Source organism: Pholcus phalangioides, unplaced genomic scaffold, assembly GCF_987345545.1.
Source record: "Pholcus phalangioides strain wild (caught in Gottingen) unplaced genomic scaffold, Ppha-v1.0 ptg000004l_1, whole genome shotgun sequence".
Taxonomy (NCBI): domain Eukaryota; kingdom Metazoa; phylum Arthropoda; class Arachnida; order Araneae; family Pholcidae; genus Pholcus; species Pholcus phalangioides.
In genome coordinates, this window is record NW_028301597.1 from 26,274,490 (window position 1) to 26,555,233 (window position 280,744).

The 280,744-nt window shown below is 38.1% G+C and overlaps 2 protein-coding genes across 3 annotated transcripts; one reads left to right on the forward strand and one right to left on the reverse strand.

Annotated features, from left to right (window-relative positions):
* The first annotated feature begins 8,576 nt into the window (after positions 1-8,576).
* Positions 8,577-139,382, forward strand: LOC149087004 (sodium/potassium-transporting ATPase subunit alpha-B-like). Of its 2 annotated transcripts, none has more exons than XM_089231222.1 (21): positions 8,577-8,838; positions 97,045-97,212; positions 98,380-98,439; positions 100,336-100,539; positions 102,507-102,620; positions 104,788-105,040; positions 111,339-111,607; positions 111,737-111,935; positions 119,256-119,367; positions 120,172-120,304; positions 120,435-120,627; positions 120,794-120,969; positions 121,684-121,820; positions 122,061-122,278; positions 122,464-122,565; positions 126,719-126,873; positions 133,120-133,214; positions 134,890-135,064; positions 135,179-135,309; positions 135,586-135,687; positions 139,194-139,382. In XM_089231222.1, exons 1-21 carry the CDS (start codon positions 8,806-8,808, stop codon positions 139,312-139,314), a joined length of 3,150 nt encoding a protein of 1,049 aa, XP_089087348.1. In that variant the 5' UTR covers positions 8,577-8,805; the 3' UTR covers positions 139,315-139,382. The 2 variants fall into 2 exon arrangements, with proteins under 2 accessions (XP_089087348.1, XP_089087347.1); XM_089231221.1 differs by lacking the exon at positions 133,120-133,214 and adding an exon at positions 130,600-130,694 and having other exon boundaries at positions 8,588-8,838.
* Positions 139,383-149,547: 10,165 nt separating this feature from the next.
* Positions 149,548-233,576, reverse strand: LOC149087005 (cell adhesion molecule Dscam1-like). The gene is made up of 18 exons (XM_089231223.1): positions 233,340-233,576; positions 165,079-165,414; positions 163,914-164,213; positions 162,257-162,511; positions 161,844-162,125; positions 161,462-161,728; positions 160,962-161,300; positions 158,919-159,215; positions 157,787-157,963; positions 157,591-157,686; positions 157,099-157,110; positions 156,244-156,335; positions 155,893-156,076; positions 155,467-155,607; positions 153,954-153,984; positions 153,674-153,831; positions 153,217-153,432; positions 149,548-153,083 (listed from the first exon to the last, which is right to left on the reverse strand). The coding sequence occupies exons 1-18, from the start codon at positions 233,368-233,370 to the stop codon at positions 152,923-152,925; spliced, it is 3,375 nt and encodes a 1,124-aa protein (XP_089087349.1). The 5' UTR covers positions 233,371-233,576; the 3' UTR covers positions 149,548-152,922.
* Between the last annotated feature and the right edge of the window lie 47,168 nt (positions 233,577-280,744).

Sequence of the window (280,744 nt, forward strand, 5' to 3'; positions counted from 1 at the left end):
TTATCGTCATCTCTCATCATCATCACTATTATTAAGGAAACAGTTATTTTCCGGATATTATGCTGAGGTGAACTCGGATAGAGTTCATCACGGCTCCGCCGGGACTCGAACCCAGGCCCTCTTGCATACTGGTGTAGATGGTAGCATGCTTGCCCGATATGCTAAAGGGCCTGGGTTCGAGTCCCGTGATGACTTTCCTTTCCGAGTTCACTTCATCATAATATCCGGAAAATAACTGTTTCCTTGATATCTTGGGCTGAGAAAAAAAGCCCCATCTATCTCTTTCTATCACTATTATTGTTAAGGAAATGAGTCGTAATAAGTGAAATTGACTACGATGATCGATTACCTCATATATTAGTATTTTCAATGTAATTTAAGTCTGACACTAGATGTAAAATGACAGCTGACGACAATCGTGGCATTTATGTACATCAAATATAATCCCGGTTTTATTTATTTATTTTCTCTGTGCCCCCCCCCCCCAGAACAGTAAATAAGCTCGTATGTAGTAGCCTATAACAGTCTAGATTCGGTCTAGACGACGTCATCATCAACAACAAAATTACATTTGTAAATATAGAAACCTCTGCCAAAAGAACTTTTTCCTCTTTCTGCAATAAGAATTGAAGAAAGACAAGTTTTAGTAAACAATTCATTTTCTTTCCTACTGATGATAACAACTACCACCACCACAACACGCTAGATTTTCGTATACAAGGACATTTATCATCAATCAACGGATTTTCTTGACTTTATTGGAAATCAGAGTTTTTACTTTACGAACCGATCAGTAATGGTTCGTATGTAGGAAAATTTTTAGAATCGTTGTGGGATTTAGTTCTTACTATATACGCCGTTCTTCTTTTGGCGATAAATGACAATTTTAAAACATGCCAATACATCGCTGAAGGTGCCAAACGAGGAAGATTCAATTCCGCGGGTTGTTAAACTAGTTCTTAAAGACCGCCTACCTTGAGAGAGAGACCTTCATCCATACTCATGTAATAATTATAATGAACATACAGCCAGAGGCGGATTTACAGTTTTGCGTACACAAATTTTTCCGCCATTTTTTATTCTAGTTTGTGTTTCTTGCTCACACACACACACTCATTCCTCAAATTCACCGCCTTGGGCGTTTGCACGCTTAGCCCCCACCCCTGTAAATACGTCTCTGTCTGTCATTATTTTGGTTACCCACATGTTTGTAAACTTTCTTGGTCACTCTTTTGGTCTGACCTGTTCCCCCACTCTCTAAGTCACCATCGATAATGCACATGCGTGAGCACTGTTTGGTTGCTGACATTCTTACACACACTTTCTTAGTCACTACTTTGATCGTTCGCTGATCTGGTCCCTCGTTTCCTAGGTCACGCTTTTGGTTACTTGCATGTTTACACACTGTTTTGGTCACTCATATGCTTACACACGCGCTTTAGGTCAAGTGTTTCTCAATCAAACGGGCCACGGCCAGCTGTGCATCGGGCTCTGACACCAGTCACAATGGACTTGAGAGTGATTCAGTTTCATTTTTTCTATTCATTTCATTTCAGTCACGTCTATGGCCGGGCCTTTAACCTACAAAAAATAAATGCACCGGGTCACGAGCTTCCAAAGATTGAGAACCACTGCTTTAAGTTACTCCTTCAGTCACTCAAAAATCTGGTCCCTCACTCTCTAGATTACTCACTTACCCGGTCCCTTTCTCTCTGGGTCACTCTTATGATCACTCACATTGTTGCACACTGCCTTGATCGCTCGCATGTTTGTACAATGTTCTAGTCACTCGTTTGGTGACATACTGACCTAGTTCCTTGCTCTTTAGACAAAAGGCTGCATTTATGGTTTTCTCCTCGCGAGCTATGCAAATTGTTCCAACCCTTCCCTGAATTTCCAGGTCGTTGAAAACCCTGTAACGTGCAGGGGGTTTTAACCTTTTTCAGCCGCGACCCATGGTACTGTTTGCTGTTCGAAACTAGCGAAGCCAGTGACGCAATAAGTTAACATTAAAGTTATTATAAGTTATTATATTTATAACAGGACTGTTAGCGGATTTGTATCACTCATCTAGGAAGCCCCTCGGAATCAAGTTTGGTTTGTCACCCATAGCCGAAGAATCCGTTGCAATAAGCAATTTTTATGACTCATTCTGGAAGTTCCATGAATTCGGTTCCAGTGAATCCATTATGGGTTATGCGCCATAGCTCAAAGCTCAAGAATATTCTCGGTTGTTTGTTTTTACGACCCATCTCGGGTACCCCTGCGAATCAAGTTTGGGTCATGCGACCCATAGTGAAAGAATCCGCTGCCATAAGTAAATTTTTATGACCCCGTTTGGAAGCCCCTGCAAACCGATTTTCTGTAGAGCCCCATACCTCAAAAGTACTCTGCTGTGAGTGGGTTTACACGACCCATCCCGAAGCCCCCGTGACCCCAGTAATCAAGAACCCTTGCTGTAATGCAATGGCAGGACCTGTTGGTTTTTGATACAAGAGGGCACCTATAATTATTTTGTTTGAAATTACAGTAGGCTAGTAGGACAATGAATTTACAATGAAATTAGCCGATTCGAGAACGGGCCAATTTCGGGCTTTCAAGAATTTTTTTTGTTATTTCTCAATAACTAGCTGAAATGACTCCTTGTCGGATAATCAAACAGATAGGATATATACTGGAAATGACCGAATATAAAGACCCAATTCGAAAACTACGTTAACGTGTGTCTTAATTATCGATACGTCCTTGTAAAGTCATAACGCGCCAAGACACGTGATGCCAAGTTATCAATAATGGCGTCACTCGTAGAAATGCGCAGTCTCACCCCCATCTCTCTCTCACACAGCTGAGAATAATCACTCTTATATTGATTGATTGATTTCATGTGCGGCCCGAAATAGACTTGGTGGTACACTTACCATTGGGCAACATTTACGGACATTTTTCTTGAATGTGTGTCACGTAGTTAAAATAATCTACAATGTCATATTAGAACTACAATATGGATTCTTTTCGGGACGCTAGGCGAGGAATTTCAACTGGGCCCTGACGGACTCGGAGGCGGATTCATGATTTTGCCGGCCTTCTCCCATTTCGCTTCGGTCACTCACTGACCTGGTCTCTCGCTCTCTCTGTCGCTCTTTTGATCACTTACACCATATAGACCGCAGTGGTATTCAACCTTATTCCAGTCACGATCACTGCCTGTACCCATCATAGAAAGAGAGCTTCCTTACGGCAACATTAGCATATGAATGCATGAAATCTGGATGAGATTTCAATCCTTGAATGCAATTTGTACAAGGTGTTGGATTGGAACGGTTGATCAAGTGCTCGCGAGCATGAAAATAGGATACGCGTATCGAGCACGTTGGGTTCTTCAAGGAGCACCGTGGTGCTCGAGGGCAACGGGTTGAGGATGCCTGCCATAGACATTACATTATGGTTATATTATACCTGTGATTCACTGAGACGGAAACCACTTGGTGACCAAAACCCGATTTACGACACGACAGCGTACTAACGATCCCGTCAAAAATCCTTCTCCACTATAGAACAAGGCCTCCGCACGAAGCTCGTGACGTCACTGAAGAAGGCCATTTCACCTATTGCCATTAGATATAGCAGACCGACGCATGCGATATCTTTACCTCTTTTTGCAGTATATCCAATAGCAATAGGAGAAATGGCCTTCTTCATTGACGTCACAAGCTTCGTGCGGAGGCTTTGGTGTTGAATAGACCCGCCTTCTTTCTGAGTGGGCGTTCCGAGCAGGGCTTGAGAGCTCCTACTCACGCTCAATTATACCTGAACAGTTCGGTGCATCCACACCATTCAGTTATACCTGTGCAGGTGAAGTTTCTGGAATCCCGGCCCTATATAGGTGATCTCTGTACGGATTATTTTCATTCTTCGATCTCTTCAAAGCGGTCTTCCGATCAGTTCTGATTTTTTCATACGAACGAAATGAAACAAAAGCTTTGTGGATTCGTATCCGTTATTATCTGAATACTGAGAGAGAAGGAGAACGATACGGTCCGATAAAGTGCGTATCCCTTTAGTTAATGAACCCGCCCCCCCCCCCTCCGTTTCTGAATTCTTCGCAAACGTGTTGAAAATAACATCCCCCGTCTGCTAAATATGTACTGAATTATTCTATTCATTTATTTATCCTTTATACAGGGTGTTCTGCTAATGAATCGACAAACTCAGAGTGTTGTTAGTAGACATTCGTGGGTTCGCTCACCATATCTGACGTAAGCAGCGTCGCAAAACACATGCGCTGGGGTAGGATCACGCGCTGCGGACGACGTAAATTAGCGCTATTAAGCGTAATAAGCACGTGTCGCAGTTAGTTGTCTGTTTCAATGAGTATCGTGATGGCTGACTGGCTGACTACATTGCCATCTGCTCGACCGTAAATCAGATGCATATCACCGTATTCCTCGTTCGTATAGTCAGCCATCGCGATACACATTGAAACAGACAATTAACTGCTTTTTGAGATTTTCGTGCCATAAATGTACCTATTTTAACATGGTTTTAAGTTTATTAGTGAATTTCAGAGGCCATAATCTGTAAAACGTGGAAATTTTGAGCATTGAGAACTTCAAAAGAATTTCTCTTTTTAAAATTTTCCAACTCTCAGTATTAATTATCATCAGAAAGCTGTACAATGTTGTATACAAGCGTATACAGTGTTGCGTCTTATTTTTCAGTACTGCCATCTATATTTCAGAAGCGAAGTGAACGAGAAGTGTAATGATTGAATATTTCTACCATTGTGGGCATTTTGCTCTCTGTTGCGAGACTTTTTAACGGGGAGATCGGCTCGGATTCGCGCCTCGAAGTTGGAAACCACGGGAACCAACTTCAGCCGACCACCATTGTGGTAACAGGTTCGAACCCGAGTCCGTCACTGAGACCACGCGAACATCACAGTGGCACGACGACACCCACTGACCTAAGGCGGCAAACTCCACTTCAAAGAGATGAAACGGTCCTTTTCCGAATTGGAACGGGCTGTTAGGTGAAAGGGCCATTCCCGTTGTGGAAGGACAAGAATTCTCATTTAAATAACTAAGAAATGCCCACTGTTCGAAAGCGTTAATTAGAATCTACATAATATAAGGAATTAGAGCAAATTACTCTCGTCCCCTTTCTGTAGATTATTTTCGCTCAGGGTAAGAACGGTGCTGCGAAGTTGAACCTATGAACGATAACTGGATTTTTTTTTAGACTGAAAGTCAAAAAATTTGACATTTAGCCTTTTTGCGGATCTAAATTTAGACCGGGAGAGAAAGATGGAGCACATCCGCACACATGATTCGTTATCTAACCAACTGAAGCGGATGCTTTCGCCCCGTGTACTGTATTTACCTCCGATATCATATAAAGATAATGGCCTTCACAAAATATATACCACTCTCTCCAAACAGAGTGTCTCTTCTCAGAAATGTTGATGGAAGAGGAAAAGAGAGGGCTTTTATCCGTCCTTTATTAGTGACACTGTTGATCTGTTATATGGCGAAAACGTGTATAAACTCCGCTTCAACAGCAGAGAAACAAAAGATCCATTAAAAAAGTTACAAAGGGTGCCTGAAGAGGGAGCTTCGATCTATGAAGACATGGCATATTTACAGGGCGAGCGAACTATGGCCCAAGCCCGAAAATTTAAGGAATGTGTGGTCAAGAAAATTAGAAATGGGAAAAATGTGGCAAAATCATAAATCCGCTCCGGCCTAGATAGCAAGGGACTAGATCAATGTTTCCCAAAGTGGGCGATGGAATGGGCCAGGGGGGCGATAGAAGTTACGGATTTAACATAGGATCCTATGGGTTCCGTTGAGTTGAGGGGCGATGAGGGAAAAAAATTTCTGAAGAAGGGGACGATGTGGAATGAAAAGTTTGGGAAACTATGGACTAGATCAATGAACGTCCGATAGAGTGACCTAGAGTGTGTGCAAACATATGAGTGATGATCCAATACTAACATATGAGTGATGATCCAATACTAACATGAGTGATGATCCAATACTAACATATGAGTGATGATCCAATACTGACATATGAGTGATGATCCAATACTGACATATGAGTGATGATCCAATACTAACATATGAGTGACGAGAGAGACATGCAGAGATGGTTCAGGTCAGTGAGCATCCAAAAGAGGGACTTGAAGAGCGAGGGACTAGGCTGATGTGTGACCCAAATTAGTGACATAGACATTGTGCAAGCGTGTGAGTGACCAAAACAGTGGGCAAACATGATAGTGACCAAAATAGTGATCTAGAGCAGTGGTTGGAGCACCTGGGGCCATATGGCCCCGTTTGCAGTCCTGGGATATTCTAGGGGAGGTGGGCCAGGGGAGAAAATCAGAAGAAAGATGATCCACGACAGGGGGTGACAGTCATAGAGAGTTGTGAAGAGAAAAAAGCTTTAAAAGTGAAAAATGATTGAAAAATATCACTACTTTCAGAATTCATCAGATCCGACCATAGAACCAGGGGCATCCTAACCCTTGGGTCTATGTGGGCATGACCCGGGTCTTCATGTCTATAATGGAGGGGGGGGGGACTGCACTATCTATATATGGGATCTGGTACTATGATTTTCATACTAAGTATGGAGGGCCGCCAGAGCAACGGTTGATGTGTTGGGAGGGTTGATTTATCGTGCATGTTCGTTGGATCGTCCCGTATTTTACACAGACCGTTTTTTTACAATATAATTTGACTCCTGGGAGAGATGATAATCCACCATTTGAATCCGTGCCTACCCAGGATTCCAGAGATTGATCTGATTTACTAAAATTCCATTCATAATAAAAAAAAAATGGAAAGTATCTCACTCTCTCTTGGATGAGGGTAGAGGGGGTCCTGGATGGGACACTGGGGCCACAAGAAAAAAATGTGATCCATAGGGGGGCCACGAGCTGAAAAAGGTTAAGAAACACTGATCTAGAACGTAAGTATGGGAGTGACCAAAAGAGGGGATCTAGAGATTGTGCAAGTATGGGGTTGGCCTAGAGATCGAAGAAACAAGTCAGTGAGCGATCAAAAGAGTGAACCAGAGAGCTGCTTATGAATTTGTATAACTAACAGAAAAACGTTCCTTTCTCTTATTTATGCTGTCCTTTCTCAACATTTACCTAATTTTGAATTCGAATATCTCAGTGAATATTGCACTTAGAAACTTGGATTTTTTTCCTGTCGGCTTCAGATGAGACAGGACAACAACTTTCTAATTGGAAGAACGGGGGGACCGTATAATAAAAATGTTGATTTTTTATTTTCATTTTGTTACACACTGTATTTTCACTCTCAAAACTGGCGCAGGGCAATTTTTGAACGCCTTTTGACCATTTTTCAATATGAAAGTATACCTCTACGACGGACGATTGATGAGACAAAGGCCGTATTAGCTCTTACAGGACACCCTGTATGTAAAATTGATTTTCTGTGTGTTCTCTCTACAAATCTACAATTTTAGACTAAATGTCGACAAATTTTGAAAAACAAAAAAAACCGGACTGGACTTGACAGATCGGCCACTTTAAAAGTTCGTCAGAGCCGGGCAAATGCCCGAAATGGGTGAAAAACTGTCGGGCAACAATGGTTCGTAAGCCTCAACAAGGAGTTTTGGAATGTTTACTTCGGTTGCAGTTCAGGCCCGTCATAGGGAGTGATTGCCTCCTCCCCCCCCCCCCCCCCCCGAGATCTCCCAAATGACGGGCATGTTGCCGCTCCCAAACAATGCGTTTTCTTTTTCAATGTTTATTCCTTTACAATGGTCTATAACTTCTGTAATGCTCCCAGTATATGTCGATAACCCGGGCAGCGCCAGATATTATAGCTAGTTGATTAATAAAATTCAGCTAGTTGTTGCACACTGTAAAGTGGTTTTCCGCGCAGCACCTGTATGTACAAAAAAGAAAGTAGCTTCACGGCAACTTCATTTACCCTTTCGGACGGTAAATCGTGCAAAATACCGATGTGTTAATGATATGTTATCAAAAGATCAAACACTGATAAGTAATTTGAAATTAAGTCGAAAATGATTTTTAGTGAAATGTAAAGAATATCGTTGTACAGGTATTTGTCGTTATATCGAGTATCGTTGTAGCGAGGTTTCACCGTATATTCAAATATACACGGGACCATAGAGGGTTAAGAATGTGGTGGTAAAGTACAATTTTTCCCACGAATTTTGAAAAATTAAATCTTCATATAACGGTTGAGCATACTGTTATTCCAATCCCAAAGAAATATTGTAAATGGCACCAAAATGGTAATTTATCATGTGGAAATACCGTCCACACAGACGGGCCTCAAGTATACACGTAGGGCATGTCTCTCGGTTGCCCTACTTTTAAATCGGGACAAGTGGTGGGTGGTGGGGGGAAGGATTTCGGGAATGAAACGGAAAAAGAAATAATAAGGCAGTTTTCTCAACTGAGATGAGGTTCCCATTTTGCCCGGATCCTTTGACGTCACTGGTTGCCTTCCGATCACAAGGCGGCAGTGGCGGCGTCGGTCGGCCATCTTTAAAAACGTGACGTCACATCGGCGCTCTACCTACACCAGCGCCCGCTTACTCCGGGGTTCGTTGGTTCGTTTTCGGACTGTTCTCTCTGGCGCTTCACTCACTCACTCACTACTACTATACCCCTTTTTCCTATATCACACACACACACTCACACACTTATATATAGATATATACAAGGTTTTTCCCATCGCCCTAGCCAGTCGCCCGTTTGGAGGATCAGTATCGCCGAGGAAAGAGCCCCTCATATCAAAGGCAATGGCGGCCACCGAAAACAAGCCGGAGGTCCAGGTAAGACACTCTTTACGAACAACATTCTCGGGGTTTTTCCACGAACGGTGATCACCAAAAAAAAAAAAAAACGAAATATTTTTTTTTAGAGGACCGAAGAATGAGATCCTTCATTTCTAAGTCTTCTGTTGGTGCCAACAATGGAAGTTCTCCGAGTGTTGGCCGCGGTGGTTTTGATGTGATGTTTTATTTATTTTTTGGTACCTTGGAGAAGTGGATGATCCATCCGAAAAGAGTGGAGCATCCGTTACCATGGCCGAAAACCATTTTATTGATTACTTTGCCCGCTTTCCGGGATACAAGGCATAACCGGCTCGTGTCTACGGCAACTTTTTTGCAACAAGAATTTATTTTTTGGGAAAAAAAGGATAATTTTTATATATCTCTTTTCCAGATATTATGGCCATCGGTCGTGTTTTATTTTTTGTCCGGGATAAGATTTCTTGAAGTTTTTCCTCCGACATGATATTTTTGATGGAAATGAATTTGAGATGATGGGTGTTTTTTTTTAATGTTACGTAATTTATGGGGATTTTTGTTGTTTTTTTTTCTCCCTTCCTTTTCCCGGACAGCGAAATCGGGAATATCTGGAGAGAAGGGATTTCGGGAAGGGATGGGTTTTTTTTTTTTCCACCAGCGCTCTCCGGGCAGAGGAAGGTTGTCTTTTTCGTACTTTTGACCTTTCTGGGCTGTTTCTTTCGCGACAAGGTTATCACCAAGGATACGAGTTTGCCGGCAAAATTGAAAAATCTCACATTTGTTTTTCCTTTTTTTAAGATTTATATCGTATTTATTTCTCGGACATAATCGTGAAATTGATCCGATTTTTCTTTTTTGATTATTAAAATAATAATAAAAAAAAATTCCGAATTTTATATTATGTTCGAGATGAATCTGTTTCTATTTTAAGATTATTTGATGTCGATTTTTCGATTATTTCGATTGCGCATTTATTAATTTATATGATATATTATGCAATTAAAAAATCTTCAAAAATTTCTTTGAGAAATAAATTGCACAAAATTAATTCAATTCCGATTCCTTAATTCTCGTGAATTACTGATTAGTTTGCGTAATCGCAATTGAGTTTACGGTTAATTAGGTTGAAAATATTAATGCATTTTATTAGATAATGCTCAACAAACTCGAAAAATGTCCCAAAAAAAAGCAACGTTTCCGTTTCTTGTCACATGCTATACAGTGGTTATTTTAATACTCTTTTTTTCTCAACAATTGTAGTTTTAATACAGAAGTCTGCATCTTAACAATAGCTATTTTAAATCTCACGGTGGAATTCCCAACAGTTATCACAAAAGTGTACGAATCGAAAAACCCAGCATTTTTTTGCGATTTCTTTCGTATATTTATTTCTCAGACGTAATATTAAAATTAATCCGAATTTTTAATGATAAAGGAATAAAAAATTGTATGAGTTTGTAATTAATTTTAATCAATTTATATTTTAAGATTATTGTTGATTTTTCGAAAATTTCGATCGTGTATTTATTAACTTGCAAGATACATTATGCAATTAAAATCTTCAAAACCTTTTTTTCGAGAAATAAACTGTATGAAATTAATTATTCACCGATCCTTCAATTCTTTTGAATTCTTCATTAGTTTGCGTAATCATAATTGTTTATGGTTAGTTAGGTGAAGAATTTTAAGGCATTTTCATGGATAATGCTCACCTACAGAAATATCCGAGAAATGTCTAAAATGTTTTCGTTTCTTCACTGTCACATGCTAACCAAGGGCTATTTTAAAACACTTTTTTTTCTAAACAATTATAATTTTAATGTAGTTTTCTTTTTTCTTTATCAACATTGGCTATCTTAATTGGTTTTTTATTTTCTCAGCAATAGCTATTTTGTTAGTTATCCGGTCGAATTCCCGACAATTATCTGAAATGAATACAAATTGAAAAATCTCGCTTTTTTTTTTTACATAATCATGAAATTGATCCAAAATTTTGGTTATTGAAAGAATAAAAAAAATGGAATTGTATTATGTACGAGAAGAATCAATTTCTACTTTACGATTATTCTCGCTCATTTCATCGTGTTATTCGATTATTTTGATGACTTATTTATTAATATGCATGATATATTATGCAATTAAAATCTTTAAAAATATAGGGATTGGAAATAGATTGGACGAAATTAATTATTCTCCGATTCTTTAAGATTCTTTAATTCTCGTGAATTACTCATAAATTTGTGAGATGATAATTCTTTACTAATAAATAGGAGGGAGAGTTTAATTGCATTTTCATAGAAAATGTTCGAGAATTGAAAAATATCGGTTTTAAAATTTCCAAAAAAAAAAACCAATGTTTTTGTTTCATCGAAGTTTATTGCCTAATGCTCAACAACAGTTGGTTTAATAGTCTTTTATCTCAACAATGACTATAGTAATAATCTTTTTCGTAACAATACTCACTGTCAAATTCCCAACAATTATCACAAAAGAAAAAAAATTCATATTGAATATTTCTTGTCCTCTACGATTAATATATAGAGTTTCTTGATAAATACTATATTAAAGTTACATTACATTGGAAAATTAATTATTTAAATTTTTGTTCAACGGTAATTATCGTTAATCTGATCGTAATTCTTTGATAGTTTCGATTTCGTATTCATTAATATGCCATCAAAATCTTGAAAATTTTAACATCTTGGAAAATACCGAGCACAAAAGTTAAATTATTCACCAATCCGTTTATCCTCTTAAATTATTCATTATTTCGTAATCACAATTGTTCACTATCAATTAAAGGAAGCATTCTATTGCAATTGCTTTTTCATAGATAATGCTCAACAGTAGCATTAAACTCGCAATTAAAATCTTAAAATTCTTTTGGAAATGAATGGTGCAAAAACAATTATTCATAGATTTTTTAATTCCCCTGTATTATCTATTTAATATCATTTACATTTGCGATAATAATTGCTTACTATTAATTAGGTTGAGAATTTTATTGCATTTTTATTGGTAATGCTCAACAACGGAAAAATTTCGAAAGGTGTCCAAAAAACAACCAATGTTTTTGTTTCATCGAAGTTTATTGTCTAATTTTCAATTATAGTTATTTTAATAATTCTTCCATAATTTCGATATAAGCAATAAAAAATCTGAAAAAATTTCATTTCTTAGAAAATATAAAACACAAAAATTAAAAAATTTATCAATTCCATTACCCTTGCAAATTGGTTTTGTAATCAGGGAATTGCATGCTGTTAATTAGGTTGAGAAATTAAATGCATTTTCATAGATAAGAGCTCAACAATAGAAATATCTCGAAAAATGTTTCAGAAAAACTTACAGTTCATTGTAACATTTTAAACAATATATAAGCTGTTTTATTACTTTTTTTCTCAACAATCGCAATGTTTCAATACAGTAGTCTTTCCTCAACAATGCTATTTTACTACTCACTTTTTTTTTTCAACAATGCTCGTGATTAAATTTCCAACTGTTACCACGAAATAATATGAATTTAATATCTCCTTTTCTCCATGACTTATCTAGTCTCTTGATTAATATTATAATTTAGTTATATCAGGTTCAAAATCAATGAATAATTCTTCTTACGATAATTATCGTTTATCTGACCGTAATTTTTCGATAATTTCGATTGCGTATTCATTAGTATACAATTGAAATTTTGAAAAATTTCACTTCTTAAAAATACAAAGTACAAAAACTAAATTATTTAGCAATTCTTAAACCCTCTTAAACTAAACCCTCTTAAATTATTCATCAGTTTGTAATCAAAATTGTTAATTATTAATCTGGTGGGGGACTTTAATTCATTTTCATCGATAATACGATAATACTCAATAATCGCAACATCTCAAACAATGTGTGAAAAAAAACAATGTTTTCGTTTCTTACAGTTCATTGTCACATTCTTAAAAATGGCTATCTTTATAGTCCTTTTTCTGAACAATGCTAACGGTCGAATTCCCAACAATTATCACAAAAGAAAACGAGTTGAAAAAGTTTCCTTTTTCTTCGATTATCTCGAGATTAACATTATCCCTCAGTTGTGTGTGTGTATTACGTTCAAATTCAACAAATATTTTTTTTTTTGTTTAACGATAATTATCATTTATCTGACAGTAATTCTTCGATCAGAATCTTTAAGAAATTTATTTTTAAGGAAATACAAAAAACACAGAAACTGGAATATTTATTAATTCTTTCATTCTCGTAAATTATTCATTAGATTACAATCAAAATTGTTTATTGTTAATTAAGGGAAGAAATTTATTGCAGTTTCATTGATAATGCTCAACAATGGAAATGCTTTCGAACAACAAATTTTAACAAATTCGAACAGTGTCTGATTAAAAAGCAATGTTTTCGTTTCATCAAAGTTCATTGTCACGCTCTCAACAATATAGCTATTTTTGTATATCACAATTTCTCAATACAGTATTATTTTTTCTCAATAATGGCTATTTTAATCATTTTTTCTCTTCAATAATGTTCTCGGCAGAATTTCTAACAATTACAGCAAAAGAAAATAAATTTAATATTTCCTTTAAAGGGTGGGCAAAAGTTCTGTAGAAACTTTAAAAATCAATAAAAACCGGAAAAGTAACCAAAATAAAAAACGGTTTGCAGGGTTAGCATCGCTAGGTCACGGGAATTTTTTTTGACAATAAAAAAATAACTCAAAAACATCCGATAGGTGGCGCTGGTACGAGCGACTTCGGTGGAAATATGCAAATGAGTCGGTTATAACAAATTGCGCTTCTAATCCACAACTAGTTCACCGTTGTAAACCGTGTATGTGGACCTGCTGCACTCTGCCGTTGCTGGATTTGTGACTCGCTTGCAATGTGTTATTCCCTGTGGTGGTGGTCAATGTTTAACACATACTGCTGAAAAAAAATTTCCATGACCTAGCGATGCTAACCCTGCAAATCGTTTTTTATTTCAGTTATTTTTCCGATTTTTATGGGTTTTTTAAGTTTCTACGGACTTTTTGCCCACCCTGTATTAGTTGCATTATGTTCTAAATCGATGAATTTTTTTTTGTTTTACGAGAATTATCGTTTATCTCATTATAATTCTTTGATAATTTGGAATGCGTATCTATTAAAATATTCCATCAAAACCTTGATAATTTTAATCTGTTGGGAAATACAAAGTACAAAAATTAAATTATTTACCAATTCTTTTACCCTCATTCATTGGTTTGTAGTAAACATTGCATACTGTTAATCAGATGGAGAATTTTAATGCATTTTCATAGGTAATGTTGAACAATCTGGAACAATGTCTCAAAAAAGCAATCACTTTGAGTTCATTCTCACATTCTAAACAATGGCTATTTTAATTAGTCTTTTCCTCAACAATGGCCATATCAATAGTATTTTTCTCAACAATGACCATATCAATAGCATTTTTCTCCCTAATGGTTATATCAATAGTGTTTTTCTCAACAATGGTTATATCGATAGTATTTTTCCCCAACAACGGCTATATCGATAGAATTTTTTTCCTCAACAGTGTCTATATCGACAGGATTTCTCTCAGCAATGGCTATATCGATAGTATTTTCCTCAACAATGACTATATCGATAGTATTTTCCTCAACAATGGCTATATCGATAGTATTTTTCTCAACGATTTCACGGTTAAATTCCCAACAGTCTCATCACTAAAGAATACGAATCCAAAAAGCTCCGTTTTTTTTCTGCGATTTATCTCGTTTGATATTATATCAAAGTTACATTATGTTGGAAATCAATCAATTAATTTTTGTTTTATGATAATTACCGTTGATCTGATCGTAATTATTTGGCAATTTCTATCACGTATTCATTAATATGCTACAAAAATTCATATGAAATACGAAGTACAAAAATTTAAATATTTACCAATCCTTTAGCCTGAATTATTAATTCGTTTGTAATCATCATTGGATGGTTAGAAATTAACGAAAAACTCGTTTTGCGTTTCCGTGAGATTTACTTCAAGGTATAATTTTCACTATTTTATGCCTTAAATGAGTTTCTATTTTGTAAGTCTAGATATATATGAGAGTCAAGATACAAATATTGTTTAATCAATGGATATTATTAAGTTTTGATGTTGTTTTCATTGAAAATTGGATACGGATTCACTGGTAAGCATAAAAAAAACTCTTAGAAAGGCCCCCTTTCTACGATTTACCTCGTATATATTTTTCAAACATACGAAGGAAAGGTAATTTTAGTTAGAACCTTGAGGAGAGAAAAATATCTCCTAAATTGTATTATTTAAAAAAAAAATCAATAAATTTTTATTTTACGATTCATTCTTGTTGATTTCATAAAGATTCTACTATTCTGATTGTGCGTTCATTAACATTCGTGGAAAATTATGCAATTGCGAACTTTTCCTATCAAGAAATGGAAAATACATTATTTATTTCTTTGTGAAATTGAAAACCTATGAAAAATAAATAACAAAAAATTTGCTTTTTCTAGAAAATATAAGTATTGCGTTCATAATAAGAGCAATAATAACACGTGGCGTCATCATTACTATGAGTTTCCATTACATCACGTACACCAGTCGCCTACTTTTTTCTTATTTATTAATATTATGTTCAATATATACATTCAATATTATATTTAAGTTTTCATTATTAGAATTATTTTACCTGTGTTTTTTTAATAGGAGCTCTCATTTCCTATGAAAATCTAGTTCCCACGAACGTAATGTATTGCATTTGATATAATGTTAATGAATTCAGTAGCATTTCATACAAGATGTTCAACAATGGAGATATTTAAAAAAGATGTCCACAAACAATTTTTCTTTCTCAACGAATAACATTATCGTATTCTCAACAATGGTTATTTCAATAGTCTTTTTTTCTAATTTTCTAAACAATGCTTGTGATCGAATTCTCAACAACTGACAAGGATACAAATTGTCGTCGAAAGTGAAATAACCTCGCTTTTTTATTCGTTTATCTCATATATGCTGCAGTCCGGCTCAAAAGTTTAGACACTACATATTTTTAACTGCGCCATGGATACCTTTTCAAATTTTAATTTAATTTTTTTTTTTGCTTGTGATCAGAATGAAAAAACCTACATTAAACTTCGATCATTGTTGAGGAAAATACGTTTTGGTTTTTCTAAACTCAAATTTTGAAAAATATCTGTCTCAAAAAGTTATATGGTGCCGTCTATATGGTGTATCAGAGACGTGATAGTATAAAAGTGGAAAGCTATCCATGGTTTTCATTTTGAAAAAAAAAAAGTTGCCGAAGTCATCGCATGTTTTATACGATGAAATTCTTCGAGTACTTCATTTGGAAGCAAAAAGAAAGGCATTAATATTGCTTTGAGCAGATTGAAATGAAGGGTCTGACGTCACACCCAACATGTGTCCCAAAAGAGAAAACCTGGTTGTAATAGACAACGTAGTACGAGTTTACGCGAAAACAAAACCATTGTAAGATTGGCTTCAACGCAAAAAATGGCCTTGCATGTAATTATTAAAGAGCCTGGAGTGAAAATTTTAACAGATACAGCTCATACACAGATCAGAGAAGCTTGTACTTGATTCATAAAAGAGTGGTCAGAAAATCACCCATCACAAGGAAGCGCCAAAGAGAAACGGAAAAGAAAGACTGAAATGGGCACGAAATTACATGTTTTTATAGAGACAAATAGCTTAGTGTCATATTTAGTGGTGCAAAAAAAAAGTAGCTCACATATTCCAGACGGATGTTTTCAGCACACAGTAAGGTGGAGCTCCGATAATGGGCAGCATTTGCTCCTAATCGTCAGGCTTCCTTAACTTTTGAAATTTGTCATCAAAACTTTGATACTTAAAGGATATCTTCGAGGCAATCCCTTGAAGATTAGAGAAGATTTAGGATGGCAAAACTTGACATTTCAACATTATAACGTGTCTATTAAGAGCTCTTGCTACACAAAAGCTCTTTGATTACGAAAATCTATCGGTTTTAAACTGGCCATCGATGAGTCCTGACTTGAATCTTATTAGTAATGTATGGGGGCATACTTACCATGTATGTATTTGCAAATACAGTATTCGACTGGTGATGGCTTGAAGAGCTCTATCGAGGAAGCGTGATACAATTTTGATATCGAAACTATACATAATTTAATTATATCCATGTAGGATAGTATGTTTGAGGTTGTAAGAAACAAGAAAGAAAAGTCTATTAGCTATTAAAAGCCTGCAATTTTTGTAAATTTGAATTTGCTGTACTGTATATGTTACGGTAATGGGATAAATCGAAGATTATTCATAATCACTGGATTTATCACATTTATCTCAACATACATATTTCTCCGATATACCATCGAAAACTATAATTTACCAATTAAAGAAAGGAAAGAAAAAACTTTATTTTGGACAGTAATCAATTTTTATTTTACGATTATTCTCACTGCTTTGGTCGTAATTTTACGATTATTTCCGATCTATACATTAATATGGTTACACGAATGTTTTCATCTTGATTCAATATTTAATATAAGTTTTTAATCATACAGTAGAATTTGCTTTCGTTGCTTATTTATATGCCGCAGGCAAATTGAAAAATCTGGCTTATTGCAGAGAGCCTGGCCATTTTTCGATGTAGCCAGTAAATTGATAAACTGTCAAATCAGCGTGGTGTATTTTAAAGCTTATTGTAAGGAGCTCAAACACCCTTAAGCTAATTAGAAAATTTCCAATTGTTTGCTTAAAAACAGACTGATTTTGTCCAGGCTCTTTCCATTAAGATGGGTTTTTGAATTAGCCCACGACATAACACTGCTGAAAACAATTAGGGCAGTATTTCCTCAAAGTGTGCGTCGTGACTCCTAGAAGCATTGCCAAATTTTGTTAGGGGCACCGCGGTGAGCTGGAGATATGGGTTTGTGTGCCTATTTATGCTTCGAAGTGGTTCTTTATAAGTGAAAATATCTACTATAAACTATTCTGGGAAGTCACAGATGAGCCATGGGAGTCGTGGGTGACAAGAGTTTGAGAAACACTGAATTAGGAAATATGTATTATTTATATAAATTTATTAAATTAATTTGTTTAAATTATAATCAAAATTTTGTTGGTAATTAACTCTTGCGACGCAACTGTTTGTGGATACCTAACAATGTTTCTTATCAATATTTTACCAATTGAGATGTTTAAAAATCACAATTAAATAAAAACCACATTTCTCCTAATTGTTTTGAACAGTGTACGAATGCGTGCAGAAAATATGTAATTGAAAAGTTTGCGGTATATCTGGATCACATTGTCTACTTTCGGTTCTTCTCAAAATCACGTTTCACTCTGGCCGACATATTTTAAGACCAGCTCCATGATAAATTCAGACGGTGCAACCTTTAGTGGTGTGTTTTTTCCAGCTTCTCTCTCTCTCAAGTCGAAAATACGAGTGGTATCCCATTTTGACCGCAGACAGCTAGCCGACCTTCAACGCCATACTTACACAGACACGAAAATTCAGACATTTGCTACTTCCACTTCCAACATAGAACGCAGATGGCAGCACTGCTCGAACACGAAAGACTTTGATACCATATATAAGCTGGAACCAACATCTACACATAAAATATTTCCCATCATGCACCAATTCGCTAGAAACTCCTCAGAGAAATATTTCCTGAAGTACATGCATGGTTTAGTAGTCTTTAGTGGTGAAGAGTTAGCCTGTACACTGCCTGTCAAGATGGAACCCTAAAACAAAATATTTGATTTACGAGATTCTTAAGCCAACCGAAAGAAATTAGTTTTTTAAGGCGGTGGAAAAAAAAGTGTAAGAACAAACGAAAAATCACCGCATCGGGAAAACTTGCGCATCTACAAAGATTCATGAACATTTTAGAGTGGAATTTTATGACTAGAAGTGAAACTAAACATTTTTCACTGAAAAATGGTATTTTGTATAATTTTGGTGGATGCTGTTCAGTTTTTCATGAAAAAAATGCTGAAAATGTTAGAAAATATAAATGCTGAAATTACAGTAAAAGTCAAAACCTGGAAAAAAGTATAAGAACACGCGTGTTTTCTGAAGTCGAAGAAGTAAATTTGCTTTTTTTTTTAATGTTAGAAAAGCCGACCGAGGCTGTTTTTATCAGTTATGTGCTGTAAAATGATTTTTATTTTCTTCTGAAAGTGTGATGATGACAAACACAACATAATTACTAGATATTAAAGGAGCGAAAATCTTGCTCTCAGTGAAAGCGTGAGGGATACCTGGTCATAAAAATAGCGAGAGGAATCAAAAGATTGAAGACTGTTAGTTACAGTTTCATAAATGGGCCCGAGAATTATACACTGACAACTTGCACAAAAAAGGCATCTTTCTCTCAACATACGTCAGAAAAAGTCGATAATTCCAAGATTTTATGTGAAAAAAAAAAATCTCTTTTTTTAACTCGAGAAGGAATGCGACTTGCCTTGAAAAACGCCGAGCTATACCTAATGTGAAAAAACGAATTCAAAATGTCTAGCATTCAGAACCGAAGTATAACCTCCCCTTATAAAACAGACAGACGTTAGTGAATTGGCCAAAAAAGTGTGCATCTTTCGATGCTAAGTGGAATGGGGATGTTTAGTTTGCTGAGAAGGTATTTCAGATTGACTCGATAGTACTAAATATCAATGGCAGAGCCACATTTTTGGAAATATAGAAATATCAAGACCGTGTCTCGACAGAATTTCTATTTTCTGAGGCTTCTCTTATTACTTTTAGGCAGTTTTTGTTTCAACAGGACCACGCGCCTGCACACGTTTCACAGTCTCAAAGTTGTTGATTTGGAGCCAAATCAGTGAAACAAATCCCTTGAGTGGCCATCGAGAAGTCCTTTTCCGATCCCATATAGCAGTTGAGTGCCATTTTTACTCACGAAGTGTATACTACACAGCACAGTAGGAAAACATAGTTTTATTGCAGTGATCAAACAAGCTTTGAAGACGATTACACAACTAGTTACTAATGGCTTATCTCTATCAATAGCATCCCGAAAGATAAAGATTATAAAGAAAAATGGTGTCTCTTTAATTATTAATTGTCGTTATACCTTTTTCCAGGTTTAGACCTTTATTATGATTTCAAAAAACAATTCCTGATGCACACACAATGCAGTACTCATCTAAATTATTTTTACTGGAACAAGTTTAGTTCCAATTGCAGTGATCGCTCTAATATTTCCATACATCTACAAGCACAAGTTTTCAAGATATGGAAGCTTTCCGGTTATCCTTAAACTTTTTCCCACCAACTTACATAATACAAATACAAGGCCACAACAGGCAAAATGCCCAACGAGGTGGCTGAGAAAAAGTTGCCCGTAACGAATATGGATATCATATATTTCAAAAATACAGCAACCGAATTAAAAATGCAGTTACAAACAATATACATGTACATACATATACACATGATAAAATATTATACAATGCCCATAAAGAATACTTATCGTTGTCTAATTCTAATGGATAACTTCTCGATTTACCCCAACATGTCTATCGCATTTCTTTTTAAACGTGTCAATTGTGTTACAATTTACTACCCCCGGGGGTAAGCTATTCCATTTATTAACAACCCTATTAGAGAAAAATTCCCTGCGACACCATAGTCTTGCATTGTCCCTGACTAATCGATACTGGTGTCCGCTTATAAAAGCAGTCGATTGGCGGTGTACTAAAAGTTCATGGTCCATCCTATCCATCCCGTTGAAAATTTTGAACACTTCGATCATATCTCCAAAGTAATGAGGGGCAATTTGCCTGTTGTGGCGTTGTATTTGTATTTGTATTTGTATAATTCAAATTACAAAAAACTGAAGCTATCTTATTTTTGCTGTAAACGTTTCCTATCTGGAGATACAGTTGAATTCGGTTAATTTGAATTTTGGATGGTACGAACTTTTACTAACTCCCCCTTGAGTTTCCTATATAATTTAATGTTAAAATTTCTTGTTTAATTCAAACCTTTTTCGAATTTTCTGCATAATTCGAAGTTGGGGAGAAAAGTCACGGTTTTTGTATGAGCAAAATGTACTCACTCAGCAAAATGTACAAAATTTACAAAAAGCCCCAGACTTTGCTTTTCCCGACGAAGTTGTTGAACAACAAATTTTTAAAGACTAAATAAAAATTTACACAAATTCTGTTTTTCTCTACTCTTTTTTTTTTTTGGTAATTTAATGCCCATTTTAGCGTTGTTCAGCTGGTGCTTTTTTACCAGTGAATGTGCTGCCCAAAAAATTTCTTATTCAGAAGTTTTATTTTGGAGAATCTCTCGCGACCCCCCCCCCCCAGTTCATTGACATGACACCCCCAGGGGGTCGCTTTGCGAACCACTGCTTTAAAGCATAGTATATGCTACATCCATAGCAAGAGGGATAAATGTCCTTAGAGTCCTGTAATATATGGCCCACCACTTGAGACTTAATTTTGTGAAAATGAACTAAGATGCATATTTCCAGGTCACTTAAGTGTCCCGCGATGCATTTCCACACCATCTGATTGCACTGTGACATATTCTAAGATCCTTTAAGTGGCCCGCAGCACCTTTACAGACCATTCAAGTGGCCCCTGGCACATTTCTTAATCACTTAACTGACCCGCGGGGCAGTTACACATCACCTAAGTGGCCTGCAGCACATTATTAGATCACTTGAGTGATCCGCGTCATATTTATATATCACTTGAGTGACTTGTGCTAGAGTTCCAGACAACTTAAGTAACCCGCGTCACATTTTCAGATCACTTAAGGGATTAGCGACACAGTCCCAGACCACTTAAGTGTCCCCCGGAATATTAACAGAAACCCCGCGGCACGTTTGCAGGTGACTTGAGTGACCCGCAGCATATTCAAGGATCATTTGAGTAACATTCGGCACTGTTTCTGATGGCTTAATTAAGTGACCCCGCGACGCGCGTTTTCATATCAATGAAATGATCCGCATTCTCCTAAAGCTTGAACACTCTTGCTTTAGAGTGAGCGTGGGTGGGGTCGTCTCTTTCTGATATTCGGATCGAAGATAATTCATTCAAAACTTGTTATACATTTGAATGGCATATCTCGCGGAGCCACTCCATCAATATTTTGCTTCAGTTTCTCGGAACGCAGAAGCATCATCAATCGCATTTAGTTCGCATTGGAGAGATTCGCGTTTCATCGATCACACTCGCTTTCATTGTAACTATTCCTAGGACTATATTATATCCACGGATTCGGTGGCTGTGGGCGGAGGATTTGTGAATTCGTGTTGAACGGGAAACAATGAGAACAATTATATGTACGTGCTTCTCTATATAATAAGTCATATTATACTGAGAGAGATTTTTCTTGTGTCAATGTTTCATAGTTAATGTTGAAATACAGTTGTAGTGATCAGATCCATAGATAATCGGTTCAATAGATAATGAGATCGTTATTTTCAATAATCTCTCATCGTATACGCTATGGATTCAATCTAATTACGCGTTTTCATCATGAGTATCCAGACATCTTGGTGTTTTGATTTTCTGACGTATGCTTTAAAAATTGAAACCCCGGCTAGATTTATCTTTCACTTCAATCGCAGTTGCCACTCTCTCAGGAATTTCTACTAGGACTCTCTATAGGACTACTAGGACTCTCTATAGGACTACTGAGACTCTCTATAGGACTACTAGGACTCTCTTTGGAATGTTTGAACCAGATTAACGTGTCATTTTCAAAAGTTGCGAGACTATTTCCATCAGAGATCTTGGCCGTTGTGATTTATCTCGTAGGATACGCACGCGCGTTCTAGTTCATCCCAATTACTACTGAAAACGATTTCATAAAAATCAGGCAACAATCAGTTAAAAAAAAAAAACATCGTGTGCTATTCCTCACATTTTTCTCGATCCGAAAATTTAAAATTTTTTATTAATTCTTGATATTCTGACCGTAATTATACGGAAGCCACATTCCGTGTTGTCGTCTTTCTTCACATACGCATCATATTGCAAGAAAGCATGATTTAAAGGGGCTGCATTCTACATTCGATTCAATCACTGGATCAAGAATTCCATCGACTTCTTGCCGAATTTTCACTCAAAATATTACCGGCGGGTTATTACTTTGCATTAATGCTATCAATTGAAATTTTTTTTTCAATTTCGGGGCGTTGTATAAAAATTTTAACTCATATATTTCCCCAAATGTCATTTTATATATGAGAGTGAAAATATCACACACATGTATTTGCCGGTTTGCTGATAATTTTCGATATTTTATTTTAGAATCAACCATAGAATTTTTATTCTTATCGGACACTCTCTTTATGAAACACCCTGTGTATAGCATGTAAATAAATCATATACGAGTGTGCATGTGACATAAATAGATCCCTATAAAACAAATGCGAAGGTTTTAATCAATCGCGTCTCTCTTTCAAACCGAGCACGGCCCAGTCTCTATCAACTTGTCCAATTTCATTTATTGCACTTGTTATGCAAATACACATACAAACACAAAGGCCCCAACAGGCAAATTGCTCAACAAGGTGGCTGAAAAAAAAGATTCCCATAAAAATATGGATGTTAAATATATCTAAACTATATCACAAATGCAGCAACCCATTGAGAGCAATAAAAAACCAGTAATTATTATAAAATACAGGGTATCCCGTAAGTGCTAATGCGGCCTTTGTCTCATCAACCCTCCGTCGTAGAGTTGTGATTCCAATTTAAAAAATTCTCAAAAGGCCTTCAAAAATTATCCTGCACCAGTTTTGAGAGTTAAAATACAGTGTCACCAAATAAAACAATATGAATTTTTATATGGTCCCCCTGTGCTCTAACTTCCAATTACAAAAGTTATTGCCCGGTCTCTCCTGATGTCAACAGACAAAAAATACAATTCACGACACCCGTAGATAAGTCGTACATTTATTAACAATCTTTATTAAGAAAAACTCCCTGAGACACTACAACCTGGAGTTGGCCCGTACCAATCGATTCTAGTGGCTCCCCTGTCTCAGGTCACTTGAGTGATCTGTTACGGTGCTCCAGCTCACTTAGGTAATCTGTGAATATGCCTCAGGTCACTTGGGTTTCCTGTAAATGCGCTCCGGATCACTTGAGTCATCTGAGAATGTGCGGTGGACCGCTTAAGTGATGTTGAACTGCGCCGCGAGTCACTAAAGTGATCTGGTAATATACAAATACAAATACAACGCCACAACAGGCAAAATTCCCAACGAGGTGGCTGATAAAAAGATGCCCATAAAAATATGGTTGTCATATATTTCAAAAATACAGCAACCCAATTAAAAATGCAATTAACACAAATTATAAACAATATATACACATGATAAAATATTATACAATGCCCATAAAGAATACTTATGGTTGTCTTATTCTAAGAATGGATAGCTTCTCGATTTACCACAACATGTTTATCGTATTTCTTTTTAAACGTGTCAATTGTGTTACAATTTACTACCTCCGGGGGTAAGCTATTCCATTTATTAACAACCCTATCGGAGAAAAATTCCCTGCGACACCATAACCTCGCATTGTCCCTCACCAATCGATACTGGTGTCCCCTTGTAAAAGCAGTCGATTGGCGGTGTACTAAAAGTTCATGGTCCATCCTATCCATCCCATTGAAAATTTTGAACACTTCGATCATATCTCCTCGATACCTGCGTTCATCCAATGTAAACATATTCAAAAAATGAAGTCTCTCTTCATAACTCAAGCCCCGTGTGCCAATAAGGATACGCGCAGCTCTTCTCTGCACCCCTTTAACCAAGTCTATGTCCCTCTGTAGGTATGGTCTCCAAAACCTTACAGCGTACTCCAGTCCAGGACGAACTAAACCTCGAAAAAGCGGAAGAGTGACTTTAGGAGAACGCGAAGAGACCTTTTTGAAAATGAGACCAAGCATTCTATTCGCTTTTTTGACCACCGCTGAACAATGTTCAGAAAACCTAAGTCGCTCGTCAATGAGAATTCCCAAATCGGTGACCCTAGTTGCATCCGGGATAGTGACACCATTCAACTCGTAAGCGAACCGTGGGTTGTTCGAACCAAAATGAGCGACCATGCACTTATCAACGCTAAACGTCATGAAATATACTGCTTAGTTTATTTTTGCGAAATTAAGTTTGAGGTGGTGGGCTATATATTTGACAAAGATTTGACCCGTGGGCCATGGGTTGAGCATGTAAGTTTCAAAGTCTGTTACTCGCAGTGGCGAGACTTTCCAAAGGGGGGGAAAGTTCATTCGATCTTATTATTATAGTGAAACCTCTCTTAACGGACACCCCCTCAGATACGACCACCCACTTTTACGGCCGAAAAATAATTTTCCAGCGTATAATAAAAGTATGCTTTTCAAATCTCTGATTAACTATCACCCCTCAGATGCGACCACCTCACTTTTACGACCGAATAATAATTTCCCCGCGTATAATAAACGTATACTTCTCACATTTCTGATTAACGGTCATCCCTTCTTTTACGGACGAATCTTTTTGTCCCACCGCTCGCTGTCCACAGAAAGAGAGGTTTTACTGTATTTATCTCGATACAAATCAAATTCATTATGAAAGGGAGATACAATTACAAGATACACAGATTAAATTTTCTCCAAACTGTCAATCAAATCCATTAACGTAAGAGAACTTTGAATCAGGAAAGACACTCTCTCTTCATATAATTCCATTTCTGTCTTTTTCCTCTCTCTCTCTCTCCCCTGCAGACAATTTTTCATTATTTTTCCTTTTTCGATGGTGCATCAGATTTCTTCACACACACAATAACCAGTCGACTTTTCTTTTTCTATTGTCGCCCCCTGTAAATTGAGTAAGACAACCTGAGAAGTTGTTTCCTCCGAGCCTCGATCGAGTGAATGTGATATAACTTCATGGATGAGAGAGAGAGAGAAAGACGATGGCCAGAAATCGAAGAAAAATCAATACCCTGTACATACATGTATTTACTCGTGAGAAGAAGAAAAGGGCTTTGTGGGATGCAGCTTTTGTTATCGATTGGAGACGATGGCAGAAAAATAAATAAATAGCATTTTGCTAAAAAAGCAAAAAATTTCTGTTTCTTTCTGACGTCATATCGATCTTGGGATTGGACATTGGGAATCAACTTTTGTAATTTTTATGTATGCTGTATATACAGGGTGATTATAAAAAAACTATCCCGACATATGCGCCCCTAACTATCATATCATTCACAGAAACTGAATGAAATTTTGGCATAAGGTATTTTGAGGTATGCGCTCAAGAATGATATGGAAAACAACAGTGTCACTCTAACGGTTACGGTTACAGTGAGAAAATTTCGAAAATATCAAATTTCAACACCAAGTTTTTTGTATTGGAATGCGATCTCCATACTGAAAAACACTAAATAGCGTTGGAATGGCACCTGTAGCACGAAAATCCCCGGAGCTAGGCAAGGAAAAAGTAAAAAGGACTTTGCCGTGCACCAGAGCATTAATGTTCGTTTCATTCGTCACACCGTTTCTTCGGCTGAGATCCCAGCCTGATTAGTCCTCCACAAGGTCATGTGGAAAATTTGTGAAACACAATAAAATGCTTTATTTTATGCTGCTGCTCTGTCCTTATTGGTTGTCCTCACTTTTAGCCTATCTACCGCCGGTGATTTTCATGCTACAGTTGCCGTTCGAACGCTATTTAGGGGTTTTCACAATGGAGATCACATTCCAATACAAAAAACTTGGTGTTGCCATTTGATATTTTCGAAATTTTCTCACTGTAACCGTAACTGTTAGAGTGACACTGTTGTTTTCCATATCATTCTTGAGCGCATACATCAAAATACCTTATGCCAAAATTTCATTCAGTTTCTGTGAATGGTATGATAGTTAGGGGCCCATATGTCGGGATAGTTTTTTTATAAGCACCCTGTATGTGTTACGGTACAAGCCCGAAGACCAGGTTTTACCAAGACGAGTTGGTAAAAGCCTGAAATACGCTTGTAAACGCCTTCATGTCGGACTTTTACCAAGTTGTAGCCCGTTTTTAATGAACCATTTAATTTACCATCATTAACTTGTTAGTTCCTGTCGTTTAGTAATTAATGAATAATTATAATTAATTTATAATAAACAAATTAATTAACCGACATGTATTTATTAGTTATGAAGCTAATTAAGCATCATGAATTTATAAGTTCATGCTGGATAATTAATTCAAGTTAATTGTTAATTAATTTTAAATAATCAATAATTACCAACAATTAATAAGGTCAGAAACTAACAATTTCATGATGGCTATTTGATTTATCACAAACGGTTTCGACTTGGTAAAAGTCCAAAATTAAAGCGTTTACAAGAGCATTTCGGGCTCTTGCCAACTCGACCACTCTTCAGGCTTTTAACGTAACATATATAATGGGGGGGGGGGGCGTTCAAGTATCACGTCTGCAGATTTTTAGAAAATATTTGACCCCCTTCATTGTCAGCAAAATTTCGTCAGCACTGCCCCCACCAACTCCTAACGCATATCGGGATCACAGACGTAGGCGGTGGGGGCATAGGTGACTCGTGCCCCTCCCCCCCTCCGCAGACGATCAAAAAATAATTTTTTTGCTGTAAAAAACATTTTGAAAAAATTAAAATTTTTCGGAATTTAGGATGCTATTATAATAACTTTCTGTTAATTTTATTTGAAGGCTGTCAAAATTCCTCTTCAAGAAATTCATTGCGATCCACACCCTAAGCCATGGGGCCCTCGTGGGTTATTTGATGTGGCCCGCCACCTCAAACCTAATTTTGTTAAAAATAAACTAAAGGGCACATTTACAGATTACTCAAGTGACCAGTAGCACAATTCTACAGCATTTATGCAGCCCCATGGAACATTTTCAGATCACTTAAGTGACCCGCGACACAGTTCCAGAACACTTAAGCGGTCCGTGGCACATTTAGAGATCCCTTGAGTGACATGTGGCACAGTTTTGGAGCACTTAAGCGGCCACAAATTACTTAAGTAATCCACAACGTAATTACGGATCACTTGAGTGACACGTAGCACAGTTCCAGAGCGCTTGAGCGGCCCGGACTTATTTCCAGATCACTTGAAGGATTCGAGGAACATTTAGACATCACTATAGTGGCTCTGTAGAGGGCATCAATAAGGAGACTATTAGTTCAGGTGGCCACAAACTAGGGAGAGGTTTTTCTAGTTTTTAGCACACCAAGTAAGTTGCCATTAAGAATATTTCATGTTTTTATAAAGGCTGGTTGATGACGTAAGCATCATTCAACACACCCCCCCCCCCCCCGTCATCAAAAGTCAGCAAACCTGATTCCCCCTCCCTCCCTATCGACGCTGGCGTAACACTTGAATGATCCCTAATACCTAACGCTACGTAAAATACCTACGGGCAAAAATTTTGTCCGCTATTGAGGAGGTACGATATGCAGTGGGACCTCGTTTATACGGCTTTCACATTTATACTACTTCTGTATTTGGTCGCAATTGCTTCCTACACATTTTAATGTCTGTTACTGTAAAATTGATATGATTATGCATAATCACACACACACACACCAATCGTCTCGGTAAAAAAAAGTTAAATATCACTACTTTTTTGCACTTTCACCGGCGATTATGCATAATTCCTAAATAAAGCTGTAAAGTTTGATAAATATGGAAAAAATTATAAGCTTTCTTCTTTCTTCTCTTCATTAAACCAATTAATTATTTTTAACCGTACATGATGCGTGCACATATTTTGCAATAAATGTTTTAGGCTTCAAATAAAATTCCAAGATCCATGATATCATCAAAAGTGAGTTTCTAGTCCATTTGTGATCCATTGAAAACAAGAGAATTGTCCAAGACTGTGGAGAAAAAAAACGATCTACAGTATAACCTGTCTATAACGATACTGTAGGGACCTACAAAAAATATTGTTATAGCAGGTTATTGTTGTAGACAGCCTTAGTATTTGCGCTATTTCCTATTGAATTTGAATTCGGTCGGGACCAAAGAAAACATCGTTATAAGCAGGTTTATCGTTGTAGACAGTATCGTTATACACAGGTTTCACTGTCTACGGTTGCGCGAAGGGACAATCGAACTTTACTAAATCCAACTAAAAACTAATAAATTAGAGTTTTCCTGATTTCGTTGTCCGCTAACGGGGACCGAAATACATTAAAGCCCTATTTCCACGGGACCGGGAAATCAATAAAGTGTCTGGAGAGTGTCCGTTAGGAGAGGTTCCACTGTACAACGAACATTGTTTTGAAGGGGAAAAATTTAAATTCCAGAAAGAAAAACAAATATATGTGTTGAAAGATAGACAAAAATATGACGTCCACCAAATCGATACGATTCCTATAAAAGGAGAAAAAAAAACTCGTGATATCGAATAAAAATATCGGAAAGATGACGCGCTGAAAAATTCAATATCTTCTTATTTCCCTTTGGATATTGATAACAATAATACTACACATGCAGAATTCCTGGCCAAAACCAATGTTATTCGTGTCCATATATCATACGATACGATGTGTCAATGTTGGGAGGAAAACAAGAAAAATGGCGACTTTTTTTTTCCTTCATTTTTTTTTTAAATACATTTCCCAAATATACGATATTTCTTTTCACTAACAGTTGGATTGTATATAGATATGTGTATAAAATTTTTTTGTTGTATGCGTATACAACAAAACGTTTACCGGAATCGTAAATAAAAAATCTCTGAAGTATGTATAAGAGAAATTTTTCATTTTTTTTCTGAAAATTTTCGTCCGTGACAAGTTGTAAAAACGCGATGTGGACTCGGATGGTATCGCTTTTTTCTCCTTGGATTTTACATCATCTATCACGAGATAAGACTCGGGGTTTTAGCGTCCATACAAATGATACTTTTCCTGTCCTTTGGATTTTCATACACTGAAAGCTTCCGCTGAAAATATAGTATATTGTACATAGACGTTATTAAATGCTATATTTCTTCTTTTTTTTTAATATTCCATTACATGCTTCATTAACCGGAATATTTTTTTTTCGAGCGCATACAGGGTGTCCAGTAAGTGCTAATGAGGCTTTTATCTCATCCACTGCCCGTCGAAGACGTACAGTTTCAATTTAAAATGTTCTGAAAAGACGTTCAAAAATTACCCTGTACCATTTTTGTGAGTATACAAAATTTAGAGTATACAGTTTTACCCTGTACCCTGTACCAAAATGGTACAGACAATTCCCTGCAAAAGCACACACACAGTTGAATTTTCTGTCTTTCCTAAATATATCTTCGCATCAGCCAGCTGTTAAAAACCTTCGTATGGATAGCGCAGAGTAATATGATCCTCGGAGAAATACAGTGTATAAGAAAATATAAAATATAAATTTCAAACGGCCTTTCCCTGCCCTCTAACTTTCAATTAAAACGTTGTTGCCCTGTTTCTAATGATGATAACAAAAAGAAAAAAAAATCTTTGCAGTTTCCAAACGCAATACTTGCTGACGCTATTCGAATTCAAAAATCGGAGAAAAGGTGGGAAAAGACAGCGTAAATGAGGGAAAGGAGCGTTGTGTGTCCGTTAGCTTTTGCTGTTCTTTCATAACGTTTCTCCGATTTATGAATTCAAATATCAAAGCGAATACGGCAATTAGAAACATGGAATTTATTTTTGTTAGTCTCAGGAGAAACGGGAAAAGAACTTTCTAATTGGAAGGACAAGGGGACCGTATAAAAATTTACATTTATTTTATTTTGTTACACGCTGTGTTTTCACTCTCAAAACTAATACGGGGTAATTTTTGAACGCCTTGTCAGCATTGTTCAAATTGGAATCACAACTCTACGACGGATGGTTGATGAGATAAAGGCCGCATTAGCACTTACAGGACACCCTGGTATATTCTAGAAACATTTTATTTCATTTTTATTTACTTTTTTGTACAACAAAGTGTTTACCGGAATCGTAAATAAAAATCTTTGAAGTATGTATAAGAGAAATTTTTCATTTTTCTAAAAACGTTTGTCCGTGACAAGTTGTAAAAACGCGATGGACTCCGATCGTATTTCTCCTTTTTTCCTTGGATAAAGAAAGATACTCTTCATCTATCACGAGACGAGACTCGGGGTTGAGCGTCCATACAAATGATATTTTTCCTCTCCTTTTAGTTTACGTACACTGAAAGTCTTCCGCTAAAAATACACTATATACATAGACGTCGAGTTACTAAATGCTCTATTCCTTTCTCTTTTTTTTATATTCCATTACATGCTCCATTAACCAGAATATTTTTCTTTCGAGTGAATATATTCTGGAAACTTGGCATTGGTTGTTACTATTAAGTTATACTTTGTAGGAACTACACTTCTCTGCGTGAATTGCCATTTTTTTTTTAGATTTTTCTTGGCACTGATGAATGAAATGAACATGAAATATTTCTATTTTATATCCCGCGTTACGATTTTCATAAATATTCATTGACTATCAAGTGTCTCGTTGACATAATGATTGAACAATTTGTTGGTCAATTCTCTCTCTCTCTCTCTGTCTCTATTTATTTATACGATGACTATGTAATTAGAGTAATAATTCAGAGTGGTTTACATAGAAATGTATCCCATATTTCAGCATGATATTAGTTACGTGGGCCAGGGGGGGATCATAGGGACTTGGTTTGGATGCAGGTCGATTGCCCTCACGCTTTCAGAAAAATGTTGGAGTCAGGAAGCACCCAGACTACATTATCGGCCATTATCCTCATCATTAGGGACATGGGTACTTCTGAAACAAATTTTACTCAAGAAGTATTCAAATGCTACAAATAAATCATCAAAACTAAGATGGCGATCGATCAAAACATTAATACTTGCGTAAGGATTCATTAAAATCACATTAATTGAAGTACTGAACGTCCATGGTAGCAGAGCGTTCGGTCATGCTAATTGAATTTCTAATTTGCTAATTTTTTTAAATCTAATTTGAAATCATTTATATTAATTGTCAGTGATTATTCTACGGTCAAAATCAGACGGGAATCATCATTTTAGAATGCAAATTTCCCATAAATCATATTCCCAGGCTACTTTGCCACACACCAATTCTGGTCATATAACGCCATACAGCAATTTCGCACCAGTGGAGTCACTGCAATCTATAGCAGAAGGCCTCGTGAAGCCGAAGCTCGTGACGTCACTGAAGAAGGTCATATCACCTATAGCCATTGGATATACTAAAAAAAGGGTAAAGATGGCGTCGGCCTGGTGACGTCACGAGCCTCTCGCGGAGGTCTTCTGCTATAGGTGGCGTTGGGTGAGAAATGAAGGCGTCATCTGTCTGTGGTCGTCCCAGGTCCGGTAGGTGAAAAACCTGTTGCTGATGCTCATCTCCGGATTAGAACCCATAGACCGTGCAGTGGAAGACAAGCATCTGACCACTGCACTACTCGAGCGTCAATACTCGCAGGGTGGATCAGAAGGCGTTGATATTTGCTTATCTCAAAAACACCTACATTTATTTCTTTGCCTCCATTTGTATAACGTCACCAACTTTTTCCTATCCACTCCAATTCGTGTTCTTAGTATTCTAGATCGCTCCATATGCTGGGTGGGGATGCACGAATAATATCTGATGGCGAGGTAGACGCTCGGCATCACACGTAAGTGGTGGCGAATAGTCTGGATCTGCAGATGAGCCGTGATGGTGGCCATTTGAGCATCGGCTTTTCTTGTTGGGGATCATTCAAGTATTACGTCAGCATCGAGGGGGTGAGGGGGTTTCGGATTGACTGACTTTTGATGACAAGGGGGGAGGAGGGGGTTTGAAGGTTGCTTACGTCATCAACCACCCCTTTTTGAAGATATGAAATATTCTAAGCTGCTGACGGAGGGGGGGGGGTGTCAGTGTTTTGCTGACAAGGGGGAGGGGGTCAAAAATGGCTGAAAATCTGCTTACGTAATACTTGAATGGCCCCTTGTGAAGCACATGGAAATTTTTCTCTAGATATCGAGATGAGATCTTTCAACTTTTTTTGCGTTTATTTGTCTTCTTAACGAACGTTGTTTCACAAGAATGCTCTGGAAGCCTCTACTGTGCTAAAATATAGGTGTTGTGTTTTGGACACTCTGTCACATAATGTTTCTAAAAAATATGTGGTTTGCCCTCACAACCCCAATTTTTACGAACATCAAATAAACCCTTTATTTATTCTGGCTCAAAAAGGTTGAGAAACACTGACATAGAGAATAATATTAGAATTTTATATACATAGAGCCCACAATGATGCTGCAGAATCACTGACGTTGAACAAAAAAAATCCTGAAATTTACTCTGATTACAGCAGAGGTTCTTCATCTTTGGTGTTCCAAAGACCCTTTGGGCCAATAAGACGAAGGTCAGGAACCCCCTCTGTCAATAAGATAAAGGTCACACATAGTTACCTTTAAAGAATAATATTCAGTGAACATAATAATGCAAAAACCACAATAAGTTAATTGTTCTCCCATCCGAACTTACTGGCCTCCTAAAACCTCTCCAAGGACCCACAAGATGTCCGCGGACCTCCGCGCTATGTACCACTGGATTTTACTGCATCTATTCGATATTCACACGCCTTGTGCATCAGTCATAAAAGTGCTAAAAGAGTATATTAGACACTTGGATAATGTTCAACATTCACACGAACTGATTCGCGGTAAATGGCAATGAAATATTGTTTTACGACGTATTTCATCTTCGTCAAAGTCAACGCAAACTTCCTGATATGAATATATGTGTTACGGTAAATGTGTGATAAATCCAGTGATTATGCATAATATCGCCGGTTATTGTAAATAATTATCAACCATTTTGGTAAGTTTGATAAATTTCGTTCATGTATTGTGTTGTGAATTTATCACATATTCACCGGTGATTGCGTATAATTCCCACGTCGTATTGGCAAATGGATAGATGGTCAATGGAGTTCCTAAAATTTACTGAAACTGTACGTAAATTTAAGTCTAGGATAATGAAATCGATCGGCGATGTTGGTTTTGTTCGCAACATGTTGATACATTTGGAGAAAGTTGAAGTTTTAATGCTGATAACATTCTTTATATGTCTTTATATATATTTTTTCAAACTTATCTTCATTTAATTTAATTTTTATAATTAAAAAAACACACTTCTATTGCAAGTATCGCGTATATACTAAAATGAAATAAATAAACTGATTAAAAATGAAGAGAAGAGAGACACAAGGAAGAGATGGTGATAATTTTTCCCATGTTTATCAAACTTAAAGACTTCATTTAAGAATGAATAAGAGCGGTCACAGAGAGAGCGCGCCGGGCATTAGGGCCGTTGAAGCATTACGTCAGCAAATTTTTAGCCATTTTTGACCCCCCCCCCCTTCCCCTTCCGCCTTGTCAGCAAAATTTTGTCGGCTCTGCCCCCTCCCCAACCTTCTAACGCATATTAGTGGGATCAGCGACATGCTCATGGGGGGGGGGGGGGCATGGAGACTCGTGGCCCCCCCCCAGATGATCAAAAATTTAATTTCTTTAATGCAGAAACTATAAATACCGTTATTATAATCATTATATACGTTATACATATTATATACGTTATTATAATCAGTTTCTGTTAATTTAAATGATATTTGAAGGACTTGAAATTTATTTTTAAGAAATTCATTGCGACCGCACCCTCTAAGCCGTATATGGTAAACCCTTGGCCCGCGGACCAATGTGGCCTGCCCTCCCCCCCCCCCCAAATATAATTTTGTAAAAATGAACTAAGTACTTATTTACAGATCGCTTAAATGACCCGTGGCACTATTCCAGAGCATTTAATCGACCAGTGGCACATTTTTTTCAGATCACTCAAGTAGGTCCGTGGCACTTACGTAACCCACGACACAGTTCCAGAACACTTAAACAGTCCGTGGCGCATTTAGAGATCATTTCAGTGACATGTGGCACAGTTTTGGAGCACTTAAGCGGCCCCCAGTGCAGTTCTACATCACTCAATTTACTCGCGGGACATTTCTAGATTATTTAAATGATCTGCGACATACATACACTTGAGTGACGCGTGGCACAGTTCCAGATGACACAAGCGTCCCGGACACATTTCTAGACTATTCGGCTTCGCGAAACATTTGGAGATCACTAAAGTGACTCTGTAGGTAACTTATCAATAGGGAGAATGTTATTTTTTCAGTTGCCCACAAAAGTTAGCGAATGGTTTTTCTCGTTTTTGGCGCTATTAAGTGTATTTAATATTCTTACAAGGGGTGGTTGATGACGTAAGCATCATTCAAACCCCCCCCCCCTCTCCTTGTCATCAAAAGTCAGCAAATCGCCCCCCCCCTCCCCCTGCTCCATCGATACTTTAATGACCCCTTATACGTAGTTATACATGAAAATGATGCTGATACCCGAATATTTGATTAAAATTCTATCGGCATTCGCTTTACCAACGATTACGATTATCGATTACTTTCAAAAGCGTGCGTAATCGATATGAACTGATCATGAAATATTCAAGTTTTGGGTTATCTGGAATAAAAATCATATATATATATATATATATGTCCTAAAATAATATGAAATTATGCTATAACCACCAAACCAACCAAAATGTAGTTCAGTCACGGACCCCGACGGGAAAAAAAAAAATCCGGAAATGTTTTTCGGCCTCTTTATATATTTCTTTCGGCTTCACTGGATACCTAATACACCATTTGGTGATTGAAAAGACTTGGAAATTCGCCAAATAGTACCAACCTAACCAACCGAATCGTACTATGCTATACTACTGCAGTGACATTATATGTACCTGGTTACTCGCGTGGCGTCTGGGAAATGAGTCTACCATTTGGGGCGGGGGAGGGGGAAGTCCCATGACGTTCTACGGATCAAAGAGCGGATCCATTTGGATCTTTCGTATTCAAGACGAGCAACATAACCAGGGCCGGTCTTGAAATACACTGACTACGTATTCCGTTGAGACTTCAAGTATTAGAGAAAACTTTACGTAGCCTTAAATTTTACATCAATTTATAGACATCCCCTGTCAAGAATACGTCTTACGCCTCTTTTAGTTCATAGTTTTTAATGTCTATTATAATTTAAATCACGCATGTTCAACCCATGATCCATGGGCCAGATGTAGCCCTCGGTGTCATTTGACGCGGCCTTAAACCGAACCTCAAACCTTATTTAGTAAAACTGAACTAAGCGGAACATTCCCAGATCACTAAGTGGCTGGTGGCACATTTAAAAATCACTTAAGTCGCCCGAGAAGCATTTAAGATCACCTAAGTGACTTAGGGCACTGTTCCAGATTTATTAAGTGTCCCGAGTCACATTCCTATATTACTTAAGTGACTCGAGAACCATTTACATGTCACCTATATGACCTAGAGCACTGTTCCAGATTTATTAAGTGCAGATCACTAAAATTATGTGCTTCACCAGATCACGCTACCCAGATTATCTGCTTATTCCAGATCACTTAAGTGGGCCGCGGCAAATTCTGATTTTAATGAAGTGATCCGTGGCACATTTCCATTTCAGTAAAGTGACTCGAGGTCACACTTGGTCTTACACGCTTATTTTGTGCCACAGAAAAACACAAATTCTTTAGCTAAATATGAAACGAGCTGTTACGTAGCTTTTATACCACGCATATTCAGTTGGGACCTTACATTTTCGGGTCCTGAGCAAAAATGAATTTTCTGACCCCAATTATCATTCTTTGAGCAGTTGTTACGGAGCTTTGTTAATATTTAGCACATTGACGCGTGAAATAATTTTCAAAATGTGTACATTCTGAATTTGATTATTTTACAATTTGAATTCGCACAATCACCATTTAAGATATGTTGGAAAATATTTCTAGGGCATGTGCTACCGTAGTCACTTGCAGGGAAAAACCTCTGGATTTGGGGCTCGGCTTGGAAAGGAGAGAAGGGTGCAGTCTAACTGGGCAACAAAACGGATTGAATTGCGTCAACTACGTATTCCATTCGACTTTAACCGTTCAACAGAGCCCTAGTTTGAAATTCTATCAATTTATAGATATGTGACTTCGAAAATTTTCAATTCCTTGAAACACACGCATTATTAACATGAAGCGCTGAGAGGAGACATTGCAGCTTCCCTTAAATACGGCAATCCCCCAATAATGTGTGTTACAAGGAACTGGAAAGTGTGTCTCTGGTGTATTGGTTAGCGCACTTGCCCGGTACGCAAGGGGACCCGGGCCCGTGTTATAAATCGAACCATAGTTGAGAGAATCTACTTTAACTATATATACATATATATATCCATCTTTATCTTCTTTGCTAGAAGAAGATGAAGAAGGGTTTTTTTTTTTCTATATTCGACCCCTAACGAGGTCAAAAAGGGCGGTTCATAAAGAAATCACGCCGGGCCAAAACCGCTGAACCTCATCGTGAAATTTGGTTAGAAGTTTCGTTTTATAACTATGAGAGGGTTTTTCGAGATTCGACTGCTAAGGGTTCGACATCATAAGGGGGTCCCCATGGCGGGTGGAGGTCGTATTAATTTGGTCAGTATTGTAATGTAGAGATTCACTGACGAGGCATTTTTCAAAATTCAGCCCCCTTAGGGAGGGGGTTCAAAGGCTATATGGAGCAATCATCACTGAGCCCAAATCGCTGAAGCTATAAATATGAAATTTAGTTTCAATATTGTATTTTATAACGTAGATACCCACTAAGACGGGATTTCTAAAAGTTCTCTGAGTTCATGGAAATTCATCCCCTTGGGAGATGAATTTCCATGAACTCCTCCATGAGGGGTTCAAATGTCACATGGGGAAATTATCGACGAGTAATTTTCAGATTACCAAATCCACGCGAGCGAAGCTGCGTATAACTGCTTGTGGTCCATAAAAATTGTTGGACCATAATTGAGAGCAAACTATGATTTTCTATTAGTTTTCATACAATTATTTTTATACTCACGCAACAGTAAAAATGTTTATTAAACATATGTAAATACTAAATTACCTGTAATACAGAACATCAATAGCGCAGAACAGCTTGTTGTAGTAACTCGTAGCCGAGAAAGTTTGCAGCTGACAAGATGACGTAGGAAACATAACCCCCAACTAACAGCTGATTCGCGAGAAAGTACCATAGAGAAGTCGTCCTAACCACACCTCCATATTCCACTATCTATGCTCTTTGCTGTAGTAATTGTAGTAATTAAATAGCTCACTAAATGTTGTTAGCATTTCGATTATCAATGCTTTAGTGAGCACGGTTATGGGCCATAGATAGTTGTGTGAAATTACTGTAGTAGAAAGAGTGCCTTGCTACTGGATGTGGATTAGGAGATCGTTTATAAGACGGGTGGAGGGCTACGAGAAGAAAATATGGTCCAAAGAAGGGTCATGGGAAAAAAAAGGTTATGAAACACTGGTCTACCCGAACTACACTACATCCATCATACCGGGATCAATTCCTGGACATGAGTGTAATTGGCGGAGAGATTCGATTCTGCCAATTTATTTCCAAGTGACAGAATTCGACACTAAAATTGGTATGAAAAGTTTGATTCCACTGTGTTTAATGAAATGAACTCCATAATTGATCTTAAATTACTCCAATGCGAGGTCTTTATAAATCCTTAAATTTACCCTAATATATATTTTTTTCATTCCATTATACCTCATAAAATATTTGCTTTTGTAATAACGTATTTCATGGGAGCAGGAAAAAAGTAAGGGAAGTCTTTAGACTTCGGCTTTGGATCTTTAATATCGCATGAAACGTTCATTGATGGATGGCTTTTTATCGTCACTTTTTGAGGGGAAGAAAATACATCTTCCTTCTTCCTTATTTTATTCTTTTCTGAGTTTCGATGATAGATGGGAAATTTAATGAGGCGAAAATAATCAATATCGCTTTTATATGTCCTTTTTGAAACTGATTCTAAAATCTTTTTACTAAGAATAATGTTTCGTAGGGAACGTAAAATACTTGTTCAACGCAACACTAAAATTATTATAGCCAATCTACCACGAAAAGAAATTTGGCCACGCCTTTTCAGGAGAGAGGAGTTACAAATGGACTACATTTATGTCGTTTCACCGCCATTGTTTCTGTTTGACACCGCCAAAACGGAAGAATAGTGCCGTATATATGACCCTGGAATGGTTCTCCAGTTGCTTTATTTTAAGCAAGCCGAATTAGCCGAGTGACTTCTTGTGCGGGATGGGATATACAGGGTGGACGGGAAAAGTTCTGGACAAATTTTAAAAATTAATAACAACCAACTGACACAAAACGGCATGGTTTGCCCTGAAGTATTTACCATGGGCTAGAAATTTTTTTAATAAATTTAAAAAAAAAATCAAACTCCACTCATAGGTGGGGCCGAAAAACTCGACATTACACACAAAATACAACACAAACAGTGCATAATTAATGTTTATAACAATTTGCGTTAGGTGAAGCTATCACATTTCAATATGAGGGCCCCTTTTTAGCTCGGCCCACATTCTAAACGAAGCAAAGGGTGCTCATGTTGAATTATGGTAGTTATATGTAACGTAAATTGTCATTAACATCGATTATGCTGCCCGTTATGTCGAGTTTTTCGTTTTAAAGCGTCACAAGTGAGTGAAATTCGATTTTTTTTTTTAAATTTATCAAAAAAACGCCAAGGCCGTGATAATTATTTTAGGGAAACCGCACATTTTTATGTCAATCGGTTGGTTTGTTATTAATTTTTAAAATTTATCCAGGACTTTTATCGTTCTATATTAATAGGGTTACTAAATTTTGATCTCAGAAAAAACGGGTACTTCTGGCTGACCACATTTAATTGGTGCAAAAACGGCACATTCATCTAATTTTTACCTATTTAGCATAAAAAAATTTCAGTGATACAAAGAAAATCATGGAAAGCATGTTTGTGAGATCAAAAAGGACGTATGACCAGCCTAACTGCATTTTTTTTGTTAAAAGCACAGCATCTCCTTTTATTTGCTCGTGTCTTATGCAATGTTAAAATTTATTTTAAAATAGAAGCTTTTTCCCCATTTGAAATTTATTGATGTGTGCATGCGTATGCTGGGTCGTCTTAAGAGCATCATGGCCCTCAGGCAAAATGATGTTCTGGGGCCCAACCTTGCTGAAAGTGCCTGCCTACCATTCACATACTTACTCTCGAAAATCCTGTTACCGAATTTCACCATCATGAGCCTCCCTTGAAGATGCTGGACGGGGTCAGGTGGGCCCCCCCCCCCATGCATTAAGACGGCTCCGTGTCATTTTGCCGGCCATTAATACGGAATTTTACGAAAGTGAAGCAGACATGGACGCGATCTTCAAAAGACGCTGACTTGTTAACCTTAATATCATAAATAGTACAAAACCGAAATTTAATGGTTTTTATATGTATAACTAGCTATAATATCCGGTGCTTCCCGGGTTTTCTTCAATGAGGCTTTTTCAATCACGTGATATCTCCTTCTTTCTTTGAGGGACATGCAAACCGTGCCTCCGTTAACCAATATAGCGACTTCCTGCCCGACTAATGAACGAAAAACATCTATATTTAAAGAAACATAGAAATGAATATTTTTTCCTTTTTTCAAGGGGCGCTAGGTATTTCGATCTCCCTCTTCTCCCTTTGAACTTTAAGTTATCCCTCTCTGCCTATTTCTGCTTCCAAAAATGCTCAATTAAAGCTGTGGGATTTCTTCGATGTACTTTACATAATTAATTTTAAAACAATATGAATATATGCAGTTGAATATTAAAAGACAATGCGAAGACATTAATTTTCAAGCTTGAAAAGATATAAATAAAAAGTTGAAATCAATGTTATTGCGTGGATATCCAACTGAAAAGTAGGTTTGGCTAATTACATCATATGTAATTTTCTGAGCTTTGTATATATCTCTAAGCGAACTCTCAATATTTCAAAAATCGAGAATTCAACACAGTTTTTAAAATTATTGATGTGGCGGAAAATGCCACTAAATTTCCACATTTCAAAATCGGCAATTTAAACACTGATTTTTATGGGGATCATCCTTTGTCTGACCCTCAAAGTGATGCTGATTATGGCGTCTATTCAAAAAGCTCTCATTACTGGGAGGGTTGAAAAATTGGCAAACCATTATAAAGACATAAACTATTATACATATATATATATACTGGCAGCATTATTTTAAGTGACAAACCATTGTAAAAGCATATACACGTCTGAAACGCATTGCTAGGGAATCACGGTAACCAAAGTAAACGTTCGGAAAGTGATTGTTGAGGCCCAAAAACCATTGTTGCCCGATAGTTTTTTGCCCATTTCGGTTATTTCCCCAAGTCTGACAAACTTTTAAACTAGCCTATCGTTCAAGTTGGGTCCCATTTGGTATATATGTAAAATTTGGCGACGATCGATCTAAAATTGTAGATTCGTATAGAGAACACACACAAACAGAAATCAATTATATATATATATACTAGCTATAATACCCGGCGCTGCCCGGGTTTTCTTCAATGAGGCTTTTTTTGGATCACGTGATATCTCCCTCTCTTTTTCTTGAGGGACATACAAACCGTGTCCAAGTTAACCAATATGGCGACCTGCGCGATTCATGAAATAAACAAATCTAGATTTAAAAAGAAACGTAGAAATGAATATATATTTTTCTTTTTTTAACGGGCGCTAGGTATTTCGACCCGCCCCCTGAACTTCAAGTTATCCATCTGTCTGTTCCAGCTTCCAAAAATCCTTAGTTAAAGCTGTGGAATTTTTTCGATGAACTTTTCACGGGCTCATAACTAATTTTAAAATATCCTAACCCACGTGAATTTATGCAAATAAATATCAAAAGAGACAATATGGAGACATTAATTTTCATACTTGAGAAGATATAAATGAAATCAATGATATTGCTCGAATATCCAACTCAAAAGTATAGGTTTGGCTAATTACTTCATATTTAATCTCCTGGGCTTCGTATATCTCTAAGCGAACTCAATATTTCAAAAATCAAGAATTGAATACAATTTTTAAAATTATTGATGGGGCGGAAAATCCCACTAATTTCCGCATTTCTACAGTAAAATCGACAATTTTAGCACTGATTTCTATGAGGATCACCCTTTTCCTGACTCTCAAAGCGATGCTGATGATGATTATGACGTCTATTCAAAAAGCTTCATTACTGAGAGTATATTGAAAATGTGGCAAACCATTATAAAGGCATAAACTATTATACATATACTAACAGGATTAAAGAAGTGACAAACCGTTGTAAAGGCATATACACGTCTGAAACGCATTGCTAGGGAACCACGGTAACCAAAGTAAACGTTCGGAAAGTGATTGTTGAGGCCCAAAAACCATTGTTGCCGGACAGTTTTTTGCCCATTTGGGGCATTTGCCCTGGTCTGACGAAATTTTAAAGTAGCCTATCGTTCAAGTCGGGTCCCATTTGGTATATATGCAAAATTTGGCGACGATCGATCTAAAATTGTAGATTTGTATAGAGAACATACACACACACACACAGACACACAGAAAATCAATTTTATATATATAGAAGATAGATAGATAGATGTAGATAACGAAACTGGACATGCATTTTTTGGACGTATCCAAAAAAAAGTCCCTTCGAATGATCAATTTCCAGACGAAATTTCTTTCCCTCCAGTCATCACAAATATTCAATATTATGGCTCTCAAAACTGATTAAAAACCATAAAATTAATGCAACGAAATTGAGGAATATTTCACCATAAATATTATAGAAACATTATGGAGTAGAAGAGAAAATATTTTAGCATAAATATTTATGAACTGTAAAAAAGGGAACATAACACTTATGTAAGAGAAAACAAGGAAATTTTTGAATAACTTCATGCTTAAGAATTTTTATTCGTGAGATCTCTCGGACTCATTTGAATTTACTTCGGCTCCCAGAAAATCCCGATATTTACCAAAGGGACACACACCTTGTTTATTTGTTTTATTTCTTTACGTTACGCCTCATAAAAATCACGATTTTATGGCCCCCCGTACCGTAAAAAGTCGTATTTTTTTTAAGAGCAAAAAATAAAAGAAGAAACAATTTCTTTTTCCAAGATATCGAGGACTTTATACATAAATACGTGGGAAGAGCGTAATAAAAAGGCGTGTGTGATAGAGTCGTAGAGTTGAAAAGTAGTTCAGGCTCTCAACCTCTCAACTCATGCATTATGTAAAGCGAATCATGATCTACATTTAAGAGTTTTGCATCTCAATTGAAAACCAAAGGATGGAATGCAAGTGAATGGAAACCAAATTCACAGGGTTTTTTTTTTCGCCCAGTTCTGAGATTTGAATTTTCATGGGTATATAAAAAAAATCGTATTCGCATTCCGGAATACAAAATAACTTGCAGTTGGTTCTCACCTTCTTGACTCTTCACCCAGCATAGCAGAAAGAAATCTATGAAACCCCCCCCCCCAGTCCGGATTGGGTGAAAAATTTCATTGTTTAAGGCAATGATTCATAATCTGTGCTCCATGGCCAAATCTAGTAAAATGATATAGATATAACATGCTCAATTATCTGAGCATGACGATGGTAAAATAAGAGGCCTTTAAGGAGGCGAGATATCTCGCCAATTATGCTTAAAGTGTTAATGGGATAAAATTTCTGCTATAGAGCAAATTTTGAAGTTCCTTGCTTAATAAGATGATAATTTTTAGGACTTTTTTCTCTCTCGCTTTTGCACGTCAATACTGTAAAATAAGTCAACATTGTTAATACACATCAACAACTATGCAAATAACGCTTTTATTGAACGAAACATTTGTAATTAATAGAAAATATCTTACATCAAGTTATGAATTAAAAAATAATACATTTGAGAGTAGATACTGTCCTCAAAGCATTCATGTTGTCTTTAACACGTACATTTAATTATTTTATTTTTGTTCTCTGTTGAGCCACTAGAGGACGTTGACTTTCCTGATTAAAAGTAAAAATCCTAAGTAATGTGATCATTGTAATTAAATTTAATTTTCATTTCATTTTTTATGTCTGATTTATTCGTGAAGCTTTATTAGTATTGATCCTTTTCATCAGTTTTCGACATACGAACTATACCAACGTTGTAAAACGGCAATTCAATATTGCTCCCAGCATAATCGGATATTATGTGCTGGAATCGTTGATATCCGATTAAGCGGGGGCAGGGGTGCACAATAAAATCATTAAAAAATAGATATTGAAATTTTTTATTCAATTTGGTGAATAATATATTTAAATTTGGGAATCGATTAATGACACATTTTGAAATGTTACCAAAAAAACAAAGCAATAATTCTGCTTTTAACATCACATTTGTGCGAAACCAGCTTTTCTGTAATAAACAATACCAAAAATAGAAGATTGTCATAGTTAAAATCTTTGGAAGAAGCTTTAAGAGTGTTCCTCATCTCCAAAAAAAAGAAAGCATTCAACAAATTTATCTCTATATACATAGGGAATCTAATTAAGTTTCGCTTCAGGAAGTTCAGTTATTTCTTTATTACAAATACCAAGAAATTAATTTGTGATTAATAATTAATAATAATTTATTAATTCATGATTAACGATTATTGTTTGAAGTAGTGCATCGTGGAAGTTCAACGGTAAGTTCACGTGTGCTGCGTTGAAAAACGCTAATCTAAAACAATGTCCCAGACAAATTTTGAAGCACTATTGTCATACCACTACTGATGAACCACACATGCACCTCGTCCATATTTCTCTGCGGAACTTCTAACGAATTGGTACATGTTGGAGAGAGAGAGAGAGAGAGAGTGAGTGTGTGTGTGTGTGTGTGTGTGTGTGTGGTGAACCTGACCTGAAGTTTGTTTCTGTGTAATGCCGGTTGTGTGTAATGCTTACATCTGCCATTCATTTTTCTTACTGGAATCCAATCACCACGTGTCCTCTCAGAAAAAAAAATTCGAGTAGGAAACATGTAATCAGTTCTGCCGTACGATGCTTAAGATACTCTTATTAAGTGGTGTATTTACAAGAGGGGGAGGGGGGGGGGGTCTTAGCGGGTGGCAAGTTCCGTAGTGTGGCAACTTTGAGAAATAAGTGCCCAAGAAAATTAGTAGAATGAGAGAAGGGCAGCAAAATCTATGCAGTCCGCCATAAATTCACCTCTGCCCGGAGAGCGAGGGGCTAGATCAGTGAGTCTGCAAGCACGGGAATGAGCAAAAGAGTGATCTAGAAAGTGTGCAAGAATGATCAAAAGAGTGATCAAAAGAGTGTGCAAGAATGATCAAAAGAATGATCAAAAGAGTGTGCAAGAATGATCAAAAGAGTGTGCAAGAATGATCAAAAGAGTGTGCAAGAATGATCTAGAGAGTGTGCAAGAATGATCTAGAGAGTGTACAAGAATGATGAAAAGAATTACCTCTTAGAGCGTGTACAAGCCTATGAATGACCAAAAGAGTGACCCAGAAGAGCACGGGAAAAAGATGTGAATGATGAAAAAATCTTGATCTAGAGCGTGTGCAAGTATGTGAGTGACAAACCAGTGACCTAGAAAGTGTATGAACATTGGAGCGACCAAAAGAGTGACTTAGAGACACAAGCGTATTTAGCTGAGTGATGGCCAAGCTGGTTACAGTCCCGACCACTCATTCCCGCAGGCAGCAAACCCTTAAATCCGCCTCTACCCTAATTTTTCTTTGATAAGTCATTTTGCTGTCTTCTTTCACTATGGCTCCAGCAGAAAAAGTTTTCGATCAACTGTGGGAGAGATTGATAAATATATTCTTCATTTACCAGAACTTCTTTTTTTTCCAAAATTATTTCAGATATTATTTCTCATTAATTGTTGTTTCCTCTCATTAGTTCTGAAATGTTTTCTAAAAAAGTAAATTTGAAATTATTTCTTCCATTAATTCTGGATTACATTTTTGGAGTTTTTTTTTTCTTTTTTTCATTATTGCTGTAAATTCTGTAACTATGTATGTGTTTTTATTGGTGGGAGGGGGGGGGGCGTAAAAGGCTTAGGGGCCATATGTGGCCCACGGTCCATGTATTGAAGCTCCCTGCTGCATAGAGTTCTCAAGATTTTTTTCTTTTCGCGTCATGAAACTTCTAGTAGATGTATATCTTTTCCGCTATCAAGTAATATGATGAAATTAATTAAATTTTACTTGTTTAGTGAATATGTGTTGAAGATATTTTAAGTATTTAAGTATATTAAATATTTTAAATATTTTTTGAAGTAGAAAGAACTAATATAGATGAATCTTCATTAATTTTAAAAACAGTTCTTTCAATAATTCTAAAAATATTTCTGTCAATAATTATGAATGTATTTCTCAGTAATTTTGAAATTATTTCTTTCTCAGTAATTTTGAAATTACTTCTTTCTCAGTAATTTTGAAATTACTTCTTTCTCAGTAATTTTGAAATTACTTCTTTCTCAGTAATTTTGAAATTATTTCTTTCATTATTTCATAAATTTTTTCTAGAAGTATATTTGAAATCATTTTCACCAATTCTGCCATACATTTTTTCATTGAAATTTTCTCTCAACATTTTTCTTAATTCTGTAACTATGTAAGCCTTTTCCTCGGAGGGCCACTGCAAAAGACTTCGAGGGCCATATGTGGCCCGCAGGGCAGCATGCGTTGAAAATTCCTGCTGTATAGAGAGTTCTCGGGAGTTTAGTTGTCTGCACGTCTTGAAAACTTCCAGAGTAGATGCACATCATGTATTTTTTACTATTAATATGATAAAATAAATTAAATTTTTGTTTGTTTAGAGTTTCTGAAGTTTTTTATTTTCGAAGTAGAGAGAGAGAGCTGTATAAGCTCATCAGAACTCAGCTCGCACCCCTTCACGTGTAAAATGGAGGAAGGCAGAGCTGCGCAAGAGTGAGCGAGAGCGAGAGAGAGAGTCTTGATATTTTGGATCGATCTCGGCAGGAGCCAACTATCCTAGGCTATGGGACAGGCAAAGCGAGATAAAATGTCAAAAGGGCGATTCCTTCCGACTGAGGCGTCGCTTTGGCGTAAGTGTGTGCTGTGTGTAGAGTATGGCCACCACGAGTAAAAACCTTTTCTCCTTCACATCTCTCTCTCTCTCTCTCTCTTCACTATCTTCCACGAGAAGTGCTTTTAGCCACGTCGTCCTTTCTTTGACCGCTAGTTGACTCAACGGTATATGTATACAATGTATCCGAGCGAGTGAGCGCCAAAGGCGGTAGTTTTGCACACAAATTCGTAAAGATAGCGATGTTTCCGTATATGCAAACTTACTTACACATGGCAAGGACGGACGCGGTTGTTGCCATGTGGGATTTCCCCTCCCGAACAAAAATCGTCGTAACTTTATATATAACAGAGGTTGTTTTCTCGAATGACTTTGTTGTTTCGTGTGAATGATATCGTGCTTTCGAAGGGTTTCGTGTATCCATCCGAGAAACTCTTTTGATTCGTATGTTCGAATATCTATTATTGCTTTCCGTGTTTCAAGTTACATATGATGCTGACGATAGTCTTTTGCATTCGAGAAAAGTTCGTTGTGTTTCTGCAGGTTTTATACAGGTTGTCAAAAACTGTTTGAACACCGAATATCTCTGCAACCGTTGGCTTTAAGAGCATACTTCCAATTGTAAAAAGTTTTCAAGTACGACGTGCGGTTCCTCAAAATGTCTTACATTATCCCAACGGGTCGTATTCATGTACAAAACAGAAAAATTAACTTTTTACGTAGACCATGTGTGATAAAACTTCTAACCAGTTAAATGTAAATGCGGCTGTGGGAAGTAATTTGCAAAAAAAAATAGCATATTCTTAAATGCAATAACAATGGAGACATTTGACTTTAAAGTTTTCGGCATTTATCGTCAATGATTGAGAGTGTGGTTCAGAAATTACGGAACGCAAATTAAATTCAGAGTTGCAAAAATTCTGTAATAGTCAAAATAATTGTCATAAAATGTATTTTTTATTTATTATGGATAAAAAATGAAATGTTTGAGTTTCAATTTATTTGTATGCGGTCAGTAAAAACACAATTTTTGAGCAAATGAAAACTTGCCAACATAGCAATAAATTGCCAAAACATAGTGATATTATATATATTTAATACCTCGATAAATATTGCGTTTAAAAATATGAATTTTTTGCAAGTGATTTCGCAGAGCGGAATCTATATTTCAATAATCGCACACCGGGAATGTATAAAAATTAATTCCTTCACTTTTTATGTATACGACCCCTCGGAATACCGATAGATTATTGGGTTATCTCAAAAAATGTCTTTCATTTCCCTAGCACGTTATTAACCTCCTCAGCAGCAATTACGAGATAGCTCTTTTGCTTAAAACACTCTTATTTCCTCAATGACGAGTCCAGATGCTTTATAACTTTGCTTCTCCTAAGAACATGTTTCCATCCCCCTCCCCTTTCAACCTGTCATCAACAGTCAGTGGGTGGAGTCAGCTATTGTGCACGTTTCGATAGCAGAAGAATAGAGATGTTCGAAATATAATTTTTTCCCCTCTCCTTCAGGAGTATAGTATAGTAATATTCGGTGCACGTACAGTTAAGTAGTAGTAGTAGTATAGTAATATGCGTATAGTGTAAATAATACAAAAAAGCTAGAGTGTATTTCTTTTACTTGGTTTATTTCTCTCGAAATTGAGTAGCTTGAAGCAGTACATAAAATCGGAAAAGGTCTTAAAATGAAAAAAAAGATGTAGAAATTTAGAGAGAGGTTTTTTTTGGTTATATTTCTACTGCGCGAAATATGATGCGCATCAGTAAAACATAAAAATCATGGAAAGGTTTGAATTAATTAAGCTTTTTTTTTAAAAAAAAAATCTGTACAGTTTATTCTTTGAAGAATACTGTACTCTATTTTTCTTCCTGTTCTATTTTCTCACTACTTTGACCTATTTTTCGGGTGTTTACAAAATAATGCCCTTGCGAAATTTAGCTGATATAGTGATGAGAACGCATCTACAGCGTATCGTATTTTTTGAACCATAAATTTATGGAATGATTTCCAGTATAAATATTTTGAAGGGAGCGAAACAAATCACAAAGCCTATCCATGAGATATAAAATTCCAGCCTATCTCTTTGAGTAACTGAAGAGAAACGGGGCATTTTTTTTTGATACGATATACAAGGTGAATATCAATCTATGCAGTTCTCGGACTGGTTTCCTTAACTGTACTTTTGGGAATATTTTAGGATCTTTGCCAAGTTTGAGAGAGAGCGGCCAGTTTTGGTTCTCTTCCATTTCCGCATTCAAGACATCGTTATGCACTGCAACAGGTCACCCACTCCGATTTTCAATATGGTGTTTGGCAATATGGTGACTGCACCTTAAGTGATCGCACGGTCTCATTAAGTACCATACAGCGTAGATTGAGATTCGTCAGTCTAATCGATCAGAATCGTCAATATTGAAATGTTTGCTCGTTGTTCTATTGATACGTAACGATGGAGGGAAAAAAAGCCATTATACGTACACACTGGACGCGCACATTGTTCAGTCTCCATTAAGGGCGTACGGAGGATCGACCTTTGAGGAGGGGGCACAAAAGGCTTGGGGAGAACACAAGATTTTTCTTCCCGAGAAATTTGGAGTCAACTCCCATCATAAAGCATTTAAATTGACAGAAATTGATTAATTACAGTATACAATTATCGATATATTTTTTTGGAAGTCTTAAATTTTCTTCTTATTTTTGTTCTGCATGGGGTAGGGGCACAAGCCTCCTTATGCCTCCCCCCCCCCCTACTACGTACACCTCTGTCTCCATCCATTATACATATTGTTAGTATTCCTAAAAGCCATTGGTTTCTATTGATGTTGTTTTCATTTCTTAGTATTCGTAGCAAACTATAGTATCTTCCCATGAATCTGGATCCGCGCTATCTCGTTATATCTCTTACCCGCATTCCTCTTCGAGCTTTGTCATTCGTTTTCAGAAATGTCCGGAAATGACTCCAATGACACCCATCGACTTCAGTGAATACGGCAAGGGCTGTTTTGCCCTCAAGGACTCTGGTCAAATTGCTCGTCCCTACCTGAAGTGTTTTTCTGAATAGTGTTGTCGTTGTGTGTTTTGCATCAAAGCTCCTTACAATCATTCAACCCAAATGTATAAGAAGAGAGGGTGTTTTTATTTTTGGTAATCAGCACACCTCTTCCACCACTTATTCATCCTGTCAAGTAGTCTGTCCACGTGCATGCAGTTCAACTGGATGGGAATAAAAGAGAGAAAGGAATTTGGAGCCACTCATTTTGGAAGATTAATTTAATATCATCAATGAATTATAATTAATCGATGAATTTAATATCAATAATTAAGAGAATGTTCGTAGGTTTTTGTTATTAAGGATTACGTAAAATCGAATGTTTTCTTCCAACTGTACATTACAATGGTATTGTTCTTACCAATTTTATCAAAAAAACTTCGTTTATTTTTTACTATTTGTTTATCGTGATCACTGATGCCTAGCGTATTGCATAGTATGGGGGGCTTCATGCACAGTATATTATTGCATCCTATTATATTTTTTATGCAGTCGAGTACACTTATAACATACCCGGCGTGTAACATATACACATGGTTTTGTAATCCCCGATTTTTGGCCCATTCACTTCCATACATTTTTAAACCTCTTATTACGTACCCCGCTTAAAGCATACACCGTTGATACCTAAAACAGTTTTCAACCTAGAAAATAATTCGGATACAACACATTGTAAACCAAAACCTTAAGAAATGAAGCCCAAAATGACTTATTTGGCTACTTTTTTGCTGAGATATTTTAATTTAAAAAAAAAAAACCGAAACGTGTTTTACTCCCATTTATCCTGCTTTTCACCAATTTGTCTAATTTTTTTATTGGCCTCAGACGAGACAGGGACAACAGTTTTCTAACTGAGTATATGAGCAGTGGGTGTCCGTAAAAAAAAGGTTTTTTTTTAATTTTAATAATTACACGACCCCTAGCAACATGACTGACTTCTCTGAGGTCCTCTAGTTGTTTGGTTTCTCTAACTTGAAGTATGCCTCTCCGATAAACGGCTCGCCTATAATTTGCGTGCTGTTAGCTATGCACCCTGTATATCCTGCAGGTATGTATGCCCCCTGCATATTCTTCAAAACTCCAATAAAGTTTCAAAATTCCTCAGAAAATATCAACCAGGAAAAACTACAGTATATTCATTCAATATTAAATTTAATTACATGCTTACTTTGTCCGAAGCAATCTCAATAATGTTCTTTATGCCTGCATGAATACATACAACTGCTATATAAGCTAATTTCAAGACCTTGCGTATAAAATACACGTCGGTTATTGCATCCACTTCTCAAATTACCAAAGGGGTATGGTTTATAGCATATTATATAGAACTCCACTATTTAGTTATAAAGACCAAATTCCGTGGAGTCTTCGATGCCGTTATAACCGAGTTTATCTGTATATCGTGTTCTCCCGAGGCAGCTCGAAAATCTGTTGGGATACCGACACACACTTTGAATTAGAGAACGTTTGGTAACAAAGTTAATACAATCAGTGACCGAAATGTTCTGCTTGTATGCAGCACTGTAGCTAAAAACGAAAATGTACTCTGCCGATCGTGGTGAGAATCCATAGCATCAATTTTGGTTCTTCCACTCTTCCTGCAATTTTCAACGAATGAAGAATTGATTCAGTACCCAGGGCATCAGACCTGTCTACATGCACTGGTTGTTGGTTGAGGTATTGCTCGTATATACTGTAATATACGCATTGGAATTGCTCGTCTCAATGAGAAAATGACTCCTTGTTATAATTATTTCGAATCAACTGGAAGCTCTTTCAATCACTAATGTACAGCGTTAATCGAAGCAATAATTTTTAGGAGTAATTTCACTCCTCTCCATAATTTTAAGGAGTAGTTTTGTAAAAAGATTGATGTTTTTTTAATGAAAACAGAGAAATAACTCTATAAGAAAAAATTATCTAAAATTTGAAAGAGCATTTTCACTCCTCAACGAAATTTGGAATAGCAAAATTGAATTTTTATGCGTGCATCACGCATCTAAATGCGTTTTGGCGAACACTACTACTACTTGTGGGCCTGTTGCTCTCTGTGACGAGACTTTTCAACGGGGAGATTGGCGAACACTGCTAATATGCTATATGCACCAATTCATATAGCCGATAAATACTTTATTAGATTTATCACACCATCTCTCCAGTAGCGAATTAAAGTCGGTCGAGGACCAAAATCAAGCCCCCTTAAATTAGAAAAAAGTGTGGTTTTTAGGAGCCCTTTAGAAGTCGGGCCCGGTGCGCCCGCCGTTAAATCCGCCTCTGCATCTCTCTCAATATTGGTTTTTATTTCTGTGTTAGCACGTCAGAAGACCTGCGAATTATTTCTGTCATTTATTTATTTTTTGTGTGTCCACAAATTATTTCTCTCATTTATTCTTTTTTTCCGCTGGTCTGCACATTATTTCCATTTATTTGCTTTTTCGGTCCTCAAATTATTTCTTTATTTTCGCAGGTCCGCAAACTATTTCTCGCATTTATCTATTTTTTGCTGGTTTGCACATCATTTCTACTAATTATTTCTCTATTTCCGTCTTCAAATTATTTCTCTATTTCCGTCTTCAAATTATTTCTCTATTTCCGTCTTCAAATTATTTCTCTATTTCCGTCTTCAAATTATTTCTCTATTTCCGTCTTCAAATTATTTCTCTATTTCCGTCTTCAAATTATTTCTCTATTTCCGTCTTCAAATTATTTCTCTATTTCCGTCTTCAAATTATTTCTCTATTTCCGTCTTCAAATTATTTCTCTATTTCCGTCTTCAAATTATTTCTCTATTTCCGTCTTCAAATTATTTCTCTATTTCCGTCTTCAAATTATTTCTCTATTTCCGTCTTCAAATTATTTCTCTATTTCCGTCTTCAAATTATTTCTCTATTTCCGTCTTCAAATTATTTCTCCATTTCCGTCTTCAAATTATTTCTCTATTTCCGTCTTCAAATTATTTCTCTATTTCCGTCTTCAAATTATTTCTCTATTTTTGCTGGTCGGCAAATTATTTCTCCCATTTACTTTTTTAGACGGTCCGTGAATTATTTTTCCTATTTATTATTTCCTCCTATTTTAATGTATTTTTTGCCGATCTGCAAATTATTTCTCCCACCCCTACTTATTATTATTATTTTTTTTTTTGTCGGTACGTAAACTTATATTTTCCATTTCTGCAGGTCCGCAGCTGGAAAAGGGTTGAAGAACACTGATCTATAGTGCATTGCAATACGTCCGGATTTAATGAATATCGAGAGTTTTTTTTGAGTTCAAATGAAACAGCGTTGAATATCTATTCTAATGAAACACCGCTTATATATAAGACTAGAACAAAATCGATACACTTCAGAGACAGGAGAGAGGTGGCTACCTGTAACAAAAAAAAAATCTCTCGCGATATAATAGTGCATTTATTTCAGTGCCGAGTCAGGAAGAGTAAAAACAGGAGAAAAAAAAAGAAAAAGGGAGAAACATAACGCTGATAATGCAGTTTCTTTAGAATCTGATCTGGGTCGATCGATACAGAGCAAAGGTTTGAATTAGGGGAAGGACACAATGTCTCGTGCTTGAACAACGACAGTGAGAAATGTCGACTCATCATCGCCGAATATACATCCTTCTTTTCTTTTTTTACGCTGTGAAGAGTGTATATTCACCATAATTCACAAAGATTGAAGTTATGTGAAGTACGAGGGAGAACGACAGATTTTCTTTGCTGTTATAGGAATGATCCAAAGGGGTCTTCCTTGTTCTCGACAGGTACGAGATGACATATACGTGTATTAATGCCTATCGTATTTTGGTTTTAATGCTGTTCGTTTGTACGTTAGTTTTTGGAATAATTTTATGTAAAGAGAGTAAAAAAAAAATATTCCTGTAGAGAGTGTGTTACGAAGGTTTTTAACAGCTGGCTGATGCGGGGGTATATTTTGGAAAGGGAGAAAATATTCAACTGCCCCTGCGCGGAATCGAGCCCACGTCCTTTTGCTTTCCGGGTGAACGCCCAGCTGTTAAAAACCTTCGTATGGATAGCGGAGAGAGACATCATCATTCTTGGATATTCCTGTAGCTTTTTATACATTTGGACAAATTACGTGCGTGAAATGAATAAAGTAAATTTTGTTATATCATTTAATATTACGTATAGTAACCTCCGCTGCCACCTATTGAATAAAAACAAAAATATAAAATGTGAAAGTATGTCTGTTTGTCTGTTCTTTATACAAATCTACAGTTTTAGACCGATCGTTGACAAATTTTGCATATATGACAAACAGGACCGGGATTGAACCGTAGGCTACTTTAAAAGTTCGTCAGAGCTGGACAAATGCCCGAAAGGGGCGAAAAGCTGTCGGGCAACAATAGTTTTGGGGCCTCAACAATCACTTTCGGAACGTTTACTTTGATTAGCATGGTTCCATAACAATACGTTTCAGACATGTATATGTCTTTCAACGGTTAGTCACTCAACGGTTACCGTGGTTCCCAACAATGTTTTTCAGACGTGTATATTCCTTTTCACAATGGTTTGTCACATCTTTAATGCTGATATTATAACAGTTTATTTCTTTATAATGGTTTGTCACTTTTCCAATCCTCCCAGTAACTGAAGAAAACCCGGGAAGCGCCGGGTATTTTTGCTAAGTATTTTATAATTCTTAAACTAAAATGGTTGTTGGTTTTAAACCGATCGGCAGAATGATAATGAACAACATTTGGAATGTAAATTTATATTTCTTATTTATGCTGTGTTCCGGTAAATTTTATGCACCAAAATACCGGTTAATATGTTTTTTGTTTACCAAAAAGCAATCTAAAGGCAAGCATAAAAACAAATTAACCGGTATTTTGGCACATGAAATTTACATAGGTATGCAGCATAAAAATGAATAATATTCAGTACTATCTATAATATCCGGCGTTGCCCGGGTTTTCTTCAATGAGGCTTTTTTGGATCACGTGATATCTCCCTCTTTCTTTGACGGACATGCAAACCGTGTCCAAGTTCACCAATATGGCGACTTCCTGCGCGACTCATAAAAGAGACAAATCTAGATTTAAAGAAACGTAAAAATAAATAAATATATATATATATATATATTTTTAAAGGGTGCTAGATATTTTGATTCCCCCCCCCCCTGAACTTCAAGTTATTAGTCTCTGCCTGTTTCTGCTTAAAAAAATGCTTAATTAAAGCTGTGGAATTTTTTCGATGTACTTTTTACAGGCCCATAATTAATTTTAAAACAACCTAAATTATATGAATTTATGCAGTTGAATGTCAAAAGACAATACGGAGACACTAATTTTCATACTTGAGAAGATAAACGGTTGAAATCAATGTTATTGCATGGATGTCCAAGTCGAAAGTAGGTCCGGCTAATTACTTCATATTTAATCTCCCGGGCTTCGTATATCTCTAAGCGAACTCAATAATTCAAAAATCGAGTATTTAATACAATTTTTAAAATTATTGATGTGACAGAAAACCCCACCAAATTTCCGTATTTCTACATTGAAATCGGCAATTTTAACACTGATTTCTATGAGGATCACCCTTTTCCTGACTATCAAAGCGATGCCGATGATTACGACGTCATTCAAAAAAAAAATCTCATTACTGGGAGTATTGCAAATTTGGCAAACCATTATAAAGGCATAAATATTATTCATATACTGACAGCGTTGAAGAAATGACAAACCATTGTAAAGGCATATACACTAGTAGGGTGGAACGAAAAAGGGTGTTTTTTCACTTTTTTTGGAAATTGATGTCGCCTTAGTATATTTGATAAGATGTCTTTCAAGGTTATAAGAAGTTATACCACACAATCTAGAAAAATATTTTAATATCTTGAGGTTCCTCACGGACCCTAAAGATCGAGCAAAAAGACTTTTCTAAGTGCACATTATAAACATTTTTTTAAACATTATATATAGATATAAAATGAACCCTTTTGGGGGTTGGGGGTGGGGACAAAATTATATAACCATGTTCAAAATTATAAAAGCAAAAAAAAAAAACATAGTTTGACGATATAGGTGTCAGGAGAATGCCTCTATTGCTTCCTCTGTTATCACACTGTTATTACATTTCACTTTTTTGCCAATTAGTTAGTTGTTTTTTTTTCTTCAAACGATGGAAGAGTACTCCTTGATTTCATTCTGGCTTGAATGAAGCCTTCACGACTCTCGGTTGTTGATACAGCAGTTACGAGCCGTACGCACCGTTCAACTGCTTGTGTGTGGCACGGAATAGATGGAATAGCAGGTTCAGATAATTTTTGTGGGTTTATTTCCTGATTTTTTATAATATAGGTGGTTCAGTCACTCGCACTTGATCCCATGCACACAGTTCCGAATAGTGCTTAGCAGAAAAGTTTATTTTCGGAACACGGAATGTACAGATTTCTGCTTCTGATAATCCTTCATTTCTAATTTTTTGAATTCTCTTGATTCGCAATTCTTTGCCCGTACTATTTCCACAAGATATCTCTGATCTGCAATTAAATCACTGTTGTCGCTGTCCATTATCGGAAGGTTATTAGAGATTGGTTTAAATTTCACAATAGATAATCTTTCACAATTTTCCAAACTTTTTCTGACATCACACTGAAGCCCGTGTGGACTGATGGAACATCCATCTAGATGCTTCACAAGATGCCTTAGAGGTAACTCATTGAAGTGAAAAAGACAAATAAGCCATTGCAAGGGATGGCCTATTTCTTTATTAATCTGATAACACCATTTTTATAATCAGTATTGGTAACAGTCCCGTCGCATCCGATCGCCATCAATTCTTTCGTATCAAAATCTTGCTTCAAAACGTCTAGGATTGATTACAGATCCCTTGCTCTACTGCTTCTTGTGTTGTGTGACCGAGGTAAATTGGTTTTGTCTTTTCGACCATCAAAATATATTCCTCGCACATTTGTTCTAGGAATTTTATCTTGCAAAAGAATTCTCTGTGATGCTCTTTGACGCCTCATTTTCATCCGGTCTATTGTCATATTTGGCTTGTCTTTCATCAATAACCCAACATCTTCCAGCACAGCATTCGCAATAATTGCAGCTGATCGATCAGACACACCAGTTCTATCACAAGCAGGAGCAACATTTGGTAATTTAGTTCTCGTCTATGAGGATGATGGTAGACCTTCAAAAGCAAATGAAGTACTTGCTTCGGCACTGATTGATGGAGAAGCTTCAGGTACTGGTAGATGGAAATGCCAACTTAAACGGCGAACTGTTTTTTGGCTCATATAGGTTGGCTCACTTTCCTCTGAATCGTTGGATATAGATGAGTTTTCAGTGGTTGATGAACTCGTTTCCACCGTTTCTTCTTGAGAGGACTTCAAACGGGATACCATTTTCATTTCCTTTGTTCATTGTTTTTCAATTTCTTCGTTGTTAGGGCATTACTCGATCAATCGCCATCTTGCGTGTACTTCTTTGATCTTGCAAGAAATCTCGCTCTAAATTTGGAACCTTTCACACTTACAGTCTTCAAAATCACATTTGCATGCTGCAATGTCGAACAATTTCTGTGTTTCGCACTGAAAAGATTTCAAAAGTTCAACTTGAAAGTTTGAGAATTTTTCCTTACTTTCATATTTTTCTGAAGATTCTTGTATTTACAGTAAAAGTCTTTGAAATTTTTGCATATCCGTTGGTGAGAAACCGTAGGAATTGAAGTAATTTTCCAAATATTTTCTACCTTTGGCACGATAATTTCAAGAATGTCTGCAGTAGCTGGATCTTTTCTTGATTGTTGTGCCTTCATATTGCGTTGAGTCAGCAAATAACAAAGCATAACATCGCCATAGGTGGGCAAGACCCGCAAATCCAACTCTTTAGGATTTCCGAAAACGTCACAATAAAAGCTTCTGGTCGTCATTTTGGCTGGTATACACCCTCTCAGTTAAGGGGTAAGATTGCACATGAATACTGAAAACAAGGGAAAAACTGAACGAATCATGTGTTCAGGGGAATAGGAAAGCTTCCTCCGCGGTGTCATGTTACAGAATTCCATACCTACGTAAAACTTTAGGGGCAATGAGGAACCTCAAGAAGTTTGAATTTTGGGGGAAAAAATTAGGAATGGTATTTCTTCTCTCTCTCTCACACATAAAGGCATATTTTAAATTATATTACAATGGCAATTTCGAAAAAAAAAAAATTTCGTTCCACCCTAATATACACGTCTTAAACGCATTGCTAGGGAACCACGTTAACCAAAGTAAACGTTCCGAAAGCGATTGTTGAGGCCCAAAAACCATTGTTGCCCTACGGTTTTTGCCCATTTGGGGCATTTGTCCTGCTCTGATGAAATTTTAAAGTAGCCTATCGTTCAAGTCGGGTCCCAATTCGTGTAGAGAACATTTACACAGACACACATACAGACAGACAAAATCAATTTTATATATATAGATTATAACACATTTTGTTCGTTTGCATATTGCGTTTACCGGTTTGAAACTAACAACCAACTTTACTTGAAAAATTGTAACAGATATACTTAGTTTAGTTTTTATTTGATAGGTGGCAGCAGATATAAAAAAAAAATCCCACAAGCACACATATATTATTTTATGGATATTTTTGTGTAATAAGCATTGTTGTTGTTAGTACCCGTCGAGTCGATTTCGACTCTTGGTGACTCTATAGATCATGGCTCTCCAAGCTGGTCTGTCATTCACAGCATGTCTCAGTTGTGCTAGCTTTATTCCAGTGCTTTGCAACACATCTTCTATCTATCTGGTGCTTGGTCTGCCTCTCCCTCTCGTTCCCTCCATTCTTCCAAGCATTACCATTTCTTCTAGTGAGCCTTCTGTAATAAGCATACACCACCGAAATTAAAAATAATAATTAATTAAAATAATAAAAATCATATTCGTTTCGGATTTCAGTATGTAACGTTTTAGCAAATCATGTTATTTCGCCCAATATGTTATCGTTCATAAATTTGTGTCTCTTGAATGTCATCAGCCGCTGCTCAACTGCTACCGTAAGTGATCACACACGATAGTTTTTCTATCTGATATTACCATTGATTCTCGGTACACCAAATCCTTGAGGTATCCTTTCAACCGAAAATGACATCGATTTTGATTTCTATTCTGAGAATGCGGGAAGAATGTGGGTTATTACTCGGCCATTAATGAAATGTGGACGTTAAACATTGCGCTTCATAAGAAGGATCGCTAACCAGCATAAAAGAGGTGTAATCAAGAGATCAATCTGTTGCAACTCGGGTACAAGCAAGTTAACTAAAGCAAATTTTACGCACAAATTTAGTCACCAGTGAAATATCTAGCAGCAGCCACAGAACATCATTTTGAAGGTCATTGACATGGTTTTTGCAGTTTCAGCAGGGCCGTCATTTCAACTTTTCCCCGGGAGGGGGGGGGGGGGGGGTAAAAAAAACATGTACTCAATGTATGCATATATATATTTGTGTGTATATATATATACCATTTCTAGTGTATTTTTTAAAGCACCTGATCCCCCCCCCCTTCCCAAATGACGGGACTGAGTTTCAGAACGATTCACAGTCATTTTGGCAATATAAAGGGTGATGTTTCTTTCTGTATTAACTAAGATGACCATGTGAACTTATTTTACGAAAAATTCCTGTATTTTTCCATTCCGCCTTTCTTCTTATAAAAATGTCCCGCTGTTTCTCTAATTTTAACAAAGATCAGTCGAATTTGTAATCTTAACTGAAATAATACACGTGATGATAATCATTACTACTAAATTACATTGCTGTGGTGACTATAATATATCAATAATCATCTCAGAAATTTGAAACACCCAGCATTTTTTTCCCCGTGAAATATATTTTAGTTCCCTGTGTTTTGTAGTATAGCCCTTTATTTTACATCCATTGATAGTTTCCTACCGATTTCGATCATAATTGGCGATTTCTCTCTCTCTTCTTTAGCAATTTTTGTTTTGGTGAGAATCGGCTTATGCTCCATATTTCTGATGTGTGTTTAGGTTCGGTATATTTCCCGTATTTTTCTCGATGAAACGCGGTTTTAATCGATATCGACCTTATATCCAGCTAGTCTTGAAAAGCTGGCGAAATATAACGAATTGTCAATTTAAGAATAGACATCTTTTCTTCTGCCCGTCACTGACATACTTACTTTAGGCGATCTATTTTCGACTAGGACTGTCAAGATGACGCGATCAGTCTTCCAAGAAAACACACATATGGAAGATATTGTGTGCGAGTTTGTTCACATGCTGGGTGGGGATATCTTTAGTGAAGTAAAGTCAACCCATATTGAAGCCACGAATTGGGTAAAACGACCGAACGACAGAAGAAGAAGAAAGGAAACGAGGTTGTACCTCTGAGCGAGAAAAGAACCAATCGTTGTTCGAGATAGCGTTACAAGACGGCATGCTGAATGAATGACCTTCCGGGCCCTTGGCATCGATCGGTTTAAATATAGAAAAAGAGTATATATTTTCTTCTCCCACATCTTAAAAAAAAAAAAAACGAGAAAGAAGCGAAAAATGAATCTGTTCGGAAATGGTAACTGCCTCCCACGTTTAATATAATACATGAATTTCAGGATGAGAAATCTTTTTATAGATGTTCGTTCTTGTGGTTATGTTTCTTGAATGGTATTCAATATGTGAAAGAAACCTGAAAATATTTCTTGAAAATACGGCGAACATGATGAGCCTGTGTGTTTTCCAAAGAAATTCATTCGTCGGTTTTATACAGGGTGTCTCGATAATGATATTTCTAACTTTAAGAGTATTTGAACCGGGAAGCCTGGGCAAAAGCATCTATTTTGGTGCCATAGGGGGGTGTGTAATGTTTGATAACTTTTCACAGGAAGGCAAAAGAGAAATTTGAATTCGAGTCTGGAGAGCACCAGACTGCTTGGTAGTTGCGACTCTGAGTAGAATGCCGAGGAGTTTTTTCTTTCCTTTTGCCATGAGATGTAAGATCGGAAATGGTAGGCTCATGGCCCCACTGGGGGGGGGGGGGGCTGACAAGGCTCTAGCCCTGGGGCCCGGGACAGTTCTCATCATTTTTGCTTTTTCACGTTATAAATTAACTACAGAAGGGGCCCCGTGAAAAGTCAGACCGGAGGGCCCGCTCCAGGATATGGAGGCCATGGGTAGGCTACTTAATAGCATTAGCGAAACGAGTACTTTATGAGTCATAAAAGGGAAATCCCCCCCCCCCCATCGGGTCTAATTCTGCACGTTTAAAGAGAAATGCGATAAACATATTGGGGTAAATCTGAAGATATTCATACTTATAGATATATCAGACAACCATAAATATTTTTTATGGGCTATGGGCATTGTATTATATTTCATCATGCATGTTTAGTCTTTAGTTTTTACAGTTGAATTTTTAATTTGGTTACTGTAGTTTAGAAATGTATGACATCCATATTTGTTATTAGCATCTTTTCTCAGCCACCTCGTTGGGCATTTTGCCTGTTGTGTCCTTGTATTTGAAACTATATCACAAATTTTTAGTAAAATTAATGTTAATGTATATATGATTTTTAGTTTTTCTAATTGCATTTTTAATTGGGTTGCTGTATTTTAGAAATATTTAACATTCATATTTGTTATGGGCATCTTTTTCTCTTCCACCTCGTTGTGCATTTCGCCTGTTGCAGCCTTGTTTTTACATATATTTGTATGTAAAATGCCTTTACATTTCATTCCTGACAATACATTCCATGACAAAAAACGATTCTCTTGGACCAAGTCAATCGTTTTTTGTCGCGAAATGCACGAGTTCTGTCTCATGCGTTTCAGAAATGAAGCGTAAAGGTACTTGGAGGGGATGAAGTAAGCACCCATTTCTCTAACATGAAGTGTCAGTGCATTCACAGATGCATGAGGAGAATGCAAATGCATACCCAATCACTATTTCTGAAAAGATTGGCTGAATTTTAAGAGGTGGTAAAAAATACCAAAAATGCATCTGTGAATGCACTGCCACTTAATATTAGAGAAATGGGTGCCTACTGCATCCCCTCCAAGTACCTTTACGCTTCATTTCTGAACATGCATCTCGTGAAGCATTGTATAATATGAGGAGATGAGATTCGCAGTTATTCAATATTCGACGGGGTGTATGTATCTTATGTGCATAACTTGCAATGAACAGTTATTGCACTTCTATCAGACACTATAAATGGATGACTTTGCGTCAGCAAAGACTAATGGCTCATTTGTCTGGAGCAGTATGGAGACTCCACACTATTAAATGCTTGTGTGAGTCTCAGAGAGATTAACCTTAATCCCCTAGATGATTCCATGATTTCTCATAAATATCAAGGCCGTCTTATTGCATGTGTACACTGTTTATTGCTGTTGGAAAGCTTAACAATGTAATTCATCCCTGACAGTCTATTTTGAATTACACCGTTACCAATCCACTGCACTGCTAACTTATTCGATTTAGAAATAGCTAAAATGAGTGCTTCTTCACATCTAAACAGGGAAAAACATGATGGGACCCACAATAACCTTAAATTGCTCTTAACATCCTGCCTCACAGGGAAGTCCAAATTTCCCAGACTTACATAGTGCACGAGATGAGATTCGTATTTGAAAGGTATCCTATGTTCCACGAGATATGTGTGACTGTGTTCAAGACTTGTTATTAGTTCTACAGATGCTTTACTTTAGTTCACATTGAAGTCCATAAATAAGTGATTTGGCTGCAGCAAGTCTGGTGACTGAACCAATGTGCAGACTAGACGGAATTATGCATCTAAAACCAATCTTCCATGACGTACATTTATCGAAGTGCCCAAGGGTAATATCGAAGTAAACTTAATGTGCACCCAGATATGCCCAATTACCCCTCAGTGCACGATGGCGCCACCATTAATAACATTACAATTGACATCCATCGTGAGAATTTTGTTACGTATTTATTGCTGTTTAATAAAACGCGTGCACTGAAATGATGAAGAGAGATAGACGGCTTTTTTCTCTCATCTCAATTACTCATTATCAAGGAAACATATTTTCCTGAGTATTATGCCGAGGTGAACTCGGAAAGATAAGTCATCTGGTCTCCACCTGGACTCGAACCAAGGCCCTCTTGCAAAGCGGGCAAGCATGCTACCATCTACACCACTGGAGACACAACTCTGCCTTCCTTATTTCAAGTACTGTGGCGTGAGGTGCTGAAGTAGTCATTGGTTAACTTCAGCAAACGACTCCCGGATGGGACTGAAGAGAGAGAGAGAAATTCTAGATCATAGTTTCCCAAACTTTTCGTACCATTGCTCCCTTCTTCAGAATGTTTTTCCTCTCATCGCCCCCGAACTCAAGTGAACCGATAGAATCTTATGTTAAATCCGTAGCTTCAACCGCCCCCCTGGACATGGGCGCAGATACGGGGAGGGCATTGCCCCCCAGCGTCAAAGGTGTCTAAAGCACGGAAGCTGTCACTTACGGAACCATACGAAAACATTGGCTCTTGCCCGTATCGTTTGCTAAATGCCATTCTTTGGAAATATCTTGAAACTAAGTGAAAACAGAGGTGAGGGTGATGAAACGACGCCTTTCAGATCTAGCCTTCTACGTGTGCCATTCAAGAATCACAAATAATCACAGGAAATAAAAAAAATTTTGTAACTCGTCATGGACCTTTCCCAGCTAACCTCCGTCGATTTAAATCTATTCCGAGTGACAAATGTGTCTGTGCAGCCGTCGGCAAGCCTCTACATTATGCCACGTGTTGCCCCAAAACAGTGTTTTTATATTTCAGAGAGAGCCGGCAGAGCACCTCTTTTTCGCTTGGCTTCAGGGTATCTTGAACTGAGAAGGTTCGAGGAATAAAATTCTAAAATTAGTTTCTTGAAACAGCATCTAAAAGAAACCAACGCATAAAGCTCGGATCCAGAGCTCATCGATGAGACGCCGTCAGCACCTGTCAGAAGATCCACTCGCGACTCCGATGACTTAATACATAAGGATAACGCTCTGATCGAGCTGCTTCAAGAGGAGTAGTAGCTACCAGCTCGGACGCGTTGTGGGAAAGTAATGACTTACGAGAGACTAAAATTATATCATGTTTTTGATGATGAACTGAGATTATATAAAACTAACTATAATATACCCGGCGCTGAACGGGTTTCCTTTAATTACTGGGAGGATTGGAAAAGTGACAAAAACCATTATAAGGAATAAACTATTGTACATAATACTGGCAGGATTAAAGAAGTGACAAACCGTTGAAAGACATATACATGTCTGAAACGTATTGTTAGGGAACCATGGCAATCAAAGTAAACGTTCCAAAAGTCATTGTTGAGGCCCAGGAGCCATTTTTACCAGACAGTTGTTTGCCCATTTCGGGCATTTGCCTAGCTCTGATGAACTTTTAAAATACCCTATCGTTCAAGTCGGACCCAGTTTCGTACACACATACAAAATTCGGCGGCAACGACAGATCTAAAATTGTAGATTTGTATAGAGAACATATACGCAGATAGTCAGATCGCAAATCAATTTTATATGTATGGAAATTTTTTTGCCCAATTTCATATTTTCGATCATCTATCTTTAATTTTTGATTTGATTTTATATCCAACTAGCAAAGATAGCCAGTGCGTGGGGTCCGGGTTTTCCTCCACATACTGGGAGCATTGGATGAGGATAAACATTGTAAAGGGATGAAAACGTCTTAAACACATTGTTTAGACATCACGGTAACCAAATAAGCAGTCCAAAAGTCAGTGTCGAGGCCTACGAACCATTGCTGTCCTACAGTTTTTTGCCCATTTAGGACATTTGTCTAACTCTTACGACGAACTTTTGAAGTAACCTATTATTCGAGACGGGTTCTGTTTGATATAGCCTACATGAAAAATTTTGAAAATTTTTCAGTCATACAGAAAATCAATTTCTATCAACATATTATATAAAATTTATTTCCTGTCTGTGTATGTTCTCTATGCAAATCTACAATTTTAGGCCGATTTTCGCTAAATTTTGCGTGTATACTAAACGAGATCCGACTTAAACGATAACATGATTTAAAAATTGGTGAAATGCCCGGAGAATAAGCGGAAAGCTGTCGGGCAACAATAGTTTTTTTAGCCTCAGCATCTGACTTTTGGAATGTTCACTTTTGTTACTGTGGTTCGTAAACAATGCGTTTCAAGCATGTTTACTCTTTCACAATGGTTCAACTTCTTTAATGCTTGCTCCCAGTACATAGAAAAAAACCCGGGAAACGCCGGGTTATATATATATATATATAATACCCGGCATTTCCCTATATATATATATATAGGCCTGGATCAGTGATTCTCAAACTTTTGCCATTCGCGGCTTCCTTTCCAGAATAGTTTGGTAAATATTTTCACACACTTATAAAAGACCCACTTCAAAGCATAAATAGGCAATCAATATCACACAAATCAATATCTCCAGCCCGACGCGATTAATTAAAGCGATAATTAAAGTCGCGACGTACACTTTGCGAAACACTACCTTAGATTTATCTAAGATTACGACTAACTCACTGGTGAGAGACCTATCCACGTATGACCTTATTTTGGTTTTGCAGCCAATGAAAGGCCGCTGCGGTGGTTGAGTGGTCATAATGACGGACTCTCGTCGCGAGGATCCGGGTTCGAACCCCACCGTCACCGCAGTGGTGGTCGGCTGAAGTTGGTTTCCTGTGGTTCCCAACTTCGAGTCGCAAATGCGAGCCAATCTCCCCATTAAAAAGTCTCGCCACAGAGAGAAACAGGCCTACAACGATTAATTATTCAATCATTACACTTCACTCATATAAGTAGTAGTTAGAAAAAACTGGTGGAAGATGGCAGCACTACACATAACAAGCATTACATAGAAACAAACTTCACATCAGGGTTTCACTACACGTACACGCACATTCCCGCATGTACCAATTCGTAAGAGGTTCCGCAAAGGAATATGGACGAGGTGCATGTCTGGGTTTAGTAGTAGCCAATGAAAGTTAATTTATCTAATTTATTTATAATAATCTAATCCCACAGGTTAGATGTTGTTTGACATCACTAATTTTAAAAACTCCGACATCACGAACTCGTTTTCAGGCGACGCATAATATACACACGGAAAACTTTCCGACATGCACCAATTTGTTAGGTGACACCCGATACAGTGCTTACTATCGCCTGCGCGGCAGATCCCGACTGTCACTCATTTTCTCCAATCCTCATGACAAACGCAAAGCAACCAAGCTGTCTGACTAGACTCACGCATCCGTCCATTATCGGTCGCATAGACATCAAGAAAGTGGGTTTGTTTATACACCATCACGACGACGGCGCGAGTTATAGTTCATTCCTCCACATTCACAGGAAAATCCACTTAGTAAGCAAACACAAGGACTTCTCTCCCCTTAATTTCTTCACACACATCTTCTTAATCTAATGGACCAGGCAAAGCGAGAAAAACGATGCTCTTCCTTGCTCTGTTTCATGGAACAGAGCGGGGAAAAACACAAAATAAAATGATAACAAGCGTAATGTTATCTCACAAGAAACTTGAACGAAGTTAGTGAAAAAAATTTTTTCTTAACAAAATTTATGATTCTCGTCGACTTATAATGAATACGTACCGAAAAGCAACACAATTAATCTCGATTACGTGGAAAATACACGTAGAAACAAAAAAAAAATTCCACAAGCCTTTTATGTCGAGTGGTTTCTAGACGCTGGAAAAATATAATAATAACAGTACTAGAGCTGGAAAGAAAAAAAGGACTGAAAATGGCGCCGCGGGACGACTCCTGTCCAGACACTCACGTCTATGTCAATTCAATACACGATTCACTCACACACACACACTACCGAGTAAAACTTCCAATCAATGGCTTCTCTCTTTCTGGTCCCTCCTCAAGACAAGAAATACCTGTTTTTCCTCCTTACTTCTTCAAGAGAGACGGCATTTTCTTCCCTATAGAAGAAAAGATCCGAAAAGAAAATGTACTTTCTTCTTTAGAGATTAGGCACTCCTAGTGATTAACTGGCTTCAATTCCTAAATCGTATTTAGTCGAGATAGAGAAAGAAAGAGAAGGGGGGCGATGGGGGACCCTCCGCCACCTTTTTTTTTCTTATTTGGTGGGGGGGCCACTTCATTGATTTTCATTCGTTAATTGATTTCTCAAGTCTGGGAATTTCTTTACGGGCCAAGAAAGAATATTTCAGCTTTATTTTTTTTTTCGCCCCGGTAAGAACGTGGCAATTTCTAATATCCCATTTCAAGATGCAGGAAAGAAAAGATTTCTTCCATGTTTTTCCATAAATACGATCAAACTCGTTTACAACGACCTCGGTTGTAATGAAAACTCGGCTACGACGTTAATAACTGTCGGTACGGGCTGATTCCATAGAGAATAATGTTAAGGAACCTAGTTTATATGTTACAGTAAATGTGATAAAATCGGTTATTATGCATACTTTCCAATCGACTTGGTAGGTTTGATAAATTTATCACTCTCACCGGCAATCGCGCATGGTAAATAAGTGCTGTTGGTGAATTTTATAAATACTATACTTGAAATTAATCGCCTTTATCTGTGATTTGGACCCCGATATAAACGATATACAGAAATGATAACAAGTCCTACGATCGTACCCTGATATAATGATAACAAATCTTACGATCGTACCCTGATATAATGATAACAAATCTTACGATCGTACCCTGATATAATGATAACAAATCTTACGATCGTACCCTGATATAATAACAAATCTTACGATCGTACCCTGATATAATGACAACAAATCTTAAGATCGTATCCTGATATAATGATAACAAATCTTAAGATCATATCCTGATACAATACGTGTGTACGAATTGTCGTGTATATCATATAGTACGATTTATTATGTTTACCAACGATGCGATGCTTGGGTATTATGCATAATTTGCCTGTAAAAGTTATAATTTTTTCAGTACTTATTAAATTTACCAAAGGCGCTTGGATAAATATGCATAATCACCGGTAAAAGAGATAAATTCAGGGAAATTTATTAAACCTACCAAAATTCTCTGCGATTATACATAATAACCGGTTATTATGTATCACTTTTACTGTAACATAGATAACATTTATAAAATCGAAACGGCTCTTATTTTCCTATTTAGTGGGATCGATTTCCATTTGTAAATTGATTTCCCAAGTCTGTTAATTTCTTTCCGGGAAAAAGAAAGAAAAAATTTCATTTTTATTTTTTCCATTAAGAACGTTGCAATTTCTAACATCCCATTTCAAGATGGAGGAAAGAAACGATTTTTTTTTACGATATTTTCATAAATATTGATCATTTTTGAATTATTCGTAATTTTCATTTATTTCATCTTAACCCGTCCCATGATTCTAACGTAATATTACATCGGAAGTTCTTTGGAAGAAATGCGAGCACCATTTTGTTTCTTCTTGTCAAGTATGTGTGTCGATTTGATATAAGAATGTAAACTTGAGAATTTTTGTGTGAGTAGATAAAAGCACGTTTTTTCCACTCGAAATCTTCTTTTCCTTTTTCTTTCTAGGCTTGTCTTTGCTTGAGGGGACTGTATATGAGAATAATTTCGTAGGGAGAGAATCTAAAACTGACTAGTACGTTAACAAATTACAAATGAAAACTACAATGCGCAAAGACGTCAGATTATTGAAAATATTCTGAGGGGCTCAAAAACATTGTGGGGGCGGGGTTGGTAAACCAACACCTCCTAGAGATAGAAGGCCACCGCACGCTGATCCTGCCGTCAGCAAGCTCTCCATCCTCACTCAGAATATTGAGAAGAAGAAGAAAAAAAATCCGCTGCACGTGTCAGTATCATCTTTGTGCGGAAAAGAAACGATCGGGCTCAGAATTGGCGATTTCCACGCCCACATCCAATCGCCATGCGGTATTTGTGAGCCAACCAGGAATATTCTACGACAAAATAAGAAGAAACGAAATAGGATGCTGCAGTTAAAAATGTGGTAAAATTTGCTAGGTAGTCTTAATGACGTTACAGAGGAAACCTGTGCGGAGGTGTTCTATCTGTAGGAGGTTCTGGATAAACCCAATATTGTTATAGGTCTTATCAGAATGGTGGCCAATATTGAGTTTTATATAGGATATTAGTATATATATATGATATATATATATAGATGTTATATATGTTATATATATATATAGACGGATTTTGCCGCCCTTCTTCCATTCTAGTCCAAAATTCCAAATTTTCTTGACTACAATTTCCCGAATTCGCCTCTTTATGTTATAATTCGCTTGGCCTTTCCCACTACTGTAAGTGCATCTGTGTCTCGAAGTCACTGTTTTGGTCACTCATATGCTTGCACACTGTTTTGATCACTCACACCTGCTTGTACATTCTTTTGGTCACTCACATTCTTGCACACTGTTTTTGGTCACTCACATGCTTGCTCACTGTTTTGGCCAATCACATGCTTGCTCACTGTTTTGGTCACTCACATACTTGCACACACTCTAGGTCACTCTTTTGATCGCTCACTGACATGTTTCCTTACTTTATAGGTCACTCTTTTTGATCATTTTTACACATATGCACGTGTTCTAGGTTATTTTATTTTGGTCATTCACATACTTGCAGGTGCTCTAGGTCCAGTATGAGCCATTTGACCATCTTTTGACCATTCACATGCTCTTGATCACTCTTTTTGTCATTCCCATGACAAAAACCTGGTCCCTAGATCTGTAGGTCACTCTTTTGGTCATTCGCATGCTCGCTCACGCAAGCTACACTTGAGGATCAATTTCTGATTTAGCATTTTTTATTTACGTTTTTTATGTACGTTTCACTCCACGCCGCTGATTTATGCACGGTGCTAAAATCTAAATGCTCAGTTTAAATGCGGAGAGTTAAATTCAGGGGCGTCGAAAGCGTTTAAGACACGTGGTGCTCGGCTTCATGTAAAAAACTTCGGATTTTTGAATAAATGCTGGTGTGTGCTTGGACGCACGCCAAAAGATGATGTGAGGGATGGGGTGCTCTTGTTCACTCATGTCTCCCACGCAACAGTTTCACTAATGAAGTTATATAAACAATCCCCTAATGTAAAAAGTTTTAAGATCTGTCGTTTGAGAAGAAAATACAGGGCTTGTTTTAAAACGAGAAAACAAATGAGATATGAAATACTTGTTCCTCGGCCGAAAATCAATACTTACTGTGGTGACTAAAATGTAATCATAGATGTCCCCCAATCTCCATATACCAGTAATACATCGCCTTTGTTATTTAATCGCTAAAACCTGTTTATCCAAGTAATTCTTTTACCAATAGCAAACTTTTTTGTTCCATCACCCCCCCCTTCTTCGGAAATTTTTTGCAAATAAGCCAATAATGTCGGCTTGGGAGGGAAGAGGGGTCCCCAATCACTTACGCAACGCAAATACATATGAATGTTCATGTTTGTGTGGAGATGAATATATTTTAATTTGTCAACCACTTATCGAAATATGTAAAAAGCAATCGAATAATTAACATATAGATTAATTAAATTCAATTAAACTTCACGTTTTATATGAAAGTTCGAAATTATAATTAATGGCTGTTGAGGGATTTTTTATTATGACATTTAACATTATAAGCAGTGAATCCCTCTTACAACGTTTTTCAAAAGAACCTCTGTGAAAAACGCTGTAATCACTACTTGGGGAATTTTAGTCGATAGTTAGCGATTTTTGGCATTTTCGCAGGAAGTGGTAATTGTTTTCGATATGATTATCCCCAAATTTTTACCCCATTTTTGCTACTCCGATGTTCCCGTTTTTCACTTGATGAAATATGACCCACTCTTCCACTAAATACCCATATTTTGAACGTGAAACAAGTCAAGACATTTGGATTTGAATTTTCCATCACAATCGTAATGGAACATAGATTCTTCAGTGCCGAAAAACACAAGACAATTCAGCTCAGTTACATGTCAGTCGCATCTGCGTCCGTAACATGTATTCAACATGCAATAAAATTTCCTAAGTCACACCCATTCAATATTCAGATCTGATATTTCAAAATCTCGAAGCGCGCTTCATTTCTGAAATTAATACATGAATTACTAATTCATTGTTTTCTCTTATAAAACTGTATCTCGATTTTCTTTACTATTTAACCGGTAATGATCGGTGAGAATGGTTTTTTGTCTGGGAAGAGAAAACAATCTAAACTATACGAGTAAGATGATGGAAAAATCAATGAGTGCAAATAACATTACGCTCTGTATTAATGTTATACGGGGTGGAGGGAAGGATGACAATTTCATGTTTCGACTGTCTTGCCGAATCGACGGATGTGTCTACCATCACCGGCACAAGCACGAAAGTAAACAGAAAAGTCCATTATATATACAACACACACTCACATACACTCGTAGCTAGACCTAATCTGTTTCTTTGCCATCATGCGACTGAATCATGCGAACCGCTCGTAAAACCCCATCAGCGCAAGAAATTCCATCTTACGTGAGGACGCAAACTGAGGACTTCTTCTCCAGCCGTATCATAAATATAGATGATAGTCCTCGCCGACATATTAGACGGCGTGACACTCGCAGCGGGGCGCATATACTGTGTACGAGAGATACCATGAACACATTATATTAATAACACTTTCTTCTTCCCATCCCCCCCTGGAGCATTACACTCAAGAAAGAGACGAAAATGAGACGTCTTGAAATTAGCTCCATTTTCCCCGGCTGGTGATACACAGTTTTCGTTCTCAGTACTTCTCAGTACCTACTTCTGTATTATGGAAAGAAGTGTATTTTCTACGTTTAGCTACGGAAATATCGTTGGGAAAAATTCACGCGAAAAGTGTATATTATTTGAGATGTGAGAGGCACGGACAATCTCTGAGGCCGGATAATCATTAAATGAATGAAGTTTACGTTTTGTGTGACATTGACTCATCATCATCGCAAAAATGTGAAATAGAGAGCAAACAATTTAGTTTCAAGAGAAGAATGTTAAGACCGATTCAAAGACCAAATTTACTACGACTGTGACACATTGATGGCCAATTTGTTCTACTACGTTTGAAAATATTCTTTGAAGTTTTGGCATTGGGGTTTATTGCCTCTCTCTCTCTCTAGTCATAGAAGTGGTGCGCCAACCTACCCCAGGGCTTATGCCAAACTACCCAGCTAATGGGGCTGGTTGGCCAAACTTGATTTGATGACTTTTAAGCACTCTCAACGTCTGAGTGTTAGTTAGACGCAATCACAAAATTGTTATAACTAAACCACCCCCCACTTGCCCTCAAAAATAATAAACTGAAAACTGTTGCCAACTGCTCCGGGGTCTCCTCTACTAAAAATATATTTATAAAAAAAGGTTTCTTCGTTTTAATGGTGTCTTCAATCTCACATAATTGTAACATGGCTTCCTTCCGACAACTGAGACCAACGCTTACGTTGGAAATTATGAATTATTCTTTAAAACTGAAAAATGGCTAAAATTCTTGGGTTGTTTTTTTTTTTTCCTTTTGCATAAAAAAAGTCAATATTTTATAGTAAGATATCTTTATCTTGGAATTCCCGCTCGCGTGAAATACGTAGTTCTTACGTCTAGAAAATTCTATCCCCTGATATATTCGCATTTATTATTCATCTGTGAATGAATTCCATGCAAGTCAAATGTGTATTATATATTAAATTTCCTCCCTCTCTCTCGGATCGCAAATAGCTCGGTTTAATCTCAGAGCTTTTGCCATGATTTACGATCAGATCGATGATGTCCTCTCTCACGAAATATTGATTTTTTCGGACACTTTTTTTTTTCTTTCCAATATATAATTTATAAATTGTGTTTTCGTAATATTTCATATTTTAAGGCCTATTTTCTAGGTTGGGAGAAAAATGGAGAGATTTTGCCTGATTTTATGGATTATACAACTGACCTTTTCGTCTTCTCCCCGAATACCCCTTTTCTCGTCTCTTTGGTCAGTATGTACAGGGTGATCATGCGGTGTTGATGCTGCGTTCGTCTGAAACTAACTTTTAAAATACAGGGTTATCGAAATTAACCTTTTCTAACTTATAGGATTGCCGAGGACGTTCTGCTAGTCCAAATGATACTAAACTAGAACAAAAGACGCTTCAGATGATTGTCTCATCATTTATTCAATCACCATTCATCGATAAAAAAATTAGAATATCAAACACATCCGTAGAATGATTTATCGAGAGAAATCATCACCGATCAATGAAAGTTTGTGTTATTTTCCATTTTTCCATGTATAGTGCCGTTTGCACCAGTGAAACGCCCGCCCTCTATAACCATATGTGTCGAGTAGTTTAATTTCGAAAACCCTGTATTATATATATATGTATATTTAACAATAATTTCTTAAGCAGTGCATTTCTCGATATTTTAATCGCGTTTCCAGTATAATTCCACTTCTAAAAATCCGTGAATAACACACATATATCTGACACGTTAATGGGAATCTCATAAAAAAAAAACTCGAGATGTCAAAGCCTGATAGTCGTTTGCAAAATAACGCGTACGTCGGTGCACAAACGAGATAGGATTGAGGTGTCTATTCCAAGCTCTGTCAGCTCGACATAAAAATGAATACTGTAATCGGTTCCTTCTCGCAAATGGCATACGCATGCACAGCTGGCGATTTCTGGTGCGAGAGTCCGATGAACTTTACTTTCGATGAAAGAGTCGATGTACAGGGCAGACCATATAGACAATTTTACACAGCGTTGATAATACCGCAGTCTACACCAAATTGTACGATAATTATTGAATGCGATTAAGCAGTCGATTCAGACAATATTTGATTTCATGTTTGTGTTAGCTCTTTGTTCTACGCAGATTCAGATCTACGAAAACGAAGAATCAAAGCACCATGATTTTTTTTCCATGAATTCATAACCAGACCAGTAGGTGTACGTTAACAGCAACTTTTACGGTGAAAAGGCACTTGATTTTCAAAGATTCTTCCAATTTCGGAAATGAAAAGGAATCACATAGTGCCAAGTGTGAACTGCTGGATGGATGTAACATCAGTTAAACACCTGACTTTTGCAGATAATACACGATCGGATAAAGAAGAATGCCCTTATTCCTTGTTTCGAATCTTTTTCTGATGGAAACTCATATAAAATGGATACCTTTTTCAAAGAAAGAAAGAAACACCATTTGGTATGCTATATTTTTTAAGCATATGATTCGTCATTGCAACATCTCGTCCGCCATTTGCAAAGAACTAAACTCGGATTGTTTGCGAAGATTCTCTGTCAGTTTATCTTATTCGGATCATTGGATCATTTTTGTCTAGCCACGGTCATTTTCTGCCCATGAGGGCTAATTAGACCGGTACCTACAATTTATTGGCGATCCCTCCCGAACGGCAGCTTTCTTTTTGTGCTCACCGAGAAGTTAGTGCGCTAACCCCCCCCCCCCCCCTCGATGTTATACCCCCAGCGGTAGCAATCTTTTTCTATGGCCATGTCACCGTTTCTGTTGTACCCCTGTGGCAGGAAAGTTTCTGACAAGGACGCGAACTGGGTATCGAACTTGTGACACCTCCAACATCCTTTGGTACTTTAGGCGAGTATCTTATCAATCTGGGCTACCACACCCTATCTTATTTAGATCTAATAACATTGTGAAAATAAAATAAAGCCCGCGGGATTCCTGTGCCAATGAAATGAAGGCCACGGACCCCCTTAGGAAAATAACATCCAGTATACAGCAATATGAAAACAATGAGAAAAAAATGTTTTGTTACAGACCCTCGTGAAATCTCTCCAAGGACACCTGGTTAAGAACCCGTTATCTACCTTAAGCACAAACGACTACTTTGACAAGACAGAATCGTTAGTAATGGAATTTTAAAAATAATAAAAAAAACTCGAACATACAGAAATTGCATATTTTTCAACTTCATATTACATTTCATACCATTGAATTCCATCGACCAAGTAATTTCACCACATCATTCCTGAGCAATAAAATTTGCATAATCAATTGTATTTCTCTATTTCCCAACACAGGAGAAAAGACGATAACATTTATTAAACCGGAGGCAAAAAAAAAAAAACGAACATTCTGGAACATTCTAGATCCCACAACATCCCAAATAGCAATCTCAAGACGAAAGAGAAAGAGAGAGAGAGCTAGCTTCTTCTCTGAACAACTTTTCTTATTTTTCTTTACATCAAGAAAGAAAACTTTCATACTCTCGTGTGATATCTAATATTATTGCGATGCAAGGAGAGAGAGAGAGAGAGGATATATTTAGGTAAATGTGAGAGGAGGGAATAAGAAAAATAAAAAATGAGGCAAGAAGACGACACGAGATAAATTGGACGGCGCCGGACCTAAAAATTTATTTTAGTTTAAGAAGGAGAGAAATAAACTTATCAAAATCTTCGATGGCATGCCAAGGAGAGAGAGAGAGCAAATGTGTCTGTATATGTTAGCGAGAGGGTAGGAAGGAGTGGAATCGATCCCGGAGTCCACTAAAATCAATATGACGCAGCGTTATATTGATTCGGTATTTTGCACAGGACGAAAAGGTTAGGTTTCGAAGGAAAAGGACGTTTTTCTCCGAAAAAGTACCTCCGAGAAAATAAAATAATAATCAATTTTTGCCTCCGAAAAAAAAATTCCAGATGATGATGATGATGATGCGGTGGTGTAGCGTCAGTGATGATGAAGTTAACGAAGTCCTTTAACTGTCACTGAAAATAAAAAGTCCTTGTTAAGTCATTAATGAAATTGCGTTTTGTGTGTATTGTTCGGGGGTGGTTTTTTTTTCTTCTTTAATATATTTCTCCTTATTTATTTTTATTAAGGCTTAATTTTTGTGTTATTTGATCAAAAACTAATTCAATTTTACACATTTTTTCATTAACTTTTTTTTTGGATGATGATTAGGTTCGGTATTTACCGTTTTTTAAGAAATAGCGTCACTTTTTTTGTTCGGTTAACTGTAATGTTAGAATAAGGTTTCGAGATTATTTGGATTTTGATATGCACAATGATTATTTTCTCAAGTTTTTTCTTTGATTTCTGAATTAATTTATTGAATTAGAATTGATGAAGTTGAGCTATATTCTATTTATCACCGATGTATTTTATTGAATATTTTCCATTGTGTTTTATCCATTATTAATTACATGGGTTGATATGGATATTGTAGTCAGCGTTATATTGATTCGGTATTTTGCATAGGACGAAAAGGTTAGGTTTAGAGCAGTGATTCACAACGTGGGCGTTAACGTCCCCTTGGGGGCGATGGAAAATTCCAGGGGACGGTATAACATAGGACCCTATGGGTTAGATTGCGTTGGGGGGGGGGATGGGAGAAAAAAAAATTTCTGAAGAAGTGGGCGATGGGACAAAAAGGGTTGGGAAACTATAGGTTAGAACATAGTTTCCCAAACTTTTTGTTCCATCTCCCATTTTTCTCAAAATATTTTCTTTCTCATTGCCCCTCAACTCAAGCTAACCCATAGGATCCTGTACTAAATCCAAAGCTCCTACCGTCTCCCAGGAGGTGATATTGCCCACTTCGGGAGAACACTGGGTTAAAAGGAAAAGGACGTTTTTCGCCGTAAAAGTACCCTAAAAAAAATGAAACAATAATAAATTCTGCCTCCGAAAAAAATTTTATATGATGATGCCATGACGTAATATCCATGATGAAGTTAAACACGTTTATTTAATCCTTTAAATAAAACATATAAACCATTCTTGAGACATTAATGAATTCCATTATACATAATATAGCCCGACATTTTCCTTAATATATCTTTCTTTTGAGATTTCATTTTTCTCTTCATTTAATATATCTTTGTTATGGACGTTATTTCTTCCATTATTTGATCAAAGCCCAATTCCATTTTTTCTACATTTTTCATTAATTTTTCTTTCTTTTTTTTGGGATGATCTTGGTTCTAGATGGTGATTAGATTTGGTATTTACCGTTTTTCAACCCTTTGGGTTCCAGTGGGTTTTTTTCGATCCTCCATTGATATTCTATTGATCGGTACTTTCCAGCGCCCCCTAAATCACGATTGGAGGAAAGATCCTTGTAACTTATAAGCTATCGCAAACACAACAAAAGCTAACATCTAAGGACATTTCCTGTAATCGTAAAGAGCCCTTATAACAATGAAGTATGTTTTTTTCTCCTGATGTCGATTCTACCTCGAGCTTTGGATGAGCATTGAGAAATTAAGGCAATTGTATTTGCATCCATCGGTGCATTTTGATTCAATATTCTTCACTGTGTTTTATTCACTCATAATTATGGGTTATTATGGGTATTGTATAGTCAGCGTTATATTGATTCAGAGTATTTTGCACTGGAAGAAAAGATTAGGTTAGGGGTCATTCAAGTATTACGTCGATAAGGAGGGGGGTTTTCCGATTTGCTGACTTTTGATGACGGAAGGGGGGGGGGGTTGGATGATGCTTACGTCATCAACCACAATTTATGAAAATATGAAATATTCTTAACGACATCTTACTTGGTACGACAAAAACGAGAAAAACCGAAAAACCTTTCGATAGTTTGTGGGCACCTGAACTAACACTTTCCCTATTGATAAGTCCCCTACAGAGTCATTTTTGTGATCTCTAAATATTTCGCGGATCCAAGTGATCTGGAAATGTGTCCGGGCCACTTAAGTGCTCTGGAACTGTGCCACGCATCACTCAAGTGATCCGTAATTATGCCGCGGATTACTTAAGCAATCTGGAAATGAGCCACGTTTAACTTGAGTGATGTAGAACCGCACTGGGAGCCGCTTAAGTGCTCTGAAACTGTAAACCTAAACACACGTTAGAAAAAGGAATGAGGGGAAAAGAAAAAAATATCTAAAAGGAAAAACTATAATAGGTAAGGGAGATAAGGAAATATACAAGGTGATTCAGAAAAGATGGGAAAAACTCTTTAAGAGATGATAGCACACACACCAATACAAACAATGGTCATCAAAGAATTAATCGGACGCCATCCCTGTGAAGTTATTCCAGCGTGCAGCCATTCTAACAGGTGTGACGTATAGTTTGCATCTTTTTATTCACTGTGACGCAGATTTGCGTACGGTTTCTTCTTCTTCTTCCTCAGGTTACATTTGCATGCATGGTGTTCTATTCCTCCCGATGAATTTACACAGGAATGCCGTTTTAACGTTTGCGGAGCGGCCGTTTCGGATCGCGCTAGCGTATTTGCGTTTCATGTTAGACCATACATTCTTTGATGACAATTGTTTGTATTGGTGTGTACTGTCACCTCTTAAAAGTTTTCTCCATCTTTTCTGAATCACCCTGTATATATATATATATATATATTAGAGTCCTCTTTTTACTCTCATCCTACGAATCGCTTTTACATGTATATAGTACGTAGAACGATACATTATATGTGTAGGAAAAAAAATCTTCCATAGATAATACAGGGTTGCTTAATTATAGCTGGGCGATGATGAAAAGGAGAAGAAAAAACACAGAGAACATTTATTTGAATTTATTCCACTGGAGTTTGGACGTAATATTACGCCCGTGATCTTAAAGAGGTTAAGGCTTTATTTTCTGTTATTTGATCAAAAACTAATTCAATTTTTTGCATTTTTTGCATTAATTGCTTTTTTTTTGGTGATGATTAGATTCGGTATTTACCGTTTTCTAAGAAAAGACGTCGCCTTTTTTTTTTTCGGTTGTGAATAACGTTAATGTTATAATAAGATTTTGAGATAATTTTGAATTAGTATACATTAATTTATTTTAACTTTTAATCAATTTTTTTTTATTTGATTTCTAAGTAAATTAATTGAATGAACATTGAAAAAGTTGTTTTGTGTGTGAGGGTATTTATCACCGATGCATTTTAATTGTGATTATTTGTACAATTATGGATTATCATGGATATCGTAGTCAGTGTTATATTGATTCACAGTATTTTTTGCACAGGACGAAAAGGATAGATCTAGAGGGAAAAGGACGTTTTCTCCTCCGAAAAAGTGCTAAAATATAAAATAACAAAAATTATATGATGATGATGATGTGGTAGCGTAACGCAAGTGATGATGAGGTTAAAGAAGTCCTTTAACTGTCATTGAAAATAAAATTAGTCCTTCTTAAGTCATTAATGAATTTGAAAGTATTGCCCGACATTTTCTTTAATATCTCTCTCTCTCTTCTATTTTTATAAGCTTTTATTCTTCTCTTACTTGATCAAAAACTAATTCAATTTCCTACATTTTTTTCATTAATATATTTATTTTTACTTTTTGGATGATCGTTTCTTGTTCCTGGATGATGATTAGATTCGGTACTTACCGTTTTTTTTATAAGAAAGGACGTCGATTTTTTTTTGTGTGTGTGTGAATAACGATAATGTTACAATAAGGTTTCGAAATTATTTGGGAATTAATGTAAAATGATTTTACTTTTATTTTAATTTTTAATTTTTTTATTGGATGCCTGAATTAATTAATTTTTTTTTGGATGAGTATTGAAAAGTTGATAGACCTATTGCATTCAATCCCGATGCATTTGGATTGAATATTTTCCATTGTGTTTCCATTTATATGAATTATACCTTTATAATAATGGGTTGTTGTTGATATCGTAGTCAGTTGATTTTCGGTTTTTTGCACAAAACGTAAAAGTTAGGCTAGAAGGAATAGCACCTGAAAGTCCTCCGAAAAAGTACCCCCAAATAGAAATAATAATAATAATGATAAATTTTAGATTATGATGATGCGGTAACGTAACGTCTGTGGTGAAGTTAGTGAAGTCCTTCAAATAAAACGTAAAGAGTCATTCTTAAGTCTTTTATGAATTGTATTTCCCTAAATTTTATTTAATATACAAGGTGTTTCAAAAAGAATTATCCGATTTTTTAAAAAAAACCAACTATTCAGATTTTAATCGAATAATTTATAGGTAGAAAGAGGAAAATCTCGAGTTTCACGCAGTTGCCGACAGGTAGCGCTAACGCTCTTCCTTCGGCCGCCACTTCAGTGTTTGTCAAGATGAAGACTGCACTACAGAAATTGTTTTGTGTTTTAAGATTCGCGAAGTGTGAGTCCGTAACAACTGTTCACCGTGCTTTTCGTCGACGATACCCTGGTGTTGAGCTTCCTACCGCTCAGAACTTTAGGCGATGGTATAAACAATTCCGAGACACGGGTTGTCTGCGTAAAGGGAAATCCCCTGGCCGTCCCCGCATGACAGACGAAAATGTAGAGCGCATCCGAGAGTTTCGCACGTAGTCCACAGAAATCCACTCGCAGTGGATGCAAACATGTTCGCAAAAGTTTGGGACGAATTTGACTACCGTATAGACACATGCCGTGCATCCCAAGGTGGGCATATTGAGCACCTTTAATTTGGTTTGTAAATAAACATTATGATCAGCCATGTAATATAAAATTAATCTTAAGTGTCGGTGTTCAATATTTTTTGTAATATATGCATTATAAATCGGGTGATTCTTTTTGAAACACCCATATATATATATATTTCGTTATTTCTTTCCATCATTTGATCAGGAACTAATTCAATTTTCTACATTTTTTCATTCTTTTCGATGATCATTTCTTGTTTGTGGATGATGATTAGATTCGGTACTTACCATTTTTCAACCCTTTACGGTAACCAGAGATATTTCTGGTTCTCCATTGGTACTTGATAGATCAGTACCTTCAAGCGGCCCTCTTATCAGGATTTAGAAAGGATCCTTTCTGCAACAGGATTGCAGAAAGGATCCTCCTACATGTTAGCTTTTGTGTTTTATAAGCTATCCAAAAAAAATCGAACATCTAAAATCCTTCCTGTAATCGTTATGGGCCGTTATAATAATGAAGTATGTTTTTCCCTGATGTCGATTCACCTCGTCAAAGGACCGCAAAGGGTTAAGAGAGGACGTCACCTTTTCTTGTGCGAATAACGATAATGTTATTTATGCAATAATGTTTGCCGAGTGCCATACATGAGAATACAATTGATGGTGGAAGAAGTAATGTTTTACATTTTTCGAAAATATGAAGGGCGCGGGTGAATCAATGACAGTGGAGGGGGGAATAAGTTTTAGTTAGCTATGGTATGCAGAAAGAGAAACTAAATTTAAACCAGTCGGTGGAAGCAGAGATAGGGTTTATCCGATGTGGATGGTCTAAAATATTAGAGATATTGCTAGGTATACATTGTCTTGGAAATAATACCGGAAGTATCGAAATTTAGATGTCCATGGACAATTTTAAAAACATGGTTAATCGAGAGAAAAGACGGTGAGTACTTAGAAGTTCGTGTTTTAGTTCGGAAATAGACACAAAGGAGGCCCAATTGTCGTGGATAAAAGCGGGCGGATTTATTTTGTACTAATTCCAGCTTCTCTATATTGCTACTGGTGTAGGGATCTCAAATTTCGGAAGCAAGAAAATACAGGTTTTGTAACAGAAGGAGTCTAAAACATCGCAAGAGTAGAGTGTTTAAGGTTGCGACGAAGAAAGAAGAGTTTATTGAGACATTTCTGGTAGATATAATCGATATGTTTATTCCCAGCGTAGGTCCTCTGAAATGATGACACCGAGGTATTTATACTCAGAAACCTGGGATACTCATACATGTCTTGTGCGCCGCCCCTAGAGGCATACACGCAAAAGAAACCTGGGATATAGTGGAGTTATTGATAGAGTAAGAAAATTCGAGAGGTGCAAGTTTACGTGAAACTCTCATGAGAACCGTTTTAGTAATGTTGAGAGGCATTTGCCATGTGTAGCAAACATTGGGAGATAGAATTGAGATTATGTCGAAGAAGTTCTTGATCTGACTCTTGGTATATTAAGGTTATATTGAGGTGTATAACTATTCGTTATATTAAGGTTTCGAGATTATTTGGATTGTACACATTAATTACTTTTACTTCTTAAACAAAAAATATTGTATTTCCAAGTTAAAATTAATTAGATGAGCATTGAGAAATTTGACTTATTTCATTTATCACCCGTGTATTGAATATTTTCCATTGTGTTTTATCCATTTATAATTACGGGTTATATTGATTCGGTATTTTTCAAAGGACGAAAGTGTTAGGTTAGGAGAGAAAGGACTTTTTGTTTTAAATTAAATAATAATTTTTTGCCTCCGAATGAAAATTTCAGATGATGATGATGATGATGATGATGATGATGATGATGCGGTGGCGTAACTTCCGTGGTGTCGAAATTAACCAAGTTCTTTTAACTGTCTCTGAAAATAAAATAGAAAGTCCTTCTTAAGTCATTAATGAATTTTATTCTATTGCTCTCGGAATTTTATTCAATATCTCTTTTTTGGATGGCCGTTATTTCCTCTATTATTTGATCGGAAATTAATTCAATTTCCTATATTTTTTCATTAATATATACATTTTTTTTCATTTATATTTTTCATTTCTTCTTTCTGGATGAGGATTAGATTCGGTACTTACCATTTTTTTTTAAGAAAGAACGTCGCCTTTTTATGTGCGTGTGAATAACCATAATGTTATAAGGTTCTCAGATTATTTCTATTAATTTACAATAATTACTTTTTATATATATATTTTTTATTAGATTTCTGAGTTAATTTATTGGATGAGTATCGTGGAATTGAGCTGTTGTATTCGTCACCGATTCGTTTTGATTGAATATTTTCCATTGTGTTTAATACATTTATAGTTATGGGTGTAATTATCGGCTATTATGGATTTTTTAATTTGTATTGTAAGTAGTAATCAGTTGTTATCTGATTATAAATAGGTGGATAAAATGGAGTACGTAGATTTGTAAAGACGGATGAAAAAAGTATAATTGATAGTTCAACGAAATTAAATTTAGACGGCATGTTATTTATTTTTTTTTTTTTTTTTGCGTTCATTTTAAGAAATCAACACGCAGAGATGTGCGGTCGTGTGGTGAAAGTGACGGACTTGCATCGCGAGAGCCCTGCTTCAAGCTCAACCGATGGCGTAGTCGGGGGGGGTCGGCATAACATATCTTGATAAAAAGATGATATTTAATCTTTTTCTGCGGAATTTCTGTCGTGTCAGGTTCAGTTTGTACATTGTCGTCTATATTTATGCGATCCTCAGCACCAGGGCCGTAACTACGATTTTGTATGTGTATGTGTGGTGGGCAACATGATTTCACTGCCCCGACCACTGTGAAATTCGATGATTTTCCCATTTAAAATTTGCCACCTCCTAAATTTGGCCGTTTGAGTAATTGTCGTCCCTCCGTCCCCACTTCCCTCTGATTCCGGCCCTGCTCAGCACTTGCGATCAAGAGGAAAGTAGCTTGCATACAATTTTGAAAGTCATTGTATATCATTTGGAAATCTAACCATTACATTGATTTCTCCCATAGAAAAGCCTGCTTTCCCGAAAAATTTAGTTACAATTCCAGAGCAAGCCAGGACCGTCATTTCAACTTTTTCCGGGGGGGGGGGGGGGCAAAGCACGTGTACTCATTATATGTATATATATATATATACCATTTTTTCGTGTATTTTCAAAAGCCAATGCCCCCCCCCCTGCCCCCTCCCTAAATGACGGGCCTGCAGAAAGCAACTGTTTCGCTACATGTGGCTTTTCACAAAACACAGCATCAGATAAGATAACGGTTTTTACAAATCTAAGGATGGGTGAAGTACAACTCGCATTGGTAAACAGTCATTGCATTAAAAATTTCTATAGAAGAACTAATATTTTGTATGATCTTTGGTCAATCGGTCGCGAAACAGTCGAAGTGTTTGTGTGAAATTTTCCGTTAAAGGGTAAAATTTTTCTTCCCGTTTCCGCGTTAGACAGGTTCCGTTTAATCCAGGTTTTTTAGTGTGAATTTTGGCATTGAAATCACGGAACCATGTTTTTTTTTTTTTTTCCATTAAAGACAGGTTTCCGCTCAATACAGGTTCCGTTGAAGACAGGTTTTACAGTATAAGGTGTACATTTAATTATTCCATTTTATTTTTGTTTCCTGTTTGACCTATAGAGGGCGCTAACTTTCTTCGATGAAAGAAAATTTGCACAACGCCGTATAATTTCATACAATGTCTTTTTTAAATGAAAAGAAAAAAAAAACCTCATTTCATTTTTGATGTTTAATTTATATTACAGAAGATTTAATAATGATGATGATCTTTCATCAGTTTTCAATATACGATGTATACTAACGGTGCGAAACAGCAGTTTATTTGTTCTCCGCGTAATCGAATACCCCGCTCAATTCGGATATTGTGTGCTGGAACTGTTGATATCCGTTTGAGCCAAAGCTTCATTAAGAGCGGCTTTGGTTTGAGCGGAACCGACTGTAATTTCGTCTAATTCTGTTACATCAACAAATACATCTTTGCGTCCGTCTTAATAAATCCCACTCAAATGGGTTTCATTTGATCGACCCTCATCCTGGAACCTAATAATGAAAAAGTTAATCATTGGTCATTGCGTTAGCGTTCCATCATCATGACGTTAGACCTTCGTGAGTATTACAGGACGAGGCCACCGTCATAATAATATTGAGGTCATTATGGTCCTGTATTTTATTATGATTGTGGTGTGAAATCATGAACATATCAAAACATTGTGGTATTGGATGATTACGACTGCGTCTGACTACTGAATTGTTGTTTGAACATTATGAACGTCCAGAAAGTTAATAAGTATATTTGACCATATTCAGATCTTTAGTGAGCTTTCTGACCATTCGAATCAGGCTGTTATTCTATGACCATTTAGGCAGCAATACTTTGTTTTATAGTCGGTGAAAATTATGATCATTACGAACAGCTTTCGAAAATTACGATCACATCACAACCATTACAAAAATGATTCATTTATAGCATGGGCTAATCGAGGGCGCGTCAAATTTGGCTCTCGAAACCACTGGGGTTGTAAAATCGTCAATGAAAATGGTTGATGGTTCTCTCATTGAAAATATACTGAACTTTTCTTTTCTCTAAATACTGTATTATTCACTGAAGTGCCAGAAAAAATGGTACAGGCGAGTTTTTACAAATAAGGGAGAAATGCAACTAATCAAAGTTACTGGTTGTAATCGGCAGGGCCTATATAAGACAACAGCTATCTAGTGAAGCCGTTGGATCGGTTTCTGCTGCTAAAATGGCAGGTTGTCACGAATTAAGTGACTTTTGAACGTGGCTTTACAGTTGGCACTCATGAGATGGGTCAAAGCATTTCCGAGGTAGAGATGAAAAATTTGGATTTTCGCACACGACCATCGCAAAAGCGTACCGGGAATATAAGAAATCCGGAAATATATTGAATCTCCAACGCTAGTGCGGGCAGTGTGTGTGTGTGTGTTGATGACAATTCAGAATCAATGCAAAAAAAATTGTTGGAGTCCCGTGAGTTCCGGTCCCCATAAAGCGCGGGGTCCGGTGCAGCCACACGTGTCGCACATTCCACCCCCTCCCCACCTAAGGGCGGCTCTGGAACAATATTGAAAATGAAAACTGACCACAGCTAACACAGCTGCCGCTGTAGTGGTCGAGTGGTCATAGTGACGGACTCGCGTCGCAAGGATACGGGTTCAAACACCACCATCACCGCAGTGGTGGTCGGCTGAAGTAGTTTTTCTGCGGTTCCCAACTTCGAGGCGCGAATGTGAGCCGATCTCCCCTCAAAAAGTCTCGCCGCAGAGAGCAACAGGCCTACAACGTTACAATTATTCATTCATTACACTTCACTCACTATGAGTTGAGAAGAAAAAAAAATCATAGGTTAACGAAATTGATTGCAGATGGCAGCACTACACATAGCAAACATTAGCACAGAAACAAACTTCACGGGAGGTTCACTATGCATACACTCTCATTCCAACATGTACCAATTCGTTAGAAGTTCCGCAGAGGAATATGGAGGAGTTGCATGTGTCTGGTTTAGTAGTAGTAGCTAACACAGCTACCTCAGTGGTCGGTTTTAAGATGAATCTTCAAGACTATGAGTCATATTCTTAATTAAGTTTTGTTTAAGGAATATTGATTTTATCTTCCTTACAAATAACAACAAGTTGTTTGTATGTGTTCATAATTGAATAGTTAATACAAAATCACTTTTCCAAATTCATATTTAAATGTTTTGGGAAATCAAAATTATTCAAATCATCTGATAAAACAAAGTTTGAATGTAGTCTGTCATCTTAAAAAAAATCTAACCTAGAAAATTACATTTGGTAATGACAACATAATACAAGAAGAAAAATCCATTTTACTTACACAATGCATACCAGATTATTTAGTAATAGATTGATTTTTTCCCCCTAGAAAAAGAATCCGATTTGAAAGTCAAAGATTTCAATCCAAGGGAACGAAAATTCGAATCGAAATCTTGATGGAAATTTTCTTTTCCTCGGAATTTCTCTGTGCCGGAGAAGATCTCTCTTGAGATATTATTTCTCTTCTTACAATTGATAACATTTTCTTTTTTTCGTTTCGTGAAAGTACTATGAGAGAAAAATACAACGTATTTTCGTATTGTGTAAGGCAATGATAATAGTAATGATTATGTTTTTTTTCTTCTCCTCTTATCGAAATGCTCTTTGTGACTCCCTAAGTGCCTTTCTGTGTAGGAATTCCGTTTTGTTTTATATAACATTCTGGTACGCATCGGGTACCGATACAGTTTCAAGTTGCCCTTATGTTGTATGAAAGTGTGGGAAACAAAACGCGGAATATTTTCTTGGAAATACTGGTGATAGACGGAACGCTCTGTTCGTATGAAATTCGATTATACGAAAGGCAATCCTGAATTTCCACTAGGGATTTCTTTTTATGGTATTGCGTAATGAAATTGGACGTATCTTTTCTATTCACTTTTTTACATAAGGAACTTGTACAGTGAAATACTTGATTTTCGTTCGATACGTGAAATCGTTGCTATACGGTGTATGGGATACTTGATGTGTGTTAGGCAATTTTACATTATTAGGTTTTTATAAATTAGGCTGGGATTATGCTCTACAAAAGTTTTATAAAAGAACAAAGATTTTGCAGTGCAATATCGGCCTTAGGCCGGGATTACACTATAAAAGTTCATTTATAAAACTTGAATAATTTAACCAGTAAGGTTACGTTCGAGAAAATGCAACCAATAGCCTTATTGGATGAGTTTTTCAAGTTGTATAAATGAAAATTTTATGAAACTTTTATAGTGTAATACCGGCCTTACTGATGCATATAACCATTACTAGTTGAAGGTCAAAAGATACCTCCCATATTTTACGGGACAAAACCATTACTCCCTTGCTATTCGATGTTCTATCGTTTTGGTAAAAATGCTCTCATTTTATCATTCATTTTTCCTTGAAGAGTGTGAGAAAAAGGTAGCACATAAAACCGGATCTGCACCCGTAGCGCTACGCAGCTCCAACCCGCGCAAAAAAACCAGTTTTGAGGTGTAGCCACCACAACGCGGGCTATTTTAGTGATCGATTTTACGCAGCCACTCCAACAAAACCAGTTTTGCGCAGCTCAGAATCACGTAGTGCGGTGGGTGTGGACCTGGCTTTGTGCGCTTCTGCCGCATTTGCCGTAAATTATTGTAATTAAGCCTTTTTCCGCACTACGGTCCAGTTGCGGTCGAGGGGGAATGTATAATCTATAGTTTTATTCTGAAGCGCACGTACAATCGGTTTTTCCTTGTAGTATGTGAGTTTCCGAATAAACCTATAGAGATTATAAATTCCCCCTCCACCGCAACCGGATTGTGGTGCGCAATGCACTATTGGTGTTTGGGACAAGGGATGATCGTCACCATCGGCATCTGTAAGTATGGAAATCGTTATATATATGTACTGTGTTTGCACGATACTGTACTTACCGTGTGTGTGTGTGTGTTGGACAGGTAATTATTATTATTTATCGGTTAAAAAAGTATGAAATCTGGTCATTTGCGTTCAAATCGAAACTATTTTATCCCAACTCATTCTGAAAATTTTGATGTAATTTTCCCTCATTTGACCTGATTTTCAGGTAAATAACTTAATTTGGATATGCCTAATTGAATTTCAGATTGTTAGCCTAATTTCTGGATGTTTGACCTAATTTCAAATACTTGACCCACTTTCAACTATTTGACCTAATTTTTGATATTCTATAAGCGAACACGAATTTTCGACTCACAAAATGTGGATACTCACCGTTCACCATTCATTTGGTCAATTCACGCATACCCGATTCGAAGAACGAGTGAGTTTCATGTTCGTGACCATTATTTTGTCAGGAAGAAAACGGGACATCCAGCCTGCCATCGAAAAATAAAGGGTTTTTAACGTGGGATCTGAGGAAAAACGTGGATGAAGACAGTCTTGACTATATCTAATGAGGATCGTCTTAACAGCACCACTTGGTCCCGTGGTGAGGGCTTGGGTGGAAAAAAACCCCATTTTTATTGGAGCTAATGCTATTGGGCATACGTAGGTTATTTGTTAGTAGAAATAAATGGAAAATATCGGTGCAATAAGTGGATGAGTTGGAATACAGTCGAATACCGTTATAGCGATTCGACTGTATATTCGTAATTTGCATCTTCGTGATATGCTGGATATGACGTGGAATTCGATCTACTCTCTGTCAGGGGCCGTACGTAGGGTATATGAGTACGACCTATGGAGGGGACACAAATGGCTTGGGAGGGATGGTACGAAATTTTTCTTATCGAGAAGTTTTGAGTTACTACCCTTATAATTCGTAAATAGTACAAAAATTCGTAAAAATTGAAGGGATCGGCAAATTCGAATGCGGTTTGTAAAAAAAGTTATTCTCACTAAGAGGGGTTTTTTTTAGTTCAAATTTTTGTCGATAGAGACCGCTGCATGGAAAGCAAATCACGGAAGGATGGACCTTTCTTCAATCTCTTCTGTGTCCGAAACGTTCACGAAGCTTCAGTTGGTGATTCGTGCCTGAGGTAAAACTGCACCAATAGTAAAAATTCATCAACGTCAACATCACACTAAAAAAAACTTATGGGAGCGCCAGTAATGCGAGTTTCAGAAAAATTCAGAAATGAGCTGTTAATCATACACCCTGCATTTTAAAGGACCCTCTTTTACATATTTTAAATGATTTGCTTTCGTGCAGTGTCATCTATCGATAAAAATTTCGTTGGTGGGAGGGACGGCATAGTATGAAATAGGTTGAAGATCACTGTGTTAATATGTTAGATATTTAATGGATATGAGATGAAGCGGTTGTTATAAATAGGTCTAACGGGTTTTTTAAATCTAATAGTGATATCGTATGAAACTGGTATACAGGGTGTCCTGTAAGTGCTGCAAAGTTTCTCCACAGAGAGCAGGCATGCCTTCAACAATATACTGACAAAACATGGAAATTCAAGCCTTTCCATCTTTACTTCAGAAAATGGAAGCCAGATGACAGCATGAACACAAAACAAGCGCAACTCGACAACATAAATACGTTATAGGGCTACACATACACTCACAACACACATCCCGGCATGTGCCGATTCGTTAGAAATTCCGTTAAGGAATGTGTGCGAGGTGCATGTTCGGTTAAGAAGTAGTGCTTTCGGTAAGTGCTAACGCGGGCTTTATCTCATCAACCGTCTGTAGTAGAGGTATGATTCCAATTTGAAAAATGCTCAAAAGGCGTTCAAAACTTAACCTGTATCATTTTTGAAAGTTAAAATACAGCGTGTAACAAAATATAAAAAAAAAATCTAAATTTTTATATGGTTCCCCCTGTTCTCTAACTTCCAATTAGAAAGTTGTTGCCCTGTTTCTCCTGAGCCTAACAAAAAAAATGATTCCAAGTTTCTAAGAGGTATTCGAATTCAAAAATCGGAGAAAAGTTGGGAAAGGACATCATAAATTAGGGAAAAGAGCGTTGTACGTTAGCTTTTTCCTGTTAGATTTTTATACACAGTATTTCCACTCTCAAAACTGGTAGAGGATAACTTTTGAACGCTTTTAGAGCATTTTTTAAATTGGAATCATACGTCTACGACGGACGGTTGATGAGATAAAGGCCGCGTTAGCACTACAGGACACCCTGTATAATTAATACATATCTCCCGGACAGTACGGACGTTTAAATGTCTTCCAAAGATGTATCGCGTGTGTTTTTATTCCGTCTACACAAAATACGAACAAATATTTTTCCGTGTTTGCGTGACATGTTAAACAAAGAAAAACGCATGAAGTAGGTGGGGAAAATGCTTGAAACAGGCATTTTTATAGTAGCGCGTATTCAGTTTAGTGGTTTCGTGTGCTTCCCCTCTCTCATGCACTTCACACACAAATACATTATGTACACATAATCCAATTTATGAACACGGAAAAAGTGTCCCGATGGCCACTTATTATCATTACTATTGTATAAGTATTCTCGAAATTTCTAGTATCAGAGGAGGAAGAACTCCACTGAAAATGATATCGAGTATACACGCGTGATGAATATTTTATCATACACGTTCTTTTATAAAAGTTTATCGGTCGTTTCTGGATGGTCATGCATTCATGAAGTCCGTGCCGGGGTGAACGACGCATAGCATCGATCGAGGCGATTCGAAAACTCTCTCACATACTACACGCTCTTCAGTTCGATGCTGATAGTGTCTAGACATCATTATATAGAATCACGACTCGTACTTCCCACCGTTGAAGTGTGGTGTGCGTAACATACAGTGTCTGGGCACTGTCAATACGATCTCGCATCGGCATAAATAACTGGCAAATCTTCAGTACGGTATTTTTGAATGTGAGAGATGACTACACGGACAGTCTCCCACTCAGCAGCTGTGGTGGTCTAGTGGTCAAGATTTAACGAATCGAAAATCCGTTAAATCTTTCAGCGGGATTTTTTATTAGCTATTCAAGTACATCAGCCGCTGTGGTGGTCGAGTGGTTATAGTGACGGAGTCGCGATGCGAGGATCCGGGTTCGAACCCCACAGTGGTGGTCGGCTGAAGTTGGTTTTCCTTCAAGGCGAGCCGATCTCCCCGTTAAAAAGTCTCGCCACACAGAGCAACAGTCCTACAACGATAAATCATTCAATCATAACACTTCACTCACAGTTAGAAAAACTGGAGGCAGATGGCAGCACTACACATAACAAGCATTACACAGAAACAAACTTTACGTCAGGTTGCACTGCACGTACACGGACATTCCCGCATGTACCGAAAATCCGTTAAATCTTTAGCGGGATTTGGTGGTATGGTTCGTTGGGGGGTTCCGCGGGGGGGGGGGTGCATGTGTGGTGTAGCAGTAGTAGGTAGGGCCTCCAAAAAATGGCTCGGGGATCCATGATGTTCTTAAGTCAGCCACCTCGTTGGGCAATTTGCCTGTTGTATTTGTATCTCTTTTACAAAGCTGTACATTCCCTGAGACCATCCACTTACAAAAAAAAAGTTGAAGTTGCCTCGGAGTCTTTCAATTTCCAAAGGTTGATAATACAACAGGCAAAATAACCGGCCGAGTTATTTGCTTCCGAATTCACTAGATAGATGGTAGCACCTCTTCAAACGCACAACGGGTGTTCCACAGAAACAAATTTCACGTTAGATACATAACTGATGCACAGCACATTTCGACATCCACGTATTCGTTAGAAATGCCTTAATGAAAATTTCCCCGCAATTTTCCCCTAAATTTCTTCAACATTTAATGTTGAGGCATTGAAGTGCATGAGCAGATATAGTTGTAGTTATAGCCTTCCGAAGGTTGAGAATCCCTGTACTAGACTAGTATCAGCACTGAACAATCCAAAAGTGACTTTTGTGTGTGTCATCATAACCTCTTCGCTCCAAAGGTACACGCTTTCAACGGTTTTAAGTACTTTTTTCAAGTTAAGACCTGAGGTACACGTATCTAACTCAAATGGTGCAAGTAAAGGTATCGACTCAAATTGATTGATTAATTTGCTTTCTTTCGTTCAAACCAAGCACAAATCAGGTCTATCGCAATGAGCAATTTACTGCCGTAACTGTAATAAACTGTAACTGTAATAAATTAACTATCATTTCTTTTTTCTTTTTAAAGGACATTTTCACGTTCCACATTGAGAAAACAGCTTTACAAAATATCTGGGCTTATCATTGCTAAAATAAAAGCATTTTTAAGAAGGTGAGATACACAGTAAGAGCTCGTTACAACGAGTACGGCTTATAAAGAGAATTTCGATATTACGAGTAATTCGCAAGTGATTGTCAAAGTTAATGTTAAAGATATAAACAATATCTACTTATAGCGAGTTATTTATGGGTGAAAATCAAAACACATTCGCTATAACGGCAGTGGAAATTCTCAAAAAGCGCATGTTTTCCGTTTCATTTCTTTAAGAATAATACATAAAATGTATTCGAAAAAGAGTGACATTTTCTTTTAAAAATCTCTTCGACGTAGGTATTCATAGAAGTCGTACGTCAGTACCTCCCCATAGATAAGAAGACCACATTCTGAAACTTATTTTCTTGTTATTTATCTAGAAGATGGGTAAAACACATCATTTTATCTGTAGATGTATTGGTAGGGCAGTTGGGGCACGACCTCTGATATTAACATCGTTGTTATTTCTCCTTGAAACCCCCCCCCCCCTCTTGGAATCTTCCAAAACTGGACGCGAGGCAAACAGGTCATTCTCTCTGCCTTAAATGTTATTGGACATTTTTTATAGTGCGAAGAATACTCCAGTTGCAAAAACCGCTACAATCCACAAAGTGTAAAATTTTGTTATTCAGGGTGATTAGGGTGATTATAATTGAAGTTCTGGTGTACTCTGAGCAGTTTTTCTCAAAGCCGTTTCTCAAAAACTGCGTATCCGAATGCAGTCAGATTCTTAGGATATCTTAATGAGACTATGGTGATGGTGCCACAAGCACTCAACACCACACATTTTCGTCTCCACAGCTTTACACACTAGTCCAAGCGTGTTCATTCGTACAGACGCTATGAGAAAGCCATTTCAAGCTCCGTACGAAGGTCCATACCTAGAAAACAGAGCAGTATTACACTCTGTTAGGTTGAACGCCAAATTGAGAAACATCTCCATACACCAGATTGAAACCCTGTTTCACCGAATGCTCCGACTACCGCACATCTCAACTCACTGGAGGTCCTGACGACAAACGGGTGCCTCATCCGGGGCCTGAACGGTGCCTTCATTCAAAGAAAAGAGTCCATTTTTCCCCGACAGTGTGTGGCTCACGCTAATGAACCAATACTTCCACGACAGACTCGTTCCGGGAGAACAGTCAAACTTCCTTCTCGATACGTATCGCTCTCTTCTGTTCCCCAGAGAGGGAGTAATGTAGTGTCTCCCCCGCCACAGCATATATAATTGTTTATTTTCTCCTTGTGGCAACACCACAGAAATCACCAAGTCAAAGCCGTCCGGTCTCTATCTGTTAGTTGTTTTACATTGTTCCTCTCATCTATGCACATGTCCCTGCTCTCCTGTTACTCGTTTTAATTTACATTGTTCATATATAACTAAATTATTGTTATGTTACTCAATAAAATGTTTCGCGTATTGTAGTTAAACTAAAAGCCAGCTCCCTTGACTATAAGACCATGGGAGAGAGATTTATGAAATAAAAAAATAGTTCAATTTTCTACCACCAGGTAAAAAAAATTGCGCTTTTTTTATTGCATTTTACATTTTCCCACGGTCCATATAGCGTATATACCTTGTTTCAATGGACAACGTTAATCAGAACGGGCGCTATATAGGTCTGAGTAGTTTCAGTATACTGACACTACTCCGACTTATGTAGCTCCCGTTTTGAAGGACGCATTCCATTGAAACTTAGTATATACGCTATATGTTCCATGGGGGGGGAAGGAAAATTCAATTTTAAAAAAGAGGCACTTTTTCACCTGGTGGTCGAAAATTAAACTTTTTATTTTTTTATTTCATGAATCTTTTTCCCATGGTCTCATTAGCATATCCTAAAACTTTGGCTGTACTCGGAAAAGCACTTTTGAGAGGGAAAACTACTCAGAGTACGGGAACTTTAATTAGAATCAAACATCCTGTACGCATAGACAGTTTGCTTTACATGCATATTTCAGCGAAAGTAGTCCAAAAGAAAAAGAAAGGCATAAATTTACCTAGTTTTTTTTTTTCCATACAGTGCAAAAACTAAAATTCTTATACAACGAGAAGGCCATTATAACGACAATTTTTCCTATGATTGTGAACTGTCGTTACAACGGACTTATACTGCATTTATTCAATGCCGATGAGAGAGAGAGGTTTAATGGCAGGTCTTTATCAACCGTCTAACGTGCACCCTCTCATTACCTAATTTAGCGATCGGCCTCCATTCTTTGCGACCCAGCAACTAGAAAATAATTTCATTCCATTCGAGTAGCACCGATTAGGCCTAATTCGGGCAAAGCAGCCTCGAAGACGACGCAGGAAATCGATTCATGCACGAGTATAAGCATCATTGAATTATTTGTTATTCCGACTGGAAATACACTCGCAGATACTTTTGGGTACTTCTCGTTTTTATAGCCATTAAGAGACTAGACTTAATGTCTAGTGAAGTGGAGAGAGAGAGAGAGAGAGAGAAGTGATAGTATTATTATTATTTTAATATAAAAACGAGTGTCGATATATCGATCGCGTGATAACCTGTAACTAAGAGCGGGTAACCCATCGGTAAAAAAAAAAATGGAATAACCTCATGTGGTACGTGCAGCATGTGCAGCGTGCACTCGACGTCCGATCCATTGGGGGGAGTCTAAAGCACGCAAGCGCTAGAAAAGCGTGTACTTATACACTCTCTCTCTCTCTCGAACCAAAAATAGTATCTATTACGCAGAGTAATTTATTTCTCGTCAGAGAGGAAAAGTTTAGGTAGAAGTATTTTTTTTTTCCGGGTCTGTACCATTCTACACTGTGACGGGGGGAGTAGGATTGGGTTTATTACAAGTAAAGTTATATTTAAGGGTTGGGCCACATAACACACACACACACACACCATATCAACCGATGACAGCAGGTAGAACGCGCCTCTCCCTCTATCGATACCTTTGCCGTGTATCTAGAGGGATACACATACCCATTGAAAGCAGCATTTAACGCATACTCTGGAATCGATATTCCTCGCTGAAACGATGATGAATTTTTAAAGATGACGTGACAGAGATGCAAAAGAAAACGATGTTTTCTCCAGTCCTTGCCCCAAGATCTCTTTTCATCGATTTCTAGTTGTTCTGCCATGTCGGTTAGTAGGACACGTTGGCGTCATGTGTGGTATGACACTAAGATAACATCATAGATATAACGGATATAATTATTATAATCCGGATTCTAATCTTTGTGGTTATTAACTATTGGAACCGTAAATTGCTAAAAGTTTGAAAGGCTTTCAGAAATTTCAATCTTTTTTGTATTTTAAGTACATGCATGTCGTCTTTGTTAATCACAGGGATGATTGGATTGGTATTGGTTTCTTGCCCATTGAAATAGTTGTATATTTGTTCGATCTTCCAAGAAGGTCATCGGATTTTGTTCTTATTAGACCAAGAGTTCTTAAAATACGGGTAGGGTTCAAATCCATTAAAAGTCAGCGATTCTTGAGCTATGGATTAAGACTTAATTCGCAGGTGCTCAGTCCTGTTATAAATTCACTTATTGCGTCACCGGTTTCACTAATTTCGAAAAACAAACAGTCCCATAGGTCATGAAGCTGATCTTGTTGCTGATTTTGGGTCACGGTCGAAAAAGGTTAAGAACCCTTGAGTTTTACTGTAATTGGGGGTTCGAGTTGATTAGATCGAAAAGTGATGAGAGTCCTCAATAACAAAATTTTCGTATCACAATATATCATTGAAGTAAATTACTTACGCCTGAAGGCAGAGATCCCAATGTCCCATTGGTTCAAAAACTATTAGAGCAGCCAATCCCACGCAATGTTCTTCAAGTTAGTCTCTTAGACAGATCTTTGTTATTTCAGATGTTTTATGGTGGAACGTGACAGGTGTGGACTGTGCGAGAAGATTGATGAAGAAAATTTGTGGTCTGGCATTATCAAGTGAAATCATTGCACCCCTCACTCAACATTTTAAAGCATATGTTCTTTATGGCACGAGACTACATTATTTTACAATAGGTCTGACTTGACGATGGCTCCCTCCGTGTTCAAAAGAATCAATCAGCAGCTGTTCATGATCATCAAAGGAACTACTGATTCAGTTCCTTCGTCATTGACAAAGGTGGCCGGGCCGAAGCTGTTAGAGTGAACCAGATGGACCGCCTACTGGTACTTAACAACGCGTAATGTCATGCTTAAGTGGATAACCAAGTGATACGTAACATCATTCTGCGTAATATAAGTCACACCACTTGAGTTTTGAAAAGCATGCGACTGCGCTTTTCTTTCTGCAGTCTCTGCACACCTTTCATTTTATCACACTTGCCATAATTAGATGGATATACGCTGCATGGCCAGGACAAGTCCAAATATATTGGACTGTACATTCTGTGAAAGACTTCGGAGGAAGTATTGTGATCCCCGTTATTTTTGTGAAGCTGTGATGCCGGACTACTGAACCATGGTCAGCAATACAGAGCAGGAACAGAACTTATTCAGTGAAGTCTATGAAAGGGATAGCATATTCCAGGATGAAAATTATCTCGAACTGTGAAGAAGTGATTCAACGAGCATGAAGCATCATTCAAACACTTGGATTAGCAGTCACCAAATCCCGACAGTACAACCAAGAGTGTATAGAACTTGTTGTAGAGGAAAGTAAAAAGCCGTTCGCTGTTTCTCTTGATGCGCCAAGGATCTCACTTTTAGTGCCAAGAGGGTGGACATTTCATAATTGTCGCTTCATTTTCGTGTTATATGGTTTGTTTAATAGTACAAAATGAGACTTTTTGACGGCGCCAATTCGTTTCGTCTGATTCGATGGAAGTTGAGCATCACCCCCCCCCCTCCTTTTATATTTTGTTTATGAAGTTAACTTTATTTGAATGTATAATATGACCTAATGATAGTAGGTAAATATATAAACTTTGTAGTCATTGCATAATATGTATCTGGAAACGGTCGCATAATATATCGTTTGTAAAGTATTGTGATTTTCCTGTCATTTCAGCATAACCAAACGGACAGCTATAGGACAGCGGTTGTGGAAAACAATCCAGTCGAAAATGCCACTGCCAAGCCTCCTTCGAACAGCAGCAGCCAGCCCAAGCGGACCACTGTCCGCAAGGGCAAGAAGGGCAAACCCGATCTCAATGAACTCAAGAGGGAGGTCGATATGGTAAGAAACGTCAATTTCGTTGAGCACACTCTCAAAGAAATCGCATATAGGGGTAATATTGCCGAGGATTCGCTGTTCCATGACATCTGTTGATGTTAACCTTCACTAAGGCAACTCTAACATGACCAGATGACCATTATCACGCTGAATACATAAACAAATCCGTGTAAAAGGAAGTGTTTCCAAGAACAGAGCATTGAACTTGTGTTTTTTGGAAACGTGACAGCATACATTAAGTACACCACGAGCAACTGGTGTGTGTGTTATTTAACGTGATTCGAATACACATAGTAAGTAATTCGAGATGAAGGGGGGGGGGAGAAAAATAGCATAACAAAACCAAATATCTGGATATGATCCAGAAACAAAATGTAGTCTATTCATTCCAGTAGCTGATTTACTTGTAAAAACAACAAGAAATGGAACCGTTCCAAGGTCTACTATGAGATGGTCATCTGTTGCTTTAATGTTACATAAATAATGTCTTCATTCATTTCAATGACGAGACGGGGGAAATATTAACTTCAAATTACAACACAAACAGTTTTTTTATGATATTGCTATAGAAGCTCATCCTTGACATGATAATCAGAACATTTTTATTTTTGGGACACATTTCAAAATAGACAGGGTGTCCCAAAAATAATAATGAGAGATTTATGCACGCTACGCACAAATAATTTTTGTAATGAAATCTGAGGTCGCAAATTATTTTTATATTCAGCGCACTGGCACCAAAAAAAGGGATCGGGTTTTTTTTTCCTACAGTAACCCTAGGAGTGAGAGGGAAAAATATATTCTCCACACACACACATAATATCGTTAGAGAAAGAGAGAGAAAAGGGAAAGGTGGGGGGGGGACCGATATTCCCCCACCCCGTAATTGCCTGTCACTGGAAGGAAGAAATTGACCTGTTATTCCTCGTGATGTGAACAAGGTTGTCATATTATGGCGACTTCTGAAGTGGGATATAATATGCACGCATCTTCCCCCAATAACTGAAATGCAACCCTGAGGGTTCAATTGGAAAAGGCATTCGTTTAGAACGTGTAATATAAGAACGTTTTTAGACGTGTAATATCACCCCCTGACTGTTGGTGGCATAAAAAATGTCTGTCATTTATTTATCTATTAATTCATGTTTTTATACTGTTATTACTCTCTAGGACGAACATAAAATTCCCTTGCCAGAGCTTTATGCGAGGCTGGGCTCAAATCCTGACACGGTGAGTTGGTTTTTAATTGTTATCAAGGTGTTTGATCTCAAAGCGTCTTAGTATCTAAATTGTTTTTAACCGTTATATCGTAACTGGGTTACATATGCATCCAGAGGCGGATTTAACGGCGGGCGCACCAGGCGCTGAAAAACCAAAACTTCACACTTTCTTCTAATTTACGGAACCCAATATTTTATTTTGCGCCCGGGGCCTCGACCGACTTCAATCCGCCACTGCCTGCATCCCTCCATTAGACGTAGAATTTGAATGCATGCATGTCTAAAAGACAGGTCAACTCCATGGGATGCAACACCTCTTCGTTTTCAACGAGCATCCATTTCTCAAAATATTTTCTGATCCTTCGCTAAGAACCAAAAAAAATTTTGCTGATCTTAAGAATCGGTCCCAATTAAAACTCCTTCTAACCAGATCATGGCCCGCCGCTCTGTCTCAATGAATAGAGATATAAGCAAATGATTGAAGACCCACCTGGTGGGGGGGGAGGAAAAATTGCTGTGGCTGCCACCAGTGAGAACCGAACTCACGACCGCTTGTGTACAAGACCAGTGCTCTAACTACTGAGCCATCATCATAGGCTGTGCCCCAATTTTTGGACAAACCGCTCTCTAAAGATGAGGAGATGATACTAAGGCCATATAATAAGGGCTGTATAATGACGCAAGCTGTATAATGACTGGAGCAACACCATCTATAGCAAAAAACCTCCGCGCGGAGCTCGTGACGTCACTGAAGAAGGTCATTTCACCTATAGCCATTGGATATACTACAAAAAAGGGTAAAAATGGCGCATGCATCGGCCTGCTATATCCAATGGCTATAGGTGAGATGACCTTCTTCAGTGACATCACAAGTTTCGCGCGGAGGCCTTCTGCTATAGATGGTGTTGACCGGTGTCGCGTTACCAGCTGACGTCATCACCCTGGCAGAACCGGTTAGTTACCATTTGCTACCCTGGTGTTTCATAGTCACGTTTCAGTTAAAAAATATTGGAGCAGAGACGTCACGTACATTATCCGAGACCCACGCCCACTGAGCCAAGGCTGCAAGAGCGACTTCAAAGGGGTGGGACAGCCATTAGTATACAGCCTTAAGGTGATACACCCCCCCCACTCCCTCATGGGAGAGGCAATACCTGCTCCTAATTTGTTCCCTACGAAGGAAAAAAGTCGTCGAGCAGGTACCAGAACTTCCAACGCTACCTTAATGTTGCACATGTAAACGGGACTATGATCGATTACTCCGTGGCACAAATAATAAGTGCAAGTTAACAAATACAGTCAAACCCCGCTGTAGCACCACCCCCTTCCTCCCCCCCCCCCTTTAGCGCCGACCCCGACAATTTTCCAGTGAACAGATCTCCCATGTATAGGGATTACACACGTTAATTTGTGATTCAATATAACGCCAAACTCGTTATAGCGCCAGAAATCTGCGGCAAAAATGATAGCACTACATCGGGGTTTCACTGTAATGAACATTTTTAATAAGATAAAATGGGAGTACAACTGATAAGCGACTGACAGTTACAACATGACAAAGCATACTGAACGAACACAATACAAGCACACACATATTGGAAAGCCACGAGAGCACGCGAGATCTCTCGTGACCGCAGAAAGAGAGAGCACGCGCGCGCGAAGCAACCTATATATTTTAGAAACCTTGCGATACAACGTCTATTTCGAGATCGTATTGCGTCACCACATATTCCTACACCATCTATACGTCATTTATATAATTTCGTGTGAATAAAGCAGTTCAAATCATTGGAGGATGATCGAGCAGGTCACTTAAGGTCATCCTCTAAAAGTGATGGGTGCGGTTTAAGGGTTGAAAGGAGCTCAAAATGGTTAATAATTCAGTGTCCATTTGTTTACGTTGCAGGGTCTAACACAGAGCCAAGCGAAGAAGATATACGAGAGGGACGGGCCAAACGCCTTGTCTCCTCCCAAGAAAACTCCAGAATGGGTGAAATTCTGCAAGAACCTCTTCGGTGGTTTCGCCCTGCTACTGTGGATTGGAGCGGTCCTGTGCTTCGTTGCTTACTCCATCCAAGCGGGAACATTCGAAGAGCCCCCAGACGACAATGTATGACAATATATTCGTTTTGAACTCTACTTCATTTTTTTTTTAAATTACTTACTGATCAATGTTTCAGTTTTGATAACTTGCTGCAAGCCTAGTGATAAAACTTTCCAACCGAGAGCGCTCACGTGATGCATTATTTCCTATAAGCAGTTTCCCTTTCCAGAACTAGTTTGTTTGAATGGTACTTTTGAAGCAATTGAACTGAATCAAAAAAATTATCTTAACAACCATAATTCATTCTTGGTATAATATCTCCAATTTTCTCTTCTGCATTCACAATAATAACGTCATCTTTCCGCGTCCCTTGCTATCCACAATAGCGTTATCGATCGACCGACCGCTGCAGCGTCGTCCGTCTCTCTGATGATATGAGTCGAAGCCACATACCAATCTCTTCGCCAGGATCTCTATCTGACAAGTCTTACGCTTTTGTTCGGTCAGACTTGCTTTGTTATGTATGAAGACCGAAAACAAAGAAGTTATAGACTTTCGCCTTGATGTGCAGAGGAAAAAGGGGGCGCCGATGATATGATGAGAGATAGCGGAATTCTTCAAGGTCCTTCACGAGATTGTTCAGAGCTTCTCGACCATTCTACGACCGTAGAAAATCGTCGGATTCCAACTTCTCGTCCTTTGGCATTCCAACAAGGAGAAAGGAATAAACAAAAAAACATGCTCATTTATTATGATCCTATTGCCAAAACATACATGGATTTTCTGCTCAATAGTCATTTCCAATTTAACCTCAGGGAATCCTTATTATAAGAGAATACTGATATTTTACCCTTTAACCCCTTAAAGATCAGGGACGAGTTATCTCGTCCGAACGCAAATGGAATGATTTCATCCCAGTTCACCTATTTTTTAACCTCTTTTCTCATCATCCCGAAACTTCGTTATGATCCACAGCACGGAAAAGTTGTTTTTTATTCCCTTCTCCGTTCTATTTATCCCTGTTTAGCGATTTTTTCAATCCACATATAATTCATCTTTCTACTATATATTTATAAGAAAGAGCGAAAGAGAAAAAATAAGTGAGATGGTGAGAAAGTGAAAATGTGCGGATGAAAGTGAAATACAAACATATGTTACTGCCAATGCTTGAAGTGTGGCCAATTCGGAAATGGCTGAGAGGTTTGGTTCAAATTCGATTTTCAGAGATCATTCGGGCTTTTGCCGGCCAATTCGTAAAGTGCACGTATAACGATGTATTATGTATATATATTATGTATAAATATATTTTATACGTATGTATAACGTATAAAATATATTTCGTATAACGAGCACGTTGGCGGAACGAATTAAGCTCGTTAACCGAAGTTCCACTGTATATATACTGCCTGCAAACTAATATTGTCCCCCCCTTCTATGTCTAACATACAAACAAGGAAACCAGTTTTATCGCAGATACTTCAAATACAGATAATCCAAATTTATTGCCAAAAGCCTGTACGTAAGGGGTTGGCAACATTCACGACTGTAAAGTTGATTTCTCAGTGGAACATTTTTCCTTTATACCCGTTAGTTTGCAACTGGTGAAAATTGAAGCCTGCTTCATTAAAAAAGGTATGGCAATTTAAAGGGGGGGTTTAGTGATTTCTGCTACTCCGCTTAAAGAGAGATTTATTAATGATTGAACATATTGATTTACCTCAGCAAAAGATAGAATATTGATATATCCCCAAAAAGATAAAATATTGATATATCCCCAAAAAGATAAAATATTGATATATCCCCAAAAAGATAAAATATTGATATATCCCCAAAAAGATAAAATATTGATATATCCCCAAAAAGATAAAATATTGATATATCCCCAAAAAGATAAAATATTGATATATCCCCAAAAAGATAAAATATCGATGTATCCTCAGAAAGATAAATAATTTTTTATTAATGATTTCACCCATAATATGTTTGCATATTCAAATGTATTTTCGTTTTATTTTTCACGATGTCTTTTCCAGCTGTACCTGGGCATCGTATTGTCTGTTGTAGTGATCGTTACCGGATGTTTCTCCTATTACCAAGAAGCCAGAAGCTCTAAGATCATGGAATCTTTCAAAAACATGGTTCCTCAAGTAAGTAATAATAATAACAACCTACATATATAACGTCTATAAAACTCGTCAAAAGCGGGAGGTAGTTAATGCTTCCTTGAGGATAATCTCGTCAGGAATTTTCTCCGTTCGGATATAATGACTTCGTTAAGACAACAGTTACGGTGCAGGTTAAGCCGCGAGTAATAAGAACTGGCCCTGAACAAGCTCGGCTTTCATACTCGGATGCCTAAATCTAGTCTAGATATTATCTTTTAGAGCCTTGATGTCCAATCCCTTGTTAATGAAACTTAAGGAAAGATTGAGCTAACTTTACGTGGGCGTGTATTCCTCCAATAAAGTGTAATCAGCTTCGGTGGGAGAATGGATGTTTCTTCTCGGATTTTGTAAAGGCTCACGTTACATCTTTGAACAAATTTGGTGGTTGACGGGGACTATTGGGAGGACTTTCGGGTTAACTTTTTTTAGTTGAGAAGTTGGAAGTAAATTATAATTTATACTTATGCGTTTTTCCATCAGAATAACGTGAAAAACGTCCTCTAAATTTTCTCATCACCCCTCTGTCTGATGCTCATGGTCCTATCGCAGTTTTTTCTAACCCAGAGATTCTGATCACCTTCGTCTCTATGTCGTAACCAGAAAACACTAGACCACTGAAGACTGAGGACCTCAAGTTTGAGCCATGTTGCTTTAGAGCAGTGTTTCTCAACCGCCAGGTCCTGACATCAGTCAAACCGAGCCGTGAGTGGTTCACTGTTTCATTTTTACTCATTTATTTCCCATTAGTTGTGTATATGACCTGGCTTTCCACTCACAAAGTAGAGATAAACCGGACTGCTGGCTTCCAGAGGTTGAGAATCCACTGCTTCAGAGCAATAATTCTTGACCTTTTATGTTCCACAGACCCCCTCCCACTTGCACCGAAAAAATGGAGGCTATGGACTCCTCAACGGATTGTTCGTAGAAACACAAAACTGGCCTTTTGTGTTTCACAGGCTCTTCTCGCCGAAAGGATGAAGGTTAGGCCATCTGCCTGCTAATAAGACGAAGGCCACGGCTCCCTTTACAAAATAATATTTAACACATGACAGAGGGACAGAGGCGTACGAAGAGAGGGGCACATGAGGTTCGTGCCCCCCCCCCCCCAAAGACAATCAAAGATTTGGAGTATTTTTTAAATATCTTTGTAAAAGAACTAAAATTTCAAAATAAAATACCTTTAAAGATAATTTGTTTCGAAATTTTAGTTAGACAACCCATAAATACATGTTGTCTTAATCAATTTCTGTTAAATTAAACAGCTTTTTTGAAAGCTACTAACTGAAAATTCTCAGAAAGAAGTTCCAGGGGGGCACCCCCCCCCCCCAAATCCAGTATGCCCTCCTCCAAAGGTCAATCCTACGTCCCTGCCACACAATAATGTAAAAACAAAATTTAAATGTTTTATCATCACATACATCCGAAACCTTTCCAAGGACCCCCACGTGTTGTATGCGTGGCCCTAACGTATTTATGTTGTCAGAGTTGTGCTTGTCTGTCTTCCATATTTTGAAGAGAAATTGGCAAATGCTTCAATTTTCATGTTATGTAAGTATCGTGTTGAAGTCTCTGCGGAGACCTGCCCTCTTTTTCCAAATGGTATACCGGCTCGCATTCGCGACTCGAAGTTGGATAGAAAACAAACCTCAGCCGACCCACCACTGTGTCATCAACGGGACTCCAGCCTGGGTCCTCATGTTGGGAGTAAAGCACGATACCTTCAATTGAGTTATGAGGATTTGAAAGAATCGACTTAGAACGAAATCTGTATGTTCTCGTGGTGAAGTCGAGTAATGATGGAGTCGTGAGAAGATGCGGATATAGCTCCAAGTCAATTCCTTCAAATCCTCATAAGTCAATGGAGCGCCATCTCAGGGTTAGATCGGACAGGGACAGCCAACAACCTGTTTTGTTTACATGTATGGACCGTATATAAGGACGCAATCTGGACCTTAAAAATTGAAATTTAGACGTATCAGCAGAGTTTGAAAATTTAACGAATAGAAACATGCAAATTCTGAATGTAACAAGCTCACTCTAGTAACGCATAGTATACATGTGTTATGCTTTCATACTTAGATATTATGCATTCAATGACGGTGTTCCGTCAAAATGCGTAGACATAATATCGTTTTTTGTTTGTCCACAGTACGCCACTATCATAAGGGAAGGCCAGAAATACACTATCCCAGCCGAAGGTGTGGTCGTCGGAGACGTTGTCGAAGTGAAAGGTGGCGACAGAATCCCAGCGGACATCCGGATTATAAGTTCAAGCTCTTGCAAGGTGGACAATTCTTCGCTGACTGGAGAATCAGAGCCTCAGACCCGATCACCCGAATGCACGAATGAAAACCCTCTGGAAACCAGGAACCTCGCTTATTTCTCCACCAACTGCGTCGAAGGTGAATATCAGCGCAAATACCTTCTCACATCGCATGGTTTCAGCCTAAAAAAAAATTAGACCTAACGTGACCTTATAACCATATTTTACGGGACATTCCCCTTACTTTTCCGTAACTTTGACTGTTCCGGGGTTTTTTTTAATAAAAATATTCCATTCTTCCCATACTTTCAACTTGAATTTTCATTCTTAAAATTACACTAATGAAATATAGAATAAAAATAATTATATATATATTTGCCCCTCTATATAAATTATATTGTAATAATTATGACTAAAAATATGAATATTCATCTCACATGTTTGCCATTCCCCCCTCCCCCCCGAAAATTCACTTTAACTCACTGTGATTTGTGGTAGTGCTTCATTTCCCGCCATTGGTGATTTCTCATATAACAATAATTGACAACTCCACCCCCCCCCCTTGACATCAATTATGGCGACAACTGACGATTTTCCGTCGTTCTGTACTTGGGGTATTTTCTGTACTTTACTCGGAGAAATGTGGTCAGCCTAACTATGACTATAAATATGAATATTCATCTCACATATTTGTCATTTTTTTGGACTTTTTTCGTGCAATACATTTCAGTACACTGTGATTTGCAATACAGATTCATTTACTGCCATTGGCGGTTCCTCGGTGATTTTAGAGGTAATGGGCAACGTTGCTCACCTTTGGTGACGATTGGCAATGTCTTGTATCTTACAGAAAAAATATGAGATTATCCTACTCACACTAAATTATCCCAAAAATTCCTTCGAAAAATTCTGAAAAAAAAATGAATTGATCAGTTCATCAGCCTCATTTCCCTTCATTGGCTGTTTCTCAGTTATTTTAGAGCAGTATTTCCCAAAGTGGGCAATATCGCCCCCCTTGTGGGCGATGGAATGGTCCAAGGAGCGATAGAAGCTACGCACTTAACATTGAATCCTATGGATTCACTTGAGTTGGGGGGGGGGGCGATGAGGGGGGAAAATTGCTGATGAAGGGGGCGATGGAACAAGGAGTTTGGGAAACTATGTTTTAGAGGTACATTCTAACCTTTGGGTGAAAATTGGCGATGTCCCGCATTTTTAGAGGGAATACGACCAGCCTACTCACACTGAAAAAAATATTGGGAAGAAAATTTAATTACAGTAATCGATTCATACATCAACCTGATTTACCGCCATTGGCGGTTTATCAGTGATTTTAGAGGTACTGTAATTAGCAACCTTTGCTCACCTTTGGTGAGAATTGGCGATGTCCCGTACTTTTTAGAGCAGGGATTCTTAACCTTTTTCAGGCGCGACCCAAAATAAATAACAAGATTACCTTTGCTACCCGTGGGACTGTCTGTCCTTCGAAATTAGTGAAACCAGTAAATCAGTAAGTGCATTTATAACAGGACTGAAAGTGGATTCGTACGACTCGTCTAGGATGCCCCTGCTAACCAAGCTTGGGTTGTGACCCATAGTTCAAAACCCTTAGCAGTAAGTGAATTCATACGGCCCTTCTCGGAAGCCCCTGTGAAGCAGAAGGTGTGGAACCCATAGCTCAATAACTCTTGGCTGTGTTAGTGGATTACTATGACTCATCTAAGGAAGATTGCAATCAAGATTGGGTCATAATCAAGAATCACGCTCAAGAATCCGTGACTGTAAGTGGATTTCAACGACTCGTCTCGCAAGCCCCTGTGAATCAAGTTTGGGTAGTGACCCATAGCTCAAAAAGCCTTGGCTGTAAGTAAATGCGTACGACCCTTCTCGGAAGCCCCTGCGAATCTGAAGGGGCGGGACCCATACCTCAAGATCCACCCCGGCTATTGGTAGATTTAAATCACCCATCTCAGAACTCCCTACGACCCAAAGAACCTCTATTTCAAAGAAAGCATGTTTGTGGTCTACTCACACAAAAAAATATTAAAGAAATTTCTTCGCAAAAGAAGTTGGATTAATTGATTATCATCATCAACCTGAATAAGCGTCAGGAACTCACCCGACAACTAATAACGCGTTTGTTTTTTGGCTTTGTATCATTTTTCGCCATCGGATTAAGAACCATTTATTTGAGCATTCGATAATTCTATACCATACTTTGTAGGTTTCATTATGTAGGTCAAAAATGAAAACAAAAAATCAGTAAGTATCCGTTCGTGATAGTTTTTCCTCCGCAGGAAGCCTTCAACATGGCTCTTGGACACCATTCTCTGCCCATCATGGGTGTGGTCACCGGAATCGTGACATGTATTGGCAGTAACATTATAACAAAGAAAAAAAAATGTCCATCCAATCACGATAGAGTGCCTCGATTCAAAATACCAAGTGAGGAAAAAAAAAAAATGAAAAGGCAAATTACGGCCTCGGGAAGTGAAAAGGATGGCTCGTGCATTGCCTATGAAAAGACAAGTCTATCTTTTGACATTCAAAGAAGACACTTCCACAAAGAATTCCAAAGACATATATAAATATTATTATGGTCACTTTGTCGTTGCCGCCCTCGCAAAATAAAAGTCACATGTGTGTGTGTGCCAACATTATTTATTTTCCTGAAAAAGATGGCATTTTATCGATTTTATGATGGTGCGATAGTTTCGGGCTTTTATTATCTGTCTACAGATAGCGATTAAGGTGCCAAAAATAAGGTGATTGAGTGTTTTTTGGAATTATCGATTACCCATGTATGAATATACTTGACCACTTGACTGTAAGCTCTAATTTTATACAATATAGCTTTTGCTTTATCAATTCTACGTCGGGTGGAATACATTTTGCCCCGAACTACTAATAACTTTTGTAATAAACTCATAAGTAGTAAGGGTAATCAGTTAACCAAGAATAAATGATGATTATTGTAGGAAACCTACTGTTATTACAAACATCGTTGGAAAAAACCAGCCATTACTAAAAAGATCGTTATGAACAACTAAAACATTTTGCGAAGCTAATTTTCAATGAAGTCATCGACCATAATTGCTAAACAATTTTTGGTAACCAGTGATTGATAACGAAAACAATATTTGAAATCATAGTTTTTAATCAATCATTACTGAAACCATTATTCCGAATAATTGTTTACCAGAACACATTGTCCGAAGCCAATTGTTAACGAAATCATCGTTGGAAACCAACAATCAGAACCAAAATTTATTTCAAGTGATTGTTGGTTACCAACAATCAACAAGCTTTACTTCAAATAGGACAGTCAGTGCCGACATTGTTGGAAATTCATTGGGATTAAAAACATTATTTCAAAATAATTAGAACCAATTTTATTTATTGGAAACCAATTATTACGAAGAGCATAGTTCTGAATCATTGTTAACTAGGAACATTGTTACAAAGATGATTGTTAACTTGAAACATTGTTAGAAAGCACATTGTTAACTTGAAACATTGTTAGAAAGCACATTGTTAACTTGAAACATTGTTAGAAAGCACATTGTTAACTTGAAACTATTACAAAGCCGACGTGAGAACAATACACACACACCTACGTTAACATTCCAACAGGAACCTCTAACGTATAGGGAGCATGTAGGAAAGCAGTCAAGCCTCCCACGGTGGACCAGAGTGCCCATCAAACCCAGAAACCCAACCCATTCCCCCCATGGCATCCGCCACAAAGCCCACCCGAAAAGTACGAGAAGGGACAGAGGTCCCAGATGCATAACAATTAGGGCGATAGCTGTAGAAAGCTGACTGTTATCTTGAAACATTGTTGAAAAGCTGATTGTTTGTGAAATCATTTTTGCAAAGCTGATTGTTTGTGAAATCATTGTTGCAAAGCTGATTGTTTGTGAAATCATTGTTGCAAAGCTGATTATTGAATCATTGTTGCAAAGCTGATTGTTGAATCATTGTTGCAAAGCTGATTGTTGAATCGTTGTTGCAAAGCTGATAACGAAATCAACCTTAGTCAATCAATCGTTGTTTGAAGCCAACAATCCGGATGAAAAACGTGATTTTAAATAAATAACTACCGAGAGAGAACAGTTATTACTGAAACCACCATTTTTTAAATCATTATCGACGAAAAAGAATTGTCCAGTTGTAGACGGAATCATTATCCAAGGCCAGTTGCTAAATCATTTGTGAAACTCCATTGGTATTGAAAACATTATTTCAAATCATTGAAAAGCCATTTATATTGAAAACATTATTTATTGAAAATATTGTTAAAGAGTACTCATTACTAAAACCCATCATTTTGAATCATTGTTAACTAAAACATTGCTCAAACAAAAGATTGTTAACGAAATCATTATTGAAAAACCATCAAGTTTTGTGGCATCATTTCTTACCACAAATCTTTGACGCATTGAATATTCTTCCATCGTGTCATCTATAGCCCACAGGTTTCCAACTGATGTTCCGCGGAACTCTGGGGTTCCGTATCAAACACCACGGAATCCCGGAAACCAGAGATCTTTCAAAGAAGAAAATTTTCTTATTACTGATACTCGCGAAGCTGATCTTTGTTTTGAATTTGAACGAGATAGTGTGATTTAAAAAAAATCCAGGCCAATTGGATTACAAATCAAGAAAGTGTGCAATCATGTGAGGGATCAAAGGAATGACTAGGTGAGCGAAGGACAAAAACAGTGACCTAGAGGGTGTGAAACTACATGAATTCCACAAAACGTATTGAGAAAGAGGAGTTATATAGCACAGTGCAATACACATCTAGATGCATGATTCAAGCATCGAAATTCAATTTTACTCCTCCAAATTTCGTTAAAGAGTGAAAATAACCCTTCAAATTTTGGAACTCATAATGAATAAACCCATAATATTGTGTACAGAGAGAAGAGTTATTTTTCATCTTTTCCTAAGATTTTTCCTGACATTATTCTGCTACAGCATCGATTATTCTGTCTACGTGCATTGGAGTTTTTGGTACATTCTGCTTCGGGGGGTAATACTATTTTATAAATGCTGTATATTTCTGAGTCTTCAATCGGATTGCAGGTGGACTAGTTCTGGTTAATATCGGTCTGTTGAAATTCTTGGGATGATAGGCTCATACGTTTTATTTTTACTGAAAGACAAATTCTACATCTTATGAATGATTTCTACATACGAAGGGATTCTGATTTTCATCATTCACGTTGTTTTACATTAATTACTTTTTAATTTTTTTATTTCAATATAATATTTTAAATTCAATATCCCCCACAAAGCGCCATTTTGATCAGTGTACTGCTTAGCTATACATGCACCCCGTACACATTCCTCAACGGAATTTCTAACGAATCGCTGCATGCCAGATGTGTACGTGTTGTGAACCTAACGTGCAGTTTCTTTCTGTGTAATGCTTGTTGTTTGCAGTGCTGCCATATGTCGTCAATTTTTCTAAATATGAGTGAAGCATAATGATTCGATATTTGTACCGTTGTGGGTCTGTAGGTGCTGCTCTCTATGGTGAGATTTTTTATCGAAGGGATTGGCTCGCATTCGCGCCTCGAAGTTAGTCACATGCTGTAAAACACAGCAAGTGCGAATCTGCGGAAAGATTTGGTATTCTGCCCTCAAAAAATGACGATCGTGAAGGGCATTATCTGTAATAGCCTTCAACGGAAAAAATTACTGAAATCATCGCGTAATATGGGGATATAAATTGGAGACAGGACATTGATGTACGGATTGTCCCGAAATAAACTGATAGTTCATAAAAATGGCTAGGCTAACGATGATAGAGTTATTGAAATTATTCTTTCAGGGGAGATTATTTGTGTCTTTACCAAATGTCACAAACAGGTAGCACTTAGACTTCTGAAGCTGTCTATCACCGAAAAGCGATGTTCTCGAAGTGTCCATCATCTTCCGCTATCGCAAGTCATGTACTGTATAAACGAAGTACGACATCAGCAATAACCTACAGGTCACTACTACTCGAACGAGGCTTCGCATTCATGACTGGAGTTTCGCTTAATTCCGAGAGTTTCCTTCGATTCTGAAAGTTCGTGGCTTCTTTTCATTACTCTCAAAGGAAGAGAGTCACATAGACGGAGATTCGGCAACTACGGTGGTCAATTTATTCGCATCCTTGCCAAACATAAAATGCCGTCCGCTGAGACATTTGTCAGAGACATTAGTATAATTACACAAGAAAGTGATTCCTGACCTCATTGAATCCTTCTAATCTCTTGCCAAAATAATTATCACTGTTTGCTTGCCATTCTATTATGAAAACCACCTGCTATCTATTTTTGGATACCCTGTGTATAGGCTGTAAACGTATATAAGAATTGCATGTATAACAATTATGTTCGTACAAAAACGCTGAATTTTTTACTTTGCTTTCATCCACGCAGGAACCGGAAGAGGAATCGTAATAAACACAGGAGACAGGACAGTGATGGGCCGCATAGCGAATCTGGCTTCAGGCCTGGAGATGGGAGACACGCCGATAGCCCGTGAGATCGCCCACTTCATCCATTTGATAACGGGAGTAGCCGTGTTCCTTGGCATGATCTTCTTCATCACGGCTTTCTTCCTGGGCTACCACTGGCTGGACGCCGTCATCTTCTTAATCGGAATCATCGTAGCCAACGTGCCAGAAGGTCTACTGGCTACCGTCACCGTAAGAATCAATTACACTGGATTCTTGTGTGAATCAGTATTTCCACTTTCCTTGATATCTCTCAATACGTAGACGTTATTTGGCGTCATCGGGACTTTTATAAAAGTTTCGTGTTTTCTGTCGTTTAAGGTATGTTTAACACTTACTGCCAAGAGGATGGCGCAAAAGAACTGCTTGGTCAAGAATCTGGAAGCCGTAGAGACATTAGGTTCGACATCGACTATCTGCTCGGACAAGACGGGAACCCTCACCCAAAACAGGATGACCGTCGCTCACATGTGGTTCGACAACCAGATCATAGAAGCTGATACCACCGAGGATCAATCAGGTGAAAATCTCGTGCTTCGCAATCAGAGGATTACGTTGATTGTTCACGATTGGATAAACAAATTGCTGATGGAAACCCAAGGCTGACTTGTCCACCATCTTTGTGCAAAGTGTGACGTCAATATTATCGCTACAGCTAATATCTGTTCCCTACGCTGTTGTTTTTTTAATGATTAGACTAGGGGTGACCAACCCACGGCACACGTGCCACAATTGGCACACCATGGTATCAAGAGTGGCACGCGAACACTTTTCAAAAGAGAAAAGAGAAATTCTACTCCATTTTTCAATCAAAGAAATTGTCTCGAACTTTTAAACAATCCTTTTCCCATGCTGGGATTATACTTTAAAAGTTTTGTAAAAGTTCTTTCGTAAAACTTGAAACGCAACCAATAGGAGGATCGTTTACATTCAACTGAATGTAACCAATGCTTATTGGTGGGTTTTTTTCAACATTTGTAAAAGATCTTTCACCAAACTTAATCCCGAACTTATGAATGATGGTCTTGTAAGCTACCAAACCTACATTTAGTACTATATTAAGTATATTAATTATATTACTATATTAAGCACTCTTAAAATAATAATTATGTGATGACTTTCTATTCGATGCAATTCTGTGCGGTTTTCCGTTATAGAGAAAAGCATAGTTGCTGAAAGAGTTTCAAGATCGTCCACATGGGGATCATGCATTGTATGATCCCCATGTGGACAACTACATTGTATATCCATGAATTCTAGGGGGGGGGGAAACGCTCATAGAAAGTTTATTGCCATAATTATGTCCTAAAATTAAAGCCCAATTAGCGTGACATTTTTAAGAAATACGACAGTCGAACAATATTTTGCAGGAACGGTGAGAATGCTCGTGTCCCTTAAAACTGGACGGACAATAATCTTGATTATGGTACGTCCGGGAAAAAGGTTGGTCACCCCTGGATTAGACAATACTTTCGCCATAAAACTAGTTTTTCCACCCCAAGATTGAAGGCAATGAGCAGATGAAGATAAACCGAAGCAGCCATTGCCTTAGATAAAGCGAATGAATGCGAATAGTTTCATGGGATAATTTTTGGAATCAGCTAATTAATTAATTTTCTCTTCATCTTAGTTTTGGTCCCGAAAGCTCTGAGCATTTTTCTTCTAAGTTTATTTGGTTATTGTGTGTTCGAGAGAGAGTTTACTTCATTTTTCTCCTTCCAACTTCAACTATTTTTCGAGTATTTTCGAAATTCTATCTGTTTCTACTTAACCTTTTGCGGTCCAGAGATTTTTTTCGGTGCTTGGTGCTTCATCGGTGCAGTTTGTACTTTACATCGCCTCTTCCGCAATGAGGAAAGCCCCCGAATGCGAAATATTGCATTGTTTGTATAGTTTACAAGTTCAGCTAAGAAGCCAAATTCACAGGGACCCTCCTGTCATCGTAAGGACTCGTAAGGATCGTAATAATGAAGTACCGGTTTTTCCTGATGTCGATTCCACCTCGACATAGATCCACAAAAGGTTAAGCTGATTTGAAGGCAAAAAATGAATTTAGGTGGCTTCTGACAGCTTTACTTCAGCGAGTGATTCCTACACAAAAAATTTCAAAGCCGTTGAAACAAACGAAAGTGAGATGTAGGATTTCTGATGAGCGTGGGTGTAATAAAACATACCATGCTATCCCATGGACTTTGTTCCCGATGACCAAAGAAAAATGTATTTCCCAATTATGTCACTCACTGAATCCCACATTCTATCAAAAAATTTATCAGACTACTTTTACAAATTTTTTTGTGCACCACACTTTTAGGAAGGTGTTTAGAATTTTTGCCGAAAAAAATTTACACACGCTACTATGTTGCCGGAAAGTATCCCACTTTCGAGCTACTTAGTAACATGTGTATCACGGGCCTGAATTTCCCCGGATTTAAAACTTCTTGAATCGATCAAAGCTAAACTTCTAATACACACGGAAGCATCATCACTCATATTTATAGAATTTTGAAAAGCATCACCTTCATTTTAGAAAATTTTAAAGGCATCTAGCACCGGAAATTCAACAGTCCATTAACCATATCGAACGCCATGTAGAAGAGATATTCTAACTAAACCGATTACTGTAAAAGCCAGACTGAAAACCTCTCAGTATAAATTTTTAACTTCCCCGTGTTTCTATAATCTTTCTTATTTTGATGTGATAGACAGAGAGAGACACGGCAGAGCAAGTTAAACGTGTGCACCTTTCAGTAAAAAGACTCGAAAATTTTGAAGGATGCTGGAATATTTCAATATGTAGGGTGTTTCACGAAGTTTTTACGAAAGAAATAAAATTTCCATAGGATTGTTGCTGAAATTAAAGTAAATCATGAAAATAAGCATCAGAGCAAAAAGAAGGAAATAGACGTTTGAGCTCCACTAAAATGTTCATTAGGGAGGATCTAAAAATTATCATTTTTTGTAACGATCTCCAATCAAAAATTCTCTATTATAATGAAGAAAATTGAACCCGTTACATCTGAATGAGAATTCGTCGAGATATCGACGACTAAAATTATCAATTTTTGTTACTCACAACGACTACAGTCGAACTTTGATAAAGCTAAGTCAAAAGTCACTGGGAAAAAAGTTCGAAATATCCAAAATTCGAATTATTCAACTAATCTACAAATTGCAATTTAATCGTCAACATTTACAAAAGGTTAATGATTATCAATTATTAAAATTTTACCACCAGTTACGAAACTTTCTTCCCAAATTTTAATAATTTATAAATGTAATAATTGATCTTAGCTGATACATTATTCCACTGTTCTGGAATCGTCATCACTACAGAATTTCTTGACCCTGTTCAAAGCCTACGGAAACTGTTCATGATCATCCGTTATGAAACTGTTTCCCAAAAATTTTGCTTATCATTGTCTTACGCTGTCAAGGGAATATACTTTCACTAACGTATTACAATCTGAACTTTTCGATATTTTTCATACTATATATATATATATTGTAGCAAAAGAAATCCGTATCCACTTAGACTCAATCACCTTTTTTCTTCCAACCAACACGGCTTTCTCTCTATTACCTCTTAATTGGCACTCTTCATCCACGACCTCTCGAGAGCCATTGATAAAAACCTACAAACTGATATCGTATTCCTAGATTTCTCTAAAGCCTTTGATAACGTTCCCCATAATAAACTTCTCCTTAAACTCTCCAACCTTGGCCTCAACGTACAATTACTTAACTGGGTGGAGGCTTTCCTAAAACATTGTCCATTCTAATGATCATAACTCCCCATCTGCCCCCGTTAAGTCTGGGACTCCCTCAAAGATCGGTCCTCTCCCCTTACTTTTCTTAATTTACATCAATGACCTGCCAGAGTCCCTCAACTGCACCACTAGATTATTTGCTGATGACTGTGTAATTTACCTTGGTATCTTAGCCAAACCATCCTACATATCCCGAAGACTCGACCATTCCCTTAAAATAAAACCTATTTTTGCTTCCAGTTGACTACTTCAAATACAGCTTCTTTCCTCATACCATTGGTGAATGGTAAAAGCTGCCAAGCTCTATTGTCGAATCCCCAACTATCACTAGTTGTTTGTCCAATATCAAACAATATCTTTGTCATTTCAAATCACATCCTCTTGTATAGGCCCCAGAACCAAATGTAATTTATTTATATATTGCATAAATAAATAAATAACACTCTTAATGGCGACAAAAAGATTCAGATTTTGGATGCTACACCTTGATCTATAGGTTGAAAAGCATAAACGGTATTAAATGGTACATATTCTCGATGCAATCCAGCTGAACAATGTCAAGATGGGGACATTAAATTATGAAAAAAAAGAGTAGAGGAAAATCAGAATTTTCAAGCTTATTTTTGTTTTTAAAGATTTGTGGTTCAACAACTTGGTCGAGAAAAGCAAAAAGTTTGGATTCTCTTGTAGAATTTTTCCAAACTAAATTTTACTCATACAAAAAAAATCATGATTTTTTTCCCTCCAACTCTTCGAATTATCCAAAAAAATTCGTAAAAAGTTCGAGTTAAACAAAAAAACATAACGTTAAATTGTATAGCATAAAGATGGAGTTCGTAAAAATTTGAATTATTCAAAATTAACCAAGTTCTACTGTATGTCAGTGACGTAAGATTGTGGTTCTCGAAGCTGACTCCTAGAAGCGTCACGAAGTGTTGGTGAAATGATGTGTGCCCGAAAATTTTGTGCAGTTGTGGCATCTAGGGCGGTGTGTCGGGTTAAAGAGAGTGATTCATTGTGTAGTTTGATAGTCCCGCATTTCACGTGACAGACTACTTCACCAAACACCAACTCTGGCCATATCGCTATATTGCAATTTACTGCCATTAGTGAGATGTGTGGAAGTGAAGGCGCTGTCTATCGGTGGCGCCTCGAGTTCGTTAGGGAAAATATCTTACCCATATCCTCCCTTGGGTTCGTACCCGGGACCCAGACAACAACCTTCACGATGGTAGACGAGTCACGTGACAGACTAGTTTTTTCTATATTATTCGGTTCCTAAGATCGTTCCCTTCTGGCGAGCCGCGGCCAAACTATGCAAAGCCAAGGGAGCCGTAGTCAGGGAAAAAAGTTTCAGAAAAACGCTGACTTTGGAAATAATAGAAATCCAGAACTTACTCTATTAGTACCTGGAAGAAACTTCATTCAAAACGAGATGAATTTCTGTCGGCGTGTTAGAGACAGGGCCGTCTTAAGAGCATCGTGGGCCCCCGGGCCAAGTGATTTCACTGAGGCCGTTTCTGGCAAATTCTTGAAAAATTCAACTGCTTCTCATTTTCCTGAGGCCCCTCTTCTCTTGAGTCCTCTGGGCCGTGCCCGGTTGTGCGTTAACCGACTGACGGTTCTGCACGTATATGTACGTGTGAAGTTGATGCTTTCCAAACGGTCTAGGCCGTATTTTTACGTGTGAACTTTTCGACTTCCAAATGGTCCTGGCCGTAAATATACTGCCTTGCTTTCCCCCCATAAAGAATCACTAAGCTGGCTTAGCATACGCCCTTCTCTTTTCTCCACAAAATGACCATTGTACTTGCAACAGCGCTGGGCGTTGAAAACGACAAAATGGCTTCTGCCTCTTCGGCGGGAGGGGACAGTTTTTAATTAACTTAGCAGATAGACGTTTGACAAGCAGCTCTCGAATAGTCAGTTCAAAGAAGCCTTAAGACACTGGTTACAGAAGGGGGAAAAAAACAAAGAATTTTAGCAGTTGGCATTTTTACGATTGAGAATCAACCGTATCAAATTTTTTATCATTATAATTACCATTTCACTCTGTAGATGTATTAAGTGGAATAGCATATGGTCAGATTCCCTCTTTATTTGCTCATATTTCGTATTTTACCATAAAAAAATCAATCGTAGGATATTGATTCCAATTTCTGACTCTCCTCATAAAACATCAAGTGAATGTTGAAATAATCAGATTATTTTGTTTGCCGGATGCAAATAATTATGATACAAATTATTATTTATGTGTGGATCATTAAAATTTGTAGATGAAATTCTTCCATTTCAGTATTCGTTGGATGTTACAGTAACTAGTCTGTTAAGTAATTTAAGTGTCAGTAACTTACGGTTCACCCGAGTGGCGGGGTGGTAAGATGCCCATCTACCACCTTGAAGGTTGCTATCACGGTCCTGTGTTCGAATCCGAGGGAGGCTATCGATAAGCTATTTTCCCTAACGAATTTGAGGCGACCGCCAATAGACAGCGCCTTCATTTCCAACCCATTGCAATACAGCGATAGGGCCAGAGTTGGTGAAGTGGTAGTTAACTACCCTCACACACATAGTTAAGGATACCTTACTATGCTTATATTAATAATCGATTACGATCATTTCGAGAAAATATTTCTCTTCCTTATTTATAAACATAAATTTTGTTGCAATTAAATTTAACTGTAGATTTGAATAGTGATAAATCTCAAAGGATGCACAGTATCAAGGAAACACTTTTTCTGGATATTATGCTGAGGTGAATTCGGAAAGACAAGTAGTCTTAAATCTCCGCTGGGACTTGAACCAACACCTCCTAGAGATAGAAGGCCTCCGCAGTCTGCTTATGACGTCAGTAAGTAGCCCATTTTCCCTCCGAATATTCAGGGAGAAAAATTCCCTGCTCGTGTCAGTGTCATCTTTGTGAGGAAGAGAAACGATCGGGCTCAGAATTGGTGATTTCTATGCCCCACATCCAATCACTATGAGGTATTTGTGAGCCAATCAGGAAGATTTCACGCCAAAATAAGAAGAAACGAAATAGGATGCTGTGTTTCGAAATGTGACAAAACTTGCTAGGTAGTCTGAATGACGTTTATGGCAAACAGTGCAGAGGCCTTCTATCTCTAGGAGGTGCTGCTTGAACCCAGGCCCTTTTTCATACCGGACAAGCATTTTACCATTTACACCAGTGTTTCTCAATTTTTCTGTTTTCCCCGACATCTTTCATAACGGCCCGCGAGTGATTGGCCGCTTCCCCCCCCCCCCTCCCATTCATTTTCTGTTAGTCGTGTATTTGACCGGGCCTTCCACGTACAAAAATAAATGAAACCGGGCCGCGAGCTACCAAAGATTGAGAACCACTGATCTACACCACTGGAGACACGACCCTGCCCCCACCCCCAGAGGTTGGACTCTAGAGAGGGATCTTCAGCGTCTCGCGCCACAGTGCGTGAAATAAGGAAAGCAGGATCGTGTCTCCCAGTGGTGTAGATGGTAGCGGTATGCAAGAGGGGCATGGGCTAGAGTCACGGCGGAGACAGAATGGCTTTTCTCTCCGAGTTCACCTCAGCATAATATCTACAAAATATCTATCCTTCATAGCTTAGGCTGAGGAAGAAGCCGTCTGTCTCTCGAAACACACAGTATGTACATAAAATAGCAATTACATCTTAAATTATACAGGGTGTCCTGTAAGGCCTAATTCGGCTTTTATCTCATAAACCGTTCGTCGTAAAGATGTGGTTCTAATTTAGAAAATGCTCAAAATGTGTTCAAAAATCACCCTGCACCAATTTGGAGGGTGAAAATAAAATGTGTCGCAAAATAAAAATCAAAATTTCTACACGGTCCTCTCTATCGTTTAACTTCCAATAAGAGTACAAACAAATACATTTGCTTCACAAAAGTATTTTCTACTTTTGCGAAGCAAATGTATTCCAGAGGAATACGTTTTTTTAGTTCTACTTTTAGCTAAAGTTCTATTTTGAATATAAGCTCCTCAATTTTGAAAATTTCAGTTTTTGTTATCATAATTAACAGTTTTTAAAAGAGTCATTTTTTTTTAACCAAACCAGGTATGCAATATGATAAGACATCGACAGGATGGAAGAGCTTATCCAGAGTTTGCTGCCTGTGCAGTCGAGCTGATTTCAAAGCGGGACAAGAGAATACACCTATTCCTAAAAGGTAAGATTCATCCACATTCGTACCGTAGTGCGTAGTAGTAGTTTCCAACTGATAAACAGGCCGAACCGTGTTCTTCTTATATTTATCATTAATTTCTCTACCGCTGTATTGATGCGCATCTTTTTAGGTGACATCACTTCTATTGTTGACAGATGACCCCGGCAAACCTGTCGGAAAAATTACACATCTATTCATATTATCATCTTATGTATATTTAATTTTCACCCACGGTAGACAGTTTATTTTTTTCTAAAACGCTATTCTTACATAACATGAAAATACAAGCATTTACCGCCTTTACTTCAAAATATGGGAGACCGATGGCACCACTAGCAGAAAACGAAACAAACACAATTATGATAACATAAATTCGTTAGGGTCACGCATCACGCTCCTGCGTATACCTATTTCTGAGAAATTCCGCGGAGGACTGTATACGAGGTACGGTTAAGTGGTAGTAGTAGTTATGCGAGCCGATCTCCCCCTATAAAAAAAGTCTCGCCACAGAGAGCAACAGACCTACAAATGGCACAAATGTAATTCAATCATTACACTTCACTTTTGAAATATAGATGGCAGCACTGAAAAATCAGACACAATACCTTGATACGCGCTCAGACTGTTAGGTACGTACACTTCCGGCACAACTCACTAGGTAGTAAATTGTTTCAAAACTCACTTGCTTGGTTTGAAAGAAAGAAATGAAATACTAGTAGTTGTTTTCCCAAAACTAGTACTTCAAGAGTAGCTCAATGACTAACACAATAATCGTGTAATACTTGATTGTTTTTCTTTTGTTTGCAGAGAGTGCACGGGTGACGCTTCCGAATCCGCCATCTTGAAATGCATGGAGCTTGCCGTTGGAAATGTCACCGCCTACAGGCAAAAAAATCCTAAAATTTGTGAAATTCCATTCAACTCTACGAATAAATATCACGTGAGTTCAGTTCTCCTTCAACGTTCTTAAGGCTTATAAACTTTCCGGGATATTATTTGAAAAAATGCACACACTATATACATACTGTTTGTATAAGATATTCACCAATTTTTTTTTCCGCCAAATTCAGGTGACAATCCACGAGACAGACGACCCCAACCATCGTGGTTACGTGCTCTGCATGAAAGGTGCCCCTGAGAGGATATTGGATCGATGCTCAACCATCTACATCAATGGCGAAGAGAAAGTCTTGGACGAAGAGATGAAGGAGGCTTTCAACAACGCCTACCTTGAACTCGGTGGCCTCGGAGAAAGAGTCATCGGTGAGATGTGATGACTGTGATCACCACTTCTTTCTCAAAATATGAAGATTCAAAAACGATGGACCAATTATTATTGTAACACAAAAGAAACGAATTTTCTGGTCGTTAATAAGACGTTTTGTAAGCGTTTTTCCTGATGATTTACAGCACCTATTAATTTTTGCAGGTTTCTGTGACTATGTTCTGCCTCTGGAGAAGTTTCCATCCGGTTATCCGTTTGATGCAGACGAACAGAACTTTCCCCTGTCCGGTCTGCGATTCATTGGACTCATATCGATGATCGATCCACCTAGGGCTGCTGTACCGGATGCAGTAGCTAAATGCCGGAGCGCTGGAATAAAGGTTGGTTCTGAGACCCACTGATCTCACACGGAGTGTCTCAGAAAAGTCTCCCTAACTTTGAAATGGCATAACTTAGAAACAGTGGTAGAAAGATGGAACAAGTGGATACGCTTGATGGGCATGACCGGAATTTCAAACACACCGATTTGCAAAATTAGCTGTAGTTTTAACTGACAGGTGGCAACCACGGTAGTTTTATCTCAAGAATTCTTTCTGTGGGGCTATTTGAAGATCATTGTTTATAATGAGAGTCCTCAATGCTGTCTCAGCTAGAATAGTTCAGTTGTGACCATCGTAGGAAAATAGCTTTGAACTGTGTCGTGTCCTTGCTAGGCAAGGCAACCATTTCGAATTTATTCCAATGTGATTTGTGACCAATGTTTGCGAAAGACAATATCAACCACTGTTTACAGGAATGTGGCGTCATCTATTGGAAAAAGCTGTAACTAATTTCACAAACCGGCGTATTTCAAATTCCAGGTCTGCCCGTAAAACGAGCTACTTGCTTCATCTTTCTGTTTATGTTTCCACGTTATGCAATTTCAAAGTTAGAGAGTCCTTTCTGAAACACCCCGTGTTTTCTACCTGTTGAAATGCCATTCACTGCACTATCTATTTAATGTATCAATTCTGGAATCCGATTCACAAACCAGCTGGGTAGGAAATGCATGTATTGATTGTATAACTAACTCTCTCGTACTCCTCTTTATAAAGGTTATTATGGTCACCGGTGATCATCCAATTACAGCCAAAGCTATTGCCAAAGCCGTGGGCATCATCTCTGAAGGCAATGAAACAGTAGATGACATTGCTCAGAGACTGAACATTCCAGTCGAAGAAGTCAATCCAAGGTAAAGACATATTGGCATTTCCGAGTGAAATTAAAAATCTAGCGATAGAGACTATTGCCATTCTGTACAAATAAATGTCAACATAGTTATCACGCGTTATCGAATAAGCGTAAGTTGTATTCTGATGTGTAACAAGTCCCGTCGGTATATTCTGTTCCATAAAACAATACATTTTCTTTATTTATATTCCGAGTACTTACTTACATTCTAGTCCCCCTAACATATGTTTTCTTCCGAAAGGGACGCCAAAGCTGCTGTGGTTCATGGTTCAGAGCTCCGTGATATGGCCTGTGACTATCTGGACAACATACTGAAGTACCACACAGAGATCGTATTCGCCAGGACGTCACCGCAACAGAAACTCATCATCGTAGAAGGTTGCCAGAGACAAGGTGCCATCGTAGCCGTCACGGGTGACGGTGTCAACGATTCCCCTGCGCTGAAAAAGGCCGACATTGGTGAGCACCTTCTCTGTCAGAGAGATGAATTAGTTGCTCTGTTAAACCAACTCGACCATGATACCTGATTCTTTTTTCATCGACAAGTTTCTCGCACCGACTGCTGATCAAAAAGATAAATGAATTGGATGATTTGCATTGCAACTATGCACACATGTATTTATAACGGATATTTTTTTTTCCAGGTGTCGCTATGGGTATATCCGGAAGTGACGTAAGCAAGCAAGCAGCTGACATGATTCTTCTAGACGACAATTTCGCTTCTATTGTGACAGGAGTCGAGGAAGGTTCGTTTCTGGACTTCGTTTACATTTTAAATCAATGCTAAACGCAAATTGCTGCATATACAGCTCCATTAGAGTCTAACGTTGATAACTTAATCTACAGAAAAACTTGGATTAACCGTCACAGTCCGGACCAGGGCTGTGACGGATAACAGAAATCTCTAAATTGTTATGTACATTATGTGCAGTCTGGTTCTGAGTGGCTAGTTGTAGGTTTTCGGTTAAGAACTGGTCCTTCTCATCGTCATCAATTTCTTCTTCTTCAAAAGTAGTCACACCAGAAGCAATTTCCTCAGAAGCAATTTCCTCCTCGTTGGAAATTTCGAAGCCTCCATCCATTTCGTCACATTCCAACCAATCTGTTTCTTCTGACGTAACGTTATACAGTACAGTCACTTCTAGCTTTATACAGTAGAGTGTAAAAGTGATAAGTGGTTAATTTTAAAGATGTCCGTTTGTTAATACTCACTCATTTTTTTAGACGATGGCGGATAACAGAAACTGATGGTTAAACGCGTGACGGTTAATCGAAGTTTTACTGTATTTCTACACGTTGATTCTTCACAGTGGATTAATTGGCCAAATAATTTGACAATAGCGTAGCTGCCAAGTCTCCCGAATTTTAGCTTCACCCCCCCCCGACCTCCCGAAAAGTTCTTAACTCTCCCGAATTTTTACTAAAATCACAAAAAATCCCTAATTGGCCCTAAAAATTCCCTACTTCATTTAAAAAAATTTCCCGTTTCTGAAAACAATCCCTAAGGAATTTCTTGTGGGCATACTCTTTTGCCTCTGTTTTTTCCCCCTTTCGAAATGACGTCACACGTCGTAAATGGGGAGAAATTCCTTTATAAGGAAGTTTTACAAACCCTCTGATGGTAACAAGAAAGTGGTTTGTCTTATCGTGCAGGGAAGTAGCTTAGCAGAAACTTCGCCTCACGCCACAGTGCGTGAAATAAGAAAGCCAGGGTCGTGTCTCCAGTGGTGTAGATGGTGGTATGCAAGATGGCCTGCGTTCGAGTCCCTGCAGGGGGGGGGGACACAAGATGACTTTCCTTTCCGAGTTCACCTCAGCATAATATCTAGTTTCATTTCTCAGACTGAGAAAAATCAATCTATTTCTCTTCAGTTAATAAATGTTTTGAGAACATAAATTTATTGGTGTTTCCCCATTTTTAGCTCCTCGAAGGCTAAATCTACTTCGAAAATTCGTCCTTGAAAAGTGCAAAAAAATCACGAGTTTTGACTATTAGTATCTCGACGAATTTGATCTAAATTTTACGAGCTAAATTTCTTTGAGTTCCATAGAGGAAGGCGCAAAATTTACTCATTTTTATTTTTTTAGACTGGAGAGTCCTGTACAAATTTTAGTTTTTTGTATTCCCCCCCCCCCAATAATGGGAGGTTCAACAAGGGGCCGTAACTAGGATTTATGCCACCCCCGCAGCTTTAAAATTCGATAATTTTGTAATTGTGTTCTTTGTTTCCACCTAAAACTGCCGCCCGGGGCAGTTGCTTCCCCCCTGTCCCCCCTCCCCCCCGTCTAGTTACGGCCCTGGGTTCAACTACCGCAGATAAACTCCGTTCTCCTTGTTGATCACTTTTTCATATTTTTGTAGGATTTTAAAATGAACCATATAGAATTTGAATTCTTTTCGGTCAATTATGGTGAAACAGCCTGTATACTATGTATATACTCTATGCAACGTTTCTCAAGCGGGTTTCCCCGAGACATGTCTAGGGGGAACCCTAGACATTTTCCCAGGTCCTCTATTTTTCTAGGTCCTGCTTGTATTTCAAGGATTATCTGGACAAGTGATTTTCAAAAGGTGTCTGCAGACCTATGGTGGGGCACAAGAGGTCGCCGAGGAGTCCGTGCGATGGGTTCTAGAACGAAGCATAATTTAGAATGAAGTTATACCGAATGACAGACCTAGCACACAAAGGGGCGTCCTTGGATAAATAAAAAAATACTACCACAGAACCATGGATATATTCGGAATGGATCCTAGAATACGTTATTCTCATAACATGTAGTGTGTATGTGACTTCAATAGAAACCAGAACAAGACCACTACTTCAGAGGGTTCCATGGAGTATTGACTTTTTTCAACTGCTCTCCCTTATATATATATACGTATATACAGGGTGATTCAGAAAAGATGGAAAAAACTTTGAGAGGTGATAGTACACACCAATACAAACAATCGTCATCAGGAATACATGGTCCAACATGGAACGCAAACGCGCAAGCGCGTTTCGAAACGACCGCTTCGCAAACGTTAAAACGGCATTCCTGTTGAAATTTATCGGGAGAAAAAGAGCACCATGCATGCAAATGTAACCTGGGGAAGAAGAAGAAGTCGTATGAAAATCTGCTTAACAGTGAATAAAAGGCGCGGACTTCATCCCGTACGTTACAACTGTTAGAACGGTCGCACGGGGGAATAACTTCACAAGGCAGGCGTCCGTGCCTTTTATTCACTGTTACGCAAATTTGCATACGGTATCTTCTTCTTCCCCAGGTTACATTTGCATGCATGGTGTTCTTTTTCTCCAGATCAATTTCAACAGAAATGCCATTTTAACGTTCGCGGACAGGCCTTTTCGGCGCGTTTGCGTTTCATGTTAAACCATGCATTCTTTGATGACAATTGTTTGTATTGGTGTGTACTATCACCTCTTAAAGTTTTTCCCATCTTTTCTGAATCACCCTGTATCTCCCAAAATTTATGCCTATCTCCTCTGCTTATGCCATCAAGGGTTCCTAAAGGAAACAAATACCAAGGCCACAGCAGGCAAAAGCCCAATAAGGATGCCGAAAAAATATGTCCACAAAAAACAAGAATGTGAAATATAACCAAAATACAGCAACTTAATACAAAAGAATATATTTTATGAAATGAAAAACAACAAATAATTAATACTATATAATACACTCCCCCATGAAAGAGATTATGGTTGTCTTATCTAAGCATACCTTCTCGATTTATACCCTGCGACACCACAATCTGGAATTGTCCCTTACTAAATGATACTGGTGTCTGCTGGTCGGAGCAGTTGATTGGCTGTGTATTGACTCATAGTCCACCCTATATCCATCCCATTGGAAATTTATAACACTTCGATCATATCCCCCGACACCTGCGTTCCTTCAATGTAAATGTATTCACAAGAAATCAAGTCTTCCTTCATAGCCTTCAAAGCTCAATCCTTCTGTGCCAACAAGGGAACGCGTCACTCTTCTCTGCACTCCCCCCCCCCCCACCAAGTCTATGTCCCTGTGTAGGTATGGTCTCCATAACCTTAAGGCATACTACAGTCCAGGACGAACTAAGCCCCGGAAAAGCGGAATGACTTTAGGAGAAAGCGAATGCTCCCCTATGCCCCCCCTCCCACGTACATGTCTGATCCCACCAATATGTATTTATGTATTAGGAGGTGGAGGGGGGGGGGGGGTCAGAGTTTTGCTGACTTTTCCTGACGGGGAGGGGGGTCAAAATGGCTAAAAAGTTGCTGACGTAATACTAGAACGGCCCCTAATATGCATGCGATTGGATACTAGTATTACTTTTTACTATCTATTATTATTTCAAATATTCCATAAGGACAAAAAAAAAAAGGTCGATAAACGCTGCTCTAATGGCTTCTCTAAGTTGGTGACACACGTCTTACGATTTCCCAATAAAGTTAATTAACTGCAAGTATGTATATTAGAAAAGCATCTTCTCGAGAATTGTTCATCCATTAGTTTTTTTAAAAGCTAAACAAAGAGAAAAATAAGCTTCCATTCACCTCGAAAAGTTTTAGTTTTAATTCCCCTTTTATGTATAACATTATTATAAAGCTTTGCGTAACGCACGAAGAAGTCCATTCGGTTCCTTTTGAAAGTTCGAATGAATAATTAAGCATCTAGTAAAATAAGTACGAGGAAAGTCTTTGAAAATGATTAGGAGATCAGAGATGAATGAGAGAAAAATCTTTATAAAATAACGTCTTTTTGAGTGACCAAGAGAAGTAAAAACTGATTAAAAATACTCTATATTAAATATTTATTGTGAATGGAAATCCCCGGAGGATGTTCTCAGAGAATATTTTTTAAGACAGTTATACATCCGGTAAGTTGATCTCAATTGATTATTTTCTCCTTCTATAGGCCGACTGATTTTCGACAACCTGAAGAAATCGATAGCGTATACATTGACGAGTAACATTCCAGAGATCACTCCTTTCCTGCTGTTCATCTTGGCAGACGTGCCACTGCCTCTAGGCACCGTCACCATCTTGTGCATTGATCTTGGAACGGATTTGGTAAGCCCATCTCGTAACAAACGATCCCAGAGTCGGAATCACCCTCCTCCTCCTTGAAGTTAATCGAATACATTATCCTGAATCAAAAGATTCAGTTGACAACACGAAGAATAAGTCATAGTTTCGATTAGTTTTCACAATATTTTTCATGAGTGATGGATCGGAACGTGGGATTTTATAGAATAAGAAAAACGCAAACTTTTTGTGAATCATATTGCGACAGATCTTAATGTTCCTAAGCCTTAAATTCCTATGAGGAATGTTTACCAGGTTCATGTACGGTTAAGTAGAGGGAGAACCTGAACTTCCCAACTTAAGATCGTGAATGCGAGCCGATCTCCCATTTAAAAAGTCTGTCTACAAAGAGCACACATACAAAACCATGCCTACAACATTTAAAATTCACGCATAATACGGTGGATCCCGGTTTATAACGTTTTCCCACTACTCATGGAGATTTCCCGTTCAAAGCGTTTTTCCCGCTTACGACATTCTTCATGATGGCTTTTTGAAACGCGTTATAAAAGTGGAATCCACTGTACAACATGCAAAATAACCTGCCCAGTTGAATTCGGACGACAGATGGCAGTACTCCTTTAAGCGCATAACAGGCATTCCTCAGAAACAAACTACACGTGAGGTTCACGACACATACGCAGCACATTCAAACATGCATCAATTCATTAGAAGTTCCTCAAAGGAATGTTTACGAGTTGCATGCGTGATTAAATATTAGTACTTAATCCTGCGAGTGGATCCAGGGATCAATAAATCTCTCATAGTTGAATACATTTTATATGTGTATATAAGACGTCATATTTAAGGTGACTGTCCTCCTTCGGAATAACTTTTTTTAAAAAAGGTTATTTTGGATAAAACACGCGTAGTTTTGGTTTGGATGTGGTATAAAATTAAGAAAATAAATGTCATTTCACATGAATAATTTGGCAAAAAAATTCATATATTGCTAGTTATATATGTAAAATTAGAATACTTTCAGTACTTCTGTTTGGCATTGTACACCAAAAACTGCGGCTTGTGTATCAACATGTTCTTCACACAGATTATTGCTATGGCATTTTTCTGTGCTATGAACAATGTTTCAGAATAGTATGAAAACTTTTTGAGATATGATGGGTGATTCAGAAAAAAACATCACCGAAATGAAAGGACAATTCAGGCATACGATAACAATCCAAAATCACATACGGGCATAGGTGCGCAAACGCCATCTAGAGTCAGTTGTTGCGTCACACACTTTTAAAGCAATCCCGAACTCAGCAAGCACGAAGTCGCAATTCCAATAACATAAATACATTAGGCGCATGTATCGATTTGCTAGAAATTCCGCAGAGATGCATGCACGGTTAAGAGTAGCAGTAGCACTGCAGCACATGTGGAATTTCTAACGAATCGGTACATGCCGGAATGTGTGTTCTAAGTGTATGCGTGGCCCCCAACGTATTTATATTGTCAGAATTGCCACTTCGTGCTTCCTGAGTTCGGGATCGCTTTAAAAGTGTGTGACGCAACAACTTCCTGCAGAGGCTCCGGATGGCGTTTGCACACCTATGTTTCCATGTGATTTTGGATTGTTATCGTACGCCTGAATTGCCCTTTCATTTTGGCGACGTTTTTTTTCTGAATCACCCTCTACACGTGAAAAAATACACATTTTTCGTTAAAAATACTTGATATTCCAAATTCGAAATCATCATGTAAGTCAAAAAGTTTTGAACATATTGCTTAATTTTTAGTACATTGCGTAGTCAGAACTGTTTGAACTACACACAGTGAGAAAGTTTAATAGAGTTATTTTCAAAATTTTTGTGAGACATCGGGTTTTCGAGAAACGAAAAAACAAGGGGGGAAAACAACATAAATCTTCAGAGAAAACGCATTCAAAGATATATTATTTTCAAACTAAAATCACATTAAAATCGTTTTACTTAATTGGCAATATTGGCTCTTCTAGTTCTATTGCAAGATGAAAAAATGAAAGTTTCGAATTGTAGAATAACTGCTAGAATAAACAAATAAAAACGATTTCGAGATTTTTGATGAAATTCATCATTTGAAAGAAGACTGTCGCCTTAAAGAGATCGTCTACTTTTCTACCACGAGAAGTTAACTAGCCTCGACCTCAAAAATGCCATGACGCATTTACAAAGAAAACGTAAGCGTCTCCACTACTCTATCCAAAAGATGTTTGGTAAATCGAATATATTTTTCAAAATATAAATATTGGATATTTATATAAAATATTCAATTTTTGAAAAATGCTCAACAGACGTTCAAAAATCAGCCTGTGCCAGTTTTTTAGAGTGAGAATACAGTGTGTAACAAAATAAAAATTCTAAATTTTTATGCGGTCTCTCCCCCCTCCCCCTCCACTGCCTTTGTGCTCTAACTTCCAATTAGAAAGTTGTTGCTCTGACTCTCTTGATGCCAACAAAAAAATTCCGTGTTTCTAAGTGCAATATTCACTGAGATATTCAAATTCGGAAAACGGGGAAAATTTGGGATATAACAGCTTGGAATGTGAGTGTTCTTTGAATGCGGTTCTTCCGCATTTAACGCTGTTCTTTCTCAAATTTCCTCCGTTTTTCGAATTCGAATATCTCATTGAATATTGCACTTAGAAGCATCGAATTTTTTTTTGTCGCCATCAGGAAAGACAGAGCAACAACTTTCTAATTGGAAATTAGAGCACAGGGGTATCGTACAAAAATTTAGGTTTTTTTATTTTGTTACATAATGTATTCCCACTCTCTGAATTGCTAAAGGGTAATTTTTGGACGCCTGTTGAGCATTTTTTAAATTATAATCATACCTCTACAACGGACGGTTGATGAGATAAAGGCCGTGCTAACACTTACAAGACACCCTGTATATACAGTCGAGAAACGGGTGAAAAAAACTGGTTTTCACGTATTCTCGCCAGATCTTTATTTTCTCTATCCCAAACGCACAAGTCAAGTTTTCCCTTCGCGAAGCACGTGTTGAACTCATTCATTTAATGCCAAAATGGCGTTGAGTCGCCAATGCTCCAGTTGCTTTGCAGGAAGACGAATGGAAGACGACTTGAGTCTTTGCTCCAGTTGCTTTGCAGGAAGACGAATGGTGTCATTGTTTTCAGTATCACGTGACATAGGTGGGGCTAAATGACTTCTCGTGGTAGAACGACTATAAATGATTTACAGGAACACGGTGATTTTGACGGGGATAAAGTCTTCAGTATCTCTATCACTTGTAACTATTACCAATCTAATACCGTGCATGTTAAGTTCATAACTATGTGATGATGATTCTGTATTTTAATTCATGTGCATCAACTCTCTACCCGCTTCCTTTATCCCTTTATGATATATATTATGGCGATATAAATATTTTCGCACGTTGTGTGTTGTACTGCTTTCGATGTTATCGTTGCTTTGTGCTTTGTAATGTCTGTTGTAAGGACGACATGCCAACGAGAAACTTGCAGTGAATGCCTGATTAAATACAGGTCCAGTAATGGAACTCTTTTATTTTTATCTATTTTGTTATTTAATGTTAAAGCATGATTTTTGTGTCTGGATCTGCATTTTGCTGATTTTTTTACGCAACTCATTTTTTTTTTCTCTAAATGTGGCATTTTTATTTTTTGAATTCTTTGCCTATCGGGTATGATGCATCTCTCATCCTGTTTGTTGAAATATATGTGTGTGTATATGTTATGTACAGGTACCAGCAATATCATTGGCATACGAGTGTCCAGAATCTGATATCATGAAAAGGAAGCCCAGGGACCCATTGCACGATAAGCTTGTCAACGAGAGGTAAAATAAAGGATATAATAATAATAATCAATATAATTAAAAACCAAACTTAGAATTTTGGTTTTTATTAATTATATCGACGAGGAAATGCAAGAGGATTGGTATATTAAGCCGAATGAATACCTCCTACCTGAAATTCAACTGTTTTGTTCGAAAATAGTACGTGTCAAAATACTGCGTGTAGTTCATCAAAGCCAAACGTGCGTAGACTCCGGAAGAGATTTAATTTCTCTTGTATGAAAATATGGAGAAGTTCTTTTAGATATGTATACGCCAAATGATGTTTTCTTTTTTGCTCACAGGCTTCATACGTCCTGTATCAATTTTAAACTACGGGAAAGCCAAAACATCACTAAAGATGCCAAAGGGATGAATGACCCAAGAGGAAGATGAGCGAAATGTTGAGATTTATGTAGGAAGTGTTGGGAGGAATAATATGGAATACCATTTTTACTTTTTTGATTATTCCAATTTAAAAGATGATAAGAACATGAAACATGTTTTTATGGTATTTCAATTCTCGTCGTTACATTGACAAATGTATGGTATTTAAAAATAAATATGATGCCTGCGAAAAAATGTATTGTATTTAAAAAAAATGATATTAGGATGTAAATATGAAGAAAGGGGTTAAAAATGAAGAAAAGTAACCAAAATTTACCGAAAACAAGATTTAATGATTCTTTGACAATGAAAAGGGCAAGTTTCATAGTTTGTTTTAATAATTGATGATGGTGGTGATATCATAGTCCATTTATTCGAAAAATTCTGTTACAATCTTTCTTCTCTGCCCCAGCACAGTCAAGCCTTCCACCCTTCAGATAACAGGACACACATCATTGCTAGACCTCTCCTCTTCCATCTTCCAAAACTTCATATCTTGAAAACATTTAATATATCAAAACATTTTTTCTAGCCTTATTAGGTGATACTTATAGCATTCCATACATCCCGACACACCACACCATCATTGAAAAAAAATTGCGTCCAACCTAGGACAGCAAGGTAAAATGCAACTCTTGTGATCTACATTCTGCTTAGTTTCAGATTATTAGACCATCTTCCATTCATTATTTAAGACTTTTGAAGACTTGTCTGAGGGAATTTCTGAAGTCGAAAAAAAGATATCTCTTATAGCTTACGTAATGATGGTGACAATGCAGCAATACTGATTGTAGAGTATCATGGGGACATTTTGAAGTAGTTTATCACTGTTTCACTTGTTGGCCATACCTGAAGCAACACCCCCCCCCCCCCCCCAAAGAAGAGGATGCACCCCTTTAAAGCACATTAAACCCGGTATTCCATATTACCCGCACTTCCTATACATATCAGATTGCTTATTTCAAAATAATCATAAAAAGACGTGGGTAGTGAAGTCGTCTTCTTTGCCATTCCTATTGTAGCTTCTCTGATACTTGAACAATGTGACAATCCATCAAGAAACTACAAGGTAACCAAATGTCCCATAACTACTCTAAGACAATTTCTCTAAAGCAAAACGCAAATCTCGTTGACGGGTAATGAGTTCCGACCGCTTTTTGAATTGATATCAGCTGAAAAAAAAATAATTTACCGTTTTAAAAACAGTCTTAAGGGTTCTTTGGATAAGCATGCTGGAATGGTGATCAAAATCCTAAACTATACAGAAAATTTAATTTTTCTTGCTTAAAAGGGGAATATATTCAACTTCTGTGATAAACGTCAAATTTCCAACACAGTTGATATCAATCGCGAATGAACCGTTAATTGGAATGCCACATTGCATGAATTCATTTTGTGTGTGTCTTGAATGATATTTGCTCTCTCAGTTAAGTGTTAATTGTGAATATCATATTTAAAAAAAATAATACTTACATAGGATTAACACGTAATACGCTTGCATTTATTACTGTCATCGTTGTCTGTGTACGCTGTGTGCGTGTTATGTAATGCCATGTACGCTGTGTTATCGAACTGCTTGTGTTTATCGTTGAAAATTTTTTGCTTTGTACATATACATACATACTACATAGCATCAGTGGTGGACATCCCATAAAAGAAAGGTAAAAATCTCCATGGACAATGATGAATGCATGCTTTGCATGATTTGATTGATTCGCTTGTATTCAATCAAAAAAAAGAGGTGCCAATGACGTGTCTTTGAACAGGTCTACGTATAATACGTTTCATATAATGTTGTTTGGCTTTTCCAATGGTGGCTAGTGTTTCTTGTGTGTGTGTGTGTCGATGTTGTTGCTGATGTGTGTATTGTATCCCTTGCCTGCGTTGTTGCTTCGGTGGTTGCCTTTGGAATGGAAATTTTTTCTGCTTTATCAAAACCTACCTTCGAGCCCGAAGTGTGATTACTTCATTGCCATGTTCTCCATACGAAGATGATTGTTAATAAGTTTTCGAGATGATGTTAAAAATGCCGTCTCCACAGGTGCCAGCCATATCGCTGGCTTACGAACAAGCCGAGAGTGATATCATGAAAAGACAACCACGTGACCCGCTGAAGGATAAGCTAGTCAATGAGAGGTACGTCCAGGAATATGTAAAAGGGCATGACTTTTTTTTAAATTGAATTTCCGCTTAAAAATCATTTTTTTTAGGCTCATCTAGGATAATTTATGTATGCATCGACGAAATTAATAGAATCAATTGAAGTGAATCGTATCAATTTACGGTAAATATTCAGATTTGTTTGGCCATAAGCTGCAATAAAAGATGTTTTGGTAATGTTTATCAACAAATACAATTACTGAGTTTAAAATATGCACTGTATAGTCATAAGTTAATGTTCACTCGGGACATTTTTTTTCGAATTTCTAGAAAAATGAACTGTTCCGAAATTTCGGGCATGCAAACTTCAGTTTATGCCTTTTGACTTCCCACACTTGCGCTATGAAAGCAGGTATATTATTTTGCATCAGACACGTGTTTTTGCTCATTCGCATCATTCTAGGGACTTATTCTCGAAATAATCAAGTGACAGAAAATAGTCAAGTAGCGAATTTGTTAGAAATCCCTTATCATCCAGCTGCTTTAAACAAGTAACTCAATTTACTGCTCACTATATCAGCGATATCTTTCTGAATTCTCTTCACATTCAGCTGGAATTTTTGTATAAGTTGAATCATATTTATGGCAACAGACTATATTCATTTCATTATTTACATTTGAATATCGAATTTTTACATCTGCCCTGGATGGACATAGATCCCTTGGGAGATCATACCCTTGCATTCCGTTTATGTGTAGTTCATGTGCTGTGTTGTTTCACTGTTATGTCATTGTATGTATTTTATTCATACAAATATAAAGACCTTTTCTTTCGTTCTCAAAAATAAAATTAATATTTTCTGTACGTGCGTAATCAAAAATCACTTACCTGGAATGCTTATATAGCATAGAATACTACATTGTTTCATTTCAAATTTCATTACAGTATATTTCGTAAATGTTGGTTGAAAACTCCGCATGTTATAAGCAAAGAAAAGAAGAGAAAGGAAAATCAGACTTTTTTAAGGAAACATTTATTTCTTCGTGAATATGTGTGATATTTTCACGAAAATGCAAACGAACATAGGCGTAAGCAGAATTTTCTCGAGAGGGGGAAGGGGGGTTCAAAATTTTTTTTCTTCTGGAGGGGGTTGGGTTTACGTTTTTTCCCGCAAAATAACACTATAATCTCGGTTTCAGGGGGGGGGGGAAGTCCTTGCGTACGCTAATGCAAACGAATATTGCACAAAGCAATAAAATATTTAATGAAAGTCTCTCATTTGCAGCCTTTCTTGATTCAAAAAAAAGATCAGAAACAAAAACATATTTTTCTCACTTAACTTCTTGTTGGTCCTCTAAATGCACTCAATCTTCACCGGAAAGTGAAATACAAGCATTAGGTTTATACGCTCGATGCCCGACATTTCAGAATACTTTATCAAGTATTTTCCTAGAAATTCGAAAAAATGCCTAAACTCCAAAGTGAACACTGACTCAGTTCTACATAGTGTATTTTTTGACTACTCTGTCTATATATTGTGAAGTGAATAGCTTTTAAATACTTTTAATAATCGGATAATGTGCCTATACAAGTGCAAGTGCAAAGTAAAATTGCAATCGTTTACTAAGTTGTGGAATAATTTATTCAAAAATTAAGAAAAGTGAAAACTTATTCATTGCGTGTACATTCATGTGTTGTGTGTGCAAACAGGTTGATATCAATAGCATACGGTCAAATCGGAATGATTCAAGGAGCAGCAGGATTCTACGCATACTTCGTGATCATGAGTGAAAACGGATTCTGGCCGAGCAGGTTGTTGGGTTTACGTAAAGAATGGGACTCCAAAGCCGTCAATGATCTCGAAGATTCGTATCATCAAGAATGGGTGAGAGATTTCTTTCTCGACCTTCCTTGAGAGACAATTTTATACATTAACAACTTGAATCCAGATACCTTGTAGTATTAATTTAAATAAAATTATTTATTGTGTCAATTTCAGACTTACCACGACAGGAAGATCTTGGAGTACACCTGCCACACAGCATTCTTTGCTTCCATTGTGATCGTGCAGTGGGCAGATTTGATAATCTGCAAGACTCGCAGAAACTCTATTCTTCATCAAGGAATGAAGTAAGATTAGAATAGAAGAAAATTAATTAGAAGATTAATTAGAAAGCGGGATGATTTGTTTTCATTATCAATTTTTCATACATGAAATGATGACAGGTTTTGAAATTATTTTCCGATTTCAAAATAGCGGTGTTGTTTTGATTTATATTTATTTAGCCATCATTATAGAACTAATGTTTTAGTTTCAAAATCTATTATTTAATTTATTCGCGTATCATCTTTGTAAATGTCAAGTCATGTATATACGTTCTTATATATTTCTGGTTATTTTTCCAGGAATCATGTGCTTAATTTCGGCCTTGTGTTCGAGACAGCACTCGCTGCCTTCCTCTCTTACTGCCCAGGGATGGACAAAGGCCTCCGGATGTATCCTCTAAAGTGAGTTGCCTGATTCAATTTAATTTTCATACCGACATTAATACATACTCTTCCACAACTGACATTGCACACGAACAGGAACTAAAGCCATGTTTGGGTTATTTCCTTTCGGTAACTGAATCCACCTTATATTACTGTACATCATCGATTGATAGGGTAGCTGACAATCACAAAAAAATGTTTTTTTCCTTCCGAGTCAAGTTACTTCAAAAAACGAATAATCCTTTTCAAAAGAAATAAAAAGTGATGACTGAAAGTGATTGTCAGCATGAAAGAGCTGTAAGCAAGAAACGATTAGTTTAATCGTTCGGCTGAAGTTGGTTTTCCCAACTTCAAGGCGCAAATGCGAGCCGATCTCCCCGTTAAGAAGTCTCGCCACAGAGAGCAACAGTCCTACAACGATAAATCTTTCAATCATAACACTTCACTCATAGTTAGAAGAACTGGTGGCAGATGGCAGCACTACACATAACAAGCATTACAGAGAAACAAAAAACTTCACGTCAGGTTTCACTACACGTACACGCACATTCCCGCATGTACCGATTCGTTGAGGGTTCTGGGGGGGGGGGGGGGTGTAGCAGTAGTAGGTAGGGCCTCCAAAAAATGGCTCGGGGATCCATGATGTTCATAAGTCAGCCACCTCGTTGGGCAATTTGCCTGTTGTGGCGTTGTATTTGTATTTGTATTTGTATTAATTTGTGTGAAAAAATTTTAAACGGATTCAATCACATCTGATGAACTGAAGGTCTCTGACGATTAAGCTAAGATGTGTAAACATTCTTTAGAAGCAGGAAATCGAATTCTAGTTATAGAAAACCTGAAAAAAAACTCTGCTTGAATAATAACCTTCAACATCATGTCCTCCTGGCCTTGGTGACCTGAAATATGAAATAACCTGTTTCCCCGATTGAAAAGTTTACAAATGTAGTTGTTGTTTTTTAAATTTTTGTCTGGATTTCCGAGAAATAAATTCAATTATTTATTTTAAACTTCATGCTCTTTTGATGAATATTCGGATCCAGGATAATCCTTATCGCAAAAAAGAAACGTTTCCCAATGCTCATTCTTGTCAGAGATGGCGATATTTCCACCACGCGGCGGACGATCCAAGGCGAATGTCGTGCACTGGGTAAAGAAACACGAATTCACAAAGTAAATAGAAAAGCTGGGGTAATTTTTCCTGATAACATGTTTCCTTCCCCCCCCCCAGTCCTGTCAATCAACTGCCAGTGGGTGGAGTCAGCTTTTGTTCAAAGTCTGATAACAGAAGGGGAGAGAGAAAGAATGTTTTTCCTTTTCCTTCGATATTGTATACGTTTATGCTTACAGTATAAATAATAGAAAACAATCTTTTTCTCTCTCTCTTCCTTGTTTTTGTTATTATTATTATTATTTTGTGTTCGGGGGAAGGCATTTATCAGTTCACGCAATCGAAAAATAAAATACATTCTTCTTGAAAATAGGTGACTATTTCTAGAAGGTTCAGTGATTTCCACTGTGACAGTTACAATGCGGATCGAGATCTGGGTATTCATTGAGCCTAAATATGCATGAGCAAATTTCAAGGTCGTTCAAATTTCTAAAGAAAAAAATAAGCAAACGGATTTTACTGATAGTAGTATGATACCAATGAATTTGGTATGCGGCGTTTTTTCGATGCTAGATAATCCTATCATATTTCACTGATTTTAGTATAACTAATAAAGTTCGGCATTTCCAGGAATTCTCAAAATCGCAATGATAATACTGGAAATTAAAATTGTCTTTCTTCTTATGCCTAGGATCATGTTCTTGATTTTTATGAATTTCTCAAAGTACGTCATAGTGCCTAATTTAAGTACATAAATTATCGGAAGAAATTTTTATACCCTATTTTTAGCGGAAAAAGTTTCGTTTTGAACATTTTAATAACTTTAATTTAAAAAAATAATGTATGTATTATCTGTATCAAAATGTTAACAGTTTTATGTTCTACAAGCAAATGAAAATTTTTGTGTAATTTGATATAAATAACATTTTTTACTTTAATGGTTTTCTTTTAGTTTATATTAAATTATGATGTATTCGGGATTCCCCAGAACTCGGTCACCAAAATAAGAGGGGTGACATAGTGGCACGTCAAGACAAAAAAAAAATTTCGATGTAGCCATTCCATGTAGGGTCGCAAATGACTTTTTTGATCAGTGCATGTTAACTTACAATTTAAACCATCAGTACCAAAAAAGAGGTGAAAAGCTCCTAAAGTAGCCCTAGGAGGGGGGGGGGGCACACTATATATATATATACCGCTATCGACTGGTATTGTCGCTAGAGCATAGGATGCACATAACGAAGGTTGTAGGCTCAATTCCCTCTCATCATACCCAAATGATTCCCCCACTTCCTTTGTTTCTTGATTATATATATCTTAAATTTATATTTAATTTCAAATTTAATTTTTTTTAATCATTCCACAGGTTAAATGTGATTCATTATATTACATTTCACCAGATGCACGGGGCTAGGAGATTGTTCCCAAACAGCGAACGTGGCTGGTACGGAGAACGCCCCCCCCCGTCCCCCCCCCCTCCCCACACACACACACAATAAATTCACTAAAATATGCTTTCATTTTTTCTGATTTAATACAAATGCGGTTCAGCTGCATGAAGTTGTCAATAATAAAGGCTCGCGGAGCGAGCGCCAAGCGAAGCTGTGGCCGTGCTATCATTTATTTATTTATAGGGAGCCGACCCATTCCTTTGTTATTGGTTCAGAATAAAACTAGAAAAAAAAAGCCTTTTTTTAGAGCGTTCATTCATAAACGTTGTTTAGTTGAGCGAAATCGCCAATCATCTCTCGTGTTTGGCGATAAGGTGCCAATCAAAACATATGTTCAATGTTCAACACTGCACACACACAGCGAGACTCTCGTACAATACCATTAGAGAGCGAAAGAGGACGACATTTATTCCTTCAGCAATTGCCTGTGACTGGAAAGAAGAAATTCCCCTTGTCATTTTTCATGATGTAAGCAAGGTTGCCATATTTTGGCGACTTCTAAAGTGGGGTAATACACACACGTATCTTTCGAATAAGTGTGTTGCGGACCTGAGACCCTACTTCACCAAACACCGACTCTGGCCGTATCGCTATATTGCAATTCACAGCCGATAACGAGATGGGTTGGAAATGAAGTCGCTGTCTATCGGTGGACGCCTCAAGCTCGCAAGGGAAAATATCTTATCTATATCCTCCCTCGGATTCGAATCCGGGGCAGCAACCTTAACGGCGGTAGACGATCATCTTACCACCACGCCCCCTCGGGTGCTAAGGGTTGCGGAACTGGGTTCAATTTGAAAAAAAAAAAAAAAAAAAATTATCTTGGCGTGCATCGTATCAACGGTAAGTAGTTATAGGACACACACACACACACACACACACTCCCTTTGCGTTAAAATACACAGTGTATAGAAATTCATTATTACTATTTATATTTTCTAATTCATCCTGTTTCTTTACAGAATAAACTGGTGGTTTCCTGCTCTGCCATTCTCCCTTCTGATCTTCGTCTACGACGAAGCTCGTCGCTTCATTTTGCGGCGCAATCCTGGAGGATGGGTCGAAAGAGAGACTTACTATTAAAAGGAAAAAAAATATATTAAAAAAAAAAAAAACAAATGAAAATACACACACACAAAAACAAAAAAATAAAGTCCCATAGCCGATAGTCCATCAAAAAAAAAAAAAGGAGGGGAAAAAAATATATATATTATATTACAATATATATTACATATATATGACCTGAGGAACTGCATCACCACGGACAATATAACAAATTTAAAATATTGAATTATATATATACAATAATAATAATAATATAATTAAGTAAAATTATCTATATATTTAAAAAAAAAAATACCACGGCGATGCATTTCTAATTTCAGGCCATTTAAAAAAAACAGGAAAAAAAAAAAAAAGGAAAAAAAAATATATTTCATGTGTTCAAGTCATCGTGTGTGGACGTCTTTCTCATTTATATATATAAATATATATATATGAAGGAAAAAAACACTCATTTTTTTGGTTTCCTCCATAACACAAAAAAAAAAAAAAAAAAAAAAAAAAAAAAATTAGCATTAGACGTGGTGCTTCTATTGTCAAAAAACAAAAATTGGGATAACAAAAAAAAACATGGCGATATATATATATATATGTATATCTCCGTACGGGGGATTCATTGAAAGAAAGCATCGTTTACTTGGTTCCTTTCGGCCATTTATTTCACCATTGCCGCTTCTTCTTCTGCTTCAACAAGTCACAAATTTGGTTCCTTTTTGGTGTTTTTTTTTCATTGTTGGCGACTTGAATTGATCATCGTAAAAGATGGCGCTATCATCATTTCTGTGCTCGTTATTCCATGTGTTCATCGCAAGATGGATATATATATATATAAGAAGAAGAAGCCTCTCGTGATCATATCACACTTATTAATAATAATAATAATAACGCCCATCATTACACTAATTATGTTATCATATATACATAATGAGGGGGATATTAAAGAACTGAAATATTTAAATCGCCTCCTCCTATAATTATAGTATTAATTTCTACCGGTTATTATGATGGAAATCCTGCCCTTTAAACAAATTATTAATTAATAAAATGTTGATAACTGCTGTAATCGATAGCGGTTATATGATAAGTTGTTATTAAAAAGATATATATATATATATATAAATATAAAAATATATATAATATATATTATTAATATTATTATTTTTTTCTGTACAGCATAAACACAAAAATGTCCGAAGTTTTTGTTTATGGAAAAGTTTTGCTGTTTGGAACGTAAATAAATATTTCAATGTGTAGAGAAAACTTTTATGTTAATGTACTGATAATGATATTATATTATTGTTATTATTATTAATAATTAAGAAACTGCCCCGAAAAGTTTTCACTGTAAATCGAATATAAGAAGAGAATGGAGTCTTAAATGATTTGTGTAGATTTTTTTATTTGCAAACAAGCTTTGTTAAGAAAATAAAACAGCACAAAATAAGAGACGAGGATGAAGAAAGAAGAACATTGTTATGGATAACAATAACAATAATACACACAAGAAAAAAAAAACAACAATGGAAATCCTTATAGTGGAAAAAAAAAGTCAGTTTTAGATTATAATGACTTCAAATCACAAGCTTTAATAAATATTATATATATAGATGAAGAATTTTTCCAAGATTTTCTGAGCTTTGTTTCTTAATTCGGATAACACGTAATGCGTTTTAGATATAAGGACTATGCTGTTGTTATAATTATTATAATTATTAATTATTATCATCATCAAAAAAAAAAACAAGAAGAAAAGATTATATAGATATTCCTAGTTATATTATGGGAAAAAAATAGTATAGGTATTATAAAAGAAGAAAAAAAAATGTTGGAAAAAAAAAACAAGACTGTATAATTGTGCTTGATTATTGTTATTTTTGATTATTGATTGATTGATTGATTTTTTTTTTGTAAAAATGGAACAATATTGTTAAAAAGAAAAATGCCTTTTTCACTTATGTTTAGGAAGGAAAAGAATAATCATGTCTTTTCACGTCAATTGTAGTGGAAAACAATAATGTGTACTATTTGGATGAACGATGTGCGGATCGATCGATGAGAAAAATATTATAATTATTATGGTTTGAAAAAAAAAAAAAAAAGATAATAATTAACAACCATGATGATGATATTAACGAAATATATATATACATATATATATTATATTACGGTGAAAATCTTGTAGATTTTCAATTGATTTGTTGGAAAAATAAACAAAAATACAAAATGTGTAGTTTCTTAGCCGAACGCAAAAAAGAATACAGAGGAAATAATAATAATACGAGATGTGATATATATAAAAATAATAATAATTATAATTATTATGTGTTCGTGGCGATAATGTTTTCGTTTTTTCTTTTTTTTTCTTTTTTCCGGATTGTGCTGGGGAGGCTTTTAATTTGCAAATAAAGTATAAATAATGGACCAACTAACATCGTCGGTTCAATTTACTTAAAAAAAAAAAAAAAGATATCGAAAAACTCTACGTTTGATTATTTATGTAATGACTGTTATTGTCTTTCCAAGGAGAAATATTAGGACATTAATTTTTGTTATTACGTACATTCCCTCTGCTGCTACACCACTGAAGTTTAGAATGATTAATTATGATATTGGGAATGATAGATTTTCTCTTCCTCCGATGCGTTCATAACGTAACACGATCGACGTTAATGATTCCTAAAGATGCTAACTTAATAATATGCTGCTTTATATGTCAGCGTTTCTCAACCTGGTGTCCGATAGCGGACATGAAAATTTGATTCTAATTAAATTAGAAATCTCGGATGGAGTGGGAGGGTATTTTATTATAAAAAGTTTTCGAAATCGTCTATTTAAACCAGGGGTCTTCAACCTTTCAGACACTGTGGGCAGAATTGAAACTTCCCCCACGAAGCCTGCGGGCCACCAACTTATGTAATTTAGTGTCATCTTAATAGAAGTGGCCAATGTGGGCCCCTCGAGTAAAGCCCCTTCCTAACAAGGGAAAAAGTAACTGAAGACTTTTATTTATTCTGAAATTATTTCTTACATTAATTATCAATTTTGATTAGTTCTGAAATAATCTATTAAATTACAATTATTCTTTCATTGATTGTGAAATAATTTCTGAAATAATTTCATAATCAGAAATTATGAAATTATTTCTTCTCATTGATTTATAAGTTGTTTTTTTTTCACTAATTCTGAAATTTGCGTCAAAAGTTCTAAAAATTCTGAATTTTCATCACTTTTTTCTGGAACTATTTCTCTCATTTATTCTAGAACTTCTTTCATTTATTTTAGAATTATTTCTTTCATTGTTAACAAATTCATTTGTTTCATTATTAGCAAATTCATTTGTTTCATTATTAACAAATTCATTTGTTTCATTATTAACAAATTCATTTGTTTCATTATTAACAAATTCATTTGTTTCATTATTAACAAATTCATTTGTTCCATTAAATCCAAAATCCTTTCTTTAATTAATTATAGAATAAATCGTTTTTTAATGTTTTCAACCATTTTCTAAAAATGATCGGTGGGCCACAACAAAAAAAGCACTAAGGGTCAAATGTGGCCCGCGGGCGATACGTTGAAGACCCCTGATTTAAACTGCAAAATTTTGCGTGTTTCCATTTTCAATATTATACATTTTTTGCTGTTTATTTTCTATATTTTTATATTTTATATGTATTATTCATTATATTCATTTATTTTATTTTATTTTTATATTCATCTAAAGCGGTTTCCCAAAGTGGTATAATATAAAAATATTAAAAATATTGTCCTCTGGTGGGCGATAGAATAGTCCAGGACGGAAAGGGGGGGGGGCGTTATAGAAGCTACGAGTATAGCATAGGATCCTATGGGGTCACTTGAGTTGTTGGGGGCGATGAGGTAAAAAAATTTCTGAAAAAAAGGGGGCGATGGAACAAAAAAGTTTGGGAAACTGATGTCTAAGTATTGCCTTTTTTGTTCGTTTGCTTTAATCATTTTTATATAATTTTTTTTTTTTGTGTGCTTACTTTGCATTTGTTTTGCTTTTTATTATCATTTTTGTTGCTTGATTATTTCTGTAGTTGAAATGATGATAAATGAAAATGGAAATTATTATTCAACTGATGAAACTACCATAATTTCTGGAAGAATCGCATCAACGTTTACGCGTGTTTAAAAGTTTTATTTTCAAGTAACGGAATTTCTATTTTTATTTTTTTGCAGCAGCAATAATTCCATATAATACTGTAATAACTTGTGCCCTAGAAGTTCATGTAAAATTCCATAAATATAATTTATATTATCATTTTTCTGCCTGCTTCAAACTTTTTTGTGTGTAAATGCCTTATTCGAATTGTTCCTGCCGTGAATGCTCGTTTTGACATTTTTTTAAATTAGTATTGTCTGAGGCTACGAAGTCTTTCTCGTTTGTCGCTGAAATATACGCTGAAAAATACTGGGTGAATCGAAACATGCCTACCACAGATTTTAGGAAGGACATTCTTTGCTTAGACCAGCGGTTCTCAACCTTTTTCGATTCGCGGAGCCCTTTTAAGTAAAACAATTCTATGGCGGAGCCCCGTAGGCTAATTTTTTAATTATTCATCAAAGTTACTTATTTATTTTTACCATTTGAAAAATATTTATAATTTTACTGCTTTTTTTTTTTTTTTTTTTAATTTTCCTCGAGCGGCCGCGGAGCCCCTGGAGAATACACAAAGAGCCCCAAGGGCTCCGCGGAGCTCCGGTTGAGAACCACTGGCTTAGACCAAGCGGTTCTCAACCGCTGCTCCGTGTGCCCTTCCCAGGGGCTCCGCAGCCACTCTAGGAAAATAAAATAAATCAGTAAATTTGATAAATAAATAAAAAACCGAGGCCTAAAGGGTTCCGACGTATAAATTAAAAACTAAAAAGATCTGCTCGAGTCAAACAGGGCTCCGCCCCATCGAAATTATACACTGGAAAGGGCTCCGCGATCCAGAAAAGGTTGAGAACCACTTTCTTAAACCATGGCCTAATATCCGCTTTTGCAAGTCGTTTTATAAAAAAATTTTCACATTTTTTTCTTGAGTTTCTAGAAGAGTGAATCATTCTGAAATTTCTTATATACCCTATATTAGTACTTATCATGCCCAGTATGAAAACTTAGTCACGACTGCATTTAGGAATTGACCGAGCAAAATTAAATAAGAAACAAATGTTTTTGATCAACCCTGCATCAATAAAAGTTGCACATGATTTGCAACTTTGAAAAAATACTGTACAGATTGCGTGCATTTTTGCGATAATAGCACGTATATATTCAAGAAAATATAAGTATTTTCTATAAAAATTCCAGTTTTCATGGCATGATGTTTGCTCATAACATGCTGTGTTTCTAACCATTTTTTTTACAAAATTTACAAAAAACACGACGCTATACGTGAGACATACTATATAGTAACTTATGTGAAACTTAAATGTGACAAATCATTATTAGATGAGATATGAGTATTTTTAGTAGATGATTGTTAATTGCGCATGAGCAAGAAATACAAATTTTATATTTAATAATTTGATTGCCAGATATATATTGCGCAGCTTATATAAAAATTATAGCTGAATGTCATGAAAATTCAGAAATACGTATGCGATATTGTGAGCTGTAGTTTCGAAACTTGCTGAAAGTAACTGAATAACTGAATAAGAGATTTTTCACAATTTGGTATACGATTATTTGCTGTTATTTCATTTTTGACTTCAGTTTGTTTATTTTGATACCATACACGCGCCTGTACTAAAACACTTCTCTTACATAGCATCAGACAAGCATCTTCACTCATTCGCATAATGCTGTGGAGTTATTCTCGAAATAATCGTATACCGATATGTGGAAAATCCCTTATAATTCAGTAACTGTTACTTTCAGCAAGTTTCAACAGCTCACAATATCGCATATATCTTTCCAAATTTTTACTACATTCAACTAGAAAATTTTCATACATAAGTTGCACTATATATATATATAGCAATCAAATTATCAAAAATAAAACATTTTTTGCGCATAGGCGGAGATAGGCTTGAAAGTCTGAGGGGGCACGGCCATTATTGCTAGGGGAGGCATGATGATGGTGATGATGTCAATTCATATATACACATATACATTAGATCAGTCGACTCCACCTTTGACGCTGGGGAGGGGGCAATGCTCCCCCATGCCCTCCCCGGTATCTCCGCCCATGTTTTTGCGCATGCGCAATTAATAACCATTTACTAAAACTACTCATATCTCATCGATTAATAATTTGTCACATTTTAAATTTCTAAACAGTATGTCTCATGATAGTGCCATATTTTCTGTAAATTTCGTAAAAATTGGTTGAAAACCCAGCATGTTATTAGCAAAAATCACGTGATGAAAATTTGAATGTTTTAAAAACATTTATATTTACGTGAATATGCACAGTAAGTAGTATTGCACAAAGTTAGTAAAATATCTTTTGCAAAGTTGTAAGTCATTTGCAATTTTTTCTGATGCAATGTTGATTAAAAAAATTTGCTTTTCTTATTTAATTTTTTTTCGGTCCCCTAATTCAGCGTTTCTCAACCTTTTTTGACTCGTGGAGCCCTTTCTGGTTTGTAATTTCTGCGGCAAAGCCCTCTGTAGGCCTATTTTTCATTTATTCATCAAAGTGAAATTACTGATTTATTTATATTATTTAAAATATTTTTTTTTCTAACTTACTGGGTTTTTTTCTCGAGCTGCCGTGGAGCCTCTGGAGAGTGCCCAAGGGATCCCCTAGGGCTCCGCGGAGCAGCTGTTGAGAACCACTGCCCTAAATGCACTCGTGATTAAATTTTCATACTGGGAATGACGAGTACTAATATAGGGTATATATGATCGAAATTTCAAAACGATTCGCCCAGTACTTTTCTAGAAACTTGAGAAAAAAATGTCTTGACTCCAAAAAGTACAATGACTTTTGGAAGCGTAAGTGTACAAAAATATTGAAGCACTACTGCAGGGGGCATTACTTTCAGATTTTGTTATGTAATTATAAGAAGTGTTTTCGTAACGGTAATGAATCTTTTCTTCGGGAAATTACGGTAATATTAAATAGCACTCACGTATTTCAAATAAAAAATTAGAATCTCAGTGGTTCATAGCATTGTTGTTAGCCCTTTTTTCTGGTTCTGAAAGGTTGAGAGACGTTGTTCTTATTGTCATTGTAAATATGCCTGAAATTTTCTTTTGGTTATTATTTTAAATAATCAAACTCTTGACTTGTGTGATAGGATTGCCTTATCATATCATTATCAGTTATTTTCCATCGCAGAAAAATATTTGGAAAATAAGTGAATCGTGTTTCTGTAACCACGGTATCTTCAACTAAACATTACTCATATAGACTTTTCTTAAATCTCAGTACATATTTTTTTCCCCTATCAGTGAAAATCAAAACTGTGGAACAAAACTGAAGAACGAATCTATAATAAGTTTTCATTTACGAGTAGTTAACATTATCCATAGATCTTTCAAAGAAATAATGGCGTGGAAAGTCTTATACAAAAGGTGTGGAAAACGTGGGGTTTACAAACTCTCACATGGGTCAGTCTGATACATTCGAGGTCCGCAAATGAAAAAAAGGTATTACAATAAATCAAAATAAGGATATAGTAAATGAAATTAAATGAAAAAAAGATATTTTAAATTACCTGTAAGTTAAGAAAACTATTAATTTTGATTAATCTTATGCACTAATCAAAACAAATTTATCGGTGTTTTTCGTTCCATACTTGGCTCTCAAAGTAGTAATTTAGCTCTTGTATGGCCAGCGGCGGTAATTCTACGTGAAGTTAGCTAGTGGACCAAAAGGTTTGTGCACCCTTGATCTGAAACAGCATTTCTCCACCTATTGTCCGTAGACAGACTCGATAATTCAATTCTAACTTAATGAAAAATTATTCAGTTTATTAATATCCATATGGATTAAAATAAAAATTGCACCCCCCATACTTAGGTTTATTAAACCTCATCAAGGAAAATGCGATAAATTATGATCCCAAATACGAGATATCACTCTAATGGAAGCCAAAAAATTCAATTTACGACGAATTTGCTAATTACTGTTGAATGGGTGGGGGGAAGATAAAGGGCTGTTACAAGTCGCAGTAAATAAAAACAAAAATGTATTTGACGGAAAACATTCGACGAAAAAAACCATTCAAATGACTAAAATGGCATTTCATTGAAATAGATAAGAGGATCTGGATGCGGTAGTAATACGAAAGTCACCAAAATTGTCATCAAAAAACGTTCCCATGTGTCGGCAAAATCCCCGATCATGGTAAAAATCGCTGGAAAATTGAGGAAAGAACGTTCAACCAGACAAATATGTCAGTTGAATAATATTTGTAGACACAAAAATTATGGGCCTATAATGATCACAATAACTAATGAAAACACTGTTTGTTCACGATTTTAGTGAACATTACTAATTTGGAAAAGCATCATCGGGACAAATACATGAAAATTCAGAACAAGCATAAATACAGGTATGTCTCGTAATACGGGATACTAACGGCCCGTCGAATTGTTTCAAACGTTTTTACTGGTCCTCGGGTTCGCAAGGGTTGAGAAACGCTGATCTAAAACAATGCTTGAGATCTCTTCAATACATACTTTTAATTAAATAAAATACTGTAAAGTCATCATTCTTCACGTAATTATAATTTTCCTGTATACATTTCAACTGGAATACTCACATTTTCGTTAATTTAATCTGTATTGAAAATCATTTCTTTATAGTGGATCTTACTATGAAGCGAAGGGTCTTTGTTATATATGGACACTCCTCTCATTGAAACAGATTAAATTAAACAAACAAAAACCACACTCTTTACTTTTTCTTACTGTTCAATAACGCGTTAATGTCTCTTAAAATTTGTCTTACAAACTAAAGTTAAAGAATTCAATCCTATAAGATTATCCTTCAAAAAAAATAAATTCTAGAAATAACTGTTTCACAACACGGCATCATTTAAATATTTATTCTCTTAAACTTAAACGGAAATTTTAGAAGTGTACTTCAATCATTATATTGAACAGAGCCTGGCAAATCCTAGGTGCCAACCCTACATCCTTAGCAATGCCCTAGGCTAGGATCTTTAGCTGGCCTCCATAGTAAATTAAAAATGTAAAGGGGGAAAAAAACAGAAAATGGATAGGTCTCATGCCCCCCCCCCGGGAACCCTGTTAGCTCTGTCCTTGTGGGGGGGCTATGCTGCACCTCCTAGAGATAGAAGGCCTTCGCAAAGGTTGCCAAAAACGTTATTCAGACTACCTAGCAAGTTTGCCACATTTTGAAACATAGCATCCTATTTCGTTTCTTCTTATTTTGACGTAGAATCTTCCTGATTGGCTCACAAATACAGCATAGTGATTGAATGTGGGGGGCATAGAAATCACCAATTCTGAGCCCGATCATTTCTTTTCCGCGCAGCGATGATACTGGCACGAGCAGGGAATTTTTTCCCTGAATATTCTGAGGGAAAATGAACTACCTGCTGACGTCCCAAGCAGCGTGCGGAGGCCTTCTATCTCTAGGAGGTGCTGGGTTATGGCGACTTGTAAATTTGGTATTGGCGCGTAAAGTTTATTTAGTTGTTGTTGCTAGGAGTCAGGACAATACCAAAATTTTCGGAGTTCATATGACGTGTAAAGTGTTCACCATGTGCTGAAATATCCAAAGAAACATTATTTCCTAGTTTTTCTCGGAATTAAAAGATATGCTTAGCTCCAGAAAAATTTGGTGCCTTTCTATTTGTCGAGCCCCGATATTGCAAAAGCTCAATACTTTCACCAACTTTCAATTTGTTCGAGTGACTACGTATAGTTTTCCACATCGACACATAGAACTTAAAACGGTAAAAAATTCAATCATTATACTTCAGGTCTTCGAAAAAATTGATGGCAGATGGCAGCATTATAACAAGCAGTACACAGAAACAAACTTCACATTTGGTTCGCAGCATTTGATGCACAATTCAACATGTACCAATTCGTTAGACCAGGTATCTTCAACCCGTTGCTCGCGAGCACTTGGTCAACGTTCCAATCAAACACCTTATACAAATTGCATTCAAGGATTGAAATCATATGATGATTTTTGTTTCACATTCACATGTTTCCCACATCAGCCTATCATCGAAGCATTCAATTACCATTAACAATAATCATTATTTTAAACATGTAAGAAACAAGACATCAAAATAATCAAAAAGTTATCATCGATATTAAAAAACCGAATATCTTTATTACGTATCTATAATACACATACTAATAAAAAAACATTGAAACGAATTTTTTCTTTACAAAAAACGTCAAATACTACCTCTGATATGAGATCCAAAGGAAAAAAATTCGAGAAAATTGCAGCACGTGTTTCAAACAAGGACCATAACCAAGTAAAAAAAAAATCTAGTAAAATTTGTATAACGTTGCAAATGCACGTACGTATTTTATAAAACAATTCGATTTGTTTTTTTTTTATCTTACACGAAGGCAATATCAGATCATTTTCCATCCAGAAAATGAGCAAAGTAGAAAAATATTGTCAAAGCAAATACAAGCCCAAGCCTTGAGAAAACTCTATGATGCCCATATGATTTGTTTATCTTCAAGCTCATATACCATATCTTATATGATATTAAATCATTTTTTGCACAGAAACCTTCCCAGTCATATCATATCGCCGTATATCTAGGCTTTAAATTATTATAAAAATCACACTAAAATAATAGGATTCTCATTAAGATTTCGTTATGGTAAAACCATTTGTGGTGTTAGCAGAATAAAAATAATGCAATCGATGCAAAAATATGTCATAACGCGGTTCTAAATAATAAGATTCATGCACAGGGGCATCAGAAGCTGAAAAGAACAATGGGAAGGGGGTAGAAATTCAATGTATCATCACATTTTTGTCCACCAAATTCATGGCGAAGGTATAAGATACATCAAATGTATCTCAAGAACATGAACTTATGGATAGGTGACTCACTTATACAGTAGAGTTTTGATAACTCAACACATGTAACACTCTTGCAGGTGGCACGATACTAAATTTGATGGAGAGAATCTTCGGGAACTCAACGTAAGATGTATAAGCCCTATCTTAAGTCAAGTACAATTTGTACCGTGTTTTATCACAGCTAATTTTTTTTTAAATTCCCCTGCATTATATAGTCAGTTCAGAAATTTTTTACAAAATATTCCTCTCATATATTTTTCCAATTCTTCATTTCATTGTTTTTTGTCGTTTATCGGTCGAAAATAGTCCCTCACGCTTTGGGGGTAAGGTCACTTTCCACTGTTTGGAATGAAAAAACTCGACCTGTGGACCATGAAAATTACATATAAGTATTGATGATATCTGAAATTTTTGAGCGAGAGATGGTTGAGTAAGCTATATTGAAATTGTTAAGAAAGAACAAACAAGTTTCCCAAATTTTTCACAATTGCACTGCTCATTCACAAATAAAAAATATTTCGGAATATTATAATTTTTCACCCTAATTTTAATTCAAAAAATATTCATAAAAAAGATTGCAGGTAACAAATGTTTTTTGTTAATTTATAGATGATTGAATTTAACTGTTCAATCATATATAGGTACATAAACGATGTTTAAAATTGTGAGAGCAGGATCTTAAATTGACCTTGCTAACTTGATATTAGCTTAACCACTTGAAGTGCTGATTTATTTTCAGGTAGCACTGCTCAAACATACAATTTCATGGACTCATCATTTTAGTTGAAGAGGTTAAGTAGACATGTTCATTAGTACCCTTGGGGTGTCGACTTATCATGATTCCACTGTGTAAGGTCAGATGTCACCTTGATCCCTTTTAGAAAAGGTAGTTATCACCTCTCTCCCTAGTGCTAACTGTATGTAAGTAGTGTTAACTACAGCTCAATTTAGTTCCCCTTTCTGTTGAAAACAACCAAATCCTATGGGCCACACAATCCAACAAGATATTTCTTATTTACATTCTACAGGTGCAAGATTGAAAAAAAAAAGAACATGGAGAAATGAGATTGCGATGAATAAAACGTGTAAAAAAAATACAACATACAAACAGACACATATGTATATATTTACAAACTTACATGTTGGCCGAATACTTTTTCTATGATTGTATAAAGTAAAACATTGAATTGTATAAAGGATAAAAATATCTATATTCGTGAAACCAAAACAACGTGGCTTCATATAAAAAATAATTGAGAGAAAAACGATGATAGATCATGGTATAGTTGAATTATATCATGATTTATAAGGCACTGTGTATTTATTCTGTAAAAATATCCCTCTTTGAGCGAAACTGTAGCCACAAATATCAAATATATGGTAAATATTCCTAATAAGTTTCAAAGTAGAAATATTACACAGGAATAAGAGCCCTATTCACGTCAAATACTCAAGTATCCTATACTCTTTGGCACGACCAAGATCATCATTCGAGCTATTTATATTAGAGATGATATGATAATACAATATTTAAGATAAATGCCATTTTTTTCTCAAATGATTCCATTACTTTGAAATAAAAAACTATGAAGATTATAAAAAAATATATCAAAAAATATAATGACGAAACTTATGGTATAGCAAAACTGAGACTACATAATTTGATTCATATGATAACTCAAAAAGTTTTTAAATCACATGATATTAAAATCCATTCTTGTTTGTTCTGAGTTTTGAAATAAATACTGAAAAGACTGCTTTTATACGACTTCCGACGCATTGAATTTCATAAACAATGCATTAATGAATGACCATACAGACAGTTAATATGATAAAACATGCCAACCTCTACGCACATCAAACAAATTATACACAATTAAAAAAACACATAATTTTCATTTGATTACATCATCAGTTCAAAAGTGCACTTTAAAAAAAAAGCACATCCATCTAACAATAATTTGATGGATAATGAGCAAAATAGATATGATATATGTTCCCATCAGAAACATCATAACTTTTATCATTGATTATTTTTTTTCATAATTGCAACACTGAAAACAAAACAAAACATAACAATCTACAGAATTTTTACACAAAAATGAACAGGACACAAAAACGTGGAAGCAATGTTTTACTTCCCTTGGTTCTTTCTCATTTTGATATTTATAATAAATACCCTCCAATATAAAACGCATCCACATTTCTCGTAATGTGGTTCAGTTTCCTATGAACTCTTGGACCAATTGTTGAATTAGTTCATAATAAAAAAGAATTTTTGAGAACCGTCCAAAGATGAACATCACAAAGTACAAAAATTAGATTCCATTCGAATGGCAGGAGCAGCATAACGACTGCTCTTATTCGGCATATTGTCCATGGCTTTTTCAGTCAAAAATAATGCATCACAGCTAAATTTTCAGACAAGTCACAGTTTTCTTCTTTTTTTGTTCTCTGGAGGCATTAATAGTCCACAATTGCAAGAAAATTCTTTCACAACAATCCATTCGAACCTGTGACATTGCCATTCCTGCATCAGAGAAAAACCTATAATGTGACTTATTTCTTGATTACAAGAAAAATTGTCTCATCTGTCTTCCCTAGAAAATAACTAGAGTTTTTGATATTGTATGACATCTCACACAATTATTTCTCGAATGATGCGCCTGGACCTTGAGTTAGGTGTTGAATAGCCGCTCTCTAAGCTCTCGTCAAAGCACATCGAGTTATGATGGACTTTCTCATCGTCCCTCAGGCTGTACGGATCAGGGAGGCCGCTGACATCATAATAAGGGGAGCCTATAATCAAAGAGAATTAAAATATTAGAACTTGTTGGACTCATTATCTATGCATTGCAATATATGTTTATAAAAAAGTTATAAAAAAAATAACATAACAACAGAGTAAGATATAATGAGCATAAAAACTTACGCATATGTTCCCTATTTTTCATGTTCATGATGTCCTCGTTCACCGGTTTGTAATCATTGCCATGGAAGTATTCATTCACCATCTCTCCTTCAAAAGGATAGTAAGAGCCATCTGGAGGAAGATCGTTCGATTTCATCATCATGTTCATATTCATGTTCATGTTCATGTTCATATGGCTCTCTGGACCCAACATATCACGATCATTGTAGAGCATTCCTGTGAGAATAAATTGTAGGTGAAGTTAATTCAGTACAAATTAACTGATCACAATATAATTAATTCATTTCTTGTTCAAAAAACAGTTCCATTACCTGTACATTTCTCATGAAACTCTTATAAGAGCTATTTCTCAGTTTCTTATTCTTCACTCCTTAATTAATAACTAATCTCAACCTACCCTTGGGCCACATGGAAACAGTTAACTTTAAAAAAACTCATTGATTACACAATAGCTTACCGTGGTCAGGTACTCCTCCAGGACACATGTGGTTATTGGGATTATCTGGCATTGGTGGCATATAAATGTTAGGCTTGTTTGGAGCATCAATAACATCTCCGTGTTTAGTCAGATTTTCCTCGGAGTAATATGGCAAAGTCACTGGCTGTGGGCTCACACTAAAAATTAGAAAGCAAGGTGAATAAATACAAAATTGGATCAAAATTTGGACAAGAAATTTTTTTCGACTGAGTAAAAAACTGTGCACATTTGTCATGAACACGCATATACTTGAACTTACTTCAGAGATTTTACTTCTTGCTTCTTTTTCCCTATTAAAAAAAATAATAAATGAACATAAGAATTTCTTTCAATAACAAAAATTTATGTCAAACTGATCCACAAAATTTTTAGAGATGATATAAAAATAATCTTCTTCCTTAAATCTAATCTTGGTACATTTTAAAAATAGATTATGCAGTTGAATTTGATTAATATCAGAAATGAAAAAAGAAATTAAAAGTCTGAATACTGATTTACACGACTGCTGTCGTGTAAATCAGTGAAAGAAAGCTTGATAAGAAAATATGGTAATTAGAAGTAGAATGTGGATCTATGCAGGGTCGTAACTATGATTTTTGCCGATTGGGACAAACATTATTTTGCCGCCGCCCTCTAACTGTAAAATTTGATAATTTTATAAGTGTTCTTTGTTCCTGACTAAAACTGCTACCCCCTAAATTTTGCTGCAGGGGGCAGTTGCTGCTCTTGCCCCCACCCCCACTAATTCCATAATACCTGGATCTATGTATAGAATTATATTCATCTAATTATAAGCAGAGGTATATTTACAGGGATAGATTATAGATTTGAAGCCCAGGGTAGGAAGTTGAGATGGGCAGCAAAATTTGAGAATAGGTAAAGAAAATTAAAAGGAACCACATAAATCTTCCTCTATGTCTATAACTATTCACTTCTCGTTAGTTTGCGCCAAACAATGACAAATGACCAACAGTCAAATTCCATCCTATAATTTTACATCACACGTGCCTCTTATAATTTCGTTTTTTAATTTCCTTGATTACTTTTTAGTTTCAGACAGAGAGATGTTAATTAGACGTTTTTGATCTAAAATTCTCAATATGGCATAAAACCAAGGCATGATGCTAAAAGCATTCAGAGAAGTGGTTCAATTCTATTCTCAAACTCCACAAGGAGCTACATTATCTTCATCACAGTTTATTCGTAGCTCCCCAGAATAGTTTTTTTTAACTATTTCACACAGCACTGAAGAGAGGCACACATTAATATTGCTGGCTCACTGTTATACCCCCCTCCCCCAACAAAAATTGATGATTACTCGTGCTAATTCCAATTCGCTCACAAAAAGCCTTCATCTTTTCATACCAATCAATACCAAACTAAACATGGTTTTGTAGATGTCTCCTTCAGCCACGATCTTGAATTAATTATCCTCATATTAAGCAAGTTTTACTGTATTTTGAAATTACATAAAGTATATTTATTGCATTGCATTCATTGCATTATGAACACATTCAATGTGCAAGTTTTTAGTGATATATCTATGTGTCTGTTAAAACTAATTCAGCATTTAAGTAGAGTAATTTCCAGGGAGTACATAAGACACATATTCTCCCTTAAAAAACAGAATATGTTGAAATGTCTATTCGGCTGGTATTTTTATTTGATTAAGTGCTCGAAAAACAGCAGTACATCATAGGCGTTCACTCACTGAATATTACTATTTTAGTTTATTGTAGTAAGTCATTGCAATTTACAATACTAATACATACCCTTGTTTCCTCTCTTGCACCAAAATACGCAGAAAAGAATTCCAAGTATCAACACTGATAAGGCACCAGCAACAGCAATAATGAGAAACATGTTGTCTAAGGTAGCTGCACCTGCTGTCTCTACTGTTCGAGGTGATGAATCTACATAATCAATATAAAACACCAATTAATGACACAAAATCAAGATATTATCTCCAATAATTACTACAGTAAAAACCTGCCTATAACGATACTGAGGGGACCTAGAAAAAATATTATTATAAAGTTGTACCAATATAGACAATCTTAGCATTTGCACTATTAGGACTTCCACAGGAACCAAGGGAAATATCTTTATGGCCAGTATCATTATACACAGGTTTCACTGCATTCAGTAATGTTAACTGATCAGTATTACTTATTGAGTAAAACTTCATTAGGACATACCATCAAACGGACTAGCAATTTTCGCATCGCCACACCAGGAATCATTACTTTGAAGACACAGAGATACTCTCACGTCACTGAAGCTACGAGGGGCCGGCTGAAGGTATACCACTTGCTCTGGACTTTTGATCTCAATGAACTTGAGAAATACCCACTCCTCTTCATCACCATATCTTACCTCAACCTGAAACCATTATATATATATGGTCATTAGCAAGAATAATAAAGTATCACATATTTGTAGCATGTGGAATATGTTTTTAAAAGCATAGATACATGAATATATATATTTTTTAATTATTAATTTAGCTTTGATTTCTGTACTTAGCAGCAGTTTGAAACATTGCTTACCTTTGCAAAGAGAGGTACGGGGAAAAAATCAACACTGAATGTCAAATCGCTTGATTCCAAGTCATAATGAGCATCTAAAGCTCTTGGCATATCTGAAAGAAGACAACAAATATACTATGAATGAAATGTCATAATTATATGGGTGCAAATCAAATACTATGCGCAAATTAAGATTAGTTGGCTTAGTTCAGTGGTTCCTAAATAGTTTGAAGTGACACTTCATGGGTGTTGCAAATACGCCAAGTGTGCTGAGAGCTATTTAGGGAAGGGGGATGACATAGCAATTACTTATTAGAATAGTGTTTCTCCCCAACCAGTGTGTCAAAGCCTTTAAGATCTTAACAAAGTTCCTCACCATTAAGGGAATATCCTGTGAAGTATTTGATCTTATTCCGCCAAGAGTGCCACAAATGTAAAACGTTTTAGAGCATTTAAACCATTTTAGAGAAAAATGGATTAAGTTCTGTTCGATGGTCTCAGCTGTTCTCTATTCTTAGAGATTTGTCTCACTTCCGTTTAGAAAAAAAGAGAGAGAAAAGAACACAATCTCCTACCCACTTAAAGCTTATTCATTCATACTCATCAGGCACACTTTAGAATCGGAACCCCGTTGTGTTTCTGAGAGACAACACAGATCTCTTGAAATGGAGATAGGCAGTGACCATTTTGTGTGTGTGTGAACAAACCTTAAATCAGTCATAAACCATTTAATGGAGAATTTTTCGAGTTTTCTACAGTGCTAATGTAAGATTCTCAGAATGAATTTCTACAGAATGAGTATTATTTCACCAATTTTATGAAATTCGAATGTAAAAATTTGTATAAATTAAACAATAAAACATAAATGAAACTCACCTCTAAGGCTAGCTGTTAAGGGAAGAGAAAAAAAGAAAAAATTATTAGAAAATGCTATATGACATCCAAATCAGAATGCTTATTAATAATTAATTGATTCTCATTATGATTGATTACTGATTAACTAATCTTTTGTTGATGAATTTTTTGAGCTCTCAAATTTTAAAGTTAAAAAAAAAGTATAAAAACAAAATTTTTAGGAAGAAAATTTAGCCATTTATTTTTATTATGTGAATCCAGCCTATAATGCTTTCAAAAATCTTTTAACAGAAAAAGTTTGCAGCCTGAAATTTGCTTCAAATGGGAAATCTCAATGCATATTAGTAAAAGTTGGGACTACAAAAACAAGTCATACTAAGTGGGAAAATGCTCTAAGTGAAAACATAAGCAGGATTCACTGTCTATGAAATATGAGCTATAATATGTAATAATATAATTAATGTAATATTATAACATAATATAACATATCAAAAGGTTTGATATGAAACTCACGTTTCGTTTTAACCATGATTTCTTCCGAATACTGACTATGACCTCTAGGATTTACAGCCAAGATTTTGAACTTGTATTCTGATTCAGAATATAGGCCTAAAAAAGACATAAAATATCATTAAAGCATTTAATTTTGGAAAATGAGAATATAATTTTATTGTGAATAGATGCTCCAATTACATGCATAGAGACTTACCAGTAATTTCACAAATGTGTTGTGTGCGGCAGGATTCATTTCTCGCTTTTTCTCCTCCTACAGTAATAACATATTCTGTGCTGGCAAAACCTCCATTGAAACCCGGAGTCCACCTGAGAGTTATTTTATCTGAGCTGACGTCAACAACTTCTATGTTAGTAGGCTTTTCTGGAACACCTGCAATCAGAGAAAGAAAAAAAATTAAATCATTTACTATTATCGCTAATACCTCATGACTGAAATTGCGACAAATAGGTACGGTACATGCTGCTCATTTTGATCACATCTGTATTCAGAGTTTCTGATAACAAATAGCTTATTAACAACTATATCCAAAAAAAAAAATGTATGATGACCATACTTCTCGTTTGGTCAAACAGGAGGTATGGAAATGGAACAATTCAGTTTTCATTTTCCACATATAACAGATTTCAAAATATTGAATCATGCATTTTTTTTTTTCAATTTTTTAAAACAGATTCCTCCTTCCTCCTCTTCCCCCCCCCCCCCCAGAGTGAAATTTCTTTCTTTTACTCAGAAATAGTGAGAAATTAGGATAGAATGGTCTAATGCATATATATTGCGGTACTTTTTATGATGTCTAGTATGTTCTACTGCTTGTGAAAGTCTTCCGGTCAAGGAACTGTGAATGTGGTCAGTTGAAAGATACTGGCCATGAATTCACAATTGAAGAAAGAACCCTTTTTTTTTTTTACCTTACCTTTTATATAGGAAAGAAATTGCAGAAGAAGCGCTACATGCACATGGAGCATGACGCCTACTAGGTTCAATCAGGAAATAGTGAAGCGAGTACGAAAAATTTTTGTCACTAAGGGACCCTTCTGACCTTCTACAGTCTTGCAGATTGGTAACAATAACTTATACGTAGGGGGAAAAGTAAGTCTGGTTAAACCTTAGCTTCAAAACATGCAAAAATAAAAACCTTTGACAAAAAGTCCTGATATAACTATAAACAAAACAACTTTTTTCTCATGTTATGATATTGGTCTGTTCCGTATTTTGCAAAAATGATAACAATGCCAGAATGATAATATCATCCATGATTCTAATTAGCAGCATCTACTGTATAAGCTAAAATTCATTTAACATAGTTGATGAGAATTATTAATACCTTTCTCCACCAACTTGATGATGGTTTTCTTGTCTCCGTCAACTTGATTCCAAGCTCTGCATGTATACTCCCCGTAATCATTTTCAGATATATCTTTAATCGAAAGAATTCCAACATATGTATCGCCGCCAATGTCTGTCATATTAGTTCCATAATTGCCATAGCTGTCAATCACTCGTCCATAATGATACCACTCAAAAGAAGGTTTAGGATAGGCTTGCATAATACACTTGAGGACAGCTGTCTCTTTGACATCAAATGCCACCTTATTGTAGCTGTGCTTTACAATTGGCGAATCTGAAAATTACAAAGAAAAAAAACATGAATTTGTTTTCCCCAGATATCTCTATTATGTGAATAAAGGGTGCTCAACCTTCATGAGAGTGCAGGCTACTTGATCAATTTGGAAATGTGTCATGATCTGTAAACGTGGCACCCACTTAAGCGATCTGGAAATTTGCTCAGACAGATTGGATGATCTAGAAATGTGGCATAGGTCATTTAAATGATCAGGGAATGTGACGTGAGTCGTACCTTAAATGGTCTTTAATGTGCATGAGCAGGTTGAGTGATCTGGAAATGTGACGCTGCTTATTTAAATGATCTGGAAATTTGGCATGAGCCACTTACATGGTCTGGAAATATGCCATGGGTGGGTTGAGTGATCTGAAAATGTAACACAAGCCACTTGAGTGAATTTGGTAACCTTTCATGGGCCACTTGAGTGGTTTGTTGCAGATCACACTCAAATAGAATGTTTCATGTGATTTTCAATTTCCTATGCACTTTTGCACAGCAATATGGAGAAAATGAAGATATATATATATATATATCATATTTTTACATGGGGTGATCAATCTGTGTTTGAATTTAATGAGATTTAAACCACAATCCCCAATCCCATTGCAGGAAGCTCCCATTCAAAAAATTAGAAAAAGTAGGAAAATGCAGGGATAAAAAGTAGGATGGGGGAAGAGTACCCCCCCCCCCAGACAATATAATCATAGAATAATAAAAAAAATTTCCATTGGTTTCTTTTCCCATAGCACTGTATCAGTATTCTATATAAGACTGAGAGAGACTCAAGTTAACGCAAGATTTCTTTTCTGTTCTCCTCACAATATAAATTATATATATATAATTTATAATGTGAGGAGAATGACACTCCTTCGAGAGACCACTTTCAAAAGCACAGTACAAAATGTGTATATTACAAGCTCCGATGTAAATAATTCAAGGTGAATCGAATGGTTTTACTGCGTTGCCATCCCTTTTTACATTTTATTGTTCAATACCAGTGTAATCGTTTTTGAAAAATGAAGGACTTTCATTTCTAGCTCTTTGTTGAGTATTGTATACATTGTTTATGCCTCTGCATGCCCTAAAAATACAGAAGACAATTGAATGCTTTTGGGTAGCATCAGAATCACCAAAGCTAGAATAAGCCTATGTATCCAACTGCTTTGTTAAGGCAAATGTACCGTAATTTTGAATGATGAATGTTAGTTTATGTCCGAAACCATGAAAAGTAAATATAAAATTATTTTTTCTCCATCCAGACAGAAGTTTTTAATGACTACTCTACTTTTTGAACCCTCAAACTAAGCAAATGAACAATCAGTAAACCAAATGGTTCACATATGCCCCCCCCCCCCCCAAATAAACTTGGAAACAATGCAATTTCTGCTTTGGCGGAATAATTAATTTTGATCTACAACATTTGTGCTATTTGGCAATATATCGATGATTCCCTGCTCAATTAAAACCAATTATATGAATTTTGTAGATGGAATTTGGTAGAAAAAGTAGTAAAAGTAGGAAGAGTGGGCGCCCTGTCATTGGCATCCACAATGAAAGAGCACAATATGGGACAACCACTCTCTTCCTCCAAGCAATACTTGTATAAAAATGATTCAGTTAATTATTACAAAATTATTTTTGAGGTCGCAGGCCATATTAGATGAGTCCGAGGGCCACATTTGGCCCTCACAGAATCAAATTTCTGATTCCAAAAGCTAAGAGTGTCATAAATTATGGGCTTACGTTCAACTTTCAATATCATGTCGGAAGTTGTCTCTCCAAAACCATTGTCATAAGAACATGTATATTTCCCACGATCAGCAGATGTGAGTCGTTTATTTTTGCGATCCCTTCCTTCAAATGCCAAGGTACTCTGCACAGAGTTGACGTTGTTATCTTCGATGGTGTTAGTTGTCGTGATCTTGAAGTAGCCATTGTCACTGGATATGGCCTTGCCGTTATGCAACCACTGTATCTGGGGCTTGGGCTTGCTGCGTGCTCGACAGGTGATGCTGAAATCATCTTCCATACTCTCTTTCCTGATAATCTGAGGTCTGAGTGGAATCGTGATCGATACTGGCTCTGAAAAATGCAAAGATGCAAACAATAAATGCATATTGATACCTAAAAAACCATTTCTGACCATAAATATGGAATATAACGTGTTCATCAACATCTCATCATGTACATTAACATATCTCAATGCATGCACAAAAAATGTATTTGATCTGACAATATATTACCGTATACTGTGAGATAAGCTGAAGCTATCGTTCCATATCCTAGACTATTCTGCGTCTGGCAATAATACTGTCCCTCGTGACTAACATGGGCTGAGATGAGAGTGTAATTAGACTGGCGACTCAGTTCAACTTTCTCTTGGCCTTCCCTCCACCAACGGTATTCTGGTGCTGGATATCCTGGGGGACTGGCACTGCAGGTCAATGTGAATGGTTTGCCGGCAACTGCTTCGAGTTGTGCTGGGTATATCATGGTTTCACCAGGTTTATCTGAGATCAAAATATTGAAATTATTTTCCTATTTCCAATAAATGAGTGCAAATGTGACACAAAAAATATCAAAAACTTAAAACTTGAATTAATTTAAAATCAAATTGAAACTCACGTCTGACATGCAAGACAACAGATGCATTCCCGCTGAATTCTTTCTGCATGGATGTACCAGAGGGTCTTGCAGTGATTGTGGCTCTGCATGTATATCTACCAGCATCATCAGACGAAACACTTTCCAGTCTGAGTGTGTCTCCTCTCTGACGGAAGAACGATGCATCGTCTTTCATCCATTCGATAGTGTGAGGCTGAGGGTATGAAGCGACATTGCATTTCACTGCTAAGGATTCGCCCAGAGACACTTCTTTTTCGGGCAGCAAATTCACGTTTGGGCCATCTGTTCGAAAAGGGATAAATGCCACATTTTGTAAGTTTTTGTCAATTAATCAAACTGATGACACTTCATTCAACCAGTGCTTTACATCTAAGATTAGTCGGGGGGAAGATGTGAAAAAAACAGCGACTTACAAATGACTGCAAGCTCAAGATTGACTTTGGCGACATCTCCGATACCATTTTCTGCGGTGCATGTGTAGATGCCACTATCTGAAGGCTTCACGGATGGGATGGAATGATTGGCAGTGTGAGAGAGGAGTTGTCCGGATTTCAACCATTTGATCATTCGCACCGGAGGATTGGCAGTAACATGGCAAGCAAGATTGGCATCGTTGTTACTCATTATCCTCAATGGGTTGTACGGGCCTACTGTTATTCTTGGAGAATCTAGTAAGAAAAACAAAATAACCTTAAATTATTATATATTCAAGTTACAATTTTTACAAAAATATTTTCATCTTGATTGAAAATTCTATCCATTTTATACATTATCTGTGTGTACTCATTGTGTCTAAGTAACTTACAAAATCTGAGTGTATTCCGTAAGTTTATAGCGAAAAATATCGCAAATTAAATATGGTTTCATTGAAAACAAAACTTGGCAGGGGGATAAGAAAAAAAAAAACGAAACCTGAAACAAAAATGGGATAGCTTTTGGTGCTGCCATCTATGATTGACTTTAAGCGGCAGTAATATTAGCTTGAATTAAATACTCGCTGTATACATAAAAAGTATTTTGAATTTAGGCATGATTCTCTTCCACCCCCCCCCCCCCCCATGTAGCGCGGCTCGGCTAGACTTTTTCATAGGCCTCTCTATGTTGAATATAGTGTGAAAAACAAACAAACAAAAATGATAAGAATCATCCCGGACTGCCTGCCCCAGGCCCGGATCCCCGTAATCCGCAGTGAGGGCCATGAATTCAGGGTCTCCATAAAAGCAATAAGCAACCCCCTCCCCACACACAAAGGGTGGGGCTGACAGGAATAGATTCTTTTTTTCTTCACACTAAATTCACTATAGAGGGGACCCGTGAAGAATCTTTCTTAGAGACTCGAAAAAGATCTCTGTCTAAGCAGGCCTGCTGCCACGCGTGGATGCAGAGCTAATGAAAAAATTGCATTAATTGCACAGGCAAGAGGGTGGACGTCATAGGCGGAGATAGACTTGGAGGTCTGGGGGTGGGGCGCACGATGATGATGATGATGTCAATTCATATATGCTTATACCATTAGATCAGTCAACTTCACCTTTGACTTTGGGGGCCCCCCACGCCCCCCGTATCTCCGCCCATGGCGGAGGTGGACACTCACTGCCCTGTTCTCCATACACACCCTAGGTGATTACCCCCACCAGTGCCGTCTTAACGCATGGGCCTACCTGGGCACGGCCGGGTGCCCCCTGAGAAGAGAGGGCCTCAAAAAATGCAGTGTGGTTGAACTTGCCAGGTACAAGATAGAAAATTTGCCAGGTTACCAGATTACCAGAATTTGCCAGGTACGGCCTCAGAAAAACCTCTTGGCCCGGGGGGCCCATAATGCCCTTAAGACGGCCCTGCCCCTCACCCTTCCCTCATTCGGGGAGTTTGTATCCTCTTATGCCTGCTGCAGGATGTGGGTGGCCATTAAGTTTGCCCCCCTCCCCAGCTAAAGGCGCCTGAGTATCAATTCACATGCATACTCTCGAAAATCAAAGTACCGAATTTCATTATCACGATACTCCCCCATGTATGTGATACCTCAGGTGAGACCCATGTTTTGATCAGATCTCTCTCTCAGAATGCACTTACATTGTACTCGCAAAACAACTGATGCTTCCATCCTCATCTCTTCTCGGATAGCTCTGTTCCAAACAGCACACCGATAAGTAGCATTGTCATCTTCCATGCGAGGAGAAATCGACAACACGCTGGTAGTGGGTCGATCTCTGGAACCACCTTTCTGAAGCTGGGCCTGAAGAGGTACATCGTCTCTGTACCATTGGATCAACGGATCCGGGCTTCCGCCTTCGCTCATGCAAGATAAGGCGAAAATCTCGCCCTCACGAGCGACGGGCTTCGGTGGAGTAATCTGGGGTGGACCAGGAGGAACTGAAACGAGATTAAAAAGGAAAAAAAAAAAAATCATTGAATATCGAGACGTTTGCAATGCAAAATACATGTAAAAATCATTATGAAGTACAGTCAAATTCGGTTACAACGTCATCACGATTCCGTAAATTCTTGTCGCTACAAAAATGAGGTTGCCGTTTCCGAGATTTTTTGACGAAAATATAATCAGATGCAATTAAATGCTGTTATTTCGGGGGAGGGGGCATATTTGATCGAGAGAAAACGGTAAATTGGGGTCATATGCACTGCACATGAGATATTACCAACTCTCCCCAAAAAATATCTCCAACTACCAGAGAAATCGCCAAATAAAGCTAACGGATAACCAACCCTTGGCGAGAAATACAGTAGTACAAACCATGCAGTGTTTTAAAATGCATTTCAGGGGGGGGGCAGTTAACGTAGCAATAAATTGAGGTGAATATTCAATCTCTCATCTACATTTTTATACCATTTACAAATTAGACGAAAAAAATCTTCAGCGTCTTCTATATTTCACCCAAAAAAATAGGGGAAACGGGACATTTTTATAATGAAAAAAGTCAGGGAGAGTGAAATTGCGGGAAAATATAGCCATGTCCCATATACGGGTCACGTTAACTAGAAGCCTGTCTGAGCGCTGGTCTTTCTAAAAATATTTTTTTTCCATCGTTAGATATCAATAACGCCATAAAACGACGAGAAATGACTCGTTATATCAGACTTCATTGCATTTTCATCGGCGTTACAAGCAAGGTTCATTAGCATTATTCTCTATGGAGGATCAGCCCAGACCACCAATTATTGATGTTATAACCGAGGTGTCATTACAACCGAGTTTGACTGTATTTAATTAAATACTTACTCAAGACAGTCACTTCATACTCCATCGAATAAAGCGTCTCCACTGTAGCACTGTCCTTGATCTCGCATTGGTATATACCATTGTCCGAGTCGTACTTTGCACGAGCTATGACCAGATCGTACCTGCCTTCGTGTGGAGCAAAGTCCACGTGGTAATTGAGACCCAGGGCCTTGCCATTGACTGCCCTCACGTCCGATTTCTGGCCGGCTTTCAGGTGCCAAAAATACATTACATCGTTCGACGTCTTCACTGGATGGAAAGCGCAGTGCAACCTTATACTCTGGCCCTCAACGACGTCACGTGATTCGGACAGCTGGCCTTTGGCATAACAGAATACTACGAAAGAAAGAAAAAAACATATAATAAGCACAATTAATCACTTTAACAGTAAATGTAACGCTGCTCAATGAAGAAAAAAAAAAGTTTAAGTTGTCAAGGAAATTTTTATACTCTGGTGTTGGGGGTTTTGTCGAATTGGTTCTAGTTTTTGAGATAATGCGCACTCTCAACATTGCAATGTAGTCTGCAATCACTAATTTTTGCGTCGAGTCTTTAATTTTAATTTTTTTATTTATTTCCCTATTTTATTCCCTCATTTATATCATCATCAGACATCAGCGGTCTATATCTCAGTGGTTCCCAAATACTTTTCATCGTGGACCACCCACCCCCGAGGAAAAATTGGTGTCAGCCGTGGATTCCTACATTATACTCCCCAAACTACAGCTATCTTTCCAGCGAAAATGTTCTCAAACAATGGAGGACATCCTCCGTAAATTGTGATGCGATAGCAATGCTATCGACAGGACTGCAAAAGAACTAAAACAGCGTTCCATACTTCTATCGAGAAATGTCACCAAAAGTGCAGTTTTTGTCAAAAACCATAGCAATATTACTGTAAAGTAGTACAGTAGAAGTACAGTTAGAAGGCCGTGGATCCCTAGGGGTTCAAGCACCCACGATTGGGAACCGTTGGTCTACAGAGCGATTCAAAAAAGATGGGAAAAACTTTAAGAGGTGATAGTACACACCAACACAAACAGTTGTCATCAAAGAATGCATGGTTTAACATGAAACACAAACGTGCCCGAAACGGCCTCTCCGCGAACGTTAAAATGGCATTTCTGTTGAAATTTATTTGGAGAAAAAAGAACACCATGCATGCAAATGTAACCTGGAGAAGAAGACGAGACCGTATGGAAATCTGCGTCACAGTGAATAAAAGGCACGGACGCCAGCCCTGTAAAGTTATTCTAGAGTGCAACCGTTTTAACAATTGTAACGTACGGGATAATGGCACACTTTAGTAATACTGAATCCGCGCCTTTTATTCACCGTGATAAAGGTTCCTTCTCCTTCTCCAGATGTTTCTCCCGATGAATTTTAACAGGAATGCTGTTTCAACGTTTGCGAAGCGGCCGTTTCGAGACACGACAGCGCGTTTGCGTTCCATGTTAGACCATGCATTCTTTGATGAAAATTGTTTGATTTGATGTCACCTCTATCAAAGTTTTTCCCATCTTTTCTGAATCACCCTGTATATGTCTATATGTATCCGGATACACCCATGCTTCGGGAACGCTTCGATATCTCTCCGAGATGGAGAGCGGAGCGTGTCCGGTTGTCAAAGGTCTATATGTATTGATGTTAAGGTTATTATTGATTTGCATTTCGCACAACTTAAATGTGATTTGTATGCTGCTTTTTTGTATTGCTATTTGAACTAATTTTCACTTTATCCCAAAAACTAGAGCCAATCTGACAGAACAAATGCCAGATTCAGCTCCTCCAAAAAACACTGAAATATCTTCAGCAATAAAATTAGTGTAATTATGACACGCATGCTTTTATCTCAAGTCACACACACACAGAGCACCTTTCATTACTGTTCTTCACACAAAAGACTACCTCATTCATAAGGTTATCTAATATTCATTTTCACGGTGAAAGACAAACGTAATTCATTGAGAAACATTGTGTATACATTTTTAACAGCTTCAAAAGATAACATTATCATGGGAAGAAACGCGATCCGAAGCATTTAAGATACCCTCCGAAATCCAAAAATAAAGACCCCAAAAGAATTACTCTATCTCCTTAAAAAATCTCATTTTTTTTAAACCCCTTATATGACATCCACATACTCATTCCGCCATTCTGTACAATCTCATTATATTATCAATATATATAATTCAAAACTAAAAGTTACATCTTTTTTTAAAATATCAAAGCGAAGGAATTCACTTTCTTCAGAAGAGAAGAAAGAAGTATTCGCTTCTCTTTGAAGATGTTGGTCGTATGTTATAACAGAAATACAATTTTTTTTTTTTTTTCCCTGTCACATTTCATTCAGTGGAATCCGAAAGCTAGGAAACAAATTTAGAATCTGTTACAAGCGAGGAAAAAAACATATAGAAAGAAATCTTCAGGGCGATAAGCCAAATGACGAAGAAGGCGTTTGTTCAACGAACCCAAGCATCCATTTTGCGCCTTTTCTCAATGTTTCTTATATAGGTACCGAGTAATTCATCTCTTTGAAGACAAGGCAAAAAAAAAAATTAGCTGGAATTCTGCCACATCTGCATCACTTCCTCTCTCTTCGTGAAATTATAGATATGCGTGTATATAAGAAAGCTGTAGGAGAGTATTTAGTTATGGAGGAGGATACACATTAACCCTCTCTCACTCTCCCTCTTATAATAGTTTTAGGGCATTATGTTACATAAGCCCAGAAAAGTTCATTAGTCGTATCTCTCTCTTCCTGCAGTAATTTTTTATATATTTTTTATATATGCCATCATCGTCTTCTTCCTTTAAGAGAGAGAAACATTTCAACCCTTTCCACAACACTTCGGAATACTTTCAGAGGTATCTTCACACACCATAGGTTTCGTATGACAAATGTGTCTCATAAAAAAAGAAACGCGTCCAAGATATAAATAGATTTTAATAACGTTGTTCTTATTTGGATGTTTTGAAGGATCTATCATACCGCTTCTGTGAGAGATAGGGGAATCAAAAATATTCAGAAAATGAAAATCATGAAAATTCAGATCGAATGCAAGAAATAATTCCAGAATTGATGAAAAATTGGAATATAAATGAAAGAAATACTTTTAGAATTTGTGGAAGTTTCCGGAATTCCAGAGTTGATGGAAATTCAGAATCTTTCTAAATGAAAATGCAGAGTTCCAGAATTATTTCTTTCTAAATGGAAAATGTGTGCATATTTGCAGAATTGATGAAAATTCAGAATTTGTGAAAGAAATTATTGTTACCGTAAATGTGGGGGGAAGGGGGCCGACGAAACGCGGGGTCCGGTGCCACCCACTAAGTGAGGCTCTGCATACCGAAATAACTATTTTACGGTAACCCGAGGAAGTCTGCTGAGATGTTCAGTCTCAATTTTATCGTAATCGGTAGTATTGTGAATATTTTTTTCACAATTTTGATCAGAAATTTTACTTTACAGGAAACCGTCTAGACCTTTTTCTATAGGGGGGGGGGGGGCGCTTATTAACGGTTATTAATAAGAGTTCGGATTATATGTGAATGCATATGATATTGCATATTCTAACACTTTTTATAGTTTGTGCATATAAATGTATAAAACCGTCAAAATTCTACTGCACAAGCGGATATTTTTAGCTCTTTTTTTAATCGCATTGTACTAATGTTTTGAAGATTATTTTTATCTTCTTATTCTTCAAATTTAATCGAGTTTCTTCAATTTTTGTCAAGAAAATATTTCACCATTTCAGGGCATATTTTTGCACATCCATAAATACGTGTTTTCTGTATTTCCTGCGCATGTTTCTTTAGTTTTAGAGCATATTTTTCTTTTCTCTTGTGATAGATATTTTCACTCATAAAAGAACCACTTCAAAGCATAAATAGGCACGCACATCAATATCTTCAGCTCGCCGCGACGCACACTTTGCAAAACACTATTCTACGGATGGACCATGATATTTTACATTTTACTATACAGACATCGTGCCATCTATTATTTCAGTTGGTTTCTGTCCCTTAAATATTTTTTGTGCGAAATCAATCATTCTTCAAAAATCATGTAAAAAAAAAAGCCACATAGACGAGGGTTTTTTATCTCCGAAAGTTTTCGAAAAAGAGCTTGAAGTTACTAAAAAAACAATTTATTATAAAATGAACCTCAATATAACGGTACAACGACTCTCAATATAACGGTAAATCCCCCTACAGCGATATTTATTCGAGTCTTGTTTGGAAATGGCTATACTCTAATGTCAAACTGCTGCCTCTCGATAGAACGATAATACCTCTACAACGACATTTTTCTTAGTCCGCAGAATATCGTTATATCGAGATTTCAGTGTACTTTGAAGAATACGGGTGAATTTTTAATGCACATTCCCTTAAGTAAAAACGTAAGCATCTTTTAGGACATAATATCATACGAGAATCGCCTATAAATAGCGCAATTGCGTCTTGCATCGTTTGCCGCTAGCCCATAGGTATTAGCATGAAGCAACCTTCAAAAACGCCATATAAATTTCATAAGTCCTAAAAAACATCCTTATATATAGAAAAAAAACACGATGTCTGATAATGCAACTTTAATCGCTGATCATCTATGCAACCAACATCATATTATAAGCCTATGGGTAGGATAATGGCGCACCCATCCATCGGTTGTATAGAAGGTCTTACGAAATCCTCCTCTTCCCAAGGGTCATTAAAGGATCAGAGAAGAAGACTCATGATATAAACGCATTCATATTTCATAAAACGTTGCCATCAGGCAAACAACAAACTTGACCGCACCATGTATGAAAATCCTACTCGGTATGATAGAGTAGAAGGTAAAAAGAAATGATTCGACAGTCAGTACCCACCAGGTGGACCTCGGGTTACAGACGAAACCAGCAGAGGGTCAGAGCCCAGCCATTGCTAAAGAATCAATCTATCTTCAAGGTAAAAAAAAAAAAACCTCAAAGAAATGAATACTTATATATATACGCGTAATGTGTCTTCTTCTTCTTCCTTCTTATAAAGTTTGGCAGCAGCTGTGTTAGCATTTGAGCTTTAGGGTAAACAATTTTAGCTGTGGAACCGGCTTGTTTGGATTGGGTCTCTCTCTGTATACTAGTCCTTTTCCAACTTATTATATTATATGCGATCTCTTTTCTTTTGCGTTGCAGAGTCTGGTCTTTCTCTGTTCAGGAAGTAAAAAAGGTCTTTTCTTATAAGACGTTTGGTAACATTTTCCGACATCAAGTTGCAAAAAAAAAAACACAAGCCCCTTCGGCGAAGCCAGACTCGTTCGTGTTGGTATTTAATTTTCTTGGCCTTGGCCGTGAGATTTTTTTCAAATATTGGTTGCTTAGAAGGAATGGCTGCAGTCGACACTGACAAACAACCGAGGCAAGCATTTCGATTTAGGATTTCTAAATTTTTTGAGTGCTTGGAGCAGGGGAAGAGGTCTTCAGAACGGTTTCCTATCCGCAAGTCATGTTTATTATCAACATCAGAAGAGCACTCGTATGCCAATCCACATATGCTTTAACCGGGACTTGGCAAATCCCAGGCACCAGGGCGATTAGGAAATCGGTATTGACGCCAAAAATATTCTATATGTGATTGCTAAATTAGAGTCCAAAGATGACGCAAAATTTGCTGAATTCATTACATAACTTCTTCTCATGTTGACGCAATAGAGTCTCGGTGAGAAGACCAAAAAAAAAATTATTCAGGAATGTTTTTCTTGAGCGGAAACCATGAGAAATTTGGCTGGCCCTTATAAATATTTTTCGATTTGTCAACCCCTGGCTTAAACTGAGAGGAACACAAAGGGACTACTGGAATGCGAGTTGAGTGGGATGGTTTTGTTGGGAGTTTGGACCAAAACGTCTAAAGTATGAAACCTATTACAATTTTTTGGGCACTTTTGGGTAAGGCGGTTCTCGCTCGAGTAATGAGTTGAAGTGAAAGACAGATACCTGTTATAGACCAGGGTTTCCAGTGGCTTTATTCATCAAATCGATCAAATATAAGGCGTCAGCTAAATTTGTTGTGAGCCAAACGTGGTTTTTCCCCCAAGAAAACCGTCCTTATAAATAAAATCACTAATAATCCCGGATCCTAATAATTTTGGGACTTGACGGTCCCTTTCTTTGTTAGAAGACAAGGACACATTATTATGGAATCAAAAAATTTTGGATCATCGTTACACTCCAATTTAGCAATCACAGATGCAAAATCTAAGGCGTCAATACCTATTTTCTAGTCACCATTGTGACCTGGCGCCTGGAATTCGTCACGCCCTGGGCTAATCGACTTAAAAAAAACTGCAGCTAAAAAACTTGGTTAGTTAACTTGGTGAAATGTGACACACACACAAATACTTTCAATTCGTCGTTGTTTAGCTAATTGCACCCTTTATTTACACGCCAAATGAAACATTTCGTCATGATTCGGTGGCATGGCAATCGATGGTAGCAATAATGCAAAAAATTTATAAAATGTCTTCCACCATTGAAAATATTGAATAGATCTGCGCACACACTGTTTTATAGATAGACCACTATTTATTGTCACCCCCCATATCAAATTATGCCACGGATTTCCGCTGTTGATGAACATTGCGTCAAATCACATCGGAATGTTTCATCAATTGAATACATACAGTCGAACCCTTATTTAACGAATCATGGAAAACCGACATTTTCATGTTTCAAATAAAAAAAATTGTGTATAGGTTGGATTAACACCAATATAAGCATAGAAACAAAATATCAAAGTTTGTAATATTGGGGGGGGGGGGTGGGGGGGGCTTCTGTACATAAAATTCGTCAAATGATAAGTGTCACCAACATCACAAAGCACCGAGTGGATTCGATTTTTTTTTTTTGAACGATTTGGCTTCCGAGTTCCTAGAATTTTTCAAAACTCAGCTGGAACCCTATATTCCTGGTATAATTAAAAACTGATTCCTCCAGCGAGAAAATACAACCATAGAAACTGAATTATGTACATCGATCTACATTATATAATTATGGACAGGGATTTCGAAAACAATGAAGGTGTATCATTACCCGTGGTGGAAGCCATTCAGTCCTTAACCGCAGTTCCATTCTGAAGATCAAAATGGGGGGTTCAACTGCTTTAGTAGCAATAATTAGGCCGAAAACCGAGGATTCCCCGGTCTTGGAAAGGATTTTCTCGTCCCTAACTCAAAATTACTATGATATTGTTCCATTTACAAGCCAAATTTCTGGGATTGTCCAAAAAAAAACCATGATGATAATCAATGTCGGTCCCTCCCATCGACATTGTATTGGACAAATCCGCAACGACATTGCGGTTTCCGGAACAAAAGTTATAGGTTCCATCTTATGCCATCCATGAAGTTTTAGAGACTTGTGGTTAATAGGAAAAGATTCCTGAACGTATATAAACTGTGTGAAGCACGCAATTGTATTCGTGGTTACGTCCAAATAGTGAATCTACTTACACACACACACACCTTATTGCAACGGCTTGACAAATATGATTATGACTAATTATGCAAATCAAGTTTTCTTAGCAAATTCTGTGCCCTTTGATCGAGTAGTCATCGGAGAATTCTGCTTGCGGTCAGTTGCGGTCATACCGGAGCTGATACGATTTGCATATACGTATATAAGAATTTAATATACTATCTCTCCAGCCGGGGAGTATAGTGATGCGAGTATAGAGTGCATATGGTGATGAATCTTAGGTGGGCTGGTAATTATTGTCAGTAGAGAGTGAGGGAGGGATGCGTAATCTCTCAGGGTATCTTACGTCACTTGAAGTGAAATACAGTATGACCTAGTAAAGTGACCACCTACGCATTCTGACCACCCAGCTGAAGCAAACGCGAAGTCTTAACAAATACAGTCCTGATATAAATAATGATGGATCCGTTTTTATACCCAGATTTTTGTGCACCGTCCGTTTTCCGCAGATCCAGATTTTGTCTGGACAGACCCCCGGTAAGGTTGTACTGTATTTTTAGAGTCTCTTTCTTGTCCCATCCAACCTCAAAACATTTCTTTTTAAAGTATCCCACTAAAAGATTTACCACTCTGCGCAGCACCTGCGCATTCTTGTATCAGGGCTAGACTAATCATAAAAAAAATTAGGCACCTGCAAAATTCCATAGGTGCCAAGCATCTTTTTTTATCGACAAAATTTGTCAAAAACAGTGTATTTTTTTTACTTGTCTGGAACTTACGGAACCCTTTCTATATGCTAACAAACACACTAATATAATTTCCGATAATTTTGTGCTGTCCTAGGCCATCTACGGCCTACACTACTACAACTTGTGATATCGAACGCACGCGGACGGACGGCTACCAACGGAACTTTGGTTATCGATTCCAGACGTGCTACAATATCAATTTAGACTTCGATTCATATAGACCACGATTTATATTTTTTCATATTTTGTTGATTTATACGCTTGCAGTCGGACTTTTTGGTCTGTTTTATACAAATTTATATAGATATATACATATACATGTACTCATTTAATAAAATTTAGATGCACACCTATATATCTTTCGGGAACGCTTCGATATCTCCTTGAGATGGGATGCGGGATGCGTCCGGTCCTGCAATGTTCAATGTCCCAAGCCATTAATTCAGTTGTAGGAGTAAGGACATAGAAAAAAAATTAAGTACCAATGTGTTGTCAATCTTTTTTAGTCACCATATCGTCCTAGCGCCTGGGATTTGTCAATTCATGTCTTAAAAATGCCATGCGCTAATAAAAACCAAGCAGGTATAGATTTAAAACATGAAGACATCTTCAAATTCAACATCACGAGTACGCCTTATCAGGTGAACACGAATCAGCTCCACGAAATACCGTGCCAAAGACCACAAAAACATCTCTGCTCACAACTGAAAACTATGTAAGTCAAAAAAGAGTGCCTGCGCCTGATATGCATGTAAAACACGAGAAAAATCCTTTGCAATCCAATATTAGAAAGGAACTTTTTTCAAGCTTTCAAATTGTTCATGGCGGTAGGGGGGGGGGGGGGGGGGGCGTTCAAAAACATGCACACCTAAATATGTTTTCTTGCATATATTTATTGAGGTTGATTGATTACACGTTAGGTAAATTTCACCTCAATAAACTCGGTAAATTTTTTTTTCTTTTATAAAAACACAATCTATATTCGAAGGACATGCTTCCATTCACCAGAATCAGGGTGAACCAGTTTGTTAACGAATCTTTGTGCACACGTTTATTTCCTCTCCGTATCAGACATACCAAGGTTGTTGTTCAAGAGCTTCAACAAGAGACGTATTAAGACGCACCAGATACGGGAGGAAAAAAGACTGACACAAATTTTACTGAATTTAAAAAAAAAGATAGAAATAAATAATAATAATAAACCGGAAGGAGAAGAGATTTTCGAAATTACATGGACGTGGAGTAATATCGGTCACACACACACATCAAGAACCAACCAGTTCGGTGATTATGCAATGAATGCCGAAAATGAAAGAGATTCGTGGATGTCAACTCACAACCGCAGTTACCATCGATGTGAAAGTTGATGACGGAATTATAGTCGATGGGAACTGTCCAGAATGCGTCAACTAGGGCAGTGTTTCTCAACCGCCGGGTCGCAGTGCAATACTGGGCCCTAATAAGTGCCGTCTTACGGCATGGGCCCACCCGGGCACGGCCCGGGGGCCTCAAGAGAAAAGGAGCCTCACAAAAATAAGACTTGGTTTAAATTTTCAAGAATTTGCCAGGTAAGGCCGCAGAAATATCACTCGGCTTGGGGGCCCATGATTCTCTTAAGACGGCCCTGGCCCTAACACTAGTCACACCAGGCCGAGAGTGTGTGATTCGCAGTTTCATTTTTTCCATTCATTTCTCGTTAGTTGTGTGTATGAACGGGCCTTTCACTTACGCAAAAGCAATTTACCGGGCCGCGGGTGTACAAAGGTTTGAGAACCACTGGAACTAGGGTGACCACATTTCAATAAGCCAATAACCCGGACACGTCCAGGAAATTCGTGCCGTATTTTGGAGACTTTCCCACAAATATAGTCTCGTTCTTACTGCAAAATTATATTGTACTAAAAGTAGAAATACCCGGCGCTGCCCGGATTTATCTCTAAATAGAGTGTTCCAAAAGAGTGGGAGAAATTTTAAAAGATGGTGTGAAACAGACTTTTTTTTTTCATGGGATACAAATAAAACATAAAAGCGCTAGAGGGCGTAGTTAGCATGAATTTTATGTTATTGGGAGCCCTGGATGTGATGGGAGGGGGTATCTCCATATAACGTGAATGGAACTATGACAAGTACATATATAGAAAAAAATCAATTTATGTATCGCTGTTCCGGTACAGCTGGGACGGGCTCTTTAAACCGGGACGTCTGGTTTACGTAGAAAACCAAGCGATACCGTTTAGGGTAGTGTCGCATACAGTTTCCATCGATGACAGAAATATTTATACCGGTTCGTGACTATAATAACTTGATGATTCACCGGCGGCTGAAGGAAAAGGAAAAAAAAAAGCAAAGCAATTTACTCATTAAATAACATTGTCCTCTTGCATGTGCCGCGATGCAATTTGAGAGACAATGGCGCCCCCTACTATTCTAAGAAATTAGTTGCATACGGATATGTATTAAAAAATAAATAAAATGCGAGAGGTCCCTCTCCACAGTGACTAACTAGCGTAGTCCCTCTCCCCACCTCATCCTGGACCGGTTGAAGGTCGGCAATTTTTCTGTGCAACTAGACGGCGTGAGAAAAAATGGTCGGTGGCAAGGGACAAGGGGTCCTTACACACACAACGACACAAAAACCAACGGAAACGCCGCACTGAGGTTGAACAACAGCGTGTAGAAGGGAAAAAAAAGATGCTACGAGAAGATATCTATCTATCTTTTTCTATCGACGCTTTTTAGTTCTATACTGAAGCACGCACACACCCCAGCATGGAAAAAAGAGAAGAAAATGGCCATTGCAAAAGCTGATCGTTTCTCAAGCCAAAGGAGTTTTGTTCTACGAGTCATGGGCCATCGACGGTGCGTGACGTCACAGACACACACATACACACTTTCCCAATATCATCAAGACGGCAGTTGTCTTCGGAGGAGATGAACCCACCACCTACCATCCATCCTTCGATTGTCTTTTGCCCTCACAGATTGCCACTGGTCAGCTGAGGTGGAGGTAAGGGATCTGGGCATGTCAAAGGACGCCCTTTTTGGCGGGAAACAACACAAAACTTGGCAACTTCACGGTCAAGATCCTTCACCATTTTCTATTTCAATACTAAAAAAAGAAAAAATTATAATAGAAACGATGTGTTGATGGACATGCTTCAAGAAATATCCGGACGTGTCTGCGAAATGGAATACGGGACAAAACATGAGAATCCACCCACTCTTCACACTCGAAATACATTGACAAACAAAAAAACAAATGCAACACTTGTACAAAACAGAATCACCGAGGCTATCAACCGTGCATACGGTACAGAATACTCTCTTCCTGTTTCCACACAACAACGATTCCCCGGGATGGATTATCAACGCCTTGTTCGAAACGAACATCGTCTCCATCCCTAAGATAAGACTGGCTCAACAAGCCATGAAAACGAACAAAACATTCATCACGCCTTCGGTTGCAGGCTGTCAATTAAAATACGCGCGACGTCCACGTATTTCTCCAGTTTCAGACACACCAAAGTCGCATTTCTCAACCAGGGTTCTCTTAACCCAGTGGTTCTCAAACTTTTGCCACCCCGCGGCCCCCTTCATCTGCGGCTCTTCCACTATAGTTTGATAGATATTTTCTCATATTAAAAAAACCACTTCAAAGGATAAATGGGCATACAAATCAATATCTCCAGCTCGCCGCGACGCACACTTTGAGACACTACCTTAAAACCAGGGACGTAGCCAGAAATTTCGTTCGGGGGGGGGGGGGGAGACCAAAGTGACAGAAAAATGGATCTGGCCATCTTTTTCCCTTTTTTCGGTCATTTTCTCACATTTCGGGGGGGACCAGACCCCCAAGTCCCCCCCCCTGGCTACGCCCTTGCTTAAAACCCCGTTAGAGTATAGAAAATTCCCCGAATGCACAGGGAGAAATATAAGGCTAAACAGTTATACAAGTTAAGTTATGTAGTAATGTGTTATAGAGAGGATTGATATATTACTTCAAGGATTATGTAGATCAGAGGGTCTCCAACGTTTCAATTCGGGTGGTATGGTTACGAGACTGTTTCACGGAACTCAAGCAAACTTGCTACATAGTTCCCTCCACTGCAAAACACCAGGAAAGATCCTCCGGAACACCGTTTGTCCAGTTGCTATACTCTAGTCCAGGGGTGTATTTAACCTTTTTCCTAATCGCGAGCACTGCCCGTACCCATCAACAAAAGAAGAGCACCCTTACGGCAAGTTTGGCATGCGAATGCATGAAATCGGGATGATTTCAGTCCTTGAATGCAATTTGTACAAGGAGTTTCATTTGAACGTTGATCGATTGCTCGCGAGCATGAAATCGGACACAGGTATCGCGCACTCTGGGTGCTTCAAGGAGCAGGCCAGCAACAGGCCTGCTCTAGTGTTTCTCAATTTTTTTCACTATGCTTGTGGGAACCCTTAATGTGATATCCATTTTCTTGGGCAGCGGTTCTCAAAGTGTAGGCTACATCACGGCTCCTAAGGGCGTCACCAATCTCTGTCAGGGGCGTCGCGAGGAATCGATGTATTGATGTGCGCTCCCAATTCAGTGATTTGAAATGATTCTATTCAAGATTATTCAGTGGAAGCCACGGATAACAAGTGGGCATCGGAATTAAGAGTGCAAAAAGTTGGAATATCACATGCCCCAGTTCATAGTCCCCGAAACTTTTTGTTCCATCGCCTACTTCTTTAGATAATTTTTATTCCCATCGCCCGCAATTCAAGTCAGCCCATAGGATCCTATGCTAAACCCATAGCTTCTACCCCCCCCCCCCCCCACGGACCATTCCATCGCCTCCTGGGGGCGATATTGCCCACTTTGGGAACCACTGCCCTAGTTCAATAAAACCTTTGAAGTTACGATATGTTCTAGGATTCACAAGGGAAATAAATGTCTATGTTCAGCGAACTCTTGAAACAATGAATGTCCATGCTCTCTCAAACATTGCTGCAAACTTTGACCTGCCATTCATTAGTATTTTTCGCGGAATCTTCTTATGATATCTCGGGGAACAGTAGGTTTCGACTGAACCCCGGTTGAAGAACGCTGCTTCGTACACAGGGAGGGGTATAGGAGATCTTTGCTCCATCCCCCCATTCTCTCCCAAGACGATCTAAACGTATGAACAAAAAGTGAAAAAATGTTTTCTGTTAAATCTTTTCTAATTTTAAAATTCTTTTTAAAGGTGAAGTCATTCAAACTTTCTCTAGAATAGATTTCCTGTGCGTAATGTATTTAATGTAGTTAATGTAGGTCCTGCGTGCGTGCGTGCGTGCGCCCCTGTGCTGCTTCAGGGCATAGGCGAGGAGATTGGGGGGGGGGGTCAGGTTAGTAATGATCTGGATTGCAATTCAAAACGCATATACATTAGATCAGTTGTTGACGCTGCCCCCCCCCCCCGTATCTCCATCCATGCTTCAGGGTGAATAGTCAAAGGTTCTCTGGAACGTGGATATTCAGAGGATTCACTTATATAACATGGACATTACTTAAAGGGTTCCTTAAACTTGGAAATCATTTCAAGGATTTGTCACGGTTGCATAAAGGTCAGGAAACACTACACTGCAGTGAAACATCTGTAAACCACCCTGTACCGTATGGCCTATCATTATGAAATTCATTCAGATCAGCGTCATCAAATCAATAGTAATCGACATCGATGACAATTTTTAAATGTTACAGCTAGCTACCCAAATTAGCAATATGACGGATAAAAAATTGCACAATGTGCATTCCCAGAAAAAAATCATAATCTCAGTCACATACACCTCTAAATATCCATCCATCATTCCACAAGAAGCCAGTTTTAGGAAATGAACGCTTTTCTTCAATTCCTCTCATAGCCATTTCTTCCTATATCCATTCCAGTACGGCCAGTTCCAGCTTCTAAACAAGCTTAAAAGGGGTCAGGTTATACGAGAAAAAAAAAAAAAACACATATCATGACCGTAAAAGAAATGGCACCAAGGGTGTGGTGTGGAGGCCTAAACCAGAGAACCAACCGGCTCTCTCTCTCTATCCATGGCATAACCAATTCTCAAACTCCATAGCCGTCTTCATAACCTCGAACTCAGATCGTCACTTCCCTCCAAGGACAATAACACGGTGTGTGCCTGGGAGGTATAAAAGCTTATATGCTAAGGGGGGAAAAAATAAAAGCCTACCTTTAACCCTCTCCATCCATAACCACTTATAACCACAAGAAAGGAAAAATAACAAGCCATTTTTTTTTTCTTATTTCTTAAGACGGCGCGGGACGTCACAAAATAAAAGGGACATAATTATAGAAAAAAATAAAATATAATAATAATAATAGCCCATAGCCCTCTATTGTAAAGAAATTTACTCAAGTGTGAAAGGGACCCGATACTATCAGTGATGAGTGTGTGTTTCTAATCGAGACTGGGCCGTCCGTACACAGCAAACGGACTTTTCTTAGGGAATAAAACAAAAGGACACACACACACAAACAATGATAATGAATAAAACCCCGCACGATATATACGGAAACAAATGAAATCGGGCTATTCGCCCTCCCCCCACCTCCATTGGGTTTTTAGCCCCAATTTAACGATTAAAAAAAATGAAAATGGAAGAAGCTCGTTAAGTTTGATCCTATTATGGATCCTATTCTTTCATGGAAAAGATCTCTCTCTTTTTTATTCTTGGAAATGTATCAAATCAAAAGGTGTGTTTTTCGCGCTTTGATGCTTTACACTTACATGATTCCAGCTCTTTTATTTCTGATTCAGATATAGTAGATATAGTATTCATATCAGTAGTAGATAATGGCGAAAAGGCCCTCAAGGTTTCGAGCTTGTTAGCTTCGTGGTGATTTACCTCATATATAAATGGAGCGCGAATATATCGAGATTTATTTTTATTATTGTTATTTTTTTTTTGTATTGGATTATTTGATTGGCCGTGCACAGGGGGGGGGGGGCGGAGAAATATGGTGATTGTACCTGGACCTGGCTTTGGACTAGAAATATCTTCAGAAAGCTAGTCTGCAAAAGAAAGGTTAATGCTATCTACTTGTATAATAATAGAATAACATACTTATAATTTCTTACTATAGATCAGTGTTTCTTTACATTTTTTTTCTTCTATGGCTCCCTTCAGACCATATTTTCTTCTCGTGGCCTCCTGTTCTATTCACCACCTATTCGGCTTGCGTCCCCTCCCGTACAGGAAAGGAAACTCTTTCAAATAGTTGAATTGATTTGTTGAATAAATTTATAGTGAGCAAAAACTTTTAAGTGCGATCGATCTCTGGGCCCCTGGGTTAGGGTTCAGTGAATGAGGGGGGGGGGGAGAGTAGTTCTACGCAGTGCCGTCTCAACATCATGGGTCAGCGGGCAGAGAATGAAATTGTCCCTCCTCATTAAGTTCGTAGCCCCAATTTAACGATTAAAAAAGAAAAGAAAATTAAAGAAGTTTGTTAAGTTTGATCCATTATACAGTATATGGAACCTATTCTTACATAGAGAAGATGTTTGTTGGAAATGTATCAAAAGGTGTGTTTTTCGCGCTTTGATACTTTACTCCCGTGATTTCAGCCTTTTTTTATTTTTTTATTTAGTGATCTTATTAGTTGATCTCAGAACTTCAACCATTTGAAACCCGTGAGCGCCATGATGACTGATTCCAACATGATGTCTGGTCTACGACATGGTCGCTTATTTATGCCGATTATTATGTCAGAGTTTTCATTGAGGTGCTCGTCTTCTCCTGATGTTGGGTATGTGCAGGGCCGTAACTAGGCAGGTACAACAGGTGCACCCGCACAGTGTACATTCTTTTATAGACTATTCTGGGGAGCCACGGGTGGAAAAATTTGAGAACCACTGCTGTTTGGGAATAAATTGACAGGTCTCTCCCGGGATGAAGCATATCGAACACTGGATTTACTGGAAAAGGAATTTTGGCCTTGGAATCTCGCTCCAAGATATATAGACGCCCTGGCAGCGATGCTGCTCAACTTGAAAAAAGTTGAATAAAATCCGTTTAGTAAAGTTTTCATGTCCTCTCTGTATTTGATTACGGCCAACGTCGGTTTGATAAAATACTGAGAGGAAAATGATATCATTCATTCTTTCTCTCTCTCTCTCGCATGATCATAATTCAATTTTTTTAGGAAATCCGCCATGTTGCAGGAAATATCCAACGTGGGAACGAAGTATCATATCCCTGCAAAATTACTCGCGAAAAAACTGCGATGTAGGCCTATCACGATAGAGCAGAACTTGCTTTAAAAATGGCCTAATAACGGGGATTGCACGTAACACTCATGTTATTCCTCCCCTATTTTCACCACTCGATCATTTCCTTGGAGAAGACTTTTCTCACAAGATTCCGAGGAGGAAAAATATGGATTTAAGCGGCATTATTTGAGACAAACAGCGCGGAAAGTGTTTCATAAAAGTGAGGTTATATTCAAATCTTCATTGATTACAAAAACTTGAAGGGAACAAAAAGTATGAAGACGGAGAGAGAGAGAGAGACAATTTTTCCAAACACCTGTTATCAACTATGATGGGCTTAACGCTCTGATTTCTCGGCAAAAAAAGATGTAACAAATAGAGCTTATGGCCTATTTGTTAGATAACAAAACTCTGCGCGTCTCTCCAAGTTAGACAATTGGACAATGAGGAAAATGAAAAATAAAACTAGTTATGAATGATCTTTATGTTTTTTACAGCATTTCGTTATTAAGTGTCAAGCACAAATTCATTCGAAGAAAGAAAGAAAAAAACAAGAAGAGGTTCAATCATATCAATAAATGATATCGATCCAAGTTCATTCACTCGCGTCTTCCATACAGATGACTGAAAAACATTGATATGGATCTTCAGCGCAGAGAATCAATTTTCCCACTTGATCATAGTCAATTCAGCTTTTTGATGCCAAAAAAACTAGAAAAATAATGTTGTTGTTGTTCTTTTTAGTTCGAACTTGAACTGATGTGTTGGTGGCCCATCACGAAAACATGTTTTCGAATCATTTTGTTCAATCAAGAAACTACACTCTAACTCGCTTATTTATAAAAGATACACTGTCACGAAATCGGAAAATTTTGTGCCATTCATAGAGCCCCCAATTTTAGCAATCACGTACAGAAAACTTAAGCCGTCAATACCAATTTTCTGATCGCGGTAACGAACTGGCACCTGGAGTTTGTCAAGCCCTGATCCAACCTATACATTCATCATCCCATTATAATCTTTTTCTTCATATTTAAGACTTCTGAAATTTATCAAGACTTCTTCCTTGGCTGTTATGAAATTTGGCTGACACCCAACTTTTTGTTTCCCCCGATTTGTCAATCACAGTGTTGTTTTTCTTGACCTCTCTGCATTTAAGTAAACTAAAACAATCTTCCTTTTTTCTAATCTTTTATTTTTAGGGCAACTCGGATATAACGATACAATTTCACGGTCTTTTTGGACGTCGTTATAACCGAGTTCGACAGTACCGTCCATAAACACAGCGAAATTCCCAAAAGCAATTTCGCACGGAAAACTTCTTCTTATCAGTACAAATACGAGAGACAAACACTAACAAGCGTCTCTTTCTTATTTTTTGTTCGTGTTTTTGGAGAGAAAGGGGATGAAAGCACGGAATAGAAATCATCCAATTCACAAGAAAATAACATTCGTTCACGTCAAGACGAATCGGACTGGACATACAGAGCATTAAAAATGGCAGACACATGGTAGGAGAAATATTTTATCAGTCTTGGCGCCAAACGTACCAACGCACACCCCGCCAGCATCTTTCAAATCTCTATAAACCAGTCTCTACTTCTTTTTCCTTATCTAATAACATTACACGTATTTATGTACATAGAAGTAAAAATATAAAAAAACAAGAAAACTTTTTCTTTTGGCATCTCCATCATCAGTTCTTTTTTTTTCTTCTGCAAGGAACTCACTCACGTCAGGGTTAGGTTGATGTATGTTCACGTGCGAACCAAATGCACAAGGAACTGTTGCGACGGATTTTTATACATTTATTATTATGTTGGGTTTTTTTTTTTATAATCCCAATCCTACAACATGGGTTCAGAGACAGCCTACGCAAATCTCATGCGGGCAAGAACGAACCAGTGAAGGAAAGCTGTGAATATATATATATATATTGGCTGAACAAGATGAATGGATTGATTTCCCCACCAATCGAGACGAAAATTGTCCTGTCCTTGCGTCGGCAAACATTATTAAATCCTTTAAAAATGCGGGCGTCGACGCCAGTGGGAAAAACAGCTCGCGGCCTACGGGCAGCTGCTGTTGCTACTGTAAAACGATTGTAGATGTATCTATCTATATGTACCACCCCACGGATTTCCACTTTTTTTCTTCTTTTTTCTTATTGTTGTATTTCTAATCCTGTGATTTGAATGCTACACAATTGCCAGAAATATCTCTATGTGTATCTTGGGATTCGGGGAGTTGAATTTCAGGTGCTGCACGTCGGGTAAAAATACCTTGAGCTTCGTATATTGGAAGATTGGACTGAAGAATAAACATATACTGAAATGTACATTCATTCATAGAAAATTTTCTTAAGGTTTTCATCGGTCTCGTAAGAACGATATCTCAAAAAAAAATTCGCTGTTTTGAGAGCAAACTACTTTCCAGACACTCCTTCGATGGGCAGGGTCGTGCCTTTTTGTGGGATGGGGACAAGAAATATAAAATTTTCAAGGCTCTGTACATCTATTTTCAGAAGAGTAGCTAGAAATTATTTTCGTGGGAGATAACCAAACTCACAGTACGATAGGCTCAACTATGTGATTCCATATGTAAAGAGTTTGACAAATCGAGAAAAAAAAAATTAGGCTGCAGTAAAACAGTAAAATTTCACACGCACCAAGAACTTTTGAATACCATTTATACCCTTTGAAAATATGTCCAAAATAATTAATTCGTTGACTTTTTAGGGACTTAGAAATGAGCATGCTAGCAGACACTCTGACATAATTTCTAATAATTTTGTGCTATCCTCAAACTGCAATTCAGTTGTCATATTTAAAGAAAAAAAAATTAGGAGCCAATGTCAACTTCTTAGTTGCCATGGTGTCCTGGCGCCTGAGATTTGTCAACCCTGCATATGTATCTCAATCATTTTCTAACGTATTTGCACAGCCTCCATGAGGAAAAGACTGACCAATAAAGATCGTGGTGTGCCCCACCCCCCTCGTAAAAATGAAGAAATCAAGTATGCTTGATCTATAATCAGGCTTAATTTTTTTCCTTATATAAAGATATTTCTCGTTTTGTGCGTTTTCAGTCCCTAAGACAACGTCTTAAGCGGGATCCGCAGAACTGAAAATGTTGTGTGGAAGAACATTTCAATATCACTTCACAAAAAACGGTGGAAAACAGAGACGTCGGAAGTGTTTTAGTGCTCGACTTGATTTCTAAATAAGAGATTTCCATTTAAGAATCAATTCTGTGGTTGCTCAGACCAGTCCTACAAAATACTGTGGCTGCTCGGGAACCCACTGCAATTGATGGAAAACGATCCGGTTCATCAAAAATATTGTAGAGGGGGGGGATCCTCGTGCTTAATCAAGTTGAACTTATGAAAACGTCAAATTATCAACCGAAGTCAAATAGAACTAATAGAATTCGAAATTTCACTTTTACTATATACTGCATAAAATATTCAAATAGGCAATGTGAAAATGTGTCTATCATTCCTAATATATGCTTCAAGACGCATGGAAAAAAAAAACCATGAATGAAAATATTTCATACTCATACATATGAGTAGGTTCCGACGGATAATACTATACTTTTATGCGTTCCTGGCTACCTGGTATGCATAGAGTTATTTTCTTTTCGTTAGACGCATACCAGCACGTACGCGGAACACGAGCACGAGCGAGAAGTGCACACGCGGAACCACGCGGTATATCACGAGTAAACTAACCCATCGAAAGCATACAAAATGTAGTAAAAGAAGATAATGTTTTCACGGAAGGAAGGAAGGAAGACAGGAAAAGGAACGCGGAGAAAACTAGAGGATTTTCTCCATCGGTGACGAAGCAGAAAAAAGTTCTCACGGTGAAAAAAAAAAAAAAAAAAACCCAACAAAATATCAAGTTCTGTCTGTCCACGTAATATTTGTGATGTATCCCACAACTAAATACACGAACTATTACGTCTAGTGTAGCATGCAAACAAAAGCGTAAATAAAAGAAATTCCCAGAAATTAAAGCCGTATTTTAAGAATGAGTTCTTTTTTTTTCCTTCCGAGGGCTAATGCTATTTGATAATTATCTTGACAGAAAAGTAGTAGTTTTTTCTTCAGTGATCAAGTTTGGGAAATTTTCATAGCGTTTTCACAAGAAACGAGATTTTTAGAAGTTATTTTTACCTTCTTCACACGCCATTTTTAACACCCGTTTAGAATCACAAATTCGCCATTACGTAAAAGAAAAACACATCCCGGTTCATTTAAGGTCTGTGCTTAAAATAATCTAAAATTTGTTATTATTTTATTTTGTTATAGCAATGATCCCAGCAAAATCTGATTGATCAGTTTTTTTTTTTTTTTTTCCTTTCAAAACAGAACTTTTCCCCTGACTTCTATCAAATATATTGTACTTACTTCCATATTTCCCTTGATTTTTTTGTCAAACGTTTTACATTTCCCCGACCATCTTTGATTTCCTTGACTTTCCTGGTCACTGGGAACCCTACACGGGTTCTTGATACAGTCAATCAATCAATCCTGTCCGGATCCCAAATGCACTTTCGGGCAAGATGTTATGAACGGCAAACCCCATAACAATCTTGGAAAACATTTAAAGCACGCTTGTCCGTCTAGAGCAGGAGTTCTTAACCTTTTTTCAAACACGATCCAAAATCAACAAGATCAGCTTCGCGATCCGACGGACTGTTTGTTTTTCGACCGGTGACGCAATAAGTGCATTTATAATAGGGCCGTTGGTGGATTCGTACGACCCACAGAGTAATAATACTACACTTTATATCTTAAGTCTATGGTACGACCCCATCTCAGTAGCACCTGTGATTCAAGTTTGAATCATGCCCCATAGCTCAAGAATCCCTGGCTGCAAGTGGATTTTTACGACCCATCTCGGAAGCCCCCCTGCGAAACAGTGGTTCTCAACCTTTTCGAGCCAGCGGCCTGGTTTCATTCATTTTTGTGAGTAGAAAGCCCGATCGAATACATGACCAACGGAAAAAGAATAAGAGAAAATGAAACGCTAATCACTCTCGGCCCGGCGGTTGAGGCACACTGTTCTAAAACATTCGGCTGGCACCTAGATTTTCTCCCAATTTCTCAAGTCCTGTCGTAGATCCTAGTAAACAACCACTGCTTCAGAGAATGGTACGTTTAGCTCTAAGTTTAAAGTATAAGCTATCATCTGTATTTCAACTGTGGCTCGAATCCGTTCTTTTCCTGCCAGTGTGGCCCAAAATAGTTTTTTTCCTTCTTCTGATGTGGCCCCAAAAGTTGAACACATCCCTGCTTCTAAGCATTCTATCACGTAATTCTTGTTTTAAAAAAAAGAATCCAAATGAATCACTATTAAAGTTCATTTAGGCCAAAGCCCATAAATGTCTCATCCAAAAGACTCTATATAAGTCAAAGAATTATGGTGAGGATTAGTGAGGAAACGTGATAAATCTGTCAAGAGGAACAATGACATCGAATAGGATTTTTTTTTTCCTCTCCCTCGACAAACTTTTTAGAACTTTCTATCTGAGTCAGTCTAGGATTTTACGTGGGCGACACCGACACCCAACCTTTCCCGAAGTGCGTGTAGAACCTTGACCATCCTGATACATTTTTTACACGGTTTGTAACCTACGATATCACAGATGAAAACGGATTCACGATGAAACATGACGATATAGACTAGAAATATATATATAACGTGGTTTTTTCTTCACCGCAAAAAAACGTTTTCAACATGGGGATGAAATGAGGTGAAGATCACCTAGATTTCGGTCATCACCAGAGATATTTCGTTCGATACGTCTCAAGTGGTTTTATTTGAGAGCAGGATGCACCATTTTTTTTTTTTTTTAATTAAGTTTTGATTTCATGCATTTAGAGAGAAAAAACTTATTCGCATATTGCCTTATAACAAACGGCATACTTCCGATTTATTTTTCGAAGACACTAATTCAAGTCACGATCTTGACACAGACTTGCGAAGCTTTTCCCTATTCTGAGAAAACCATTTGATAAGAATATGTTAATTTGCACTGAATTGGAGGGCAGATATATATATATGCATACATATACGCAAACGTAGCATAGCGATAATTCTACATTGCAGATAAATCGTGGCTCTTTCTCTCTCTATGAATTTTAATGATACGCTTAAGGGTCCGATGTTTCTTATGTTCGTAAAAGTGTCGCAATGATTCCAAAAATCTTCATTTTTAATGATTTTAGAATATCCTTTGGATTACTTTAATGGTGTCAAGTTGTTATCATTACACGTTTGTGTCAAGGTCTTTCTCTCTTCTCATAAGCGCGCTCTCTCTCTCTCTCTCAACGAATTTAGCTTTCGGAGATGACTGCTTCGAGAAATTAACAAAATTCAATTTCGCACCTCAATTAAGAGTGGCATTAATATATTTTCATTAACAAAAATCATCACCATGCGCAATAGAAACAGAGCCTTGAAGAGTTGGCAATCGAGATATGATTGCTGCTGAGTTTTTTAAAATTGCTGAACTCATCCCTGTAATTATGTATTGTATTTCGTCCATGAATTTCAATGTCCATGAATAAATGGCTTCTAAAAGATGTGAATTGAAGAAAATATAATATAAAATTTCCAGACCGATTTGTCACGGAGCTTACAGTTTTAAAAGAAATAATCTTTGTGTGGCTGGAATCACACTAATAACAGCCAAGACGTGTTTCTCACAAGTTCGGACTCTGGGCAAATATGGACTTTTGGAGCTCTTTTATACAGTTTTTTTGAGGCTGAGGCTTTTATTTGAGCCTCTTTCATTTATTATTTGATAATTTTATTTATTCTGAAATTATTTTTCCATTGAATATATGAATTTTCACTGATTCCGAAATTGTTTTTAAATTAGTTCTGAAATTATTTTTTTATTGATTCTGAAATTATTTTTTTTATTCATTTTGAAATTATTTTTTATTGATTATGAAATTATTTTTTTTATTCATTTTGAAATTATTTTTTATTGATTATGAAATTATTTTTTATTGATTATGAAATTATTTTTTCATTGTATATGATTTTTTATCGATTCAGAGATTTTTTTTGATTTAATATGAATTTTAATTAAAAGCCTGAGATTATTTTACCTATAAATATGAATCTTTATTAATTCCATAAATATTTATAATAAAAAAATTTAAACAAATCTGGAAATATTTTTCATTAATTGTGAATTTTCAAATTGCGAAATACTTTTTTCCCGCTAATTGTGAAATTATTTCTTTCAACAATTATGAAATTAATTCTGTCATTTAGTCCCTGAAAAGTTTTCTAAAAACAAATTTGAAATAACTTCCAATACTTTCGAACCCTCTCTGGGACACATTTTGTTCACCATTTCTATAAATTACGTAAGTGTTTTCGTCGGCGGGCCACCTCCAAAAACCTTCGAGGGAAAAATGTGGTCAGCGAGCCATACGTTGAAGACAGCTAGCTTCTTCACTATATATTTTCCCGCCAAATAACGTTGCCGGAGTATTATCTCAACCAAAATAACGTGCGCGTGTGTGTGCACATACATACCCATACATCTTAAAGCACACACACATGCACTATATATATATACTCGTATATGCATTCAAGCGTCGTCGTCGTCAGATATATAAGTTGCCTGACCCCACAATTAAAGTGTAGGGGCCACGCCTAACCCCAACGCAACGGGTTTTTCTGGTCGACTAGCAACTATATAAGAAAAATACATAAAAAGATAGAGAACCTGTTCCTTTTTTTTTGTTTCTTATTCGTCACAAACCGGACTCGAAACCATTAACCCTCGGTGGCCAAACTATCAGTAGCCGAAAGCCAGAACTTCTAAAAAAGATCCACATCTTATTATTATTTTTATATATATATATATATTTTTAATGTATACAGTATAAGTATTTTCCACACTTTGATTCCCAAGAAGGAGGAGGAGTGGACACGAAATTACTGAAAAAGAACATCAAGAGAGAAGAGTTCTCTTTCTCTCTCTATCTATCTATCTATCTATCCATGGGCCACAGATATTACATTATACATACAAAGACCCGTCATTTCTCACCACCTTCTTTCCACACATCTGCCAATCCAAATGGAGGAAAGACCTCCGAGAAATATATGTATATATAAATTTATATACATTTTATCTGTAGACCTTTTTAATGGTACTGTCATCAAAAATGAAGGTAAAAAGAAGCCAAATGAGAACTCAAGCAAATGGAGGATTCCTACCCTTCCCCATAACCCTGAAGGCATAAAATACTTTTCATTAATGAGATGATGAAAACGAACACGGTCGTTGTAAAAAAAAAAAATATGTTAAATGCTGGAGAAGGTATTAAAGGATATATAATTATACATAAAAATGCATTCTATTTTTTATTTCATACGTGATGTTATTATCCTTGAGTTCCGCGTTGCGCGAGCGCGCACATAAATTACATCAAAATCACATCTTTATCCTTCCTCTCCTTGGGATTACCATAAAGGACGACTTTACAATGATTTTGAAACGATACTTATTAAAAATTCGAAGTGAGGTGCACGACTATCTTGAGCCCGCTTATAATTTCATGATATGTTTTAATGCATTTTTATGTAAAAATTCATTAAAACATCAAAAATCATATATATGTTTATGTTAATCATATGTTAAATCATATTTATGTTTTAATGCACTTTTGAGTTTCAAAAATGCACAAAAACATTTTGAAATTCCAAAACATGAATGCTCAGGTCTGAAAGGAATAGGTAATATGGAGATAGTGGAGGGGGGGGGGGTTCAGGGCCCACGGGCTGGACACAAGTTCATGTCTATGAAAGGAAACTTAATTCATATAACAGTTCACATTAACATAAATCCTATTAAATGATATATTACAAGTTTTATGCAAGGTGGTGCGTTTTACTGCAGGGCTTGACAAATCAAAAAATTAGGTGTCAGCCTAATTTTTATAGGAACCCCACGCAATTTTTTCCCCTAAGAAAAGCGGCCACAATATAAATTTTATGCTGTTTCAGAACGTGTTGAACATTTCCCACTTTCGTGGAAGAGGTTGCACAAATTCCGAAAATGTTGCCTTGTGCTGGGTCAATCCCGGTATTACTGCATCTGCCAATTTGAATTGGCAATATTGTTGGAATGAATGTGTATAGAGTACATCGAGGTTTAGTTCCCGGAGAGGTTGGAGTTGAGTAAATTAGCATTTCGTGTATCGTTAGCGGATGCCGAAAACCTTGGACTTTCAAAACGAGAAGTCTTAGACGAAACAAACGACCGTGGCAGAAATGGTGTTAGTCATTCACATATGTTGGATAATTATTGGTTCCTACGTTTTTTTAGGATGGTGCCAAGAGTGCAGTAACTATAACAGTAACTGTGTCTTTATAACTATGTCTTTATTCTCTTGCCGCCTGGCAGTCGAGTGGTTAGGGAACTAGCTTCTCACTGTGCAGGTCTGGGTTCGAATCCCGGTCCGGGCATGGATGTTTACTAACAAAATTCCCTGGACGGATCCTGCTGGTCCCTTGGGAATACGTGAGGATCACGTTATTATTATTATTATAACGCATTGGCAGTTAAAGCACGTCCAGTGTCATCTTAAAAAATATATACAAAACGGTAATTCCACTCATATGAATTGGCCAACATTCCACAACTTTTTAATCTCGTAAGAGGCATTCCTGTAAAAGTCGGAAGATTTTCACAATAGCCACCATCTGCACTAGCCAACGATACGTGGTGTAAAATTGCCTAGCTATCAGCTTTTAATTTATGTAGGTATACTGCTCATACACACACATGCATTCTGATAGGTCTACCATTTCAAATTTGTAGATACAATATACATCCAGAAGGTCAATGTCGATTTAGTCTGAGAAAATGCGATGCACAAGCATTATATAGATGTCGCCATCCGTGTGTGAAAACTGGATCAAGCGTGTGTATCGACGTCATTAGTGTGGGATGTGCTGATGATGAATAAAGTCTCGGGAACAACGGCAACAAAACGATGTCATCAAGATTTTGGTCAGGCTCCCAAAGGAAACTGTGCGAAATGTGTCCGCCTACACACACAGAGGTATACATTATAAAGCACGAAAAAGCACTCTACGTGTCTTAAGCCGACGTTTGACTTCTAAAAACGGAACTCTTTGCATCGGTAATAGATGAGAGATTCAAAAAATGGGGGGAAGGAAAATCCAAACGAGGAAGATGAGACTCTTGACAAGATGGCCGTTCACCACAAGACGCTTGACCTTTATTTCATTTTATTTTTTTTCCTTCACCTTCGCACGGTCAACATCATTGTTTGAAGAGTATCTCTTCTCTCCCTTCATACGCACGTGCTTGTTATACAAAAACAGCCATCTTCTCGAGAATAAAAAAACCTAAGACACTTTGGAGTTGTGGAATGACTAAGTGCTTCGGCAAACAAAAGTGTATACAATCAAATGCATGAGTTGGAAATGGAAAACCAACAACAGCGATGAAACCATTTGAGTCTAGTCGGAATGATTCTAAGAAAACCCCTGTCATGGCTTTTCAACAATCCAAAATCCCTTATTTCCAAAAACCGTCCATGACAAGATGAGTTGAAAGGAGGAGGGGGGAGAAAAATGGAGGAAAAGATTCCTTAGAGAGAGTTACTCTGACAGCAAAAGAAGAAAAGTTCGATACGGAAAAAACCTTTGTTTATCAAATACTCGAAAATTTTCTATAAGAGCACTTAGTCTTTCCCCCTCTTCATCCATCGAAATCTAAACGCTGACTAAAAAAGATCCTTGAAGTACTTTTCCCGAACTACTTATAATGATAGCACATACCTCACGTCATCACCTCCGACAAGTTGAAAGACAGGTGGGTATTCTTGACATTGACTTGAAGGTCCAAGGGTGGAATATTCAGAAGTTGATGTCTATTACGGGGTATTTTTAAGCTATAAGATTTCTATGTAAAATGATTATATACATATTACTCCTTTGTTGAATCGAGATCTTTCAAAACCTATTTGATGAAATGAATAAAGCATTTCAATTCAAAGTTGTATAGCATTATTCCCATTGATGAACACCCGATATTTTTATGCTCCCTCTCTCCCAGTGGCTGTAAAGTCAGAAAATATCATGTGTCTTCCTCAGATGATTGTATACGTCGGCAGCCAAAGTCACCGAATATGGAGCACTCCGAAAACCTGTGTCTCACTGTCATCGCCTCTATTCATAGACAATAAGAATTGCTCTATGGTGAATATTATTCTAATGTCTATGCTCTGCACACATTCTTCGAAAATGGAAATAGGTGTCTGGCATGTCATGTCAAAGCGATGAACGATCTATTTTTTTTCCACAACTTCAGTTGCACGTGCTTACCAAGATATTGCTGAGCAGCTGAGTTCTTAACTTAAAGACGATGAACTGCTGGACTACAGAAAGACAATATGGCCTGTCATCGTGCAATTTCCACACTCCCAATGCTGAAATCACCTCTGAATGTCTGTTTATCACCAAAATCTCTAGATCTTACCAGTGTCCAGTAGGAATACTTTTGAGGAACGTTAAAAAATAAATATCAGAAACAGAACAATACGCACACCTTGGAAAAACGGAAGATCAACATCACCGCTGGTATCCAGAGGATAAACACTCTAGAGTGCCTTATTAAATTGAGAGGAACATAGTGAAATGTGTAGGAAAATGCAAGGAATGTAGGGACAAATTATTTCTAACACTTTGTTATTATGGCCAATATTTCTATTTTTGTACGTATGAAACGCGCATTAATACTTACTCTCGTGATGCTTTTTTCTGCGACCACACTATACTACATGAATCTGAAATAGCATACTGTAAGTGGATAAGTAGAACGTGATTTTTCTTGTTTAGTATGAGTATCTAAAAAAAACACCATCCACCATCCCACAAAGTTGTTTGCACTTTTTTTCAACAACAAAAAAAATTGATACTATTTTCTCTCAGCAGATGACGCAGAATGTCATCCCAAATACAGATAACGTCACAGCAAACACTTCTGAAAAACTGTTTGTCTCACTCCAAAATCTTTTTCTCACTACAGTTTTCCCTTCACCTTCCTTTCCACAGAACAAGTCGATCAATCATACGGGACAAAAACCATAGCAGCAAATGTGACCATACCAATGATACTGATGTTTATTTCTATGAAGAAAATCAGTAAAGATGAGGTTGTTGGACTCCCAAATCATTCCTGATGTTTATGGAGTCTCAAAAAAACAATCACAAACGATGTCTCACTCACCGTCATCATGTGTCATTAATTGCGAGAGACATTAGAAGATACACGATGATAATAATCACAGCAACCAGGAAGATTACTTTAAAATTACGATACATTTTCCTGTAAGTCCCAGATATGATTAAGGATACAGGGCATCATCAAGAATCAAATCTTACTCCTCTTTCCTCATTTAAACATGCCTTATAGACAAGATTAGACCTACTTCAATAGAATCTGATTGTCAAAATTTTGATTATTTTCTGACTTCGCTATAAGCGGGTCCAACTGTATACGAAACTAAAGAGTGCAAATTTTCCACTGTTCTGAGCTGTCTGTCTGCAGCCGTAACTATCCATCAGAAAGCTACGAAACTTTGGGAACGTCATAATGAAGAGGAAATTGGAAGAAAAATAAATACGTTGGCACACACCCAACCACCAGAAGTTGTTTTCCATGCAATTCGTACTGGATATGCCAATTTTTTGCAAACAAATAGATTGCTCGAGCTTCGTGTGGCAAGGGTCCTATAAAAATCTCCAAATAAACCACTTCCATCACCATTTGCTCACTGAAGATCACAACGTGTTTCTCAAAGTTTGCATCGCCAACCTTTGTGAGGGACGTCACGACGAGCTGGAAAAATTTATGTATTTGATCATTTTTGTCGCACCACGGTCATTTTCTGCACACGAGGGCTAATTAGACCGGGGACCTACAATTCATTGCCGATTCCGAACGGCAGGCTTGTTTTTTATACTCGTCGAGGGGGTTGGTGCGCTAATCCTTCGATGGGGGACTCCCTGCGGTAGCAATTTTTTCTGCGTGCATTTCGTTGTTTCTGTTGTACCCCTGTGTCAGGAAAGTTTTCTGACAAGGACGAACCGGGTATCGAACTCACGACACCTCTAAACATCCTTTGGTACTTTAGGCGAGTATCTTATCGACCTGGGCTACAAAATTTATGTATATGCTTATTTATGCTTCGAAGTGGTTCTTTTATGAATGCACAATATCTACTGAACTAGACTGGGGACAGTGCCGTCTAGAGCAGTGCTTCTCAACCGCCGGGCCGCGGCGCGGCACTGGGCCCTGACATCATTCATACCGGGCCACGAGTGCTTAGCCGTTTCATTTTTCCTCATTCATTTTCCGTTGGTCGTATGTTTGACCGAGCCTTCGACTTACAAAAATGAATGAAACGGGACCGCGGGCTTGAAAAGGTTGAGAACCACTGGTCTAGAGGCATGGGTCGAAATAGGAACGACCCGGGGGGTCTCAAGAGAGGGAGGAGGGGCTCACACAAAAATAGGTGCTGGTTGAAATTTTCGTGAATTTGCCTGGTGGGGCATCAGAAAAATCATTTGGCCCGGAGGCCAATGATGATCTTGAGACTGCCTGGGACGCCGCAAATGAACCATGAATAGGCAAGGGATCCGTGCGGGTGACAAAACTGCTTGAGAACCACTGCTTTACCAGAACGTGCTGTGCTTACTCGTGCAAACTCTTTTCACGAACAATGTGTGATTCCTCACCAAAAGGTATGTTGAAATTTTCAATCTTTTAAAAAGGCTTTGAAGATCCTCCTCATCCCTCCATTGGGACAATCCTAAAGTTTCATAATTTTTCAATGGGTAGTTAAGGCTGCAAAATGCTCAGAACAGAGCAGCTTTAGTTATGTACACACTGCAGAGAATAATTACTATTCGGAGAGTGACTTATTCGGACTAGATGTGTCCCAATGGCTTGTAGAGAAAGTATGTACACAAAGTAGGGATCACCTGCACCTGCTTTGTTTTTTGTCTTCAAGGCTTGTTCTGTCCTGCTCAAGTTCAGCAAGTGAAAAAACATGTTTATGATCAGCAATAATCGAAATACAGACAGCAAATTTTCATGGGTTTATTCTGGTCTAGACTGCTTTTGAAGTGAGCCGAATATTTTGCTCAAATAATATCAAATAATAGGTACAACCAGTGATAGCCGGTTGTGTATGATATCAGATTTCAAGATACAACATTAAATATATGCAGATCAAAAACAGGTTCCATGAAAAACATGTATTGTATATCGATTTATGTTATTATTATTTATATACTCAACGTTTCATAATATTAGACGCAAAAACTTAAAAATATTGAAATTTCGGAAAAGCCTACACCACGGCACAAACAAGAAAAAAAAACTAGGCCATTCAACCAGAACTTAACAGCAATGGAAATTAGCGTGTTTTCCTCAGCAATGGCTAAAGTATGCGAGAGGAAAGAACAAATAAAACCGATCACGAGAGGAATTTCGTCAATATTTATGCGGAAAGCAGAGAATTGGTTCTTTCGTGTCCCGCGGGATAGGAAAATACGCCCCATACATCATACACGAAGGCACCGGATTGCGATACAAAAACTTCTTAAAACTGAATTCGACGTCACATTACGGAATTTCGTAAAAGAGAATTTATCGTTATCAATTTCTGCCCCAAGAAAGCTGACTTTCGTTTTCAATTACACTTGTGGAAGAATCCGCTAGATTAAAATATACAAGAAATTCATACGATACAAGTCAGTATTCCCCAAAAAAGTCTCCCTCCTCCCCCGTCAAAAAAGTCTCTGAAGCGTGAGCGGGACACGGACCATTAAATTCCAGATTAACTATTACCACAGGAACTGAGCCCTCTTTCCCCAACGGTATGTTACATCTACCATGATATGTGATTACGCTTTTCGTACTGTATGGTCTCAAGAAAGTGTTCCAAGTATAGTTGGAGGGTATTATTCAAGCTCTGAGTAGAGTCAGCCCATGTCGGTGTGAATCAATGTGAAGTGCATATTGAATTCAGCTGGAATTTCAAATCAGAACCCTGTCACGTGATCTTTTTATGTACAACATGGAAAAATGAATTAATTGAACTAAAGAAGATTCCGAACAAAGTCGAGAACCTCTGTGCTTAGTAAGATTTTGATCTGAAAACCAACTGTAAATCAGGCAACATCAAGGCACAGGACTCAACTCAGTCATTCAATTCTTGCCCGAATACGAATAGGTTCGTTTTATTACATCTTAATAGCTTGTCCAGGGTTAGACAAATCCCAGGCACCAGGTCACCATGGCGACTAAAATTTTTCTTCTGTATTCACTAAATTGCAGGCTGAGAGCACCACAAAATGTTTGGAATTGGCAGTAACTTATCTGCCAACATGAAAGAGGGTCACTATGTCCTGAAAAAATCAAAAGAAGCATTATTTTTTTTTACCCTTTTATTCTAGTAAAAAACATTTTCACCCAAAAAAGTTTTTCTGGCGCCTAGTTTTTTTGCGATTTGCCCAGCCCTGCTTTGATGATGGATGACATAGTTGGTATTGCTTGCTCCGAAATCCCAAGAATTCCGTTGTGGCAAACGGTGAATTTACATTACTACGAGGATTTAAGAGGCTGTAGTCGAAAAATTTTGTTGTGAAATGTCTATATATATATATATATATAGTCTGTTGCGAACACATTTCAAGATGGTCTATAGACTTCGTCACGCGGCACAATTTGTCTCAACGTTTTTATCCGAGATGATGGACTTGCGATTTGTCTATGAGAAGTTCCAAAATACCCGATTTATTGAGAAATTGTCTACAGCTGTGTTTCCCAAAGAGGGCAATATCGCCCTCCTAGGGCAGGTGCGATAGGAGGAAAACTAAGAAATTTTTATTATTAGCACGGTAGAAGGATAAAGGTACAAAACCTCCCGTTCCCTATTGATTCGCCTCCCCGTTTTAGAAGAGTCTGTACCCGTTCATGTCCTGGGGGAGGGGGTTCATAGTCCGGGGGGGGGGCAGTAGAAGCTGTGGTTTCAATTTAGGATCTTTATGGGTTAGTTTGAGTTGGGGGGGGGGCAATGAGGGGAAAAAAATTTCTAAAAGGGGATGATGGAATAAAAAGTTCGGGAAACTGGAAAAACTATGGTCCCGAGTTTTTGCCAAACTTTTTGTTTCATCTCGCCCCCCGTCGACAATTTTTTCATTCTTTCTTATCTCCTCCCAAATCAAGCGAACCAATAAGATCATATACAAAACCCATGGCTTCGAACACCCCTTGGGAAAAGCGGGGAGGGTTGTATTTTAAGCCAGCATTTCCCACTTTGGAGAAATACTGGTACAGGGAGAATCGCGGAACATTGTCTATAAGTGTGGGCATACCCTTATATTAGTTTAAGATATTTTGATGTACATTTTCCGCTATCACATCACGGGATTAAAACAAATAAGCACAAACAATTCAATGTGATCAATATGATGTCACTAATCCCAATAGGTACGTACGCTATAGAAAAGAGCATTTAAAACCAAATAATCCTTTAAGGAATGCTGTAGAGTTCTTATGTAACAAACTCGGTGATCCATAATGAAAACATGGAGGGAGGGAATACACGGGAAAGCACCTAAGGAATTTCTGACCTATATCGCATTCCTATCGAGCAACACTTAATAATAATACCCAGTAGCAATAGGCTAACGTTAAGAGAAGAAACAGAGAGAGAAAAATACAAGGGGTGCTAAAGAGGTCCCGATATCTTCGAGATGATAAGGATTTTTTTGCATCCAAGAAATCTTGCAGCAGGAAAACAGAATTGCCAGATAATTATATCATAAATATGATACATTAAGAAAAAAAAATGATTCTAATGACTAAACGAAGGAGACTGCAATTACTGTCAGGGCCAATCGATGTTTATCCTTGAGGGGGTAGAAGAGGATAAAAATTGCTCGAACGCATGAGCATGTCGATTCGAATTCGACCATTTTTTTTGGGCTCTAGTCACGCAATGAAAAATTCGCTTTTCTGCATAATCATTTTTTCCCCCGTTCGTAAATACCACAGGAGATAAATCTCGGTGATCCCCGGTGTATCTTGCATGGTGGTCCGATTCGATCGGCTTTAATTGACTCGTCTCACTATGCAAGTTCAAACTTATACTACATCAAAGAAAATTGAAGCAGAATCTTTATTGCTATCGAGAGCTCAAAGGTTCGGAGCTATAATCCTAGGTATTTATCGGTAGAGGGAGAAAAAAATTCATCTTCAAAACAAAATTATTCTTCGGGTGCGTGGTTTTTCAACAATAAGTAGAGAATGACTTCCAAAAGGTGGTCCGTGGACCCATGGGGGCATCTGTAACGGATTGCCCTAATTCCGTGAGGTGTTTTCAACAATAAAGAAATTAGAATAAAAATATAGTGCAAATGAAATGAAAATATAAAAGCAACAAGGGTAGTGATTCCCAAACACATTTTCAACTACCCCTGACTCACTTATCAACTCATCGTTTCTCCACGGCACCCTAGAACGGTCTAGGAAAGCACCCGTTCAAAGAGCTGAACAGGTGCACATTAATGTTGGCAGCTCATCAGGATGCCCGTTAAAGCCGCAGTGCACACTTTGCTGAAACATTAAGCTAGGGCATTAGAGATCCTTAGTATTCTCGGTGTCCCGAACTAGGGTTCTTTGGATGAGCGCTGATTGAAAAACACGATTGTGTCAGCGTATGACATAAATTCGTAAATCGTTTAAAAATGCATGAAAGTTGTGAGGTAATTTTTCTCTCTTTTTTTTTTTAATACGGTTTGCAAGAAAGTTATTCTCACAAAGGAGGGATTTTTTGGTACAAAAAAATAGTTCCAATTTTTGTTGATAGAGGGGCAAGGATAAACCAGTCCGACATGAGTGCTTAGACCTAAGCCTTTCGTCCATCTTTTCTGTGTCCAAAATGTTCGCGTAACTTTAGCTGGCCGTTCGTGACTGAGGTAAAACAACTTGACCAACTTCATCCACTAATGTCACATCACCACAATGAAAACCTTTATTTGAGCGCCAGTAACCGAAAGATAAATTCGGCCAATAGATAATTTCTAATTAAAGTGTCCTTCCAAATATGACTAAAATTTTTTTTAAACTCTAAATATGGATCCTAATTTATTTGCTCTGCTAATAAGTTTTGCTCTGAAAAGCATAATAACAAAAGTAAAAGACCCGCTACTTTTGGATGGTATACTGGCCTGTAAAACGACAAGTTTCTCATTGCAGATCAGCAACAATCCAGAAATGAGCTGTTAATCGTACACCATGCCTCTAATTTGCATATTTCCAATGATTTGCTTTCATGAAGCGCCCTCTATCGACAAACATTTTGACTGTTTTTTTCTGCACCGAAAAATTCCTCCTTTCTGAAAACAACTTTTTCGCAAACCACTCATTCAAATATACCAATTTCTTCAATTTTTATCAATTTTCAAACTATTTACGTATTTATGGAGTACCCTGTATGTATAGATGTTCCTAACATTATTATTGTTATTTCAGCGAAAAATTAAAAAATAGCTTGCCCTTCCCCCCCCCCCCCCCTCAACATCATGACATCGGCTGTACATTTAAAAAAAATTGATCATTTAAAATAACAAAGCAGGAAATTTTTATGCCTTGAAGTTACCAAGTGAAATGAATCCACATTTATGTAATCTAGGAAGTTCATAATAAAATGGAATATGATAAAAACAATAATTTGTAATATACACATTAAACAATCATCAAACGATTTAGACTAATGGAAATCCAAAGTTCTATACAATCAACCGTCTTGATCAGTATCCATCACTCGAAAGTTTAATGATGGTTCGTTGGTTATATGAATGCGATCTTTTAAGACTCATTTTACCACGGATCACGATCACAAGGATTAGTATTAGGTAAATCCAGTAAGTTAGCCATTAGGCAAACTTCCTATAGTTCGTGAACTCAATTTACTTCTTTTGGTATATATCCTACATCAATTACCCCCCTTTCAAATAAATGAACATCGTGTGGATGGAGGTCAACTTTAACAAGTTCTAGAAATTATTTAACCGTCAGTCACCTTCGACGATTGTCTCCCTAGACAACAGCAGCAGCGAATTCCATTTTGAATATACATACCATTTTCTTTTCCCGATGATATTGGCACAAAAACAGCCATTTCACAATCATCGAAGGAAAAAAGCAAGTGAAATATTTCTTCTTCTTCTTCTTCTCCAGAACAATATTGTTCCAGTTGTTTAATAATAATGGTCAACATGAAAAGTCCGTTTTCTCGCTCGACCAATCATCTAGTGTTTGCTTCCGTGAGGTACACGAGAAGAAGTAGGAGGAGAAGAAGAAAAAAAGCGTATTATGTGTTATATACATACGCTTATAATTGAGGGTGAAGGGGTAGAAAAAAAAAATTCATACTACCGGTAAAAAAAAAGGGAATCAAAATTGCTACGCTTGCAAATCGTGACGACATAAGCACAAGAAGAATAACTAGGGTGAGGTGATAGTTAACTCGGGAAACACGATTCCGAATGAGAGAAATATACCATGGAAGAAAAAAAAAAAAAAAACAAAGCGTAACGACAGAGGCGTGTGTTCATAACAAAACCAAACACAAAAAATCGGAGCACGAAAATACGAGCTGCCACTCAGTTAATAAATGAATATCTAACAGAACATAATATACACCCGGTTCCTCTGTTTGGAAAACATAGATAATTTCGACTGATTATTCTCCGAGAATGGTACGGAATAACCTATTCTTAGAGCTGTCTCCAAATGATAATATTGGCATGATAAAAACACATTTGAGAATGAGAAGGGATTTGGAGTTTTCAGTGTAAATACATGTGAAAATAAACTTTAAAAAAAAAAAATTCGAATATTTTCTCACACTAGAATCAATGGAACTGGTATTTCCTCTAGACTAGACATTTCGCTATCTCCTGTCATTTAGACTTAACGGATGCACAGGGATCCGTTTTGCTGCCCCCTCCCCCCCCCCCCCTGCAATTTACGGTAAGAATAATTTCTTTAATTAATTCTAAAATTTTCATTCATTCTGAAATTTTGCGTTTCCATATAGAAAAACATACTTCTGGAAAATTCCGCATTTTTATCTGTAAAGATAAACAATCATCGAACGTAAATAATAAATTCTAAATTCCCACTGATTCTGGGATTTTCTTTAATAAATTCTGAATTTTTCATGGGTGCTGGAATTATTTCTTTCATTTATTTTGAATTTCCATTAATTCCGAAAATATTTCATTCATTCTGAAAATTTTCATCAATTATGGAATTATTATTAATTTTTTACATTTATCATGAATTTTCATGGTTCCTCGTTCTGGAATCATCTCTATCAATCGTTTTCCTTATTTTCGATTGATCCGAGTCTGAAATCCAAATCCCCCACCCCTTCGATGCAGACGTAATACTACAGTAAGTTAATACACATTTTTATTCATAGCCAAAATACTTATATAACTGAATTATAGTTAAGTATTAACAATATGAGGACTAACACGTTGGGCATTATTAGAATTATTTATTCAAATTTCTCTATATTTCTGTGATTTTAAAATAAAACCTCATTTCCTGTGTGCCTTTGTTCACTCCGCCTTCATAATCCAGTGTAAAGAGGATTGTCTTAAATGGTAACTGATTTTTGGATTGGCCATTACCCAAGACTGTACATGCATGATAATATTACACCACTGTATTAGGAGATGAGAATTTTTTTTCTTTTAAGCTATTCTAAAATGACCACGAAGCTCACTTCGAAATCCACCTCTGCAGGGAGGGAAAAAAAAACATAGGTAAGCTAAATACTATCATCACGAAATCCCTTCGAAAACGTAACCACGAATCTCTTTCTTATCGCTCCAAATTGCGAACGGTTACGATGTCCAAAAACAAAATGTCTAAACAAGATCATCGTGAACATAAAAGGTCGTACACACTCGCAAACGAACGTTTCGTGTGCAAGATCTTGTTTACCCACGATCTCATTCTGAATACATTAAGGGCACTTAATACATGAAAATGTCAAGTATATATAATAATAATGCATAATATTGCTTGACGTTTAAATACAGCCTTCACGACAAAATCTTCGAGAGGTAAAGAAGGAAATGGAAAGGTCCACTTATGAAATGACACAACTATACAAAAATAATAATAATAATAATAAGGAGGGTGAGCGAAACAGTAAAAAATTGGCGACCTTGACTTTCCTGTGTAGCTACAAGAAGATTGGTACCAATCTTATAAAGCCAAAACGTATAATGACAGCATTCACGAACATATAAAAAAAAAGCGCAAGCGTCTTTCCTCTTACCTGAAGAAAGAAAAAAAAGATGTTGTCCAAGTTACAATTCTATTGTTCTTAGAAAATTGCGAATGATGTCGCCGGCGGAGCGCAGAATGAGAAGAAAAAAACACAAAAATAATATATATCAGATTTGAAGACTTAATCTCGAAGGCAAACCAAGGAAAATGGTTCTTAACGCTCTCGCTATCTCCAGTTGAAGAAGAGAGTTTTTCCAACCCAGCCTTTTAGAGTGTCTCTCTCTCTCTCTGTATGTGTGTGTATATCTACTGAGCGCATAAAGGTTGAATTCTGATGAAAAATGCGAAAGGTAGATTTAAAACAAGCGAAGCTGGTGATTGTTTGGAAGAGATTTATTCTCACGCACCAACAACGACCATAACGACCTCTCGGAAGGTCACTTTGGACGTTGAAAGGAAAAAAGCTGAAAGGTTTGAAAGTTATGTGCCGATACATAGATTTTTCTATTCGATTTGAAGCAATGAGATTAAAATGGGAACTAGCTTTCTACAAAAAATTATATATCTTTTGCATAATCGATTTACAGTGGCATGTGTGTCGTTGTCGTTGTGGGGGGGGGGGAAGCCTCACAACGAGGAGGCTACAGAGCTATGGCCTAGGGGGTCCAGGCATCGATTTCTTTTTCCGATTTAATTTAAAACTTTTAACCATTTCACCGGTATTGACGAGATACCTCGTCGTCTTAAAAAGATCTATCATAACCCAGATACGTATTTTGTAACGATGATTTCTTATTGGAACACATTTTTACTAGTATATCCCTTATTGCCAGCGGAAAATCGGAAGAAAACCTACTTCATAAAAAGATATAGAAGGAATTTTGTAGGAGGGTAAAGTGTGATTTCTGCTACGCCGATTAAAGGGTTAATTCATTAAGAAATTAATATAAGAAGTCATTGATAGCCCTGATCTGGGAATCAACCAAAAACCAATAATCTCCTAGAGACTGGGGACCCAGCTTAAAGAGGATTTAAGCCATGGGTGTGATATAATCGAAAATTCCCTCCGTAAATTTTTTGAAAGGCTATTGTGATCCTTCAAAAAATGTTTCTCAAGTATAGAACATTGTCAAAAAATGAACAGAAAAACAAAATATCACATATTTCAAACTGCCATATAAATTCATTAGTAGCTTTTGAAGCATCGTTATTCAAACAATGTTTCGCACAACAATGGTCTTTAAGAAATGCTTCGTACATCAATGGTTTTTAAGCATACTTCGGACAAAAGTGCTCGTCAAACAATGCTTCGTACGACAAAGGTCTTCAAACAATATTTCAGACACAAATGGTCACGGTCCTAAAATCGTAGATTAAAGGCCCACGGGCTGAAATTTTTGGAGGGCCCCCGAGTCCAGGATTTTTCAGGATCCCTCTATAGTGAATTTATTGTGTAACAAATCAAAAATAATGACATTTGTCCCAGGCAACCGGACCAAAGTCCTGCCAGCCCCCACCCTCGTTAGGGAGCCGTGCAAATTATATTTAAACATTGCTTCACACGACAAAGGTTTCCTAACAATGCTTCATAAAACAAAGGTTTCCTAACAATGCTTCCTAAAACAAAGGTTTCCTAACAATGCTTCATAAAACAAAGGTTTCTTAACAATGCTTCATACAATTATAGTTTTCAACAATGCCTTTAATAATTTTATCCGGGGAAAAAAATTTTTTTTTCGTCCTACAATAAATTTTATTAAAAAGTTTTGCAATGAAAATTGGAATGCGGGAGTTTATACAATTGTTGATAATACTTTAAAAAATAGTATTGTATGTACAAATCACGAAATATTTTTTCAAACATTTATTCCCACCAAAGAAAAATTTCCAGATCAGGAGAAAAATCAAAGCAGGGCATCAAAGAAAGCTTCCGGTTAAATACACTAAGAACAGCCATATAATGACGACACAGACTGTATATATACACATGAGCACAAAAATGGCCCAACACCTTCACCGTCGCTGTCGATCCTCATCACAGATAGCACACACATAAGGCTAGAATAACCCTATACAGCCAACCTATCATTATTATTATTATTATTAACTTTTCCAAGAAGAAAAATAGATATAGATGCCAATCGAAAGACCATCAAAACCAGCCCATCAGGTGCTCTGAAGAGGCCACCGTTTCTTTCCACTGGTCATCATGGACCATGCAGAAGGGAGGTGAAAAGAGAGGAAGACGGCGTACATGGAAACGAGTATTACTCCACTGCTCATCATCAAAGATGAGACACACACACAGTCTGGTGCAGGCCAAGTCTCTTCAAGTAAATATATAAAAAAACTAAACTAGCCCTAGAGGTTCGATGGGCAGCAGCAGCCAGTCATCAAGCAAGCTAGTCATCTCTAAACAACCTCCATCTTCTCCATCTCCTCGTCCCGTCTCCTTCCAACGCCATATAAAAACCTTTTTATCTAATGATTGGCCATCTTACTCTCCATCTCATGTGGCTCAACCTCTTTGATGCCAAGAACGGAAAGAAAAAAAAACCAGAGTTTTTCTTTGAAACAGGTTTCAAACGTCTCCACAATAAGCAATGAACAGTTGTGTACACGTATATGTGTAGATGGACATAGGATAGATGGACCTGTGCGATGGAGAACGAGGAGAGAGGAGGGATTTCACCTCTTATCTAGTCACGAAACGCTGTTGGGTATATATATAAAAGATGCTCTTGCAGAGAGAGAGAGAGAAAAGGGCCACAGAATGGGATACTATTACTCACTAATAGCCGAGGTCATTGACTAGCTTGTTTCATTCGTCCAGCCAGGTTAAATTTAAAAGATCAGCCAATTATTTGCTCGTTTCCTAGTCGTCTCTCTCTCTCTTCTTCTTGGTGTGAGCCAATGGAAATTACTTGCGGATGACCTCAAACATATTCATTAACACCAGACCGGCAGTAAAATTTGCAAGTTGATAAAAAAAAAGGCTCATTTGAATAAGTACACACGAAAACAGCAATTTTATTCAAATGGGGATTTAAAAACTACAGTCGAAAGATTATGATGATGATTATGATGGAGTTTCGTTCTCTCTTCATTCACAACTTGGTAGGTTACATAAATTTCGATTAAATAGATTCGTGATATGCATTATGCAGTCTTCTTTTTCGCACAGCGCCATTTCGATATAAAGTCCGTGCATCAAAACAAAATGTGTTTTTCTATTTTTTTTTCTGTTAATCATTTGTACCCCTTCTGCAACCCACATCAACTAGTGTATTCCAGTTGAATGTGATCACATCGGGATACGGGGTTTCTGATAACAATAAAAAACTGATAACTATATCCAAAAGAAATGCAAAAGCGGATGCCATAACCATACGTTCTGTTCGATCAAACGGGACGTATGAAAACGGGATAACTTTTTCTCTTCCACATTGTAAAATGTTCAATATAGTTCCGTTTCTTTTTTTTAATCTCATCACCTGTCGCAGTGGTTCTCAAACCTTTTTCAACCGCGGCTTTCCAGACTAATTTAGTGGATATTTTTATTTATAAAAGGCCCACTTCAAAGTATAAGTAGGCTTACAAAGCAAACCAGCACAATTGGTACTCCGGCTCGCTGCGGCGCTCTCACAAAGGCTGGGTGACCCTCCTAGGAGCCAGAAACATTGGTCTATGATGTATTTTACGAATTTTACTGTATTTAATGTACGGTACATTCCCTAAGAAAATCTTCCCGCCGACTGTGAAGCTTAAAAAAACTGACCAAAATTTAACGATATCTGGGCAAATTCCAGGCGCCAGGTCACCATGGCGACTAAGAAATTGGTACTGGTGCCTGAAATTTTCTTTGTGAAGTTTTTAAATTGCAGGCTGAGGGCAGCGCAAAATGTTAGGAATTTGTAGCAGCGTATCTCTGCCAACATGAAAGACGATCACTATGCCCTGAAGAAGTCAAAAGAAGCATTATTTGGACCTTTTCCTTCGGGTAAAAATTTCTTTAGAGCCTAAAAAGAATTTTCTGGTGCCTAGATTTGCTTTGCAATTTGTCCAGCCCTGATCTAAGGCCTTTTCTTGAACAATAAATTTGTCTCCACTATAGATAGCATAAGCCACTGCAGCTTTATGGATTTTAGCTTTTACACGAATTATAACGGCTGCTATTGTCCGAACAGGGCATTATTGTGTACGGAAAAGTCTGTTAACAAGGGAATGAGGTACACCTTCTAACTTCCTTTATAGTTTTAACACATAAAAAATCGAGGCATCTTTTTTTCGCCATCATCCAATAGGAAAGAAATAGTTTTTGTCACTAGTGGACATCGACATCAATCTTCTAGCAACGATGAAGTAATCCTGTTATATTCAAATAGTAACAAAAAACATTTTCTTCTCACGAAAAAGAAGCTCATTATTTTTCCTTCGAAATAGGAGAAAGGAAGATAATTATATCTAGCTATAGAATCATAGGAAATATAATTATGCTCTCTCTCTCTCTCTCTCTCTCTCTCTCTCTCTCTCTCTCTCTCTCTCTCTCACGTAATTATATTTTTTTAGAGGTGCAGAGACCGATTATGGTTTATGCTGTGAATCTTTGTAATAATGAGTTATGCATGACACGTCACTTTTAAAAAGAAAAAACACCGCGACAGTTTAAGTATGAAATATATTTTGGATCTGTTGGCCGATCAACCTTTTTGTAAAATTTTTGAAGTAACAATGAATTTTCAGATGACTCCCAAATCCTATGAAGCACTTTGGATTGAATTTTTAGTTGAAACCATAGCTAATAGCAATGCCGTTTTAATGAATGGACAAGGGGCATGCTCCTTGGCATAACATACGCAAAAGGACCTCGTGATTATGAGATCTGGAATAATGATTTTTAAGAGTTCGTATGTAAACTGTGAGGCTGGTAATTCTAGCCAGATAAGGGCCTCCTGAGCATCACTTGCCCAAGGACAGCGGGGCATGCAGGATTGGAGGGAGCACACCGGGTTTGGGAAGGGTACAATGAATTTCTTCCAAAGAAATCTCGGTTACTGACCTTCAAAAAAGCATTTTGAATTAACAGGATTTGATTGAGATAGCATATAAATGCATTTTCTTTCGACGTTTCAATCATTTCACAAACATGTTTGAAAATATTTTCAATTTTTCATTCTCTTCCGGAGGGGTCACGCCCCTTCCTGCCCGGGGGCCCATGATGCTTTTAAGACAGCCCTGTCTATTAGTACAGTCGACGCTCGATTTTAAGAACCACCACTTTACGAACACGCTCTATTTTACGAACGAACTGGTCCTCTGCCCCAAACAGCATGTCATAGAGCGAATATTAAAATCCGCTCTTTCACGAACTATCGTTCTTATTAACTATGCTGTAGTAATAATTACTTATTAATATCGGATATCCAAATTATCATCAATGCTGGAGTCAATACAGATCTTAAACAATGCTTGAATTAACAGATTTTAAACAATGTTTGAATTAACAGAGATTTTTAAACAAAGCTTATATTAACAGATACTTTTAAACAATGCTTGAGTTAGAGATTTTAAGCAATTGAACCATTCCCGAATCAACAGGTGATTGGAGCAATGAATTTTTTGTTCACTTTATGGCAAGAATGACTTTTTTGCTCACAGTTCGTGTCAAACTTACTTTTTAGTTCAGAGTTTATGGCAAGAATGACTTTTTAAATGGACGTGAATGCGTGCTTCTAAGCAATATTCTCTCCAACGAGGAAATCAATTACCAAAAACTTAAAATTCGAAGGAAAACTAAAATATTTTTACCTCCAAGAAACTGAGGAAGAGCTAGCACGTTTTAATTACATGTTCTGAGCTTTCACATTGACAACAAACTGTTTTCCCACAATTTACATGAAGTTGATAATTTCGAAGGGGAATGTTGCCCTGTTACATAGAAAAAGTGTCCACACGCACGAGGCTAGCTAAATCACTAAAACATCCATTTGTCAAACATTCTGAAAAAAAAAACAAAAAAAACCGAAAGCTATTTTTTTGTTTCGAGCTGCAACACGTGAAAATATTTATCTACGCAAAGTTGGGCCAGGGGAAATAAAAGGCTTGTGAAAATATTTGTAGATGATGTGCTCTTTTTTGTTCATCAGAAACGGGAAACGTCTGTCACAATCCTTCAAGAAATCGTCCATGCCAAAGAAAATTGCATAGGAACCGTGTTCCTTTATGTAAAATTAACACGCGATGTGATTTCCTTTCTCTGTCCAATAACCACAAAGTCTTATTTCACGTACGACACATTTTGAAATTGTCCTCTTTAGCTGGAACAAAACTGTCCAAGATAAAAGACTTTTCTTTTAAAGGAAATAAAACAAACAATCGAAAAATCTTTGAAAACATATATAGCAACGAAAATATTAGCCAAATTCTAAGGTTCCAGTGCAATTTTTCTCTAAACCGAATCATATGTATAAGCAGAAAAAAAAAAGGGTCAAATAAATCTCTAGATTATCCTATAAATTCTATCGAAATTTCCCAAATTTTTGATTCAAACACAATTCTAGTCATATTTCAAAACAATTGAGCACATATTATGTAATTTCAGATGCATATCGTACATCTGGTTACAGGATGCATCGCTGAACACGACATGTGGTTATATTTATATGCTCGTGCAGGCATGAAAATCGGATGTTTTGAATAAAACGGCTATTTGAAATTCATTGTTTAAAACAATTCAAATTTCATTTTAAAATAAGTGCTCAGTCACTCAACTTTTCGCTACGTTCTACTTTCGATTATTCTATTTCATGTATGCTGAAGCAAAGTTTTTTTTTTGAATTGATTTATTGCTAAAATTTACTTAATTTAGTAGAATCATTTTATTTTGTAGATCAATGATCTTCCGGGGCTGACACAACAGATACGTTATATCGAAAGTACTGTTTATCTAAGCATTTCCCGAAATGGACGAAACTTCTCTCTGATGGTTGCTAAAACAATAATCAGAAAAGCAATATAGTTACGGATACAGTACATTCCAGGGCCTTCAAATTCTGGGCATTGATACTTTTTCGTCATCACGGATTTGCTTCAGGGCAGTAAATGTTTAACAAGCAGAGAAGAGAATCTCATTTTTAACAATGTTAAGTTGGTTTTTTTTTCGAGATGATAAATTAGTAAGGTAAAATAAGCTTAGAAATTTCAATTTTATCGTGTATCCCTCTTCTGAATCTGATTTATGTAAATGATGATGGCATACGGTGTACTTCACGGAGTCCGAAATGGAATAAAAATTCTGTGGTTGAATCTAAAATTAACGCAAGTACGTATGAAAACGGTTAGCGAAACAGAGCTTTCATCTGTGATAGTGTCACCCCCAGTAAAATGTAGATTGAAATTTTCACCGGTTCCTAATCAAAAATACCAGTTGGTTTCAAAATCGTTTTAGCTCAAGCATGATTTGGAATATTTTAGCTTACGCATGATTTGGAATATTTTAGCTTACGCATGATTTGGAATATTTTAGCTTACGCATGATTTGGAATATTTTAGCTTACGCATGATTTGGAATATTTTGGCTTACGCATGATTTGGAATCTGTCGACTCATGCATTGTTCGGAATCTCTGCTAATTCAAGCATTGTTTGGAATCCCTGTTAATTCAAGCATTGTTCACGCGGAATCCCTGTTAACTTGGCTGTTTGGTCAAGGACTGTTTAATCTTGCTGTCAGCTAAAGCATCGTTAAAACTCAGTATTAGCCCAAGCATTGTTTAAACTCACTGTTAGCTCAAGCATTGCTCAAACTCATTGTTAGCTCAAGAATTGTTTAAGCTCGTTCTTAGCCAATCATTGTTTAGAATCTGTAAGCTCGAACATTGTTCCGAATCATTCCGAAATTCAGGTATCAGGCAAAATTTCCAATTGCTTCGTTCTGCATAAATTAAATTATTATTAAACAAATATTTAAACAAATGACATTATTCATTATTTACTAAGTTTATCCCAAGATTTGCTGCACTCGGTTAAATCAATGGACTCCGTGCACTTCGAGTAAATTTTCAGCGAATTTAGGACGACGTAATAATGTTCTGTACTTGGGAATTCCGAAGTGTTGTGAGTGTACGAAAGGTTATGGTTTATTTTGAATGGAATGAAGGTCAACCAGGACTCCTGGGCATTAGACATGAAAAGGGATGGGTCTGGGGAAAATATCACCACGGGCAATAATGATGATGATGATCATTTTTGATGCAGAGGACGATTATTTCACACAGGGTGGAGCATCTGAGTCCATCTATCGAAAGAGAGAAGGTAAGGCGAGGGGAAAAAATGAAGTGGGAATTCATAGTATGGTGAATATTTTTCCCCATCGCACACGGGGTCAGCGCTATAGCCATTTTCGATCAAGAGACGGGCATTTAGCCTGACCCAGAGACCCGAACGCCAACTAATCAACCGGCAGAGTAGATGCGAAGGCGAAAGAGACACACAAGGATAGAGGTCATCATACGCACACATCTCAGAGCTGGGAGAACAGTTTGTATTCATTACAGTAGATGCCGAAGGGGTATATTATGGGGGGGGGGGGTTTATGAAGGATGTTATAGAATGTTTCGAAACATCATCACTGAAAATAGATTAAAAAACTATCCGAAGCCATGAATGATAAGCCACCATTGGGAAAGGATTATGTCTGAACCTTACTAGAATTCTAATCTATTCAAAGAGGATAGATATTGATCAAGAATATAATAAAGGTAATAAGGATAAATGTTGATCAAGAACTATTTAGAATAAAATATGAAGATTTAAAATGCAACATGATGGATAATCTATAATCTAATAAAAATGATGAAAGGTATAGATCATGGGTTCTTAACCTAGGCCTATGGGTCGCGACCACAAGGACTTCCGAAGTGGGTCGTACAAATTCACTTACAGTTAGGGATTCTTGAATTATGGGTCAGGACTCAAACTTAATTTGCAGGGGGCTTCCCAGAATTGGTCGTACAAATTCACTTAGTCTTGTTATAAATACGTTTACTGCGTCATTGGTTTCACTATTCTCGAAAAACAAACTGTCCCTTGGATCGCTGGATGGGCGATCAATCACTCAATCATCTTGTTGGCCATTTTTGGTTGTAGAAGCCCTGCATGCGTTCACAGCTCCATTGCGGCCGAGTTCCCTGTACTTCTGGGGACACACACAAGCGTATTTCAAAGGAGTAAGCACACTTTTAAGGCATTTCTAGGGCATCACTGGAACGTCCTTGGCACTAACAGCCAGAGACTCTTGAACATTGAGTACCGATCCAAAATCGATTCGCAGAAGCTTCCGAGATGGGTCGCACAAATCCACTTATAGCCTATTATAAACGCAATATTATTGAGTCACTGGTTTCACTAATTTCGAAAAATAAACAAGGGTCGCGCTGATCTTGTTAAATTTGGGTCGCAGCTGAAAAAAAGGTTAAGAACCCCCCCTAGAATAGAATAAACCCGAATCAAATGAAAATAACTTTCCAATTCAGCTGCAGGAAAGGGTCCTTAAAAAACCAAAGATGGATTTATTCAGCTTCTTAGAAGAGTTTAATCGAATCTTTGAGGAAACTTTTTTCTCCAGGATGTCATTAATTTGATACGACCGTCGTTTTCTGCGTATTTCCTTTTAGCATAAACATTCATCTAGTATCGGATTGAATTAGCTCTCGGAACATACGCGAATAAATACCGCTGCTTTGGGGTTAACCATTCGGCATCGCTTTATTATCTTTTGTTCGGTGTCGGCGTATGTTAAATAGCATGCGAGCTCGACGTTATCCCTCGGTGTATACCAGACATATTCCTTATTGCCCCATTGTTTGCCTTAACGAACGCAATGCACTAAATTATTTAGGGCATATAGTATTTCCGCGCGTGTTTGGCTCTCGTTCGAGATCATTTGGACGGCGTTGAGATAATCGATAATGTGATTAGTTTATAAATAATTATATAGTTTTCTCAATTATTTTCAAGACATTACAGCCTCCATAAGTTTGAAAACTTTGCAAATTATCAAGAAAATTGTATATGTATATAATGGTGATAATCATGGTGATGTCATTAGAAATCAAATATCATGACCACCGTGTTTATTATTTTAATGTGTCAATTCTATGAGAATGCTTTCTTTGGGGGTTTTTTTTCAACTCAGCCATTTTGGGAACCCGAATTAAACTTGAAGTGACTTTTGGGGTAAAGGAGTCCGTTATGACATAATTTTAGATCCTGATAGACACAGCCCTCTTCCAGATGGGGGGGGGGGTCATTGAGAACCGCCTTATTTACTTTTTTCTACACCAAATTTACTACTTAGATATCAATTTAATGAATACTAGTATTGTTGTCTATTCTTGTTCCGGAATGTGTGTGTGTGTGGGGGGGGGGTAACAAATGGAGGCCACAAGCAGAAAATATAGTCTAAAAAATGTCTGGGTGGAGGTGGGTGAAGGGTGAAAAAATGGTAAGCAACACCGCCCTGGACTTCTTCTCGCTCCCCTCCCAAAAATTACTCCAAGGACCCCTGAGAATTTCGTGGACCCCCTGGTTGAGAACACCTCATCGAGATGCAAGACAGAGGTCCGAAATCAAAGTTGATCAGTGAAATATACATGCGCAATACTGTATGATAAATTTTAGATCCCAAAATTATGGACTTGCCTATGCTCCCTTGGTCATATCTCACATCACCAAGTGCTTCAGTACCGTTTGAATTAAAATAAAGTCGAATACCGTTATAGCGAGAAAAAAAAAATCTCATTTTAACGAACACTTTTATCTCTCCCAGATAAGTTTGCATAGGAACAAAATGCAAAAACTTATAATTCCTTTATAAACGAAATTTCGTTATAACGAAGTGATTTCTCCGGTCTCTTGGAGTTCGTTATAACGACTGTAGATACATGAAAGGGAAAGACATCTTAACCCCCCCCCACCCCCAAATGTAGGGATAGATGACTGACAGAACCTTGCCAGACAATAAAGGGTGTTAAATCTGTCACAAGAAAAGGCGAAAGTACAAACAAGGAGATAGGCATCAACTGCCGCCAGCCACACTGGAGCAAAGTACTGTACCTCTCTGTTCCAAGAAAAAAATAGATCAAACTCCTCCCTCCTCTCTTCCATGGAGAATTCCTTTCTCTTCGGAATAGTTTTCTTCGGTAGACAAAAGCAGGGACAGTTTATTTGGTATGGATTGAGAAGCCAATAAACCGCAGGAGGTCCTCCAGCGTGGGGTCACCTGGAGGTCACCGGAGTAAATTACCCGAAAAACCCCCACCGAGAGGATGGAATGAGAAAAGGATCGCAGATGCCGCTGACAGGTGAGAGGTGGGGTAGTAAAAAAGATGATTTCCTCACCAACCATCAATCCATCGGGATCTTGACAGCTTAAGAACAAAGGGATAGTCGGCTCTGGACAACATCTCACTGTGGAAGCAGAACAGAGACGTCAACGGGACAGGACAAAAGGATTCGGAAAGAAGGTGGTGGCATGTGTCCTTGGTGTCCTATCGTCCTAGGGAGTGTTAAAAAAAAGGGGGCGTTTTACGCCACACGTGTGTCTTTTCCACTGTATACTGTTGTGAAACTCTCTTTAAATAACTTGGCCTTGCAAGTGCAATGGGAAATGACTAAGGAGTGGCGCGTGCAACATATAAATCAGTACAAATTCAAAACTTCAGTTTTTGGTATCAGTTTTCGGTACTATTGTAGACGTTTTCTATAGCCTTGGAAGTGAGGCTAACTTATCTTGTTATTTTCAAATTAGATCTACAGTCTTTTTTTTTTTGGCTAATTAGTTGGAAAAATACCATCTAGTTGCTGGTTAAAAATTTTCCTGTGTACCTTTAATAACAGTAGCCTATTATTCAATTACGTGAAAATACGGAAATTTCTCGGAAAATACGGGACGTGTGGTCATATGAATAACGGCTAAAATTAGTTCTGGTTGTTTAAGTGCCTTTTCTAGTTTAGTTGTTTTTAATGAAGAACCTAGTTAGAAAAATTTTTGATTGTTGGCAACACCGAGCCTAGGAGTTTTTAACCCGTAGGTTACAACCCAAACTTGAGTCGCATGGGCCTCCGAGATTGGTCGTTCAAATCCACTAACAGCCAGAGACTCGAAGTTTGGGTCCCAAACCAAAACTGATTCGGAATTATAATTTAGGATCAATTAATTCAGAGATGGGTCGTACAAATCCCCTTACAGCTAGGGATTCTTCAGCTATGGGTCACGGCCCAAGCTTGATTGCAGGGGGCTTTCTAGATGAGTCATAAAAATCCACTTACAGTCTAATTATACTGTAATTGCACTTATTGCGTCACTCTGGTTTCACTATTTTCGAAAAAAAACACAGTGCCACGAGTCGTGAAGCTGATCTTGTTTTGATTTTGGATCACGGCTGGAAAGGGTTAAGAACCCCCGATGTAACCACATTGGAAGAAAACAGTACCTACTCGAAATGTGTCGTGACTAGAATAAACAAAATCGTGCAAACCAAGCCAAAAATAACGTCTCTGAAAAAGTCACGTGAATGCCAAGGACAAAACTCACATCACGTGACACAGCAAACCTTCGACTTTCCGAATTAATTCATCAATTTTTCTTAACAAGGACTTCCCATTGCTGAACAAAACTTTGGAGAGAGAGAGAAATAGCAGTGAGTGTGTGTCTATTGTATTCTAATCAAGCTTCGAGATTGCGCAGTTAAAGACATCCTGAGGCGGTTAAGCCGCTTCTGATAAAAAGAACCGAATCTTGATCAAATACTAAATTGCACTTATATATTAAAAAAAAACAATACAAAAGACTAGTTTCCGGTGATGACGTCACACGTAAAAAAATAACAAACTTAAATGTAAGGTAGGTATGAACAACACAGATGTTGTTGGTACTCCACCCTGGCGATGCGAAAAAGAGCGAAAGCAGCTGAAAGAAGATGATTCCGGTCCAGGAAAACGAGAAAAACCAAAAGAAATAATTAAATTGCTTTAACATTTACCAAAGCAACAAATAGATGAGAAGATCCAAGAGAAAGAAAAACCACTCTATAGGCCCACACCCTTACCAGTCACGATCTAGGAGGTGGTAGTAGCAATTTCGGTATAAAACCGTGACCATGGTCGCGTGGCCAGCCGAAGCGAAAGGTACAAAAGCAACATATCAACACTAGGAGAAAGAGGAAAAAAACGAAGTTGCAATGGATACGTGATACTACGCAGGTGTCTGGTACCAGCGAAGGGCTAATTATTAAGCAACGAGAAAATATTGAAGAAAAAAAAAGTCAAAAAGATTTAAGACTTTTTTTTTTTTCTACATTGTTTACGACTAGTATATTAATTATTTTTTCGGTTTTCGTCGTACCATTGGGTTCTTGACCTATCGGGGATTTTGAACCCAAGCAGACTGAATACATTCAAACTCCCCCATGAATGTCACTCCTAGGTTCCAGGTATCGAAATGATTCTTACGCAAAAGCAATGCACTTTAAATAAAATTAGAGAAAATTCATCACTAGGTCGCATTACTGTGATATGAAACTGTAGATGATTAATACAGTACTGGTGTGAAACTCATGAATATGTTAAGGTAAATGCGCATAATCGCCGAGTATTTTGGTAAGTTTGATAAATTTCCCTAAATAATCCACTTTTACCGGCGATTATGCATAATACCCAAGCGTCGCGTCATTGGCAAACATGATAAATCGTACTACGTTGTATATGATATACAGTGGAATCCCGTTTAACGAACTCCAAGAGACCGGAGAAATCACTTCGTTATAATGAAATTTCGTTATCAGGGAATTCCAGGTTTTTGTATTGTTCGTATGTGAACTTATATGGGGTATTGGAAAAGCGTTAGTTAAAATGAGATTTCCGCTATAACGGTATTCGTTAAAACGGAATTAGACTGTGTACTACACATGATAATTCATACATGTATTGTATCATTATATCGGGGTTCGACAATATTCATCACACATATTAGACTCATTTGGAATTTTTTCATATTTATCAAATTCACCCAAATTACACTAGGGTATTATGCGTAATCACGGATGAAGGCGATAAATTTCAAGTATATCAAATTTATCAACGCCGACGCTTGGGTCGTCGTTGACGTTGGTACTGGTCGTCGTTGGGTTATCGTAGAAGACGATTGATAAGTATGCATAATAACCGATTATTAGGTATTATAACGGTTACATTCAACGATACTCTTATTGGCTGTGTTTTGTAAGGAAGTTTTGTAAAGGAACCTTTCTAAAACTTTTTTATATTGTAAATGCCGGCCTTACACTGATTTTCTAATAGTTGAAAAAAATTAAAAATATGCACACACACACACACAATGTTTCTCTCTCTATATATATATATCCCAGAGATATTTAAGGCTAGAGCCCTGTCAGTCCCTTTTTTGCGGTTGCCAAAAATACACACATTGTAGATCAGCATATATGTTCAACCAGGGCTGGCGAGCCAAATGTGACCCTCGGAGTCATCTGATGTGGCCCGCGACCTCAAACCTACACTTGTAAGAATTAACTAAGCGGCACATTCCCAGATCACTTAAGTGACCCGTGGCACAGTTCCTGAACAGTTAAGTGACCCACAGCACATTCACAGATCACTGGAGTGACCTGGGATGCTGTTCCAGATCAATTAAGTGGCCCGCGACACGTTTTCAAACCAATGAAGTGGCCCGCACTATCCGAAAAGTTGAGCACCCTTGCTATAGAGAGAGAAAGGGGGAGATATAGATCATATTGGCGAAATTAATTCTCACCGGACCACAAAATGTCCAAGCCTAACTCTAGATGCTGCTTATTAGAATACGTTCGAGAGAAATAATCCATGTTTAAAATCACGAACCCTTCTCCACCCACGGCATATTGACCGTAAAATGGAAAGATAAAATTAAACACACTCTTCTCGGCCAGGTAATTTGAAGGGCTCTGTCTGAAGTCACATCTTTCTAAGAGAGCAAAAGAAAAATCAAGCTCCAGTATATATAGAGCTTAAACTATAATCACGCTGATCCAGGATGCATTTAGATTAGAAAAGGGAGGTTTAAAAAAAAAAGTTTCGATATAGAAAATGAAAACAGCAGTTGGGGGGCCCCCACCGTACTATAAAGGTTCATAACCTTCCGTTTCAGTTCACGCCCACAGAAAAAAAAAAAAAGTCGACCAAAACTCCTTCGCATCAAGTTATATTATGAAGACACACCCTGAATCGAAGATACGTTATTGCATTCGACGGGGCCCATAAGAAGAATGGGCCAAGTCTCTTTTCATACTGGCCAAACACTCTCTCTTAAAAATCTCTTCACCTGGCCGAAAAACCTCGCATAAAGAAGAAAATGGGATGGAAAAGAAGAAAAATATACGCATCTACACACTCCGAAGGAGTCACAAAGTTCCATTAACAGCCAAAAGCCGTCATCATTTTATTCGTTCTTACTGGACGTTGGGAAATAAAATAAAAATAAGAGGGGGGGGGAAATCCTCATCTTCTAAGTACACTCTCAAATCCCATGATTTGACAGCCATTAATGTCCAGAAAAAATTGCTTTCTTCTACTATACGCGTGTGTGTGTGTATATATATATATATATATACACTCCTACACCCCCTGGAGGAGTAACCCAGAACACAATGGAATCAGAACAAAGGAACAGAATATTTACGGAGGTATATAGAAAAAGTGAAAGTTCAAAAATAAACAATTGTGGACGAGATCCATCAGATGGGAACGGCGACCACCGTAGGCCTCGTCATGCCCGTCGTTACAAAAGGCAAAGCCATCTCTTCTCATCTGCTATAATGTGCATCTTCAATCTTTTACTCCCGAGCACCGCAGTGGTCACTGAAGCAGGAGTGCTCGGTGCTTCACTCGAATCTCGCACTCGGTTGATACTCGAAAAACCCCACAAACAAGTAGCATTCGACGATTAGCTTAATGATAACTTGAGTTTGAGCGATTGTCAGATTTGCGATATAGGTGCTCTGATTATCTTAAATTTATTGTAGAGGTGTTTGTGAAAAATTTTAACCTGTAAGGCCACCAAAGAACCCAGTCTAGGCATTGAGGACCCCCTTCAAGACAGAGAGTACTCAAATTTTGAAAGAAAAATTAGACAAAATGAAGGAAAACTCATTATTGGCGGAAAACTGAGAAGTGGCTTGGAGAAAAGTCGAATTATCAAGACTCTACTGTAACTCTGAAAATGGTCTGAACCATGTTTGAAAAATTTCTAAAGAGAACACTATTATTCTCAACACTTTTCTCTTCCAATTTTCATTTTGTCAGACAAAAATAATGACAAGTTAAGAAAAACTATTCTGTCTCTTGAAAAACATTCTATCCTTCCAATTGTCGGAAGAATTAATTACCGACTTGAGAGAACGAACCCTGGTGGCAAAAAAATAGGAGAAAAAAAACACCGGTAACAAAAGAACCCAAAATCTCGTTTTCCATTCTGTACATACACTATTTGAAAGAGGGGGAAAAAAAAGCCAAAATCAATGGAAAAGTTTGGCAAAAAAAACATCGGAATAGTATTTCTGTCTCTTCAAACCGCTGTCTCGCATGGATTGCTTCTAAATGGAGCTCTCCAATTAATGGGCCCTAGACGGCACGGGGGCCCCCCATTTTCTTCTCAGGAGGTGGGGGAAAATGCCTTTCAGTTAATGAACATCCACAGGAAAAAACGTTTTCACTTCAAAACTAGACCTCCCCTCGTTTTCTCCTCGCGAATGAAACTATGCCCCCCACCACCACCACTTTCTTTACCACTTCAAGAAGAAAATAAGACTCAAGAGTAGGAAGAAGTGAGAGAAAAAACGTCCAATGATAAGAACTTGGTTTTTTTTTTTCACTTAAAAGTGTTGGGTCCCTTCCTTCAGTCTGTCTGGTCCATGACACTCTCATGCACCTTTTGAAACACACACGGGGGGAAAAAAAAGCTTGGATTTCTACTTTTTCCTCATTTATTGGGATTTATAAATGTTTTACCTCCCGGTGGTAAATTAAAAAAAAGAAAAGAGATAAGTAAGAAAAACACACTCGAGAAAACGTGAGGTCCGCATCACTTTTCGGATTAAGTGAGAATATATTATTAGTAACTCAGCCCAAGGGGGGAACCTCTTATATTAAGACGGGACTGCATAGAAACAGACAGCAACGGCGTGCGCATGATAACATTCCAGAATTCCCCAAAACGGATCAAAATTAGATTCCCCAAGGCTTTCTGATGAAGTTGTTTTTAATAGCCGATGGACGGGATGAGATATTAAAAAATAAATACTGATATTAAAAAAAATACTTGTTGCTGCCGCTTCAGAAGCCCGCACGTGCTTTCCTGCAGGGTTTGACGAGTCCAAAAAATATTTAGGCACTAACCCAATTTCTTAGGAGCCAAGCAGAAACTTACCTGAATAATGTTTTCTTTTACTTTTCCCATGTTAATACATGTAGCGTAATGAAATAAGAAAAAATTTTGTGCCACCTTTAGACTCAAATTTAGGAATTTACTACAATTTAGCAATCTCATTTAGAAAATTTTAAATCGCCGATACCGATTTTCTTGTCGCCGTAGGGACCTAGCGTTTGGTGTTTGTCAAACCCTGCTGTCCTAAATTGGCAATGAGCATCTTGAGCATCTAGTAGTGTCGAGTTATTTTGACGCGCACACACGCCAGACATCGGAAATACATTAAAGAAAACACACTTACACTGCTAACACTCTTCGGCATACAGTTTTCTTGGGGTCCAGGCGTCGGCAAGCTTGGCCCTTTTCTTCACCTAGCCAGTGGCTTCGGAGCCGGGGGTGCTGTGGGTGCTTGAGCACCCACGGTAATTTGTGACATGGATCCGAGCACCCCCAGAATTGATCCAAAAATTAAAATTTCCGATATAAAACTAAAGACGAGCACCCACAGTTTCGAAACACTTCCGACGCCCCTGCACCTAGCTGTTGATTTTCGTGCGACACCAGGGACCTAGATTTCCCTGAAATATGTGGGATTCAGTCATCTCCTTGTCATATGAGAACGAGAGAGGAAGTTTAAGAAATTTTAAATATTTCTGAGGGAATTATTCTTAAAACATCGAGGATTATAGGGAAAACTTGGCCATTCCATACAGTCACCACCTAGCTGAATTGATGACCCGATGAACATTGCATTGTATTGATATTATTCAGAATGAGTTATCATCAGCAGAATTCGCCTAAGATAGTGTTTCTCAAAGTGGGCGTCAGGGGGCATCGTGATGAGCTGTCGGTGTTGATTTGTGCCACTTCGGTGCTTTGAAGCGATTCTTTGTTACTACTGTGGGGAGCCTCTGATAGACGTTGACTTGGACAGGAAAGTTACGGGTGACAAAAGTTTGAGAGCCACTGCCCTAAGATAATTTAACTTCATAAATCGTTTACTCGTGTCAATTTTGCCTCTAATGTCAGGGGGGGGGGGTGCTATTAATGGCAATATACCGTAACCACAGAACCTTGGTAACACCACCAGCCACCCCCCGCCTTTTTCACTCTATAAATTAACTATAGAAGGGTCCATGAAAATTTTGACCGGGGGGGGGGCCCGCAAAAGAACCCAGCGTAGGAGGACCCTGGTACAGGATGTGAGGGGCCATGGTTGTGAGATGGCAATGGAATTGTTTCTTGCATAATCGGATATGGAGTTCTGGAAAATGTATCCGATTAAGCGGAGCCGTCTGTGTATGGCATATTTCATTTCCAATCAGATGAGGGCCAACCAATCCAGTTGCTCTCAAACGAGGTGTTACAGCGAGATTGACAAGTACGCCTGTGCCATGCATCGGAGAATAACATTGTATAGGACTTTAATGTGGACACTGATTTGCAACGGGTGTGCGGCAAGATACTTGAAATTCTAATCTCAGCCCCAAGGATTCTTCAGGTGCGGACTCATGAAAGAGTGTAAATATTCTAGAAGCAACCATAAGTTTTACTGGCAAAAAAAAAAAAATCCAATTAGGCGTTTTCCCCCTTACCATCCCATTATTGAAAACGATTCGGTAGCAACCAGGGGTCCACAGATTCACTGTTTTTACCCCTGCATTTCATTATTACGAGAGAAGAGTGGCACGCGTTTTTTAATTCCCTCACTAGTTATCAGCAAATAAAAATAACGAAGAAGGGGAAAAAAATAGGGCCTGGTTCAACTCAAAAGCCCACCTGCCAAAAGCAACAACAAACCAACCTGCAAAAGATTGAAGAGAAGTTTGGAGGAGGAGGTGGTTAAAATCTGTGCAAAAAAAAAGCAGTTGGAGCCTTAAATTAGAGGTGATAGTTGATGGGAGGCACCTACCCGGGGTAAAATGGAAAAACTTCAAAAATACAGACAAGCGGCAATTTCCGTACATAGAAAGCATATATACGGGGTCTTTTTTTCTCTTCTTCTTTTCTATCTTCTCCTATTATTATTTTTCTTCATGAAATCCAACCCATGACGCCTCGCTTTCCAAATGACTTGTGGCACGGAAAAAACACTGTTGTATTCCCCCCCCCCCTTCTTCTTTGAACCATTACTCCAATGAAGTTTAGGGAAGGAAAAGAAAAACACCACCTGAGTTTGAGGGGTAATGAGGCTCCTTCTGGGAGGGAATATAAGTTGCCCCATTTGGGAACCCCACTTTAGTAAGAAAAACATAAGGTGGCGGGTTCTATTTTCAAGAGCCATATGCAATGAAGTGTAGATGGAAGTGGTTGTTTTTCTTAGTTGTGGCGGGATACATGTTTCAGAACTCCTACTACTGCCAAATATCAACCATATGGTGTATAAAAATCTTGCCACTTTTGAAACAAGACGTTAAGAAGAAAACCCTTCTTTGAAAGGAAGGGAATTCGTATCCGACAAGTTCAAGCAGCCATCTGTTTCTGTTACTATTCGCTCATCACATTTATGATCAACAACCGAATTGGGTGCGTACAACACAGCCTTGACGAGAGATTTATAAGATCTTCAGTGTGACTTGAAATCCGTACGTACAGTCAAACACGATTATAACGACTTCGAAGATTCCACGGAATTTCGTGGTTATAAAGGAGGTGTCGTTAGAATGAGGTTGATGTTTTTAACGCATTTTTGATAATATAATCTAAGGCAATCAAATACTGTGCATGTTGTCTTTATCTGACTACCTGATTGACTGACTTTATCTGATATTTTATCGAGAAAAATACAAAACAATGGGTAAATTAATACGGGACATCATGATTCCCACCACACATGTTGCCGAATATCAGCAAAAATGCCAAATATCACTTATAAATAGTGTCGTCCGAAAAAAAAATTTCAAAAGTAATTTCACTCCTCTCCAAAATTTTAAGGGGATAATTTTGTGAAAAGAGGAGCATTTTTTTTTTAAGAATAACAGAGAAATAACTATTTCAAAAAACACGTAAAATTTAGAGTATTTTCACACACGAAATTTGGAGAAGTGAAATTGAATTTTGGTGCATATTGTGGCGCGAACACAGCTTTCAAATATAAATAACCCTTGTTGAGTGATACAGTGCTACAGCAACTCTGTTAAAATGCATTTCAGGGGGGAAAAATGAATTTATCAAATACAGAGAGATGAATATTTTTAGTCATATTCATTACAACGCAATTGATTAATTATCCAAATCACCTTCATTCCCGATTCCTGGAATTAAAGCAAGCTTCGTTGAAAAAACGGAACATTTTCATACGAAAAGATCCGGACGGGCAAAATACGGAAATGTTTCGAAGAGCAAATCATATCAATCAGCAAGTCAGATGTATAATGTAAATTATGACATGTAATTTTTTTTTTTTCAACGTTAATTACAAATAGAGCAGGCTATTTCCTGGATGTGATCAGCCCTAATCTTACGAATTTCTTGGGAAAACGTCATCGAGACAGAAACAAAAATGACAGCAAAATTGTCGTTGTTTTTTCCAAGGTGGTTGCCTCTCATCGACGTTATAAGTAAGGTTCATCAACATTACTTTCTTTGAAAATCAGCCGGGACCACCAATTATTGACGTTATAGCCGAGGTGTCGTTACAAACGAGGTTGTTATAACCGAGTAAGACTGTATGTCGGCACTGTAGAAGTCATTATCGATGCCATCTATTTATCTTTTCGATTCGTCTTCCGGCAGAACAAGAGCCAAATAGAGCGAGACGATTCGGCTTTTTTTTTTCCTTCCGGCACCTTCCAGAAAATGAAGTCAATTAAAATTATAATGACAATCCTCAAATGAAAACTCTTACCCTTGAAAAAAACGTAACTGGACGGGAAAAAATTGGCTATCACTGTGTGTGTGTGTGTAATATATACATATCACTATTGTCTAATGATGCATGGTGTGCGTGGGTCGTATATCGAGTTTCGGACGCGGGGATTACGCCACTATCCATAATCGAAACAGCAGAAATGAGGCAATTAGATAAAATACAAGCGATCGTTGATACAGTATTTATTAGGGTCACAGGGTGTGGCGTTTTTTTTTGCGTGTAGATTGCGTACGAACTTTATTTTTTCCTCATGGTTTTCCAGCATTTAATCCGCTCTGCGAAACCTACTAAATTGGAAAACACCATTGTTTGAAAATTTGTTACTCACATCATCAACTATACCCTAATGAAAACAGAGGTTTCCAATTGCGAGCACTGTGACCATCATCGCAGGAGCACTATGTTGCAGCAGTGAACCGGAAGAACCCTATTATAGAACTTAGCTTATATATCTTTAGAACATTATTTTTTTTTTTACTGTGAAATCTTTCTTGGGGGCCCCATCAGTGCTTTAACGTGGGGGGGGGGGGAAGCACTGAAAGTGCTGTGACGTGGTTCTTTTCTGCACAGGTCTGGGGAGCCACGAATGAGCGAGCCACGAAATAGTTCAAGAACTACCGCCTCAAGCTATCAGCCAAGTATGCGTATTTAATTATGAGCAGGGCCTGGCAAATCCCAGTCACCTGGTCGAGTAAGCCTGGCTCCTAAAATATCTGATTGGCACCTAGATTTCTTCTTGCTTTGTCGAGCCTTATTAGTGAGGTGTAAGAATCATTTTTATTATGTGGACTATCTACAAATTGAAAGAACTTCAAATTAGTTGAGTTTGATTAAAGTCAAGTTCAAGTCATGTTCAGTTTGGTCATGTTTTTTCTATCTCGTTCTATAGCCCATCTCGTGCGTTCAGAAGTCCGGGTCTTATGACAGTCTTATGCTAAAGCTCAGATCCGCATAATGCTAATTCTTGAATGAAGAGTATAATTAAGGGGGCGTTGTCCATATAATGATCCGTGAATACGAAATCAGACGCAACCATCAAGCTTCCTTGGGGGCTTCAGTAAGCAAAGCGGTGCTCGCCAGTAATAGGCTGAAGATACCTAGCTCAAGAAGCCATTCATTCAAAGGAAAAGTTTTGAATTTTTACGAAAATGAGATTTTTCATAATCCCACCATTTTTATAAACCGCTTTTTAAATTTCAGGCTAGCGGCTTGAAAGCACTCCTAATCGCTTGTCTTTCTGTACACAACTACGCCGACAAGCACATCTCAAGGGGTCTACACGACCGAAATTCAGGTCCATTTTTTGAGGCCCTTCACAAAATTCCGTGTCTGAAAAAAATGGACCCCTCACAAAACACAAATTAACGAAACCACAAATTTTACATTTCTTTTGTGTAAAATTCAATTGAATTATTCTTCTTTCCGCAAAATTATTTCACACAAAAACAAGGCCTTATAAAAGAGTGTGGACAGAGACCTCTGCATTCATTTAAGCATATTTTTTGCTTGATAAACGTGTCGTCGCATCTATAACGAGAGGTTAATCATCCCTGGAGCGCACACAACTTGATACATTCCAAGAAGAGACCAGTTCATGGAAGCATTTTGCCGGTAATTCATCCACGACCACCACCGGCAAGGATCTCTCTTTTTGTTTTTCTTATTTCATCCTTCCTACCAAGCATGATATTTGATAGTTTTGATTTCTTTCCTACATACAACACGTCGATATACAAAGAAACGGCCTGTTCAGGAAGCTATAAATAGAAAGGGAAAGAGTTAAGAGAGGCTTTTTTTTTAGAAACGTCTCCAAAATATACATTCTTATCTATCTAGGTTTTATTTTCGATAAGGTCACATCACTGAATATGTTTGATGCCTTTTTTTTTTTTGTCTTCACTCCTATTCTTGGAACCAGCGGGGATGGTGGAAAATGTAACATTGTGCAAAGCGCGCCAAAAAGTTTTTTGTCAAATTATTTACTGACGGGAGGAGATACAAGACAAACTGACTGGTGCTGCCTTGACTGCTATGAGAAATGACATTTCCCAGCGGTTTCTCCTCTTACTCGATCCTGCAGAATGGCAGTGAAAAATAACACCACCAGTGTGACGGGCGTCTCAAGTGTGAAAAAAAAAAAATAGAATGATTTCGGATGACATATAACACTATGTGATGGCTAAAATAAGACGTTGCGGTGAATTTTTCTCTTGAATAACATTTGGAATATCTTTTAGCGCGGGGGATTCTCAACCTGTGCCCCACCCCCCGCGGCAGCTCCGGGACTTCAATAAAAGAAATCAGTAAATTTTTTTGATGAATTAGCACATAAGAGCAGCGTTTCTCTAGCGCAAGACTTCTCAATCTTGAGGAGAATGCTGGCCACTTCGTGGATTTAAAAAGGTGTGGTATCACAGGCCACTTGATTGATTTGTAAATGTGCCGCAAGTCACCGGGTGATCTGTAAATATGCTGCACTTCAGTGATCTGTGAATGTGCCATGGGACTTTTGAGTTTTGTAAAATGTTCGAAGGCCGATTGAGGGATCTGGAACTGTGCCGTGGGCCACTTGAGTGATCTATAGATGTGCAGCGGGTCGCTCACGTAATCTTTGAATGTGCCATGGGGACGCTCAAGTCATCTGGAAAATGTGCCGCAAGCCGCTTGAGTGGTCTAAGAATGCATCACAGGCCACTCAAGTGATGTGAAACTGCACTGCGAGTTACGTAAGTGATTTGGAAATGTACCGCTTAGTTAATTTTTCCAAAATTAGATTTGAGATCGCAGGTAACATCAGATGACTCCGAGAGCAATATTTGACTCGCGAGCCATTAGCTGAGCACAGAAGCGGATTAAAGTCGGTCGACGCCCCGGGCGCAAAAGAAAATATTGGGCCCCTTAAATTAGAGAAAAAAAAGTGAATTTTGTGTGTTTTTCGGGGCACTTTAGAAGTCGGGGCCCCGGGCGTGCCCGCCGTTAAATCCTCCTCTGGCTGAGACACCCACTCAAGTGGGTGTTCCCGAGACTTTTTTTGAGAACCCGCGAAGAGTCCCAACGACTAAAATTCATGATTATTTTTCAAGGGCCCTAGGGCAGTGGCAAAACTCTCAGCAAAATGCCTAATATTGAAGGGAAAATATTGTCTGATATTCCTGTGTGTTTGGGTTCCGCGGAGCAGTGCCGTAATCTTCAAGGGCACCGGGCGTACGTTGGAATTCGCAGTATAGGGTTTCCGTGGAGAGTGTCATAGCCATTTGCTGTATATTCCTTTGATCTGGAACCCTTCATGCCAGTCCTTTACCAATCTCTTGCACCCCCCCCCCCCAATGTGGTCCGCGAAATGTTTTCTCAAAGCCACTGTCCATGCGTATTGCTTTAAGGCAGTCGTTGTCAAAGTGCGAGTCGCGGAAAGCTGGTGATTTCGATGTATGCCTGTTCGGTGCTTAGGGGAGTCCTTTGTTAGTCCTTAGACTATGCTGGGGAACCACGGACGAACGTTGAGAATCACTGCTTTAACGTTTCCGCAAGGGCAAAAAGAATGAGAAACTCTGAATAGAGTGTTGTTAAACAGCCATATATAGAATATTATCGATCAATAAAATCGATTGCATGGTAAAAAACTGTCGTGTTGGACGCTTCCCTATGCATTGGACGGTTCTGATAAGAAAATCCTTTGGAAACGTTTCTATTTTGGATAAATTTTAATGGGACGTTAGGTGTCCAACCTAGTCAGGTTTCGATGTGTGGAGGGAACACATTCCTTAGGGCCACATCCACTAGAACGTTTTTAAATATAATGGAAATTTTTAGGGAAAAATGCTAATATTTTCATGTAAATGCTGTTCCTCAAATGAGCATGCATGAATAGATGATGATAATCTGCATGTGTGGCATGGCATGCGTGATCCATTCGTTTCTAAAGGACAGAAAAGACTTGCAGAAGCAAAAAACTAAAATGCAGCCCGCCTTCAGGGCAACCACGCGGGACTAGTAGCAAGAAGTCACGCTCGCTTTGAGAATTAAAATAAAGAAAAAAAACAACAACACAACCCATCGAATATTCAACCACGCATGAAAATCAAGCAACAGACCTCTATCTTCCTCCAGAAAAGAGAGGAAACCTATTACTGTATGTAGTACGTACCAAGAACACACAGCCTCCTAACCCTACCTAAACTTATCAACCTGTAGACCCGTAGCTGTATTAAAGGTTGTAACAGGTAAAAAAAAAAGGATGGCAGTTGCTCGTTAATAACAAGAGGGGGGGGAAAGAGAAAATAGGCAGGAGTCACTCGTTTAGTCGAGTGGAAAATGGGTGTCCGTTTCTCCAGAAAAATAACATGGAAATGAAACAAGGGTGAGGAAGACCCTGGTGGTTTCGCATGAGAACCTCGGGACATAAACATCTCTACATGATATCCCCATGTCAATATATATTTCTTAGGCTGATCTATCTCATCACAGGAAGTGCAACGGACACTCGCTACAATCAACATACAAGACTTGTTAACTGAAATGGTTAAAAAAACGTTTTTAAATGGTGTGTTCATTACATCAGCATGACGTCACAGGTAAGATCAGTGTTTGACAAGAAGCGTTACAAGAAGGGGGCCATGGAGTTCAACTGTCATTTTGTTCGATGACCAAGGAAATCAACCAATTGAGTCCCTCGAACAAGTGACCCGAGCCGCTGTCAAACTCAAAAGAAAAACTGTCCAAGGAACCGAATCAGCAGCGGTCCTTAGTGACCAAGGGTCGCTGCTGATTGAGGTCCTTAAACACAGAACCAACATGACCTTCTGTAAGACATGCAAATTCCGCATCATGCCAACAAGAACAAGTTTTGGAAAGTTGGGTACAGATATTGTATTTTTGCATATTGCTTACCCAAATGTGCCCGAGCAAACAATATATTTTTCTTGACAAATGTCACTTGGAAGCAATTGAACACCCCCCCCCCCCCTCCCACAGTTCAGAACTGTCACTTTGCGACTTACTTCTGTTATCTTCTCCTTATTCCTCATAAAACAGTGGTTCTGAAAGTGTACGTCATGGCGATATTGATGTGTGCCTGTTCGGTGCCTTAAAGTGATTCTTTGTTAGACTTTTTTGGGCCTGAAATTCTGAATTTTTTTAATACTGAAATAATTTCTTTCCCAAATTCTGAATTTTCATCCATTCTGAAACTGTTTCTTTCCTAAATTCTGAATTTTCACCAATTCTGAAACCGGTTTTTTCCTGAATTCTCTTTCATTCTGTGCATTCTGTGATGATATCATGCCATTTCGGATGCCCTCTTCTTCCCAAAAATACTGTATACTAAATCACGGCTCAAGAGAACCCCCCCCCCCCCAAAAAAAAAATGTCAGGATCTCAGCTTAGGACATTCACGCGACACAACCTCAGGGTGTGCTATCTCGAAATTTCCAAGTGCCTATATCCAGCTGAGTCATTTGAACCTCTGGCTATTGACGATTGAGACCTTTTATCTGAACCAGAGATTAAGATGTTGAATGGGTTGAACAGACTCCAGACGGAGAAGGAAAGTATTTCTCGGGATTGTTATATTATAATGAGATAAAAAGAAACACAGAAAGAAAGAAAAAAAAATATTATATAAAAGGATAATCCACGCGACTCAGCAGAAATAAAATGCTTCTTTTTGAGAACAATGGCCTCTGATGGGACTATTTCTTCAATATAATGCATGTTTATTTTCTTCTTTATCGGTTGTCGCTTAAGTAGATCAACGCGTATTAAGCTTATATAGGAAAGAAAAAAGAACCACAAAACGCGTACGATCGACAAGGTACATTATTACGTATAACAAACGTTTTTTGAGGATAAATGGAGTGGCACGGGAAAGATATAGAGAAAGAAAGAGAGACTCGAGTGCGGACCATGCCCTCATTGGCTATTGCTGTGTCTGTAATAACGAGGCCGCACGCGCATTTTCTTCTCGTTTTTTTTTTCAAAACACAATAGCAATGGGCGTTTACTTCATTTCCCTACTCAAGATTTGAAAAAAAAAGAGAAAAAGTGGACGCCCGTGTCATTAAAAATATGTCTGGTCTTGAGATGAAAATACAATATTAAATACATGTGGTAAAAGTATTTAGCTCGTTCCATGTCGGCATGGATAGATAAGGGGAATGTATCACTTTGGAATTGCAAAATTGTTAATTTTTATCTTCGATCAAGTGAATTTCACTGATTCTTATTTAGACGGAAAATCATTCCTTCGTGATACAGTTGTCCTCACGCACAGGGCCCGACCGGGTATTAGGTGCGCAGTTAAAAGGACCTGAATGTAATAAAAATGTTACATACAACATAGAGCAGGGTTTGACATATCCCAAAAAAATCTAGGCACCAGAACAATTTTTTCAGCCAAAAAATTTCTTTTCTTAAGAAATTCAGGTCAAAAATAATGTTTCTTTCGACTTTTCCTTGAAATATTGACCTTCCAAAAATTTTGTGCTGTCCTCCCAAGATTCCAATTTAGCAGTAACCACACATAGAAGGTTTCAGGTGCCAATACAAATTTTTTTGGTCGCCATGGTTACCGGGCGTTTGGGATTTATCAAGCCCTGTCATACAGTATTCTAAATTGAAGTTTCTAGTACTTCCAGTCTGATTGTGAGACGAAAAACTTCTACCCGAAGGCTTATGGCCGGACCAGGGCCGTCATTTCAACTTTTTCCACGGGGGGCAAATTTTTTCCAGGGGAGGGCAAAGCACATGTACTCAATGTATGTATATATATATATTTGTATATACTGTATATATATATATATATATATACCATTTTTAGTGTATTTTCAAATGACGGAGGGGGCAACGGCCCCACCCTGACCCCCAAATGACGGACCTGGGCCTAACCCCCTCCTCCCCCCCAAAAAAAGTGTAAAGATCCCCAGCATGAGGACCTGGGACGATTCTTTTCTTTTTCCTTTTTTTACCGCACTACTATAAACACCCTCTGGTGGGGGTGTGGGGGGGGTGCTCGTGAAAAGTGTATCCCGGCGGCCCCATCATAGATCGCTGCAATGCTGTGGAGACCATGACCTATGATGCTGTTAAGGCGGACCTGCTACACGCGAGACTTTTCTAATGCATTAAATGATTTATACTGAAAAATTTTTATATGCATAATTTTTAAAACAATAAAGAGAAACAAAATTAATACTATAGTGCTTACTAAGGGGGAAAAAAGTTTCTTCACAATTAGCCGGACTTCAACAAGAGCGAAGGGTGCAGCCGCATCAAGCCACAAAATATTAAAAAAGCCCTGGAACGGGATTTTAATGCATCGAATGCACCTTCATCTTGACAAGGGGGGAAAAAAAGCCCTGGTCCAAAATTCTACGAGTATTAACTTACAGATATCTCATTACCGATGAACCTCGTGATTGCCCAGGACCGGAACCAGAAGAGGGCAGGGGGGGGGGGGCAACTCCTTCCTGATGGCAAAATTTAGGAGTCGAATAGGTGGGAACATAGAACACCGTTGTAAAATTATTCAATTTAAAAGTTACGGGGGCTTCAAAGTAATGTTTGCTCCGGGTGGCAAAAATCCTAGTTACGGCCTTGTGATAACCTATAAAAACAAAATGTATACAAAAGCACACATGTATAACAAATATTAGACCTCAAAATTCTTTTCGCACTGGAAGCAAAATACCTAAGCCCGGCACTGCATCGTATGACAACAACGATACACAGACTACGTATTTAATATTGATACTTATCATCTGACATTTAGATTACCATTACGCGTTAATTACCATTCATGTGCTCGCTTGAATAGTTATTCATATATACTTGTAGTACAAAAGTTCAGTTCATTTTTCTTCTGAATTATCTTTCTTTTTTACTCGTACATTTAACGTAATTACACAGGGAAAATTCAATCATTGAAGCTCTATCAATTTCTTTAATATAAAACTTCGAAAAAAATCACTCCTACGGAGATATCTCGGGATTGTCGCTGTAAGGGTTAATCATTGAGAAGCTTGGATTTGGTTAGTGCAGTGTTTCTCAAAGTGTGAGTCGCGACGAGCTGGAAATGGTGATGTATGTGCCTATTTATGCTCTGAAATTGGTTTTTTTTTATAACGAAAAGTATCTGCCAAAGTATTCCGTGGGGCCGCAGAAGAACCATGAATAGGACAAAGAGAGCCACGAGAGGCAAAAGTTTGAGAACCACTGGATTTAGTGAGCTAAATTCGTGGATGAATCGCACAAGTCGTTAAATCCAAGGCTCCGAAAAAAACCTGCTTGATCATTTTCCTGACAAAAACTTCTGAAGGAAACATGAAAAATGTACATAATTCAAATGCAAATATTACATAATACAAATATAGTACATAATTCTTGCAAATTTCGAATTTTTGTTTTCGAGTTTTGTTTTTTCATCTTTCACAGAACTTTATATAAAGTTCGGTGAGCCAAACATTTTGCATATTTACTTGACCATTTTTCATTTCCCCAACTTTCCAAGGAACCCTGTAATTACAATGAAACCTCGAGACAACGATACTCTGCGGACCGAGAAAAAATATCGTTACATCGAGAGGCAGAGTATACTTTTGCATTAGAATATAAACATTCCACGTGAGAAAAGACGCGAAAAAATATCGTTGTAGGGGGATGCGTATCGTTATATCGAGTGTCGTTGTAACGAGGCTTCCCTGTATCATAAAAAGGGCGAAATATCCCTCATGGCCTGAAAAAGTTATGTTCAGTTGAAATTTCTGAAAACCCATCTAATTAAAAAAAAATTTGTAAAATAGGGTATTTTTTTGATATTAAAATTTGGTTTTGGTAACTCTTTCGAAAATTAAATTCAGTAAAATAATTTTTTTTTTCTAAATTAAGGCACGAAAATTCCTCGATACGGAAAATAATTTTTCATAAAACAAACTAAAATTTCAGAATAAAGAGACCCCCCCCCTCCCCTCCCACACACATTTAGTTAATTACTCTCATTGGGAATAAATGTGGATGAAGTGTTTCACTCAACCATTTCTCGATTCATTTGAAAGAAAATGAATAGAATAAATTTTTACTCACCACCGAGAACTAATAAGATAGTTATCTTCATCTTGGGAACCTTCTTCAATTAAGTCCAATGCTAGTCCACGCACACAAGTAGCGAAACGTACACAAAACACACACACGCACAATTATATAAATAAAAAAACACAAGTTCCCGTGTAAAGTTATTCGTAGCTCGGTATCAATTCAATGAATGAGACAAGAGAAAAAGTTCCGAAGGAAGCGCATCCGTACGTAACTCTTACCGCCAGGTTCTCTTCTCTTCAACTGAAGAATTTTTCTTCCTCTTCCAAGGATTCTTCGCTCCAAGACGGAAAATTTTCTTCTTGGCGATAAAAGTTGGCGCCAGAAATGAAGACGGAACCTCACTCGAGTCGTCTATAAAGATGAATAGATATATATCGAATATATTCAAAAAATGTTAAAAAAATAAGAAGAATGCACTTCTCTAATTTTTAATTATTAAATTCATCAATAAATTTCACGAAATTTTCAAACAAATTTCGTGTGAAGGTATCTTTTCTTCTCCAAATTTCTTTTTTTTCCTTCCAAGTAAAATTCTTGGCGACTTTTTGTACAAATGCGGGATTTTTAAACAGGCAGCCCTCTCTTTACGAGATTTTCAGAAGTTGATTTTAGGAATTCCGCCCTGAAAAATTCGGCGCGCCTCGACTTTAACTTATTATTTATCCTTTAAATGCGCTTGCAGTTTGAAGACAAATACAAATACAACGCCACAACAGGCAAATTGCCCAACGAGGTGGCTGACTTAAGAACATCATGGATCCCCGAGCCCCTACCTACTACTGCTACACCACACATGCACCCCCCCCCCCCCCGCGGAACCCCCCAACGAATCGGTACATGCGGGAATGTGCGTGTACGTGTAGTGCAACCTGACGTAAAGTTTGTTTCTGTGTAATGCTTGTTATGTTTAGTGCTGTCATCTGCCCCCAGTTTTACTAACTATGAGTGAAGTGTTATGGTTGAATGATTTACCGTTGTAGGACTGTTGCTCTCTGTGGCGAGACTTTTTAACGGGGAGATCGGCTCGCATTTGCGCCTTGAAGTTGGGAACCACAGAAAACCAACTTCAGCCGACCCCCACTGTGGGGTTCGAACCCGGATCCTCGCATCACGAGTCCGGCACTATAACCACTCGACCACCACAGCGGCTAACATATTTAAATCATTTGACGACGAAATAAGTGGGATATGATGATGTAGCTGAGACAAATAATGTGTGAGAGAAATTCTCAGATACAACCAAAGCCTCCTAGAAGTACTATCTAGGAGTACCATATAAACTGAAGAGCCAAAAAAACTGGTACAGGCATGCGTATGCAAATAAAGAGATATGGAACCAATCAGAGAACGGCGCTGCGGTCGGCAACGCCTATATAACACAACAATTGTCTGGCATAGTTGTTAGATCGGTTACTGCTGCTACAATGGCAGGTTATCGAGATTTAAGTGAGTTTGAACGCGGTGTTATAGTCGGCGCGCGAGAGATGGGACATAGCATCTCCGAGGTAGCGATGAAATTTGGATTTTCACGTACGACCATTTCACGAGTGTACCGTGAATATCGGGAATCCAGTAAAAAATTAAATCTACGACATCGCTGCGGCCGGAAAAAGATCATGCAAGAACGGGACCAACGACAACTGACGAGAATCATTAAACGTGACAAACGTGCAACCCTTTCGCAAATTGCTGCAGATTTCAATGCTGGGCCATCAACAAGTGTCAGCGTGCGAACCATTCAACGAAACATCATCATCGATATGGGCTTTCGGAGCCGAAGGCCCTCTCGTGTACCCTTGATGACTGCACGACACAAAGCTTTACGCCTCGCCTGGGCCCGACGACACCGACATTGGCCTGTTGAGGACTGGAAACACGTTGCCTGGTCTGACGAGTCTCGGTTCCAATTGCTTCGAGCTGATGGACGTGTACGGGTATGGAGACAACCTCATGAATCCATGGACCCTACATGTCAATAGGGGACTGTTCAAGCTGGTGGAGGCTCTGTGATGGTATGGGGCGTGTGCGTGTGCAGTTGGCGTGATATGGGACCCCTTATACGTCTAGATACGACTCTGACAGGTGACAGGTACGTAAGCATCCTGTCTGATCACCTGCACCCATCCACGTCCATTGTGCATTCCGACGGACTTGGACAATTTCAGCAGAACAATGCGACACCCCACACGTCCAGAATTGCTACAAAGTGGCTCCAGGAACACTCTTCTGACTTTAGATACTTCCGCTGGCCACCAAAATCCCCAGACATGAACATTATCTGGGATGCCTTGCAACGTGCTGTTCAGAAGAGATCTCCACCCCCTCTTACTCCTACGGATTTATGGACAGCCCTGCAGGATTCATGGTGTCAATTACCTCCAGCACTACTTCAGACATTAGTCAAGTCCATGCCACGTCGTGTTGCGGCACTACTGCGTGCTCGCGGGGGCCCTACACGATATTAGGCAGGTGCACCAGTTTTTTTGGTTCTTCAGTGTAGAAGTAGTATCTAGGAGGCTTTGATACAACCCACCAGATCTCATGAGGAACAACGTATGATAACACGGTGATGATGCCATGAGAAATTTAATCGAAAAAAGTGGTTCCAGTGAAACTAGAATTTTCATATTTGCGAGAAATAAGCGGAATTCTCTGGCTTTGCTGCTAAAGTTTGTTTAAGGAGACTTAAATCAGCGTTCCTCAACCTATGATCCGCGGAACAGAGGTAGTCCGTGAGAAAGACACAAGTAATGATCCTCTCAGGCGGACTTGATAATTTAATTCCAACTGAATGAGATGCCCCCATGAGCTTTCCGCCCTTATACAATGGATGAAGGACGGCAAAATTTTTATAGCGATAAAATTAGACATCGGCCTCTGAGTAAAGAGCGCGGGGCTGATCAGTGAGTGACCAAACGAGTGGTTTATAGAGTTTGCAATCACGTGAATGGCCAAAAGAGTTACCTAGAGAGTGTAAACATGGGAGTGATCAAGAAAGTGTGCAAGTGTGTGAGTGACTTTGAGACAGAGGCATTTTTACAGGTGGGGGGGGGGGGTGTGGCCATGGCCGTCTTAACAGGTTCATGGGCCCCCGGGCCAAGTGATCTTTCTGAGGCCCTACCAGGCAAATTCTAAGAAATTTCAACCAGATCTCATTTTTGTGAGGCCCCTTTTCTCTTGAGGCCCCCGGGCCGTGCCCGGGTGGGCCCACGCCTTAAGACGGCACTGGGTGTGGCTTAAGTGGGACATAGCCCAAGACGGCAAAGCTAACTTATCAAGAATGGAGTACTAGAATGGAGAAGGGTGGTAAAAACCATAAATCCGTTCCTGCATACCGTACTAGTCAAGGGATGATCAACGGACGGCAGCGAGTGACCAAAAGAAAGACCTACAGTATGTGCAATCATGTGAATGACTAAAAAAGTGACACACAGAGCAAGAGACAAGGTGACAAGGTCAATGAGTGAACAAAAGAATGACCTAGAGAATGTGCTAGTATGGGAGTAGTGCGCAAGAAGGGGCCAATGATGTGAGTGACCAAAACAGTGACCTACAGATAGAAGGGTATTTAAAGAGACGGGACCCAGCTGGCTATACCTCATGGCGGTAAAATTGAGGAATGGTTGGTCAAGAAAATTACACGGGAATGGGAGAAGGACTGCAAAACCATAAATCCGCCTCTGTTCATCTGCTCATTGGGATTTGAACTCTGACAGTTAAACTGGAGCTTGGTCATGGCCCTCCCTCCACAAGAGTGGGGCTGACAAGACCCGCGATGATTTTTGTGATTTCTTGGTTTTTTTTGACGCTATGAATTAACTATAATAGGGCGCCAAAGATACCAGCCTAGGGGTCCTGTTGCAGGATGTGGGGGGGGGGGGGGGAATATGAATTAGCTACATACAGTGCAACCCAATGCAACCGAAATCTCCTGTATCAAGAACTTTTTATATCATCTCAAAGGTTTTTTCGGTGCATAAATTCAAAAGAATTGCTTGTGAACGGATCTTACTGGATCCTGGGCGGAATGGACGAGTGCACGGTTACATTTAATACGTACATTATTTTATACAATCTTGCGGATTGCTTTTCATCTCGCTTTCAGGCTCTTTAATGCCATCTGGCTGTGAATGAGGTCCCGACATATTTATCTTAATAGAAGAAGCCTAATGAGTTTTAAGACTTTTTTTTGTGCCGAAAACACTTTCGGCAAATTTTCTGGCTTTTTTTTTTTTTCAACCCACGCGTTGTCATTTTGTTTCTGGCAAACAAGATAAGTTGGATGAAACACACGCGCTTGGATGTTGCGTATACGAAACTAAGATGCTATTCTCTTGAAGTAACAACATGTCATATTCGCGAAGATGAGATAATTCCATATTCAAAAACAAAAAAATAATCTTTTCCTTTTATACGTTTAACGCTCCCATATGTTGTACTCCACTACTTTGCGTTCGTAGCTGAAAATTCATCCATCATCATTCGTGTTCCACAAATCATGATTCACCATCATTCTTAATACATAGTGCAGATGTTTTTGTTTCTTGAGCGAGAAATACAGGGTGGGCGAAAAGTCCTGGACACATTTTAAAAATTATTATTTTTTTTTTTAAATCAACCAATTGACGTGAAAATGTGAGGTTTTGCACCAAACAACTTCTTATGAAAAGGCGCGTTGAGTTTCTTCTTTTTTCAAATAAATAATATAAAATGTTTGAAATTTCACTAACAGATGCCACACTGCATCACAACAACAAAAAAATAAAAATAAACTCGACGTAACACTAAACAGAGTACAATTAATGTTCATTACGATTTGCGCGCGTTTCACATAAAACTACCACATTTCAATATAAGCGCTCTTTTTAGTAGCCCGGGCAACGTCCAAACGAGTGAAAGGGTTGCTGCTCGTATTTAAATAAGGTAGTTTTCTGTAATGCAAATCGCAAAAAACATTAATTATGCACTGCTTTTGTCGCATTTTATATGGTCTATTTTTTGTGATGCAGTGTCATCTGGAAGTGAAATTTTGAACTTTTCAATCATTTATTCAAAAAAAAAAAAAGTTAAGACGTTTATTTTTGGTACCAACCACGCATTTTTTTTTTATGTCAATTAATCGTTTTTAATTAACCTTTAGAATGTGCCTGGGAGATCTCACCTACGCTGTTTGAATTGATATCAAAATAAAGTTTGGTAAATAGTATAATATGTTTATAATTACTGTCAACAGTCGTAGGCCCTCGGACAAAGTGATGTTCTTAGGCCTGTCTGGCAGGAAATATCTACCTACTCACGATTGGCTGATTGGAAATAATTTGATTGTGGAATCCCTATTAACGTTTCCGAACTTGGAATGATTTCCATTTGACATTAAAACCTTTTCAGAGAATTTTACAGCCACTCAGTACTCAAGTTTATGCATGCCAAAGTGATACAGACCAGGGCCGTAACTAGGACTTTTGCCAACTCCCCCCCCCCCCCCCATTACTTTTAAATTCAATAATTTTATAACGATGTTCTTTGTTCCCACCCTAAAACTGCCGCCATCTTAATTTTGCCACCCGGGGCAGTTAGCTCCCCTGGCCTCCTATAGTTCCAGCCCTGGTACTAGGTACTTCATACCTGGTCCTTCCTACTTCGAACAGCTGAATGGACCCCCCCCAATGAATATTAGGATCAGAGACGTAGGCAGGGGGAGGGGGCATGAGCTCCCTATTCCCCATAGACGATCAAAAAATTATTTTTGATACAAAAAATATACTTTTAAAAAATTAAAATTTCTGAAGAAAATACTTTTTTACGTTATTATAATCAATTTCTGTTTATTTCAATGTTATTTGAAGGCTAAGAACTCAAAATTTCTATTTTAAAAATTCGTTGCGACCCATCCCCCTTCTCCCCAAGCTTTTTGTGCCCTCTCCGTAAGCCGATCCTGCGTACGCCTCTGGTTGTATTGTCCTTCGAGAATATACAAACAAAGGGACCGCCACCGTGTGACACTGCTGTAGTGAACTTGACTGTGTATGCACGGGGATTATTTTTTACATGATTATAGACTGAACGCACTATACTTTTTAGCTTGTGTTTCAAGTTTATTAATTACCAGTTTGAGTTAATTATAGGATTGGTATATATTGCCGTTGCTAGTTGATGCGAAGTACCGAGCATTGAGTTCTCCTCATGGTTGTTGTAAATTCCAAAGATGTTGATCAGTCAATGGCAAGATGGTTGCTTAAAAACAACCATTTGAGTACTTTCTTTCCATTTTGCTATCGATGCGGTTAATGGAATAAGTGCTGATGTGTTTGGTCTTGGCTAGCCAGTGATTACTAATTATTTTTTTCCGAGTGCAAGGTGGACCCACATCACGCGTGATAGATTATTCAAGGGCAGGGCCGCAACTAGATGCTTGGTCACTCGGGGCAAGCGCGCATTTTGACGCCCCCTTGTTGTGTTGAAGGAGAGGTTTCAGAATGAAATTTGCGCCCCCTCGGGTCTAGCGCCCGGGGCATGAGATCCGCCTGCTCACCCCCTAGTTGCGGCCCTGTTTAAGGGGAACTTATCGAATCACTTCGGTTGCTCGCTGCACATTTCCAGATCATTTAAGCTGCCAACGGCGCATATCCAAGATCGCTTAATCGACCCCAAGCACATTTCCAAATCACATGAGTAGCCCGCGGCAAAGCCTCTAGTTCACTCAAGTGCCACTTGGTGTGTTTGAGATTACTTAAAAGGGCTTTCTTTTCTTTCTTTCTTTCAAACCGAGCACAACACAGGTCTATCACCATCTATGAGCAATTTACTACCTAGTGAGTTGTGCCGGAAGTTTAAGTGTGTGTACCTAACAGTTTGATTGCGTATCTAGTGTTGTGTATGATTTTTCAGCGCTGTCATCTATATTTCAGAAGTGAAGCACGTGAAGTGCAATGTCTGAATACTTGTACTGTTTTTTAGGACTGTTGCTCTCTCTGTGGCGGCACGTTTCCAAATCACTCGAGTGACTTGCAGCGCAATAACAGATCACTTAAGCTGCCCGCTGCATTTTTATAGATCACTGGCTCTTGGCTCAGTTCATTTAATTGCCTGTGAAAACGTTTCTAGATCACTTAAATTGCCCACGACAACATTTTCAGATGACTCAAGCGGCCCACCGCACATTTTCAGATTACCTGAGTCACCGCGGCACCTTTCTAGATGATTTAAGTGGCCTGCGGCACACTTTCAAATCACTTGAGGGGCTCGAGGGTGACTAAGAAATTGGTGTTGGTGCCTAAAATTTTATTGTGTAGTTATTAACTTGTAGGCTGAGAGCAACACAATTTGCGTGGAATTTATAGCAGTATATCTGCCAACACGAAAGAGGGTAAGTATGCCCTGAAAATGTCGAAAGAAGCATTATCTCGGACCTTTTTCTTCGGGAGAAAATTTTTTTTCTTTCTTGGCATCGGGATAGACAGAGCAAAAACTTTCTAATGGGGGGTTTTTGTGCACACGAGGAATGTATAAAAAATTATATTTGTTTTTATTTTAAAAACCATACAACTTTTTTTTCTAATTGGAAGTATGCCTCTAGGATCAACGGTTCGCCAGTAAAATGCCATACGCCCTGTTACCTATGCACCCTGTATGTTAGGAAGCAGCTCCATGGCCCCAATGCAAGCCTGTACCGTAACATATAGTGCGTGCAAAACGTAGAACAGATTGGATCACATAACCCTTTCCATTGGTTTATAAGAAATCCTTTTCATATTCATTTGATTTCTATAGATCTTCAATTTTATAAATGGAACACATTTTGGGATATTTTCCTACAACAAAAATGGTTTCCCGTCTGAAACCTTTTTTTTTGTATTATATGGGAATCTTCGAGAGCTCTTCATGCATTTAAAAAAGAAGCATTTCAAGTGCTTCTTTTATATTGTGAGCCTCGTTGAGATTTACGACAACATGAAGCTTTCGACACCATTCTTTTCTAAATACCTCCCGAAATGGTGAATTGGCCAGCGTTTTCACGCTTTTCTTCAATGGCTATTCCAAAAAGAAACCTCTCGTTTCCGTGCTATCGAGTGACCGAAACGGCGTAGAAATCGGAGGGTCCTATCCATCTTCGCTCCGATAAAAATCTAAGGGCCGTGAAAATTTTTATGGGGGGAACCTTACCTTATAGCTCCAGGGAAGAAGGTCCTTTTTTTTTCCTATTCAATAATGTTAATGCAGCGTGGTACAAGACCCAGCACTCGAACGGTACAAGAAGCGTACCCCGAATTCACTTCAATCTTCACGGTGGGTAGGCTTCTAAAGAGTTTCCTAGGTTCGGTTCCGGTATTGTTGGTTTACTAAAGGAGAAGGCCTAAAGAGACGGGAGAAAAGTAAGAAACTGGATAGAAAGGTAAGGTAAGAAGGGAATTTCGAGTATAATGCATTTTTACTCATAGAAGCAGAATGATATTAAAAAAATTCTCCCCTTCTCTTTTCATGCACGGCATGAAAAAAAAAAAAGAGAAGATATTGTGATGACAGGACTGCCGAGCAAAACTCAATAGTACGGGTGGGATGGAATACAATGACATGTACTTGAAAGCCCTGTAAAGCACTAGAGGCCTAGTTTAGGGTTATATAAGTATATGCAATGATCTCTGAACTTCAATCGAGATTGTGTTTCAGTGTTTTGAAAGCAATTTGTGTAAACCAAATTTCTTAGGGAATAAGGAGTTATCTATTCCCAATATTAAGTTATTATGTATTTCAGTGAATTCCAGCTGGAGCACTAGAGTCATTTTGGGAATAAAGTTGTACAAAAGGGGCGATTCCCATGATCCCATCGTGTTTACAGTGACGCTTGTGCAATATGCATACTGCTGGGCTGTAGCTTCTCTTCAAACCGCGAGCTAATCTTTCTTTTCGAGATGCATACTGCGGACCCATATCAAGGTTCGAAGTCACATAAGTGATGAGTTTTTCACGTTGCAATGCGTGAAATAGAGAAGGTAGGGTCGTGTCTTCAGTGGTGTATATGTTATCGCACTTGCCCGGTTTTAAAGAGGACCTGGTTTCGATTCACGGTGGAGACCAGGTGGTTTTTCTTTCCGAATTGATGTTAGCATAATATCAAGAAAATGTCTTTCTCTTTCTTTCAAACCGAACACGGTCCAACCTCTACCACCGACAGAAAAGATATATTTCCTTCAAGTATTCAATATTCAAACAAGGTCGCATACGGGCTTTGAGATTGGGAGATGAGAGGGAAACACAATTCAGATAACCAACCAGTTGCGCAAACTCCGTGCCTGCATATTCCACACATGCAAAATGGAGCATTATGATCCATTTCGTCACTTCGTCAACGTGATATTGATCGATTAGTGCTGCTGGTACGAATGCGCATCCAGATGAAAAACTTACCTAACCCTTAATATGATCATCGACTATGCATGAAAGAGTTTGCATGAGTATGATAATAGAGAGCAATATTCTAACAAAATGATCATCAAATGATAACAAATTGAAATCATCATACTGGCGCTGAGAAAACACTTTCCCATTCCATAGAAACAATCTCAACCTTGCGAGATAATGGGTTATATCCTGTACCAGGACACCGCCGGATCTATGTTTAGTCTCATAAAAGTTATTTGTTAATGTCAATTTCTGCCTGCAATTCGATCTCGCCACAATGCAGTCTAAACCGAATTAATGGTTCTGCAAGTCACTTGCTGCTAAGCTTTATCGATAAGCATTGTGAACAATGTAGGTTACTAAAATGATGTGTCCAGATTGACACATTATAGTTTTTACAATCTAATGTCATTGTTTTACGTTTCATACATAGTTTCACCTATTGACATGACAAGAACAAGTCTGGTCTTAGTTTTTTATGGTCATTTGTTTTGGCGCAGCTTGACCCAATCGGTCCTTGCGCCAGTAAAATTTAAATCCAATCCGATGTGTCCAGAAGTCAGTAAATGTTGGTTCTGTGTCAGAGATTATTGAAAAATTTCTTTAATGTAAATCTTCTTGAAGATTGTAGAATGTGCAGGTTGATCCCCATCAGCTGTGAGATATGTATATAATTGTACCCCATCTTTTCTCTCAAACCAAGCACAACTCCGGTCTATCGCCATGGGCAATTTACTACCGATTGAGTTGTGCCGCAAGTATGAGGGGTACCTAACAGTCTGAGTGCTTATAAAATGTTGTGGGTGAATTTTTAGCACTGCCATCTATATTTCAAAATGTGAACGAAGTGGAATGGTTGAATATTTGTGCCGTTGTAGGTCTGTTGCTCTCTCTGGTGAGACTTTTTGACGAGGAGATCGACTCGCATTCGAGCCTCGAACTTGGGAACCACACAGGAAATGTATCCCCATCTCTGAGCTGATCAACCATCAGCTCAGAGCTGGATAAAAGGAGTCGCATTTGGAGAAAAAAAATTGAAAAAAAAATCGCAATGTTATGTTGGTCGTAGAAATTTTCTCCATTGTCTCCTCGGATTTAGTCTAATTTTTTCCGTCTTGCATGTTCGTAAACCAAGAGAAGTTCGTATAAACCGAATCAATTTTTGTTGTTCGTAAACCGAAGGGACTGTGTAGCATATAGGAAACGTTTGCTATAATGATATACAGTCGATCTCGCTCATAACGTTCCCTTTTAGAAGGTTTTTCCGCTTAGTACGACTTATTTTCATGGTCCTAACTCATTAAGATTTCCCGTTAAAAGTGTTTTCCCCGCCCCGCTTACAACGTTCTTGTGACAGTTTTTTTTTAAAAAAACGTTATAAGCGGGATCCACTTTACATAACAAACTGCATTTTAAAGTTCGGTGACTGCTGCTGATACACAAATCTTAATGATCGTTGACTATGCATAAAAAAGGAAAGAGTTTGCATTAACTGATCTACAAGGTTTAATAATAGAGGGCAATATTCTTACATAATGGTAACGTAAACCTCCATCCATAATCTTTCTTCTATGTATTGTCCACTATTTTCAAAGCATTCGCTGCTATTATATCGTCGAACTAGCGGGTGGGCCATCCTTCCTATTCCTTAAGTTACGGATTCTAATAACTAATGGTCAAGTAAAGTAAAAAAAAACCAACATAATATACATTAGCAATAAATAAATGGTGTAAAATAATATCTCAGACTAGACGATGGATTTCAAACTACGACGAACGAAATATTATAATTCAAAATAAGAAGAAGAAAAAGAGGTAGGAAATAGGCATAAAGCATCATGTTTCATTCAAAATGCTTTCTTTTCAAAGTTTAAGCCCCACCCTGAAAAACATGTAGGGCGTAGTCACGGTGTGGGTTGAGTTGTCCTTGAAAACAAAAATATAGAAGGCAGAAAGAAAGAGAATAAGTTGATTTGAGGCCCGAGCCTAGTGGAAACAGCGACCCTCCCACTCTGGAAGAAGCCCTCACGTCCTACAACAGGGCCGTTGGTGGATGATTATAGTTTTCGGCCGATGCTCTTGTTTCATCTTTGCCCCCACAGACTATTTCTCTTCTCTGAGGCTTTTTTTTTTTTTCTGTAATAGGCCTATATTATACTAGTATAACTATCCCCCCTCCCCACCACCAAACCAATCTTTCATTCTGTTGGCTACCTGCAGCTACTAGTAATTTATTAAGGTTTCAGGCTCGCGTATAATGGAATGGTGGATTCTTAGGTTCTCTCTCTCTGTAATATCTTTAGGGGCTTGATGCCTGCTGTTATTTTTTTTTTTTTTCTATGGCCGTCCGCTGTTACACCTGGCGGCTGAAGATTCCACCCAGTCTTCTTATCACAGTAAAATGGTGCACACTTATCGCCAATCACGAAAATTAGAAGTTAATTAAGTTTGATCGAGAGAATTTATGGCGAAATAAAATGTAGTTGATACACATGATGTTCTTTTCTAGAAATTGTAACTAAAAATTAAATGTTATCACGAAAAAATGTAGTGCTGGACGGAAATTTAAGCGCAACACCAATTTCGAGTTTTGATGAATTTGAAAGGACACATATTATGTTAGAAAATCATGCAAAGCATGAAATTACTATAGTTGCTCCGTTATAGCAATGAAAAAATTCAAGCAGCAAGCTTTTATACGCACGAATTTACAAAATGTGAAATGCACCATTCACAAAATGGATTAATTTGGAAGTTGGTCTCATAATTGGGCACTTTTGTCACTAAAATTAGCTGCTCGAGGTCTTCAAGATCATAATTTTCGTTTCTAATGCTTCTCACATGCTAGGAGCCTATAAATAGCTCGTACGATCGATCAACAATGATTCAATAGGAATTTGACAGATTTATCTCGTGCGCTCTCTCTCTCTCTCTTCAGCATCTACATCTTTAATACTTCTAATAAGAAACTTGATTAGTGTCAGTTCAATTAATCGACACGATTAATTGACCAATTGTTAATCAGAAGTAAAAATTTATGTTGAGTTAATCGACTTGATCAATTCGATTGAAAATTTTTATTAATAGTTTTTAAATTTGTTATTTGACCAAACCGATTAGATGTTTAAATTATGTTCCTATGTATAACATTTTAGATGAGTGACCATATCTTAAAATATTTGAATAAAACCATTGGGAAATACGCGTCGATTCAAGGAAAACTGATCATGATTTCATTTTCAAACCAAGTTTGATGGGAATTTTGGGTGGACATGGCCAAAAATTGTCTCCAGTATGAACAGCAGATATTTCATGCGGCTTTTAAGTGAAACAATAAAGATCGGAAAAAGTGTTTCGAAATCAATCACTCACCCAGGGGTTCTTAAACTTTTCTACCCGCGGTGGCCCTTACACTAACCCCCCCCCCCCCGAAACCGACTATAGCCCCCGCTCTGTCCCCATAGGGATATAAGCTGGTCACCCAGAGAGTTTGGGCCATGGTGGAACCTTACGCTAACCAACGCATGTTTATCCGCGGCTCCCTAAAGCAGTTTAACAAAGAATTTCTTCGAAAACCTTGGTCAGGCCGTCATTCCGCGGAGCCCCTGACAAAGGTTGGCGGTGCACAGTTTGAGAACCTATGCACTAACTTAATTACTGATCTAAAAAAAGCAACTGAAAAATCTCAAAATTAAAAAATCCCAGAATAAGACGAATACAAATATACTTTATATATGTATGTATACTAACATGGCCCCCACAAGGGGTGGGCTGACAAGGCTCCAGCCCTGGGGCCCGGGACGATTTTCACCATATTTTTTCTTTTTCACACTATAAATTCATCATAAAGGGGCCCATGAAAGTGGGGTCAGGGGGGGGGGCCCGCAAAAGATCCCAGCCTAGGGGCCCTGCTCTAGGATGTGGGGGCCATGTATACAAATACATAATACTGCAGACAAATACATACTATGTATGTAAATGCATGTTCAGCATATATTATATTGCTTCGAGCGGAAGGCCTCAATTTATTAATTCCTTGACATATATATGTTTACATGTAGTCAATAGGGGGCATAAAGTGAATAAAATATGCAGGGTTATATCTTAATTCCCCTTGCCGCATTTTACTTGTGAACCGTTGATCCTAGAGGCATACTTCCTAGAAGAAAATTTATCCAAATAGCATGTAGAACTCAGATACGTCATTCATGTTGCAAGGGGTTGAACAGTTATTAAAATAAAAAAAATCAACTTTTTATACGGACACCCAGTCCTCAAAAATCTAATTAGAAAGTAGTTGACCTGCCTCTCCTGAGGCCAACAAAGAGAATTCAAGATTTTTAAGTCTAGCATTCGCTGAGATATTTGAATTGATAAATCTTGGGAAAAAAGAGCAAAACTAACAGACAACACTTCTTCTCCCCTTATATTTATGCTGTTCTTTCCCAACTTTCCTCCGATTTTCGAATTTCCGAAAAGGCATAAATTTCTACAGAATGCGTAGAAATGCAAAAAACATCTATGCGTTTCTCAACCTTTCTGAACCAAAGAACCACTAAAATTTCCGAAATAATTCGCAGGGCCACTAATTTACATTACTATTTTGTGGGCCTTCGACATGGACCCCACGAAGGTGGGGCTGACAGTGCTGCAGTCCAGGGACCCAGGATGATTTTACCAATTTTATGTTCTTCATACCATAAATTCACTGGAGGCCAGTGAAAAATCTGATTAGGGGCCCACCAAAGATTCTAGTCAGGGGGGGCTGCTGTAGTATGGAGGCCATGGCCTTCGAAATAGGATGAGTGATGGGAACGTAGGTGTATCTGGTTCGTCAAGCTCAGTTCCAGGGCCGATTTTTTTTTTTTTTTTGAACCTACAGTATGTAAATGTCATCAAAAATAATTGCATACAATTGAAACAATTGAATAATTTTCACTTAGTTTGAATAAATTTTCAAGTTGGCTTGCGGACCATCTATACTTTTTCCAGCCTGACCCAGGTCTTTAATAACCTGCTTATATCTCTTCGTTGAGACAGTGAGACAGAGCGGTCAGCCATGTTCTGGTTAGAAAAAGTACCATCCATCTCCACGGACCATAGGTTGAGAAACGCTGTTTTATATAAAAACATAACACACTAAACAAAAATTAATGGAAGTGATTAAAATTAAAGGAAAAATCTATATATATAACGAATAAAAATTGAAAATTAATAAAAAAAAACTGTATCTAATGTATAAAATAGAAATTAATTAAACTACGAAAAGAATAATTATTCTAGAATGAATGATCACAAAACTAACGGAAGAAGTAATTCCAGAATTGATAAAAGAAATAATTTCAGAGTTAAAAGTTTAGAATTAATTAAACTTTTTTTTTAAATTTAATTTTAAAATCAAGAATTAATGGTAGAAATAATTACGAAAATTCTACATTTATGGAAGAAACAATTTCCAGTTTAGAAGTGAAAATTACTGAAAGCCATAGGCGTACGCAGAATTTTCTCGAGGAGGATTTCAGATTTTTTTCCCCTTCTCTGAGGGGGGTTTTTTTACGTTTTTTCCTGAAAAATAACACTACAATCTACAAACTGTACGCCAATGCTAAAAGCATTCAATAATTTAGTAACTTATTTGGTTTGAGGACCTTTGCCCCGTTGAAAAACCGCTGATTTATCAACAAAACCTTTCAGCTACTTTTTTATATTATTAAATCATTTATTGCGTCTAAACTTTTGTATTGCGCTGTATCATAACTAGAAACTAGGGATGGAGAGGAATTAAAAATTTTTTATATGCGACTTGAAATATAATGCATGCCCCCAAACCAACATTTTATATCAGTGGCGTCGGAGCTGGGGTGTAGCCTCGGTAATTTCTGGCATAGGTTCGAACACCCCAGAATTGATTTAGAAATCAAAATTTCCAACATGAAGTTCAAGATGAGCATCCATAGCATGGGCGGTGATACGGGGGGGGGGGGCGCTGAAATTGACTAATCTAATGTATATATGCATATGTGAATTGACATCATCATCATCGTGCTTCCCCCAGAAATAATGACCGTGCCCCCCCCCCCCAGACTTCCAAGTCTATCTCCGCCTATGATCCACAGGTTTGAAACACTTCCGACGCCCCTGTTTTATATGCTAGCTTTGGACATGTGTGGTTGAAATAAAATACGTGCCCGTACAAGGTTTTTACATGTCCCGGGCATGTCGGACAATAGATTTGCCCAACCCTGCTGGAAAAACCAGATTTGTGAAAACACTGAACCGAAACCATATTGTACATCCGTAATATTGTGGTAATATTGTAAATGGTACAGCATCTTGAAATGAATCTTTTTTTTGGTGAAGTGTTTTGTAAATTTCGGGAAAGACTTCATTCATAGTGACAATCATTTGTATAAGGCTATTGTATAGGCAAACAGGTTCAGCCGGAATATTTTACTGGCAAACACCTGCCGTTTACCATCAACAACAAAGAAAAGGAAAGAAGATTCTAGGAATTCGATTTCATTTGCGGTTTCTTGATTTTATTGGTCAGTAAAATTCCTATCCTCCGGGGAATTGATAGTACAAAGCGGTTGTTGAAAGTCGCCGGTGAAGATTCTTCGACCGCTTTGACTTTCAGTTCAGCTCCAGGAACAACAGTAGTATTGGGAACTTGTTTTTGTGGATACTCTTGAAGAGTGCCTTTGGGACATGTACAGAGCTTTGTCGGAAAATTGTAAAGTCAAACAGAGGCAGCAAAATATTATTTTGATGGCTTTGTACTGGAAAAAACTGCAGCATCAGTGATTGCACCTGTTTGCGGTTCTGTGATGACTTCGAGGCTTTTATTGTACAGCAGTGATTTTAACCTTCATCTCACGCAGCACACCTAAACACATTGTTATTGAAGTTCTTTTGCTGGGTAAAAGATACCGGCTTTTTTATTTCCTATGGAAATATATGGTAGAGCATCTCTCAATCTTTTTGAACCCAAGGACCAGTAAAATTAAGGAGATTCAAGTATAGCAGACTCTTTTTAACCTTTTCAACGGTTTTTAAATTTTTCCCGATCCGCATAATAAAAGCATACTTTCATTGCGGAATGTAAAATCAAGTCCCTACCACTAACATTTTATAGCCACATAGCAAAACGCATTGACCGTGAGCCACGTTGGCGTCAACCTCCGGCTGAAACAAGGCAATGGTGAAGCCACCCGAAGAGAAAATGACAGTGTTAAGAATCCGACCCGAAATATAGTAGATCAAGTTTGACGAGATATCTCGGGATTGCCACTGTAAATGTTACACCGAAAATTTGCTACCCTGCGCTAATGCACAGGGTTATCCTTAGGGGTGTGCGGCAGGTGCTGTCATTCCGGGATCTGCGTTTTGAAGGTCCTGCTAACTTACGGTAATGTTAATTTCTTTCATAAATTCTGAATTTTCCTCCATTATGGAATTATTTCTTTCATTCATTCTCAATTTTCATTAATTCTGGAATTATCTCTTTCATTCATTCTCAATTTTCATTAATTCTGGAATTATCTCTTCCATTCATTCTCAATTTTCATTAATTCTGGAATTATCTCTTCCATTCATTCTCAATTTTCATTAATTCTGGAATTATCTCTTTCATTCATTCTCAATTTTCATTAATTCTGGAATTATCTCTTTCATTCATTCTCAATTTTCATTAATTCTGGAATTATCTCTTCCATTCATTCTCAATTTTCATTAATTCTGGAATTATCTCTTTCATTCATTCTCAATTTTCATTAATTCTGGAATTACCTCTTTCATTCATTCTCAATTTTCATTAATTCTGGAATTATCTCTTCCATTCATTCTCAATTTTCATTAATTCTGGAATTATCTCTTTCATTAATTCTGGAATTATCTCTTTCATTAATTCTGGAATTATCTCTTTCATTAATTCTGGAATTATCTCTTTCATTCATTCTCAATTTTCATTAATTCTGGAATTATCTCTTTCATTCATTCTCAATTTTCATTAATTCTGGAATTATCTCTTTCATTCATTCTCAATTTTCATTAATTCTGGAATTATCTCTTTCATTCATTCTCAATTTTCATTAATTCTGGAATTATCTCTTTCATTAATTCTGGAATTATCTCTTTCATTAATTCTGGAATTATCTCTTTCATTAATTCTGGAATTATCATCAATTCTAGAAATATTTCTTTCACTTTTCCTGAATTTTCATGAGTGCTGCAATTATCTCTGTCAGTTATTTTTCTCATTTTCAATTCATTAGGTCCAAATTTTAACTGGGTTTGGAATTATTCCTTCCATAAATTCAACATTTTTTTTTTAGTTCAAAATTTTTATTAGTTTTTTTTCATGAAGGGGTCATTCAAGTATTACGTCAGCATCGGGGGGGGGGTTTCCGGATTTGCTCACTTTAGATGACAAGGGGGGGGTTTTGAAGGTTGCTTACGTCATCAACCACCCCTTTTTGAAGATATGAAATATTCTAAGTTGCTGATGGGGGTCGGGGGGGAGGGGGTTTCATTGTTTTGCTGACAAGGGGGAGGGAGGGGGTCAATAATAGCTGAAAATCTGCTTACATAATACTTGAATGACCCCTAATTTACATGTCATTGTATCAAAATTATTTTTGCATAGATATTTTTCAGCATTCCTGTATATTTTCATAATAACGTATGATTTTTTGGATGCCGAAATTATTAAGACTCCTCTGGCCCCACGTCTGGTGAGGAGGGGACCCTGCTGATACACGTGTTGCACATGACTAAATACTGTGATGCGTGTAGCCCTTGATCAAAAAAATAAAAAGACTGAGGCAAGACAAAACGACCATGTTGCATCACATCACTCATCAAGAAATGAAGACAGTCTTCGTGCCAACGTGCTTTTTGAAACATTCCGAGATGGCAACGAAGAACGAACACTTACTTACATTACATATAACTTGCTCATTCTAGAAATGCATAGAAATTTGCAATATCTAAGCAGTGAGAGACCAACTAAAGATTGTGGAGCTCGTGATCTCTTCGAGTCAGAAAAAAAACCAGATTTATCTCAGGTCCAAAAAAATTTGTCAGCAGAGTTTTAATTTTAGAATCTTACGATGACTTTTTCAAACAGCTTGAAAAACGTAAATGGCGACGGCTTATGAAGAAGTGACGATTTTAGAAAGTTCTTAATCTCCGGTTGCCTTTTTTCGAATCGTCTTCTTCTTGTCTATTTTGACTTTTGACGTTATTTTTTTATGTGTTTCATAATACTTGTGTATAAATGTCTCGTGTCTCTATAGGAATAGAAAAAAGAAAAATCGGTGGGAATGTTTGGAATGTGGACATGTCCCTTTCACGGCATCAACGAATTTTCCCTTGACTTTGGAACCGAAACGAATGAGAAACAGACTCGTTGCTGTTTCAATCCCCATGGACCAAAAAAAAAAAAAGACACATCAGCTTCATTAGTGACAGAAAGTTCTAGGAACTTTTATGCGTGCGTTCATGAAAGTGCGTACAGTATACAAGTATTTACAGTACAAGAGCCACGTTCCATCATCCCGAAAAAAGTTGACTTTCTTCTCGTGGAATCTCAAAAATTTCCGGCATCAGCGGATGGTGAAGATATTTTCTATTAATGTGGCGTTGAAAAGTTTCAAAATAGTTTTGTTAGCCCCCCCCCCCCTTCTTCTCCCTCTCCTCTCTCTCCCCATTACATTATTGATGGTTCCCTTAATTGTGACCCTCGAAGGGGGTCTTTCTTCGGCTGTTGCCTTAATTTATGAACACGGTCGTCCTCCCACTGGATGACTTTTAAAAGAGATGTTTGTGTATCCGGTTTCGTGTATCACTTCCCGAATGGGTTGTTGGTGTTATTAAGTGGAGGTACTTTGCTCTGATGGTGTTTTGAAGGAAAACTAGCAGACTATACCAGATGGCAGTGTGACGTGTTGATGTCTTAGTTAAGAGATGGGTTAGTGGTTAGAGGAAAAGTGTCACATTTTTTTTAGCATAAGGTACAGTTCTTGAAAACATGCTACTCGTTATTTGATGTTGCTGTCCATCATACCTTAATCCAGTGGTTCTCAAAGTATGCGTCCTGTCTGCCAGAAATATGAACAAAGTTAGTCAAAGGTGTCATAAGGGTGCGTCTGCATCAGAGGACTTCAACTTTTCTATAGTCGCGAGAACTGCTTGTCCTCATCATCAAAAGAAGAGCACCCTCACGGCAAGTTTAACACACGAAAAATCAGAATGATTTTAATCCTTGAATGCAATTTGTTCATGGTGTTTAATCGGGACGTTGATTAAGTGCTCGCGAGCAAATTAGACACGGGCATGGAACACTATGGGTGCTTTAGGGAGCACTGTGGTGCTGTGGAGGGACGCGTATTGGGTAGTGCCGTCTTAACGCATGGGCCCAAGAGAAGAAAGGGGCCTCCAAAAAGGGGAACTAATTGAAATTTTTGGAAATCTTTTCAGGTAGGGCCTCGGAAAACTCAATTGGCGCGGGGGGGGGGGGGCATGACGCTCTTATGACGGCCCTGGTGTCTGGCCGCGTTCCGGAGGGTGAGAAACGCTGCACTAGACGAACATCAAGCTTACGACGACCCGCCGACGGTCTGTACATTAAAGAGACTTCCATTGAGTCTTTTGGATTTTGTATAGCGAAGACTGCGGCTATGAGCGCAACATTTGCTGGACAGAAAGCTACTACTACTAAACTACACTACACCTCGTCCATATTCCTCTGCAGAACTTCTAACGAATTGGTACATCTTGGAATGTGTGTGTATACGTGTTGCGAACCTAACGTGAAGTTTGTTTCTGTGTAATGCTTGTTATAGTGCTGCCATCTATTTTTCGAACCATGAGTGAAGTTTCAATGATTGAATATTTGTACTGTTGCAGGTCTGTTGCTCTCTGTGTTGAGACGGTGAGAACAGGGAGATCGGTTCGCATTCGTGCCTCGAAGTTTGGACAGAAAGCCGCAGGGCGGGCAATTACTAGACGGAAAGCCTCGAGGTGAGCAATTGCTGGACAGAAAGCCAAATTTTTTTTTACATGGGCATCCCTACATTTCTAGCTACATGGTAGAAATTTAGCGCATCCTGATTGGCCGAAATGAGTGATGAACCATTACGTCACTCATGGTGAAATTTTTGCTGGTGACGTTCAACAATAGATACATTTAATTGTGCTTGAATCCGACATCTACCGTGGGAGCAATGGTTATAGTACGAGACTCGCGTACCGATTCGGTCTGAAACCCATCCAAATATTCTTTCCCATCTTTGCTATCATTTACTAAAAAATGTTTCCATTTTTGTTTCTAATTTAATCAAATGCTGTTCACGTGCATCGAGAAGACAATAATAACGGCTCGCGAAGCGAGTGCCCAGCTATCATTTACTGATTAAATAAAAAAATTATTTCATTTTTCGTTAATGAACTTTGAAATTCAGTCTCGCCCAAAACTCCGCCTCTCGTGACGTCTTGCTAGCTTTTTTGCTCGCAGTAACCAATCACCGACGTGATAATGCTTCCTGTGTTACTAAGAAAGTAGGGAATGTAATTACGCTACCGGGCCCCGCAATTGTTCCCTGCATTAATTCTGAATTTTTTTCATTTCTGGCATCCCCCCCCCACCCATAAATTCTGAAATTTTACCAAATTTTTCGCTTTATGGGGCTCCGCACTTACGGTAGATTATAGGAGGCTTTCCCCAACTCTTAAAATTTTTTTTGCATTAATTCTGAATTTTCTTCAATTTTGGAATTTTTTTATTATTTTTTATAATTTAATGTGTTCACCACGTATTCCCAAGAGATCTTTATGTTCTGTCCAGGGAATTTGTTCGTAGACGTCCATGCCCGAACCAGGATTCGAACCCAGACCTGCATAGTCAGAAGCTAGCTCCCTAACCACTGGACTGCCGCATTAATTCTGAAATTCTTTTATTAATTCTGAATTTTCACACACATTTGGTGCTAGAATTATTCCTCTATTTTTAGTTCAAGTAAATCTAAAATTTTCATTAATTTCCGAAAACGTTTCGCTCATTAGTTTAAAATTACCTTCTGTGCCGAATTTTTATCACTTTTTTGTGTAAACTTAGATTTAGTTGTATGCTTGGAATTTTTTGTACGGATGCATCTCTGCATTCCTGTGCATTCTGAAATGATAGATTCCGATCCCCCTCCATACACACACGCACACAAAATTATATACAGTGGATCCCACTTATAACGTTTTTTGAAAAACCGTCATGAAAAAACGTTGTAAGCAGGGAATCTTTATGAGAATTAGATGTAGTTGGTTCCCCGAAAATAAGTCGTACTAAGCGGGAAAACGTTCTGACCACGAACGTTGTAAGCGGGATCAACTGTAAAATCGGGGTAAAGGAAGGTGATCCAAAATATTTTTGGTTCCCCGGAATCGTGTAGAAACGCTCCCGGCCCCGCGTCTGGTAAGGGCACCCCCTGGTCAGATCCGGCATAGCGTGGATCCCACAAAAATTTCGAAACCCATTACTTTTAGAAGAAAAGACACCAATTCGAAACGGACTATAACATGTCGACGAAATTACATTCGATTCCGTCTAACCTGTATACTGAACAAAATCCTTGAATCCATCCGTTGCTAATTAAATTATGGCCCTACCTTCCATAAAACATGGAAGAAAAAAATGATGGTTGATTAAAACACATGGCACGTTGCGTCAAATTGGATGAAGCAACCAGAACCCGTATATAATCTTTCTCCCTCTTTACATTGCTCCATTTTCTTGACCCCGGACGAAATGTCATCACACGAGAAGACAACCAGCGCCAATTACTATCGCAAAAGTCTCTTCGATAATCTAAAAGCCACCTGCCTTTTTCTCTTGCTGAAGATTGAACACGAGAACTTACCCCCCCCCCCCGCCCCCCCACACTAAAAAAAATAGGCAAAAAAACAACAAAAAAAGCTATGTAGTGCCCTCACCAGGAATTACTGAAAGCACGTCAATCAGTCCAGGTGCTAGAAGTGCCCTAATCTGCTCTCTCTCTCTCTCTGTTTTTCTCCTGCACGCGATTGCGAATAGAACCTATCCATAAACACGCAGTACGAACCTACAATATTACAATTTTTTATGGGGTTTTATCATCGTCTCTGCGACAATAGAGATGCTGTCTTATGCGGGCAGCTGTTGCAGCAGCAGGGACCGATGTTAGGAGCCATTTGCGGTTAATTGGCTGAATATTTCCACCGGTACTGAATATCACCTCAACATGCAAGAGGATTCAAGTAAGAAACCTTAACTTCAAAGTGTATAATATAAAAGGTGCTTAAATAAAACTACCAGATACATCGAAGAGGACAAAGGTTATACAGGAACAGCTGCCGCGTCATGCACACGCCACAAATTGCATAAATATATTTAAGTATCAGACAAGCGTGGATCCAGGGGGGGAGATAGAGGCGATCGCCCCTGCCAAGAGCCAAATTTGACCGTCCCGTAAAATATGGAATGATCCAATGCACCCAGAGCCGCAACTAGGGGGGGGGAGCAGGTGGGTCTGGTGCCCCGGCGCTGAACCAGAAGGGGTCACCGAATTCACCCTTTAACTGCTTCTTCTATATTACAAGAGGCACCAAAATGCCGGCTTGCCCCGGGTAACAAAATATCTAGTTGAGGCCCTGGATGCACCTACGCAATAATTCACTTCGACACATTTAATCTGATCCGCCTGCCCCCGCTCCATCCGCAGCTGAAGATGTCTGCCTCCACTCCAATCGCAGCGGAAATGTCTGCCTCCGTTCCATCCATAGCTGAAAATGTCTGAATTCACTCAGGCGCGGATTCGGGAGGGGGGGGGGGCGATGGGAACGAACGTCTTCCCAAGAGCCGAATAATATGGGTAAATTTGAGATTTTGTCCAGGAACCACCCATAGACATAGAATAGTCTTGTTCTTACTCTATGGTACCACCCATGGTCCCTCAATGGAAGGACTGACAAGGCTATAGCCCTGGGACCCGGAACAATTCTTATCATTTTTTTGTTTTTTTTTTGACACTATAAATTTACTTTTGAGGGGGGCCCTTCAAAGATTCCAGATGCAAGATGCGGGGGGGGGGGGGGCATGCTGCCACCGTATCAAAGCTATAAATTTTTCGGCTAGTGGCGCAATAGAACTATATCTACTTCTTAGAAATGCAATCATAAATTGGCCTATATCGTAACTATCATCTTCAAAAAAGTAGAGAGAAAGACTTGAGCTCAAAGTCATCTTAACAGCATCATGGGGGGATCTCGGGCAAAGTGATGTTCTGTGGCCTCTACTTGGCTGGAACAACCTGCCTCTGAATTTACATTTAGAACTGCAACCCCCTCCCCCTTGAGTACGCCAATGACCAGATCCCATAATCATGCTTATTTCACTGTTTTGAGGGAGACATTTCTCGGCCAAGGTGTTTTTTTTTATGTCATTGGTGTGTGCGTATGGTATTTTGGTGATTCTTACGTTAATTAGTGATAAACAAATATGAGTTGCACGATTGAAAGACCCCGTCTGGACGCATGGAATCACTAGGGCCCCGCTAAAGACGTTCCTGAAGAATGATATCAAATCATAAAACAGATATACCACTTTCTGCCGTGGGCGGAGATACGATGGGCGTGGGAGGGGGGGGACCCAGCATCAAAGGTGAAATCGACTGATCTAATGCATAATGCATATATGTATAGATGAGAATTGACATCATCATCATCGTGCGCCCCCCCCCATCATTAATGACCGTGCCCCCCCCCAGACATCAGTAATGACCGTGCCCCCCCCCCCAGACTTCCAAGTCTATCTCCGCCTATGCTTTCTGCCCAGGCAGAGATTCAGGCCAATTTGTCGGGCAGGGCGAATATCACACATCTGGTCATACCATAAGTCACACCTTATTCAAACATCTTATTAAAAAAAGACAACTGAAAGTTATAAAAAGCTCAAAAAATATAATCGAAATTATCTGTCTCGTGTGTATGAGTTGGCCTTCAATCAACCCAGTAATATTTGACTAGTTTTGAAGTGGTTGAAAGAAGCAAATAAGTGAAGATGCAGATACTAACGACAGTACTACAAAAGATAATGTTGGAAATAGTAATTTGGAATAAATATAATTTTGGAAATAGTAATTTGGAATAAATATAATTTTGGAATAATTCAGTAAAATAGGCAGTCCACAGCGATTGCTACTGTGTTGGTCGAGTGGCCATAGAGACGGACTCGCTGCTTAAACTCTTTCTTTGGTCATTCGCTCTCCCACAGTTATACACTCTCTGGGTCACTCTTTTGGTCACTAGTTGTGCTTAAATTCCCTCTTCTGATTATTCACATGCTTGCACACGCTCTAGGTCACTCTTCTCGTTCTTCACATGCGTGCATACTTTCTTGGTCACCTCTTTTAGTCGATCACTTTTCTTGCCCTTCGCTCTCTAGGCAGAGGTGGATTCATTGTTTTAGTTCCTGTGGGCTACACAATTTTTGACATATTTTGGCCTTCTCCCATTTTCTACTAATTTTCTCTACTTTTAGTTTACTTTTATTACCAGACGCACCCCAATTCCCATCAAGTCAGTTTTCTTGACTGCTCATTCTGTAAATACACTTCTGCTGTTACCAACTCCGGCGGGGGGGGGGGGGGCGTCCCTACTACTACTACTACGACTACTTTACATACGCCCCTCATATGCAAGGAGGCTTTACTGAAAAACACTGCCGTAGGAATAGAAAATGCGATGATTCCAAGCCCAACTACACCACTGGCCAGTTATACTAAAAAACAAGAGAGACATTTCTCATATTTTTTCATTAAAAACAGATGCCACTTTAAAAGACAAAAATCCCAAGATCCATTTTTGAAAGGCCATCGATTAATTGGCCATCACTGCCAAAATCTTCTGTCTCGAGAGATATACATACGTACCCACTCATTTAAGTCCCCCTTCTCTAGACAAGGAACAGATGGTGCATCTCAAAAACTCCCACTGGCGCCGGAAACCTTAAACTTCAAACCATTAAAAAAAAAAGTACCAATACCCCATTTTCCTAGAAGGAGAAGGACGGGGGGGAGGGGGGGACCCTTCCTTATATATGTATGGGCCATAATTCTTTGAAGGGTACAAGTCCGATATCCCCACCTTCACCTTCTTTCACGGGTTCCTCAAGATGGTGAATAGGTTCTTCTTTGTCTGGGATAGAACTATACTTATTATACGGTCTCTTCAGAAATGACAAGCCAAACACGACCGCGGGGATTGCCGATTTCTTTTCCTTTTTTTTTTTGGATATACACAAGATGGTGGAACCTGTAAGAAGATGGTGAAGAAGTCTTCCTTATATATCGGCATCACCTGGCGTTATTTTCTACCCTCCCGAATAAGAAGACAGACGCGTGCTACCTACCATGCAACAGCTGCTCTATGGAGAGAACAGCATATGCAGGTACCTGTCCCTTTTTTTTTATGTATTCCATACCCGTAGGGTGAGCAGGTTGCTGCTGCTGCTGCTGCTCAAGATATATCAAGAAATTTTTTTTTTATATGTGGATAATATTGATGGTTACCTTTCTCTCCTTGAAGGAATATCAAAGAAGAAGAAGGGACCATGAGAGAGAGAGAGCTTTTTATTATTCTGTACGACTTCTCACGTGTATATTGTACCTACAGAGCGGATATGTACCTATGAGTTTTATAAGGAAGGGACTTTTAAACTCTCTCACGATCGGGGAACACAAACGTGGTCTGGTCGGTCGTGACAACACATTGAAACGCGGAATAAATCCGAGGTGCCTTTTAAAAATGGAAATCCGAGTTCTGTTTTTGAAAGTGATACTGGATTGAGTGGAAAACTCCGGTATTTTTTGGGGGTATGAATGGCGATCGATAACATACGATACGGCATGGAATACGGCAGCCATTTTCGGGAATTTAATTGATTATATGTTTATCTCGTAAGAATCAAAACCATCTATGGAATCGGGCGGCTCTAGTTCACCTTCTCCTCCTCCCGGGTGCGAAGACTCATATGCCACCCCCACGCGAAAAATTCCAGCCTTAGGGGCCCTGGCGCAGAATGTGGGGGAGATCATGGGGGGGGGAGCGTAAGTAGGAAGCGCAAAAAGTAAGTCCCGCACGAGTAAATATTCTGTGTTGAGCCACACCTGGTAAATTACATTCTGCCGACCCTGTGTGGATGGAATGATACGTAGGCAATTTCAAAATTATCAACAAGAAATTACGTATTATACTATACAGGGATGTCCTGTTGTAAGTGTTAGCACGGCCTTTATCTCATCAATCGTCTGCCGTAGAGGTATGATTCTAATTTAAAAATTGCTCAACAGGCGTTTAAAAATTACCCTATACCAGTTTTGATAGTGAAAATACAGTTTGTGTAACAAAATAAAAAATCTAAATAATAAATAAAATAGGATATAAATAAATCTAAAAAAAAATTTATACGGTACCTCTGTGCTCTAACTTCCAATTAGAAAAATGTTACACTGTCTCTCCTGATGCCAACAAAAAATAATTCAATGTTCCTGAGTGCAATTTTCACCGAGATATTCGAATTCGAGAAACAGAGAAAATTTGATAAACAACAGCGTTAAATGCGGGCAAAACTGTTTTTCCGCAAACGGTATTCAATTCCGGGCTTCTGATCTGAAGCCCTGTCAGCTCCATCCTTATGGGAGCCATGCCCGTAGCTTCTACCGCCCCCTCCCTCTCTGAACCATTCCATCGCCCTCTAGGCGGCGATATTTCCCACTTAGAAATACTGGTGGAAAGCTGGTAAGAACATCGTGTGTGTAGCTTCCAGATATCTCTGTATATAGTTCAGAAGGCCTACAGCGTTCGTTATTAAACAACGCACTGATTAAATGACTGATTGAATGGCGAGTGCTTAGTGTCCCCGCAAAACGAAATGTTTGAAAAACAAAAGCAGAGCCCTCACCGATTTACATTTCATCCATGCCCACCATGTTTTATTTCGCAGAAATATTCCCTTGAGTTCAATAAGTTCATGGTTCGTTGTTGACGTAAAATTTCCGGTAAAAGCTTTGCTATGCGGGTAACCTCTGGATACGATAACGGTATTGATCTACAATATATTGATATTGATATATTAGTATGGAGATGACAAGTTTCTATCAAACGAAAAATAAACAGAATGTATCATGATTCATCAATCTGAGTCATTGATTTATTGATTCCTAGAACGTTGATGAATCGATGCATGAAGAGAGAGAGTTAAATTTAATTGATATATTTTCTCCAGAGGCGGATTTAACGGCAATAGCACCGGGAATGCCCCTTGAGCCCTAATTTCTGGAGGGCCCAGCAAAACCCCAACTTTACACTTTTTCCTAATTTAGAAGGGCTCAATAGTTTCTTCTGCGCCCGGGGCCTCAACTGATAAGGCTGCCGGCGCACGTCTCTAATCTACACGTCTCTGATCTCCTCTGTCTAACCACCACTGATCACCCAAAACGTTATCAGTAGGGCTTGTCCGATTAATCACCTTATCCTTGACCGTCGATTGATCGATCAATTGTTAATCGCAGTTAAAAATTTTAGTTGAGTTAATCGATTCAATCAATCCGATCAAAATTCGATTAAAATTTTATAATTTTGCTTGATTCATTCGGCCAAACCGATTATAAATGTCATATATATAAATTATGTGTTCCTATACATAACATTCCATATAAGTGACCGTATTTAAAAACATTTGAATCAATATTTTGATCAAATTTCCCGACATGAGGATGTCGATTCAACGAAGACTAGTGATGATTTCTAAAATTAGTGATTTAAAAAAAGATCCAAGTTATATAAGAAATTCCAGTATATATGACTAGCACGTTCAGCAATCGTCCCCTTTATGCCAGACAACAAGAATGTGCGATTTTTCTCTTTTGGGTTTATCAGCGCTGGTTGGATCACTCTTTTTCCTAAGTTTTGCCAGAGAAACGCGCAAATGTATATCCCCTATTGAAACGCATTTTGCAAAACATTTTAGAACAACTTCCATCAAGTAACATGGCTAGAGAAAACGTTCACAAAAGTCGTTTTCCAAGTTTTATAAATTTACCGCACATTCATGTTTCTGGCAAAGGAAGACGGCACTAAATAGCTTCAAGCGCCCGGCCTTTATTTTTTAATCTGTTTCCATATTTATTTACATCCATTCAGTGGATAGATGTGTTAAATGAATAGAATATGTTTTTACAGCATCGATTAACATTACATAGTTACCAACACTACGTTTGCTATGAATGAATAGCATTTGAAAGGTGAATAGCATATTAAAGGTTGAATAGCATATTCGATTAAAATTTGATTAATCGGTCGAGCGATCGACTGAAGTTTTTTTTTATTAACCAGTTAAAAATTTTAATCGATTCCCAGCCGTGGTTATAGTTACTCATTGTAGTCCAATTTTCTAGTCCACCGATTCCACAAATTCGCCGCCCTTGGCTACAGCCCACTTAGCCACCTCCCCCCCCCCCTCCTGTACATATGCCTCCCTCTCCAGGGCTGTCTTAAGAGCATCATGGGGGCTCCGGGCCAAGTGATTTTTCTGAGGCCCCCCCACCAGGTTAATTCTAGAAAATTTCAACCAGATCTAATTTTTGTGGGGCCCTCTTCTCTTGAGGCCCCCGGGCCGTGCCCGGGTGGGCCCATGCGTTAAGACGGCACTGTCCCTCTCTCTCTAAATTACTCTAAGCTCTTATGCTTTCATATATTCTAGGTGTCAATCTCTTAACTGGTCACTCACACACCCCGTTCCTCACTCTAGACCACAGTTGCGATCACTCACATGATTGCATACTCACTAAGTCAATCTTTTGGTGAAACACTAATCTCGTCCTACGCTCTCTAGGTGACTCTTTCAGTTCCTCGTTCGCTTGGTCACACTCTTTTGGTTCCGAAAAATCTGGTTCTGAATCACGAAAATCTCAACCAGATATTATCATGAGAGCCCCCCCCCCCCCCAGCCGTGCATGGATGGGCGGGAATATGACGGCATTGTCTTAAGGAGGGTCTTACCAGGGACTAAAAGGGTCTTGATTCTTAGACTGGGTTCTTCGGTGGCCTTTCAGGTCAGAATTTTTCATAGGCCTCTTTATAGTAAATTTATAGTTAACAAAAAAAAAAAAAACATTCATATAGTAGTTCGGACTCTCTAGTCCTTGTCAGCCTTACTTACAAGAAGTCCATGGCCCCCGCAAGGACTGACAGCGACTTTTATTTTTTGTTTTTTCACACCAAATTCACTATAGAGAAGAGATATGAAAGAGGCCATGGGTCTCTTGGCAGTTGTGTAAGGAATTAAACACAAAACGTGTAAGAGTAGGAACCCCTTCCCTCACACACATTCTAAAAGTTTTCTATTACTTTTCGGATCGTCCGAGTTTTCATTAATCCGAGGTGGTCTGGGTCCCGTTCATCTCAGATTAGCGGGACTCTACTGTAACATATATATTAATTCTTTAGTGTGCCAATTGGAGCGATTGGCACCATTTGTGGTGCTTCACTGGAATAACAAGGTGTTCGTGAGCAACAGGTTGAAGTTGCCTATTCTAGGGATTATTAAAAACATTAATGTATATTCGACTTGTTTTGAGCATCAGCGACGAATCCAAAGAGATCTCGGCTACGGGATAAGTGTGGCGGCCAGGCCCGGACTTGGGCAGGCGGTCGCACTAGACCGCAATTTTACTGAAAGATTTTTTTTCTTCTGGAATGGAAAATATTTGTGGAAAATTTAATTTTTTTCCCAGGAAACTTACATTTCGGGGGAAAAGAAACAGCTTCCAGTTTCAATCCCAAAATAATAGCAAAGTGCTGATTGCTATTACAATCAGTGAAGGAATACAGAAAGAGCACATGCGTACAAACTTGTATTGGGATCAAATCTTCCCTCCCTAGTATTTGTAATAGTATGGGAACATTTGATGCAACCCCCCCCCCCCCACCAGGTTCTTCTTAAGAACATCATGGGGCGCCCCGAGTCAAGTGATTTTTCTGAGGCCCTAATAGGCAAATTTTTGAAAATTTTCACCAGATCTCATTCTTGTGATACCCCCTCTTGAGGCCCCCCAGGACGTGGTCGGGTGGACCCATGCTTTAAGACGTCACAGCTTCCCCCCCCCCCAGTATTTTTGAGCCCTTCCAATACTTCCAATCAGGGCCGAAAACTGGATGCTTGGTCCACTGTGGCAAGCACGCATTTTCGCACCCTCCTGTAAATTGAAGAAGAGGTTGAAGGGTGGAATTTGTGTTCTTTCTGCCCAGGGCACCAGACCCACTGCTTACCCCCCCCCCCCTCCTTGTCACGTACAATTTCCTGTTTTAATATACATTAAAAATGACCTTTTTCTATTATTTTTCCTTCCTGATTTTGTACTCCACATCACACATCGCCCGTTCTCTTTTCGTTAAATGCTCTATAACTAAGACTGTCAAAATATTTCTGTTCGTAAGTCGGGGAGAAATTACTGTACATAATTTTTTTCGAAGACTCCCCTTCGCAATTTTTCTTCTTTTTTTTTTTTACACCGGGCCGCGAAATTCCTAAACCCGGCCCGGTCTGGCAGAGTTCTGGCTTTCATTCATTCAGCATCAACTACGGAAAATGGAATTAGCTCTACGCCATTCAAATATTCGCTTATTAACCAACAACCATCCCCGTATCGGTTGTATGATTGCATGTAAAAAAATAAATAAATAATCAATAAATAAAATCAGTAGCAAAGCTGCGAAATAGAAGCGTATCGATTTGCATACTCAGCATGGAGGATGTTTTAACAACTTCTATGAATGGTTTGTAAATATTACCGAGAGTGTTTTGTGTGTGTAATGATCATTTACGATAAACAACTACGACTAACCAAACCAAAAGCACCATTTCCTGTGCCTCAGCTCTGTTTCTCCATTTCCAATAAAATAAATAAACAACACGTGAAATCTCAGCGGGAAATTATTTATTTTAACGAGCTTTTATGGACGATAAAACGAGATGAAATAATATGATTATTTACGAAATCGTTGATCATTAGTCAGCGCTGGAAAAATACTCTATCTGGAATTCATGAGAAAAATATTTATATTTTATGCATTACGCAGAAGCGGATTAAGGTCGGTTGAGACCTTTTTTCTAATTCAAGGGGGCTTTTATATTTTCTTCTACGCCAGGGTCCTCAACTTACCTTAATCTTAGCCTCTGAATACAAATACAAATACACCACAACAGGCAAAATGCCCAACGAGGTGGCTGAGAAAAAGATGCCCATAACAAACATGGATGTCATTTTTACTTCAAAATTACAGCAGCCCTAATAAAAAGGCAATTACAAAAACTATAAACACATAACTGATGCTTTCACACCTTCTTCGAATAGAAGGTGTGAAAGCATATGAGCGACACAAGAGTAACATATTGAGTGTACACCAAGCATGTGAGTGACCAAAACAGTGTACAAACATTATGGGCGGAGATACGGGGGGCATGAGGAGGGGGGGGGGATTTTCCCTACCCAGTGTCAAAGGTGGAGCCGACTGATCTAATGTATATGCGTATATATGAACAGACATAATGCCCCCCCCCCAGACATTCAAGTCTATCTTCACTTATAGCAAACGTGTGAGTGGTCGAAAGAGTGACAAAGGGCATGGGTTTCCAACTAGTGTTCCGTGAAACCCTGGGGTTCACATGATAAAATGCCACGGACCCTTAAAAATCCCGGATCCCGCAGATAGGTTTCAAAGAAAAAACTTTCTTGGTACTGATACTCGCCAAGCTGTTATTTAATTTTGAATTTTAGCGAGATAGTGCCATTTTTAAAAAAATCAGACCACTCTAGGATGACAACACAACTTAGAAACAGAGAACATTATATTTTTTCACATCGAATTTTGGAACTAGAAGCTGCACAAGTACATAAATGTCATTTCCCCCGTTTCACTAGAAGATTATAAGTTGAAAAAATGATGTGTTGGCTTTTTTATTGTTTTTTCAATAGAAGTGATTCAATTCTTTGAATTATCATGTACTACTTTGCAGCAGTGGTTTTCAACCTTTTTCAGTCCATGGCTTCCTTTCGGACCATATTTTCTTCTCATGGGATCCCGTCTTAGGCCCAATACTCTCATTCAGCAGCGAGAACCTTTCTACTTATCTGATTGAATTTAATTAAAACTAACAAAAACTAATTGCAACTAACAACTAAGTAAGATCAATCTTTGGAATCGTAGGCATGGATCCGAATGACCGGTGATCATCCCTTATAAGCAGGGCCGCAACTAGATACTTCTCAGCCGGGGCAAACTGGCATTTTGTTAGAAGAAGCAGTTAAAGGGTAAATTCGGTGCTCCCCCCCCCCCACCCCCTAGTTGCGGCCCTGCTTACAAGAGCCAAATTACATGAAAAAAATAGGTCTGTGTAAAATAAGGTATGACCGAACGAATCTAAGCAATGAATCCAGCTTCCCGATATGTCATTGATAGTCATGGTTCATGGGCAGAGTAATATTCTGAACCCCCCCCCCCCCATTCTTAGCTGGAAGTAACAACCTATATACAGACGAATCCCGTTATAACGAACGCCAAGAGACCGGAGAAATTACTTCGTTAAAACGAAATTTCGTTATAAATTAATTCAAGTTCCCTACCATTGTTCTTATGTAAACTTATTTGGGGGATTAGAAAAGTGTTCGTTAAAACGAGATTTTCGCTATAACGGTATTCATTATAACGGGATTCGACTGTATTTACATACTTACATTTGAAAATCATAATACCAAATCTCATCATGTAGCCCCTCCCCCATGGACGTGAGGCATCGGGTCATGCCAATGTGGGCCCCATGGGCCTGTTTCTATGGACAGCTCTGCTGGATTCTGAAGGTAGTAACATTTTTTTTTTATTTCACTTGAAAGCCTTATTTCTTCTCAGCTGTCTGTGGCCCTCTTCAGCACTTGCCGTGCTCCCTCTCTCATCTGATTTCACTCGTGGCCTCCTTTACAATATTCCAGGACCACGGGGGGGGGGGGGCATGACCCCAGATTAAGAGCCACTGATTTACAGGACACCCAGGACCATCTAAACACATGCATCCCACCTGGGCACCACACGAGAATCTCATTTGCATAAGGGCTTCCACGATGAGATCTGGCACAATGATTTATGACGCTAAATATGTAAATTAAGCGGTGGTGCCTAAGTCTTCTTTCATTTTGCCCTGGGGCTGTGATGCTGTTCAGTCTCAACACATTTTTTTGAGTGACAATCTTTTTTTCTTGTATAAATATCCAAAAATGAGTTCCGTAGAACAGCCATTACCATCAGGGCCGCAACTAGATACTTTGTCACCCGGGTCAAGCAAGAATTTTGGCGCCCCTTTGCAAGTAGAGGAAGCAGTTAAAAGGTGAACTCGGTGCCCCCTTCTGGTTAAACCCCCTGAGCACCAGTACCGCCTGCTCCCCCCTAGTTGCGGCCCTGATTATCATCAAGGGTTCCTCGGAACAGCCCAATAACTATCAAGTGTTCCACGAGAAGTTTTACGTTGTAAATCCTTGACGTACAGAGTGTAAAAGCACGTGAGTGACCAGAAGAGCGGCTTAAAGATAGGGACATACTTACGGGGGGGGGGGATCAGCGGGCTTTAACAACAGCCCATACATATTATCTATAGAGAGTGGCAAGGCCGTAGCGGGGGGGGACTTACTTGAGGGTCCGGCCCCCCCTTCGAAATGTGAGGAAATAGCCGAAAAAAGGGAAAAAGGATGACCAAATCTATTGTTCTATCACTTTGCCCCCACTCCGAATGAAATTTCTGGGTACGGGCCTGGAAGGTGGTGACTATAGCCCAGAGTGGCCACTTTCAGGAATGAAAGGTCAAGAAAATTGGACTAGAATTGATAGAAGGCGACTGAACCCTAAATCCATGTCTGGTTGGGCTTTTTTAACATCTACTTGAGGCTTACCCAGGGCCGTAACTGGGATTTTCGCCACCCGGGGCAAACGTGATTTTGCCACCTGGACAATTTAGGGAAAAATTCGATAATTATAACTGTGTTCTTTGTTCCCACCTAAAACTGTCGACCCCCAGATTTTTTCACGCTGGCCCCCTTCCCTAGTTCCGTTCCAGGGCCTACCACATGAACACGAGGTAGATGTAGAATATTTCTTTAGGACGGGAAGTTTTCAGAAGATAAATTCGGGAACGAGAATCCCCTTGGACGAGGACATAGTATACGGGAATAAAATATCACAAAAGGGAAGACCGGAATCTACTATAACAGTAGTTCTGCTTAAAACCCGAATTTTTTAAGTTTTTAGGAGATTCCTCCGTGATTACTCTTACAGATACCTTCAATAAAATCTATACCTCAACTAATCTACCCGAATCTTGGATCGAAATAATTATCTCCCCGATACATAAAAAGGGTGATGTTAACAATCCGGAAAATTTTAGAGCAATTTCCCTCATACCAGTAATTACAAAAATATTTACATCAATCTTAAACTCCAGACTCTATAATTGGTTAAACGTATATGACGTTCTCCTTGAGGAACAAGCAGGTTTCAGAAAGGAATATGGTTGCATGGATCAAGTGTTCGTTTTAAACTACTTCATTCAAAACAAATTAAAACGGAAGAGGGGAAAGCTGTTCTCAGCTTTTATTGACTTCAAGAGCGCATTTGATTCAGTGGACCATCAAATTCTCTGGTCGGTTCTCCAAGAGTTTAATCTTAGTGCAAAATTTGTTTCCATGCTCTCTGACATATACAAAAAAGCCGCCGCTAGGGTGCGCTGCTCATTAGGATACACTGAGTTGTTCAACATTAACTCTGGTGTTCTTCAGGGAGAAATTCTGAGTCCCATTTTGTTCTCATTGTTTTTGAATGACCTCATAATTCGCTTAAATTCTGCAGAAATAAAAGATTTGTCTTTCCCTGATGGAACACAACTCAACATCTTGCTGTACGCGGATGACGCAGTGTTACTGGCGGACTCCCCTATGAATTTAAGAAGAAAAATTGATATTCTAGAGCAATTTTGTAAGGACTATAAACTAACGGTCAATGTGAACAAAACAAAAGTCTTGGTCTTCCGTAAGGGGGGGAAGAAGTCCAAAAGCGATACATTCTTCTACCAAAATAAAAAATTGGATACCGTTAATTCTTATACTTACCTCGGAATTCCCTTTTCTTCCTCTGGAACATACCATCTGGCAAAAAATCACTTCCAAGCGAAGGGTATATCTGCAATACATGCATTATGGCCTATTCTTCTTGGAGCCAAACTTAATTCCCCTTATAGCTGGTTTAAACTATTTAACGGTATGGTAACCTCTGTCTTGATCTATGGCTCACCAATTTGGTCAATGCACTACCTTCTACAACTCGACAAATGCTTCTCTTTTTTTATTAAGAAACTATTTAATTTGTCAAAATATATTCCAAATTACATATTGCGATTGGAACTCGGATATACCTCTTTATCTATTACATTTATAAAGTTGATTGTTAAATTCTGGATACGTATTCTCAAAACGCCGGACTCTAGACTTAGTAAGAAATCATATTTACACCAATATAGCAACTCGTCCACTGAGTCAAAATTTAACTGGGCTTCAGACGTCAAACTGTTACTTGAAAAATCTGGCTTTGGGTTTGTTTGGTTTGCTCAGGATCCCAACACAGCTGTTAAGTTTCTGCCACAGATTCTGCAAACACTTGTAGACCAAAATCTCCAAATTGACATGAGTGCTATGGAAAATAGTAATAACCACCCTCATTATAAGTTTCTCAAATCGCATACATTTGTTGAGGATTACATGACATCAAAAATTGATATCACAGTGAAAAGAGTCCTTTTTCAACTTAGAATAAAACATAATTCAATCTTTTTTCATGGAAAAATCTTTGCAATATCTCCCCACAATTTCTGCAATATGTGTAATCTGAACGAACTCGAAACCTGGCACCATGTTTTTTTCAACTGTTCAATCTATCGTTCATATAGACGAAAATATCTGTCTAACCACATAAGTCATTTTGATTTGAATGGTCTCTTAAAATTATCTCATAAACAATGTCATTCAATTTTCAATTTCATTGTAGCTGCTCAAAGACTAAAAAATTTTATTCTCACAGAAAGCGAGTATGCAAATGAATCCGAGACATAAATATATTTTGATGCACTCTTTGATATATATGTGTATTTTTTTTTTTTTTCCTATTCAAAGAATCTTATGTTCCTATTCAATGCGTTTTTGTTTTAAATATTTTTATGCATTTTTTTTCTTGCTTTATTCAATATATTGTTTGTAACGTTTGTCACGAATGTAACTAACTCAGTGCAATCCTAATCCCCAATCTCAAATTGATGTATTGTCTCTCTCCATTCAGCGTATGATATATATTCAAATGTCACCACCATTGTAATAGGCTCACTGCCTAACAATAAAAATTCTGTCTGTCTGTCTGTCTGTCTGTCTGTCTATAACAGTAGTTCCCAAATTTCTTAAGTCATGGAGACTTTTCAGAAGATAGCTTTACCATGGAGCACCGATTTCGACAACACTGATACGCTGGTGCCTTGTATATGTTAAGGTAAATGGTTATAATGCTTAATCACCGTCCGCTTTGGTCGGTTGAGAAAAAAGGCAAATTTTTACTAATTTATATTGCAATTTATATACAAGTAAAAATAATTTAATTTTCGTATTTCTCTCAAATATCATTAAGGATAAAACTATCACAATTGAATTTTGATGAGTGATTTGACATTTTTAACTTCAACTTTCAAATGGGCCTGAAAGTAAAACACCTCGTACATGTGTGAAGGCCACTCTGAAAGGTTTTTTACGCAGCTCTCAGACTCGGTATAACTAAGTTTATATTTACATGCATTGAAAAAACACCGAACGTATTCATGTTTAAGCTATTTTATGCTTTTTTTCGCTTTGAAAAAAAAAAAAGTCAGAAATAATGTGGGAAAACCGCATATGAAAATTTAAACTAAGTAACCGAGCCCCACGGTAACCAATGAGTTGAGGCGAAATCGGAAAAATCTTGGTTTCCGTTCGGCTTTGTTCTTTCGTTCTGCTCGGAAGGTCTTGGACCAACGCTTTGCACTTTCGTTCTGCTCGGAAGGTCTTGGACCAACGCTTTGCACTTTCGTTCTGCTCCGAAGGTCTTGGACCAACGCTTTGCACTTTCGTTCTGCTCGGAAGGCCTTGGACCAACGCTTTGCACTTTCGTTCTGCTCGGAAAAACCAACGCTTTGCACTTTCGTTCTGCTCGGAAAAACCAACGCTTTGCACTTTCGTTCTGCTCGGAAAAACCAACGCTTTGCACTTTCGTTCTGCTCGGAAAAACCAACGCTTTGCACTTTCGTTCTGCTCGGAAGGTCTTGGACCAACGCTTTGCACTTTCGTTCTGCTCGGAAGATCTTGGACCAACGCTTTGCACTTTCGTTCTGCTCGGAAGGTCTTGGACCAACGCTTTGCACTTTCGTTCTGCTCGGAAGGTCTTGGACCAACGCTTTGCACTTTCGTTCGTCTCGGAAGGTCTTGGACCAACGCTTTGCACTTTCGTTCTGCTCGGAAGGTCTTGGACAACCACTTCCGTTCAATTTTACACTTTCGTTCTGCTCAAAACGGCTGGGACAGCCGCTTTTTTTACTTGCACAGTCACTTAGTGCCTGGGCGGCATCGACTTTCGTTCTTGTTTGCGGGGCAAGAGTGTCACTTTCGTTCTTGATTGCAGAGGTGGCAGACACTATCCGACCCTTAGAACTGATGAGCTTTCAGTAAGCACTATGTTAGCGCAATTCCGACGTCAACTTCGAGTCGCGTAGCGCCATTTCATGCACTCCTCTCCATTGACACTCCGCCCATAACTACTTTCGAAGTTCGTATCATCATCTATTCAGATTCTCTGTCTCTCCTCCACCACCCCTCTTTTTAGTTACCGAGAAACACTTCAGATCGATCTTCATTTTGATACGGATTCTGATCCTTCACTTAAGTAAAATTTCGTTCCCATGTCCCGTTTTTGTGTTATGGATATCCTTCGCTTTACGAAGTTTTCATGACGCGATCATTTTGCGTACCAATTAATCGCGTAAAAATCTCGTGAGATACAATATGATTCCCGTGGTCTTTCTAATACGTACATTTCGCGATAGGATTGGGGGTTTTTGTAGTCCTACTACGTGCATTTCGCGAGAGTGGTTCTATGTAAATCTTGCGATAGATAGAGTATGGTTCCCGTGGACCTTCCGCTATGCACATCTCACGATAACGTGGGGATTCTCGTGTTTCTATGTACATCTCACGATAGAGTATGGTTCCCGTGGTCCCATTCACCGTTTCGTATTCGCCCCGAGCTCCATTCAATCAAATGGAGGCTGTAAAAGAAAAAAAAAACTTGCATTTAATCGGCGATCTCTTCGTAGAGCACCAAGAAATCCTTGGCGGAGCACAGTTTGGGAACCCCGGGACTATGGAAACAATCAAAAATTTTGCTTCTCAACGACCCAGAAGGGAAAGAAGGACGGAAAGGGGGGGGGGGAGAGGCATTGTGTGTGGATCAAAATGCATGATAACATGAACTTCGATACAGTTAAAGGGGACAAGGAATCTAAAGGGCGAAAGACGACGAGTGGTCGCACAGAAAAATTTAATCTCTGCAATAAAGAAGTTGCCATGATTTCTGCAAGTCAGATGCGTACCGAAACAGAAGCGCAAGCCCAACACTTCTGAAAGAAAAAGGTACCATGTAGTCTGAACGTAAAATGCAGCTACAAATTGGCTCTTGCAAAAGTGTGATGAGCGTAGTACTATCAGCTACTTCATGGCCCGTTGCACTATGAGGAGGTGCATATCGTCGTGGTTCGCAATACTATTCTGATTCCCGTGGGGTTTTGTTCCTTTGTAAAATTCTTAACGGATTGCACTTGACACTCCGTGGCGAATCTGCCCACGAAAAAGTTGGGTTTCGCTGTTATTAAATTTCAAAAATTCTGATTACCGTGGGGTTTTGTTCCTTCGCAGAATTTCTGAACGAATTTCACTCGAGACACTTCGTGGTCAATTCCACGAGGAAGTGGAGTTTCGCCGGTAGTTAATATAAGTAAAATTGTGTTTTAAGCCGGAGTCGATTATGCAAAATTATTACAGAAAACACTGGCCCGGGGGCCCCATGATGCTCTTAAGACGGCCCTGCCCTCTTCATCTTTTACTATGGGCGGGGGGTGATTCAAATAATACGTCAGCATCGATGGGGGGTTCGGGTTTGGTGATTTTTGATGACGGGGAGGGGGCTTTGAATGATGCTTAATGACATCTTACTCGGTGTGCCGAAAACGAGAAAAATCTTTCCCTCGTTTGTGGGCACCTGAACTATCATTCTCCCTATTGATAAGACCTCTCCATACAGCCTTTTTAGCGATCCTCCAGTTGTTCCACAGATGATCTAGAAATGTGTTCGGGATGCTCAAGTCATAGGTGGAGACAGACTTGAAACTCTGGGAGGCACGGTCAGTATTGCTGGGGAGGCATGATGATGAGGATGTCAATTCACATATAGACATACACATTAGATCAGTCGACTCCACATTTGAACATTTGATGGTGGAGGTGGGTGTGGTATCTCCAGCCCATGGCTTAAGTGCTCTGGAACAGTGCCGCGCGTCGCTCAAGTGACCCGTCAATATGCCGCGGATCACTTCACCATACCGGCCCTGTTACAGTTTTACTGTATTTAGTACTATTTCAGCAAGTTAATACGATTATACAATTATTTGCTTCTAAAAATGCAATTTTTTACCGAATCGCCAATATTGACGTTCTCCGGCTTGTGTCGCAAACTGGTCAGCGTTAGAAATCATCGCTGGACTGTTGGTCGACATCACTCCGCGGAACCTAGCTAAAAATCCCCGCGGTGAGTGGAAAACCGCTGGGAGTTTTACCTGTGATGCGGCTTATGCGCCGAAACGATGTCTCAAGCCGCCTCTATATCAGACAGTATACAGTAGAGTGATGCCAAAAAGCATCCATTTGACGATTAATATTTTTCCGAAATTTACACACACACACAGCCATCTTAGAACCCTTTACGGTCTCATGAATTATATAGTGTTTTATTTTTTTTAATTGAAGCCGAATTTTTCCTAAATGAACTTGTGCCAAAAGCTGAGTTCACAATTCAGTCATTTTTGATAGATTTACAATAATACGCCATCATTATTTTTCTACATATTTGAGTATCGTCGAAATTTTATCATGTTTGTAAGGGGCCGTTCAAGTATTACGTAAGCAAATTTTTAGCCATTTTTGACCCCCCCCCTTGTCAGCAGAAGTCAGCAAAACGCTGACCCCCCCCCCCCACCCCCGGCAGTGAAATTTCGTCATCAGCTCTGCCCCTCTGAATCCTAACTCATATTTTCATAAAGGGTGGTTGATGACGTAAGCATTATCCAACCCCCCCCCCTTGTCATCAAAAGTCAGCAAATCGGAACCCCCCCCCCCCCATCGATGATGACGTAATACTTGAACGGCCGCTAATATAAAATTACTTTTTATTGTTGGGTTCTTCAGGGTCAGCAGTTCTCTCTCAGGTTTTTCGGAAATCTTCGACAAAAAATAGTGCGCTTGAAAGAATTGATTGTCTGGGGGGGGGGCATAAGTAGGATCGTGCCCCCACACCCACGTACGTCTCTGATCCCAATGCGTTTTAGGAGGTGGGGGAGGGGGAGGGCAGAGCAGACGAAATTTTGCTGACAAGGAGGGGAGGGTTTTGCTAACTTTTAGTAACGGGGAAGGGAATCAAAAATGGCTAAAAATCTGCTGACGTAATGGCCCCCTATGTGCGCACATCTCTTCCTATGCATTTTTTTTCTTTCTAGTCGACATTCTTGAAACTTGTACCTCTTCGCTCCACTATAAGCGCAGCCTTCGCCAATACGCATCTAGATGTGTGATTCACGCATCAAAATTCAATTTTACTCCTCTAAATTTCGTTCAGGAGTGAAAAATTCCTTCGAAAAATTCTAGGTAATTTAATTTTTTTAAACTAAAGTTATTTCTCACTGATAAAAAAATACCCCTCTTTTTTGCAAAAAATACTCCTTTGGATAAGGTCGTGTCTCTCTGAAAAAAATTTCTGAATACGGCCCTGATATTTCCCAAACCACAGAATGATGATTTCTATAATCCCGTTACGAGCTCATTATAAGATCGGTGCTGCCATCTGTTGTTCAACAATACAAAATTCAAATTTGAATCTGGTTTCTACTCTACAGTGGGGTGTGTAGCCAGTTGGGTTTTCTGTTCCGCACATAAAAATGTTTTACAAAATAATTCACCAACAGTGTGTCTCGAGGGAACTCTACTAGAGCACAAAACGTACGCCCATATGCTTCATATGCCCATATGGCATATGATATTCAGGATTCGAACCCAGACCATGGGTGGAGATACGGGGGGGGGGGGGAGAGCAGTGCCGTCTTAAAAGCATCATGGGCCCCCGGGCCAAGTGATTTTTCTGAGGCTCCAACTGGTTAATTCTAGAAAATTTCAACCAGATATAATTTTTGTGGGGGCCCCTCTTCTCTTGAGACCCCCGGGCCGTGCCCGGGTGGGCCCATGCGTTAAGACGGCACTGGGGGGAGGGGGTGTGGGAGGAATTGCCCCTCATAGTCAAAGGAGGAGTCGACTGATCTAAGGTATATATGTATTTATGAATTGACATCATCATCATCGTGTCCCCACATTTCCAAGTCTACTTCCGCCTATGAAACAGACGTGTGCGTGGACAGAGATACGGTGGGGGGGGGGGGGGGGCGGATTCGCTTACAAGCGAATTGGCAAGAAATTCGAATGCTCTATATTTGACGATTCGATAATAAATATAGTCCATTCCTGTTTTATCGAATACCGTTATAGCGAAAATCTCGTTTTCACGAAAACTTTTCTAATCCCTCAAATAAGTTTACATAAGTACAATGTAAAAATCTGGAATTCCTTTTTAACGAAATTTCTCTGGTCTCCTGGAGTTCGTTATAACTGGATTCGACTGTAGTAACCTTGTCTTAACCTAACCCTACGTTAGAAAAAAGGAAGAAAAAAAATAAAATAAAAGAGTAAGACAGTATATACAGTCGAATCCCGTTATAACGAACTCCAACAGACCAGAGAAATCACTTCGTTATAACGAAATTTTAAAGGAATTCCAGGTTACCTAGCATTGTACCTATGTAAACTTATTTGAGGGATTGGAAAAGTTTTCGTTAAAACGAGATTTTCGCTATAACGGTATTCGTTAAAACGGGAATGGACTGTATATATATAGATAAGGTGAAAAAAATGTAGGTACAAAGTTCGATTTCTTTTCACTCTATTATAAGAAAGATATATCACATATATACACTGAAGAGCCAAAAAAACTGGTCAGGCATGCGTATGCAAATAAAGAGATATGGAACCAATCAGAGTACGGCGCTGCGGTCGGCAACACCTATATAACACAACAAGTGTCTGGCATAGTTGTTAGATCGGTTACTGCTGCTACAATGGCGGGTTATCGAGATTTAAGTGAGTTTGAACGTGGTGTTATAGTCTGCGCACGAGAGATGGGACATAGTATCTCCGAGGTAGCGATGAAATTTGGATTTTCACGTACGACCATTTCACGAGTGTACCGTGAATATCGGGAATCCGGTAAAAAATTGAATCTACGACATCGCTGCGGCCGGAAAAAGATCATGCAAGAACGGGACTGACGAGAATCATTAAACGTGACAGACGTGCAACCCTTCCGGAAATTGCTGCAGATTTCAATGCTGGGCCATCAACAAGTGTCAGCGTGCGAACCATTCAACGAAACATCATCGATATGGGCTTTCAGAGCCGAAGGCCCACTCGTGTACCCTTGATGTCTGCACGACACAAAGCTTTACGCCTCGCCTGGGCCCGACAACACCGACATTGGACTGTTGAGGACTGGAAACACGTTGCCTGGTCTGACGAGTCTCGGTTCCAATTACTTCGAGCTGATGGACGTGTATGGGTATGGAGACAACCTCATGAATCCATGGACCCTACATGTCAACAGGGGACTGTTCAAGCTGGTGGAGGCTCTGTGATGGTATGGGGCGTGTGCAGTTGGCGTGATATGGGACCCCTGATACGTCTAGATACGACTCTGACAGGTGAATGACATTCATGTCCATTGTGCATTCCGACGGACTTGGACAATTTCAGCAGGACAATGTGACACCCCCACACGTCCAGAATTGCTACAAAGTGGCTCCAGGAACACTTCTCTGACTTTAGACACTTCCGCTGGCCACCAAAATCCCCAGACATGAACATTATTGAACATATCTGGGATGCCTTGCAACGTGCTGTTCAGAAGAGATCTCCACCCTCTCTTACTCCTACGGATTTATGGACAGCCCGGCAGGATTCATGGTGTCAATTACCTCCAGCACTACTTCAGACATTAGTCGAGTCCATGCCACGTCGTGTTGCGGCACTTCTGCGGGCTCGCGGGGGCCCTACACGATATTAGGCAGGTGCACCAGTTTTTTTTGGCTCTTCAGTGTAGAAGTAGTATCTAGGAGGCTTTGATACAACCCACCAGATCTCATGATGAACAACGTATGATAACACGGTGATGATGCCATGAGAAATTTAATCGAAAAAAGCGTTTCCAGTGAAACTAGAATTTTCATATTTGCGAGAAATAAGCGGAATTCTCTGGCTTTGCTGCTAAAGTTTGTTTAAGGAGACTTAAATCAGCGTTCCTCAACCTATGATCCGCGGAACAGAGGTAGTCCGTGAGAAAGACACAAGTAATGATCCTCTCAGGCAGACTTGATAATTTAATTCCAACTGAATGAGAAGCCCCCATGAGCTTTCCGCCCTTATACAACGGATGAAGGACGGCAAAATTTTTATAGCGATAAAATTAGATATCGGCCTCTGAGTAAAGAGCGCGGGGCTGATCAGTGAGTGACCAAACGAGGGGTTTATAGAGTTTGCAATCACGTGAATGGCCAAAAGAGTTACCTAGAGAATGTAAACATGGGAGTGATCAAGAAGTGTGCAAGTGTGTGAGTGACTTTGAGATATTAGGCAGGTGACCAGTTTTTTTGGCTCTTCAGTGTATATGTGTGTGTGTGTGTGTGTGTGAGGAAAAAAATCACTATCAAGGTATGCAAAAAACCAAAAGGAAAAAAAATTGTAAGGTTGCAACAAAGCTTCGGGATGATCGGGAGAGAGGAAAGAGAAGAGAGTAAACTTGTTTTAATTCGTTCCACTGGCGTTTGGACGCAATATTACGTCTTTTTATCGCAAAGTGGTTATACCTCTTGTTTGTAATGGAATTGAATTTCACGGGATCCCGGAAAAAGAATAAGGTCGAACCAGATCACAATTCTGTACTGAATTAGACATGCCTAAAAACTTTTTATCACTAGAACCAGGGTCGGAACTAGAGGGGGTGGAACCGCCCCAGGCGGTAGTTTAGGTGGGAACAAAGAATACCGTTATAAAATTATGGAATTTTAAAGTGGTGGAGGTGGCAAAATACCTAGTTACGGCGCTGACTAGAACCATGCATTTTAGAAGCTGCAAAAATCAATAACTTTTGAATAAAATTATCGAAAGATAAATTTATTAAACTAATAAATTGACCACACAGTATACATTTTTTTTACCTTTTAAGCGGGCCCCCCCCCGCTTAAAGGGTAGGAAAATGGCTAATACGTGGGGGGGGGGGAAATGGTTAAGTCTATTGTTCTATCACTTTGTCCCCCCCCCCCCGAAGAGCTAGATAAAATATGGGAAAATTGGTCTGTCCCATTAAATATCAAAATATGAAACGCTCCTACACAATTAACCGCTCCTCCAGACACGTCGGTTATCAGCGGTTTCCAAATACTTTTTCAGTCGTGGACCCCGAGGAAATCTTGATGTCTACCATGGACCCCACTTTCAGTTGTGGACCCCAAAAATCTTGGTATCTGGCATTGACCTACCTCCTCACTTTCGGAAATATTGATGTCTGTTATAGACCTCCATTTATAGCAGCAAAAATTATACAGCCATCTATCAGCGGGAATGTACTTGAATAATGAAGGACATTTTATCCTGTAACTAGTAAATGGGATGCAATAGCAAAACAACGTTTCATACCCCTATCGAGAGCTGTCGCCACAAGAACAATTTTTGTCAAATCTCAACGATATCACTGCTACAGTCTACCAACGTTGTAGCTGTACTTTTGCGTATAAATTTAATTAAAACTTTTCTTTTTGAGTACCTAATTTATGAAAGAAAGCTTAGCATTGTAAAAACTTAACATTAATTTATTTCATAATTCTACAACTGGGCCGTGGACCCGTGGCCCCCACAAGGGAGGGGCTCACAGAGCTCCAGCCCTAGAGACCCCGGACGATTTTCATCATTTTTTGTTTTTCACGCTATAAATTCACTATAGAGGGCCCGCCAAAGGTCCCAGGCTAGGGGGCCTAAGATGGAAAGGGCCATGTCCAGGCACCCCTATTTGGGAACCGTTGGGCTAGATCAATACCTGATCTTGGGAACATCTAATCTTCATTGAATTTGAAGAAATTACTGTTAGAAATGGAACCACGGGATTGAAGGCTTCGAAACTTGTCGTCAGAGTTGAAAATACTGTTGTTCTATCAGTCTGCAACCACAGTACTTTAAAATTTCGTAAAAGCCGAAGGGATCGGTGTCCTGTGCGTGTTTGATTATGGTTTGTGCAATATATAAAAAAATACCGCCATTTTTAGCGGGGGTTTTTTTCTCAAGGACAAATTTATCGAGTTTTTGACCTTTCATTCTTTTAAAGGCTCCGTATTTTAGCCCTCTTACCGATGTACTGAGTATGAGATATTTACTCATATCCAATCTGGATTCATCCCCATTATTCCGCGTGAAACAGGTTATACTGTGTTTATATTACAAGATTGCTCAGTGAATTTTACTTTCGGCTTCATAACTAAAATTTTGAGTTTGAAGGATTAAAAGAAACCAATGTTGAATTTGGACAATTTCAAAAGACAGTGGAACGCCTATATAACTCATGGGATATTCATGAGACCGGACAAGTGCATCGTTTGAAAGAAGTTGTCATAGATGGAATATATCAATAATATGAAAAGTGCATCGGGACTAAAGAATAATATTGTTATATAGGCGATCACATCACATCATTAGAGCCCGGAAGTCCACGCAAAATGCCATAAATGCCCTTTTTTGGCTGTTTTCGAATTTTTTTTGTAAAAATGCCTTTCTGAATTTTCCTGTCATAAATGCTTATTTCGACAAATTTTTTTTTATGTTTATTCCTAAATTTTACAGGTCATATTCAGAAGTACTTGGATATTCTTAGCATTTAGAACTTCAAAAGTTTTGCTATTTTTTATATCTTCCTTTTCTGGGTCTTTTCCGAAAGGGGGGGGGGACCAACCCCTCCTTCTCCTTCCAAACCCATTCAAACCCAAATAGGCATAACTGCCTGAGAGATAAGAAAACTGGTGCTGGGTTTAGAAGTGACAAAGACTTTTCACCTCTGCTGTACATATTTTTCCGATTACAATCCTCATATCGTCGAATTTGTATCAAGATTGTGAAAGTTCCAGTTAAAACAAACAGAACCACAATTTCAATTAAAATTACTCACTAATGCATCAACCGTGCTTCGGCCGGATGGGACATGAATGTTTTTGTTTCAAACAAATGCAGCCCATGCGTAAGCTGAAAATAAATTAGAAGTTTGTCTGTCCACATGCGTCACATAAAACACATCTGGCTCACGCATTGCAGATAGGTAACTGACCTGTGACTGCCACAAGATTTATCCCACAGTCCAGGGTCGTCTTAAGAGTGTCATGGCCTCCACGTCGT

What these genes read in the sequence shown, in the direction of transcription:
- LOC149087004 (XM_089231222.1), top strand. Translation starts at nt 8,806, where the DNA reads ATGGCGGCCACCGAAAACAAGCCGGAGGTCCAG. An exon ending in TCAAGAGGGAGGTCGATATG is followed by an intron (nt 97,213 to 98,379) that starts GTAAGAAACGTC and finishes ATTACTCTCTAG; the next exon opens with GACGAACATAAAATTCCCTT. An exon ending in ATTCTTCATCAAGGAATGAA is followed by an intron (nt 135,310 to 135,585) that starts GTAAGATTAGAA and finishes TTATTTTTCCAG; the next exon opens with GAATCATGTGCTTAATTTCG.
- LOC149087005 (XM_089231223.1), bottom strand. Translation starts at nt 233,370, where the DNA reads ATGAAGATAACTATCTTATTAGTTCTCGGTG. An exon ending in AGTTGTTTTGCGAGTACAAT is followed by an intron (nt 162,512 to 163,913) that starts GTAAGTGCATTC and finishes TTTTCTTACTAG; the next exon opens with ATTCTCCAAGAATAACAGTA. An exon ending in CCGTACCTCTCTTTGCAAAG is followed by an intron (nt 156,077 to 156,243) that starts GTAAGCAATGTT and finishes TAATGGTTTCAG; the next exon opens with GTTGAGGTAAGATATGGTGA.